The following is a 264,820-nucleotide window of genomic DNA, read 5'->3' on the forward strand; positions in this document are numbered from 1 at the left end:
TTTTTTTTACAGTATAGTACATCTTTTTAACTTTATGATTTACTATGAAATTACTGCATCAATGAACAATTTTTCCACTTTTATGTTAACAAGAGTATGAAAAATAGGGGAAAATATTTTTATTTATTTATATTTTATTCTACATTCAGAACCAATATAAAACATGCAATTAATTTGCGATTAAAAAATGTAATCGACGACAACCCTTGTAAAAATAAAATGTTTATTTTTTTTAAAAAAATGTCATAATCACTCCAAAACTATTTGTGCTAGCATAACGTGGCATGCGGCTGTATTAGCATATTAGCATGACATCAAATTCTAAAACTACTTGATACGTTTGACTTATTTTTAGCGTTTGAATGTCAAATAGGCAAAAATATAAAATAGGAATGTGCTAATTCAAATACTTCCATGTAATATCATGTTAAAATGGGGTGACAGATTTTCAAAATTAAACACTGGGACGCTATAAATACCAAAATGCGATGAATCCTTTTGGCCAACAGGGGGATTGGGTAATAGAATGGGGCCTATTCTACCTTGGTGGAGGTAATAAAGGCCAAAAAAGAACTTCAAACGAAATAAGCTCTTGTCATCAAAAACAGAAATGCGCTTTTTTTTTTTTTTTTAACGCATTGATCAGTCTCAAAGCTAATCACAAAGATCGCAACCCTCGTCATCTTCAATCCTGCGACAAAGTGTCTTAAAACTGCGCCTCGGGGACATCAATAACGATCGAATTTGGCTGCCGGAGATTGCGTTGATCAATACGGCGAGATTGCATCGGGCGCATTTTCTAGCGCAGGCCGACATGTAAACTCATTCCACGCGTTCGACGGGCCGCCGTTCGCAAGTCAACAAGGCCGATGTCACGCTCGAATTCAGATGAAACTTTCAGAATCCTCCGATGGAGGTCTCGCTAATGAGGCTCTCTTGGAAGTGATACAAACTGGAGATGATTATTGATGCGAGCAGAAGAGTCTGGCTCCTTTTGCAGCACAGTCTCGTGCCAGGTTGCGGTTCGTGAATTTGTATTTTTTTTTTCATGACATTCAAACATGCATTTTAATTTGCAGCATCTTCTCCTCTAGTGGGGGAAAAACGCCGGATGTCGGAAGAGGACGCCTCGTGTCACCGCAGGCCATTTTGAAATTTTTATCACTTCCCAGGCGACGGGTTAAAAAAAAAAAAAAAGTGAGAAGAGAAGGTGAGAAAGCAGTCAGTGAAATTGATGACATTTATAGAAAATTACAAGAAGGGAAAAGGGGGGAAGAAAAAAAAGAGGCGGGGTTAGCGTTGCCAGCCTGAGGCCAAACTAATAAAAGTACAATTGAATCACATCTTAAATAAATGGCGCAGCTGTAGTTTAATAACGCACCCCCTTCACTGACGGGATGATACATCTTAATAATACACATAACCAGTTCAAATGAAAGGACGCTTCTCAGGGACACATTAAGTATTGCATCCATTTCCTCAACTGGGGTATTTTCTTGGCAAATGTGGAGCTCCACCTGGCGGACATTACGAGTAATGCAACGTAAAGCTTTTAATCACGTGACGAGCAGGCCTCACACAAACACAAACACAATCTTTGGTTTTCAAGTGATTCGGTTTACTTTTGAGTTAAATGAGCAGTTGTTAACATTCATACAAAATGTAGAGTTGTGCAAACAAAGCGTCGATAAAGAATGCCTTCACATGCTCTCTGATGCTGGCATTTTTTTTTTTTGGTTGGAAAAATAGAACACTAAGAAATACTATGTACACATCCAAGAGCCGTTTACGTCGTCATACTCAGCGGTGGCCATGAGCAAGAAAGTTGCTTGCATAGTTGAGTGCATGCAGAAGCAAGTCATCATGCAACAATTTTCACATGGACCGTAATCTGTGTGCTAAAAAGCGGTGATGATGATGAGTCGAATCCAACGCGCTTTATGTACATGGACGCTAGAAGGCCATTTGATTAGGTACACCTGCGCAAATCAATGAGATCTGATGCAGAAACGCTCGGATGTATATTTGGCTCATTTCTTCGCTGCAAATCATGTCGAATGTTATTTAATAGATTAATGTATGTATTTGATCAATTTCCAAAACAATGAGAAACGTTTTCCAGTATGATACAGCGGGGGAAAATAAATAAAAATACTGTACTGAGTTGACGTTACAAATCAAAATGGCGGTCTTATGCTGCATTCGAGAAAAGTTTGAATTCGGAAACATCCCTCTCGTTTGAGTCAAATATAAATAGCGAAGATGGCTCATTCCGATAAATTATTTGTTGTTCTGGTGTCACGTGAACATGTCTTGTATTTACATTTCCTCGAACGCTTTTAGGTCGGAAGTGACCCAATCCGAGTATGATAAATCCCATTTCATACTTTCTTCGAATGCCCCTTTTTTTTTTCTTTTTTTTTTATCAGCGACGCTCTCCGCTCATTGAAAAGCATTGAATTTTGGATACATGGTTGTAATTTGATTTGTGAGGATTATTTTTTATTTCAAAATGTGATTAAAATGTTTGACTACTATAACAATACGTCTTGTTTGTATGCTAGTCACAGGCAAAATAAGCGTTGCATCGTTGACTTAGAAATGCCCGGATGTTCGGAATTTGTCCGTGCATTAAAATTAGACCTCATCAGATTGTACAAGTGGACCTAATGGTCGGCACCAGTGTTGTGTATGCGTGTATTTATATGGCCTTTGTACACCCTGTGTTCTTTTAAGAGGAATGTTCCGAGACAGTGTGGCAGTCAGAGAGCCCCGAGGCCACAAGTAGGCGCCACAAGTAAATGTTGGCATCAGCCCCGGCGCTAGGTGGGAGGTTGCCCAAGGGATTGACGTTTTACAGGTAAATAAACGCACATATTTAAGAACCGTGATCTTTACACGAATAAACCGACACATGCTTCTTTCCCTCGCACCGTCTCGTCACCTAAAAAAAACAAAACTCCTTGAAGGCTGTTGCACGATAACTACATCAAGTGTATGTAAACAGCGATTAAGGTTATATAGGTGTGTGTTACTTGAAACGACATATTCAGTGCTTCATAAATATTCAATTTTACTTATAAATTTACCAACACCTGCAGTTATACAATTTCGATTAAATACTATGATTATCTGAGGCACTGATGTTGACACTCGCCTCTCCGTCATGAGGGAGAGCTAAAGGTTTTCGGAAAAGAATTCAGAGTTTAGAAAAAAACAACGGACATAGTCGTCCATTTTCAACACTCCCAAATATCCTTTGCCTGCAATTTTTCCACTCTTGAGCCACGCTTCCACCGATTGTCAGCCAATCAATGGACAGTAAGCGAGACAAGCTCCGCCCTCCCGAAACGTGATGATGAAAAATGGGATGAGAGTTAATATTTTGGGATGGGCATATCAATGTTGTCATTATTCGGTTTAAGTCTCATCTTGTTTGCTCTCTAAAATAGGGCCTGATTGATCAATCGGCCGATATCGTTTTTAAAATTGGTTGATTTTTTTCTTTTTCTTTTTTTTACACATTGACAATTACAAAATAATGACATTCAAACATCACCCTTCCAAAAAAAAAAAAAAAAAGAAAAGAAAAAAAACGGCCAATCTTTTGCCGATTATTCTGTTTAAAAGTTACATTCTCAAGGTTCTGAGCGTAAATCTTTATTGTTCTAAGTGTTAAGGGACCAAAAAATAAGTTGTTTTTTCATTTGATATACTGTATTTTCTTTAATCAGCTGATTAATCTGTTATTGGAATTTTATTCTGCTAAATATCAGAAATGGCATTAAAAACAAAACAAAACAAAAAAAATGGTATGGTCGGGCCCTGTAGTCAAAACATCTAAAATAGGGTCTGGCAGATTAATCGGCCGATATTATCGTTTTTAAAATTGGCCAATTTTTTTCTTTTTTTTAAACTTTAACAATTACAAAATTACACAACAATAATGACATTCAAACATCACCCTTCAAAAAAAAAAAAAAAAAAAAATCGGCCGATTTTTTGCCGATTATTCTGTTTAAAAGTTAAATATTCAAGGTTCTGAGCGTAAATCTTTATTATAAGTGTTAAGGGAACAAAAAATAAGTTATTTTTTTTCATATGATATCCCATATTTTCTTTAATCAGCTGATTAATGTGTTATTGGAATTTTATTCTGCTAAATGGCATTTAAAAAAAAAAAAAAAAAAATCGGTCGGGCCCTATAGTCTCTAAGCATTAACCTCACCCGTTAATTAAAAGAAATGCTTAGATATATCCAATCTCTTTAAGAATTATAATTGATTGTTCATTTTTTCCATAGCAAATTTAGACCCTCCCCAAAAAAAATTTGACCAAATCGGAACTCTGCCGCTTGGGTGGAAACGAGGCTTAAAAGACTCTTCCCAGCTAAGCTACGGACACAACAAGGCAATCATTCCAATAAATGAGCAACCCATGCTTATGTACAGTACAGTATAGTATTTCCTGGAAATCATCACAACCATACAAAGTGCTTTGGTAAAACCCATTCCTAGATAAGTATAGAACAAAGTGGACGGGAAGTGTCCGGAATGGCAGCTGTAAACCAGGAACCACTGAAAGGCGAAATGTGTCAATTCAGTGTTTGGAGCTGCACTAGAAAGGAGAGCGAGATGATCATCGGGCCCTCGTGTGGATTTCATTTGGACCTCTGGCTTGATTGTGTGGAGTTGATGGGGATTTTCCTGGATGGCATGGTCTTTTTCACAGGTTCTTTCTTGGACGGTTCTTTCGCAGACGAAGCCTGGTTGGTGGTTTCTGAGAGTTTGGACCTAGCGGAGGGCAGCAGTGAATGTTTGGACGAGTCTTTGTCCTTAGCTGCGGCGGCTTCGGGAGTCGCGTTCTGGGGTTTCTTGCCGGTTTCTCTCGCCGCGTCTCCGCCGCCGTCTTCCAGAACCGCTTTGGGATCGGCGGCCGTCACTTTTCCGCCATCCGTTGACTTGCGGGTGTCTTTGGGCCTCAGGGCAGTTTTGAAGAAGGACAAAGCTTTGTCTTCAGTCTTACTGTTCCTTCGAGGGGTTTTTGAGGGCAGGGCGGCAGACGGCGGGACGACGCTGGAGGATCGCAGACTGGTCATGGAGGAGCTGCTGCTTGAGCTTCGGGCGACCGTCCTGTTCTCCAAGGCTCGACCGGGTCTGCCCTCAGCTCGACTGCCGGCGGATCTGGACGGGGGGACTCCGTTGGTAATCTTCTTTTCTGACACCGCGTTGGTCCGTGAAGAATCCCGGCTGGCGCTCCTATCGGCTCCTTTAGTCCTCCCCGAAGCCGAGCTCCTATCGCCGCCTCCTTTGGGAGCCGTCCTTCTCTGAGGGTGCGAACTTCCCGGTGAAGCGCTCCGCCTCTGTAGCGCAGAGTCAGGATGCAAGCCCTCCTGGGTTTGGGACGAGCCCCTTTTGGAAGGCGTCGCCGTTCTCGAGGATGCGGCTTTGCTGGCTCGGGGCGGTCCGTCCGTTTTGTCCTTCGGAGTCGATGCGGCACCCTTAGCCTGCGCTCGAGCCGGTGACTTAACGACAGCCGGGGACGCGGGAGACAAGGAGCTGGATGACGTCGAGGAGGCGGCGGGACGCTTCTTGGGACTCCTCTCGCTCTCAACTCCGGTTTTCGCTGAGGTCCTTTTGCCACCTGAACCGTCTGCCACCATATTTCTTTGTTTCTGCTCCTTTGCAGTCGCCCCGTGTCGAGGACTGATTTGTTCAGCGCCACTGACTAGATTGTTGTTATCCCCGGCCTGCGCGGAGTTCCTCGGCTCGGCCTGTGACGCAGCTTTGTGGTGCAGCTGTTCTATCAGCCTCTTAGTTCCGAGATTATGATCCAACGCCGCGATGGCGGACTTACCTCCGATCTTCGGCGAACCGTTGAAGCAGGACGTCGACAGATTGGTATCGACCACCTCCCCTATCATTTCCAGCGTCGGGGAAGAGGAGTGCGATTCCAGGGAGAAGCGTGAGGGGGAGTTAGAACGGAGTTGCAGTTTGGCCGAGTGGGACCAGGAAGGCTTCTGGCCGTTCTCGCTGAGAACGAGCGGACTGGCGATGGACGCTCTCGAGGAGAAGGTCTGCCTTTGCATGCCTCTCACCACGGGTCGGCTCGATAAACCTGCACGCCGGAAAAGTTCACTTAACTCATTCAAACCCAAAAACGTATAAATACGTTTTTTAATACTTTGTCCTTCACTCCCATAAACGGATTTATACGTTTTTATGTTTTTTATCCTAGAGCTTTGATGCAGCTTCTGACCTAAAGAGGGTGCTTAAGCGCAATACCAGTTATGGCAAAAAACGGCCAGCAGGTGGCAGCAGAGTATAAGAGATCAGCCAAGGGCCATGTTGCAACAACTTTTTGCCAGTGTTTTCAACAGGAATTTTGAATAACTATGAAACTTAGCTCTATTCTAATGCAAATTGCTGCAAAGCGGAAGCAGATAGAATTATACTTATTTTTCCTGATGAAAGAAGAGACTCTAATCATTATTTTGGTAGGTTCCATGTTTTTATATCAATAGAACAGAATATTCTGTGGGCCTTGCAAAATCAGTCAAAATCCAGTAAACGAAGGAGGTTGCTTCAGTGAAAATGGCTGCGAGTGAACGAGTTAAGAAGAAATAAATCACTCAATTCAGGTTTAGAGGAATTTGCTTACCGTCATCCTCGCTCCGCTCACCGGCGAACTCCGCCGACTCTGACAAGGAGGCCAGCGATGTTCGTCTCGAGGAACCGGATGAGGCTTGGCTCGGCGGACGGCTTCCCATCAGGCGGCTGATCCAGTGCTCGCACAGGGAGGAACTTGTAGACCCTAAAGACCACAAACAGTCGTTAAATTTGAGAATGTTTCACCTGATTTCAGAAATAACCCATGGAATTAAATGTGGGGTTCTTCAAGGTTCAATGTTAGGCCCAATACATTTTAATCTTTATATTTTAGTTAGCGGCTCTGATGGTCAAAGGGAGAAACTTTTTTAACCATCATTTTTGACTCTGAGCTTAGTTTTATTCATCATATCAAAAATGTAACTAAGATGAAAAGCTCTATATAAATAAAGTTTGATTTGATTAACTCATTTGCTCCCAATAATGTGGAAATACGTTTTGTTTTTTTAATGTTTTAAGTGTCCCGAAGACGTATTTATACGTTTTTTTTTAGTTTTTTTTTAGGCCAGAGCATACAGAAGGGTTTGATGCAGCCTCTCAACTGCAAAGAACGGTTGCAGAAATGGTAGTTATTACACAAACGGCCAGCAGGTGGCAGCAGAGTAAAGGAGATCAACCAGGGCCATCTAAAAAAAAACTAAATTACTTATTTTAAATAGATGTGTGAAAACTGATGAAACTTAGCTCTCTTCTAATGCTAATTGCTGCTAAACGAAAACAGATAGAAACATACTTTTTTTTTCCTGATGAAAGAAGAGACTTTAATCTTTCTTTTGGTAGGTTCCATGCTTTTATAGCAATTGAAAACAATATTCTGTGGGCCTTACAAAATCAGTCAAAATTCAGTAAAACAGCCGGGAGCGAACGGGATTGCTTCTGTGAAAATGGCTGGGAGTCAAAGAGTTAATGAACTAACTTACCACCCACAGAACTGTTGGCAGACCAAGACGGAATGGTGGCACGCCGTTGATAAAACAAAATGTAAGCCGTCTGCTTGCAGACGTCCTCTTCTGATATCGGATGAACGTCGCTATCATCAAAGCAATACCACTGCCCGTCAATGGAGTTCTTACACTGAGCTACGAGATTTAAAAAACAAAACAAAACAGCTCAATATCAGGAACTGATTTGGTGACTTTTTTGATGGCGAATGTCGCGGTGATACCTGTGTAATGTCCTCCCTGCATGGTCCCGTGATGGTTGCACACGGCGTACAGATCGTAAAGGTAATCCTCGGGATCCCGACCCAAGCCGTAAGGCCGTCTCCACGGCGACCAGTGCGAGGGGAGACTCCAGCTGCTCTGGCTCCTCTTCACCATGTGCGGCGCCATGTCCATGCCCGTCAGCGGGAACTTGACCATGTTCTGCATTTTCATGCGCCGATCGCCATCCTACAGGAAGGGAAAGTTTTTACTTCTGTGACGTATTTCTGAAAATCTGTCGCCGCTCATACCTGTCGAAAGCGTTTGAGGTGAAGAATGAGGATGTCGGGCAACGTCCACAAACTCAGCTTGATGCTGCCCTGCTGAAGCTGCTTGCAGTGTGGACATCGCCAGGCGTCATCAGGAGCAAGCTGGGGAACGGAAATTGACAAATATAAGAACAAATCAACATCGTTTTAAATGGGATCATTTGTCGACAAAATTGTTCTAAGTACACCTCTGCAAATGCACTAACTAGTAATGACAATGTCACTGCCACCTGCTGTAGCGGATGTGCAATTACATTTTACTTTAGTACAAAAAACGGTTCCCTTTTCTTCAAATGTGTTTACAAAATATTTGCTCTTTTTTTTTTATTATTATTAATTTATCACATTAAATTGATGATTGATTGATATATTATAAATAATAAAATACTAGTCCAATAAAAATTTCACATACACATTTAACTATTTTTTTCCTTCTATTAAATAATTAGTTAATTTAGGACAATTCCTGGTATGTTATCTTCAAATAAATAAACAAATTTACAATATAAATGTGTTTTATGATTATTTCACGAAAGTAACTTGTGTATTTTATGGTGTTTTTTAAATTATTGTGAATAATAATGTAAATTAAAAATAAACAATTTTACATACATATTTAACAATTCAATAATTGATTAATGAATTATAATAAATTACAAATAACTATTAAAATTTTAATGCAGAATTTTAGCAAAATTTTAGCATTAAAATTCACTATTCTTTTTTTATTTTTTTTATTTTTTTTATTTTTTTTTTTTTTTACATATTGTCACCTTCCCAAAATAATTCCCTGAGTCATATTTTGCCAATAAAAATAAATAAATAAATAAATAAATAAATACATAAATACATAAATAAATAAATACATAAATAAAATGTCTTCATGATGTTGGCCACCTCAGCTAAAATTTTCTACATCTTTAATTAAACAGCTCATTCAATTTTATGGCTGAAATTATTATTATTAAATATAATAATGTCAATAAAATAATCTAATAGTTTTTGTGTTTTGTTAAAAAAAAAAAACATGACTTCGGCCACTATTTTCGGAGGGTGACAATATTTTAAGTTACATATTTAAACTTTTTTTTTTTTTTTTTTTAATTAATAAACAAGTGGTACACTGGCTCCCTCTAGTGGTACCGGAAGTCCACCATTCAGTCCTATGGTACACCCATAGTCATAACACAGGAAGATTTATACGATTTTTACTTTTCTGTGTTTTGTTTTTAATCACTTCATGTACAGAACATTTTTAACTCTTAAGTACAATATTTATCATTTTTTTCTTTAAATAAATTTACAATGCATTTAAATATTTTTAAATGTGTTTAAAGTGCATGGGAAGGGAGAAGCAATTTTAAAAACGTTTTGTATCTGGTCTCTCTATACTGCAGACTTTGCAGGCGGGCAGGTCGGGACAACGTATCTTCCCGCAACGAAATGTCGAGACAGCGGCGCACGTATTGATTGCGTGTCAAATGTTTTGAGCCCCACCTGCTCCTCTTTGGTGTAGAGCTGAAAGCACTGAGCCAGTGAGCAGCTCTGAGGCTGGAGGTGCAACTCCTTCACATGTCGTACACTTTCCGCATCGGGGATGTATTCGTCCTCTGTTCTTTTAAACAGACTGCAAGTAAACACAAACAATCACGGAGGGCTTCAGCTTCCGAATGATCCCACCAGGACGGTTTCGCACTGCGGGTGAACTTTGACGCGCACTTCTTGCATGCTAATATTTGGAAATTCACTACAACCAATCAAATGTGTGCAGTATTATCCTGTGTGTCCTACTTACTAGTCTTTCGTCTCTTTGTCCCATTCCACAACAATTTTGACATGAGGCGGCCCCCCGGGACCGCAAGACTTGTACGCTCTGTTAGCAAAAAACACAAATGTAAATACAAACATAAAACAATTCAAATGAATAGAGTCCATAAAACAGCCTGTTTCACTTCTCAAGTGGTATTTTCAAATGAGCAGTGAACCTCAAGAGCCCAGATTGCGCCTTACGTAACCAAGAGAAGGAGCGGCGCTCCCCCTAGTGGCGGCAGACAGTCTTACCTCTCCACAGAAGGATGACAGAGTGGTTGCTCCTCCTGAGGCAGCAGATACGTGATCCCAACCACCCCCACCACACGTAACGTGAAAGGACCAACCTACAAGATTAAAAAATCAAAAAAAAACAGCACAACAATGGAATCATATTCAACATGCAGAATATGGAATTGTTTTGAAAGTACAGTACGTCGTACCTGCACTACGGCTCCAGGGCGCAAAAGATGACGCATCTTCTCCAGAATTTCCTTTTGGAGTACATCCCATGTGACTGTACGCTCCAGGTAGAGGATAAAAGGATTTCCAAACCTGTGGGAAAGTTTTTATCCATAATTGACAACACAGGTTGTTTTATTTGATTATTTTCTAGCCAGGCTGTCCATTTCATTTGATGAACAAATTGCGTTCACATTGTGTTCACAACGTGCTTGAAGTTTTTAGAAACATAAGTAATAACTCCATCAAGTCCCAAGTCATTTTGTTACTAGCAGATTTTGGTGTTTTTATTTATTTATTTATTTATAAACGTCATGAAATCGAAATCATTTGGGAATTTTCGCCCCCTTGTGGAGACATAAGGGGCTCTCAAGAATTTTGCTAATATCACTGGTCAAAGATAATTTGTAATGGTTTCTGGGTAATATGTGCTAAGTCCAAATTGACGTGCATTTTTTTTTAAATTGGCACTTGTTTTTTAGATATCAATATTTTTGACAATTAATTGATTGATAAAGTGCTTTGACGCCATCTGTCTTTGCATGTATTTACTGCTAATTTTTAACAATTTTTGTTGCCTAATTTTTAACAATTTTTGATTGATTTTCACATGAAACATTGTTTGCATGTAGGAGGCTCTCTGGGATAACGACTGTCATCTTTCATTACATTACATCAAAAATGAAATAATATTCTATAGACAGATACCATCCCATCAAATCTGTAGCATAACATTATAACTTGTGTTTTATTCTTGGCACGTTTTTTTTTAAACAAAAATATGGAATATCTGGAGAAACTGCAGTCAATTTGGAAAAGCCAAAGTCATTTTCACATTCAGCAACATCAGAATAGGGCGGCTAGATTATGAAGAAAATATTAATCACAATTATTTTGGTAATAATTGAAATCAAGATTAGGATAATCTTTTTTTTTTTTTTTTTTGGCTACAAAACAATACCATTTTTTAAACTTACTAAATATTAAGAGAAATAAATTTCTTTGAAACACTATTATTATGCAAGTTTCACAATTTCAAGAAATTATTTATTCATTTATTTTTATTCATTTTAAAATTAAAAAAGGTGAAAATGTATACATTTAAACATCTGAAAAAATTAGTTTGAATATTTTTTTTTTTTTTTTACAATTATGTTGATTTTGTAACTGTGGAGTGTAATAATTGAACCTGTAATTGTAATTTTGCTTAATTGCACAGCAAAATACATCAAAATACCCTCAAACGAAAGATTCTTGGCACAAAAATGTGTTGCGCAGTATCATCGACTCGAAGTCGAAGGAAATGAAATGGAGCGAGAGGTCGCCTCGCCGTCGACGTACCTGCGTCCTTGCTGACCAGCGCAGGCCCGATTGCACACCAGCAGCACCACCTTCTCGTCCTGTCCCGTGTTCTTATTGGGGCTGAGAGGCGGCGTTGCGGGCTCCTGGATTTGTGGGGATAACCGATTGTTGTCCGTGCTGTACTTCAAGTTGTTCTGGTTGAGATTGGCGTGTGGACTCCCTGGATTGTGGGAAATAAATAAACAAATACATCATTTGAAATTGATTGTTAAATTTCACTTTTCTAATTGTGGGAATGCTGAAGCATTCCCACATACGTTATTGTGATTTTTATTCTCCACATTTTGCAGCGTAACAACTCCCACATAATACTTCCAATTTACACTGTTCAAATTTCAACTTGCTTCAAAAATTGCCGCCTCCCGGCGTATATATTGTCTGATTCCACATTACTTGCAGTATTTGCACAATTTAACATTTAATATCAACTTTTCCCCATTTGTTTTCAATGGGATAGACATTGAGCTTTTTCTAAGTATCACTTTCCACACCCACTTCCATACGTATAACTTATCATCATTACCAGGTGACTGATACTGCTTGGTGGCACAGTTGGTAAAGCGCATTGTCCAGTAACCAGGAGATTATAATTTCATAATTTATCTAAAAATTTACTTCATAAGCAGTCCACATGCATTCAAATCTTAGCATTAATCTATTAGCATTCAGATTTCAGCATTCCCACACAATTTCTCCAAGAAATTGCACGTCTAGTTGTGGGAATGCTGAAGCATATGTTTCTTGAAAAATTCACGCCTCCCGGGGTATATATCGTCTGATTCCACATTACTTACAGTATCCGCACAACTTAACTTTAAATATTAACTTTTCCCCATTCATTTTAAATGGGATAGACATTGAACTATTTTTAAGTGTCACTTTCCACGCCCACTTCCATATATATATAACTTATTGTTACCAGGTGTTTGATGCTGCTCATTGGCACAGTTGGTAAAGTGCATTGTCCAGTAACCAAGAGGTCATCATTTCATAATTTATCTCAATGTACTTCATAAGCATTCTACATGCATTTCAATTTTTTTTCCATGCATTTAAATCTTAGCATTCAGCTTTCAGGATTCCCACGCAATTTCTCCAGAAATTGCACTTAGTCTAGTTAGTTAATGCTATTTTAACAGATTTTTTTTTTTTTATTCTAAGTGGTCCAGATACCAAGACTGATGCGATAACCGCCTTATTTCAAGCCACAATTGTTTTCAGCCCACCTCATTCGAATAAGAAAGTGTACCTAATGAAGTGCCTAGCGAGCGCTTAACCCAATTGGCCCTCCTACTTGCACCGGCTAACGAGCAGGTTTGCCGTACCGCCTCGCTTGGAGCGGATCTGGTCGGGCCTGAAGAGCTCGGGCGTCTCGAAGGCGAAGATGGAGTCGCTCTCCTGAATGATCTCCAGGTCGTCGTCGTCGTCGCAGAAGGAGCGGTGGAAGCCGTCGTAGTACATCTCGGTGAGGACGATCTGCGCGCGAGAGGTCGGTGAGCGCGTCAACCGTTAAGGTCCGCTTGAGATCGGGATTCCCGGAAGTACCTGTTGAGCAGGGATTTTGGTCTCCTGCGCCACGGCTTGCCTGAGCCTGGACACCGTGCCGGACAGAGGCACGGCCACCCCGACCCTCATACAGTGCGAGCATTTGCCCTGGTACACTACAGTCACGTACAAGGGCCTGCGTCACACAAACACAGACGGAGAATTAATATATACACAACAGTCGTACATAAAACAGATTTGGTCTTTTGAATGCCGACAAACTGACCGCGTGTGAGGTACGGGGATTGGCAGTGAGATGCAGAGAAAAGGATCAAAGGTGTTGCTCTGTTTCTGGCAGTGAGGACACGTCAGGGAGGATCTGCACAGAAACATGAACAGACTCAAAGAAGGAAGCAAATTGTGTCACTTTACTATCAGGAACACGGTTGCCATTTTTTGAAACAATTTAAGATGTGAGCAAAAAGCAAAACCAACAGTGTCCTATTATACTACTAATCTATATCCTGAAAATGTCTGAAAACATACAACTACACTCTCATTCGCTGACACACACGTCACTCACCAGGCCAGGCCCCGCCTTTTAAAGCCACAAGCAATCAAAGTCATAGATTCTAGTGTGGAACGTGAACATTTTTGTCATCGTAATGCTGTTTAAAAATGACATCTAACACTACAAACATTCAAAATTTTGAGTCACTTCAAAATTTTTTGAAAGCACTGGTTTAAAGAATATTTAGACTATATTTGTGATTAACTTTGTTACCTTCTATCTACCTAGATTTTGAAATTAGACGTCAAAGTAAAAGAGTGGCAAGCAAATATTTTTGTATACAGCTATTGTTCATAAAGAAAATAAATGTTTGTAAAGACAGCTAAAGTGAGCAAAAACAGCAATTGTGATTTGTCAAAATGAAAAGAACAAATTCATTTCGCAACAAACATGCGGTGTGTCCACTTTATTTGCTTTGGTGGGTTGAATCAGGTCCGCGGACCTTCAGGTTGACACCCGTATCATAAGGGATTTGAGTAAGAGTAATAGAGTAAGAGAGAATAATACAATAAAAATAAAAAGTATCCCCTTGTAGTCAATGCTCAATATTATGACACGCTCATATTTGCACACCAAAACATGAAGTGATGTTGGTCACATATTTGGTAAACAGAGAATACCGTACACATTTACCGAATAGGTCTCAGACGGTCCAGCACATATGGTCAGTGTTTGTGTGTCAACAAAAGTAAAGTGCGATACTGTGCATTTGTCAAATAGCAAGACAAACAGTGGCTGCGTGGATGCTTTACCTGTATTGTGCCTGGAAAAGCTCTTGCACGAAAGAGCCAGGCGGCGCCGGGAGTGGAGATCCTCCAGGGGCGTTTTCGTTCTCTACTGGAGGCTGGCAAGACAAAAAACAGGCACCAAATAAATAAACAAACAAACAAATAGAAAATGAACAGCAGTGCAAAGTAACAGTACATATAACCTACTTCTTTTTCAGGTTAAGCTTAAGTAAAGAATGTTGAGCACTTTTACCACCTCTGAAAATAAACACGTGACACAGCGCGGTCGCTCTTTACCGTCCTGGGGGGCCTGACGTCGGGATGGATGATGTTGTTGAGGTCTTCGTGAACTCGATCCAGCAGCCACAGCAGGAATTCCTGGGCGTCGTGTTGGGAGTTGCCCTTGAACTGAAGGGCGCTCTTTGACACCACGTTCTGAAATGGGGATACACACGTTTAATAGAATAGATAGATTAGATTCGATTTAATTCAAAAGATAGATAGATAGATAGATAGATAGATAGATAGATAGATAGATAGATAGATAGATAGATAGATAGATAGATAATTTGTAACCATAGCTAGCTAGCTAAATAGGTGGGTAGATAGCTATTTGCTAGCTAGCTATAGCTAGTTAGCTAGCTAGCTAAATAGGTGGTTTACGCTAGATAGATAGATAGATAGATAGATAGATAGATAGATAGATAATTTGTAACCCTAGCTAGCTAGCTAAATAGGTGGGTAGATAGCTATTTGCTAGCTAGCTATAGCTAGTTAGCTAGCTAGCTAAATAGGTGGTTAACGCTAGATAGATAGATAGATAGATAGATAGATAGCTAGATAGATAATTTGTAACCCAAGCTAGCTAGCTAAATAGGTGGGTAGATACACTAGATACAGAAATTCACAAAATGTAATTCGACTTTAAACCATTTAATAGTAAACAACATAAATATGCAACAAGAGTCACCATGTCAGAAGATGACAACGTCACAACTGGAGTGACAGTTAGCTGACACCAGCGTGTCCACTCAACAAAGTCACCTCTGCTCACTTGTGGTCATATGTCACGCATGCTATTTTCCCCATCAGTCCTTTTGAGTGTAAATAACACCAAAATGTTTCCATGGCACACTAATCAATATATCACGTTAACTAAGAGGTCTAAATTACTTGGCTAACAGATTTGTGGATTATCATGAGACATTGAATGAGCATATGCTATATTTCATAATAATAATAGTCTGTTTATGTTCTGCATCATCAAGATACAAGTATTTAAGGTCAACATGTTAGAGCACATCACTGCTGAATAATTATGCTCATTACTTTTTGATTATTTTTACTGGATTCTTTCTTCTTGCCACTAAATCTCATTCTGACAATGCTAAGTCATATCACACATTTTGAGGGCAGTCGCTCTAAGAAGAAAACATCAAAAAACCTGTCACAGTTCATATTCTGGCAGGCAACCAAGGTAAGGCGGAGGGGGGGAAAAAAGCCCAAAATAGGAGCGCTTTTAAGACGAAACTACAGAGTCCTCTCCGATTCCGTTCCTCTCTTCATGAGAACTGAAAAGATGAAAATAGATGAGCAGAAGATACAATGTTACAAATCTGCGAGGTGACAAGACGAAAAGGTCTGCTTGCCATGAAAGCTGATAAGTGGGAGGCAGGCGGCTCCGAAGAGTAATTAAGTTCATTCGAGCTTCAGCTCTCCTCCTAGAAGCTGTTCAGGAAGACCTTTTTTTTCCCGTATGGATGTTTTATTATTTGCCATTACATAAAACTAATGCCTGATTAATATTTTGTTGGTAAAATTTGAATTAAGCAGAAAAATGTTTAATCCATTGTGGGCGTGGCCATTTTTGGCATTATACCGCCCTCTGCTGGCGACTGAAAATCATAACACCGTGGGGCAATGTGATGTCATTTTCAGTCCCCAGCAGAGGGCGGTATAATGCCAAAATGGCCAACCACCAATTTCCTCTTTAACTCATTCTAACCCAAAAACTTAAACATACGTTTTAGTACTTTGTCATGCACTCCCAAAAACATTTTTTTATGTTTTTTTTATATATATGTTTTTTTATGCTAGAGCACACAGAAGACTTTGCTACAGCTTCTGACATGAAGAGGTGGCTTAAAGAAATGACCACCAGGTGACAGCAGAGTATAAGAGATCAGCCAGGGCCATGTTGCAACGAGCTCTTTTTGCCAGTGTTTTCACCAGGAATGCGAATATCAATGAAACTTAGCTATATTCTTATGCTAATGGCTGCAAAACGGAAACAGATACCAATATACTTTTTTTTTTCCTGATGAAAGAGTCTTTCTTTTTGGTAGGTCCCATGTTTTCATAGCAATAGTCAAAGTGCAAAATCAGTCAAAATGCAGTAAAATAGCCGGTAGCAAGTGAAGATGGCGGGGAGTGAATACAAAAATTATGAAATTATTCTTTGCAGGTGGATTAGTGTCACAACACAGAGCCTACCTTGAAATCTCTGCTGTGTTGGGGCGTGTACTCGAAAGTCCACAGAGCTCGAACCAGGCCGGACAGCTGCTCCGTCACCTCCCCGGAGTCCTCCTGCTTTTGCTGGCTGGACTTCTTCTGCACCAGAACCCCGTTGGACTTACTCGCCTTGGTATCAGCACCGCTGCCGGCCTCGGATCCTCCACCTCCGCCACCACTTTCGCCCCGGAACTGCTCCAGGGCCAGGTACTCTGCGAAGAGCTCGGTGTTGCTCAGGCACTGCAGGATGGCGTTCATGAAGCAGGTGTTGCCGTGGTTCTTGAGCCCGGCCACGCCTGGCACCTTGTCGCCGAAGGGGAACCCGCCGCAGTCGCTGTCGTCCGACTGGAGCGAGCCGCCGGTGGTGGTGGCGATCAACGAGGCGTCGTCCTTGTCGTCGCGGGCCTGCTCGTCCGTGCTGAAATGGGACAAAGTGGAGAGAGTCCGGAGGACTCTGTTCATGAAGCTGCCCACCGAGCGGACGGAGCTCCTCCGGAACAGCTTCTTGCTGAAGGATTTCTTCTCCTTGTTAGTGACCACTTTGGACATGGTGGCTGCTTTTTGGTGGCCTTTCGGCGGACGAGAGGTTAGCGCGCTTGCCTCACTGTTTTGTGGCTCCAGGTTTGAATCTGGGTTATGGACTTCCTGTGTGGAGTTTGCATGTTCTACTCGAGCTTGGGTCAGTTTTCTCCTGCTTTGTCCCACTTTCCAAAAACATGTTTGTATACGTCATTTAAGACTAGTTTTAAACAAAAAACAGGGGAAATGTATATTGTTTTGCCCAAAGTAAGCTAGGCTCCAGCTCACCTAGTGAGGACAATAGTAAATGGATGTTTGTGGAGAGACGAGGACAAAAACACTTTAAATCCTTTTAGAGCACTTAACTGCCACCCCCACGCGACATCACTCGGTCGTGTTGTCCACAGGGCCCGGGCATGTTCCACATTACAGGCCTGCTAGTTGGCAAAAATGGAGACAGACGGGCCCGGCTTGCGTAAACACAAACACCGTGTGGTGTTGTTGGAGAACCGCTCGGACCGGGAGGCGCCTCTCCAGCGTCTCCAGCAGCGGCTACGAGCACCCGACACGGCGGCCCGTGTCATGGAGGCGGATCGTCAGACATAAACATCAACGGCTCCCGAGTGGGGGGGTCCCTCATCTTTTATTCAACGACGCGCGGCTCCACCCGGTCCAAAAGGCATCCCGCAGCCTCACCTCCGAATCGAATCTTCGAATGGGGGGTCTATTTGTATTTTTTGTCCTAAATTCCCCAATGTTCCTCCGCGGTGCTCATATCGTCGATATCGCCGAAAAACCGCCGCTCCCACCCCTCTTCAGCATCTCCTCCACCCTCCCCGAAGATTTTGGAAGGGAGGGGGGGGAGGTCACTCGTGTTGGTATTCGGAGCCCCTTAATTCCCGGTCGGTACGAGGCTCGGTGGCAAGGCCGTGTAACGCGTCCATCCTCGTCTGGAGGCAGCGACACTGCAGGCAGGCGGGCGGGCGGGCAGGGCGGGGACGGATGACGTCGCAGCCCGACACTGGTCCATGTCGGAGGGGAGCAGGTGGATGCTGGATGATGATGATGCCGGATGAGATGATGCTCGCCATCAGTCTCCATGGTCAACGCGAGGACCAATCACAAGGTGCTGCCACATGATGTCAAATTTCCAGAAAAGTGGACATCATTTATCCTTCGATTTAACAATATAAACAAAAACATAATAATTTGGAGCAGTTCAGAATCAATAGTTGAAGGGCAAAATCATTTCAATAAATTATACTCAACAGAATATGTGCAGATCGCTACCGAATTTGCTCCGACCAATCAAAGGATGGGAAAATGGTGACATCATCGAGGGCTAGATCACCGGCCTTGTGAGGTCGAAAAAAATAAAAATAAATAGTAATAATAAATAAAATAAATAACGGATTATCTGAATAATTCTATGTAATATATTGGAATTTGGTTACATAATTGAGAATATATAAAAGACGTTATATTAACTAAAAACGTCCATTGTTGTGAAACTGCACTGTTTATATAAATGTACCTCAAGTTATTCAAAATACATCTCACCAAGACAATAGGCGTACTGTGTAAATGTTTTATATACACATTTACATTAAAATATGATGGAAATTTCCACTTGAATACTGCACAATAATTGATCAGAATATGAAGCTCAGTCACCATACAAGTTACACACAATTGTTCACCTTAAATAGAATTAGCAACACAAAGTTATACAAGTAACAAATGATCCAACAGATGTTAAATGCTTTTGCACATACCCTGATCTGGTAACATTGTAATGCAACTAATGAAAATAAAGCCGAGATGCACAAATGGGCTAAGAGTGAATCAATGATTAAGGAAAAAAAAAAAACACCTCGTCATTATTAATTTAATTTCATCATGACATTCATACTTCCAGTTAAGGGTGGGGTGGGGCCACTGCAGGGTCCTACATGAAGTGATTTGGGACCCGACAGAGACTGGCCATGTAAATTCATTTATAATACAATAAATTTAAATTATTATTTCATATTTTGCATCCTTAAACTATATATTGTTGATTCTTGGCTGCATATAATTGAACAGAATATTTAATATTATCTGTGATAAAAAGATTGATGATGATGATTAATCAAAGTGAATAAAACTCAAAATATTGAATATTTAAAAGGCAAAAATGTGCTGATTTCATCATATTTATTTATGAAATTTGTACTAGCACAGTCGTGTAGTGTCTGCGGGCCACCATTAATGTAAAAGTCTGCACTTGTATACTAATCACCACCTCAGTGTACACAGCGGCGTAAATTCAAATAAAAGAGAGGATCAAAAAGCCCAATGAAGTTTTTTTTTAGTGGTCAATAGAGCGGAGGGCGGCGATGGTGGCTACCAGTCGCCGTGGCAACTGTTTGCCGGTTTGTCTGTAGTCTTCTGGCTTGGCCCTCAACAGCGCGACGATCTGCTGGAGGGTGCGAGACGGCTGCAGGCCCAGAGCATCCATCACGTTGCTCAAGTAGTCTGAAGATGTACAGTCAAAATTTGTCATGATTATTTTTGTGTACAAATTGTAAAAAAAATATATATATATATATATAGTTTAAAAAAAAAAAAAAAAGTAAAAAAATAAATAAAAATAAAAAAAAGTACAATTACTATAAAAAATGTTTTAAGAGTTTAAAAAATGTAAAAAAAAAATAAAAAACAAAAAAAATAAAAAAAGTAAAAAATAAAATAAAATCCTAAAAATTACAATTATAATTTTTTTTTTTAAATTCTTAAATGTAAAAAAATAAAAACTATAAGTAAAAAAATGTAAAATTAAATAAATAAATAAAAATATAAAAAGTACAATTATCACTTAAAAAAAGTTTCTAAAAAGTTTTAAAAAATGCAAAAAAGGTAAAAAATAAATAAATAAATAAATCCATAAAATGTTTTTTAAATGTGAAAAAAATAAAAACTAAATGTAAAAAATGTAAAAAATAAAATAGAATAAAAATATAAAAAAGTACAATTATATATAAAAAAAATTCTAAAAAGTTTAAAAATGTAAGAAAAAAAAAAGTAAAAAATGTCAAAAAAATCCAAAAAAGTACAATTATAAACAAGTTTTTAAATAAGTTAAAAAAAAAAAAAAGTAAAAAAAAAAAAAAAAAAAAGTTTTAAAAACAAATGTTTAAAAAAAAAAAAAATCAATTAAATTGTACTAATTAAGTATCTATATCTGATGCCTCCTTGTTTACCGATATCCGTGGCCAGCTGCTTGGTGGAATGTGCGCTCAGATGAGGGATGAGCAGGATGGCGTCGCAGTACGTCTGCATGGTTGCCCGGGCGATGGAGCCCAGCCAGTAGTCGGCCGGGTTGTCCAACTCGGGAAGGTCATCGCCTGGGGAGGGGAACGTTTGGCAGCCGTCGAGGAAATAAGACACACTGGAAGTCTCGGGGGCAAAAATGTTTTGAAAAGTGTCGAAAATATCATGTTGAGACGAGTAACCTTGCTCTGGAGGAAAAGGTAACTTCCCAGCAAGTAAGGCCAACTCCAGCGCCGGATCCTCCTGTGTCACGAATGGCTCCAAGTGGAGCGGAAGAGACATCAGGTACTGACCTATCTGGAAGAGGATAAACGTGTGCAGTTTAAGCAACATAAGTGCAGCACATAAATTCATCTAGCACTGTAACTGAAAAAAAAAAGAAGAAACAACTAACATTTGTGATGTACTCTTGTGGTGACAGGCTGAACGTGGGCAGGTCCTCGGTGTAGCTCTCCCCTAAACCCGCTGATTCTTGACTCTGTGCATAAACGACAATTTCAATCAAGACATGTCTCAAATACTCACAAATTTGTAATCAGTGCGTCACCTCCATCTTGGCGACGGGGGCCAGCTGGTGCTTAATCTGTAAAAAGACCGAGTCAAAGGCCAGCTGATGGGCCTGCTGGTTGAGTCGGGTCAGCGCCGCTCTCGGCTCGGCGAGGAGATTGGAGTTGCCGGCGCCCTTCTCCTGCGACAAAAAGGCAAACGTGAATTAGTTTGGACCATTTTTGATATGTACAATAAATATAAACACCTTTAAGGAGTAGAGCACTTCCATGAGAGCGTTGTACTCGGCCATGCTGCCCCTCTGGAGATAGTTGTACTCCTGCCAGGGATTTTTGGTGGCGCCCTTCCTCTCGGCGGCGCTGGCCTCCTGGATGCCCGCCAGGCTGCGGGGGCTGTACGACTCCGACAGGTACTTGCCTGCCGTGCCCATGATCCTGCGGGAAGGAATGATTGACAAAAGAATACATATTATGCACAGTTTGATTTCACTACTTTTATTTACCACTAGAGGGAGCCTGTCTACCCCACTTTGAGAATCTGATTGATGTTGAGACAAGTTGACTCACTTGTTTGACAGCTGCTGCTCAAAGGCACCGCATTGTCTCAGTAACTCGCCACATGTGGCAATTATTCTACAAAAGACAACAGAACAATTGACGTGATGTCATTGGACCGCCAGAAGATTGTATCATTACACTATAAAAAAAGAAGAAAAAAAAACCCACTTCAATTGGGAACACACGATTGAATTAATTAGTCCAAAGTGAATATATTCAGTTTAAGTAATTAAGAATAGAAAGTCTAATGAACTCAGATTTAGTTAAACTTACAAAATATTGTATGTACAATATATATATATACACATACACATACATATACATATATATATCAAAACATGAAACCTATCAAAAGAAAGATTAAAGTCACTAACGCTCTAGCATTAAAAAAAAAAAAAAAAGACGAAAAAAAGGTATAAATACATATTTTCGTCTTTTGGACACTTAAAACATAAAAAAAAAACAACAACAAAAAACGTGTTTATACGTTTTTAGGAGCAAATGAGTTAAACTTCATGCATTCAGAAGAATTAAATTACGGTAGCCCAAAGTGCAGATTAGGCGATTTTTTCTATTTTGTACGTACCGGTACATTGTTTTTGTATATACTCCAAAGTATTAATTTTATGAACTCACAATTAGCTAAGCTTAATATATTCACTTTGGACTAACTTAATTCAATCGTGTGTTTTCAATTGAAGCAATTTTTTTTACAAGTTGTATGAGTTATTATAAGCAGTAAAATGTTAATATTTTGTCCAGAATGAATTTGATAATGTAATCATTTTTCTTGTACCTTTAAAAACAAATTTCCCACTTGCTGTCAAGTGAAGATGACATCACCTATTTTTCTGGGTTTAGTCAACAAACTGAGCCATGATTGGTCGTTACATACTTCCTCAGCACAGGTTATGTCATCTATTTGACAGCAAGTGTAAAAATTTGTATTTTAAGGTATTAACTAAATTTGTATTTTAAGGTATTAACTGTACATAAAAAATAATGAAGTTACCAAATTAATTCTGGACAAAATATTATGTAACGTTTTGCTGCTGAAAATGGCTCAATGAGTGAAGTATCACCTTAAGTTGGTTCAACAATTCTCTTTTTAGAGTGTTCTGCAGTTTTACGTACCTGACTGAGTTCTGGAACGCAGTCCAGTCCTCCTGGAAAACTGCAGAACTCTGCGCATCCTCCAGTTTGCACTTCTTCCTGATTGACTGCAGTGTAGTGGAGAAGTCGGACACGTACCTGGCGAAAAAAAAGAGAACGGCGTCAACGCTGGCTGCAGAATTTAAAAAGACAAAACATCCGCTAACAGTCAGCATTACACATGAACTTAGATTTACTTGGTGAAGAGAGCTTTAAGAGCCTTGAGGAGGCCGCACACGCCCAACCCGTCCGTCAGTTTCACGCAGCGGTCCACGGCGGCGCTCGCCAGGCCGAAAAGCTTCCCGACCGAGTGCTTCAGCTCCTCCACGCAATCGATGACCTCGCCGTGCTCCTAACGACGGACCACAGGATGACGAGTTACACACAATTAAAAAAATATAATATCATATTCATTAGGGGTGTGAATTGCCTAGTACCTGACGATTCGATTCGTATCACGATTCACAGGTCACGATTCGATTCGATTAATCCCGATACGAATTTATAAGTCGATTGTTGCGATTTTTTTTCATTCAAATTTAGAAAATACTAATCAGTAAGCTTGTAGAGTGTAAGATTTATATGAAAATGTATTATTTATCTGAAATTCCAGTCTTATAGAGGTTGTAATCTGTTTCATGTTTGAACAGCATTAAAATAAAATATTAAGGCTTAATGTTCCGTTCATATAACATTCTTCCATGCTCAAGGTGTGAATCCTAACCCGAAGTCAGACGTTTTGTTGAATATTTTTCCATTAACTCATTTGCTCCCAAAGACGTATTTATACGTTTTTTTTGGGGGGGGGGTTGTTGTTTTTTTATACTAGAGCACGGTTAGAGGCTTTGATGCAGCCTCTGACCTGAAGAGGTGGCTTAAAAGCAATGGTAGTTATTACAAAATTCGGCCATCAGGTGGCAGCAGAGTATAAGAGATCAACCAGGCCCGCGTTACAACAAGCAACTTGTGAATAATGATGAAACTTAGCTATATTCTAATGCTAATTGTTGCAAAACGGAAACAGATATAAATATACTTTGTTTTCCTGATGAAAGAAGAGACTCTAAACTTTCTTTTGGTAGGGTCCATGTTTTTACAGCAGTAGAACACAATATTCTGTGGCCCTTGCAAAAATCAGTCCAAATCCAGTAAAACAGGGAACAGGGTTGCTTCAGTGAAAAAGGCTGGGAGTGAATGAGTTAAAAATGGAAGTTTAAAAATCGATTCACACACACACACAAAAAAAAAAAAAAAAAAAAAAAAAAAAAAGGCAATGATGATAAGACGTTGAATCGGTAAGACTACCGAATGAACAATTCTGAGCTCTTTATATATATATATATAAAAAAAAAAAAAAAAAAAAAAAAAGGCAATGATGATAAGACGTTGAATCGGTAAGACTACCGAATGAACAATTCTGAGCTCTTTATATATAATAATAAAAAAAAAAAAAAAAAAAAAAAAAAAAAAGGCAATGATGATAAGACGTTGAATCGGTAAGACTACCGAATGAACAATTCTGAGCTCTTTAAAAAAAAAAAAAAAAAAAAAAAAAAATCGATTTTTTTTTTTATTGAATCGATTCGAGAATCGCGCGATGTAGTATTGCGATATATCGCCGAATCGATTTTTTTTTAACACCCCTAATATTCAATATGCTTTTCTCATATCTCACCAAAGGAACAGCACTGATCTGGATGAGAAGGTGATTTTCCTCCAACTCTCCATATTGCAACTGGTACGGCTTATAAGGGTCATAGAGCGCGCACACAAGCTCATTCACCTTCAGGAGGTTATTCTCGCCTAGCAACACAGCACAGGTTACAACTATTACAATTACAATTCACACACGTCATGTATTTTCCTCTCAGTGCAGACCGAGGTGAGGCATCATGGCGGCTTCCAAATTGTGGCCCAAGGTGAGCGTGGTGTGGTTGAGCTCCAACAGCGCGTCGAGGCGCTGCTCTTGTGCCGCCCGGTCCGTGGCCGTGCTCAGGCACACGGGGATGGACGGCACCATGGCCCCCAGAGTCTGGATCAGCAACACTGTCACCACCTCGTAAGGGTTCTTGAACACCTGGTGGTCGTTGAAGTCCATGTTAACGGCAATGCAATGACTCACGAGGTTCGCTGTCTTTTTTTTTTTACCTGGCTGCACCACTGGAGCTGAGCGTGCCACGTGGACAACAAGGTGTCGTAGAATTCCGACAGCTGCTGATTCAGGCTCAGCTCGCTCTGAGAGAGGTCCTGCCACATATTCACTATCTGGCCCTGCAGAAATTAGGTCACATCACGTCTGTTTTTACACACTGAAAACAAAACAAATTTTCACCGGCATATATTTAATCCTCTACAAAAAAAAATACCAGTTATATTATAATTTAGCTCTGGCTGTCTTCTGTGTCTCACCAAATCTTTATGTAATGTGGCGGTATGTATCATACTGCCCCTGGTGGCCAATGCGTGCATTAGCATGAACAGCACAACGCCCACTTAATTCAGTTTTCCCACATATGTTATTCGGCTTTCTATTCGCCACACTTTATTGCCGTGTAATGGTTTCCAGAAAATACTTCAGATTTACACCGTTCAAATTTCAACTTACTTAAAAAATTCACGCCATTTTGGGAATATATCGTATTTATAGTATTCACACAATTTAAAGTTAAATATCAACTTTTCCCCTTTTCATTTTCAATGGGACTGACATTGAACTTTTTCTAAATCCCACTTTCATACATATGACTTCTCATCATTACCAGCTCTGTGGTACTGCTCAGTGGCACACTTTGTAAAATGCATTGTCCAGTAACCAGGAGGTTGTAGGCTCAAATCCCACCTCTGACTATAAATTGCAAATGTATCCATGGCAATTATGCTAAGTGATTCCATGTATACCAATTATCTTTGTTCCACTTTTCATCTAAATGAATTCCGGGTACTACATGCCTAGGTGGCGCTATTGTGTGAATTTAATTTTATTTTATGCATTTTTTCATTTGATATCATTAGTTCCATTTTTCCATCTAAATGAATGGAGGGTACTTTCAGGTAAAGACGTTTACATATAAATAGGACACTAGCCATGATTTTCAACAAGCCAAGTTGGCTCACGTCAAATACTTCCCTTGCATTATGGAGACAATGCAAGTGCGTTGGTTCAAATATCGCTTGAGAAATATTTTATTAGCATTCAGCTTTCAGCATTCCCACGGAATTTCTGCAGAAATTTCACTTTGTCTTGTTATTTTAGAGAATTGTTGCTATTGGGACATTGCAAATTCCTATTAGAACTGTCGATTAAACAACTATGTGTCTTTGTTTGCTCACTTTATGACACTTGTAGTAGTACGCGAGGAGCTGCGGCATCCTGTCGATCTCCGAGAAGACTTTAACAAACAGTTTGGCTTGGTCTGCGTGGAAAAAAAATGAAGAAAGGCACTAATGTTAAGCATGAAAAGCACAAATGAACATGAACAAAGAGGTGGAAGTTTGAATGCAAAACTGTTAACGCACCTACAGACATTGAATTAAATGCCGCCACTATTTGAGGACTAGCGAGGGCCTCCAGTCTGTTTTTAAGAGCCTCCAGGTGGACGCACTTTTCTGAGTAGTCTGGCGTGTCCACCAGCATGGCCAGACTGTTCTGCATGCTGGTTAGTTTGGATGAGATGGCTGCGAGATCCTGAAGGACAGGAGGACAATGTTGGCAGCAGTCCATTAAAAAAACAGCAACAATACTATTGATTTATTATACCTGTGATTTGAAGGTCTCCTCTATGTCTACACTGAGCGTGCTCCACTTATCGGCCTCCTGTAGCGCCTCTGCTGCCAGCTGCATGCGACTTTTCACTTGGTCGATCTCCACCAAGACCTGAGAGTAACACGCACAAGATAATTCTAATTCCATTTGTTTAAAAGTAGATATTTTGTATTTAAGCACACCTGCATGGATTGCACTGTGTCCTGCTCAAACTTCTTGATGTCCTCTTTGACCAGAACCATCTGTTCCTTAAGGAAAGTAGCTTCCTGCTTCAATGCTTCCACATCTCGCAGCACTCTGGGCATGCTCTGCAGGGACTGGTTACTGGTCTCTACATAAAAGACAAGTACGTTAAGAGACATCCAGTAATGGTGTTTGTCTTCATGTCTGCTTTTACAATGGCACATGGTTGTTTTGTGTACAGTACATTTTGCTCAACTTGCTGATTTTTAACAAGGAGAAGAAAGAAAAATGTAATACTTACCCTCAATTGCATTGTTGACTTCCTGGATAAAAAGCTGCAGCTTCATTACCAGCGTCGCGGCGTGGGAATCCGCTTTTCCCGGTGCATCTTTCTGCACCACTTTAAAAGCGCCATTCACCCAGTCTTTCACGTCAAAGTCGTCGTCCAGGAACTTTGAAAAATCCATCTGCCGCCTCCGGATGATTCATTCAGTCGACGAAAAAATAGTTAAATGTCATCGAGCCATGGCTAACGCTGGTGAGCTAGTTTTTCCCGAACAACGGTTTCGACACGAATATAAAATAAATAGCCCAAGAGAATGAGATAATCATCACAACCAAGTATAGTTCCAACAAGGCAACGGCTTCCTCCAGAGTTAATTTGAAGCGTCAAATTTTTTTAGAGAAAGATTACTTGAGACATCGCTCATAGTGGCGCAAGAATCCGAAGTGAGCGATGACAGCAACTTCCGGTGTGTACTTGTGTTTACCTTCCCCAAGAAACAAGTGCTGGCATTTCACATACATACAAAAATATTAATACAATAAAATAATCTAATAATTATGGAACACAAATCTCCGTATGAACTTATATTCGTTTTATGAATTGTTTATGAAGTCACCTTTTATGGAACTGTTAGTGTTCAAATGAGGAAAATCGCCAAAGGGAATCGGCGCTTGCCAGTGCCACAAAGAAATATGTCCGTCCAGAAACCAAAATAACAGCCATTTTTTAAGCCTCTTTTATTTAAGTATAAATAAGAATTTTAATGTTTTTAACCAAGAATTGAAAAACAAATGTGTTTAATTTTGAGAATATTTCTTTTTGAATGAAGTATGGAACTGCATGGACAGATCTGCCCATTAGGCCTCGTCTGGTTCCTCAAACTCTGCAGTCTCCAGTAAACCTCGAAAACAAAAGTAGTGTGAGTTCAAGTATACGGGCGGCTTGTTGGGACATGAGCCCACCACTTCTGGTTTGAGTGACGCGAAGGGGTTGGCGCCACTTCCCTTCATGTCCATCTCCAACTCCAGCAGGATCTGCAGCGAGTAGGTCATCTCCGCCTCGCTGTGGATGAAGAGGCGAGAAGCGTTAGCGGCTGTCCCAAGTCATGAGTTATTTCAAACGCTCACCTCAGAGTAGTGAAAATAGAATAAATCTCATAATCCCTCAGAAGCAGAAGTGTTGGAAGCCAACCGTGCTCCAAATCCTGACTGGCGTCAAACCCTGAACAGAAAAATAAAAAGTTTATGTTAGTGACTACTAGAGATGGGTAGAAGCGTGCTACATTTACATCAGTAACTTTTTGAAAAAGCTTGAAAAAAACTCACCAGGATGAAATCCGACCACCAGATCTGGCTTGGCTGCTTCCTCTTTCTCAACCACTTCCTCCCAGAACTGATGGTAGAGGCCTTGGTAGGCACTGATGTAGACATTTTGCCTTGGTCCAAAGGCTCTGAGTGGAGGCCTCATGATGGGCCCGTTCACCAGCTCCGGTCCTACCATGACTATTTCTATCCCCTGATGTCCAGGGAACATCTTGTTGAGCTCGTCATAGTCCGTCAACTTTGCCCCGAGAGTCTCGCTCTGGCCGGCTCCCAGCAGGTGGATGGTGAGAGGCTTGGAATGAGGGTCCAGGCCGAACAGCCTCATCCCCCCATGCGATGGTGAGCGGCCTGGAGAAGAACTCGCTGCAGACCCTCCACAGGGACCGCTTCAAGTCTTCGTCTTCAGGTCGAGGCCTCCCTGCGTCGCTCCACAGGGCCGTCATGTTCGCGCCGGTCAAGATGGGATCGAGGCGAGCGGTGAGATCACCCTGCATGGCGAGCCAGTCGTCCCAGTTCTTAATCTCGGACTCGGGCTTTGAACATTTGTCAGTTGGGAAGGGAAGATCTCCTGGAATCCAGTAGAGAAAATACAGGGTGTCCCAAAAGTCACAGCACGCTTATTTTTACTTTTCTAAATGAAGTTCATTTAAGTCTACTTTTTTTTAGTGAAAGGAGTTGAATCAGTATTCTATTTTTAAACAAGGAGCTGTATTTCTACTCAAATATGAAGCGTGCATGAGTCATTTCACCACTTCTGAACGTATCAACCAAATTGAACTTGCTACTTCCAGTTGAAAACGCCTCGTACCTTTGAACACAAGCCATTCCACCACTCTATCAATGGCAGCTAGACGCAGCTGTGAGCAGAACTTCTTGTGTTTGGGCCAGTCGCCCTTTTGACACTCCTTGCAGCAATAATAAGCATTCAAACATCTGCAAAGAACCACAATTGTTAGAAAAATATTGGAAAAATATCTGTCTACATTAGGTTTTTTTTTTTTTTTTTTTCGTTTACCTGGAACAGCGCTTTAGGCTTTGAGGGTCTGACAGCTGTTTTGAGCTCTTCTCACATTGCGCGCACACTTTAAACGACTCCTCCATTTTCTCAAACATCTCCTTTTGGGAACGGAAAGACATGGATTTATCTGTCTGTGGGGGCACTCTGGAAAAGGACAAAACACAATCGTATCAACCCCACAAGGGGCTTCATCTGCCTAATGCATTAAGTGGAATCTGCCACCAGCTGTTTAGTGTCTATTCCACCAGCTAAACAAAATCCTGCAGTGCCTCACAATCATCTTAAGACCAGTCATTGATGGCTGTGTTATTTGGTTACCACTAGCATTAGCTATTTTTAGCATGGGACATTTGTTTTTAAGGAGGGTAGACATTCAACCACATGACATTCTTCTAAGTAGTGTCAACGCAAACCAGGCAAATTACTGGAAATTATGGATAGTAAAGAGCTAGTAACAACATTGATAAAAATAAATAAATAAATAAATAAATCAAGCAAACGTAGCCAGCTTGTTGCAACTGCGCTTGCGCAAAACTGAAGGAAGGGAGGAATCCAAATTAAATGGCTATTGACGAGAAACGTACCTCACACTTTCCGTCATTTTGGAGTTTTTTTAGTAAGGGTGGTCACGACTCACGAGGCTCTTCTTTCTTCCACTCTTTTGACGCCAAGTTGGGCTAGAGGAACGTGAAAACACCTGTTGTCATCCATCTAGTCTGAACGGTTGACGATCTGTACACATGCTACAAACAAACACACCACACAAGGAACTGAAATCTTATAATAAAATCGCCGTGACTTATTAATACCACGAATGCAGCAAGACTGGCGTGATTTATTGAAAAATTGTACTTGTGATTTTGTTTTTCATTGCCCTTTTTGTCTTTTATTTGAAATAGAAATGCTATGTGTTCTATTGTTTGTTTGATTTAAAAAAAAAAAAAAAAAAAGTCTACAAATTCCATCAAAACCAACCTTCAACAGCTTGCACTGGCAGGTATGGGTGATCGGCTATCCAGTCATAGGTCAGTAGTTGACGCTGACACCGCATGAAGAAGGGAAAGTAACCTGAAACGAAAGGAGAGTCCAAATTTTCAAAATAAAACAGCAAATGACATGCCAGTAAAAGCCCAGACGAGACAACCTCACTGCGGTGTGACATTAATAACATTGTGATAGAATACCTTCGTTTGCTTTGTCTTTGCACCCTCGATTCGCCAGGGAGCCTGAAAAACAATGCAGCTGTATGGAGAGATAGCTTTTATGTAGGTTGGTTTCAAAGGGGGTCCCTTTGATTCCATTAACGTTTATTTCTTTGTTGCCTCAGAAGTTGAGGCAAGATAGCATAATTGCCTACTGTTCTCTAGTTCTACCATTATTTCAATGTTCTGATAAGATTGGGGAAACAACTACAAGGGAACGCAAAGTTGATGTTTTTTTTCCTACCATGTCACCTTAGGGGCTCCGTATTCAACTGGTGTTTTAACGGTCCCACTATGAGACTCGTGAGACTTTAGCATTGCTAACGTGTGAACGAAAGAGTCATGCTGCTTTAATTTGGCGACCTCTTGTGGTCAACGGCTCCGTAATGACTCACACGGCTCCCCTCTCTACTCTCCTCTTGATTCCTCATTGCTTCGTTCATTCTCTTTCCGTCTAGCCGAGGCGTCGCCATTTGTTGTCCCGTCCACTTAAAAAAGAAAGAAAGTACGTCATGGTAGCAAACGCAGCTTGTTTGTACTCTTGCAACTGCGCACGCGCGAACCTGGACATTACAAGACGTTAAAACAAACACGTTAAATAGTTATTAAAGTCAAACGTACTATACAACAAAGTCCAAATGGTATCATTCATATATCATGTATGGTGTAATATTTTTGGGATAATATCGTTAATAATATTGTTTACAGAAGACTATGAAGTTCTGTACTTTACATCAGTTTCAATCGAAGACCGCGTACTTACCTGTTGTGACCAGTAGAGGGCAGTGTCATGTCGAGAATAATTACACCAGCCGGCCAATTATGAACACAAAGATACACCTGTTTGTTCGTTTTTGTGACATATTTCGATGTACAGTACGAAGTCAGAAAGGTAGACATTTAATTGAATTCAATTTCTTTAAATAAATTGTAGTTTGGCGTTTGGTAAAAGGATGTTTTAGAAAAAAAACACACACACACACATACCTATTTGTTAGCTTCTGTAACGTTATTTCGAGGGACGACGTCAAATAGGTAGACATTTCGTTTTGTTTTTTTTTAATATAATTTGTAGTTTGGCGGTTGGGAGAAGGCTGTTAAAAAAATAAAAGTTGTCTAGCAGAGGATGGTTTCGATCCATCGACCTCTGGGTTATGGGCCCAGCACGCTTCCGCTGCGCCACTCTGCTTGCTTTCAGAATGGTGCATTTTTTTGTATATATAAAATAAAAATTCAAGTGGAAGGAGCAACCAATATACATTACGTCATTTTAAGAACAAAATGTGCATAATTTTTGGGAAATATTTATTATCATACTTTTAATATAAAACTGTGAAGGAAAAAAGTACTCCATCCAATCCATCCTGTTTAAAAAAAAAAAAAAAAAATTCGCCAGATGCAGTAATAAGCAATCGTTTAGTTGGCCTCCTCAAAGTCTTCCCTTGGCATCAGTCCTTGGAAAGCGACGTAGTGAGAGTTACAGTACACGGCAGGTTTGTTGGGGCAGGCTTGCACCTGCTCTGGTTTCTGCGACGTGAACGGATTGGCCCCACTGTCCTTGATGTCCATCTCCAACTCCAGAAGGATCTGCAGCGAATACTTCAGCTCCATGTCGCTGTCGGAACCAACAGAACTAATGACGTCTCCATATTGTATACACGGTGCACTAATTGGAGATTTTCTCCATCAACAGCTGGTATCGATGCAAAAAGCAGGACATTGCACTGCCAGTGAATGCCACAAGAGGGCTGCAGTGTCATTGTGGAATGGTTTAAAAATACCTTTGACCTTTCTTCCTCATGTTGACGATAAATAACAACACCCAACTACGACAAACTATTATAATTTGTCATAACAACATGACTGACCTGTATACTGTGAAGTAAGAAGGGATGTTGTAGTCTCGGAGCAAGAGCAAGGTGGGGAGCCAACCCTCCACAAGACCCTGGTTGGCGTGGAAACCTGGCAAGGGGGTGACTAATTAGCTCATGAAGAAAAGGGTAAAAATAATGAGTGTCGAAGAGTTCACAGATGTGATGCTTGATTAGTGTGCAAGATATTTTTGTTAGGATTATCCTCCCTCACAAATTTGTTTTTTTTTCCCATTCGCTACCTGCACATACAGTGGGGATTTAGTAGACTTAATCCACCTCTTAATACCGCCATTATCACGTTGCCATATATAGAGCTCATTTTTGTTCCACATAGTAGGAATAACGTTATTCTTTGTTTGTGTCTGCATGACTGTATTATACTGCCCCCTGGTGGCCAAGACAGGCACATCAGAAGGAGCAGCACAATGAATTGGATTGTAGCATGAAATCCTGATACTCAACCTGTTAAATTCTTTAAAAAAAAGTTTTGTTATGAAACAATATTAGAATTTGGGTTGTAAATAATATAGATTAGGCAGAGCACTTTTTTTTTCCTCCAGCAGGTGCAAATCCACAGTGACCTCCCGACACTCACGTGTTGACAAGCGAGAGCCGAAATCCATCTTCGACCTGCCGGATAATCCGGCATCCTCACATTAGCCGCCAGTTGGCACTTCAGCCCTGACGCTGATTTATCCGTCCGAGCGTGGTCTGAATAGCTCGCCCCTTCAACCGGGCCTCCGAGCTCGGAGCCACCGTGGAGAAATCAAAGGCGTTAAATCCAACCCCTGCTTATCTGTCCCCGAGCCGGCTTCTACGGCCCCACCCAGATCGATCGGGTCTTAGGTTATTGGCGGATGTCGGCTGACAGCGGCGGGCCAAAACAAAAACGACGCGCGGCGAGGAAATATGAGCACAGCTCAGTTCGGCTTCATCCGTTTCGCCACGCCGCAGGTTAGCGCTTCTCATCAAGATAAAACATTAAACAAGGATTTAATGTTTGAACCCTCGGGGAAAGATGAAGCGCAAATCGCTGCAGTCTGGCTATTAATTGCAATAATCGTGTGGCACTAATGAGAATTTGGCCTTTATGCAGGATAAAGATTTTGATTAGCCCCAAGGAATATCTCTGCGAGATTCTCTGATACAATTAGGACTAATTAAAACAGGAGAGTCGAGTGCGGTTTTGTTTGTAAAGTGATGCAGCAACAAAACCACCAAGGAACTGGACAAGGTTTGAACTTTTCAGGGTCATATCTAATGCGTTTGTGCTTGAAGAGACTATTTAGTCGTTAGGATGACTCAGCATGTATAACAGAAGACACAAATTGATCATCACTGTCAGGCAGAAACCTCACATGACCAAATATGGTCAATGTAATATTTTCTCACAAATCAATACTATGATAAATCCACAATAATCTAAGATAAAACTACTCAAGACATAAACTGATGGGTTTTTTTCAATGAGAAAGTAGTTTCTTTTTGTACGGTCACTGAAACACAATATTCAAACTGGTGTCTTCTTCACAGTAAGCAGTTTAGTGCATTTTTTTTTAAAACAAATACAAATGTCTTAAATATGTTTTGAAATGTTAAAATTGAAGATATAATATACATTTTTCAAGGAAACGTGTGCAAAAGTGAGTCTTACACAAGTAAAAGTAAGCTGACGAGTCTTCTTCGCCCGAAGACTTTCGTTCATTTCCCCGCCACTCTTATGAGGCGCTCCCCCTAGTGGCTCGTCAAGTAATTGCTCAATAAGTAATTAACAATGGAAAAGTTATAGTGGCTGTATATTAACTAAAAATATCGCGAAACTTGTGTAGGCGTATCGATAATCTATCAGGAGACAAAGTATCACGATTTATCGCGATATCGATATATCGTCACACTCCTACGAGATAACATATCTAATAATTTTCAAAGGCACTTCAAATGTGTCGTGCAACATTATGTTGCTTCAAGATTGAAAGTCTGGATGTTTTTTTTTTTTTTTTTTTTTTTTTTAAATGATCATATTAAAATAATAAAATAAAATATAATAATAGTTAGGTTACTGTAATGCTTTTGTGCAGAATAAATTCATTTATTTCTGCCTATTAAAATGCTTAGTCATCCTTTTGTTAAATACATCAGAGGGCTCTACGACCTTTGAAAAAGACCATTGTTTACATTTGTAAAGGCCATATATTTCACATTTTATTTAATATTCTTTATAACCAATAATTACTAAAATATTTACAATAGCTTAGTGATGGCAAAGCACTTTAAAAATGAAGCTCCTCCCTTCCAACATAGTTCCTTTGCACCAAGATTTCGCAAGTTGGCGGCAAAGTTATATTTTATACTAGATATTGCTTTCACGATGTGATGAGTTTTTCAACAAATAACCAAGAATAGATTCTAAAAAAAAAAAACGTCGAACCGCAATTATGCAGGGATTTGATTGATTTACTTGAACATATAAAAATAATAGAAATATACATTTAGAATATAAAAGAAACACGAAGAAATGCCCCAACTAGCTTAATGCTAACACATAATGTAAAACTCAATAGATGTGCTAATGATTAGCTTCATTAGTTGCAGTGTTGTAAACTTTTAGGCTATATTCTTTGCAAATATATATATATATATATTATTGTATTTTTTTTTTCTTTCCCCATGATCTTTCCTTTGCCACTTTCGCCATAAATCTCCATCCGTCTTTCAATACGCATTCACCTTCCCTGATTATTTATCTACTTTGTCACCCGTCCCGGTGCTATCCAACCGTGTCATAACGTTGTCGTGGGCCAGCTGATACGCAACCAGCTTCTCTCGGGGGCAGTTTACTCGCCGCGTGACGGCTCGTTGTATATTTAGCACACGGTGATAAGTGAGCCGCTGCGGGTGGAGGTCACGGTTGCGGCCGGGGTCGGGCTTTAACTGCTGCTTGGTGGGTTGAAGGGTCGCACATCAGACTCGCGGTGCAAGATCATATAGGAGGCGTCAGCATATAGTGCCACTTTTATGAGCTGGCACTATGCGGGCGTCCATCGCGCTATATTTCCCGAATCGTAAACATTGTTTATCATTTATATGATTTAATACACTTACATGACACCATTTTAGACTCCTTCATGTACTTTTAAGGCGCAAGTGCCCCTGCGTGGATCAGAAAGTGGGGAACGAGTCTCCACCCTTTCAGAAGGTCAGCTAGCGGACGTTACGATGCCAGCCAGTAAAAGTGTATTCCCAGCTGCTCCCATTAATCACCAACAATCTCCAATAAAAGCCAGGGGCTAATGAACAGAGCCGTTCTAGCGAGTTAAATGCCTAATTTGCTGTGTTCTCTGAAAGATGGGAGGATAATTGGAAAGAAGATATTGTTTTTGACCTCTTCTATTTTTATCAAGGTGAAAATTTCATTTTTTATTGTTTTAAACGATGCACAGTAGGGATGTAACAATATCCAAATGTCACGATACGATAATTATCACGATATGAAGCTCACGATACGATAATTATCACGATATAGAGGGGAGGTTGGCGATATTTAAAAAAGGTCACAATATTGTAAAAAAAAAAAAAGAGCTCATACTTTAAAAAAAAAAGCACAAAATTGTGTTTTTGTACATAACAGCAATGTTATGTTATTATTATCATTATTATGTTATGTTGTTAATGCACGCACACTTTGAGTTGGTCCACATATTGACTTGCTTCACAGGCATCTTTACGTTCCCCTTCATCTGACAATTAGTATAGATTTTCAACATAGAAGGGCCAAAACATCCACAATGAAAATTAAATTGCACTAAAAAACTAGCCACCAGAAGGTGCTAGACTGCACAAATGGAAATCAACCTGACTTTTTTTAACAGATGTGTTGCATTTAAATGTCGTGAACATGACGACGACGATATTGTGAAGTTTTAAGATCACGCGTTTACATCCCTAATGTACGGTGGCACCTTGAGATACAAGTGTCCTGACTGTTAGATTTGAGCGCTGTATGTTGGCAGTGAACTCAAAGTATGCCAATCCCAGTTGAAAATTTACTGTCACATTGTCCATAAACCGCCGTTTATTTAAAACAGCCACATGGCTTAGCTTTGACGTCTGCTAGCTTAACTCATTTGCTCCCAATAACGTGTAAATACGTTTTTTAATGTTTTAAGTGTCCCTTATTTATACGTTTTTTTTTGTTTTTTGTTTTTTTTATGCTAGAGCATACAGAAGGCTTTGATGCAGCCTCTCAACTGCAAAGAACGATTGCAGCAATGGTAGTTATTACACAAACGGCCAGCAGGTGGCAGCAGAGCAAAGGAGATCAACCAGGGCCATCTAGAAAAAAAAAGCTAAATTACTTAGAATTTTAAATAGATTTGTGATAACTGATTAAACTTAGCTCTCTTCTAATGCTAATTGCTGCAAAACGGAAACAGATAGAAACATACTTTTTTTTTAATCTTTCTTTTGATAGGTTCCATGCTTTTATAGCAATAGAACACAATATTCTGTGGGCCTTGCAAAATCAGTCAAAATCCAGTAAAACAGCCGGGAGCGAACGGGATTGCTTCTGTGAAAATGGCTGGGAGTGAATGAGTTAATGCTAAAGCTAAATGGTAAATTTCTTTAACCATTTAAATACTTAAAAATATATTTTTAATTCTATTTTTAAGGCATCTTTTTTTATTTTATTTTAAAAGGAATTTTTGGGAATTTATTATTATTATTATTATTATTATTATTATGATGATGAACAAATCCCCCAAAAAAGGAAAAATTATAATTGATAAACATTCATTATACATTTTTCACATAAAACAGACAACTGAGGGGGAGGGTCCAAAAAAAAAAGACAAAATATTGGAACAAAAAATGAAGAAATAAAAATGCAAATGTGTGAATCCGCTGGTGATTGACTGTAGTTTTGGGTTGTAATATCACCAACCACCACTAGATGGCAGACATGGCTTAGTTGTGCTTACTGCAATGTGAGTAGGCCAAATAATATTTTGTAGATTTCTAATGATATGCAGGACCAATATAGCACCTGAATAATATTAAAATGATCCTATCTAGTTCAACGCTGCAAAGAGCAGCACAATGACGACTCAATTAATGCCATGTGGAAAAAACAACACAACAATTGGTGAGTTGACCTACCAGGGTGAAATCCGACCACCAGGTCTGGTTTGGCTGCTTCTTCCTTCTCGATCACGTCCTCCCAAAACTGATGGTAGAGGCCCTTATAGGCGCTGATGTAAACCCTATTCCTGGGCCCAAAGGCCGTGAGAGGGGGTCTCATGATGGGGCCCGCCACCACCTCCGGTCCCACCATGACCACCTCAATACCGCTGTGCCCCGGGAACATGTTATTGAGCTCGTCAAAGTCCGTCAGCCTGGCCCCCATGGTCTCATTGTGGGACGCCCCCGCTATGTGGATGGTAAGCGGTTTAGCGTGAGGGTCCAGCTGGTAGCGTCTCACGGCCGAGCCCACCGTGAGTACTCTGGAGAGGAACTCGCTCTGAACGCGCCACACGGACTGCCGCAGGTCGCCATCGTCCGGCCTGGGCCTGCCGGCGTTCCTCCACAGGGCCTCCATGTTGCCGCAGGTCAGGATGGCGTCCAGGCGTGATGTGAGGTGGTCTTCCTGCAGGGCAAGCCAGTCCTGCCAGGTTTTCACCTCAGCAGCTGGCTTGGACCACTTCTCGGAAGGAAGTGGAAGGTCACCTGTGGGCGGGGAGGATTTGAAATATGCATTTGATTTTTATGTGCTGCTCATGTGTGAATAAAATAAAATAATATGCATTGCATTCTATTGTATTCTCATTAATAATTTTCTATATCAAATTTATGAACTATAAATCCTTTTAAACTGTATTAAATTTTTGTGAAAAAGTGACAAATATTACTGCATGTTACTGAATCAAGTTGTGAAACTCTTCTTTGTGCGCGTCTCCATGTCAGTATTATACTGCCCCCGATGGGCAAATCTTGCACAGCACAAGCAGCAGCACAATGTCCATTGAGTTGAAGCAAAAAAAAAACCAAACAAAAAAAAACATTTAAAACTATTTAATTGTTTAAATTTTATTTAATGTCATTACTGTATCTTTTTAGATTGTACTTTATATTAGAATGTTATTTTTCTTGTTAAACAAAAACAACACATTCCAAGCATTTGTATTGATTCTTTTTTTGAGAGGGTGAGATGGAATAATTGAATTCCCATTCATTTCAATGGAGAAACATGATTTGAGATTGACGTTTTTCTTCAATAAAAAAAAAAAAAATACAAGTTGGCGGCCATTTTGCCATTTTGCATCTATTGAAAATGGTGTCACAGTTGCTCAGGTCTCAGGTAACAACCAATCACGGTTCAACTCGTGACCGTCACATGAACAAGCTCAGAAAACAGGCGAGCCATCATTGGTCGTTTCCTGAGCAACTGTGATGTCATTTTCATGGCAAAATGGCTGCACCCTGAGATGGATTAAATAAAAAAAAAAAAACAACAACAACAATTTTGCAAGTCTTTACATTGTCTACTGATATTTGGTTGATGTAGCTCAGCATTAAAATAATCTGCCTCATCAAAGTGCTTTTCTATGGATTGATTTCTTGACACAAACTCACCGGTGAACGTCAGCCACTCAACCAGCCTGTCGATGGCCACCAGACGCAACATCTTGCAGAACTTTTTGTGCTGAGGCCAGTTCTTTACCTGACAATCCTTGGAGCAGTAGTAAACGTTTAAACACCTGTCGCAAGTCCGATGGGGGCAGAGGAAGACAGAAGAACTCTTAGAAATAATAATAATAATAATAATTACATTCTATATAAATAATAAAAACAAAACATGAGAATAAATTATTAACGTGTTAATAAAATAATTTCACAAATTTTACATACAAATTTCATATTTGTTTTTTTAAAAACTTATGTATGGCAGTTTTCAAAATAAAACCTGTCCTTATGTGAATAAATGCCACCTCGGTTCGGAATTCTGCTAAAAAAAAATAAATGCAAAACAATACCCTGGAATCTGGTGGTCAACTCAGACCTGCCATAAAAACCCTTATGGATGCTTTGCATGACATACCCAATATACAGCACAGTATAATAAAACTAATAGCTGACCACAATTTTGTTTGTGGTAGGAAAACACCGTCCTTGACACAAAATGAAGACCGTGGTGATGTAATGTGTTGGTCTGACAGGGGGACTACATTATTTTTATGTCCTTGAAGGTTAACTATTAGCATAAAAAATCAATGAAAAAGAGGCTTATTAGTGTGACTCAAAAGAAGCTTGGGTTATACTTTTATAACTGCATAAATGTGAAGGGAATAAGAAATAAAATGGCAGGTTGAGAAGTCATGTTGTTGCAATGATGGACAAGGAAGTTTTATTGCATGTTGGTGAATCAGCATTAAACATCAGCTGCTACCAATTATTACAACGGAGAGAGGCAGAAGCAGCTGAGAATTTTCAGGGCGTGTACAGTGTATGTGTGTGCGTGAGTGGCACTTGTAGGGGTTTACGTGCTCGTCTAAAGACCAATACAGTTGGGAGAGCTTTTCTAATTAGCAACAGGAGTTGAATTACCGACTTGGAAAAGGCTTTTAAAACAAGAGCAAACGTGTGAATAATAGACCAAACGATAATACCATAACTGAATTTAAAACTAATCTTACATTAATCTTAAAATAGATGATTAGGGATTAATAGGTACTTGTGATCATACAGCAGCATTGAGCTACTTTGCGTGCAATAACGTTTGTATCAATAAACGAAAAGGTAACATTAGCATTGATGCTAACAACATGAAAGTGTTCTGGCTGAAACACCAATAATAAAAAGCCACTAAAAAGGTCATTAGGCATTAAGCTATTAGCTTCTTAGTGAGCAAAACATATTAATATAAGTACACACTAAAAAAAAAAGCAATGTTAGCATTGATGCTAACTATAGCGCAACATGAGAGGTGTTCTGGCTGGTCCACCAATATTACAGAACAATAGAGATTACTTGATATTTGCTTCTTAGTGTAACATTAAATTAGTATGAGTAATATACACATTTATGAAAAGCCACATTGTCATTGATGCTAAGGCTAACTCTACAATGAGAGTTGTCCTGGCTGGCTTGCGAACATTCCAATAGACTAAAATAGATAATGGATGATTATTAGGTACTTATTAGCTTCTTAATGTGAAATAAAACTTATATGAGTAGCACACACGACTCTGAAAAGTAGCAATAGCACTTATGCTAGGGCTAACACAACAATAGTGGTGGCCTGGCTGGTATATCGGTCATTATACTTGACTAAAGTAGATGATTAGGTTACTAGGTAAACATTATCATGCTATATTATTAGCTACTTAGAGTGTAATAAAGTTTGTATGAGGAGTACGCGCAACTCTGAAAAGTAACATTAGCGTTGATGCTAGGCCAAACGCAACACGAGAGGTGTCATTGCAACGCATGGCGTCCAAATTTATCATTTGATGCTGTCAGATTACCGCATTATCTTGCTTTAAATCGTCGTCATAAAAAGTAGGCTGCAAAGTATATTATGGGATGTTTTGACATTAGAGGCATCCGTAAGCGTGTTTTATGAGCTGCCAAGTTCCATGGAGATGATTCACAGTCAGAAGGTCTTAGTTATATTTACACCTGGACATCGGCCGGCCATGTTTTCTTCTTATGTTTTTGTACAATGCAGGGCGATTTTTCTTGGGGATTGGAGTGATGGCATTGTTTAATACTGGACTCACTTGACACAGCGCTTCAGCGTGTTTCCCTCGCCGACATGTTCTGGAAGTTTGTTGCAGCCGGTGCAGAATTTGAAGGTCTCCTCCATCTTCTGGAACATTTCCTTGTAGTTACGGAATGCAATTCCTTTGGTTTTGCCCTCCAAGGCAGCCCTAAGAAGTCAATGGAAATTGATTGAATCGAGGGGGAATAATATGTTGTTTACAAACAAAAAACGGGGTAATAAAGTCCTACCTGTATTGCCCGTAGTCATTCAAGTTGAGCTTATTTAGGATCACCTTGGAGAGACCCGGGACGTTGGCGTCCAGCGAGTAGAAGCCGGACTGGTCAGAGAAGACGCTGTCGTTGCCTGGTGTGATCTGGGACGCCATGATTGGAAACCTTTTTCAAAATAGAAAAGTGGACATCATTATAAATACATTACATAAAAAATCAAATTAATTCTCAATTTAAATATACATTTTTTTCTACAGCCACACAACCACTTCTAGCTGATATTTAAAAATGAAGTATTTCCTCCCAGATGAATGCACATTATCAGTTATGCTGAGTCACAAGAGGCACACTTTGCCCTTAGCATTTGAGCATAAAAACAGTCACGACTCATCTAATTAAGATGCGCCATATCAACAGACAAGCAGTCCTTGCACTATTTCACCCGAGCCTTATCGCATTTTCAGCTGTCCAGCCGGAGATGTGTCAAAGCAGTGGAGAAAAATTTTCTGTCATACCTCCCGGTTGCAGCCAATTTCTTCCGAAGGTCTTGCTTTCTCTTCTTTAGTTGAGGATTGCAATGACTGACAGCTCCTCATGCGGGGTGTCATCCTATCATGTAACCCTGGGGGGGGTCTAAAGTGGGAGTGCAGATGATGTGGGGAGGGAGAGGGTACGGAGCCTCTCTGGTGTCAGGATCTGAATTTTAATTTTTGCTAATCTGTTCCCACAGTTTAGTAAACTGTACCCACAGTTTAACAATCTGTACCAACAGTTTAGTCATCTGTACCCACACTTTAGTAATCTGTACCCACAGTTTAACAATCTGTACCCACAGTTTAGTAATCTGTACCCACAGTTTGGTAACCTGTACACACATTTTAGTAAACCGTACCCACGGTTTAGCACTTCTGTGGCGTTACGGAATACGCATGCGCACGCAAAGTTCGAGTGGTTGCTTGACAGCAGTATTAGCACACGATACACTTACGGTATTGATTCTCTCTGGAGCGACTGTGAACGTCTTCAGGGAGGAGTGGGTGATTGCTGCTAAAATCTCCAGTTTAAGATGAAAAGAAGCAGCCGTTCGCTGCTAATACTGCTGTCAAGCAACCACTCGAACATTGCGTGCGCATGCGTATTACATAATGCCAGAGAAGTGCTAAACCGTGGGTACGGTTTAGGTACAGATTAGTAAACTGTGGGTACGGTTTAATAAACTGTGTGTACAGATTACTAAACTGTGGGTACAGATTACTAAACTGTGGGTACAGATTGTTAAACTGTGGGTACAGATTACTAAACTGTGGGTACAGATTACTAAACTGTGGGTACAGATTACTAAACTGCGGGTACAGATTGTTAAACTGTGGGTGCAGATTACTAAACTGTGGGTGCAGATTACTAAACTGTGGGTACAGATGACTAAACTGTGGGTACAGATTGCTAATCTGTGGGTACAGATTGCTAATCTGTGGGTACAGATTGCTAATCTGTGGGTACAGATTACTAAACTGTGGGTACAGATTACTAATCTGTGGGTACAGATCAGCAAAAAAAAAAAAAAAAATTCAGACCCTGACACCAGAGGATAAAAGGGGTAAGTAAAAGGGGAAAGTGGGAGGTAACGTTTTTAAAAAGGATATGACAAAAATGTTCTTGTTGCCATTTTCTATTACCAACATGTTCTTTATTTTGTCCAGAGGAACTATGTTGAAGTGAGCCGAGGAGCTTCATGTAGTGCTTTGGCGCCTTATTAGTCAATTGTCATGGAACTTAATTGAAATGCATTATGTGGCGCTTTATTTCTTTCTATTTCTTTCTTGTTGCCAAGGAACTAAGTCGAAGTACGTCGAGGAGCTTCATGTAGTGCTTTGGCGCCATCTCAGTGCGTTGAGGAGCTACATGTGGTGCTTTTCCGCCCTCTTCTTACTGCGGAACTATGTCGAAGTGAGGTGACAAAAACAAAAACGCTTGTGCTTAATTTAAAAAAAGAACTTTTATTTGGTCCACTGGAACCTGAGATTGAAATATTAAAACATACATATTATACACATATTCACACCCCAACCCCCCCGAAAAGAATTGCTAAAGTATTATATCACATTTGTCAGCATTAGGCTCCTGTTTGTTGGTTTTACTACTTGTTTAAAAATTATTTAGTTTACTTTGTTTTTTAAAATACAACACAGTTTGTGTGTAAAACTTTTGCACCTGTACAATTTCAAAGGACGGGTTTTGTCTGTAGTTGTAGCCTCAACAACGTAGCAGCAGGGGGCGCCACTGAAACATGGATAAAGATGGGGGAGGACTGAGGGACACCAGCAAGAGCCCAAGTGACAATAAGACTGGGTTAAAAAAACAAAAAAACAAGTACAAAGTGACTCACTGTGGCCTCGCACCATCACATTCTTTCTCAGTGACAAATCATTCGACAAGCCTACAAATTGATCCAAATAAATTAAACTGCACAGCTGCTCAGTGCAAATATCTAACAGTGGTCATTGTACACTTGGATGTTTCTTTTGGAGGGTGGGGACATATTTACAGCTGCTTTACATCACAGAAACATTTACAAAGTGTTTTAAAAGATCAAACTACGCCTGGAAGAAAATGGCTAAAATGTAAAACCTAATCTGCGTGTGTCATTTGCATTCAAATGAGCCACAGTCAACCAATTCAGAGCTTTGTGGCTTTCAAGTAATAATAATAAAAAAAATAAACCCGTCCGAATGCTGTCATTTGACTGTAGAGAGTTCATCTCAATGGCAAGGTATCATGGTAAAAAAGATCGGTTCAAGTACTCAAGTACAAGTAAAAGCTCTGCTGGGACAATTTTACAGGATTGCAAGGGTTTCCGCACAATTTGTCATCGGGCTCTTGGGCCCCCCGATTCTCACGCTTTGGTAAACAAAGGCTGCAAAAGTAAACTTCATCGGCTCCCCTCTCGAGAGACTCTCCGACGTCGGCTGGCTGGCTGTCCAAACAGCTGCTCTGGGACTTTCTTCAAATACTCAAAAACTGTCAAAATGAGACTAATAAGACAAATATCGGGGTGACCTTCCGAGCGGAGGATGCGAAATTAATTCACTTGGTTCAGAGCGAGAGGGAGTTGGGAATTAAAATAACTGCGGAACAAGAAAGAGAATCCTGTCGCCTTTAGCATTTATACTGCACCAATATGGAGACGAGTGAATTCATTAAGGAATGGAGTGTGACAAAAGTATTAGGACAAACCTTTCATTAAATCAATCTAGAGTTTGGCTGGCGAAAAAACATCTAAAAACCTGCTTTTAGGCTTTTCCCCATTAGGTGTCCCAATACTTTAGCAAATATCTAATTGTACTCACAAAGAGTGAACAGTTCATTAATCGTTTCAAAATGGTTGTACGTTTCGGTGGAAGGAACCATTTTGTTTTTTGGAGGCTTCAATGCAGTCACGGTTGGTACAAACTTCTCCCCTTTTGTGATATTTTTCAGTTGCTGCAGCTCGGTAGAGATACTAAACAAAATGTGCTACTAGCGGAGATAATGTTTCCAGTATGACATCACTTTGACGTAAGCGCTACCCATAACTCTTTGACAAATTCAAGACGTTAATATATTATAAAAACACTGTCTTGAAATGACCGTTAGCAACCAGCTATGAGCGTTAGCGTGCCTACAATTGGTGAAAGTCGAGCTAGCTAGCTAACCAGCATGGCGAGCTAACCAGCATAGCTAACAGGTTGTTTCTGCAGGAGAAATAAATACTTTTACTGTTTTTCTGTTTTGATTTTTTTGGGGGGGGTGGGGTAACTTAATTTTCTTTCACTAATGCAGCTAAGGGAGCACATTCATTTCAAAACAATACATTGAACTGTAATTCCAATTCTGATATTTTTGCTTACAATTTTCACTGAATCTGAAATGTCCAGTTATCTCAAAAACTGCATCGCGGGAGGGAAACCCTGCTCTCGTGTATACATCAACATTTACAACAGTGTGAAAAAAAAAAAAAAGATTAATTTTGAAAGCATAAAAGCCATCATAGTGCTCCTGGCTGTGAAGTGATAGCAGTGTCAGCTATCTCTTACAGAAATTACCCACCTTTGATCATTCTGTTAAAAAAAAATATCTAATCGAGTGAGTGAACACCTGCAAATTAAAAATATGCTAAAAATGAACACCCAGCCCAAAATATTGCCTACAAATGCCACAAGATGCCAACAAAGCACTTTCTTCCTTTTAGACGAGACTTAAATGAAGCTCCTACCCTTATGTCAATGTACTTCCAAAAAAAATCCAAGAATAGGCAAATTTGCCAATAAGCGGGGGTTCGCTGTATTGGTGCAAGTGACACGTTTGGTCCTGAGTTAGAGACACTTTCCTAAGACCTTTTAAAATGCAACACAAACGTTTATGGATGAAACATGTAAGACCGTACCTGTATGGTCAAAATTAAAAAATAAAGTAAAAAAAAAAACAAAAAACAGAAGTAGTTTTGGCTCAATGGGTACCTTATTGTCGGTGGGGTGAGATACAGTAAATGTCCCCCAGCACTCCCCCCCTTTGTTGTTTTACCGAGTGGGCGGAAAATGGAGGGACGAAGTCTTGCGAATGGCTCAGTAGTTAACAGCACTGGGAATCCACATACAGCGCTTGTACCGCATTTTCGCACAGCTGAGCGAGTCCGCCCTCGTTCATCCTGAGGGGCCAGAAGAAAGCTTCAGTGTTGACGAATACATTCAGATGCGCCGTTACCCCACATCTTTGTCCGCGTTTCCAGCGCCGCACGTGCCGCTCGTCCAGCGCTCCAGTGGTGTGACCGTTTGTTTGGACGGTGGTCATAGCGGCCTGGGCCGGTGCAGGCCGTCGATGTCTGGGGTGAGCTGGGGGCTGTGGGCGGCTTTGGTGGGCGTCCAGTCGCCCAGGGAGGCCTGAGCGGCTTTGCGGTGAGCCAGACGGTGCGTGATGGAGAAGCCGGCGTTTCCTTCCAGCTGGGAGAGGACCACCAGAACTTGCCTGAAGGGGGAGACAGAGAGCCCACAACAGGAGGATGAAGATTGTCTTAGAATTCAGGAAATAGACATTTTTAAAGTACGAGTGAGTAAGAACATTGTAAAATAATACGGTGAGGTTGATAAAAGAAGAAGAAAAAAAAAACATGACACTTTACAGTTGCCTTTTATATGGGTCATAACTCTCGAAGCGAACATGTCATACAACATGCGTCGGTCCAAGTGAATCATTTGCAGGCGTACATGCAGCCTAAATTCTGGAAGATTAATGAGCTGTCAGAGCTCCACTGTGCTCATTTTTGTCTTAAAACATTTCTTCTTCAGCTAACAAAATAAAAAATAAAAATATTCATAATATAAAATAAAAATGCTTTTAAAAATGGAAAACTGAAACGAACTAATCTTACTGTAAAATAAATAAATAAATAAAAATAAATAAATAAATAAAAAATCTAAAACTAATACTAAAACTAATAATAATAAAAAAAAAACTGCTCTAAAACTAATGAAAATGAACTGAATTACAAAAATTTAAATGAAATAAAAACTCACTATAAACCAAAAAAACAAACAAATACCGGTGTAAAGGCGGTACGCTGTCGATGGTCTTGAGGCTGCCGCGAGTGGACACCACGTTGAAGCTGTCTGTGCAGTCGCAGGAGACGTGGAGGTAGTACTTGGGGTGACGGTTTTCCACCACCACGATGAGCCCCGCCCAGCCGTGCGTCAAATAGTAGCACGTCATGCCCTCGCGGCCCTGATATGACAAAAAAATAAAATTGTGCCAGTGTAAAGATTAGAATTTTCAAATATCTAAAATAACATATCTTTCACATATGTCAAATATTCAAAAGAAGAAGAAAAAAAGCTATCCTATAGGTTTCTCATGCGCTAACATCCATTATTACTGTCCCAGAAAATATTCGAATACAACCAATTACTGGCATGCATGTAGTGCCTGACACACTCCAGAGAGATCGGCCCACCTGCTGTGTCGAGAGCAGAATGATCTAACAAAAATATGATAGATTTTTTCTAAAGCGCTGTCATAAAAAAAAAGAAAAGACAGGAGCGTTCCTCTTGCTGCAAAACAGTAAGATGTACGCGCTTACGCAACGCAACATTTATGTAGACAGAGACAACCACCTCGTGTCTTTCGCCTTTGTTTTCCGTCAGGAGGATGATGGCGTCGGCCAGCGTGGTGGCGGCTGCCTCCACCTGCTCCACCATCACCTGTCTGGAGCTGTAGATGGCCAGGATGTAGCCAGGGAAGTCCTGACTGGGCCGCCGCTGGGATCCACTGGTTGGACTGGAGACTATAGGGGAGGGAGATGGACATCAGGAAGCTGTGATCAAAGTTTGATCGGCTAGCTAGCTTGCCGGCTATCGAGCCGTCGGCTAGCTAGCTTGCCGGCTATCTAGCCGCCGGCTAGCTAGCTTGCCGGGTAGCTAGCTTACTGGCTAGCTAGCTTGCCGGCTAGCTAGCTTACTGGATAGCTAGCTTGCTGGCTAGCTGCGGCTATCTAGCCGTCGGCTAGCTAGCTTGCCGGGTAGCTAGCGTACTGGCTAGCTAGCTTGCCGGCTAGCTAGCGTACTGGCTAGCTAGCTTGCCGGCTAGCTAGCGTACTGGCTAGCTAGCTTGCTGGCTAGCTAGCTTACTGGCTAGCTAACTTGCCGGCTAGCTAGCTTGCCGGCTAGCTAGCTTGCCGGCTAGCTAGCTTACCGGCTAGCTAGCTTACCGGCTAGCTAGCTTACTGGCTAGCTAGCTTACTGGCTATCCATCCATCCATCCTAAAAATGTCTCTGAAAAAAAAAAAAAAATGACAATGTGTACACAAAACACACATGCATACGTCCAAAATATTAGGTAACAGCATCTGCGCACTTACTGGGCGTGGGTGGCCCTCCCGACCCGCTAACGTTCATCTGCCAGTGGTTAAAAGCGCAGCACACCACGGCGTACTCCCCGGGCTCCAGCATCACATCGCATCCGACAAACTTCTTCACCGCTCGCTTGCTGTGCGCCAGCAGGCGGCCCAGCGTCAACTTGTTGCTGCTCCCGAAGGAGGCCCGGAACACCATGATGCACAAGTCCAGCAGGTGACTGTCGGCCGTGTCCGAGCGCCTGATGAAAGGAAGGAGGTCAAAGTAGATTTTGCATTATTATTTTTTTACCCACTTCCTGTGTCCATGTTTACCTGCTCCCTTCCTGGAAGAGAGCAAATTCCAGCGCCGTCCTCTCCAGCACAGTGAGCGCCATGACAGTCACCGGCCCGCTGGCCTTGCTGGGGAAGCATCCCTGAAGTCGCACCTCCTGCCAGTCCGAGTGGATCTTACAAATATCCACAGAGTCAAAGTACCTGCGGGGATGAGGAGACGTTCTTTAAAGTCCATATCGAGGCATCAAGAGTGATTGTGTTGTCTTTCATCACCCCCCCCCCCCCCCCCCTCCCTTTTGTTTCAGTCCAGGGAGGCACAGGCTGCTGGTTTCAGTGGAAAGCCGAGAGATTACGTGTCGGAGGGAAATCAGGCAAAAAGACAGATGGGGTCCTCTGGGCCAAACACATTTTTCAGGTGGAGTTGTTCAAAGAGGACAGCTGCCTTGGCCCTCCTGGACTTATTGCAACTCCTATTTTTCTAGACAGGAGGCACATGAATAACAGACCCAAACACACTTACACACATATATACACATACACCCTCAATATGACGCAGTGCAGTGCAAGGTACAACCGCAATATTACAGTTTCTTAAAGTATATCTGATCGTGACAATCTTTATCTCTTAATAAAGGGGAATGTACCTAATGAAGTGAACAGCCATCTTAACTCATTCACTGCCAGTCATTATAGAAAATGTTTACATTTCCAATACTCACGTGATATTACATTCAATAATTATATATAAACCGAATCTACCAAATAACAGAATACACTCCCTACTTTTTGTCCCGTCCCGTTCTTTTATAATTGACAGCAGAAAAATGTAGGTTTGCCAAAATACAGCCATTTCTCCCATGGACTCTGAAACTGTGTTTATTTCCTATAAAATGGGGCAATGATGTCATCTACCGGTGGTTGGGCATCTGTAAAGTTGTTTCCAAGTTTGATATTTACAGTGGAGCATGCTCAGATTCGCCCCCATTTAGCACCGCTCTAAAAAATACAATTGACAAGTATACTTGTCAAAGGCAGTGAATGTTAATGTGTAGAAAATGGATGGATGGATATTTTACATTGCTAATGAAACTGTTGTAAAATATTTAAAGTGCATGTAACTGTACGCTGAATCTACTAAAACAACAAAAACAATCTGCTCCCACACTTCTGGAATGAGGGCATTTTGTGCGTGTTAACACAACAACACTGTTGGTTCAGTTTGGTGCCAAAACCAGATGGTGAGTAAAACCCACAGAGGCATGAGATTACTAAACGCGCCGTCACATGACGCGTGTCCATCACGGTGGACTGGGATGACATTTGGACAGTCCCTTTTCGCGATTCTCGGCGAAACGAAAGCGTTGACATTTGAAACCTCATGTGTCGAGTACGTCTTTTCCTCAGATGAACCATGCCCAGCTGGAAATTCATGCATTTTGCATTTGCGAACAGCTGCACGTCTGGAATGAAGACAAAAGTGTGTGTTTGGCAGCCACCGCGGCTCACATTTGATAAGCGTCAAAATATGGTCGCGCTGCTGAGCGCGGTGATTGACTGTGGTGCAGAGTGCAAACACCACAGCGTGAGGCCATGATAACTCGAGTGCTGACAATATCCTGTTATGAGATGATGGTCCGTGAGCTGTAATGACTCCTGGGGGCCACTAGGGAGGGTAGAGTGGAGCCAAAAGTGATTGAAGCCTAGTTTGAAATAGAATGGAATTGCAGGTAAGTTTATAACCTCTTTTTGACTTTTAAAACTTATATTCCAAAAATGAAACTTCTACATGGGGGTTCTTAACCTTGTTGGAGGTACTGAACGCCACAAAGTTTTCTTAGAGCTGTTTTTTAAAGTTGGAACCCAGGGGCAGCAGATGCAATAAAAACATCAGAGGCACAAAGGAACCCTGTGGAACACCATATATTCCGTTATACATGTGAACACGTTGACCCCTTGAGGTTAGGCCTGTTCGATTATGAAGAAAATATTAATCATGATTAATTTGGTAATAATTGCAATCACGATTAGGACAATCATTTGTTTTTTGGTACAAAAGGAAAATGTTTAAACGCAAAAAATACATACAATAAGACAAATAATTTTTTTTTTAAATACTATAATTATGCAAGTTCCTTTTGGACCAAACAAGATTGATTAAATTAGTCATTTTAAAATAAAAAAGGTGCAAATATATAAATTGAAACACCTCAAAATTAGAATTAATAATCTTATATTTTTTGTTTACTATTATGCAGAATTTATTATTGTGGAGCGTAAAAATTTAAATTGTAATTGACTTTTGATTAATAGCACAGCTCTACCTGGGGTTCAATCAAACCCACATTAAAATGGACTTTTGACGTCTATAGTTGTCAATGGCACTGAATGAGTTAAGAATCACTATGCTAATGCTATCTTAGCATTGCTAGCACTGCTATTTTGTTGACACTCAGGATATGCAGTCTTTTTGACCATTTATCATGACAATGCGCTTTCATAATAGCATGCTGTCATGAATGATCATGTTTGAGATTCACGTTTGTGCATGTTAGTGAGGGGCGTGGCTTTTGGACTCGATGGGACAGGGATTAGGATAAGTGAGGCTACATTCAAATCTTGCTAGCAGTTTTACACTGAAACTACTGTACCGCAAAAAAACTGATTCAACTTCTGGAAACGCAAGTAAAAATTTGATAGATCAAAAGAAAAGTCAAATAAAGAACAAATTCCTTAAAAATCAACTTTCATTCAGGAATTAATGATTTGCATTTGATTACATCCCACCACTGGCTCTTCCTTACTTGATGAAATCGGTGTACTCCATCCAGAAGACGCCCTCGCTGCTCCCATGCGCCATTAGCTCGTGACGCAGGTGCTGAGGCCAGTCCGTCCACTCGTCCGACCAGCTGCCATTCCATGAGAATCGACCCCACGGGTTGCGGAGGCGCAACAACCTGGAAGCGGGAATTGCAGAGTGATGAGGAGGGGGACGAGGAGAAGATTTGAAGAAATGACAGCTTCAGAAAAAGTTCCTCTCTGAATCAGATGTGGCAAATCCAGCTCCAGAAAGTAATAACCCTGCCACAGTTTGGCTTTAGCCCCAGGAGCTTGCCAGCAAGCTCACTAGGTAGCTTGGTAGCCAGAACGTGCTCATTAGCTAGCTCCCTAGAGGTACCCAAGCTAGCTAACCAAGCTAGGGAGGTAGCTAGCCAGCACAAGGGGCTAAAGCTGTGCTGGTTAGCTAGCTCACTAGCAGGGAACCAAGCTAGCTAACCAAGCTAGGGAGGTAGCTAGCCAGCACAACGGGCTAAAGCTGTGCTGGCTAGCTAGCTCCCTAGCAGGTATCCAAGCTAGCTAACTAAGCTAGGGAGGTAGCTAGCCAGCACAACGGGCTAAAGCTGTGCTGGCTAGCTAGCTCCCTAGCAGGTAACCAAGGTAGCTAGGACGCTTGCTAGCTAGCACTGGGGGTTACATACTTCAAATGACTGCTGTGTGTTTTTAATAATCTTGTCCAATTGATGTAAATTTATATTGTATGCTGATTCTAAACTGTTTATTTTTTTAACATTTAGGTACAAAATGTATTCACCTTATGTGCAATATAGTTTAATTGAATTTCTATTTTTAACTTTCTGATATTTAAGTACAGTATCAACACACCTCTGTTAGCTCACACTGTATCTACCCATTTCCACTTTTACTAGTGCCAAATAAAAAGCTGAAAACATAAAGAAAACCCACACTGTCTGGCTCCCACTCTCCCGGAAACCCGCAGGTGAGCCGCCGCTCCACAATCCGCTTTTCATGTCCTCTGGCTTTGCGCAGAAAGGGGCTCGGTGCCATTTTGGATCAAGCGCTGCCACTCCACTTGCTTTATGGCAGGAAATTAAAGTGCGGCTCTTGAGAAAATAACATCTGAGACTTTTTTTTTTAAGCTACTCTCGATTTACTCTCACAGGTTGAAGAAGCCGGCATTGTGTTATCACCCGATCAAAAGGACCACACTGCAGTAAAAGGTGCACCTGCTCTCTATTTGTAACCGGCCCCTCCCTCCTTCCCCTCTATGCTTGAAGAGTATACACATGAAGAGCGCATTCACAAAAATCTGTTTGATCCATTTTAAAACAAGACAAAAATATTGTTGATATTATGATAAATAATTCACATCTGAATGTAGGCCAAGACAAGATTAGAGACTTTTAATGTTAAAAATGACTTAAAGATTTGTACAACACTTAAGTGAGCAAAACCTACTGTATGATTCATTGTTTTTTTTTCAACTTTGCACATTAATTAGGGAGAGACTTTAAAAATGCATTTTACACGTGGAGAGGCACTTCAACTTGAGGGAAGTTTTGTTCATGGAATGACAAGAAAGTACACAAAACTCACCTGCCATTTAAATTCACTGCCTTTGACAAGTATACTTGTCAATTGTATTTTTTAGAGCGGTGCTAAATGGGGGCGAATCTGAGCATGCTCCACTGTAAATATCAAACTTGGAAACAACTTTACTGATGCCCAACCACCGGTAGATGACATCATTGCCCCATTTTATAGGAAATAAACACAGTTTCAGAGTCCATGGGAGAAATGGCTGTATTTTGGCAAACCTACATTTTTCTGCTGTCAATTATAAAAGAACGGGACGGGACAAAAAGTAGGGAGTCTATTCTGTTATTTGGTAGATTCGGTTTATATATAATTATTGAATGTAATATCACGTGAGTATTGGAAATGTAAAAATTTTCTATAATGACTGGCAGTGAATGAGTTAAAAAGGCCAAGTGAGAGTATGTTAACGGCCTTCCATCTGATATGATAAACAGTGAGGTGGGCAGTAGCATCACTTTCAAGAGTACCTGTATCCTTGGACATCTCGGACATCCAAGATGGAGTAGGCGTGACGAGGCCGCAGTCCCAGAGACTCGTAGACGGCGTCGTCCACTTTCATGTTGCCTCCTCCGCACGAGGCGCCCATCAGAAACCTACGCAAAGGCACCTGTCAGATTTCACTACGTCTTACTTACACACACACACACAAAAAGTAAGCGTGGGCCGATGAATCAGCTAGCAAAAACCCTCCTCCACTTTGTTGATGAACCCAACGCGTTTGGCCAACAGCGTGCGCTCTCATGACAGGGCCGGCTGGTCGGCTTTGATTTATTAAAACATACTGCAGCTTGTCTGACAGATGGGCGCCGGGCTGGCTGCAGATGACTGAGCCACTTTGGGGCTCCACTAGTTTGTCTGGTGTTTGCTTTGAAGGCGCACGTATCAAAGTGGTACAGGAAGGCTTCCATTACTGACGTACCTCTTCAAGTGACTTTACCGTATGATACTGTACAGTAAGTATGCTGATTTCCATGCAAAAGCTGAATTTATTTCAACTTATAGTCATACTCCCCCACTCTTGACTCTTTTATACAAATAATTCTCAATTCGAGGTCAAATATTAATATTATTATTGTGTCAAAATTAATGTATTCATTTTGAGTTAATTTAAAGTTCTTTTAACGTCATTTTTTTTTTAACGCACAATTAATGACCACCCTTGGAAAGCCTGTACTGGGGGAATTTAGCAGTAATAAATTGAATAATAATGCATATATTTGTGGGGATTGGGGTGAAGTTGCACTTTAGAATTTTAAAAATGTGCAGAATTTTACTTCATGTTAAAGATTAGATAGCTCTCAATATGAAAAGACAAATGCACTGAGCTGCCACCAATGTCTCACAAATGCAATTATGCTATCTAGTGGCAGAAAAATGACCTCAACACAAATTAATATGGCACTTTTTTTTTATAGTACCATCTTTTTAATTTTAACTCAAATTTATGAATTATTATGAAATTACTGTATCAAGGACTAAAAGATGCAGCCATATTTTAAGCGCGATTAATCGTGAGTTAACTATTGAAGTCATGCGATTAATTACGATTAAAAATTGTAATCGGCCAACACCCCTAATTATTATATATTGATATTCATCAAAATGCCAAATATTGGATAATCAGTCTATCCCTAATGTGGACCTCTGCTTTTATGCACAAAGATGATTATATCTTTATTGACATAAGTCCCCCCCCCAAAAAAAACAAACAAAATTAATAAATAAATAAAAGAAAACAAATAGCTCCACCCAAATTAATGAATACATTAATAAATAAACAAAGCCCAATAACAAAAAAACACATAAAAAATTTAAATCTAATTACTTTAATAATTAATTAAAAATAATGAATTGTTCAATAAATTAATAAATAAAGCCCAATGATGATTATTAAAAAAACAACAAAAAAACAAAAAAACAAAAAACAAAAACAAACTAATTTACCCTGCTTCCTTGGAGCTGAGCATCTTGGCCCAGATCAGATCGGTATCGATGGGCTCCTCCCGCGGGTTGGTGGAGCTGACCTGCAGCATGAGAGAATCGCACGGCGCCCCGGTCAGCGTGGCCAAGCCTTCGATGGCGCGCCCCGCCTGCAAGGCAAAGTAGGAGCCGTGGAGTTTGGCCAGGGCCTTCTCGATGAGCGCCACCCACAGCTGCTTCCTCTGGGCCTGCGACGAACCAAAAATAAAGTCCGCATTTCCCGGCGTGGCGGGTCGGGTTCCGAATGCGCGGCCTTCACCTGGGAGAAGAGGAGGAATCCGTAGTCGTCGCAGGGCAGCATGTCGTCCACCAACACCGTCGTCCACGTCCCGTCTTTGCATAAGCGGACTTGGTAGGCTCCCTCTGTGCAAATAGTTCTGGTGATCATCACCCTCTCCACCAGCTCGGGACGCTCGGCCAACACAGCTAGAGCACTGAGAAACCTGGAGAAAGAGACAGCAGCAAATGGATGGAAGGATCGTATTATATGGATTGAATCTAAATTATTAAATCACGTTTAACTGTCCCAATTAGGGATTGGTATCTCGGTTTTGTTGTGTAGCATAGCCAGAAGCAGCTGAATTTATTCCAGGTTCCAACTTGTTTGTGGTCTACACGGGTGAAGGTCTTCAATTTAGACAAATTATAGCATATCACTTATAAATTGATATCAGTCAACATGAAACTGATGTACTGACTTTTTTTTTTGCTGCACAAAGATACTGTCACACTTTTCCAGTGCCTGGCCCCTCCCCCTAACACACCAACAAGGCCAGTAAAGTGGACACTTCTCCACCTTCTATTTTGTTTCCCACACGCGTTTAGCAACAATTAGTACAAGACGATTAAACAGTATTTAATTTTCGATTCAGTCAAGAATTTTGCTCAGTACAGATGGGTGGATGATATATTTATATTTTAAATTTTTTTTATATATTTAATTTGTATTTTATAAAATAATTCTAAATCTAAATTAAAATGATTCTGAATACTATTTTGTAGGGATGTAACGATAAGGGAAATATCGTGATATCGTGATATTAAAACTGCCACGATATCGTCGTCGTCATCATGTTCACAATATTTCAAAGGAACACATCTGTAAAAAAAAAAAAAAAGTCAGGTTGATTTCCATTTGTGCAGTTCTAGCACCCTCTTGAGGCTAGTTTATTAGTGTAATTTAATTTTCAATAGGGATGTTTTGGCCTTCTATGTTTAAAATCTATGCTAATTGTCAGATGAAGGGGAACCTAATTTGCTTGTGAAGCGATAAATGTGTGCTTGCAATAGCAAGTAAGTGCCTCAATATTGTTATTAGAGATTGTAGGTGGTTTATATGCATTGCTGTTATGTACAAAAGCACAATATTGTGCTTTTTTTTTTTTAGTAGGAGCTCTTATTTACAATATTGCGATCTTTTTTAAATATCGCCAACGCCCCCACAATATCGTGATAATTATGGTATCGTGACATTCATATCGTGATATCGTATCTGATGTTTGGATATCGTTATATCCCTAGTATTTTGCATTAAAGTGCAGATATTTCATAAATGTAAAAAAAAAATAATAATAATTTTAAATTCCAGTGAACAGTAAATTTCAAGAAAACTGCAAGATACAAAAATAATAATTTAATAAAATTCAATTAAAGTATTGATTTATGGTTTTATCAAAAAATATCAGGCTTTTTTTTTTTTTTTAATCCAGCCCTAATAGATATCAAAACAGAGAATTAAAAAAGTGGCATTTGGTTTTGACCACTCACTATAAAATTGTAAACTGGCTGTGAACATTTCAATTCAAAAGATGTTGCGCTTAATCACTATGCTGCTTTCTCATGAAAAGTGGACTTGAATCGGAAGCAGTTTAGCTTTTCACATATAATTGTAGGATATGATGGAAAATTATTTGTCAACAGAATAATGCATAAATATACAAATTGGAAAAAAAAATATTGCCCATCCCTTGTGACTATGCTGTCAGCTTATGGAGCGGTTGGCACATCTCTACTCTATTTCTATTGGTTGGCTGGCGGGTGCTCAGTTGTTTGTTGGTTTAATAGGACAACTGTGTGTGTGTATATGAGAGCGAACAAGAATTTGGGTTACATCCTGTTGAGAGTGAGAGGATTTGGCTCCAGGGAGGGTTATTTTTGATAAGCCGTGTGCGCTGCTGATGAAACTTGCATCGGGACAACTTTGTGAGGGGCTTGACTTTTTGTTATGTGTGTGTATGTGTGGGTACGCACACATGTACAAACCCCAAAGGATGCCAAACAAGGACAGAAAGATAAAGCACATGTCCAGACTTTCGTGAATTATCTTCCTGTCAGGTACATTTGTACATCTTTACACTCTGATCTCTCTTTGAATTTTGTTCTTTCTGACAGCGTATTTTCTTTGTTATTATTTTACCGCCTCGTCGCCACCGTCCCCCCCTGCTCTATCTTCAAGGCTGAATTCAGCGTGTGTGAAATGTTCTGCAAAGAAATACAAGACAATCGACTCGAGTCTCTTTGTCTTTTACACTTCATTGAACAGAGCAGAATGTATTACCTTTCTCCGGAATGATGCTGAAAGATTTTATTCGCCTGCAGCTGTGCTAACTTGTACTTTTACATAAATAAGGGAAATAAAAGCCTAATTATTATTTTATTTGATCACATTAAAAGATGCTGCATTAGACTTTACAAATTAAGTTTCTTTTTATGTGAGGAAGCGTCCCTTAGTTGAACTTGAAAGTGGACGGAATTGCAGTTCCTTGCAGAAACGGGTCGTTAGCGCGCAGATTTTTATGCACAGTGAACACAGCAATCACGGCCTCCCCTCTACAAGTGAAATTACGAAGCCCGAGGAGCATCCTGCTTCCTTGTGATGCGTTCTGACAGCTCACCAGCAGTTTCCCAGCAGCCCTTGGAGGATGTCAGAAGGTCGCGGCGTGCGGAAAACGGACCACTTGACGCCTCGGTCTTTGAAGTTGCTGCATTTGATCTCGTGGGGGCGGAGCCACTTTTTGATTCGCTGCTGGACGCTGTCACCCTCGGGGAAGCCGACCGATCGAGGTCCCGGGGGGAAACTGTCGTCCACGAAGTTCACCGTGTTCTAATTGAGGGCGAGGAAGGACGTGGGAGAGGATGGAGAGTCAAAAGGAGACAAGCGGGACAATCAGACAACTAGATTTTTGAGCTACAAAGATTTTTCCCTTAAAACCTCCGGAGGATGTAATATTTCCCACCGTGTTGTTACAGGGCTTTTCCACCTTAGACAACGAGGCACACTAAAGCAGCAATACCAGCTCGAAGCCCAATACGCTGTTGTTATGCCGGGCTGAAAAAAAAAAAATATTTTTTGCAATCTGCCTTCTTTCCATGAAATGCATGCATACATGGCCTACAACGAGGCACGCTTAAGTGGCCACGCCAGCCCCAAGCGTCGGTTGACACGCTGGATTTACAAAAATATACATATAAATATAATAAATCGCTCGCAATCTGCGTTCTCCCCATGACATGCATGCACTCATGGCCTACAACGAGACACTAAGTGGCCAAACCAAACCCAAGCCTCGGTCAACATGCTGGGTGTCACGCTGGACTTACAAAAAATAAATAAATACAAATTTTTTGCTCACAATCTACCTTCTCCCTGTGACATGCATGCACTCATGGCCTACAACGAGGCACTCTAAGTGGCCACACCAAACCCAAGCCTCAGTCGACATGCTGGCTGTCACGCTGGACTTACAAAACAAAAAACAAACAAAAATGTTCACAATCTGCCTTCTCCCAATGACCTGCTTGCACTCATGGCCTACAACGAGGCGCTCTAATTAGTCACACCAAAACCAAGCCTCGGTCGACATGCTGGCTGTCATGCCAGACTTTTTTTTGTTTGCAGTTTATTCTTAATTACAAAATTTTTGCTCGCAATCTGCCTTTTCCCCGTGACATGCATGGCCTACAACGAGGCTCTTTATGTTGCCGAAGCAGACATAATCTCTGGTCCATTCAATGGCTTTTTAAAACATGTTTTTTTTTACCACCTCCTTTTATAAAAATAAATAATAATGCTATATCGCTGTAATCGAGTACTACATTGTTCAGACTTTGCACAGGCATTTACAAACAAATCTCTAAATTTGTTTTATGGGGACTTCAAACAAAAGGAGGTTAGAGTGACATCATTACACAGCAGGAGACCAATGTGAAACCTTGTACTACCCGGGGGGGCAGGACCAAAAAGCCAATACAAGCACACTTTTTGACGCGTTCACCACAGAGAAACACGTTTAAAAAAAAACATGCCACAAATTAAAAGGTATCTCAAACAAAGCTCCATCTTTACTGCTCACAGCTTCACTACACAGATAAACAAACAACATGATATCCAACCCAACACACTATCTGCTCATCTAAAGCCCTTTTGTAGCAACATGCGCCACTCCAGTTTCCTATTTGTGGTGTTAGAAGTGAGGCCGGCCAACCGTGTTGCGAGCCAGGCGGGGGATGTAATGCGGGTGCCCTGCTGGTAGCTCCCGGTGAAGCAAATTGATTGCTCGCCAGCTCCGGCTCATAATTCAATTCAGTTGCCTTGATGCCGCATTAGTGACCAGACAAGAGTCACCGCCTCGCCAATGCCGCCATCATCCAAGGTCGCGATGTCGCACGCAGAGTGCGTAGTTCACCGGTTTATGCACAACCCCTTGAACTAGCATTGACGTTTTATGGACGAAAGGTGCCAATGTGGATTTACTATCACAGCCTGAGAAAAAAAAATAAAAAATCATCCCTTGACTTGTAGACAAGGAACAAAAGGCCTCTGACTGCACTGGTACAAAAACACAATTTGAACCTGATCCAAATAAATCTGCGGCCTGTGTTCTTCACACAAAAGACCTTGGACGGATGACTATAATTCCAATAGACAATCACCTTGATCTTTTAAGCGTACTCCATCCTTGCGTTGAGTTCAAATCTGAATTGTTTTGCTAATAGGGTTTCATTTCCCAGTGATTCAGAGTCTTAGGTGTTGTGATGTTTACAGAGTGCGATTCCCTGTTTCCACAACAGTGGAGACGTGCCAGCAAGCAAACCGTAGACTGCTCCCGCCCTGACAGCTCCCAGCAGACGCAAAACTGGCAGCAATACAAGACTGCTTTTTAGATGGCGGTAGGCTTGCAGCCAAATATCATAGGTGGCATAGACAACCTGTTTATCTCTGCAAACATGGAAACAAGAATGCATAGAGGCAGATTTCACGGTATCACACTTATTTAATGTAAAACAGAAAGCAGCACCGGCGGAATGCAGTGCCATGGTGAGACAACAGCTGAAAACTGAGAGTAGTCACAACAAACTATGCTTGTAGATAGTCAAAGTTTGGCCACAAATTTGGGTCATCAATGTTGTAGGCCGACAGTGATATAGAAGGACGAAAGAAACTGATTCTTGTGTTATTTCCATGGCGACTCTGGGTCACCTATCTTTGCAGTTGAAAATAGCAGTGGGCCTTCCTGGAAGAGTGTGTCTATCATGACAGCTAATGATTCTTTCCAGGGTTGGCTGCAGTGCTTGTCTAAGAAAAAATGTCATTTGTTACAGATTCAAATGAATAGAAACTCATAAAACATGAGTTGTGTTTGGGTTGCACACATATTAAATGCATTAATTTGGCTTCTTTGCCTCTAAAATAATATTATATTTAACGACTGTGGCGTTAACAAATTAGAGCACGAGTGTCAAATTCAAGGCCAACCGAATCATGTAATGTGAATCACTAAAGCAAATAAAGTGTTTCCACTTCATGTTTGAGTAAATTTATTTTTGCAAAAAATCTGTCCCAAAATGGTAATTTATTTGATTTATATCAGTTAGAACTTTTTTTTTTTTTTTTACATTTGTGATTTCAAACAAAGAATTACACTACATACTAGTCTCCAATTGCTTAATGTCACCATACAATGCAAAACACATGGGCTACAAATTACCATCTATGTGGTGGTGTTGATACCCTTTAAACCACTAATGGTGTCAAAATATAGGTGGCCCGTCAGGGGGTCCAATCTGGCCCGTGAAGACAGAACACAAACAGCAGCTTTCAGGAAAATTATTGTTGTTAGTTTGTTACTAATTTTATCCACGGGAGGATGCACTGACAACCAGTATTTGATATGAAAATTTTGCATGAATATTTGTTCAGAAATTTCAAATAACACTGCAATAAGATAATAAATGAGAAATTTTAATTTTAAAATTTCACATTATTCATATTATTGTTCAACTGCCCATGTGCCTTGTATTACTTTCACTATATGTTTTGGAGCATGCCAAGTGATGATGTCTTGAGGGGAAAAGACAAACTCTCAGACGTCAAAAAGGGAACAGGTCCAGATGATGCTGTTACTGATTACGTTCACCATAGGGAAGCGGATCATTTCTGCCCAGCACTCAAGCTCTGTGGCTAAAAATAGGCCAGCCCAGTGTTTGCCTTTTCATGTTCACACATGCAGTCAACCGCGAAAATAATGTGACATCGGGACAGGTTGAGCATGAGGATTGATGCGAAAGGGGTTTTGGGTTGAAGGATCACTTTAATGTCAGTCTAGAATTGGGAAAATATGTGGAAAAAAAGAAGGTATGAGTGCTCTCAGACAGCTTCGCCAACCAGGACTGAAGCAATGAATAATGATTCATCACATGCTTTTGTGGTGTTAGGAAGTGAGAATCCAACCAATTCCTAAAAAAAAAAAAGATTACGTGCATTGAAATGACCTGAAGGTGTCCTGGCTTGTTATAAGTAAGTCTTAAAATATTATTTGGTAAGTGAGAACATGTAGCAAAAACATCCTTCATGAAAATCAAAGGACATTCTGCTGCTTGTGGGTTTTTGGTGAAAATGGTTAATAAGTCCATTAATCGTCCAAAAGATACAAGCCAAATTAGTTAAATTCAAAAATTGAACAATGATGAGGTCCCCAAGTAATAAAACAGTAAATGGTATGAAACATTTTGCCTACTAATGGTGCGATATGTCATCCATAATGAGCGTGTTGACAGATTTTCTTACCTCTCTGCAGAAGCTGACAATGTTCTCCCACAGCTCCTTGGCTTCACCCTCATCATTACGCCGACGGGCCTCGACATGCATGCTCTCTCTCCTTTTCAGAGGCTTTATCACCTTGCGAAGGGTGAGGTACTGCTGGGGTGTGTGGCATGCCGCACAGTTCTTGGCCTTAACGTCATTGAGCAGCGTACATGCTGGGCAACTCCACTGGCCAGGCCTCTCCTGAAGGCTAGACAAGCTGGGCGAGGAAGAGGTGGAACTAGAAGAAGCGATAGCTGAAGATGAGGAGGGATAAAGTTTGCCCTGTTTCCGTGTTTTGTGACCCGAGGAGGACGAAGATGTACAGGAGCATGCTGCGCCAGGCCCAGATGGGACCTGGCCACAGTGCGTGCAGCAGCGAAGGAGGGCCGCCTGCTGCTCCTGAAAGCCGTGCAGCTTGGACGACCCACAGGCAGAGCACTTTGGAGCACCTGTGGGGTTGCGCAGTGTGCACTTGGAGCAGGCCCAAGTGCTGAAGTCCGGACTAGAAGGGCTGGCCGGGGTGAAGCGCACCGTCTCACAACCCAAATCGATTAGGTCGGCACCAGCCCGCGACGATCGGCAGGCTTCACATTTCGACGAGCCGCTTGTGGTAGCTATAGAGCAGCCTGGGCACTTCCAGGTGGGGGCTCCTGAGGAAGGGTGGTGATTTTTTTGGGGGTCTTCTTCTTCTAAGATGCTGAGGCGCTTACTGGGGTATGAGGGCTCCTGGGGTTGGGCGTGCTTGGGTTTGGCAGGTCGTTGGGGGCCAGGTTGGGGGAGGGCGTTCGCACTTGGAGGAGAGGTGGGACTTGGGGTGTTTGTGCCTTGGTTTGGCGGTCGCCCTGTTGGAGGCACCTCTCTCCTACTTCGTGGCACAGGGTTGTTCTGGAGGGATGAAAAAGCACTAAATGTAGAAGACGGCACGTGGGGAGGTTCTTGGGGTTCACAGGGAGGAGGTGGAGGTGAATCATCAGTTAGGTCTATGACTATAGGGCAAGCCCCTGCTGAGGTTACAGGAAACCCCAGTACAGGAGTGCGAACCTCTGGTACTACCAATGCCTCAGGAGGGATTTTGGGTAACGACAGTTTCCTGGGTCCACCACAGGCTGAGCATGACAATGCAACGGGCGTATTGTGAAGGGTGCAGCGAGGGCAAGCCCAGCCTGACTGCTGCTGCTCCATGCCACCCACTTCCCCATTGCTCTCCGACCGTCTCAACATATCCTCCTTAACTGGAACCTGTCCTTGGGGTTCTGAAAGCACGGCGGGCGTGACGGTAGGCGTTGGGGGTTCTGTCGTAGGAGCAGGGGGGAGACCGTTGGAGGTGGCAGCTATGGTTGTGATGGCAGGCGCTGGGGTGGTGGAGGATGATCCGAAGCCGCAGACGGAACAGGCTCTCGATCCCTGAGGGTTGTTGAGGGTACAGCGAGGGCAGGCCCAGCGGTGCTCCTCGCTACTGCTCAGGCGAAGGATCTGATTAAGGTCAGGTTTCTGGCGAGGCGCCTCACAGATCGAACAGCGAGGTGCGCCGCCGACATTTAAGAAGGTGCAGCGTCCACATGACCACTCGCTGCCTCGAACTGCAGCTGCCATGGAGCCAGGAGAGTGAGAGTGGCTGCAAAAGAGGGGGGAAAAAAACAAACAGTTAAGATCAAAGTAAATTGAAAGAATTCTGTTGGCAGTTTGCAACTGCCTTAAAAGTACTTTGATAGTAGGTCAGATTTGAACCACTTGGGTAGTCTTGTCACTACCGTACTCTTGTTACGCGACTTGGGAAAAGACATGTACCTTTTAGGATATTCAAAACATACAACTATTAGGACTCTCATAATGATTTCATGTAGAATTCTACAAAGGGACAGAAACAGACTCCCAGGGTTTCCCCCAGTTCTTTATAGGCCACCGAAGCTTTGTTCCCAGTCCGTCCCTGACCACCAATCTAAGCAAGCTTTTTGGGAAAAACCCTTCCTGGACTCCTGTCCCCTTTTCCCCCAACTGCATATTGAGCAATAATGAAGACAGGTCTCTGGAACAAGTACGAGGAAATGAAAGCTTGAGATGGAGGGGACATGAGTGAATAATAAACTATCAAGTGAGGGAACACTTGTTTCCAGTGAGATAATAATGATTATCTAAAGGAAGAGTAGTGGGGCAAAAAAACATTTGAGACCACATGAGGATGGGACCCAGACAAAATGAGAAAGGAAAAATGGAGTGTGAGAGGGAAAGATTGCCTCGCTCAGGGGAGCAAAAATTAAATCTCTTTCCAGAGGGCACTGAGGGCAGTAAATCCATACACAATGTCTGTATGATTAGAGCCAAGAAATGCAGCAGAGAGAGCAAGAGATGGAGGAGAGGAGGCTGCAATTGCCTCACAATAATAGAGAGTAAAATTCTGGCTGCTTCTCCACAGACACTGCAAATTAGACAAAGGCAGACAACTCTCCATCAGATTATTCTAATACCTCGCTCCCATTGACCTTTGTATGCAGGCTTCGGAAGAGCAATGGTTGTGTACTTGGTGGCTTTGTATTAACCAACACTGAAAAGTCACCGTCACTCAAGTTGCTCATGTGTGAACGACAACAGAGACACGGCATTGTGGGTATGATGGGGTAGCGAAGGTGAAGTGCAAAGAGCGAGAGCAATCTTCTGTTCTTCACTTTGGTCCCGAGGGTAAAGGTGTTGTCCGCAGTATGACAACAGGATGTCATCACATTCTGGGCTTTATTTATTTTTGGGTGTACACTGTACAGGCAGTTTTATTAAATGGTATTCTTGGTAAGTATGGAGTTATACATGGTGGTAGTTTTGTAGATGGTTGATGCATATTGAAAAGGAATCACGCAACATCTTCAGGTCCAGAGTTGGCAGTTCAATTCAAAATGAAGAGACATTCCTTCGAGGACAACAAATTCTGGACAGGGAGGATCTCTGGTTTGAAAAAAATGTTCAATAAAACAGCTTTGTAAAACTGTGAAAGGCCCTTTCTAAACCAAGGATGTCCAAATCCAGACTTTGAGGGCCACTACCTTGCATGCTTTAGATGTTCCTAACTTCGTCCCCTCCAAAACACCTTATTCAAAGGATCAGCTCATCAGCAAGCTCTGCGGAAGTCTGACAATTATTCTGATAATTTGAATTAGGTATGTTGGAGGAGAAAAACATCTAAACACGCAGAATCGTGGCCCTTGAAGGCCGGATTTGGACACCCGTGCTCTCAACAGAGGGATAGGCTTAAGCTATCACTTATGGTACGCTTGTGGCGATTGTCTCATTCCACGGGGAAAATAGCCATTTTGAAAACGGTCATATACCAGCCACACCTGGCAACAACAACCCTCATGTGATCACCCCCAGTGGGCAAACCCACCAGAGACATACAGCAAATAGGAGGGCATCATACCTATGACTTAGAACTGAAGAAACCTTTTGGATATATGGTAAAAGATCATAAACAACTGAAAAGAGTCCTCGATGGCACTCTTGCAGATTTATTGAAGTGACTAGGCTCTAAGGTAGCTAATTATCAGAGGGACAAACACAGACTACTGTCTGTGGGTCAATGACTGAACACAAGCATGCTTCTGAATCTATTTGTAGATAAAGCATAGTCACATGCTTTGCTTTTGTGCTGAGGTTGGTCTGCACCCTCAGCCTTTGGCCCTCGGACAATGAAAGTTACGGAAGAAGAAGTTCCAGTACATTATGTCAGAATCCATTAGCAGAGTATTTATTCTCCTGGGCTAACGTCAGCACTCCAACCTAAAGCATCTCCCTGGAGAGAGGAGGAAATTATCGGCCTTTCAGCAATCATGATAAAACAAGCAAAAAAAAAAAGAAATACTTGGCAGTTTGCGTTGCTTTAAGTTTCATTCAACAACTATTCCAGAAGATTACGAAAATTGTGTGTTTATGTGCTTAGTAGTTAGGTTATAAGGGAAAATCAATTATGGGGCAATACTGCTGTAATGCTTCTGTTAAAAAGCAACACAAGAAGCTTACAGCAAAATGTTTCCCTCTTCATACTTTAGTTGGCCACGGGTAGAATTGATGACACGCCAAACTATCCAAATGCACTTCCTCCTGCCTGTCTGTCTGTCTACAAGGACCCACAACAGCCATGACAACAACGAGCGTCAGTGCCTCATGTTTCATGACAGCTCCTTCCCTTTGGCCATTTCCATAACTGTCAGTCTGTTTCATCTGCAGTGAGAGAGCAAAGTCATAGTGTCAGCCACATGGCAACTTTGTCAAATCAATTGATTTGCTTGGAATTGGAGCTAAGGGATGGCGAATTTATCATCTGTCTGTCTGTCCATCCGCAGTAGGCATCAGAGCTCAGAGGACTTTCACAATGAGCTGATCATTCTCTTGAGGATTTTTCAAACATCTCACTTAATTGCATCATTATTTTCTGCTCTAAGTGTGCGCCGATAAGGGACGCCTAACTTAATAAAATGTCACAATCCTGGCCTTCCATTAAAAGAAATGCACAAGTCTGTCCTGTGGTCCCAGGACAGTAATTAAAAAAAAAAAAAATAGTCTCTGCATTCAGTGCTCCACTCACTCATAAGTGTGTGCGCCAACACAGAGACCCATGCTCGCACCTTTTCTCCTTGGCCCTGTTCAGTCAAGCTGCTCTAAAAGTGCCCACTTCAGCTCCTCAGTTGCCTGGTGTCGCAGACCTGGGCAGACAGCCAACAGCTTACAGTGGAGCGAAAGCGTGAGAGACGCACAACTCCACCTTTGAAATAATGATCTTTTTTTGCAATGAGATTTTCAGTACAAAGTACCGAGTGTGAATAAATCATCAGGGCATCGATGACCCTTGCATAGACGTTCGCTGGCTATAGGGCGATCATGTATCCTCAGTCGACTGTTCCAAAAAAGCGAAAGCTGCAAAGTTGAAAACGTGTTAACAGTTCACAGCTCTGTCCAGACTACAAATAGAAGGAAGACAATGGCGGGTGCATGATGGGTAAATGAGGCCGGGCGCTGAGGCTCCTGATTGTGTGTATGCCAGTGTACTGCTGGCTGCTTGGATTCACTCTGCATACTGAACTCCACTGCGAGATCAAGTGAACCGAGTCTCGCCAGCTTCTCCCCGCCTCACCGCGAGACATTTGGCCTTTGTGCGACAGTCATTAGCACTGCCTTTCCAAGCTTGGCCCTGGGCCCGGAGGCCTGGGGGAAGTGCCTGGCCTGCTCCTTGAAGAAGCTTTTTACTTTATTAATCTAACACAAAAATCAGGCACCATCTTGAAAATTGATGACTTGATGTTTGAACATATTAACGCCAGCACAGTCGCACTTAAGTGTTGAATGAATTTCTGGAGGACATGATATTAATAGTAATATTTGAAGGTTTTCATCAAGACATTATAATGACTAATTCATTTGAATGCTCTAAAATCTTTATTGAACTGACATTCTGAGAATCAGACTTCAGTTTGAACTAGTATGTAGCTTGAGTCAGCACTTTTGGGACATTACACAACTGACAGCCTGCCATTAGGTGACTCACAATGACAGTCCATCTTGTGACCAGTTGAAAGTCTCTGACTTTAATCCTTTTCTGCAAAACAACACATTTGTCTTGCTCAATCAGTAAAGCCTGGCATTAATTGGTTAACGGAATCAATTCAACACACGATCAGACAGTTGAAGCAATTTATCATGTTGAACAACATCAATCGATTCCAATTCATTAGCAGCGTGTTCAACATTAACAGTTGTATGCTATTCAATGCCGTTTCAATTCTAGTACAATCTTTAAATGCTTAACAATTACACTGGGCTAGCCGCTAGAGGTATCAGCAATACATTACATTAGATTAATTTGACAATACTTGATAGGCAGGTTTGCAATAGCAGCTGAGGATTACTGCCAGGCGATGTGAGGTCCATAACTCTTGCTGCACTGACATTATAGCAGGTTTCCACATATAACATTTTACAAGAATGCAAGGTAGTGGTGAGATAAAGCCTTGCCAGCAGTTTCTTTTGAATGCCAGGACAGAATTTAACTGAAAATAATTCAGGTTGTGAAACATTTGATTATTAGACGAAGGGGAAGGAGCCAGCAGGAAAGATTTGAAGCAGCCTAAATTTGATAAAACGTCTACAAAGGCAGGAAACCTGTCGTTTTCTTCATGGCTCTGCCCTTGTTTTCAGGGCAGACATGTCTAATTTCGCAAAATCAATACAAAGAACATAGCTTGGCAACTAAAAGGATTCTTGTTGGCACACATGATTTTAGGCCAACCACAATCAAATCAGTCAGAAACTTGGCAAGATGGACTTGAGCTATTATGCAACTCCCTCTGACATACAAGTTTAAAGAAAGTTTATTGCTTTAAAGTCACCTCCACATTGCAAGCAAAGGATCTTGTCGACAGCATCTGTTGGTGAGTCAAGGTCATCGATTAGGAAAATTAACTGGAAGAGTTTCTTCGACTAGCTAGGTCTGATAGCATGAGTAATAGCACTTATTAGTCAACTCTGGCAGGGTTCACAAATTATAACAGAAAATACAATGCTGAGCCATGAGTGCTGCTTGTGGGATGCGAGGTTCTACATGCACGTCAGTTTCGTAATATGACACACTGTGACATGCTGACATGGTGGGAGAAAAACAAAACTGGAAACATTCTGTTGCGATTGAGAGAGAAACTTCAGGAACAAGACTACAGAACAGATTTTAAAAGAAATATTCATTTGCTATATGAAAGAAGAGTATTGTGCTATGCAAAACAAGAACATTATTGTTGAAATTAAAACATACCCAAAGGCTTTAAATGACAGAATTTTCAAAACAGTGAAGCTTCTGTTGTTGCTAATTTATGCTAGCTTGACACAAATGATCTCACATACTGTATGACCAACACGTCATAACACACTTAACTATTAACAGGATTTTATCTAACTAGCTCCCAAGCTAAAGACTGTGATAAAGGGCAAAAGAAGAAGTATGGATGCTCCTGACCTCTCGCACTGCCCTCAGTGAATATTTCATGACCCGCGCTCATTTTTGCCAAGTGAATATGTCAGCGGAGGAGACAGCTTGGGATATTTGAATATTTACAGAGAGGAAACTGTCCGACTTGGTTTTAGTGCACTGTGGCAAAAAGCTAGCGCAAGCAGGAAGCTGACAAGACACTCCAGAATGAGAGGAAGAAGTGGCGATACAGCAGAAGAACAGTGTCGTGGGTGTAGAAGAGGCAGCCCATCACTCCAGGACACCTTTAGAGACAAAAAGTGACCAACGCAAGTACTGTACCAAAGGGTTGGCCCTCTCAGCAGGAGCCATGCTGACACAGCAAAATGGGAAGTTCTCAGAAAGGAAACAGTGAGCGGAAGTGGTGTGTTGTAACAATTTGAACCTAAAAGATGTTTAACATTACAGACGTCGCTAACAACTGAAATAATCCCCGAATCCCATCATTCCATTGTACGGAGTGAGAGAATCAGCAATAATCCAGTCTTGCAAACAAAGCTACACCATCAAGACATAAACAGCATGCCAAATATGTTCTGGTGCTTTACGAGTTGACCCCACCTTTTATCAGCCAGCTTCCAACAAATGAGGGGACACTGAAATAATTCAGACGTAGGCACTGCTTGCAGCCATGCTGCTCCAGTCCAGTGTTGGACAGTTTTAATCCAATTAACAGTGATAGGAAAGCCCATGGAGTAGTGGGGCGATAAATGCAATCATCCATCATGCTGAATGAGAATTGTCACTGGGATTGACTGTCTGAAGAGAAGAGTGACTTTTGTTGCTCAGGGTTCCTGAAGCTATTAGCAATAACAAATGCCTAAAATGATGCTACTCCATAAATATATGGTAAGAAAAGTAAGTAAAAGTAAGAAAGAGAAATGTATATGGGGAAAGTGGAGTCATTGGCTTTCAGTCTCAAACTGTTAGGCTGGAATGAATTCTTGTTTCCAGACAGAAACTAAATGCAGAAATGGTTGATACACTGAAGATGTTATATATTTGCCTGCAAGTGTTCCTGTGTGAACCGATGTGCGGCACACCATCATTCCACACAAACGGTTCTCAAAAGTCAATGGACCGCTGAATGGGAAAAAAACCCCAAAAAACAGCAAACTTATCAAGGTCGAAACTATCAGCGCCTTCTCGAAAGACAAATAAGGCTGAGAACATTGTAGTCGGAAAATATGCTCAAGAATAAAACGCACAAGACGGGCTTACTCAAAGGCGGTGTTGTTTCTATATTTCATGCTCTGTCACAGTTCAACAAAGCTTGCCTAACAATATTGGGTGGACAAAGCAGTGTGTCATCACTGTGTGTTAGAAAGAGAAGTTGTAGCAAGAGGATAAGCCTAAGAAAAAATTGCACAATCCTTTTTATGTCTACAATGACTGAATGTTGTATGATAAAATTATTTTTTTTTTGCATAAATGTGTGCTGGCTCTGAATTGTTGACAAGGGTGAAAAAAAAAAAAAAAAAAAAAGTGTTAAAAGTAAACAATGAGGCCAGTGCAGCATTCATCGTTAAATGTAGAGGAACTTGGCGGCGAGCAGCAGGTATTAAGAATGATGAAAGCCCGACCCGGCGACTGACGCTGAATAAATAATGTCGTCCATTGTGGGGAAATGTGATCGGGTTCTCTGAATATCAATAACTAACAAAGGGCCCGTGATGCTCTGAGTGACTCGGCAACAACTCCAATGCGTTACAGGCGGTCAATATCTGCTTCATGTTCTCGCTCTACTTGACATGACCCAAAAAAAAAAACCTTGAGAAAAATTGGAAATACTCCAACATATTCCTGAGAGGGTGGTTTAGAAATTCATCATGAGATTAAAAGCCAGTCAAAAAGTGCTTAACCAAAAGATCTTACACACGACTGACCGCCAATTTCCCTACGGTGACATATTTTTAAAGCTGTGCAAGTTAACAGGTCCCGATGGATCAACGCCTTTTAAATGAAACTTTCTCTTCTTTTGAATGCTTTCCTCTCCTTCAGGTACAACGAACGGTTCAAGGCGTCGACACTAATAAGCTTTTCCGACATTGCGATATAACCCTCTACCGTTTATATCATTTTGATGTGTCGCATCTGAGACGGTACTACGGTAGCATAGCAGAGTTAGAGAGATTAGAGTTTAACGTGGTTAATTTAGAAGCGTTTTCACATAACTGACAGTTTCAGTTAAATTTCCATTTCTGAAAGGAAAAACTGCTTTGAAATCCAAACTCGACCAGCATCCTCAAACTGACTGTGAAGGGTTGACTCTAAACTGTTTCCGTGGGTGGCTTACGCCTGAAAGTGTTGCCCGGTTCTTCAAGAATGCTTACTCGCCATGGAATTTTTCATTAACTCCCCAAATGAGTGAAGAAAATGAGGCAGAGGTAGGTAGGCTCTTCATAAAAAGCTCATATTCTAATCGACCGCCCTCGGGCTTGTTTTCACAGGGTTCAAAACAGTCAGATCAATCACCTCTCAGGGAGAGACCATCGACAGTGCCAAAAGAGTCCATAATGTGCAGCTGTGCTTGCGGGGGCCAAGGGGTGGGATTTTGGTTTACAAATCCAGCTCAGCCAGATTTTGAGTCCAAGAGAGAGAAACATGAAAATACAGCCTCAGATTTGATAAGGTATTATGAGTTGATCCATGGCTGTCACTAAATTCTCTGTGATTTCGACCAAAGAACTGTTAAAACTGTTTCAGAGACACCATATTGTGTGAAATTCTTTAGTATACCAACATTTTTTTTGGACAATTCTATTCTAAATTTCCATTTGTATACAAGTCAAATGCGGTTTTCAACCAGAACATTGTGAAAGAGGCTTTTGCCCAACTGTTCTTTGAAGATCAGTTTTGTAAACCAATGTAATGACTAATAGATTCCTTTAGATGGCTGCGTTGCATCACTTTGGATTTGTGATCAGCACATTTTTGAGTTGATGATAAACTTTAGGGGGTTGAGTCTCGGTTTGTCACGTTGAATTTGAGGGAAATGCCAACACCTTGGAAGTCACACTTGAACAGAGTAACATTAAGTTACATGTATGATATCACCAGACCATGTGTCATGGTGTTACAATCAGAAAAAAATAGGGACAGGTTAATTATCTGCCGGGCCGATTATTAGCACCGATATTCAGCATTAATAATCAGCCGTTTTCTACACTTTTGGATAAGAAACTTTTTTTTTTTTTTTGTGGTGAAACAGCTGATTACTAAAGAATAGAAAATGCTGAAAAAAATGTGGTTACGGAAAGTATACTAGATTGGGCCTTGCTGATTCTATATATTTGTCCATCTAGGACTGCTGAGTATCACTGATAATTGACATTTTGCTGCATAAACAAATAACAGTAAGAGACTATATCCCCCAGTCATGCTGATGATGCATTCCCAAATGTTATTGTGATTTTTATTCTCCACACTTTTTTGCCGCGTAATAACTCCCACATTATACTTCCAATTTACATTGTTCAAATTTCAACTGGCTTCGGAAAGTCACACCTCCCGGGGTATATATTCGTCTGATTCCTCTTTACTTACAGTATTTGCACAGTTTAACATTTAATATCAACTTTTCCCCATTCATTTTCAATGGGACATACATTGAACTTTTTCTAAGTACCAGTTTCTACGCCCACTTCCATACATATAACTTATCATCATTTCCAGGTGCCTGATACTGCTCGGTGGCACAGTTGGTAAAGTGCATTCTCCAGTAACCAGGAGGTTATAATTTATTTCTCAATTTACTTCATAAGCATTCCCCATGCATTCAAATCTTAGCACTCAGCTTATTAGCATTCAGCTTTCAGCACTCCCACGCAATTTCTCCAGAAATTGCACTTAGTCTAGTTTCTTCTGTAACCTCCTCATGCCTCGTGGACTGAGTACCCCTGACCGGCTAACGCTCCACTTCCCGGCTTCTTTGACCTTGCCGCTCCTTACCTGCGCTCTCGGTGAGGCCGTGGAGGCGCTTGCTGCTGCTGCTGGCGCGCGATGAAGGTGGTGCCCCAAACTGGGCTGCTGTGACTAGTCCTGAGCCAGCCCACCGGGGGTGACGAAGGGTAGGGGTTGCTGCGGAAACCATGGTCCGACTCGGTCTCTGCGGTGAGGGACGAGGCCGAGCTCCCCATCACCGCGGCGATCACAAGGATCGGTTGGAGAAGAAGGGAAGGGAAGCACCTTATTTTTTTGCAGTCGAGAAGTTAACGGTATCAGAAGCAAGGATTAATTAATTGTCTTTTTTGTTGATTTCAGGCTTCCCTCCACAGTGCCACTCTTAATTCCTTCCGCATACCTTCGGACATGCCTCGCCAGTCTGTGCAGGCTCATGCTTGGTCCTTCTTTGAAAGAAACATGACACTTTCACTGTCAATGCCTCTTGGAACTATCGCCGGGTTCATCGAGGCCGTCAACGTTTGCTTCATGGTCCACGCAGACAGTTGCAAACAATCAATAGCGGCATGGATCTTGAGTTACATCCAGTAAGAGAAAATCAATGTGCTGCATTTCCTGGGGAGGGTGTTGGCAAAACTACAAGCATGCTATTTTTTTTATCTTATTTTATTTATTTATTTATTTTTTTATAAAATCTCATCTTTCAGACATGCGGTCTGGCTAACAGCTGGACTCAAGCACAACCACCTCACTGCCCACAGCTGCATATCATCTGTGGGGCTTAATCCTAATGGGAAATGTTTTCCCACGCTAAAAGGTATTTCGGACCTCCACCCTGATTACATAAAAACTCTTGCAAGACATAAAACTGTTCAAACTATTTGAGTTTCAGGCTGGGATGACCCGTTGATCAACTTGAGATAAGAAATCCGACAGGACTGCTTGTTATCATTTGCAAAGTGCATTTAAAAACACACGCGTGATGTGTGTAAAATAGGATAAAAACAAAACAAAAAGAGCAGTAAAACAAGTGTCACAAATCGAATGCAGATGCTGTCATCATCCGTACAGTTCAGCCAACATCACATCAGCTGAGCAGTTCACCGCCGGGTGTTATATGAGCATTGATCATAAGTGTAAACACACGCAAGCACTTTTCAGATTTAACCAATTAAATAAATTTAATTTTGTAAAAAGGCATGCTTGTGTCCGCTTCCCTCAGTTAGTAGAGGCCGGGAAGCGTGTCGACTGCATCCTGAAGAAAACGTGAATAACGCACCAACCGGCTCGTCTAATCTTAAAACATCCCCCACTGCATCTCTTTAGCGAGCCGATCCTTTCCCAGGAGAATCATTTACTGGCCGTATATGCAAGCTTTAATGTCTTTTACAAGCAGACACGCTCGCCGTTTTCTCCTTGAATGCAGCAGGACCGCTTCTCTTTCTCCGCGGCGCGTCTTGTCCCACGCGTGCTATCAAATGTCTCCATTTGGGTGGGACCCGTCAAAACACTTGTGTCGTCCGCTTGTACACATCGCAGCACATGATTTAAATTCCCACCTCGCCGACGGCGCGAGGGCGCAGTGAACGCGGATGCGATCGCCCCCAAAACACAGGATTACTGGAGAGTCAGCAGCGCGCATGCGCACTCGCTCCACCGGCAGAGAGAGAAACTGGTAGGCAGGCAGGAGATTTAAATAAATCTCAACAGGGTCCGAGCTGTGCGCTTTGAGTCATTATTAAGAATATGCAGAGGTGGGAAAAGTATTCACCTTATGTTCTTAAGTAGAAGTGTTAACAAATATATATGAAATAAAAAGTACAGACTCTGCAGCTAGCTTACTGGCTCAGTCTTTTATGCAATGAAAACAATATGTTCTAACAAATGGGAAATTAGGGAAGGACTGATACCACTTTTTTCAAGTACTTGATTTAATTTGAGTACTTGGCGATACCAACTACAGATAATTAAAAATCGATTTACATTAGGAATGGACGAGCAAGTACCGGTGCCAGGTATAGATAACTCCGAGCTTACGTCACAAGTCAAAATGGCGGTCTTACTCGGTGAAAGGACGCTCTCCACTCATTGAAAAGCATAAAACTTTGGTTGGCGTTAATTTGATTTGTGAGGATTATTTTCATTTCAAATAATCATTGAAAGTCACCGGCAGAAGCAATTCAATACGCATTTCCATTGTATTACATTGCGGAAATATCAGAAGTACCCGGATGTTCAGAATTGTCCATCGATACTTGGCATCGGTCACTCCTCAAGTGTTGAGTAATGATATCGGTCTGCTAAAAAAAAAAAGTGGTACTCAACATCCCAAATAATTATAGTTATAAACATAAGATAGTGTCACTTCTTTTTTAAAAGCATTTTTAGTTTATTTCATTAAAGCGACAGTGTGTAGAATTTATTGCCATCTAGTGGTGAACTAATAGAATGCAATGACCTAAGTTCAAATTGCGTGCTTCACTACGGTGCCTCAGAGAGACCACATTTTGCAAGCCTACCACCAATTTTTACGTTTGCTAAGCTCTTCTGCTTCAGGTATCTGTAGCAGAAAGATGGCGGCAAAACATTTCCGCCTCCTGTAAGATGCGGCACAACCTATGTAGAGTAATATAATTACTGAATACTCAACCTACAATTATATTTAAAAAAAATGTACGTTGATGTGAAAGAACAGATTTTTTTTTGCATATTATTAAAATTAATAGTTTTTCAAAAAGGATGAACATTAAAAAAATGCTACACACTGTCCCTTCAATTAATGTTTTTATTTTCTCTTTCTTTCTTTCTTTTTTTTTTTTTTTTTTAATAATTTCAGCCAGCAGGTGGCAACAGAGTATAAGAGATCAGCCAGGGCCATGTTGCAATAAGCTCTTTTTGTCAGTGTTTTCACCATAAATGTGAATATAGATGAAACATAGCTCTACTCTAATGCTAATTGTGGAAAAAATGAAACAAATACATACTTTTTTTTTTCCTTGTTGAAAGAAGAGACTCATCTTTCTTTTGATAGGTTCCATGTTTTTATAGCAAAGAACGCAACATTCTGTGGGCCTTGCAAAATCAGGTCAAAATCCAGGCTGGGACTGAATGGGTTAAACCTGACGTCACAATAGAAGTGTCTATAGCTAACGCCACTCCAAGAAACTGTTTTCAAAGCACAGGCCCACAATGCACCATAAAAGAGAACGCCCAGTTGGTTCAGCTGGTGTTTGAGAGTCGTAACGCAAAGATGCACAAAGGATTGGAAGGAAAACATGGCTTTAGGCACGTACTGCCAACAACTCTTCGGAAGTTACCTCATAATGCCCACCGCAACATTCTTGCAATTGCCTTCCATCAAATCAACTGCCAATCCACTGAAACTACGGCAGAGAAGAAGCACACGCAACCACGACTGTTTATTTGACGACTACCAAAGGGTTAACAAGAAGATGGTGGTGACCACACTGCTCATCACCGCGCAGCTGTCCCTTCACATTACTGAGATAAGCCTTCAAACTTTCCCTCTCGCCTCTCTCTTCCACTTCATATCACTTTGTTGACCTCATTCCTAATCTCCGGTTCCTTCGCTGAATTCATTGTTCACCCGGAAGAAACCACATTAAAAAAACACACACAAACAACACAGAGACTGTAAATCCAGAACGTTGACACGACTCACATATTTGCCGATGCATCCCCATTGCTCGGCCTGCAGCGTGTTAAAAATTAGTCTTTTAGTCACAGACGCACTCACTTGACTGGAACTCTGCTCAGTTTCGCTGAGAAAAAAAAAAAAAGGGCGTGTTGGTCACAGTCTGTTATGAGCATGACTAGTTCTGTCATTACGGTAAATGAGTTGTTCAAACTCAAGCTGGTTTATCTGGTAAATCCGCTCCCATGGCTTTATAAAAGAATGCAAATGCTCATATTGCTTGGCTTGTTGTTTTAAATCCAAAACTATGAAAGAGTATTCGGGCCACGCAATAAAGTTGCCATTTTGACAATATGAGGAATGTAATAGTAGTGAAATGAAAACTGTTGACCGTTTAGCAGATGAGACAGAAGAAACCTGATGACTGCTTTCTAAGAAGTGTCTGCCTATTTCTCCTTAGGTGAGGTCATGTGTACACATGAACAGGCAGTTATCATCTCCTTCTTGAAACTGCCTCCCACCCATAACATACATCTTGCTTTGTCTCACAGTAAAATCATCATGCTTGTACAATATCAATGAAGAAGGTCGACTCTTATCCTCACGCTAAAACACAATATTAGTACGTTATAATTCACACAGAATACAGATTCTAAGTGCAAATACATTTTTAGAACATAATGAATATTGGCTGGAGAAAAAAAGTTTTATGAGACAATAAAAAAATAAAAAAAAGTCCTAATTTTACAAAAATAGTGGTCTAGATCAAAATATACTGTAATTTTACAATAATGTTCTAATGTTAGCTGATAAAAAATGTCACATTCTGAGAAATCATTGTCTTGAAGTGCGTTTCCATCCATATATTTGTAATTTCAAAATCTGAATGGAAACATTAGAAATTTTGAAAAAAAAAAAAAGGACTAAAATTTGCAAAAGTTTTTATGTTTAGATGGTGTAGATTTTTCAGTGTTTCGAATTAGTATTAGGTCACATAATAAAGTTGCCATTTTGACAATCAATGGTAAATACTATTTTAAATCCTATTTTCAAGAATAAACCAAAATGGTAAATTATGAAAAAAATGCCTAAAATTCTATAGATCTTTACGCTTGTACGAAGTGGATTTTTCAGCGTATAGATAAAACAAAAATGCACATTTTGGCTATGGAAACAGATTTTGCAAATAAACAATGACAGGACTCGATATGACAGCACACTTACATATTGTAGTAGGGCTGCTCGATTATGGAAAAAATAATAATCACGATTATTTTGGCAATAATTGAAGTCACGATTCTTCAAACTATTATTTATTTTTTGGTTAAAAAAACAACAACAACAACAAGGAAATGTATAAGCATTTAAAAATCTTAAGAACAATTAAAAAAATTAAACACATATAATTATATAAGTTCTTTTTGGTCCAAACAGAACTTAGAATAATATGTATATTTATAATAATATATATTTATTTTTTTATGTTGGCAAAACTTGAAGTTGGAGTGCAGCTTGTGCACCGTGCAGTAGGAGTGTGCTCAAAAAATCGATATGGCAATATATCGTTGCGTATTCGTGTAATATTCAAAAAATTAAAAAAAATAAAAAAATAAAAAAAATAACGGGCATAATTCGCATGTTCGTTTTGCGCATTTTCACTAAATTTGCTGAAAAATTTCAAACCATTTGGATGGAAACACCATTTATTTCATCACGACTTTGTAAAATATTACTAAAATTCCCGGGAAATCACAATTAAAGGTAAATTAGTATCAAAGGAAGGCCATAATTTTATGATAATAGAATCATAATCCTACAAGCTAAATTATGCTAACTACTCATCCACTTCTACGCTGCTTGTACCAACTTTTCATCTTATTATTAAAACTGAACTTGTTTCTCTAATACGGTACTCCAATAGCAGTGCATGAGGTACTGTATATTCGGTAGAACAACTTTTCCCCTTACCCATATCCAATATTTAAAAAAAAGAAAATATCCAAAACAGGCAAGGGCAAGTTTACACAGTCACCTTTCCGCATCAAGCGTGCTTAATTCAGACAGGCCTAACTCAGCCATGTCGCTAAGGCAATAAAAACTCTTAACTGTAACTCTTTGTCCATGCTGCACCTGTCCGAGGGCCACCTGTCCCTCTGGATAAAGCAGCTGTGCAACGTTCACAGGCCGAGACAGAGAGGTTGCATTTCATTTGTATTCCCCTGGGATGGAGAGGAAATGAAGGATGGAGGCTAATTTCACACCACATTGTAGGCTGTTACTTGTAAAAGGAGGCCCAAAAAAAAAAAAAAAAAAAAACACCTGCTGAAGAACTTCTTTCTGGCTCAGATGCACCATGGACCCAGTGGAAAACTCTGAACCGTCGGGGTAGCTCAGAATATATTTGGTGCTACAAGACTAGACCAACCAAATTCAAATGTGACAAAGCAGACCACACCATGGGGCACCACTGCATCTGCCCTCAAATACCAAATGTAGATGTATTTGTAAAGCCCCTTGCCTCCATTTTTAATTGTTCTGATTGAAACACTTTAAGGCATGAGATCCACTTGAAACGTTGTTGTGAACTTGTGACCGTATTAAGATAAAAGGTATATTTGAACTTAAGCTACATTAATTAATCGACCGATCTAGCTCATCTGCACGTGTTGCGTTCACTGTCACCTACAAACATAATCGCCGTATGTTTGCGCACGTGGGTAATTAAATACATCTTGGATGGCACCACACGTCCAATTATGCCTCAGGATGCTCTGTATACATATTGAGATGTGGGGAATTTCAAGTTTGCTGGAAAAAAAAAATGGTCTCGACAAAAAATATCACCAATGATCATTATGGCAAAGGCTTCTTAAATATTTACATTGTTTTTGTCATTTGCCTACTTCAATTAGTGTATTAAACTTACTAAACACTTTGACTCTCAGTCTATTTAATGTTCATTATAACAGCTTTGCAAAATTTTGATTAGTGTGGTGTAAACAAAAAAAAACAGTAAATCATAATAAATCAGATTACAACAATCCTGTGAAATTTTTTTTTTGACCAAAGACTTTTCTTTTGGTTGCAGTTGATGATTCAACAGTTCAACTGCATCAGTATAGCGCCAACTACTGGCGAGGAGGACTTACTCAACCTCAGATTTTGTTTTGTCTTAAGTGGCTAGTATCAGCAGTCTCTAAGAGGACCCAATACCGTATCATGAAGCTGACTGAGACCAAAATAAAACATTTTTTTCTCTTCAAATTGCAGCATTTTCGATTTAACTGGAGCAACTTGAATTGTTTTTTTTCACCTATACCTTTTGTTGAGGTGAACATTAAAGTTTTGTCAGTAAAGTAGATGCATGTGGAGGGCCCCATGACTTGGTTTGAATAAGATCCCCCAAATAACCAAATGACACTCCACCAAAAGCAGTAATACAATATAATTACATGACTGTGCAGTATTCCATTCAAATAAACGAGCTGTTTCTGGCCTCAGGTAAGCTGTAGACAGGTAGACCTTTCCCCTGTCATAAAATCAGCTAACGAGTCACAAAGGTCATGCTTGTAACTCATTTTAAACACAACCTTCTTTGAAATTGCGTGATTTAAAATGCATTTGACACCAGCGTCACATAATCGCTCTATTAGTGGATAAAGTGGTAACCCAGGAATCGCGCCACAGTGACACCAACATTAGCTTGACAGCGTAGCCAGCTGACTAGGGGGACATTGTAAACAAAGACGGCACATTTCGAGAGAACCTGTAAACGAGGTCGGAATTCAAGTTAATCAGAACAAGTCCATTCAAACGTCAGCGATTCTCACCTCAAGTCGAACCGAAGGGCAGATGAGTCCCTCGTCTTTGTAGTCGCGGCGCTAACTTTTCACATCCATCGAAAGGTTAAGTTGTTCCCGCGTCACGTCGCGGCCAAAAGGAACTTTCCCAGCGTGGGCTGTGCGTTCTCTGACCGCCGAACACGTCCCAGACATTTGTGACAAACGTGGAAGGTGATATTTACAGCCCGACAGGTACCAAAGGGGGGCTGCTGCTGAGACGGTTTACCTTCAACAGCCTCAGAAGGTAGCGGAATCACTACGGAGTAAATTCAAGACGAGTGTACGTTAAATGCGTAGCATAAAGCATATGCCGCTCGCGATGCTCAAGAAAACGCGCGTAAATCCGTATCAAGAATCCGAGGAAAGAAAACTACATTTCCCGACTTCATCACAAACGTTCGCAACAAGAATATCCGGGTACGATGTACAATTTCGTCTTTTCAAAAGTATAGATTTAAAAAATAAATAAATATATACGTTTTTGTTTTTATTATAAAAAAATAGATATTTTATTTTTTTAATCTGACTCTAAGTCACATAAATACAAATGCTTTTATTTTGTTTCTACACGTCAACTAATGGCCTTCTACTGCCATCTGGAGACTAAAAGTAAGAACCGTCAATCTGTTGATACTCAGCAGTGGTTCTCAAAACTTCTTTTTTTGTTACACCTGGTAGCATCTAAAAAATAGTTAGCTCTCCAAAATTCATCGTCTTCATCAACATTAGAATACAGCAGTTCAGTAGACATAACCGTTCATTAAAAACAAGACATACAAAAAAAGACACACAAAAGTATATTTATTGAAAGCCAGTTTGAACAACACTGCTTAAACATGGGGTAAAATGTACTTGAGTAAAGTTTCAATTAAAACGTATTCCACATAAAGTCAAATAAAAAAAAAATCAATTTGAAAAAACAGAGCTCAACTGTTAGCCAATTAAAAAAAATACACAACAATGATCAAATATCGTGAATGGGAATATGTTAACAAGTTGTTTTAGGGTTATGCTTATATACTTTGTAACACTAAATGGTTATTAGGTTTATTACGTTTGTCCATATTTGTTGTATTGGAGCCATATTACAATTTCTTTGTTTTTCCTTCTCTGCGTGTGATTCCTATGTTCGACCGCAAGGTGGCGCATGTTTCCCAGGAAGTAATTACAGTAAATGAAGCTCAAGGTAATGACTGCCAAGTGTGAACTGTGAACCGTGAACCTTGACTGTATTAAAATTATTATTATTATTATTATTATTATTATTATTATTATTATTATTATTATTATTATTATTATTATTATTATTATTTGTAACCACACGACCGGACATTTTTGTGTTTTGTTTTGATGCAACAACACGGTCCGAAGAGTTCTGACCGGTTCACCCCTCAACAAATGTAGCGTCTTACTGGAAAGACTCTATATAGTATGTTGTAAATCTTTGGCAACAATGGAATAATTTATAAACCAATAAAAGAAAAAGAAAAAGGGAGTGAGGATTTAAGTTTCACCTCTTCCTGCTCCTTTTCAAATACTGCGATATTTCGACTCCCCCCAGTTTTATCTAATATTGCATTTCGTTTTTGAAATACACTACAGCAAACATTAATTTAAATGTTTGAAAACAACATCAACTGAACTTCAAATGAATATAAAATTAGCGATTCTTTCATGTATCACTAGAGGGTGCCCTCATAGTGGTACACAGACCCCACGTTGAGAATCCTTGCTGTACACAAAACTAGAGTAGGCTACTAGTTATTTCATTAACTTGAGATGTATAATTAAATTCAACACAAAAGCAAAATGTATAAAATAACTTTTTATTTGATATTATGACATGCAACAAAGCTGCTTGATTTTTCAGTCTAGCCCAAAGTGGTGAAATTTATATGTAATTAGGATAAAGAGTAATTTAACATGTGAAACATTCTGTAAATGTGGATTATCTCTTAATACTGGTGTTACCCGTGTTGTTTGAACTAGGCGAGTTCAAAGGATTAGGACTAGCCAGTAAATTCCATAATGATCCCTTGGAGGACCTTAAACGTCTCATTTGGATAATTGTCCATTGCGGGATCACTCATCATAATTGACTCGGATTGTTGTTTTTTTTATCCTTCTTGGTTAAAAAACAAGAAATATCTCCAGTTCAGGGGGTTTCTGAGTTTTTTATTTGTATTTTTTTTTTTAAACCCCTGGTAGAATAGAGTGGCCATCAATCAGCAGACACAAACCATGCACCGCTGGGGTTGGCGTGATTTACTTCAGAGGACCGAGTGAGGCGGGCGGGGCAAAGCATCCTCCCTTTAGAAACCAACATAAATCTGGGCGGGGAAACTTCGCTGGACGACCCCACATGTCGCGCAGTTTTACGGCTCTCGGCGTCTATCCACGCCGGGGGGAGAAATCTTCCTGAAATCTTTGTGGAAGTGTGCATCTCGTGAAAACTGAACGGAATATTATTTTAACGCCGCTTCAGGAGTGAATGAAAACCTCCCCCCCCGTGGAAAAAGGTACGAAAGTGAATGCACCTTCTCCGGGTCAACACTTGTTGCAGCACTTGTTTGATTTGCTTGTACCAAAACGTTCCGTCGATACTTTTGACATCATTGCTCCGGCGTGACGTTAAAAGTAACCAACTAATCTCAACTTTGTTAACTTTTGTGTGGTTGCGTACACACTGTTGTCATGACAATGCTAAGGGAAACCGAGTGCACGGCACGTTGGGGTACACAAAAGACGCCAACTTGAGTGTTTAAACATCACTCTTTCACCTCCCCAACGAAGGACATACAAATTCCCAAAGTAGCACAAAAAGTAATTTTGCTTCGCTTGAACTTATGGATGCAGCGACACTGATTGGGTCACCTTTTTTCCTGGCAAAACGGAAAGAGGAGTGCAGGGAGGGACTGCAGTCCAAAAGGGGGGAAGAGGGGTCAGTGTAAGGGATATGTGCAATGTGTTGGCCTAAGGTGTGTCCTGTGTTTATATGAGACACTTTGTGACCCAAGCAATAGCCAGGAAAGGGATGCTTTCAGTCGGCACTTTGCTGTTTTATAGCAGGCACACATGTGGAAATGACATGGCTTCCACAATGTCCACTTATGGGAAGTAACAGAGTAGGCTACATTTTTACAAAATTAATGTGGATTTTTAAGGTATCTGTACTTTTTATCTGTTTATGTTTGAAAACGTATAGTCGCACTTAATTCTCTTTTTTTTTCAACATCCTTGAATGATAATGTAATAAATAGGGGTGTTAAAAAAAAACAAAAAAAAAACGATGCGGCAATATATCGCGATACTACAGCACGCAATTCTCGAATCGATTCAATAGGCAGCCGAATCGATTTTTTTTAACATCCATTTTTGATGGAAATGTATTCAACAAAACATCTAACTTTCACACTTTACGCATGGAAGAATGTTATATTAATGGAACATTAAGCCTGAATATTTTATTTCAATTCCTGTTTGTTACATACAGTGGCTCACAGTTATAAAACTGAAGTTTCAGATCAGTAAATAATATAATTTCATACAAATCTTACAGGGTACATGTACAAGTTTACTGAAAGGTATTTTCTAAATTGAGTAAAAAAAAAAAAAAAATCGCAACAATCGACTTGTAATTTCGTATCGGGATTAATCGGTATTGAATCGAATTGTGACCTATGAATCGTGATGCGGATCGAATCGTCAGGTACAAGGCAATTCACACCCCTGGTAATAATTTTTTTTTTAAAGGCATAAACAGAGAAACAAAGTCGACCACCCTTGAGATTCGGGGCTGGACTGCCCAAATGACATACAGGGCAGATTCCCGGTGGGCCGATGTGATGCTATTTAATTGCTGGTTTCCTCTATTTTACCCCAAGAGATCGGCCCATTAATCGATTTACAATATAGACAACAAACTGGGGGTTGAGTGAGCAGTTTAACACCATTGCAAATCATGAGGATCACTTCCTGTTTCGACAAGTTTAAGCTTTGTTTTTTTGCTTCAGTTTTGCACCCTTGAATAAAACTCAGAGAGAGTAACGGTTGAACTTTTTTAGTTTGGACTTGAATTTATTTCAAACAAATACTAAAGCTCAGAAAGACTTGACGGTTTTTGTTTTTGCACTTTTATTTATTACAAGTGAATCCTAAACTAAAAGAGCACATTGAAGAGTGACTGTGCTGTTTTTTCATCAAAATTAAAGGAAAATGTTTTGTTTAAAAATATCTTTTGGTGATTCTTTTTTTTTTTTTAAATCAAAATGTACTACTGGTATCGGCACTTGGTATCGGTATCTGTGAGTACTGATGGTTTGAGTATCGGCATCGGTCTGAAAAAAAAGTGGTATTGAACATCCCTAATTGTTTTAATAGTTGAATTGCCCGTTGGTTGTTTCGTCAGTTACTCGATGAATCAGATTTAAAAAAAAAAAAAAAAAAAAAAGTTGAATTTTCATCCCTTTATTAAAAAACAGGACTTTTTTTTTTTTTTAATTGCCATTTCAGAAAATGCACTGCACTAATATGATAACAAAAAATAAATAAATAAATAAATAAATAAATAAATAAATAAATAAAAGATTCAGTTACTGGTTTAGTCCGTAACATGTCAGACAATAGGCACAATATTTGATCATTGTTTTCCATTAAGGTTTGTAAATGTCTCATTTTGAATTAAATCAAGTCAACTTTATTTATATGGTGCTTTCAAACGGCATTAATTTTATAAATGATCAACATCACAGTGACCAATCACGGCTCACCTGTTTTTTTTCCCAAAACTGAGCCGTGATTGGTCATTTGTGTGATGTCATTTTCACTCGACAGCAGGTGACGAAAATGGCCGCCCCTTGAGATGGATAAAAACATTTGGATTTTGCTGCTTAACTCATATAATTCCATAAACATAATATTAATCAGAATGCCATGTTTATGCTAGTGGGGTTGCATAGAATATAATAGAACAGTCTGTCCTGTTTTACTTAACATTTGCATGCTGTCGTTGGGAATTTTGGGTTAGGGCCAGTTGTCATGACCCATAAGGGATATTCACTGCTTTTGTTTATGTCACGACTACCAATGTTGCTGCACACGATCGAGCAGAAAGCACATCAGTCAGCCGCTGACAGGCATGTGATTCATCAAAAGTGGGATGACTCATTGTTATTTACACTTGTTTGTACTCTTGTGCAAGGGGAAGTTTTCACAAGTACGCATGCTTGAAGATGACAGCTTTCGTGGAGCGCTGCCACGCTTTTCATTCGAATCACATCATCAGCATCCTCTCCGGCTGCCAATAAAAACTTGCTCTCTAAAACATGCTGAACATTATGTTCACTCATCACTTTTTTTTTTGAAAACTATTACTACTTTCCTTTCATTAGTTTTTAACTATAACATTTCCGTTTGGACACATCAACAAAATCAAGATATTGTACTTGGTTGAATCCCATTAGGTGTACCTAATATTGTGATCTTTGCATGTACATTATGCGTCATGCATTCCATCATTTCATGACATTATTTGTGTCGCGTCGTATGTCGGGGCATGCAGCCGCCTGGTTTGTTGCCGTAGGGCCTTTGGAGCCCATTGACACAAATGCGTAAACACATGCACGCACTCAAGCCCAAGAGGCTTCAGCAACAGGCCGACATCAAAGTTACATCTGTTTCGGATGCATGTTTGATGGCGCAGGCAGGCAGCGGCTTCCCACAGCGACATGTTAACAGTACATGGATTGAGTGCTAGTTAGCTACAACAGTTGTTCAACCATCGTCGTCATGACTGGGGGGGGAAATGAGGAGCTAGTTTGCAAAAGCACAGTGTTGCTAACGTAGCAATTTGGTTGCTATATTTAGCGGCTTATCTGACCGCTCTGTTGACTTTATTATTATTTTTTTAAGACAAGAAAGGAGCCTGGTAGGAGGCGTTACAGATGTCCAGTTTCACTTAAATGGTCAGAAAATTTTATATTTATCACAGATGATGTATTTTCATCTGCCGACAAAATATAGTGGAAGCCTTCCATTAGATTTCCGAATTTGCAGCTAACCTGTGGATTCAACAGTTGACATTCATAAAACAGAATAATAGTTTGTTTTCAATTAAATAGGCAGAGATTTGGCATTATGTTTTTCTTTTTCGTCTTGGAAATCAGTGTCAAGTTTGGGTTCATGACCGTGAGGTCAAGTGTCTGTTTTGAACTGATGTAACCATCATCCGGTTTCAACTGGTTTTATGCTACGTGATGTCATGAGCTTTGTGATGTCAATCTTTAATCCTTTACTTAGCCACAGCCAATCAGATCGATTCACTGTATGTAGTAGCAGTCTGAGAATTGTGTGTTTGCCAGATTATTGCCTTCTGTCCGTCTGTGCAACTCTCTTTGTTTCTCGTCTAGTTAAGTTTGTTCCATGCCTCTTGTTGTGAATAAATGATTGAAAATCTTATTGGTGTCTGCGCTTTGGGATCCAACCTTCAGCACATGACAATCGGGGCGCTTCTTTTGGCGTCCCGTCAGGCTTCCTATTCCGTCTCCCTCTGTTGGTCATTGTTTTTTTTTTTTTACGTCTCTTGGGTAGTTCAATGAATTTCATTGCTCTGTACCTGTCAATGACAAATTTAGTTACATTTCTAGTCCAGAGGTTTTACCCTAAGTAAATTTGTAAATAAATTGAGACCAGATCATTATTTTATTATATGGTACATCATTTTTGTTAATTTTCTTGTTTGTTTATGATGTACTGTTTATGTACATTTGTTGTGATTTTTGTGGCTCAGTGGACAATAAAAAAAAAATCAAATCCATCTGAGTTCCCACCATGTCAGTTGTAGATTTAAAACGTGATTTTATTTAGTACAGTTAACTAACACAAGTGCAGATAGTGAGTTCAAAATGTAATGTGCAAAATTGCAAATAGATGTTGTTGCTTGAAATTTAGAGGGGACTCAAATGATTTGCTGGATTTTTGCTACAGTAACTTGAGATATACTTGAAAGTTGAAGGTTAAGACTTGACACTTCATTACGACTTGCACATATGCGACTTTATTCCCACAACTTGTCACATACAAGAAGGGTGACGAACGTGTCCCAAAATGAACTAAAGTTCACCTTCCGAAAATCGTTCGACACTTCTGGATGAAGGGAACATCCTGCAACCTGACATGGCGTTTCCTCTCTCGCCAGATGTTCGGACTAATTAACATGCGGCTTCGGAGCGAGAGAGGTGCCGCCACCCGTCCGCGGCGTGTTCGAGTGCCACACTGCTGCATAATTAGCCCGCGTTATAATGAATAATGTTAATTTGGTTCACGGTAAAGCATCCCTCCGGGGTGAAAGAGGTCAGCGTGATGGGTGTTCTGGACGGTTTGCCTGGGAGAAATTCTACACTGTAAAAAATGGGATTAAAAAAATGAGAACAAGTTGATGGAATGAGGACTGTATTACTTAACTCATTCACTCCCAGCCATTTTCACTGAAGCAAACCCCTTTGCTCCCAGCTGTTATACTGTATTAACTGTAAAACATGGAACCTACAAAAAGAAACATTCGTCTTTTCTTTCATCAGGAAAAAAATATATTTGTGTCTGTTTCCGTTTTATAGCAATTAGCATTAGAATGAGCAGATTTCAGGTTTCATTGATATTCACATTCCAGGTGAAAACACTTATCAAAAAGAGCTTGTTGCAACATAGCCCTGGCTGATCCCACTCTGCCGCCACCATGCTGGCCATTTTTTGTAGTAACTACCATTGTTTTAAGCCACCTCTTCATGTCAGAAGCTGCACCAAAAGCCTTCTGTATGCTCTTGCATTAAAAAAAAAAAACATTAACTCTTTACAACCCGCAGACGGGAAGTTTCGTCACGTGACACCCGGAAGTTGTCACCCGCAGACGAGAAGACTCGTCAACTATTTTTTTTTTATTTTTTTTTTATTATTATGAAGGACTGGATGAGACTCTGGGGCAACTTACCCTCTGAGTACTGAGGCCGTGAAGCACTGTAATGATGAACTGTGCCCTCTTGATGTCAGTGATGGTCTCTTTACATGAGAAGGATATGATTTCCTAGCAAAGAAGAAAAGCGGAGTGTTGTGGAGTGGTGGGGGCCGGTGGGTGGGGTAGAAAAGACGAGTGCTAACGGCTAACCGGAGGTTGCTAAAGGCCTTGAAAATGGGTGAAAATGTGCGAAATCTGGTGGGATTCTGGGGTTATCTTGTCAGAAAATGTGTGGGATTTAAAGAGTTAAAAAACGTATAAATACGTTTTTGGGAGTGAATAAGTTAATTATCCATCCATCCATCCATCCATTTTCTTGACCGCTTATTCCTTACAAGGGTCGCGGGGGGTGATGGAGCCTATCTCAGCTGGCTCTGGGCAGTAGGCAGGGGACACCCTGGACTAGTATGAGTTAATTAATTGAAGCAAAATAGAACAGGAAAATTCTCACTGAGAGCGTTGCTAGTGATAGTTCTTTCAAAATGCTAATTTCTCCTTTGTTCTTTACTTAGGTGACGGTCCCAAATTCTCAGAAAAAAAGTGAACAAGTAGCATCCCAAACCTGGGGAGCCACTTCAGCCCCGAGTTGCTGGAATGGAGCAACTCATCGAGTAAGTGACATCATGTCTTTATTTGCGCACAAGTGATTTTTCTACAGTCTGTAACCATTTCGCGCTTCCTGACTCTATTCCGGGGCTTCCTGGAACTGTTGTTGCCCATTCTTTAACTCAGACATGGCACCGGGACAGGCGAATCATTTTATTGAAATAGAGCGGTTCAGTGGCAGGCTGCGTTGCCCCAGCCTGTTCACTTTGTCTCACGGCTACTCTGAGTTATGGCTTTGAGGAGCAGCAGGTGTATTCAAGTGTGGGGTATATCATCAAGGCAACGCCATCAGGAATGAATGGACTTGGATTTAACGGTGTTGGCTCAGCCGGTTTGTTGCAGTGTTGTAAGGATGAGCTAAGGCTGAGGCCACTGAGACTGAAGTCTGGAATATAAACTACCTGAACTGTAAATACAAGCACAGCGGTGCCTTGAGACATAAGACACCATTATGTAAGTCCACAGTTGCATTGCATTCAATAAATAATAGTGATTTGTTGAGAACTACACAATCGAATGTTATAAGCACCTTTCAATAGCTGATTTTTCTTTGTACTTGTGAATTCTAGGCCAAAAATCTATTTATTGGGGTCAAGTGTCTCTTTTGAACTGATGTAACCATCATCTGGTTTCAACTGGAAAAACACTATGTGATATCAGGAGCTATGTGATGTCAAGAATCTTTAATCCCTTTACTCGGTCAACAGCCAATCAGATAATTCCATGTCAGTCCCGTTACCCACATGTCTAGCCACAGCCAATCCGATCAATTCACTGTCTATTTAAGCCAAACCGAGAAATGTGTGTGTTTGTCGGATTATTACCTCGGTTCCTTTGTGCATCTCCACAGCCCAAGGCCGTCTCGTGATTCTCGATGCCTTCTCATTGTTTCTCGTCTAGTCAAGCTTGTACTACGCCTCTCGATGTTACGTGAATAAAGAGTTAAATCTTATTTGTGTCTGCGCTTTTGGGATCCATTTACAACTTTGGGTACTTTGCTTCACATATACATGAGATACTGTATCCTCTTCCTTATACGAGTCAGTGTACTGTATGATCTCCTTCCTGCTCCGTCCCGAACACATTTGTGCAGAAACAGCACTACCATTGTTAGATGTGGCGTGTTTACATCCTCTGTAAGTGTTGGATTTCTCTGTGTGCAGTCAAGTACGTCGCTGGGAATGGCACTCTTCGTCCACTTCATGTTGAAGAATGCCAAACTGTCTGACAAGACCTGCATGCCCTTGCCATGTTATATTAACTCATTAGCTCCCAAAAACGTATAAATACGTCATATTTTAAATGTTTTAAGTGTCCCAAAGACGTATTTATGCGTTTTATTTTTTATTTTATTTTTTATGCCAGAGCATAGAGAAGGCTTTTATGCAGTCTCTCTACTGCAGAAAATGGTTGAGTGGCAGCAGAGTATAAGAGATCAACCAGGCCATGTTAAAACTCCCACAGTTTTCCCACAGTTCTAAGCAGAATTGTGAAAAACGATGAAACTTAGCCATTTTCTTTTGCTAATTGCTGCACAGTGGAAACGGATAGGAATATACTTTTTTTTTCCCTGATAATAGAAGAGACTCTAATCTCTCTTTTGGTATGTTCCATATTTTTATAGCTATAGAACATAATATTTCACGGGCCTTGAAAAATCAATCAAAATCCAGGAAAACACTTAGGTGAAAATGGTTGGGAGTGAATGAGTTAATGATTATTCACTCTGGTGTGGTACTGCTTGAGGGGGGGAAAAAAAAAAAATCTTCCCTGTCAGTGCTCCCAGGACCCAAAAAGTTGTAGAAGTCCAAACTGTGAATGACGCCTCCGTCCTCACTCCTCAAGCACTTCCTCCACTTCAACCCATTCATTTAATGTATTTGCGATCCATCCGCCCCCCCCAATAATTATATCTCATACTGACTTGACACATCTTCTCATTATGTCAGCACTCCCCGAGACTCGCTTTCCCTCAACGGTGACGTCACGCCTCCAACCTGTGGCCGCATTGGGCCAAACAATCAAGTGACAGCAAGGTTCTTGACTTGCGCAATCTCTGATTCATCGGTGAGTCATCACAATAGGAGAAAGGAAGGGTGGGGGGGTGGCTGGCTATAAATGCCCCCTCGTGTGTGTGCATTCACATACACGCAGGCTTATACACGCAGGGAAGGAGCGTACTTACCTTCCACTGTATTGAGAGATTTTATTTTAAGGTATGAGTCACTGTGTGTGGTGCATTCTCACTTTATCTAGATAGTTTTAATGAGGAAACGCAATTTGAATAATAATTAATAGTGATGGTTTCCAATCCTAACGATTATTTGATCATTCAAATTGTCTGTTAAAGGGGCAGCAACAAGAAAAATTGACTTTTTGGAGCTTTTAGCCATGTTAAAATGCTAATTCTTCACCAAACACATGATCAATGAGAAATTCTTCTGCTCTCCAAGCACTAGCCCCTCCCAACTTGAGAAAATGAGCGGATGCTCACTTTATGATGTCATAAGGTGCGGACCCACCCCCGCACCGACTCTCTGCGGACTAAACGCACGTCCGCTTTCTCTGAGACCTCCAAGCATTTATCTGACCAAATGAATTAAAAGCAATCAATTATCCTTCATATTTGCAATGACAATTGGCTGTCTTTAAAATTCCACGGTCCTGGCTGATACTTGTGTAAACTACAAGTAAAACGTTTGCCCTGTTGAACCTAACTGAACGAATAGCATGGTGATTATTGTGCTCGCTCTGTAAGCAGCAAGTCCCCGGTTCAAAACCAACCCAGGTTTATTTTTATATTTTTCCTCTTCTTTCCTCTCTTCTTCTCTCTCCTTCCCTCCCCTTCCATGATTCCTTGCGGCAAGGAGCCGTTTTGTTCCAAATGTTTATTGAAGAATTTGGCTTGTGTCAAGTTGCATGGTTGTACTCACTACTTAGAGGAATGCTCAATGGCAGATCTCCAACAGTAGACTGCGGCTCGCGGGGGGCACGGCAATCACACGGGGAGAGGCGGGGTTTTACTGAACCGGGCGTTTAACTTCCGCGTTACACAAATAACCAGCAAAACATCTAGTATTTCATTAAAAAAAATGACATCGCCATGGTGTCAAACGTAAGATTTCATCATTATATGCCTATGGTTAACTTTTGGAAGGGCTTAAAATACCGTGATGTAATAATCCCTTTAATTGGAAGAGGTAATTCACATACTCAAAGTTGCTGTGTGGAGTTTGAGCTAATTTGGCAGCAAAAGTCCACTAGAGGGAGACACAGCCATTCATTTCAAACCTTTAGTGAAAGATTGAGTTTGTGGAGGAGAATGAGTTTTGCAAATAATACAATTTAACAACAGTCAGACTGTGTTGTGTCAAATCACACTTTTGTGTTTATCATAACCTGAAAACATATATTCATTGTCCAAGGCTGTCCTCACAATAACAACTAGATTCATACTTAAAGGCCTCATGTTCTATTTGTGTTCAACAATAGCAGAGTAACTTAAATACTGATCTGTTTAGATTGTAGACTTGTATCCTATTACTCGCTGTTGTCTGTGTTTTCCTCACAAAACCACCGTAACGCTAATTGTACCTCCCCCGCTCCACTGACGTCCTCTCCCTCCCACGCACTCAATTGATGGAAGCCCACCACTGCTTCTGTTTTTGCAAATGTCCAATGTCCAGCTGACCGCCGTCTATTGCCCATTATGTGGCTGATTGCTTCAACGACAACGTTGACGTTTTGTTCCTTCCCAATTAGGCCTCATTGCCGGGCAGATTGTTTTTGGTCAGAAGGTTGGACTGAAAACTACAGTATGGGGCCCCAGATGTGGCATCATGCATCCAAAATTTTGATTTGCGTCCCCAAATAGTCACTTAAAATGCTCTCTCATGAATGTTTTTTGTTGTTGTTGTTGTTGTTGTACAACTGAAACTCTAACACATGCTACTGATTTTTTTTTTCCCCTCTTACATATATATGTTACTCTGATGCTTTTAGGTAGAATATATATGTTGAGTTTAGCCATTACAGCATTAATGGTTTAATATGTCAGGTTCAAAAGACTGCCTAGATTAAAGTTTTATTGAAAAAATGCATTTATGTTAAGTAGAGGTATCAAAATAAAGCTATTTAATCGATTATTAAATTAATCTACAATATTTTTATAATCGAGTAATGGTTTAAAGTCATTGTTTAACTTAAAATTGTCCAAAATCTCTCATTTCACTCTCTCAATAGAAATTACTCTCTGATTTATCATTCGTGAAAGACAGATTATCTTTTGTGTTTCATCAAAAGAAGACATTTGCAAACATCTGCTTTTATTTTTGGAAAACGATGACCAAACCAGTAGCGGAATCAGTTTCAGAAAGGTTTGGAGAGTACGTCAATCTCTCTTGCGTAATATTGCTTAGTTGTGTTTTTGTTTTTTGTTTTTTTGAATCACTAAAAAAATACTAAATGAACAACAATCGTTGGTTAATAAACATCAGTTAGGGGAAAATGTTATTTTTTTTCTTAATGAAGAAAAAAAACTCGGATTGTTTGATTATTCAATTCATCAATAGAATAATTGATCCTAAAAATATTAAATAGTGTTCAGTGAAATCGAGACTCTTTAAATATTCTTTTAATAAAAAAGTCAGAGAAATCCAGAAAAGACTACGTAATTTTTAAAAATTAAGTAATTAAGTCAAATAGGCTGCCTTTACATAAAAAACACAAAAAACACATTTCCATAAAACTGTTAAAAATGCATTTTCAATTATAAATGGCAAAACCATGGTGTGTGACTAACTATTAACTATAACTTGTAATCTTAGTTATCGTATTTTCCGCACTATAAGGCGCACCCCATTATAAGGCGCACCTTCAATGAATGACATATTTTAAAACTTGTTTTCATATATAAGGCGCTACAGTAGAGGCTGGGGTTACGTATGCATCCATTAGATGGTGCTGCGCTAAAGGGAATGTCAACAAAACAGTCAGATAGGTCAGTCAAACTTTATTAATAGATTCCAAACCAGCTTTATGACAACTCCATTCACTCCCAAAATGAATAAACAGCTGTTTTATTATTTTCTCTGAGGTAAAGTATTAGTATTAGCTAGCGATCCAAGATGGCGGGATGTTCTGCGCATGCGCGTCATCGATCGTGCAGGGTCACCGATAGCGTCTTGACAGCGAGACATGTTGTGGCTCAATATTGATCCATATATAAGGCACACTGGATTATAAGGCGCATGGTCAGCTTTTGAAAAAATTGAAGGCTTTTAGGTGCGCCTTATAGTTGTGAAATACGGTAATTTTAAAAATCAAGTAATCAGAAAACTAGATGACCTTTTTCAAGGTAACTGTGGCAACACTGAGTATACTGAAATACTATCATGATATAAATGTGTTCACACATCGTACAAACATGATCTCCTGTGATTTACCAAAATATGCTTGAGAGGATCTCACGCATGTGCCTGCGAGAGTTTCAGTTGTACGTGTGAGAGGTAATCTCTGACATCCCCTCATATCAATTAGCGTCGCCCTCAACCGTTCGTCCGTTTGGTCGCACTCGCCTGACCCCTTCCACTAAATCGCACGCAGCAGCCTCGCGCTCGGCGAGAATGAATTGCGATGCGCACAACATAAACATGCGTCTCGAGGGCTGAGCTGCGATACAAATCAAACAAATGCGAGGGGGGGGGGGGGGAGGAAGCCCGCTTGTCTGCCGTCAGCGCCAATAAAGCAAACAAATACCGAACCTGCATCCCGACAAGTGCGCTTCACTCCCAGACTGCTGCTCCATTATGAATGAGCTTGTGTTTGCAGTTTGATCACAATCTGCCCGGGGCAGGAATGGAAGCAGCCGTTGGCTAAACGCAGCCGGCGCGTTGTTATTACCTCCCATAAGCGGCGACAACAACAAAATCTGTCAATGTGACATGAGCGCTGCTCGGCACGCCTAGATTTCCCAAATGGTTCGGTATTGACGTCGGTCATGGTTTTCCCTCCAATGCATCGCGTGGAGGGAGCGGCCGAGCGTTCTGCGGCGTCAGCAGGCAGACGGGCGTTCGGAAGCCTCGCTGGTACGTCGCTACGAAGTACTTGTAGGACAAACAGAGTTGTAACCAAAGGATCTGCTTATTTTTATTTATTTTTTTAAATGTTTAACTCATTCACTCCCAGCCATTTTCACAGAAATGATCCCGTTCGCTCCCGGCTGTTTTACTGGATTTTGACTGATTTTGAAAGGCCCACAGAATATTGTGTTCTATTGCTATAAAAATACCGAAACTATCAAAAGAAAGATTAAAGTCTCTTCTTTTATCAGGAAAAAAAAAGTACGTTTCTATCTGTTTCCGTTTTGCAGAAATTAGCATTAAAGAGAGCTAAGTTTCATCAGTTTTCACAAATCTATTTAAATTTGTAAGTAATTGAGCTTTTTTCCAACATGTCCCTGGTTGATCTCCTTTGCTCTGCTGCCACCTGCTTGCCGTTTGTGTAATAACTACCATTTCTGCAACCGTTCTTTGCAGTTGAGAGGCTGCATCAAAGCCTCCTGTATGCTCTAGCATAAAAACAAAAAAAACACGTATAAATACGTCTTTGGGACACTTAGAACATTAAAAAAACGTATTTATACGTTATTGGGAGCAAATGAGTTAAACATTTCCTATTTACTTGTTTTATGTCTATAAAAGGCCTAGTTCTTTCAAATATTAACACTCATATCTCATTTCACGCTCATCTCATTTAGATTATCTCTCTCATTTCTTATCTAGCTCTCATATCTCCTCTAACTCAGATTTCTCATCTATCCCTATCTATCTCCGTCTCATCTTTCTCATCTCATACTGTATCTCTCTCACCTATTTCTAACTTCTATCTCATTTTATCTATCTCATATCTCATATATCATTCGTATTAGCTATCTCATATCTCGTCTATCTATCTTATATATCTCTGTTTCACGTTTTATGATATTTCATGTCTCATCTTTCTCTCGTTATCGTCATGTCTTCTCTATCATCTCATCTCGTACTGTATTGCTCTCATCTATTTCCCCTAACTTCTCATATCTAATGGGTATCTATCTCGTATCTCATTTATCTTTCATATTATATGTCTCATATCTCATCTATTTTTTTGTCTTCTCTTATAGCTCATCTATCTTTTCTTATCTATTTCATATCTCATCTATCCCTCATCTTATCTCTCATATCTCATCTATCTTATATCTCTCTGTTTCACCTTTTCTCATATCTATCTCATGTCTCATCTATCTCCCTTAACTTCTCATATCGTATATATCTAAAATCTCATCTAGCTTTCCTCTTATCTATCTCATCTCTGTCATCTATTTTTCATCTTATCTCATTTATCTCCTATCATCTATCTTGCATCTTATCTATCTCATATCTCTTGTCTATTCCATATCATCTGTTTTTCATCTTATCTCATTTATCTCATATATCATCTATCTTTCATCTGATCTATCTCATATCTCATCTATCCTTCATCTTATCTATTGCATATCTCAACCATCTTTCAGCATATCTACCTCATATCCATCCATCCATCCATTTTCTTGACCGCTTATTCCTCATAAGGGTCGCGGGGGGTGCTGGCGCCTATCACAGCTGGCTCTGGGTAGTAGGCAGGGGACACCCTTCCACTGGTTGCCAGCCAATCGCAGGGCAAGTTACCTCATATCTCTCTTATCTATTCCATATTTAACTCATTCACTGCCATTGACGGAAAAATACGTCAAATGATACATTTTTTTGCTGGGCTGGCAGTGAATGTGTTAATTTATCTTTCATCTTATCTCATATCATCTATCGTTCTTATCTAACTCATATCTCATCTCCTATTTATCTCACATCTCACCTACATTATCGCTCTCGCTATAGCTAAACGAGACTTCCCTGGCCTTAGTCTTTTCTGGTGATTCATGTACAGGTAAATGTAGCTATATAATCAATGTAAATCTGCATTGACGTCCTTCAGCATTCTGAGGGTTTGGTTAGAATGACATTGTGTAAGTGTATCTTATAATGTAAATGGTCGTATCGAAGAAGTCTCACCAGGGAGAGCTGGTGCACATTGTCGCAGTAATTACAGGAGGAGGCTTTTTTTTTTTTTTTTTTTTCTTAAACTGACTTTCTCCTCGGGTGGCCTTGTTTGTCTCCGAAATAAGGCGTTTAGTGGAATGGTGTCGGGAGACGGATTGGCAGGATTTATTGTACGGTTTGTGCAGTTGTATTGTTGTGCGGTAAATAAATGCTGGTCATTATTTGTATTCACCCAAATTGATATTGCCGTCACATTGTTGCATGTTTATCTAAGTGCCGCATATGAGCCACACATTTAGCAGTTGCGCACAAATTGTGTTCATCTAAATATGGGCGAGCTCTGCTGACATTAATCAAGTCAAATCACTCCTACTGTCAATCTCGTATTTAATGTTTTTATTTGTTTTCATGATGTCGTCTCCAGCCAAGTATTGGGCTTCCAACATGATGTAGATGATGCCAAAGTGCATTTGTCTTTTCATCCTGCATGAAAATAGTACTAGAAATATAGCAGTGCATGATTAATTCATCAGCCCAAACCATTTTAGAGCCAAATGCAGTCGAGACAAAAAAAAAAAAAGAGGAACAATTGTGAATGGTTGCAATGGCTCAGAGGACGTTGCTACTATATTATTCTGTCTGTCCTTCATGCTTTTTCCTAACGGTGATAAATATCTCAGTTTCTCAAGCCATTACAGAGCAGCAATCTCATTCATTAAAATAGCTAGCTAGCTAGCTAGCTTTAATAGATGCCCTTCATCAAATACTGTTATGCACTTAAATGCTTCTCCCCAAAACAAACAAAGGCCTCGTCTGCAATTGCCACCTGTAGATGACCACTTTTGGTGCAGTTGAGCCCTTTGTTTTCTTTTTGATTTTGTATTTATTCAGCACTGGAACTAGGGATGCACGATAATCGGCAATTATCGACCAATTTGACGTCAAACAGATAAACCATATAATAAAGAAATTTGCCAAAAATGATCGGCAATTATCGACCAATTTGATTTCATACAGATAAACCAGATAATAAACTAATTCACCCAAAATTATTAACCAATTTGACATTGTACAGATAAACCAGATAATAAAGAAATTTGCCAAAAATGATCGGCAATTATCGATCAATTTGATTTCATACAGATAAACCAGATAATAAATTAATTCACCAAAAATTATCAACCAATTTGACGTCATACAGATAAACCAGATAATAAATAAATCCGCTGAAAATTATCGGCAATTATCGACCAATTTGAAATTGACAATTTTACACAGTGTTTCAATGTATTTGTACACGTTTGACTTATCGTATATTTGTATACTTAAGTATATTTGTATTCAAGTTCAATTTGCAAACGATTATCGGCTTACTTTATCGGTTATCGACATCGGTACGTCTAAATTATTGCTTTATCGGTATCGGTTGAAAATAGCATTATCGTGCATCCCTAACTAGGGATGTAACGATATCCAAACATCACGATACGATATTATCACGATGCGAAGGTCACGATACGATAATTATCACGATATTGTGGGGCCGTTGGCGATATTTAAAAAAGATCACAATATTGTAAAAAAGAGAGCTAATGCAAGCACACATTGATCGCTTTACAAGCAAATTAGGTTCCCCTTCATCTGACAATTAGCATAGATTTTAAACATAGGAGGCCAAAACATCCCTAATGAGAATTAAATTGCACTAATAAACTAGCCACTAGAGGGTGCTACAACTGCACAAATGGAAATCAACCTGACTTTTTTAACAGATGTGTTCCATTTAAATATTGTGAACATGACGACGACGATATTGTGGCAGTTTTAATATTGCGATATCACGATATTGCCCTTATCGTGACATCCCTATCCCTAACTGTAACATTATGTCCAGTTTAAACATTACATTCAGTGATTTTCTTTCGAATCACTGCAGCACAATAATCGGACTTAATCTTCCTCTTAATAATCTCGTTTTGAAGTCCCTCCCGCCCGTCTTTTTCTTCACGCCCCTTCCGCCAGGGAGATGCACTGGGAATATTGCTCCGCGTGGCGCGCGCTATAATCAGGCTGCAGTACCTGTGAGATGGATGGCCAGCTGGGGGTGGGCTGGAGCAAATCATGTCAAGAGAAGCAGGTAATAAATGTGCACAGGGAGAAGATGATCGATAAGATGAACTTCTGCAGAAACCTTCAATAGGGCTTGTTGTTGTTGTTTTTTTCCCACCCTCCCCCTGTGGGACGACACCTCAGTTTAATAACGTGGACTTGCAAAGAAAAGCATCTGGATCGGGGTGGGCAACCGTTTTTGCTCAAGGGCATTTTTACAATGTCATTCATTGTTGACGTTAAATTATCACCCCACCTAAAAAAAAAAAGGACGATGAAGCGAAGCTAATTACTTCTTTAGAAAGATGCGCGATGCTTACTTACATTTGACACTTTCCTTGTACTTTATTTGGATTGAAGCGTGTTAGATTAGATCATTTGGAAGCTGCCCTGCTGCTGTAGGAAAGAAAATTGGAGAGGGAGCGCGACAAGGTGAGTCGAGGTGAGGGGAAAAATGAGGCACAACAATAGCAGGGATGGAATAATAACATTGTGAAGGACAACAATGAGACTTGTCTCCGACAGAAAGTGAAGCAGGGACACCAATTAGCTGGTCATTAGGAGCCAAACCTCACCACTGCTCCCTTCTCGAACATATTATATAGCATATGATTGGTGACATAGCCTGCACATACCGATTGCAATAGACACACATGTAGACAAACCATATTTACATCTTTTTAGATGCTTTTCCAAAGGTCTTAGATCAGGGGTGTCCAAACTTTTTCATTTGAGGGCCACATACAGAAAATCAGAAGCACGCAACGGCCACATCGTGTTATGAAGAGAAATTGTCTTTTGTCCTGAAAATTGTACAAATAATTTATTTGTGCTTTTGCATATTTAGAAAAATGCGACAGTATATAAACCAATTTATTTGTAATATGGCAGTAGGGTTATTATAGTTTTGGAATTTTTCATTTTAGTTAGTTTTTATTAGTTTTCAGGGTGGTTCTGTTAGTTTTTGTATTATTTTAGTTCTTTAATAAATGCTTAGTTTTAGTTTAGTTAGTTTCAGTATTAGTTTTAGTTTTTTTTTTTTAATGTGTATTACTTGTGCGCAATATTTAAAAAACACCATGGGCGTGACCTCATTATTCCGGTTGATATCAAAATAAATCTACTAAAAATCACATTTAGGCTCATGCATTAAAATAATTACCAAAGACTAAAACGAAGGACGTTTTTGCCATAATTATAGTTAAGTTTTATTTTAGCTAGTTTTATAAACATAAAATGTAGTTTCAATTAGTTTTCTTTTTTTAAAAAGCATCTTTTTTATTTTATTTCGTTAACGAAATTGTTTTTTGAATTTTAGTTTTTTCGTTCCTTTTAGTTAACTAAAATAACCTTTAATAGCACCTTTGTTTTTCGACACCTTCCCTTCTTACTTTAACCATCTCCAAACATTTTTGTTTTGTTTATTTTATTTGAACTGAGTCAAATGCCATTTTTAGCATATGTCGCGGGCCACTAAAAAATGGATGGCGGGCCGCAAATGGCTCCCGAGCCGTAGTTTGTACACCGCTGTCTTAGAGCCATGAATGATCTCATAAAATAAAAAAAAATAAAAAATGCATTCAAGGTTAACTAATTCACTCCCAGCCATTTTCAGTGAAGCAACAACTCTTCGCTTGCTGTTTTACTGGATTTTTGACTGATTTAGCAAGGCCCACAGAATATTGTGTTCCATTGCTATAAAAACATGGAACCTACCAAAAGAGAGATTAGTCTTTCATCAGGAAAAAAAAAGAAGTATATTTCTATCTGTTTCCGTTTTGTAGCAATCACCATTAGAATGTAGCTAAGGTTCATAATTATACACAAATCTGTTTAAAACTATGGGAAAATCAGCTCGTTTTAACATGGCCCTGGTTGATCTCTTATACTCTGCTGCCACCTGCTGGCCATTTTGTTCTCTGCAGTAGAGACGCTGCATCAAAACCTTCTTTATTCTCTAGGATAAAAACAAAAACATAAAAACCTATAAATATTTGGGACATGTAGACCATTTAAAATAGAACACATTTATACGTTTTTGGGAGCAAATGCGTGAACAACTTCCTTTTGCACTTAAAATGCATTACAGCCATCTAATTTCAACACAACAGGCCTACTCAAATATCTCTAACTAGGGGTGTTAAAAAAAATCGATTCGGCAATATATCGCGATACTACATCGCGCAATTCTTGAATCGATTCAATAGGCGGCTGAATCGATTTTTTTTTTTTTTTTAAAGAGCTCAGAATTGTTCATTCGGTAGTCTTACCGATTCAACGTCAAAGCCTTAATATTTTATTTTAATGCTGTTCAAACATGAAACAGATTACAACCTCTATAAGACTGAAATTTCAGATAAATAAATAATACATTTTCATATAAATCTTACACTCTACAAGCTTACTGATTAGTATTTTCTAAATTTGAATGAAAAAAAATCGCAACAATCGACTTATAAATTCGTATCGGGATTAATCGGTATCGAATCGAATCGTGATACGAATCGAATCGTCAGGTTCTAGGCAATTCACACCCCTATCTCTAACCTATTTTCACTTCGGATGTTGAATCTTGAGGCGACATAATGCTGCACTGTGCCCGCAGTGTGAAGGAGGCGGAGCTATTTTCAACACTTTAAATTGGTAATATTGAGTAAAAAAAACTGCTTATGCACCTCTGCTTATAACTGCATCAAACGTGCACCCAAATGACTTCACCAAATTCTTGCGTTCTTTATTTGAAGTGTTTTCCAGGCCTTTACTGCAGTCTCTTTCAGTTCTTGTTTTTGGAGGTTATCGTCCGTATACAACAAAAACGAAGGAATTGACTTTGCTGTTCTAATACTTTTGGAGGGGACTGTATTTTCTTCGGCTATTTTTAAATTATTATATTAACCTCAATAAAACAGGTCACGACTTTGCTAGGTTATGAAAATGACGCGACAACAGTTGCAGTCCACTTCTTTGAACAGATGTGTTTTTTTTTGGGAAGCGCCGCGGTCACGCGTTTGGTTGCTCGTGAAGAGGAACAAGCAAGACTGCACAACGGGTCGGGAGGTTGGGTTTTTGCGGGGGAGCGTTACCGAGGAGCAGGTTCACCTCAGGCGTTGTGCAAAAAATCTCTGCGCACGGAGCGTCGCGCGAGACGGCGCTAAGGCGCCGCCGATTGGTCGAGGCTGCGCGCGTGCTCGTCAAGAGTGCGGTGTGAAAGAATCTGGGCATGAGAGACAAGAAAAAAAACAAGGGGGGGAGAAGAGGGCGGGGAGGGTGAGATGGGGCTTGCGTACAAGCATCACAGCAGCTCTGCCTTATTCCGCCACACAAGAGGACCACTGCTGATCCATCACCTCCCTCCTGTCTTCCTCCGTCTGGATTCTTCTCCTCCTCAGGGGGGCACTACTCCTGCCATGTCGATCGGTAGACACTTACAAACGTTACTATTTTTAGAGACTGGCTGTGTGCGCAGTGGCGAATGAGAGAGAGGGAGAGGCAAAGCGGAGGTTTGGTCTTTTTTTTTTTTTTTTCGTGTTTCTATACATTGAGTGTTTTTCATAAGAGGTCGATGGCGCAAGGGGGAGACTCAAACTCGCCGAGCCGTGCCACAGCATCCGGGTCCGAGTGAGTCCAGACAGCCGGTCCACAGGTTGGTGAAGGAAGCTTTGCGGAACGGGACCAGAAAGCTACCCCAACATTGGGCGAGAGGAAGCCGCGGAAAGGAAAGCATGGCCACTTTCGGGAAACTCACAGAATACTTTAATCGGCGCAAGTCTCGGGAGGAGCTGCGGGTCGGCAGGAGCTCGCGGCGCAGTGGCAGCTACTGCTGTACGGTGGCAGAGGCCAGGTAACCTGTCAAATGTCAACCTGCATGCGTTTAATACTCCATCCATTTTTTTATAGTGCTTCTCAGCTTAATGGTGAGCTTGTGGCCAGTTTTTGGGGAAAGAGGCGGGGTCAACCTTGGACTGGTCGCCAGTTAGTCTTCGGAGAACCTAGCATGCATGTATGAATGTGAGTCGAACCCTGAACCTCAGAACTGTGAGTAGGGGTGTGCTCAAAAAATCGATACGGCAATATATCGTTGCGGGCCTCATCACAATACACGTATCAATACGCAGGCGTCAGAATCGATATTGCTCGTTAACTTTAAATCGGCAGCTCACGTTTGCCTTTGCGGCTTGCATTGTACCTAAAAAATCAAAACCAGCAGCGTCTTTGAAGTTAATTGCCTTCAATTAATGCAAAAATAGCTCACCGGTGATTGGACACTGTGTCTTGCTAAGAAAAATTAAAGCAGAGGAAGAATGTCAACATGTATTTATTGATAAACTTAACTCTTTAAATCCCACACATTTTCTGACAAGATAACCCCAGAATCCCACCAGGTTTCGCACATTTTCACCCATTTTCAAGGCCTTTAGCGACCTCCGGTTAGCCGTTAGCACTCGTCTTTTCTACCCCACCCACCGGCCCCCACCAGTCCACAACACTCCGCTTTTCTCCTTTGCTAGGAAATCATATCCTTCTCATGTAAAGAGACCATCACTGACATCAAGAGGGCACAGTTCGTCATTACAGTGCTTCACGGCCTCACTACTCAGTGGGGTAGGTTGCCCCAGAGTCTCATCCAGTCCTTAATAATAATAAAAAAAAAAAAAAATAGTTGACGTGTCTTCTCGTCTGCGGGTGACAACTTCCGGGTGTCACGTGACGAAACTTCCCGTCTGCGGGTTGTAAAGAGTTAACATGGCACGTGTCTCAGTATTCCTATTTTCCTATATTTTGTTATAAAAAACGATAAAATGTGTCTTATTTGGGATACATATGTATCGCGATACGTATCGTATCGTGGCCCCTGTATCGTGATACGTATCGTATCGTGAGGTTGGCGGCAATACCCAGTCCTAACTGTGAGGCATGCTAACTGCTAGTCCTACCATGCTGTCTCATGATTTCTATTTACTTCAGCCTCTATTGGAATATTGAAGGGAAAAAAACAAATACGCAATACGATTCTATGACGATACATTTTAAAGTGAAATGTTTCGGTTTGATTTGTGCACTGATCTTTTAAATCAAAGCAATATTTTTCCATTCAAACTGTTGTTATTCCTGGAAATGGCACATTTACAGTACATGTAAAATGTCAAGGGTGAGAAGTTCGGTCATCCGGGAGGGATGAGTGTTGAGAGGAGCCAGCCGAGGTGGCTCGGGCATCTGGTTCGGATGCCTCCTGGACGCCTCCCTGGAGAGGTGTTCCGGGCATGTCCCACCGGCGGGAGGCCCCGGGGACGACCCAGGACACGCTGGAGAGACTGTCTCTCGGCCGGCCTGGGAACGCCTTGGGATCCCGCCGGAGGAGCTGGTTGAAGTGGCTGGGGGAGAGTGAGGTCTGGGTTTCCCTCCTAAAGCTGCTTCCCTCGCGACCCGACCTCGGATAAGCGGAATAAGATGGATGGATGGATGGTAAAATGTCAAACAAAACTCTAATTGAATCGTTTTTCACCAGAAATATCGAAAACCGTATCGAATCGTCTCAAATCGAGATACACTACTCCTTGTTAAGACATTTTATTGTATTTTTATTTTTTTTTTTAACCTTTTATGGTATACAAGTAGTATCGCAAAACCACCATCGATTGCGGTTTTTGGGTCTACAATTCGATTCAGAATTGATTTTCGATTCAAAATTATTTGATTGACAAATAATTTCTGCTTCAATTTACACGTATGCAAAAAATTGTCATGATCTACTCCAGTCTGCTTTGCAAGACAAAATGACAAATAGAGACATTGAAGTGTCGTCTTTTTTTTTTTTTTTTTAAACATGTATTAATTTTGTATTGGAAGTGCCTTTTTTCCACAAAAACAGCATGTGGGCTACAACTGCCTTTCCCCCCTCTTCTTCATTTTTAATTTAAATAAAATCGATTTTTGGATATTAAATATCGATTCTGAATCTTAATAAATGAGAATCTCGATTCTTTTATTAATCGATATTTTGGCACACCCCTACTTTACAATATCTTTTACGGTACCGAACCGATTTATCATATATATCATTAATATTTCAGTATCAATACACAGTGTAATTTATATATATAAAAAAAGACTGTTGCTCTGTATCATATTGTGATTTTTTGTTGTCAACATGACGTGTATTTGTTTTGCTTCATGTGTTTTCCCCTGTGAAACAAAAGAAACATAAAAGGACTTCATTTTCCGATCACATTTTGAAGAAAGTGGTCAATTATATTTTTAAATGATGTTACAACCCTGTTTCAATTCTTCATTTCCTCAGTTGTATTTGATGTATTGTTTTCTTCCTAAATTCAGAGGGTGTAGCACCAAAAAATTGACTTATGGTCATAAAATGTGCCCAAGACTGTTTTCTTTTGTGCCAATAAATTATTCATGCTCTACAATTACCATAAATGTTATTTTCTATCATTTAAATCGTGCATATATGCAGATAAAAACATACAGTAAATCAAAAACGAAAGATGAGTAATGGCCAGTCAAAGGGTGAGTAAATTATTTTGGGACACCTTGTATTAGTTATTGCATAATTCCCGTGTCATGCTATTTAGGTGGCAAGATACAGCAATGATAATATTGCAAGTCACTCTGCCACAAGGTTCTTCCAATGTATTGATTATCACGATTCTGTCATTAATTTGATCATATTCCATGACTAGTAGTGGGTTTGTCAGGTATCCAGCTGTTCTTACACATGTGTGTTCATGCATGAGAGCAAGCTTTGTGTTACGTAAGTGTGGAGGTGCACTGGATGCGTGTTGTCATCCATGCTGCTGGCTGACGGCTACTATGGATTCTTCCCACTGATGCTCAGGGGAAGGATGGATGTGTTTTTTTTAATATATTTCGATAAAAATAGAGGAGCCTTTCGGAGCACAAGACATACTGTCACACATCTTGTGGTCCCACGCGCTGACTGTATCTTCTCCTCAGCGTCGGGTTCAGCATCGGAATTTGCCGTAACTTTGGAATGCCGTCACGACTTCTTCTTGCTTCCGGTGAAATTAGTGGCAACAGGACGTTAAACGGACGATACAGTTGTTTTAAGAAAACATACCAAATGTGAACTTCTAAGTAACAACAATGGACAAGCACCGTTTTCTCTTTCTTGATTTTTAATATCCATTTTGCAGGTCAGATCTGCACAATGGTCAGAAAGAGTTTTGATATTTTATTTGGTCCAGGCTCTGTAGGAGCAAGCAGTCCCAAACCATGATGCCCCTTCATCCATACCTCGCATTTAGGCTGAGCGTAGCGTTGTATGCAACATTGGTTTCCTTTGTCTACACTAGGTGTGTCAAACGTATTTTAATTCAGGGCCCATTTTCACCCAAATTTGATCTCAAGTGGGCTGGACCAGTAAGTCAGTGGCCTAATAATCTGTACTCAACAAAAATATTGTCATGACTAGGGTCATGCAATGGTTATGTTTACTGTCATGACTAGGGTCATGCAAGGGTTACGTTTACTATCATGACTAGGGTCATGCAAGGGTTACGTTTACTGTCATGACTGGGTCATGCAAGGGTTACGTTTACAGTCATGACTAGGGTTGTGCATGGGTTACGTTTACTGTCATGACTAGGGTCATGCAAGGGTTACGTTTACTGTCATGACTAGGGTCATGCAAGGGTTACGTTTACTGTCATGACTAGGGTCATGCAAGGGTTACGTTTACTGTCATGACTGGGTCATGCAAGGGTTACGTTTACAGTCATGACTAGGGTTGTGCATGGGTTACGTTTACTGTCATGACTAGGGTCATGCAAGGGTTACGTTTACTGTCATGACTAGGGTCATGCAAGGGTTACGTTTACTGTCATGACTAGGGTCATGCAAGGGTTACGTTTACTGTCATGACTAGGGTCATGCAAGGGTTACGTTTACTGTCATGACGGGTCATGCAAGGGTTACGTTTACTGTCATGACTAGGGTCATGCAAGGGTTACGTTTACTGTCATGACTAGGGTCATGCAAGGGTTATATGTGCTTTTGCATATTTAGAAAAATGCTACAGTATATAAACCAATTTATTTGTAATATGGCAGTCGGGTTATTATAGTTTTGGAATTTTTCCATTTGAGTTTTATTTAGTTTTTTAAATTTAGTTAGTTTTAATTAGTTTTCAGGGTGGTTCTGTTAGTTTTTTTGATTAGTTTTCGTTCTTTAATAAATGCTTTGTTTCAGTTTAGTTAGTTTCAGTATTAGTTTTAGTGTTTTTTTTTTAATGTGTAATACTTGTGCGCAATATTTTTTTATTTTTGTTTTTATTTTAGTTAGTTTTGTAAACATAAAATGTAGTTTCAGTTAGTTTTCTTTTTTTAAAAAGCATCTTTGTTTTTATTTTATTTTGTTAACGAAATTGTTTTTGAATTGGAGTTTTTTCGTTAGTTTTAGTTAACTAATAAACTTTAATAGCACCTGTGTTTTTCGACACCCTCCCTTCTTACTTTGACCATCTCCAAATATTTTTGTTTTTATCTTATTTGAACGGAGTCAAATGGCATTTTTAGCATATGTCGCGGGCCACTAAAAAAATGGACGGCTGGCCGCAAATGGCCCCCCGAGCCGTAGTTTGGACACCCCTGATTTAAGTGGTCGACTTGTCGGTTATTCTAATGAAAAACCGCAGTTTGTTTTCAGTCCTCGCGGGCCACAACGGACCCCCTGATGGGTCAGTTCTGGCCCACGAGCCGTAGGTTTGACACACCTGGTCTACACAATACATTCAGGTGCTTTTTTTGAATTATTTTCTTTGCTGCTAAATCTTATGAGAAAGTTAAGAGCCTCCTATGAACAGATGCAGATTTTCCAAATATTGAATTGTCAAGTTTTCACGTGGGCGGACATCATAACAAACGCTGCATCCCTCTCATGTGTGTACTCTCTTTTGTGTCTGTCCGTCTGTCTCTCCCACTCACTGTCTCGCTCTCACACATCCCTCCGCCTCTCTCTCTTAGCCCGGCCCTCCGACGTTCGCTCCTCTTGAACTTTTATTATTCTCTTTCTGTCACCACGTCTCCGGTTCAAGGTTGTGCCGTTTTGACAGGCGTCACTGAGCAGCCGTTCGCAATCGAGGGTAGCCGGCCTCCTTGCTAATTCTGTTTGAAGTGGCGTTCTGTTGCTAATGAGAAGGCTTTTATTAGAACACCTTCAGGGTTTTAATCTGTTGAATCTTATCAACATAGTTTGATGAACAAACAAAAGAGGCGGACGGTCTCATTTCCAGCAATACGTGTGGCCTCAGCACGAATAAAAGCACTAAGTGCGCCCTGTCTGGAACACAGCCATAATAAACGGGGACAAGTTGTTCGGCGCATAATGAATCATAAGCGATGTTTAATCAAAAGGGCCGAGCGCGCACGTTCGCTCCTGCCCGTCTGCCCAAAGCAGCTTTTTAATTCTCAATTTGGAATCTGTCAAACAGGAAATGATCCATTTTGTGAAGTGCACATGACGACATGATGCTTATTTAGTAGTGATAGGCCGATATGGTTTTTTTCAAGGCCGATACCGATACCGATTATTAGTAGTCAAGGAGGCCGATAACCGATACTTCAAGCCGATATTCATTTGCAGTAAAATAAAAACAAAAACAAAACGTTTTCTTTGAAACTATATTGACAAATTTGTTTAAAAAAAATATAACAAAAAAATTGCAGAGCTTCCAGGGTCATTAGCATGTGTTAAGATAAATTTAAAAAAATAAAATAATAATAATAAAAATTAAAAAGCAAGTAAATAGATCCCTAAAGATTTCTACTGTAAATAAAGTTTTCTAAAATTTTTACATAATTTCTTGATTGATTTATTTTTTTTTTACATAAAAAGTGGAGGGAGTTCCTAATTTTTATAAAGTGGTAATTTAAATAGAGCCATAAATGAAAAGTTCCCTGAGTGACAAATGCCAGTGAATGTAGCTCATATGGGGTTTTTGTTAGGGTTCGTAAAAGGTTTCAAAAGATTTTTGCAGTGAAAATTTGTTCCAAATGACAAATAAAAACTCTTACAATTCCAGATGAAAACCTCAAATTCGCTACATTCGCAAGTATTCACTGCTCGGTGAGATAACAGCTTTATCGGCCTTCAGATTCAAAAATGCCCGATGCCGATATTTGTCAAAATACCAAATATCGGCACCGATAATCGGCCCTGCCGATAATCGGTCTATCCCTATTATTTAGTCGAGGGAGCGATTAGTCGGATAAGTCTCGCGTTTCGTGCGTCACTTACTCATGTGTTCTCACGAATATTTGGTGGACAAAAAACGGCGGTTATTACATTTTGAAGCGCGTCTATTTTTAGAGTAGCATCAATGTCAGCCTACCAGCCAACCTTGAGCTGCTCACTCCATGAAAAGGGCAAGTTTTGCCATAACACACTGCGCAAACAGAGTAACACGCTGTGTCATTTCCAGCCCGGAGTAAATAAAAATCCACTCACTTTGGCCGTGGTATGATTATTTCGGGGCTTAACTGTCTGCTTTATTCAGCACCATGGACAGTTATCGCTCCAGCTCGAGGACGTCATTGAGCCGGATTGTTCAACACGCCTCGGCACTCCAACCGAATGCCGATGATACACTCCGATACAATAGATTTGTCTGTTGAATGACTGGTTCAAAGCTTGAAAGGGAGGATTTTTTACCGGGCCGTAATTGGGCCAGTTAGATTCCGTTTCCAGGTCTTAAACTTCAACCTCTTCATGCGGAAATGTGAGCGAAAGCGCATCGGAGCTGGCGGTGAGAAAGGCGATTGAAGCAAAAGTCTTTTAAAGCCTCTTCACTGTCAGCCAAGTGCCAAGCGAGATAGAGAGAAGAAAAAACACACAAAAAAAGAAGGGCTAGAGGGCGAATGTTCAAAAGCTGATCGCTCCCTGGCATCTCCAATAGACACATCATCCTCTTCCTCCGTGCCTTTTATCACACAATGGCCTCAGTATTGCAACTGCAAAAACAGGCTTTATAAAGCAAAAGGAGGGGGGAAAAAAACGCAATGAAATAAGGAATATTCAGTGCTGCCTTGAGCTAAGAGTGCTCCGACTTTTGTTTTTCTTGATACGAGCCCTCGGTTAGGCTGTTTAGCTTTGCAACAAATTGCGATACGGGCACTGTATGAGCGAATTTAAGTGTATGAGTGAATTCAATTCAGCTGACAACCAACATTTTGGCAGCGAGTTAGCAATTCTTCAAATTAGAGCCTTAACGCTCTGTTGAGAATTGAAATATGTAATTTAGGAGCGGGCTGCAGTCACAGTGGGTCTCTGGGATGTCATTCCTCCCTGTGGTGGTTGGCCATCATCAACTCTTGGGTGCCTTTCCTCACAGGGTTATTCTGTGCCCCGCCATGTTGTAGTTTGCGTGTGTGGGTACGATCATGGGGATATGAGGGGAGGGTTGGCTTTTTCTTTTTATTGTATTATGGATGTTTTAATTGTTCAGCATTTTGAGTTGCATTTGAATGTATGAAAGGTGCTATATAAATAAAGTTTGATTGATTCATTAAAAGAAAACAACAACAATTTTGCCTTCTGCTAGCTCAATGCTAACACAATGCAAAAACCGTAGACAGGTGACAGTTTTCTGCAGTTTATTGAGTCACTTACAGTAGTTGTGAAAGTCTTCTTCGGTTTTGTGAGTGACTTGGTGTAAAATTATTTACATTCTGTTATTACTGTAGATATGTTCCTAAATTGTGTCACATGCTATTTTCATCCATCCATTGTCTTGACCGCTTATTCCTCACGAGGGTCGAGGGGGGTGCGGGAGCCTATCTCAGCTGGCTTTGGGCAGTAGGCGGAATACACCCTGAACTGGTTTCCGGCCAATCACAGGGCACACAGAGACGAACAACTATCCACACTGACAAGCACACCTAGGGACAATTCAGAGCGCCCAATTAACCTGCCATGCATGTCTTTGGAATGTGGGAGGAGCCCGGAGTACCCGGAGAAGACCCACGCGGGCACGGGGAGAACACCCAGGAAGGCCGGAGCCTGGACCCGAACCCGAGTCCTCAGTACTGGGAGACGGACGTGCTAATTTTGGGGACGATGGAATGGATTGATGGCATTTCCATTCACTTCAATGAGGAACGACGATTTGACATCACAGAATAAGTTAAACTAGTTTCTATAGGCACCACTGTATTACTTCATTGAAGCTAAACGATCTGCCAAAAAAAATGACAAATTTGACTTACTGACTGAATTCCTTAAAATGTAGTTAACTTAAAATAAGCCCACCAAATGTTCTAAAACTATTTATGCTAGTTGCACCTACAGAGGTCTGCTATTTCTTAGTTTGAGCTAAACCTCCTAGCTGGGGATGGGCAAGTACCGGTACCAGGTATCGGTAACGGGATGCCCGGCTTTATTTCAAGGTATCTTGTGGCATGTTTATAATCAGGAACTACAAATCAGATATCAGAAAAATAGAGAATTGCCAAAGTTGAAGGAAAATGCTATTGTATAAAATGTACTAGTAATACTTGGTATTAGTGACTACTTGTACTGGTATCGAACATCCCTAATTTGAACGTAAAATAAGTTAAACTTTGTCTACTGCCAACTTAAGAACTTTCCTTTACCCGCTTATCTTCCTCACCCCACGGTTTCCTCTCCTTTTCCCTTGTTTTGTCGCTTAGCAACAGCTTTGTTGCATGAGCGAGAATCTAAATTGTGTGCGGCCGGGGCCATCATGATGTGCCGTTCGGGGTGTTTACAACCGCGCGGCTGTATGGTGTGTGCGTGTGTGTCTGCTGTTCACCTGTTGGCGCCCGTGTTGGTTCATCCTCCGCTTGCTGTGAGGAATGTGTGCGTATGCCTGCAGGCAAATGCTGTCTTGCATTTAATTTGCTAAGGCAGCGCTTCTCAAAATGGGGTCCTGGACTGACGAGCTGTACGGCTTGGAGTTGCACAAAATCATTTGCTCTAAATTGCCGCATCATCTAGCGCGATAATGGAAAAATAATAATAATCCCGATTATTTTGGAACTAATTGAAATCACGATTATGCAAATGATTTGTTTTTTTGTGTGTAAAAAAAAAAAAAACAAGGAAATTTTTAAGCATTTAAAAATATTAAGACCATTTAAAAAAAACGAGAATTATAAAAGTTGTTTTTGGGCCAAACAAAATTTATAATAATTTATATTTAGAATAATGTATATTTATAATAATAATAATAATAATAATAATAATAATAATGGGGTATTTACGTTGGCAAAAACTTGAATTTGGAGAGTAGCTTGTGCACTGTGCAGTAGGACGGTCATTTATTTATTGGTACAAAACAAAACAATGTTTACACATTTAAAAATATTAAAATTAAAAAATAGAAACACTATAATTATGTACGTTCCTTTTGGACCAAACAAAATGTATAATAATATATATTTGTAATAATATATATTCATAATATTTATTTATTTATGGTACAAAACACAAAAAAATTTAAAATGTAAAAAAAAAATATATATATATTAAGACAAATAAAAAAATTCTTGAATCACTATAATTATGCAAGTTCTTTTTAGATGAAACAAACAAAATTTAAAAAAGGTGAAAATGTATAAATTTAAACAACTCAAAAATGAGTTTTAATATTTAATAATTTTTTTTTTTTAACAATTATGCTGATTTTGTCATTTTGGAGTGTAATAACTGAAATTGTAATTGAATTTCGATTAATTGCACAGCTCTAGTATCCTACAATAAAAATGAGTACCAACCAATTACTTCTCCCTACCTTAGATTTAGCAGTTTTTGTTACACTTTCTCCTTCAATGCACATTTTACTGCTCATTCTGGCCACTTGGGGCAGTATAAAAACAAAGATGTACATCCGTTCCGCCTATCATCTCAGTACGGCAGTAATCTTAGTCATTCCTTGCAGAAGATAAAGAATATATGCCTTGTCTGTCTACATATGCTGCTGTTTGTATTCAGAGATCCACATTGATGCTAACTGTTAGCCTGTCTGCATCCTAGTACTCATCTTCCTATGTGGAACAAGGCAACAAATACATCATCATTTTCCCTCTCAGTGTCCATTTATGGATGCTCTCATCATGTCCCAGTCCAAATATTCAACACCCACCTGTTCTATCGGAGCGCAGTTTGACTTGCTGACAGTAGCCGCACGTCAGTACTTAACCACAGATGTGCTGACGTCAATTTAGCAGCTAGCCCCCGAGGTGACGAACGCAAAACGCAATCCTGAGCAAAGCGTCCAAGTGAATTACAAGACAACTGAAACATTCCCATTCATTAGCCCGGCAGGGTGTCCGAGACTTCACCCACTACTCATTAATGCCGCCGATTAATTGTTGTCGAGTATCCTCTCAAGGCACAATCAAGCATTTAATTCTTTAATTCACTTAATTCTCTGTTCTTGCTGTTCAAATGTTGTGTAATTAACTGGTGTTATGTCAGATAACATTGGTATCCTTTGTGAAATATGCTTGTTTGTGTGTGGGATTAGGTTGTAAGCAGGAATGGCCATACAGTCATTTCCCACTTTTTTGCAATTCACCTAATTGTGTAGGGTTAGGATTTGAACTATAAACAGTTGTTGGGGAAATGTAGTTGATTATTTAGTTGCTATTATAATTACTGTTAACTCATTCACTCCCAGCCATTTTCACAGAAGCAGTCCCGTTCGCTCCCGGCTGTTTTACTGGATTTTGACTGATTTTGCAAGGCCCACACAATATTGTGTTGTATTGCTATAAAAGCATGCAACCTATCAAAAGAAAGATTAAAGTCTTTTTTTTTTAAATTTTTATTTATTTATTTATTTTTAATTTTTTTTATATAAAATTAAAAAAAAAAAAAAAAAAAAAAAGAAAGATTAAAGTCTCTTCTTTCATCGGGAAAAAAAAAGTATGTTTCTATCTGTTTCCGTTTTGCAGCAATTAGCATTAGACGAGAGCTAAGTTTAATCAGTTTTCACAAATCTATTCAAAATAGTTTTTTCTACATGGCCCTGGTTGATCTCCTTTGCTGTGCTGCCACCTGCTGGCCGTTTGTGTAATAGCTACCATTTCTGCAACCGTTCTTTGCAGTTGAGGGGCTGCATCAAAGCCTTCTGTATGCTCTAGCATAAAAAACAACAACAACAAAAACGTATAAATACGTCTTTGGGACACTTAAAACATAAAAAAAACGTATTTACACGTTATTGGGAGCAAATGAGTTAAGTACCGTTTTTTTTTGCTTTTCAGGACAGGGATGATGTCAGTTAAGGAAAACTGAGCTACATTCATGCTAGCTAGTTCTTTGGTCAATCTAATCTAATCTTTAGGCATTTTTTTGTCGTCCTGCTAACTAATCAATCAGCAAACAATGGTCAAAACATCACTTCCTGCTTTTCATGCTTGGCAGAGGTAATAAAAACCCCACGGCAAGTACATGCAATCTCACAAACAGAAAGCGACAAATCCTTACCGTTCCTGGACGACCACAGCTCGCGTGTAATTGGCCCATTCTCAGTCAAAGTTGTCGCCGCAACGCTGTGCAGTTAAGCTGTCTGAGTCTGCCATTGGACATGCTGACCACGTTTCATTGAATTTGATCACATCACGCTGGAGCCCCGAGGAGGAGGCGGCGGATTGGGTGCAGTGACTCAGGGTTGTCGCCATTCATTTCAGGTCGTACTGCAGCCATACCTTTTTATTGATGGTATAATAATACAGGTAAAGTTATAAATATGTAGTATTGATTTTTTTCTTTTTTATTATTGCTGTTGGGCTGCTAGGTTATGCAGTATGCTGGATTTGGATGCTTTTTTTTTTTTTTTTTTTTTTTTTTTTAACACCAGAAAAGCTCTCGTATTGTGATGGCTATTTATTGGAAATGCAGTCAGACAGAACGAGGTTTAAGAGGGGACAGACCAAGAGAGCAGACCAAAAAACAATCTCAGAAGAGAACACATGCAATTGATGCCACCTAAAAATATATACAATTACCTATAGTAAGAGTTTACATTAAAATTCACAAACTATGAACGCAAAACACGTTCATGTAGTTTTTAAATTAATCTTAAAACTTTGCTTATTAATTAACATTCACTCCCAGCCATTTTCACAGAAGCAGTCCCGTTCGCTCCCGGCTGTTTTACTGGATTTTGACTGATTTTGCAAGGCCCACAGAATATTGTGTTCTATTCCTATAAAAGTCTCTTCTTTAATCAGGAAAAAAAAGTATGTTTCTATCTGTTTCAGTTTTGCAGCAATTAGCACTAGAAGAGAGCTAAGTTTCATCAGTTTTCACAAATCGTAACGAAAGTAATTGAGCTTTTTTTTCCAACATGGCCCTGGTTGATCTCCTTTGCTCTGCTGCCACCTGCTGGCCGTTTGTGTAATAACTACCATTTCTGCAACCGTTCTTTGCAGTTGAGAGGCTGCAACAAAGCCTTCTGTATGCTCTACTCTAGCATAAAAACCCCCCCGTATAAATACGTCTTTGGGACACTTAGAACATGGGGAAAAAACGTATTTATACGTTATTGGGAGTAAATGAGTTAAGTGTTATTTGAGACTGTAGGTTGTTTGTATGCATTGCTGTTTTGTACAAAAGCACAATATTGTGTTTTTTTCTTTATCCTTTTTTAATATCGCGTTACTTATTGTATCGTGACCTTCATATCGTGATGATTGGCTATTGTTACTTCCCTAATTGGTATCGGTGGCTACTCAAGAGTCGGTTTGAGTCGAATTCTATCTGTATTACGTGGACGAGGAAGACGGCGCTACACCCTGCGGGGACGGGACACAACAAGTAGTAAATGCGACAGGACGTCGCTCGTATTGCATTCCTAAAAGCAGCAATGAGCGATTTCACACGCTTGCCGCGTGCCGCCAATCATATCGAGATTATTCGACTGCGTGAAAAGCACTTCGCGGGGCTGCGCTCGTGCCTATTGATTGGCTTCCCACTGGGGGAGTTTGTGGCATCAACCACTATAAAAGAAAACCAATTTCTGCCGCTTGTTTTCCTAAATGGCCTCCGACTTGATTATGCTGAGGTGGAAGTAATTTCACGATTGATCTGTACAACTGCTCTCTTGTCGCTCCTTAACAGTAAACGGGCTTTGTGGGTGTGTGGGCGTGTTTGCGAGCATGTGTGCAACTGCTTGGAAATGATTCCGTTGGATCGACAACCAGACGTGAATGGACATTAATTCCATACATTCTTCCAGGATTATCATTTAGAACGTACAACGCAACCTGATTTTGCTCTTTTTCCCAAACAGGTCGCTGGAAAGGAAGTTGCAGAGACCCATCCTGGCCAAGTCCCGCACCCTTCCCAGCATTCCCCAGTCCCCGCGGGTGTCCAGAGTCCATCACTCGGATCTCATTGGAGGAAGTCCACCTCGCAGGAAGAACCCACCCGCTGCCAGCAGCCCGAAAGCCTGCACGCTGCCACCTGCAGGTGAACACGATACGTTCAATCAATTTTATTTATTTATTTATTTTTTTGTCACCACCAGATAGCACCAAAGCACTTAAAACAGAGGATCATAAAACACCAACACCATATACACAATAATGGACCCATGTGACACAAACAACTGGATTCAGAAGTTCAGTTATTCAATACTTTCACATCAAAAGCATTAGCTAGCATACGAGCCTAAATTACAAAAAGTGACATGACATCACACGTAAGCAAATAAAAATGCGCACTAGTGCGTTACTCAAACATTTTATTTATTGAATTCACTGTTTGGCATTTTGTACAGGCAGATTTTAACAACATAACATCAAGAGTCCATTAGATGGCGCCAAAGTCACAGGTTAGCTAACGCACCAAGCTAACTACTAGCTAACAGTAAGCCAAAAGAAAAATTCAATTTTCTATAATGTACATTTTTTGCTTGCATTATTTTTTTGTGTTCAAATACACTGTGTTTAAAAATGTGTTTTAATGTTTCAAGTGTATGGGAGGTGTAAAATAAAAATGGTTCGCAGTACAGTTTTCCCTCGTTTATCGCGAGTGTTGCATTGCAAAAACTACCCGTGATAATGGAAATCTGCTTTAATTTTTTTTTTTAATTCTTTTTATGTTTTCATTTTTCGTGTTTGCATTTATTATGTTTTTTTTTGTTTGTTTTGTATGATTTTTACTTTATTTTAGGTTTACTTTATTATTACTTTTTTGGGGGGCATTTTAATGCTTTTTTTCATTCATCATATGGTCTTTTTTTCATTTATTCATTTTTTTTCCATTAAAAGTATGGTTGTTTTTTTTGTGTTTTTTTTCATTTACTTACTACAACACAGTGTATATATATTTTTTCATTTATTATATATATTGTTTTAGTTTTGGTATGATTTTTAGTTTATTATGAACGCCTTTTCATTCATCATTTGTTTTTTTGTTTTTTTTCATTTACAGGCATTTTTTCCCCAATAAAAGTGTTGTTTTTTTGTTTTTTGTTTTTTTTGTATTTACTTGTTATACTTGTTTCTCTCTACGGAATGCGATGTCTTAGAACAACGGGACAGACACTGTTGGAAAGGTCCGCAGATGCCCGTATGTCCCCGGTTAGACGTACGGTTCGACGGGAAAAAAATAATACTGTTAAAAAAAAAAAAATCCGCAAAACGGTGAGGCCGCAAAAGACGAACCCGTGATAAATGAGGGAACACTGTATATTTGAATGTGAAGCAGATGGCCTTTTGACTCATTGACTGCCATTGACGGAAAAAGACGTCAAATAATGCATTTTTGCTGGGCTGGCAGTGAATGTGTTAAGGCTTCCACAGCCTTTGCTTAGTGAAGAACTTGCTCTCATATGTGTTTATTTGTTCTCAACAATGACAACGCCTGCTGTAATCCTCCCTAAATCTCTCAAACACACAATTTTTCTTGCTCAAAACACACATCACTGTTCTTTGAAGACACAAATATCAACACAAGCCTTCTTGAATTGAAAACTCCTCAATCATACGTTTGTGTCTGCTTTCGAAAACGGCGTTGACGTGGATGTGGAAATTTGCAGATCGTCCCCCCCCAACACCAGTCGCGTCTAGTTTGTCACAACCGATTGATGGGGTTTGATCCGGGCTCCTCCTGATGAATTGGAATTAGCGCATTACCGCAGTTGGGACACAGGAAATAGCTGCCACGTCCTTTCTTATTTGGGATGTTTCGTGAAAGAGAGGCCTGCCTTTGTGAAGCAACACTTTGTTATTCATTTAGCTTTTAGAAGAGTAAAAAGAAGAAGTAGAAATAAATTGGCACAATGGCGGCAAGCCAAGCGGTAAGAGTCCCTAAAACACAAAGAATATACAAAGTTTGGGGTCAAGATAATATTCAGTGTGTATCATAACACGTAAAATTGCAAATAACACAGACTGGCTAACAGCTTAGCCAATCAATAGCTAATAGGGATGTAACGATATCCAAACATCACGATACGATATTATCACGATATGAAGCTCATGATACGATAAGTATCACGATATTGTGGGGAGTTTGGCGAAATTTAAAAAAAGGTCAAAATATTGTAAAAAATTTTTGCTCATCCTAAAAAAAGCACAATATTATGCTTTTTTTTTTTTTTTGCAGAACAACGATGCATATAAACCACCTACAATCTCTAATAACACCTATTGAGACGCTTACCTGTTCATGCCCGCACACATTGATCGCTTCACAAGCAAATTAGGTTCCCCTTCATCTGACAATTAGAGTGGATTTTTAAACATAGAAGGGCCAAAACATCCCTAATGAAAATTGCACTAAAAAAACTAGCCACAAGAGGGTGCTAGAACTGCACAAATGGAAATCAACCTGAATTTTTTAACATAATTTTTAAGTATTGTGAACGTGACGACGACAATGTTGTGGCAGTTTTGATATCACGATATCACGATATTGCACGTATCGCTACATCCCGAATAGCTAACCCAGTCAACTCTACACTCTGATTCGATGGTGCCCACATCACTCACCAGCCTCGCCCTGTCTTTTAACTCATTTGCTCCCAATAACATGTAAATGGTTTTTTTTATGTTTTAAGTGTCCCAAAGACGTATTTATGTTTTTTTGTTGTTGTTTTTTTTAATGCTAGAGCATACAGAAGGCTTTGATGCAGCCTCTCAACTGCAAACAGTTGCAGAAATGGTAGTTATTACACAAACGGCCAGCAGGTGGCAGCAGCGCAAAGGAGATCAACCAGGGCCAGCGAGAAAAAAAGCTCAATTACTTTGAATTTTAAATAGATTTGTGAAAACTGATGAAACTTAGCTCTCTTCTAATGCTAATTGCTGCAAAACGGAAACAGATAGAAACATACTTTTTTTTTCCTGATGAAAGAAGAGACTTTAATCTTTCTTTTGATAGGTTCCATGCTTTTATAGCAATAGAACACAATATTCTGTGGGCCTTGCAAAATCAGTCAAAATCCAGTAAAACAGCCGGGAGCGAACGGGACTGCTTCTGTGAAAATGGTTGGGAGTGAATGAGTTGAAGCCTTATGAAAATGGTCACATTAACCAAAAGTACTCGTAATTTGATTTTCACTTATCAAAAGCATTCAATTTATATAAAAATGTTATCCTTTAATAAACTGTAATGCTAATCTAGTTAATTGTAAATACTTTTTACAATGTTTTTTTGTCTTGCATAGATTCCATAGAGTCCTTAATTTAAAAAAAACATGACAGAGAAAAAAAAAACAATTAGGCCAAATCTATTTTATAAATATAGAAAAAGAGCGAGTGTTATCACATCAACTCCATTTTGCCCGGTTTCAGATGATCAAACTTCACATCTCTGCGTGTTCTTATTTTGCTCAAGTGCTTGTATTTTATGGTCCAGACCCCATCAGTGTTTGTCCACCCCCTGCCCCGCTGCTCCTGCTGCTGTTGCTCCGTTGCAAATATCAAAATCGAGAGACTTAACGTGGCCCCTTGTTGCCTAGCAACCGCTGTCATTGACCATAATGCTGCCGCACTTCTGTCTACCCCTCTTGCTCATTATCTTTCTGTTAGTGCTCAAAAGTTTTATTTATTTTATTTTTGTGTGTGTGCGAGTCAGTGACAACACTGGCAGGCACCTTGTCAAGCCAACCTATGGGGACATGATGAGTACAATGCAAAAATAGTAAAAACACAAATTTTGCGTCAGTTTCATATGGATTACATTCACATAACAGTCGCTGCCATTCTTCTTCTTTTACTTTTTTTTTCTTTTTAAACTAAAGTTAGTGTATCTTTGTTCATCTATCTATGCTAGCGAGTAGCGACATATGTTGACAAGCTAACCTGTTGGTATTCATACAACACAATAAAAGCTTAATATGTGAGACTAAATAATCAATTTTCAACCTCTTCAAGTCTGTTTGTAGAGCGTGTGATGTGTGTGCGCTGTCGCTGACGCCACACCGCCAGGATTTGCGGCAAGCATCAGATAGCGAGCGATGGAAGTCGCGCGCGATTAGCACATTGTGACAGCGAGCGAGTGTGAAAGCTTGGCGCCGGAAGACAAAGCCGCCGCAAATGTGTTACTTCCTGCCTCTCCCAATTACTTCGAGAGCAGTTTTCATTTAGTGTGTTGACTCAACCGGCCTGCAATTGACAGATTTTCCTTTGTGGTTGTTAGCGACCAAGACGCAAATAATAGCCACCTGGCCACTTAAATTTACACACCAAAACATATAAGAATGACAACACAAGGATGAGAAAACAAAACTTTTTTTACTCGCAGCGAGGAGAGCAGAGTTGCCAGGTACAAGCTGTCAAAGATGCTCTACACAATTCTCTTGCTTCCTCTCTTTTTATTTGGGATTGTTCACTATCCGATTACAAAAATAGCGTTGCACTGCTAAGGGGTGGGGAAAGCGCAATAGTGCTGCATTATCTTAGAATAACATATCTGTCTGCTTGGATGTAAGTGTGTTAACTTGCAAGTAAGCATGTGATTATCCATTAGCAATGAAATTCTCGTTTGTGCTTTTGCCCCAGATGGTGTGACTCATTTTTAAACACAGCCACATTGTCTGGTACATTTCACCTGAAGAAATGGGTGCAAAGTAGTTCACTTAAAGTTCATATGAGTGTAAAGCATTTTAGCAAATATATAATAACTTAGATACACTTTAAACGTAACAATTATAACACTGATGCTATTCGTTAGCCCAGCTACACTGTTTCTAAATATGTATTAGCATTAAGCTAGCAGGCTTTAAGGCAAAATTATGTTGGTTTTGTTAGGGTTTAACAAAATTTAAAAATCTATCGAATTGATTTTCCTTTTTGAGCGTGATATCGATTCATAAAATCATGAATTGATTATTTTAACATCTTTTTTCCCCATAAAAAAATCATAATAGAATTTTAAATGCTGAATATTCATTTTTTTTTTTTATCTTAGTATTTTCTTGAAATTTACTGTTCACATGAATATCAATATAATTTCTCATATTTATGAAAGACCTGACTTATTCAGATTTTTAAAAATGTATATTTGCAAGTATTGAATTATGAAAATATTTTCATTTCACCCTTGCTGATGTCAATGTTTGTGTAACACTTGAGTGACAAAAAAATAATTTGGAATATGATGTTTGTGGAGATTTTATCATACTTGGTATTTAAGAAAAATTGATGTTCCATAATTGATCAATATCAGAACGAACTGAAGCAAATCAAATCAGGGAAAATCGAAATCGAATCGAACTGAGGACATTAGAATCGATACCCAGCTCTAGTTGTTTTAAATACATGTGCCTTTCTATTTGGTGCGTTGACAAACATGCAAGTTGGGTTGTTTGTATAGATTTATATATTTCTAAAAATGGTATTTTATTTTTTTGGTCAACTGTTTTTTCCACGATATGCTCGGTCCCTCCGCAGCACATTTTTAATCTTTCATGACACGATATTTTCTGGAGAGGTGCAGCGTGAGCCAGAAAAGAGCCCCTTGAATTTTGTTGCACATCCAGTTAAATGTGGCAACGTTGCCAGAGAGGCCATTTCTCAAAGTGAATTATGCATGACTTTCCTTTTTTTTTAAATTTTTTTTTTATTCCTTTTCCCAGGCGAACTGTGGCGCTTGGAGGATGACATGGAGGCTGAAGACGAGCCAGAGCGAGGCGAAGCCAGACCTCGCTCCCAGTCGCCCTTTTCTCACTTCCGGGCGCGCGCCGCGTACCTCCGTAAAAGCATCTCCGCCGACAACCACCTGGACATGAACTGCGACTACAGCTCGGGGACTGCGGTGGAGGACAAGCCGGCACGCAGCAGTAAGGCCAAGCTGAAACGCAAATTTGTGAGTTTGGCCCTTCCTATTCATATTTCAGCAGATTTAACAGCTCAGTTAAGTGTTTTAAATCCATTTTCAGTTGATAAATACTAGGGGTGTTTAAAAAAAAAAAAAAAAAAAAAAAATCGATTCGGCGATATATCGCGATACTACATCGCGCGATTCTCGAATCGATTCAATAATCGGCAGAATCGATTTTTTATTTTTTTTTATTTTTTTTTTTTAGGATTCACACCTTGAGCATGGAAGAATGTTATATGAACGGAACATTAAGCCTTAATATTTTATTTTAATGCTGTTCAAACATGAAACAGATTACAACCTCTATAAGACTGAAATTTCAGATAAATAAATAATACATTTTCATATAAATCTTACACTCTACAAGCTTACTGATTAGTATTTTCTAAATTTGAATGAAAAAAAATCGCAACAATCGACTTATACATTCGTATCGGGATTAATCGGTATCGAATCGAATCGTGACCTGTGAATCGTGATACGAATCGAATCGTCAGGTACTAGGTAATTCACACCCCTAATAAATACCATATTTTTTGGATTTTAAGTCACTTTTTTTCATCGTTTGGCTCATCCTGCGACGTGTATATTTGTGGGAATGCTGAAGCATTCCCACATATGTTATTGTGATTTTTATTCTCCACACTTTTTTGCTGCGTAAATAATTCCAAATTACACTGTTCAAATTTCAACTAGCTTAAAAAAATCACGCCTCCCGGGGTATATACAGTATCATCTGATTCCACATTACTTACAGTATTTGCACAATTTAACATTTAATATCAACTTTCCCCCATTCATTTTCAATGGGACAGACATTTAACTTTTTCAAAGTATCACTTTCCACGACCACTTCCTTACATATAACTTATCACCATTACCTGCTCGGTGGCACAGTTGGTAAAGTAACCATAGATTGTCCAGTAACCAGGAGGTTACAATTTCATAATTTATCTCTCAATTTACTTTATAATGCATGCCACATGCATTCAAATCTTAGCATTCAGCTTTCAGCATTCCCACGCAATTTCTCCAGAAATTGCACTTAGTCCAGTTTATAATTAGAGTTCGGACTCTCATCTAAAATTTTCTAATTGTGTTGATGGCAGAATCCTGGTCAGTTACGGTGCCTTTTGGCAGATGCTGAATGCTAAAACTAGCGAGCTAGCTGAAGAGGCAGTCGCTTCATTTGTTGCTATGAAAGGCGAGGGCAAACTAATGACATATGTTACACCAGTTGTTTTGACTTCTTCATCTTCATAATCATCTTTTTGTTGTTTTCTTTTTCTTCTTGCTCTTGTTTGTTCTTTGGTCAATGCTTTTGGTGCATTATCGCCACCTTCTGAAATGAAGTGTGCACGACAATATTAAAGTTCTGATACGGTTCTCTTTTTATTTTTTTTTTATTTTTTTTACAGCTAATTCTTATCTTTATTCAAGTCATCACCGAGTCAAAGTTAAAGTAAAACTACCTTTTGGTAGTTTGGGTCAAGTTGTGTTTTACAATTGTGCAGAATTTCACAAGTTACTTCATGTTAAAGATTAGTTGGCATTTAATATGAAAAGAAAAATGCACTGAGTTGCCAGCGTCTTACAAATGCAAGTATGCCATCTAGTGGCAGAATATGACCTCAACACAAATCAATATCACACTATTTTTTATTTTATTTTTACAGTACGTGTTTAATTTTAACTCAATTTTAGCGATTATGAAATTACTGTATCAATGACTATAAGATGCAGCTATATTTCTTAGTTTAACATTTTTTCCACTTTTATGTTAACAAGAAAACGTGGAAAAATATTTAAATGTACATTTTATTGTACCTTTAGAACAGATATAAAATTTGTGATTAATTGTGAGTTAAATATTAGTGATAGACCGATATGGTTTTTTTCAAGGCCGATACCGATACAGATTATTTGTAGTCAAGTTGGCCGATAACCGATATTTCAAGCCGATATTCATTTGCAGTAAAATGGGGAGGGGGGGGAATTCTTTCAAACTATATATAATTTCTCACTGAGTAACAAATTCATGTGAATGTAGCTCATTTGGGGTTTTTGTTAGGGTTCGTAAAAACGTTTCAAAAAGATTTTTGCGGTGAAAAATTGTGTGAATATGTTCCAAATGTGTTTACGACAAATAAAAACTGACTGCGAACATCTTACAAATCCTGATGAAAACCCCAAATTCGCTACGTTCGCAAGTATCCCCTGCTCAGTGAGCTTTATCGGCCTTCAGATTCAAAACATGGCCGATGCCGATATTTGTCAAAATGCCAAATATCGGCGCCGATAATCGGCCGGGGCCGATTATCGGTCTATCCCTATTAAATATTGAAGTCATGCAATTATTTTTATTCTTATTTTTTTAATCACCTGACATCCCTAGTAAAAACATTTAAAATACAAACGTCGACCATAAAATAATTCTTTGGGAAAGGTGGTGACCTTTCCAGCCCCTTGTAATGCCATCCTGATGTAAAACACCTTTTCACACAGGCCAACATCTTTGAAACCACCACAGACAATGTCATTAACCCAACGCAACACCTGCTGTTACGTCACATTCGTCACTCTTCGTCATCCGGTCGGCTGACAGTTCCGCAGAGAAAAGCGCCGAGGACGCGCGCCGCCTGAAATGGAATCATTAAGCGGGTCGTCAGCGTCATTAAAGCTTTTTTTTTATTAGGCAGATTGTCGTCCGCTGAAGCAACTCGGATATTGTTGACATGGAGAACGCCTTTGTTCCTTCAATGACCTCATTGTCTGTTTTTCACAACTGCAAATGATTTGTCTGGCTCAACTTTTTTTTTTTTTTTTATGACTTGACTGCGTTTGGGCTGCTTTGGTCCTCATGATTTGAACAAGGGCAACAGACTTGAAGCCCATTAAAGATTGAAGACGTTTTATTGTGTGTCGGTGAGCGGATCAGGTAACCCAAGACCCCATTAGCAGCCCGATCATTGTAATTGCTTCTCCGGTGTCACAGGTGCAACCGGACCCGAGCATGGCTCAACGATGCTCAGGTGGGCCGACTAAGTCGTACGCGCGGCGTGTTTATAGACCCAAAAATATTTCCTCTCGGAATTGATGACCACCGCGGGCAAAACAATCTCCGCATGCAAGTTGCTGAAAAGATTACGAATACAGAATTCATATTGTAGATGAATACTTGGCTTCACATTGCTGGTAGGGGAGTACAATTTAAAGACGGACTCCACAGCAGGAAAGGAATTGAAGGAGCTCATCAGCAGACAGGATTTTATTAGTTCGGTGCCATGGCGGCTGTTGTGGATCTTACGAGCTGCGGTTGTTTTGGGGTGAGACTCGCACACTTTGTATTACATTTCTTATTCCGTATGGTTTTTTTCAAATGTTAATGTTTTGGTATACCGTAAAATAACAACCCACAAATCACCCTTAAAAAGCTTCTTTTTTTTTTCTCTCCACTTTGTGCTTGTGTATAATATGGTTCCTGGATTTGCTAGTGTCCTTTGATATCAGAGGAAATAATAAATGAATAAACATTCAAAATATACCAAAAGTGTAAATCCAGGTTGAAAACTATGATTGTTTCCCATGCTTAGGATTGAGATCTTTCAAAGTATTTTTAAAATTATGTTTTCGAAAATGTTGTTCTTACATTTTACGCTCTTTAAGCAATTTTAATAAGCTGTTTATTTTTTTTTTAATCTTTTTTTTTTTTTAAATTATAGTATGTGAGGCTTATTGAGTTACGTTGTGTGTAAAATACACTATAAATCAGTAAATCGGTGATCCTATTTTTTTATTTTTTATTTTTTTAAAACAACCTGCCAGGACTGGTAAACCTCTAACAATGTAATATGTATATATATATATATATATATATATATATATATATATATATATATATATGTATATGTATATATATATATATATATATGTATATATATATGTGTATATGTATGACAATTAGCATAGCATAGATTTTAAACAGGGCGGCACGGTAGTCGAGTGGTTAGCACGTCCGCTTCCCAGTTCTGAGGTCTCCGGTTCGAGTCCAGGCTCGGACCTTCCTGGGTGGAGTTTGCATGTTCTCCCCGTGCCCGCGTGGGTCTTCTCCGGGTACTCCGGTCTCCTCCCACATTCCAAAGACATGCATGGCAGGTTAATTGGGCGCTCTGAATTGTCCCTAGGTGTGCGTGTGAGTGTGGATGGTTGTTCGTCTCTGTGTGCCCTGCGATTGGTTGGCAGCCAGTACAGGGTGTCCCCTGCCTGCTGCCCAGAGCCGGCTGAGATGGGCGCCAGCAGCCCCCGCGACCCTTGTGAGGAATAAGCGGTCAAGAAAATGGATGGATGGATGGATAGATTTTAAACATAGAAGGCTAAAACATCCCTAATAAAAATAAAAAATTAAATTGCACTAATAAACTAGCCACTAGAGGGTGCTAGAACTGCACAAATGGAAATCAACCTGACTTTTTTTTTTTTTTTAACAAATGTGTTCCTTTTAAATATTGTGAACATGACGACGGCGATATTGTGGCAGTTTTTTTCCTTTTTTTTTTTTTTTTTTTTTTTTAAAGAGCTCAGAATTGTTCATTCGGTAGTCTTACCGATTCAACGTCTTATCATCATTGCTCTTTTTTTTTTTTGTGTGTGTGTGTGTGTATGTGTGCGTGCGTTTGCGTTTGTGTGTTTGCGTGCGTGCGTGTGCGTGCAAATACGTATAAATTTATACTCATTAATTCACCTAAAACCTTGTAAATATCCCATTACCCTTCACCACTTCAGAATCTTGCCAGAGTCGTGAGGTTCAAATGGTCAGGAGACCAGAGAAAAGAAAGATAAATCAAAGTGAAATCCAGCACCGACCAAACACTTCCTGCCTTCCCCATGATTACAAAATCAAAGTCTTACGCCAACCCCGGAAGCCTCTAAATTCCAACAAATTAGCGAGATCTCAAGAGACCAGAGGAAAAACTAAAGAGAGGAAGGAGGGAAGGATCGATAAGGCAGAGTGAGATCCATAGAAGCCAGTACATCCAATCCATCAAAGTGAAATCCAGCACCAACCAAACCCCTCCTGCGTGGTTACAAAACCAGAGTCTTATGCCAACCCCAGAAACCTCAAAATTCCAATAAATTGAGATCTCAAGTGACCAGAGGAAATACTAAAGAGAGGAAGGAGGGAAGGATAGATAAAGCAAAGTGAGATCCACAGACACCAGCACCCACTGATTCAAGGGGCTGTGGGAGGGAGAGGCAAATTCTGTTTGAGTTTCAGTAGATGCTGGTGCGATGGATCTGGCATGCATAAGGACCACCACCAAAGAAAGAAGCCGTCAACCGCGGTCCAGCAAAGCGAGCAACGCCCCCCCCCCCCATGAGTCACATGAGTCTGTTCCTCCCCCTTATAATGCAGCTCCATTTATTTGAATTGGTCTCTTCCTCTTTTTGTTCCATGGTCTGATTTATGCAATAATTCATTCACGGAGACGATCTCGTCTCCATCGTTCATCGCTTTCCCTTTTTTTTTTTTTTTGTTATATATTCAATTTGTTATTACTACAAGGGGAATAGTTTAGAGAGCAGCTCGTGGCCGTCCATCACTTTTACACCTTTTGGCACTTTCCCTCCTTGAAGATGGAAGCGACCAAAATAACCGCAGCCGAGAACAGCTGGCAGCCATAAGCGGTGCTAATGCTGCAGTGTGCTGAAACGCAGACACAGCGAATCAACAATGAGGACTAATGCAGTGGCACATAATTAAGTAGAAACATAGAATTGTGTACTGGTGTGCAGTTAATTGGAAAATGGAGGGGACGAGAGTCGGTTAATTACCCATCCATTTTTCTCCCCGAGTGCTGAGGCGATAGATTGTGTTAAAAGTGAAAGTAAACACCATGCATATTTCATCATTTTTATTTATTTTCTAATAGTCACGAGAGGGTGACTCTCCCGCTCACAAAAAACAACACCATTTTGTCTGCAATTTTTTGTTGTTGAATGCTATAACTGTCGGAAAGGAAGGGAAAAAGATGATATGATGACAAACATTCCAAGTCCAATATTAATCATTCATTTTTCAAAGCCAACATCTATAGTGGTTCTCAAACTTTTTACACCAATTACCACCTAAAAGTGTCGTGTGCATCAATTAAATAATAATAAAAAATAGATAAATTAATAATTCAGTTAAAAAAAAGAAAAATGTCATGCAAATATGTTCACCATAATAAAATAAATACAACTCGGGAATCACTTGGTAATCTCACCCCCCAATTCCAACCCATAATGCTGGCAAATAGTCCCATTTTTATATGACTTGGCCGGGGACTGAACCCACGAGCTCCCAGTCTCAGGGCGGACCACTAGGCCAGAGATTTGTTATTATTATTATTGTTATTATTATTATTATTATTATTATTATTATTATTATTCAGTTGTTCTTTGCATACCACTAGAGGGAGCCCGCGTACCACTTGTGTTCACATCAAACAGTTCTAAATATATTTTATGAAAGTTTACTGAACTAACACTAAGAAATGTATTGTACTGGACTTTAAAAAAAACAAAAAAAAGCCCCTTTATCAGTCATATAGTGGAAGTGGGAATTTTCATTATAGTTAGCCTTTATTTTGTTTTGACACTATTTTATTTATTTATTTATTTATTTAAGTTAGTGAATATTAAATTGAATAAATTTTGTAAATTTTGTTTTGCTTTTCTTTTTTTCCCAAAAATGCTTTGTTTTAGTTTTAGCTTTACTGTAGTTTTATTATTTATGTTTTGCATTCTGTGAATTTCTTGTGTGCAAACTTAAAAAAAAAAAAAAACAACAACAAAAAAAAAAACACCACATTATACTATGGTTAAAAACTCAAAATTATTATTTAAAAAAACCCCACCAAAAAAACACATCTTAAAAACAACCATCCACAAGTCAAATAAAGGTACTATATAATATATTACCAGAAGTTTCCACGTTTTAAATGAGCATTTTCAATTTTATTTTGTTAGCGAAAATATTATATAAAAAAAAAGTTATTATTATTATTATTATTATTATTATTATTATTTTGCTCTCTTGTTGGTTTTCATGAACTAAACCAACCTAAGCTCCTATTATTTATTTATTTATTTATTTATTTGAATAATAATAATAATAATACCTTCCTTCAGAAACAATAGGGCCTCACAGCGATACCATTGCCGACGCTGCTCGGGCCCTAAAAAAAGTCTGGCATCCTGAACTTCTAAGCCTAATAATAGATATTGATAGATATATTTTTTCAGTTTGCCAATTTCTTGTGTCCTTTCAAGGTAAAAAAAAAAAAAAAAAAAAAAAAAGCAACAATAAATGTAAAAATTCATTTTTGGAATCAACTTTTGACCCCCAGCCCATTCCAATACAGACAGCAGGAATTTTCACTTCTGAGTCATTGTTTTGCAGCCATCCAAAATAACACTAAACATGAATTAATACCATCACAACCGTGAATTTCAATAATCTTCCAGCATTGTTTACACTGAGTCACACACCGATTGCCGCTTTTCGTACCTTTAACTGGCAAATTAAACATCTGGTCCTCCGCCCTCCCCGTGCACACTTAACAGAGATCATTGTAACGTTCCCGCCATGAAAAATGAGCGCCAATATGTCTTTGTTTGCCTCTGACGCAGCGTGAGCACACTTGCGAGCGCAACCCGCGAGCTTGGAACGCACACAGCGTATCATCGCTGTTGATTGAATGGGTGTAAACATATAAAGCTTTAGTCACGCTTGTTTGCAGCACTTCGCTGTTTGCGCACTCTGACGCCGCTTTTGCAGATGACTCATGCAGTTTCTTTATACAACAGGACCGAGGGAGGCAATTTTTACAAGTTGGGTCATAAATACGAGGCAAAGCAAATCATTTTATTTTTTGCAAGATGGAAGTGGGGTGGGGGGGGGGGTAATCCCCACTGTAGACGCCAACAGGATGTGTTTTTAACTAGATGATATACATATATCCCCACGCGCTCGATGCCCGATTGTCCCGGTGACGTCAATGATCCTAAGCAGGGATGTAACGATATCCAAACATCACGATATGATATTATCACGATGCGATAATTATCACAATATTGTGTGTGTGTGTGTGTGTGTGTGTGTGTGTGTGTGTGGGGGGGGGGGGGGGGGGTTGGCGATATTAAAAAAAGATCACAATATTGTAAAAAAAAATAAAAAATAAAAAAATAGCACAATATTGTGCTTTTGTACATAACATCAATGCATATAAGCCACCTACAATCTCTAATAACAATATTGAGGCACTTACTTGCTAATGCAAGCACACATTGATCACTTCACAAGCAAATTAGGTTCCACTTCATCTGACAATTAGCATACATTTTAAACATAGAAGGCCAAAACATCCCTAATGAAAATTAACACATTCATTGCCAGACCAGAAAAAAAAATGCATCATTTGACGTCTTTTTCCGTCAATGGCAGTGAATGAGTTACACATGGTAAAAATCAATGAAGCAATTATAAATTGTTGATATAATGTACAGCAGGGGTGTCCAAACTTTTTCCTCTGAGGGCCACATACAGAAAAATAGAAAGCTGCAAGGGCCACTTTGATTATTATTTTTTTAGTTATTTATTAGCACATTCATTGCCAGACCAGAAAAAAAATGCATCATTTGACGTCTTTTTCCGTCAATGGCAGTGAATGAGTTAAATTGCAGTAATAAACTAGCCACTAGAGGGTGCTAGAACTGCACAAATGGAAATCAACCTAACTTTTTTTAACAAATGTGTTCCTTTTAACTATTGTGAACATGACGACAACGACGATATTGTGGCAGTTTTAATATCACGATATTGCCCTTATTGTTACATCCCTAATCCTAAGCACGTCGTGGGCTGTCTGAGTGGTTCTCGGGGTATTTCATTGTTCCGCCTGGTTGAGAGCCCATTTTGATTTAGATTCATTAACTCTGTCAAGGGAAACAGACTGGGTGTGATCTTTAATGGAAAATGTCAGTCTAGTTCAAGTGCACTCCTGAACCGGGCAGATGCGGAGCGGCAGGCACAACGTCAGCTATTCCATCAAGTCGCCAAATTTCCAGCGGCCTCAATGGAAACAGGATCCGGGAGTTGCGGCCTGCAGGCCTTTGCAGCATTAGCGTCGCGATTACTTGGGTGATTAGCCCGACGATACGGTGGAAGGACCCGGCGGCCGACGTGGAACTCCTCCAGGCTGTTTTCTTTCATTTCTTGCCTCTTTACCTTTTTGCGGTCTCGCCGTCCCCGTTGCCTCGCAGTCATTACAGCGCCGTCGTCTTTCCTCGCGGGGGTAATGGGAAGCAGGACCACAAACGACGGCTGCAAGATTCCTGCGGCTACTTGGCCCGAGACTCCCAATTAAATTTGATGAGCTCAAGTTACTTCTACGGCGCGGGTGCGCGCCAAAGTGCTTAAGAAAACTTTCAGCGCTGATTTAGTTCACAAATCCCGACTCAGCTGGCCAAGATCAACACAGCAGCGCTGGTGTACTGTGGATTTTCAAATTTGCATTTAGCTTATCCTTATCCACTACGAGGAAAAGTTACGCAAGGCAATAATACGCTTGAAATCCGAGGTTGCTAATCCCAAAAAAAAGTGCAATTTTGCCATGATGTTAATTCTATTTATTTATTTTTTAATTTTTTAAAATATTTGTAAATTTATTTTTAATGAATTAATATTAATAATAAAATTAACAAATTAAGCCCAAATCATATAAAATTATATCAATATTCTTTTTTAATGTAGCACATATACAAACAAAATGGCATACATTTCATACTTCTATGTTGTAAATGAAGCTTTCCTTATAGTTTAGTTTAGTTTAGTTTATTCATTTTTTTCCTTTCGGACACATTACAGCTTACATCGATCACATCACATCATTTGATATAAATATACTACTTAGTAATTTACCTGCTTATATTTTTATTTTTATTATTATTTTTATTTTATTTTATTGACTTATTTATTTTATTTTTTATTTTTATTATTATTATTTCTTTTAATGACGTTCTAATTTGCTTCTTCAACATTTTTGTTCAGCTATCTGTACTTGCAAGCTGTGTTCATTCCATTAGCGGCCACACTGTGGCAGCATAGCGCCATCAAAAAGAAGACGAGAGGCCGGCTGTGCTCATCTGTGTGTGAACCGTCACCTGGATGGCAGTGAAGGTCTCTCTGGTGACTCATTCATCCTGAGGTGACTAACAGCGAGACAAGCCCCCCTAAGTGCCATCGGAGCCAAAGTTTGGCTGCGGACGGCCGACTGACATTCATTATCTGCCTGACTTTTTTTTTTTTTTACCGGAATGCGCAGCAGCGGACAAAAACACGGGAGCTCGCGAGGGAGAGAAGCCAGACCGTTGGCCACTTTGTGAGGCTTAGAAAAAAAAAAAAAAAAAAAATGTAGTGGTGTATTTTATTTTTCTGCGCGCAGCATTTCTTCCCTGCTGAGCCTGGGTTTGAGAGTCGGGGTTGTGAACTGGTGGCTCAGCAGGATGAGACCTCCATTGCGGCCAAATAGCTTTGACTATTACACTTAGAAGCTTCTGTTTTTGTGAAGGGCTGGACAAAAATATTACTAATGAAACTATTTTGAGCCATATTGTAATCACAATTAACTGGATTTTCACTGCTTTTGCAAGGCCCACAGAGTATTCTATTGCTATAAAACATGGAATCTACCAAAAGAAAAATTTGCATCTCTTCTTTCAATAGGAAAAAAAAGTATATCTATTTACGTTTTTCAGCAATTAGCATTAGAATATAGCTAAGTTTGATCCTCTTTGATACTCTTCTGCCACCTGCTGGCCGTTTTTTGTAATAACTACCATTGCTTCAAGCGTTTTCTTCAGTTCCGAGGCTGCATCAAAGCCTTCTGTATGCTCTAGCATAAAAAAAACCAAAACAAAAACAAACATAAAAAACGTATAAATACGTCTTTGGGAGCAAATGAGTTAATCAACAGGATTATTCATTGATTTTAAAGTGTTCTATTTATTCAACGACCAAAACTATACTTAAAATATGGCATGAAGGAACAAACAGAAAATTAATTAGTATCGCAGTAAAATAGTAACATATCAAAATAATGTCAATTAAAAAAAAAATACTGGCTCTTCCTGCTGTGCCCGCCTTGGCCTCTTAGGGGCAATGTGGTGCCCTATATACATTAAAAGAGAGTAGAAGAAGAAAGTCAATACTTGAACATTATTATTGTAATGCAGTTTTTACAAATTCTGAGGAATAAATTTTATGTTTCTTTGAATATTGCATTGTGTATTGTATCTGTATGCGTTAGGGGTGTTAAAAAAAATTGATGTGGCAATGTATTGCGATGTTTAAACACCAATTTTTGATGGGAATATTCAACAAAACGTCTTACTTAGCCTTCTGGTTCATATTTTTTATTAATTTATTAATGCAATACTAAGCCTTTTTTTTTTTTTTTTTTTTTTTTTTCAATGCTGTTCCAACATGAAAAATATTGCAACTTGTTTGATAAATACAGCAGCTCACAGTTTTAAGCCTAAAGTTCAATTTCATACAAATCTTACAGTGTAAAAAAAAAACAAACAAAAAAAACGCAATAATTGACTTATAGATTCGTATTAGGATTAATCGGTATCAAATCAAATTGTGACCTTTGAATCATGATACAGAGCAAATCGCCATGTACTGGGCAATTCTCACCCCTAGTATGAGTTAATATTATTTGAGGAAATATCACTCCCATAACGCCATGCTAATTTTCAGTTAGCCTGTCAATGCGATTTTACATTGACAGTTAGCATTAGCACTGCCGATGTTTCCAAAATGAAAATAAAAAGATGTGTTGCTAAATATACAATATGTGTAATTGTTTTTGTAGTGTTTTAATTATTATTATTTTTAAGAATTATATTTTTTGGACCAATTAAGTAAAAGTAGATACATGTGCAATTGATTCCATTCTGTTTTAGACTTTTGTTTGTATCATAGGTTACTGCCATCTATGGGACTGGAGTGGAACTGTGTCAACCTCACGAAAAAAAAAAACATTTGTGATCAACTAAATGACCTCATCAAATACGGATGAACTACTATTGTAGTGAATTTTAATTGGGAATGTTTTCTCTTGCCGCTTTGGTTGTCTTCTTGTTCCGGCTCTCTGTCATCGTCCAGTTTTCTGCCTCCGCTTGCAAACGTTGCTTTGACTGACATGGGAGTTCTTGCAAAGGATTACAGAGTCAAAAGTTCACTAATGACGATCTTGAATAAATCCAGCCTCTCGGCCTTTTCATTAAATAATCGTCGCTTAAGCACGGGTGACCGTAGGAATTAAATCCATAAAATAATGTTGTCAGTCAAGAAATGACATTTTGGGGCTACTCCGGGTTTTATTTCACCCACTTGTCAAAAAACGGAGCGTCCCGCAAAGAGCGAAATGTGCGCTGCAGCACGCTTTGCGGAACATGCGGCCTCTCAGCAGCTGTTGGCGGCTTTTGATGAAGGGGGCTCTCGGCAAGCCCTTTTCCAAACAGAGGCGGCCGACACACGGGCTACGCGAGGGCATTTCGCATGCCTGCGAGCTCGCTGACTTAGACCCCGCGGAGCCACTTGAGCACACTCTGTCCCGTTTTAGAGGCCCCGTCTGTCGGCCCCTGCGTCACCACAAGATACCTGTTTGAACTTCAACACCCACTTCTGGATGACGTATGGCTGCGGATCATCTCCGCTATGTGTAGTGGCTTAGAGGAGTTGTCGAGCTTTTTGGGAACAGGGACTCTCTCGTGAGAAATGCTTTACATAAGTCAGTCTAGCATAATGCTAGCAAATAATGCAAAATGCCTTAGATAAGTCAAGTCATCTTTATTTATATAGTGCTTTCAAACAGCCGAAGCTGTCACAAAGTACTTTTACAGAGTTACTACTTACTTACTAGTAATACTACTACTGCTTCTACCATTACTACTACTATTACTAGTAATTAATAGTTAATTACTTCAAAATTTTCACATGATTTATCTGTCTATTTCTTTCATTAGCATTCTGCTATTAGCATTCCGCTTTCAGCATTCCCACGCAATTTCTGGAGCAATTGCACTTAGTTTAGTCATGTTTATTTATATAGCGCTTTCAAACAGCCTTAGCTGTCACAAAGCACTTTACAGAGTTACTACTTAATAATTACTAGTAATACCATTACTGTTTTTACTATTACTACTACTACTATTACTACTACCATTACTACTACTGCTACTATTATTACGAGTAAATAGTAATTACTTTGTAATTTTTCACATAATTTCTTTCTATTTCCTTCATTAGCATTCAGCTTTCAGCATTCCCACGCAATTTCTGCAGGAATTGCACTTAGTCTAGTTATTATAGCATTTTATTCTTCTCACTTTTTGGCATCAAACAACTCCCACATAATACACCCGACTTACACCGTTCAGTTTGATATTCATGTTCGTCAGAAAGAAAGAGAGGTATTTGTTCACAATGATCTAGAGGTGCAAAGATTAATAGTCAACTTGGCACCTTTCAAATGAATTGATCATAATTATTTTTGATAATTTGATCATTATTTTTTTTAAATTAAAATTGCCCAATTACTTGGAGTTTCAGCTCCTCAGCAGTAAATATTTCTGTAGTCCTCCATGAAAGGGCACTGATTATCTTTGTTTTGAACTAAAACAAAATAATCGCCTTTACAACTTTTTGCCGTTTTTTTTTTTCTCCCCTCTCCCCACATTATAGACCAAACCATTAATTGAATCAGAATTCATTTGAATTTGTACACAGTCAATTTGAAATAATGTCCTGTTTTTGAAAAAAAGGAAAGAAATTTAAAAACCCGTATAAAACATTTTTGAAGGAAAAAAAAATCCAGAAAGAAGAAAAAAAAAAAAAAACGTGAATGAGAATTTGTGGGTGCATAATACATTTAAATCAACTATTAACAAGATAAGCAAAATTTAAAAAAAATTGAATTTAAAAATAAAATTTTATTCTTGTAAATAATTCTCTAAATTATCTTTAGTCTTCAATAAAATGACTTTATTCACATATTTTCCATTTTATATATTTAAAAAATTCTATTCATGCATGAATATCCGATTTTTGTGATTATATCATATCACAACTATTGGTCCAAAGCTAAGATGTGTGTTCACGAAAAAAAAAAAAAAAAAAAAAGATCTTCCATTTTGATTTGATAAGTGTTTGATTGCAATCACTGCCCTGCTCGCCTCCCTCCTCACATCCTCCCCCCTCTCGTTTATTTTCTTTAGCGCCCGGCGTGTTTTTCCGAGTAAGCCAGTACAAAACAAACACTATTGATTTCTCCTCCGAATTCTTCCTTTTCTATCTCTATCTCTACCCGCCCTCAATCAGCGCGCCGCGGTCGAGCTTCAGGATCCAGCCGGTCGTCAAGCAGACCCCTGCCTGTTGGGGTTAGCCTTAAGTGGGCCCGAGCCGGGCTTTGGAGCGGTCTAAGGGTCCTCGGGCACAATAGGAGGGCCAAAAGCGTTTCTCCCTTTTCCCGGGCCTCCCGTCCTCCGTCCCGGCCCACCTCCAGACTCTCTGTCTGCGCTGACACTGCCTTTAATAGGGGGGGGGGCTGTTTATTTGTGTGGTGCGAGGTTAAAAACTTCCCCCTTAATTGACATTCCGGTAACACTTTCCAATAATGGGGCGAGCAATTTCCTTGAAACGCATGTGTGTCCACCACAAGTAAAAACAGCACTTGTAGCTTTCACTCACCCATGGATGACCTGCACTTGTGCTGCCTTTCTCGGGCACGTCCGCCTGTGTGTGTGTGTGTGCGTGTCAGCGTGAGAAATGGTGTGACTGGCGCTCCACTGGCGCGTCGAGCGTTTTTAGCGTTTGGGATGACGGATAGCGCGGGTCCAACGCACAATGCGACTCACTGTGTTTGTTTTGTGACCAAAACTTGCTTAAATCGTGGAATTCATTATTATGAATTGTAATGGCATTCATTACACTTTTTTTTTTTTGTTTTTGTTTCCCCATCTTTCACAGCAGTTTTGAGGTGCTGGTAATTCACAGAACATTTGTAGCCAAAAGAGAAGCAGTGTGCCATAACCCATTTTTAACTCATTTGCTCCCAATAACGTGTAAATACGTTTTTTTTAAATGTTCTAAGTGTCCCAAAGACGTATTTATACGTTTTTTGTTTTTGTAATGCTAGAGCATACAGAAGGCTTTGATGCAGCCTCTCAACTGCAAAGAATGGTCGAAGAAATGGTAGTTATTACACAAACGGCCAGCAGGTGGCAGCAGAGCAAAGGAGATCAACCAGGGCCATCTAGAAAAAAAAGCTAAATTACTTACAATTTTGAATAGATTTGTGAAAACTGATGAAACTTAGCTCTCTTTTTTAAATAAAAAAAATCTATGTGTGAGTAACTGTGACATAGTGTTAGTGTGAGTGTGTGAGTACAGTAAAAGTACACATACTGCTTTTGCACATGCGTGCACCTTGACAATTATTTTGTTTTCAAATATGTTGTCATGTTTTTCTGTAAGTGGACCTTTTATGCATGCACAAAAGTCAGCAAGTAAATAAATCACAAATATTTTGACTTTGATTCATCCTGCGCGCTATTGAGTGACAGCGACACCACATTGAAAAGCTTAAAAAAAAAAAAAAATCCAATCCCCAAGTTATGTTTTGATATGATTTGATAGAGAATTTTTCAACTGGCTTCTGAAAAAGTGCAATTTTGAAATTCCAAATGTGCGGCAGCCCCGCGAACGTGCGCGCGTAAGCACCGCTGTGTGTGTGGCTGCCGGCAGACGCTGGCTGCTTCCCGGCCTCGTCATTCCGTCTCCCACGCGCCCTCTGATGTGGTTCGCAGGCTGCGGCTTTCGCTTTGGAGCGCGGCGGCCACCGCGCGCACTCGCGCTGTTCTCGCATGTCTGTGTAAACACGGTATGCGCCGGCATTCTCAGAAACGACGGCCGGCCGTGCACACAGCAGCGCGCGGCGGAGGCGTGCCAAAGCGTCTGAATGGACGCCGAAGACTTCATACGTACGCGAGACGCCGTCCGTGCCGTTGGTGGGCTCCCACAATAAGCGGTTAGGTTAACTGATATCAAAGACAGATGTTGGCGCCAGGCCCGTCCTACCGTGTGTGTGTGCGTTTGCGACTGTGTGTGAGAGATTCACTGTGTGTGCGTGCACGAGGGTAAGTGTAAGAATGAAAGAGTGAATGTGAGTGTTTTTGAGTGATAATTTAAGAGCTGTCTCCCTGTGAGATTGAAAGAGAGAGAGAGTTCGCGTGCGTCTGAGTGTGTGAGAGCGAAGAAAGGAAGAGTGAGATTTTTTAATGGGAGAGAATGTGTCTGTAAATGTGAGAGAGGCCCTGTGCCTGTTAGTGTGAGAGGGTGTGTGGTGTGAGAGAGGTGATGCATGTAGGATTATGAGAGAGAGGGAGGTGAATGAGAGAGAAAGAGAGTTTGAGTGTGAGAGGGTGAATGAGAGATAGAAATGTGTGAGAGGGTTAATGAGAGAGCGTTTGAGTGTGAGCGTGAATGAGAGAGAGAGAGAGCTAAAGAGAGAGAGAGTTGTGTGAGAGAGTAAGAGATTGAGAGTGTGAGTGAGAGATTGAGAGGGGGTGAATGAGAGAGTGTGAAGTTGAGTGTGAGGGGGTGAATGAGAGTGTGTGTCATAAGAGTGAGGGAGAAAGAGGTGGTGTGCAAGATCTATGCATATCAGAATGTGTGTGAGTGTTTTTTAACGTGAGAGTGAGTGACTGAGAGTGCTATTTATTGTGAGAGTTATTTATTTTAGATTGTGTACGTATTATTGGTGAGACAAAAAACATTTGAGTTTGAGAATGAGATTTTTTGTGAGAGAGCTTCAATATGAGTGATTTAATGTCAGTGTATGAGCTATTGTGTGAGAGACATATTTAATGTGAGTTTGTGAGACATTTTTATGTGAGTGTGAGTTTGAGAGCGATTTATTATGAGAGCTGTGAGAGAGATTTAATATTAGAGTTAGTGAGAGACTTATTGTGAGAGTAAGAGATTTATGTGAGAGCATGTGGTAGAGATTTAATGTGTGATTGTGATTGCTTATAAAAAAAACAAACCAATCAGCATGTACCAGTTTGAAATGAAATCCACACTGGAATCTCACTGCCCCTGCTGCTCTCATGTAAATTGCACATTTGTCACTCTGATTCTTGCGTTTGCATTAATCTAATAAAAATCTCCTCTAATGAGACGCCAGCATTGAAATATGGCACGTGTCAAAATGTGAGTTTAGCCAGGTGCCGAAAGATGAGGATGAATGAGTTTACCATCATATCTGCTTTCATTTCAAATATTAAAGCCTCGGCCGTCATTAGCCGACGTCCGACCGAATTTCATCGCACATCCGTCACTACTTCTTTTCATTTTGGTTAAAATTTCTGCATTTAATGACAAAATCCAATTGAATTATGCGAATGCTGGTGCCAAACTCTGCGTTGATTCCCGCTCTTGTTCGTCCAAGCATCCGTCAGCGAACAATAGCCGCTGGCACGCCGAAAGCCGTCGGCCCCGCCTCCTCCCCCCCGTTCCTCGTTTTTCAGGCAGGCCTGTCTCTTTAAGGTGCTGTTTGTTGAGTTCAGCGAGACCTGTGCAGGCTCAGTGCGAGGCTCCTTTCATAGGGGCTCCATTTTGTTCTTAATAAAATGGCACTCAGTGGCCGGGGGACTGGCAGGCACCCAGCGAGCTCCCTGGGAAACCAAAGAATGCCTGCCTTCATGTAGCAACAAACAGCCAGCGGCCTGAAGAGGCGGGTAGCGCGCCGCTCGGCAACTCGCCGCTGCTCAAGTCGGCCATAAAATGCGAAGTGATGACGATAAAAATGCAATTCATCGTGTTGCGACATTGACTTAAGATGAGTAAAGTTCACGTAAACAGACTCCGCTAATGTCCGCTAACTCAGGGATGTAACATTTTGTTGAAGATGGCGCTAAGCTGCGTGGTATGACTAGCGGCGATCGGGCTAGCGCTAGCTAGGCTAACTGCTATGCTCATTCACAACCGTCTTATTTTCTTGCTCTTGGAACAGCACAAATGTATGAGGGCTCGTGCTGTAATTATTTTAATAATAGATTAATCTGCCAATTATTTTGTTGATTGTGTAAATAAATTCCCCCCCAAAAAAACAGGACTTTTTAATTTTAGTTTTTTAGCATTCGGTTCCTGATTTGGTCCATAACAAGTCAGAGGAAAGAAAACAAATAGAAGATTATTTACTGACAAGATGCTGATATTTTGAGAATTTGGACAATTTTAGGGTTCATGTAAAAAACTATTTAATTTAATAATAATAATAATAATAATAATAATAATAATAATAATAATAATAATTAATCCATCATATCCCGCTTACCCGGGAATAATAATAAAGATACTACTACTACTACTAATAATAATAGTAGCAATAATAATAATAATCCATCCATCCAACATCTACCACTTACCCAGGAATAATAGTAAAGATAATAATAATAATAATAATCCATTATCAACTGCTTACCCGGGAATAATGATAATAATAATAATAATAATAATAATGATAAAAAATAATAATAGTAATCCATCCATCATCTCCCGCTTACCCAGGAATAATAATAAAGATGATAATAATAATAATAATAATAATAATAATAATAATAATAAATTTAATAAATGTAATTTAATTAATGTTTTTATTTTAAATTAAACATATTTAAAATCTATTTTAATTTAATTTAATTCTGTTTTTTAATCGTTCACAATAAATAAATAATGATCTGATATTCAATTAGTTGTCAATTAATTGTTGGTTGCGAAATGTAGTCCGTTGGTAATGGCAGCAAACGGGCGAGCTGAAATTCCGATTGCCGATTTCAAACTTTAATTGTAGATACAACATAGGAGTGTCATATAATCCATTCGACCTTTACATTGTAACAAAAAACAAAACAATATCAGACTACATGTTGTTTATTTTTTTACTTTGTGGTAATCTGCTTCTTCTTTGACAATCGCACCATGTTTTTGTGGTTCAAAAAAAACAAATAGCGTCAAATGGATCCTTTAAATCAGACTTAAGTCATGTGACTCGAATCCCACTCTGTTCAAGCAAGCTCTCTTTAAACGATGATAAATGTTTATGCTGCACAGTCACCGTTTTCCCTCCCACTGCTGCCGCCGTGACGCTCAGCCGATATTTTGATTTACTTTTCCTGATGCAAACACGCAAGTCGTCACCATATTGGGACATCGTCACCTCAAACAAACACACCCCCGTAAGGCTGCCCTGTTCCTTGGTGGTGCCACGGGCGACGTACTCCAGCCGTGACCTCATCACATTGGAGATTGATGGAGATTTCCTCCAAGCGTGACAAGCAGTGATGTATAGGTGGGCAGGTGCAAGCTCGGCACACAGACAGGATGCTTGTAAACTCATTGTATAGACTTGTTTGTTCTTTTCTGGTTCAGCTGTTCGACTCTTTCATGGAACAGCAATTCAAAACAAACGCATACTCGCCAGCACAGTTGTCTGCTGCAAATTTTGTTGTTGTTGTTGTTGTTGTTGTTATTACATAGTGAATGTCTTCAAAAAAAGGGCAAGTGCTTGCATATTTTTTTTATCCTCTGTGAGAAACAATTACAAATTCCTCCCCAATATTCAGCCGACTGACAATCTGCCAATATTAGCTCTTTTTAATCTTTTTAGAATTTTTTTTAGATTTTTTTTTTTTTTTTTTTTTTATATATATATATATATATATATATATATTTTTTAAACACATCACAACATAAAGCCAAGATAATGTCATTCAAACATTCCACCCACTTAAAAATGTTAATCATCAAAAATTGGCAGATTAAAAAAAATATATATTTAGATTTTTTTCCCCTGACTTTATTTTTTTTTCCAAGTTTTTTTTGCTTTTTTAAATTTTTTTTTAATTTTTTTTTATACGTTTAAAAAAAATAATAATAATAAAAAATATATATATATATATATATATATATATATATATATATATATATGTATATTTTTTTCCTGATTTACTTCATTTATTATTTTTTTTGCTTTTCTTTTTTAAAAATTTTTTTCAACAAATTACAACATAAGACCAAGAAAATAGCATTCAAAAATTTCGCCCACTTAAAAATTATTAAATTAGATAAAAAAAAAATACATACATATATTTTTTCTGATTTACTTTATTTTTAGATTTTTTTTCAAGTTTTTTTTTGTTTTTTTTTTTACACACATTACAACACAAGACCATAATAATAGCATTCAATCTTTCCACCCACTTAAAAATGCTAATGGGCAAAAAATTGGCAGATTAAAAAAAAAAAAAAAAGTATATTTTTCCTGATTTACTTCATTTATTTTTAGATTTTTTTTAAAACAAATTACAACATAAGATCAAGATAACATTCCAACCTCTTAAAAATGCTAATCATCAAAAAATTGGCAGATTTAAAAAAAGAAGAAGTTTTTTTTAGTTTATTTTTTTAATTTATTTTTTTATGCTGATTTACTAACTTTCCCCCCCATATAACTACTGTATATGACTGTTATACTGCCCCCTGGTGGCTTAGGTGCACACATTTAAATTACGGTTACGTGCATTTAACTGTAATTGTTTTTATAAATTACATGCTATTTTTCTTATTAAAAACATTATGGACAATTCATTTACCAATATCAGCACACAGTGGTCGTTTGGTGTCCCGTCATGCAGATTTCCGCCATCAGACGGACGGACTGATTGACAACTCGGAACAGACGCGCGCATTGTTTAGCATCGCTGTTGCCCCCATGTCGCCGTGGCGACTGACCGCGGGGACGTCAAGCAATCAGCCGGGAGATTTCCCAGCAGATTGCTGTGGCTTGCGTCTGCGGCCTGCGCCGTCGGTTTGATCCCGTGAAATTAGGCTGAAACAATTGGGCAGTGCCCGGCGGCGTGCACGCTAGCTGCCGTTTTCTTTTTCGTCTGCCGTCCTTGAGTTGAAGCCGCTTGTTTGCCTTTCGACATCCTTTTACGCCGCTTATCTCGGCCCCTTCCTGATCTTTTTGGGAGACAACCGTGTTTAGTCGTCGGGGGTCACGCAGCAGCTTAAATAGAAAACAGCGGCGCAATCTGCTTGTGAATGTCCACCGTTACGGCGTCTGGACACAAAGGGTGGGCAGACTACGGTTTGCGGGCCAAATACGGGCCAGGTCCGTTCTCGAGTCCGGCCCATCATGTAATATTTTGTTTTTCCTAAAAAATGTTTTACTTTCCTGTAAAACTAAAATCTCTTGACAACAGCCAATTGCTCTTCGATCAATATTGCGATATTTAACATGGACCTAAAGAAATGACGTTTTTATTACCTAATGAAAGAATTACATTTTTTTTAATGCAGCAAAATATTCAAACTCAATGTATTCTTAATTGTAATTACCTCTCGATAATTTTCAACTATTAGATGGCAGTGCACATTTCCGTTAAGTACACTGTGTTCCAACTATGTTTTGCGTTTGCATGTGTCATTCTGACTAGTCAAATTCAGATAAAAGCATAAAATTCCATATCAAACTTATTGCATGTCTTTGCAATATGCATATTGCATAGGCCAATATCGCGATATCGATATTTTTTCGATATATTGTGCACCTTACTATTTTGTATTTCTTGTCTTGTATTAAAACATTTATTATTATTATTATTATTTTTTAAATCTGATTAAATTGTTGGTTCATAAAATATAAATAATGTAATTAATGCACGACATTGTTTTATTTGTTGCATTAACGTAGCCATTATACTACTGCAGCTTACCGTGTTTCTCAGTAGTAGTGCAACTCTTCTTTATTTGCATTTTTATTAGTGTATTATGCTGCCCCCGGTGGCCAAGACACACACCAAACGGAACATAAGGGTTGTTACGATAAGCGCAATATCGTGATATTAATAAAACTGCCACAATATCGTCGTCGTCATGTTCACGATATTTAAATGCAACACGTCTATTAAAAAAAAAGTCGGGTTGATTTCCATTTGTGCAGTTCTAGCACCCTCTCGTGGCTAGTTTTTTAGTGCCGTTTAATTTTCATTGGGGATGTTTTGGCCCTTCTATGTTTAAAATATACCCTAATTGTCAGATGAAGGGGAACGTAAATATGCCTGTGAAGCAAGTCAATATGTGAAGGAACTCGATGTGTGCGTGCAATAACGACATAACATAATAATAATAATAACATAATAATAATAATAAAACATAATTAATACATACAAAAGAACAATATTGTGCTTTTAGTATGAGCTCATTTTTTTCCATTTTGCAATATTGTGACCTTTTTTAAATATCGCCAACCTCCCCACAAAATTGTGATAATTATCATATTGTGACATTTAGATATCGTTACATCCCTAAGGGCTGGGCTTATGATACTGCAATTGCCTATAAATGCCACAAGATGGCGCCGAAGTAATGCCAAACCATGATGATGTAATTTTCCTCAATCCCATAAATGCTAATTTTCAAGCATTTTTGTGAAACGTTCTCATGGAAAACAACATAAATATCCCTAAAAAGAAGGAAATCAAATGCATCTTTCTGTATTAGAAGTCGGCCAGTGCGTGTTTTGCCCCAAACAAGCTTTTTTTTTTTTTTTTTTTTCTCGCCGGCGTGCTGAAAAGCTCTCGAGCGGGCGTCTCGATGACGGATTGGCTGCCAAACTGTTTTTTTTCCCCCCTTGACGACTTTGTGAGTTGTCGAATAGCTCTGCTTTATTGCACATTTTCAGCGGGGATGCCATGCCTTCAAAGCGCCACTAATGACCCGACAAACACACATGTACACATTCTGGACACTCGCTTGGCCACACACACCTGTCATTACTTAGCGCGAGCGCCGTACGCCATCTCGCGTTGCTGAACACACACCCACACGCGCCCTCATTATATTCCCTTTCAAAACCGCCGCGCGAGCTAGCAAAATCAAACGCACTTCTTCATCAAAGGAGTCGCTGCGATAAACACACTCTCACTCCCTTTCACCCTTATCTTTTTTTTTTTTTTTTTTTTTGCCCTGCTCGGGGCATTTGTAGAGGATCAGACTAGCAGCAGATACCTGCATCCATTCGAGGTTTGGCAGTCACTCAACGGCGGCATTGTGAGGCAGGCAAGGGGACACGCTTGTCGCTCAGTGGCGGCCTAAGGGGAGCGCGGCTTGCATCTTGACAGATACGTCTTGGTAATGTTCCCCCAGAGAGGCCGACCTGCTCTCTCGTGACTGATGCACACCACAAGAGACATGAGAAATGTCCGCAAACGCTCTGGAGTGGGTTATATATACATTTGACCTTGTAAGGGAATACATGACTTGCAGGTTGTTGTTTTTTTTTTTATGCTCGATTCAAATTTGGCTTTTGAGGATCATACGTGGTGATTAACTCATTCACTCCCAGCCATTTTCACAGAAGCAATCCCGTTGGCTCCCGGCTGTTTTACTGGATTTTGACTGATTTTGCAAGGCCCACAGAATATTGTGTTCAATTGCTACCAAAAGAAAGATTAAAGTCTCTTCTTTCATCAGGAAAAAAAAAAGTATGTTTCTATCTGTTTCCGTTTTGCAGCAATTAGCATTCGAAGAGAGCTAAGTTTCATCAGTTTTCACAAAATCTATTTAAAATTGTAAGTAATTTGGCTTTTTTCCGACATGGCCCTGGTTGATCTCCTTTGCGCTGCTGCCACCTGCTGGCCGTTTGTGTAATAACTACCATTTCTGCAACCGTTCTTTGCAGTTGAGAGGCTGCATCAAAGCTCTAGCATCAAAAAAACAACAACAAAAAAACTTATAAATACGTAATTGGGACACTTGAAACATAAAAAAAAACGTTTTTACACGTTATTGGGAGCAAATGAGTTAAAAAGGTTTGAAAAAGTTAACTGAGGTCATTGCAATTTTGAAAACAGAACAGAAGGCATGAGAGTGATTCAGACGAGACATTTCAATGGGGAACGACGACTTGAGATAAAGGTACTTCCGTTATTTGCATTCCCCCCCCCCCCGATTAGGGCCCTATTCTCCTTCCCGGGATTGAAAAGGAAACAAGCGAGCGTTAGGAGAGACATGAATTCGTGCAATGTGTGTGCGCGCGCGCTGTGCGGTGGAACGAGGCGAGCAAGTTATTAGTTGGCAGGGATAATTGGGCTCTATGTAGGTGGCATGACCTTGCTGCCTGCAACAGGAAGGCCCAGAGCTGAGCGCGACCTCCACCGCTGACCTTACAAATGCAATAAGTGACCTTTCACCCGGCCCACATTAAAGAGAGACAGTGTTGTCATTCTGCAGCCACTCGGCCAATTAGGCGATGGGGCCCAAAGAATCTTCCCCTATTCTGCTTGCTCGCTCATTGCTGCGGCCTTCCCGTTTGTATCTCATTAAAATGTGCTTTTGACTCGGAAAGGAGGGAGGCGCGCGTTTAAAATTCCGATTCTCTCACTCTTGCTCTGGCCTTCTCGTGTGGAACTTATTTGAATCTAAATAGTTCTTAGGTGTGAATGTGAGTTTCAATTTTGATTTGATACAAGAAGTTATATAAATACAATAAGCCAATGAAATGAAAACTATAACATGACTTCGTTTTTGGTCCCATACTTACAAGAATAAAGATGGGAATTACAGGAAGAACATTTGACTCATATAGTATTTGTTTAACTTTATTTAAAAAAAATTAAAAAAAAAATCTGTGAAAATTGACCGATTTTTCAGGAGGGGTGGGGGGGGCGAATGAGTTAAGTTCAAAGTCCGTCTTATCAGCAAAAGATTTTTTGCTGGGTTTAATCCAGGAGCAGATGCTTGGTGCTATCTCACGCTGAAAATGAAGGCGTAACGGTCATCGCTGACTATCTTGTATCCGTGCCGTGCATTTTTTTGACCCACCAACTTTATCGGCTCCCATCAAAGCCTAATCGGACCTGCGCCAAAGCCACGTGCAAGAATCAAAGAGAGGAGTGCAGAGCGAGAGAGAGAGGAGATATTTTAAGGTGTCTCTCGCCCTGCCTAATGCCCTCTTCACTAAGGTGGAATGGCACATAAGCTCCCATTAATACAGGAATGAGTTGAATTTAGCTCCGTCTGCCGCAACCCCCCCCGGGCCGACCCGCCCCTCCGGCTTTCCATGAAGTGCGCGCGCGACACTTACTGCTCCGCGCTCCGGCATGCCACACCCTCCCGACACCCCCCTGCGCTCTCCTTTGTTCTCTAACTATAGCCGCGGCCATGCCGGGGCCCGGCGACTTGAATATTCCGCTATAAAACGAGTGATAATGAACATGAAAAGCGCCGCACGCTGGTAGTTGACCGAGCAGCTAAGCGCCTCCAGCCGTGTGCATGCAAACGCACGCGATCGCTGTTGTGTGCAGAGGTGGCAAAAGTACTCGCACGCTCTACTTAACTCATTCACTGCCATTGACGGAAAAAGACGTCAAATATTTGCTGGGCTGGCAGTGAATGTGTTAAAAACAGATACTTGTGGAAAGAAAAAAACGTCAAAATTTGACACACTAAAGAGAAGAGTGCCAAATTTGAATGGTGAAATAAATGGCCGTGTACATAAAATGCGGCTTCTAAATGGTGAAAAATCAAGCTGCTCTCAGCAGGTTGCTGCGGTGTGGCTTTTCCATGTGGTGACAACGAGGCACTCTACCACGGTCACACAAATGCTATCAAGTTAGACTTTAAAAAAAAAAGAACTAGGAAAAATCTAAATCTATTCACAGAAGCAATCCCCTTCGCTCCTGGCTGTTTTCCTGGATTTTGACTGATTTTGCAAGGCCCACAGAATATTGTGTTTTATTTCTATAAAAACATGGAACCTACCAAAAGAAAGATTAGTCTCTTCTTTCATCAGGAAAAAAAAAAAGTTTCTATCCGTTTCCGTTTTGCAGCAATTAGCATTAGAATAGAGCGCGATTGGGCAACCAGTTCAGGGTGTACCCCGCCTACTGCCCGAAGCCAGCTGGGATAGGCTCCAGCACCCCCGTGACCCTTGTGAGAAATAAACGGTCAAGAAAATGGATGGATAGAGCTAAAATGGGCTTTTTTCTTCAACATGGCCCTGTTTGATCTATTTTGCTCTGCTGCCACCTGCTGGACGTTTGTGTAATAACTACCATTTCTGCAACCGTTCTTTGCAGTTTAGAGGCTGCATCAAAGCCTTCTGTATGCTCTAGCATTAAACAAAAAAACAAAAAAAAAACACACAAAAAACGTATAAATACGTCTTTGGGACACTTAAAATATTTAAAATAGAACGTATTTATACGTTTTTGGGAGCAAATGAGTTTAAAAAAAAAAGAATAAATAAACCTTACTTTCTCTTACATCTGTCTGTGTGATCTGTGTGCACTTGCTGCTTGACAACAAGGCACTCTAAAGCGACCATGCCTTCCTGAAGCCCTGGTCAACACACTGGCTTGTCATGTCAGATGATTTTTTTTTTTTCCCCTTGCTCCTCCGCCTTCTCTCCATGACTGGTTGTCAAGTCGGATCTTTAAAAAAAATATCTAAATAAATAAAAGTACCCCTGCCTTTGTGTTCCGGCTTTCTGTGCCTGACGTGCACTCGCGGCTAGCAACGAGGCGCTCTAAAGTGACCACGTCATCAGATTATCCGAAGCATAACTAGTTCTAAGAACACATCGCGATTGCATCAAAAAATCCTGTATGAATAAGGCGCTCAAATTCTTATGTAGTCGTTGAGTAGTGACTTCAAATTATCGTGCAGCAGCCCGTTTTAGCCACACCCCAAAAATCAGGAAAAGGTTTAACATGAGTCCTACATAATTCTGTTTTTTCACGTTTTTTAGCAAATTTCAGAATTCAAAAAAGAAATGAGTAGAAATGACAGTAATCTGTTTTCAAGTGTGAGGATTCAAAGTCAAGGTCAAAGTCAAGCAACTTAAGTACAGTGAGAAAGTATTTGTACTTCATTACTTCCCTCCTCTGCTTATGTGTGTGTAAAAGGCACATTAAAGGCATATGTGCACTTTCTTCAACACAGGTGCACACATGCATGCAGCCATACCCCCCCCCCCCCACCGCCACTGCCGCCGCCCCCCCTCCGTGCATCGCACACTTTGACTGCAGGTTCAAAAGGGAACGATGAGAGGTGTGGAGACCTCGGAATGGAAAATGATTGATCCGGTTTAAGTGGCCTATAAATCCGCCAGCTGATGGGGGTATAAATTGGGGGCGCGCACGTCTTTCCTACCTGGCAACCCGTCTCCCCCGTCACTGCGGCGATATTTATAATGTCCAACCTGCCAGGAGACCTTGACAGACCCTTTCACATGATTGGCAGTTTTTCAGCAGGGGTTTCTTTGTGCTTTGTTGGCTGAGGCGCTCGTTTCAAATTGAGGATGCTGATTCATGAATGTTGCTGTTGTTTGCGAGGGTGAACCCTCGGCTATTTGGAGTTCATCATTTACGTATTCACGGTTCAGTAAAAATAGAATACTGTACAGTATATTGGATGTGGAACCACAAAACCTGATACAGGGTCATAGTTTTTACTTTTGTAGAGCACCAGCGGATGTGCAGTGAAGAATTAGCTAATCTTTTTCGCATTTGTCCGCATCGCTTGGTGTACAGTGGACGACTCACTGAATCATGACTTGACGGTCTGTTAGACCCCTCGAGATTATAGAACAGAGGTCCTCAACCACCGGTACCAGTCTGAGGGCCATTTGGTACAGGGTCCTACGATTGGGACAAGTCTTGCTATTGGTTTCATCATTACAACTGCCACCCCCCACCCTTTCTGGGTCAACTGTGACTGAGTGAGGACCGTATGAACCAACCAACCGCTTGTCTGACTCTGTAGCGTTCTGCTTGTTCCTTGACAATCTCACCATGTTTTTATGGTTCAGCAAAAATAGAATACTAAACAGTATCTTGCATGCCACATTTGGCCGCGTCGCTTTGTGTGGAATTTTATCTACTACTGGTCCATGGCCCGGAACCGCATGTTGGGGACCACTGTTATTCGGTTATGTTGATGTGGTTTCACCGGAATAACCGGCCCCTCTGCCTTTTGTGGTTGAACTGTGACTGAGTGGGAAGCGTCTGAACCGATGGAGGTTCCATGCAAAGGTAGTCTGTCTCTGGAGCTCCCTGAGGGTGCTGCAGGCAGCCAAGTCTCTTTGACCATGGCAAGTCACCCCTCTGGCCATCAGGCACTGAGATGTGCGCCCTCTCCTGCCCTCCCCTCACCAGCAGTCATCAAGCTTCACCTCTCTTATAACAGCTTCCTACAATGAAGTGGCCAAAAGCCAGCAGACGCCACTGACAGAATCCGAGTGGTCACGCACGTGCCTGAAAATGTGCATGCGCAGAACGGACAAGGGTGGTAGGGTTGGGGGTGTCTTTCCCCAGACACAAGTTGCTCAGTTTTTTGGAAAGTCTCTGGCCCACCCAAGAGGAAAGAGTCTGAGGAGGTGGTGCTGGTGGTGGAGGTGGGGGGGCGAGCCGAGGGAGCCGAGGCCTTGGGGAACAAAGCCTTATTTCAAACTTGCCGAAAACAGGGGTCTTTATGCCGCGATGCTGGGGCCCCCTCCTATGTAGGGAGATGTTATCGCAAAGATGCAATATCCACCTCAGCACAGGGCCGGGGGGGCCGGGGGGGGGGGGGGGGGGGCGGCGGCAGCATAGGCCTCCAGTGTTACGCTAAGTACCCCGGGGCACTGACCTCACTAATGAAGTCTCCCTTGGCTTCTGTGGCCTACTACTGTACCCTCCTTTGTCTCTAACACGGGGGTCTTGCACTGTTTTTGTCTGCCCAATCAGTCCATGAGATCTACATGTGTTACTCTTGCTCGTATTTTCTTCTTTTCGTCATATTTTAGTTCTTGCATCACTCATGTTCAGTTTGAATATCAGTCGGGGGGTTCTGTCAGTCCTCCATTGCCGGCTTTGAAGTCTCTCGCTGATTTACTGTCCGGCTGCCTCGTACAGTCCTTTCTGACTTTGAAGCTTTGCGTTATCTAACCGTGGAAGCCTCCTCTTTCAAGCTTCACTCTGACTTTTATATGTGGCCTTGAGATGCGTTTAGTGCTCCTCAGGGAAACCGCAAGTGAGTAAGGGGAAATTTGATTTTGCAGGATGGGGATCGGGGTGGGGAAGCGGAAATAAAGTGGATGACCCGCATTCCTGTATCGAGCCCGTTGGCCTGCAGAGAGGATTTGCCTCATTTGGAAACCCCGTTGCATGTCAGCTCCTACATTTTGCATCTTCTCTTGCCAACTGGACTTAAAGCTAGGCACACCTCCTCTCTATGTACTTTATTGGGATCCAATGCGGAACTATATCAAATGCAAAGACTTTACGGGTTTTGAGAAGTGATGTAACAATTTGTTTAAAACAGAAACTGCAGTTTGCAACAGTGCAGAACTTAAATAATGGTGAAATACAGAACAATAAAATGTCCCACTAGATGGCAGAAGGTACAATTAACCCGTGTATCCCCCTTTTGTCCTCCATGCAATGAAAAACCAAATCACTGTTTTCAACTAAACAGGCCCTGATTTCATCCATCCATCCATCCATTTTCTTGACCGCTTATTCCTCACAAGGGTCGCGGAGGGTGCTGGCGCCTATCTCAGCTGGCTCTGGGCAGTAGGCGGGGGACACCCTGGACTGGTTGCCAGCCAATCGCAGGGCACACAGAGACAAACAACCATCCACACTCACAAGCACACCTAGGGACAATTCGGAGCGCACAATCAACCTGCCATGCATGTCTTTGGAATGTGGGAGGAGACCGGAGTACCCGGAGAAGACCCACGCAGGCACGGGGAGAACATGCAAACTCCACCCAGGAAGGCTGGAGCCTGGACTCGAACCGGAGTCCTCAGAACTGGGAGGCGGACATGCTAACCACTCGACCACCGTGCGCCCTGATTTCACACTAAGTCAATTTACAAGTTGAGATGAGGTCATTATCCAATATTGTTCCATCTGCATGCTGTATAAAGGTGAAATGCTGATGCACCATGTTTGCTTTGAACGCTGGGCTCCACTAACTGATCCAAGTCTGCTGATCTCAGAACCCTTCTGGGTTTGTATTCCATGACAATTTCTTCAATGTAATCAGGACCTAAGACATTCAGTGATTTATAGATCAGTAGCATAATTTTAAAATCTATTCTGCAGTTGACTGGGAGCCAGTTTAAAGTCTTTAGTCTTTCAGTAAGGGTCGGGGAACACTACTGGCCTATCATCAAGTGACCGTTTTTGTTTGTTTGAAGAGATGTTCTTACAATGCATTCGAGCAATATTTGGAATAAACGTTTGCATTGCGGATCACTTGATGCCCACCCTTGTGTTTTGCCGCTAAACCGTCAGTGGTTTCAGCCATCAGCGAAGGAGTGTGGCACCCATTCTTTGCGGCACCAGGCAAAAGGAGCGAGTCATCTCCCTATCCACAATGCCCTGCCCCTAGAGAGCCAAAGTGGAAAGTTTGTTTTTGCACACATCGGGCTAGAAGATGAAAGGGCTATTTGGATGACATGGGTCTGTGAGGTGGGCTGCGGGGTAGGGGTAAGGGGGGCAGGGGGAGACACAGAGTATTGGGTGGGTGGGACGTTGGGGGGGCTTATATCTCTTTATCCCGTCTGGCGTGCTGTGGCTGGGCTTGACCCACATCAGCTGTTCACTTTTCCCCGGCTGCCAGTCGCCGTGCGGTCCAAAGATGGGCTGTCTGCTCAAGGATTACCTGGGCCAATGCCCTTTCATTCCCCTTTGCTCTGAATATCCAACCGCCTAAAAGCCCTCACCTGAGCACGGTGGGGTGCAGTTATAAAAAGATGAAAAGTTGTGGGCGGGCTGGTGCTTGAACTTGGCCGTTGGCAGTGGTTGGAAGGGGGCTGCTGGAGGGTGTTTATGGAGGTGAGCTAGGATTAGTCGGCGGCTAGTGGTTATTGATTCAATTTGGGATGCTTTTTTATCTGCGAGCCGCCCAAGGCCAGTGGACATGCTAGGTTCCTGCGACGGGGCCCAATCCCTGCTGCTTATGAAAGAAATATGCCTTTGGTGGTGGAGGAGATGCTCCGAATGCCTGCACCGCAGCAGCGGAGGCATCTGTCATGCCTGTGGAGGCTGGAGCCGGCACCGGGATCAGTGGGGCTCTGCATGTTGGCTGCAGGTTTTAGCCAGTGCTGAGAGCTCGAGTAGGGAATGAGTCGGCATGCTTTTGGTATGCAAGTACAATTTGCGCTGTTGGTGGCTCGCCATGGGTGCATGTACAGGGTTCCTCTTGCTATTGCACGGTTCATCGTGAGTTTTTTGTACTGTCAGTCATTTGGAATTTAGGGTTGATGAAGAATTTAGGGCTGTAAGAAGATTCGGTTTGAACTGGAAAATCGTTTTTTGATTTAAGAGATGCGAGTACATCAACCCGAACCAAATCTAATCATTCCACTGTGAAATACATAGGGATACTTAACGAATAGTCTTTTATCAAAGAGAGATATTTTTGAAGGAAATAACACTTTTATAGTACTGACAAGTTCATTCAAATGTACGTAAAATGAGAACAAAAAAAATAATTGCATCATACATTCTCAAATTGAGCCAAACCATATCAAATTGACTCATAATCCCACTGAGTGGAACCGAATTGAGTCATTCCACTTTCATATCGAACTGTCCTTGATTCGTTTGGCAATCCACGACGTATCGAAAACCATATCAGATTGTCTTTGGTGGAGAGGTATATTATATATATATTTTGTTACATGGTCTCTCTTTATTGCAGATTTTCACCTATTGCAGGTGGGTCCGTAACATATCTCGCACGATAAATGGGAGATCTCTGCTTTGTATTAAAAACTCAATGACAAAAAAATGCTTTAATCTCATCGTGGAAATTTGAGTGGAAAGATGAGACAAGCAGCAAAAGAAAGCAAGTTGCTCAGATCATAGGTTAATAAGAGTGATGATAGATGATGATTTAGAGTGATTCAGTTCTTTTACCTCCCCACCCCTCCCCTCCCCTCACCGGTGTTTATTCTGAGATTGTCATTGGTGGGAAGGCCTTTCGCCGTCTCTCGCGACGGCCAAGTCGAAATCATGCGCAGACAGATGGAGGGGCCAGCCACACAAATAGAGATGGGTCGTGGGGGGGAGGTGGAGGCCAGCGTCCCACGTTTGATGTCCGTCCCCGGGGTCCCATGCACACTGTCACCCTCCGAGATCGTGCTGACAGATGGAACATCAAGACACAGACCCAGTGGGGACCATGACACAGAAATATGAAACAGAAGGAGGCATGAGTGAGGAAGACGGATGGGTTGATGTACGAATCAATGTGGGAGGCGGTTGATTATCACCATTTCATCCTTTTTTTGTGCATCACGCACAACTCTGCTTGTCTTTGCCGTCAGACGGTACTTGGAATGCAAAGGTTTTATTTCAATGAATTGAACCACAGCTGCATCCCTCTTATAGTACAGTAGGTTCTGTCGTTCATGATACTACCAGACATGAAATAAGCCTGATCATTTTGCAGGTGACCACTAGAGGCTGACAAACTGCCGTGAACAGTGACAGCCAGTCACAGCAGTAACACTGCTTGTCATTCCTTCCAGATCAAAAACCCTTTCAACTATGATGTATTTTTCGTTTGGTTCTCAGTAGATATTGCAAAGGGAAGTCTATTCAGTATGTACATGTCAGAAATGAAAGATTCCCTATTGAAATTTTCAGGATGTCTCATTTGGGATTTTGGGTCTTAATTCCTTTAGATACTGCACGGTTTGCATTGCAGCAAATGTTAGGCAATGTTGACCTAGATCGGATCTTTCCGTAAGAGTGTGCCCATCTGACTTTTGGCTAACAGTTTTCATAAGCCACTTAGTACAAATGCCAAAGGTTTGGTTGAAGAATGCAATCTGCTAGACTGTGGCAGTTTCACCTTGGATCAGTGTTACCCAAACACTGTAGTTTCGGTTTGTTCCTTCTTGTCTTGTGGAATTCTAAGAACTTATGAAGAGTTGACAGTCTCTGTCCCAGAGTGTTGTTTTGTGTTTATGTGAGAGGCACACATGGAAATGGCTATAAAAAGGACTAATATTGTCCCGCTCGCCCTCCCTCCACCCCCCCTAATGACCTCCAGTAGCTGCACAATGCCAGACGTGATCAGCGTCTCCTTCTTTAAGCCATTTGGCTCTGCCCTGCTCTTTCTGTCTGCTTTGCAACTGCACCAGACCTGTCGTAACCGGGACCTCCTCGCCATACTCAATTAGACCCTTGTCTAGCCCATAAACATTCCCTATTTTGGAATTTATGAACCAGACACGAGCAACTGACAGCGCTCGCATCCTATGTAATGGGGGGGGAGTCCCCTGCAATTTTGCAGTTTCTTCACTTGTTCCAAACACCAACATAGCAACCTGAATCATGTATTTCCGTACCATACAAAAATACTACAAGGCAGCCCGAATAAAATCTTGGTCGGAAAGGTTTCTGGTGATATTCTGAACGATGATCTTTTCCAAAATTCATTAACCATGTGATCGCCAGAGAGATTGCAAGCTTCATATCCACAAGGAGCAAACAGTTTTGCAGATGTCTTGCGAATACACCCTTTGTGTTTTTTTTTTTGTTTTTGCAAGAAGCTAACAAAAGGATTCACTACAAATCAAGAACCACGCCTTTAATTCCACATAAGGTCAACCTTCCCCTATCCTCCACTTCCTCCATCTCCTCAAGTGATGATGCAAGAGCGCATTGCAGGCCCCCCCCCTCTCCCTCCCACCCTTTCCTGACTTCAGTCTTTCCTTTCTCACCCCCCCTTCCAAACCCCCACCCACTCTCAACCGACATGGCACCCATCAGGCAGGAGACCAGGCTCGGGATTCTGAGGTGGCGCCCAGACTGGGATTATTTACAAGAGCTGTAGTGCTGCAGAGACTGTGGTATTTCTTCTTCCAAATGCCTTGGAAGGGAAGGCATGTGATGGGGAACACAGAATCTCCAAGGCCCGTCACTCTCTTTCCCTCCAACAGTGCCTTGTTCTTTCTTTCTTTGCTCTCACTCAATATGCTTCCTCTCTATTTGGCTCGCGAGCGTGAAGATTTATCGCACTCGCACGACTACTGCTTTGAGTCATTTATGATCTTAGTACGCCAAGGAATTAAAAAAAAAAAAAAAAAAAAAGCGTATGTCTCGCATTAAAACTTTGTTTCAAGAAGAATAGTGATGATCTAACCTCAATGTTGCACCTTCGCCATTAATTCGGACGACATGCGTTGACTTTTCAACATTTCCACTCTAATGGCCCCCTGTTATCACTTCCCTAACCTTTGACGAAGCCAAATCTTTTACAGACGCTGTTACCGTACTTTGTAAGACATTTGAGCCTGCCACGAGGTGCCAAGAGCGGGGCAAATTGCACGAATGAGATCCGGCATTGATGCCGTGTTCCACATACCCAGAATAGCCAGCAGTTCACGGATATCTCAGTACACACAAACACTGTAAATCAGAGGCCTGGAGGTGGTAAAAGGGGTCATGAAGGGAATGGGGTGGAGGGGCCGGGTGAGCCGTTGGGTCTGAGCTTTTTGAGTTTGTTTTCTGAGGAGTGTGAGGCATTGTGATGTCAGCGGGGGTCGTTTGCTATCTTGGGTGTCAGCATCCGGATACCAAGGACAGGATGGTCCAACCTGGAGAAAAGACCGTTAGGGGGAAAGGATCAGTGATGGCAAGATTCCCAGATTGGGTCATGCTGTTTCCTGGCTACAGTACCACGCTCGTATCTCAAGGCACTGCCGTACTTTCGTCGACTTATTTCTTTGAACAGCAAAAACAGAACTGGTGAGCTCTTGTAAATCCACATGTGGAAAATTCTTGGAATTTTGCTACCCGACTGACTGGAGCCAAGATGGAACTGACAAAAGACGCTAGTAAATACTTCTACAAATACACTCTACCTGTATATGAATACAGTGGAACCTCTACTTACGAACGTCTCTTCATACGAAATTTTCGAGTCACGAAACGCCTCAACGGGAAAATATTGCCTCTTGTTACGAAAGAAATTTCTAGATACGAAAGGTAAAAATACATTACTGAACGCAGCATACTTTCGGCTATGGCTATTTCCTACCATAGGTACCTATGAGCGTAAATACTAGATCGGTGTTTGTGCATCGTTCTGGCATCCCATTGGCTAAGAGGAACCTCTACCATAGGTATCAATGAGCCTAGATACTAGATCGGTGTCTATAAAGCGTCCTCATCATTCATCCCGCGGCCCATGAGGTGTTCCGATAGTTTTTCGTAAATGTATGAACTAACGGCCAACGAATTTGTGCAAAAATTCAAACAATTGGTGATTGATGAAGGCACAGTAAGTTTTTAATTGCGACGAGACGGGCCTTTTTTTTTTTTTTTTTTTTTTGAAAAAGATGCCTCCGCCATACCGGAAGGTTCCATGAAGTTTCAGAATTTGTTTAAAAGAATCGCCCAGAAAAAGTGTTCACCAGTCGGGCGTTTGCTCACTAAGATGATGTTTGCCTTGGACATTTCCAAAGGATTTAAAAAAAAAAAAAAAAAAAAAAAAAAAAAACATCCATGGATCAGTTCTTTACAAAACACCAGGCATTTAAAAAAAAAAAAAAAAACTGCTGAGAGAGGAGAACATGAACCAAAGAGGGCAAAAAACAATGAGGACAACAGTTAAAAAGGTAAATGAGCATCATTTTTATTCTTTACTCTATTCTTTGTTTTTTACATTATGCAAAACTCTCATTTATTGTGCAATAATCTAATTGTAACATGTATTTGTTACATGTTTTGATGCATTTTTATGCTAATATAAAACATTTATGTCTGAATTTTGGGAGGCTTGGAACGGATTAGGGCGTTTACATGGAAAATGCGTCTGTACTTACAAAATTTTCTAATTAAGAACTTTCTTCCAGAACCAATTAATTTCGTAGTACAGTACAGTGGTACTAGTCCTTGGGCACAATGCTTAACCATACCCAGAGGTTGGGATAGGCTTTGGATCTTAACACTTTTTGGTGAAAATCCGTTTCTGTTCCACAAAGGAAGGTTTGTAAAGGTTCGCTCTCTTGTCCAACATCAGTGACCGTTAGGCTCACCAATGCCCCCCAAATGAAGACCACTCGCCTGCGACTTTTGTCCATATAGTTTAAAGTAGATGATGCTGCTGTCTCCGTGCCCTGTCTCCCTTCCATCCAATTTCTTTCCTCTTATGTCAGCGAAAAACGCACTTGAATGTGTAGAGCATACGCACGCTTTCGTGGCGAGCCAACATGTGAATCTTTGTTCTCCGTGCCTGAAGTCAAACACAAAAACAATATTTAATAGCTCATTACTCTAAGCATCGTTAAGTCAAATCCTTGGCTGCCTTTCCTGGAAAGAAAAATAAATAAATAAAATTAGGTCATGGATCTTAAAACCCCAACGGCTGCTGTTGTAATATCTTGCCCAATATTTGCTGCTGCGGATAAATATAGATTGCCGTGCTCCTTTTTTCGGCGTGTTTGAGTTAGAGTGTTCCATTTAGTTTACTGTTTTAATAATAAGCCACTCTCCCAGACGAGGTAATATTGCGGGTGGCCATGGCAACCACAGCCAGCGCGCGTGAGAGACGGGAGAACACGGGCCATCGACAGCCAAGCGAGGCAGAGGCGGACAATTTTAACCTTGACATTTTTGGAGAGATACTGTTACGATTTAGTCCAAGAGTTCCCATCACTTACCCAGCCGTGAAACCCAATTTAGATTTTCATTCCAGTTTTGGAGTCGTGTCTAGTGCACAAACCCCCCCAACCCCACCCTCGGCCCTCCGTTTTCAATACGGGCTACAAATAAGCAGACGTACTTAAAACCCGGCGCTGCTTTCTGTCTCGTAGCAGATGACGAAGCAACGGCTCATTGCAAAGCCTTCTTGGAGAGACCCTCGAACTGAGGGGAATAGCGCTGGCCCCCGAGACGCCTCCGAGCTGTCGGGATACACATTGGACGAGCCGCAAAAATGAGACCCTGGCCAGCGCTGGCTGCCCCTCTGGCTTTACACAAATATACTCCCTCCGACACACGCACACACCAGTGGAAAAGTGTGACTGGAGACGTTTAACTCATTCACTGCCAATGACGACTATAGACGTCAAAAATCCAAGCAAACAGCCAGTGCAAATTTTGACAAGAAATTTGAATTTAAGTTTTAGTTATTCATTGTTTTCATTTATAGTTATGAATCATTGTTGTTATGAATAACAACGATGACAACAATTTCATTGCTAAGTGCTACCATTGTGCGTAGAACGGATTCCTGTTACCCTACAACACGGGCGTTGATGTTCTTGTGATCGGTCTTGGTCTTACTGAGACCACATACTGGGTCTCGGCCTCCAAAAGCCGATTTTAGTCGACTAAAATTGCTCTTTATTTTTGTTGACTAAAGTTGGACTAAAACTAAAATACAATCAGGTGACTGAGTTATGACTAAGGCTTTAATTAAATTTAGTCACAAGACTATAACTAAAACTAAATTATTTTTTTTTAATTAAAATTTTAATTTTAATTTTTTTTTTTTTTTTTTTAAATTAAAACTGGCTGTTTGCTTGGATTTTGACGTCTATAGTTGTCATTGGCAGTGAATGAGTTAAGGAACATGTAGAGAGGAAGAACGATGATGGGAGAAATGCGGGAATCAACGGTTAGAAAGCGGTTTGTAAATTCATTCATATCCCCCCCCCCCCCCCCCCCCCCTCCCCCCTCCGTCCCCGTCTACGGCCAAGCCAAACCACAGTGGGTGAATCAGTTATCCTTGTAAACAGGCCACAGGCACACAATGGCGCCTCCAAGTTTTAGAGCTTCAGAACCGAGAGTGACAGATTGAAAACAAATTTTAAAGACGACTCGTAGATTAAGCGATTAAAATCAAGGATGATGCTCACTGAAGCGTCATTTATTGTCATATTATCGTTGGTATTATAATAAAAAGATGTTTCCAAATGAGACTTATCTAACATTTTTTTAGCACTTCAAATGCTTCCACGATTGCTCATCACGAGATGACGTCCTTATTATTATTAGTTTACGACCGTTTTGTGGCGGACGCAGCGCTGATGTGGAATATTTTTCTTCTTCAAATGAGTGTGTCATAGTGGGAAGAAGAGACAACAAGAAGAACTGCAGGAGATGTATAAAAGAGCGTTAGCCCACCCCAAATCGTGCTAATCCAGATACGTCATGTTATAAATAACAATTACACTGCGGCTTGTTGTCTGTAGATGAACATTATATGCTTAATCAAGTGACGGTTTGGCACGCTTTCCCTTACATGAAGACTGTCTGTGCATCAGACATCAAAACGTTTTTTGTTTTTTTTTGCGATTAGTAATGGCTTACAAGAAATGTCAGCTCTTGACATGTTAACAAACAGCACACCAACTTTTTTTGCGGCACATTCCTGCGGCGGCGCTCGCTTTGGCGCGGCTCCGTCGGGCCCCGCGTGATCAAGCGCAACCGTTGGTTTTTCCCTCAGTGTTCCCGCTTCTGCTAGCAATTATAGCGCTTCGAACGTGCTTTGTAGTCCGAAGTGGGGTTAGGGGAGGTTAATAGTGGAGGTTTTTAAATTGCCATCGCCGTGTTTATACGTGTAGTCATAACATCTTATGATATGGATACGGGACATCTTTACACCAGTCAGCCTCCTAATGAGTCAATATCAAAGATATCTGGCGGCGGGACAAATCGTGTATACTCGGCATATGCAGTGGAAACTTGGGCACTGGTTTGCCTCAAATCTGTTCACGTTTGAAAAGAATTCCTCATGAAATGACGTTAAATCTTTACTTACCATGCAGGCAACGTTTTGGGAAAAAACATTTTAACTTTCTTCTATCGTTAAAATGCTTTCATTTTGACAGCCCTGAACATTCTGTGATTCTAAAAATACTTTCTGAGATCATTTTATCATAATGTGCTTGTTGAAAATAGTTTTTCATCTCAGTCATCTGGGTCGTGGTAATCCACAAAGATGGAATTGAGACTCTTTGTTTTTTGAATTTGTTGTTCTTCTGGTTTTCTCGGCGAAAAAAAAAAAGTCCAACAATTATGCTATTAGGTAAGATGAATTCTTGCGGTATTTGTGAGTTCACAAATTCCGGAGAATGCCATCTTGTGCCGCTCCCGCAGACAACCGCCGTTCAAGTGGTTCGGACCAATCACCGAGCGACGTTGTGTTTGGGGGCGGTATATGCAGCTGTGACGAAACCAGGAAGTCGACGCAGGGGCTAACAAAAAAAACCCAACATGGACGAATGGACACTACAATTAATTCTGTTCTCGCAGAATTACTCACCGTTTCCTTGTTGAACGTTGAACAGCGAGAGGCGCTTGGTGCATTTCTAGCTGGTAAGATGTTCGTGCTTTTTCCCCCTTCGACAAGAACGAAGACGAAATTTCACCCGTGGCCGTGATTGGTTAAAAGAAACATCCAATCAGCTCGAATTATTGTATCGCATATCCCGCCTTTTCCTGACAAAATTACTGTGGAGATATTTGCCAGATTAGCTATTAGGCCAACAGTGTCCACAATTTTGAAAATAGCTGTTTTTCCACCATCAAGCCCAGGAACTTTGAGTTCTGGGTAAACGGAGTTCTTGGTTGTTAAAGTTCAGCAGGGAATTTAGAATTGTGTTTCCACAGCTTCACAGCAGTCTTAGAGTTCTCGGTCATTAATTTGAAATGATGCAAAGCTGACACATGCACGACTTTTGGCCACGATCTTGTCAAGTCGTGGCAAGTCGTGCCATTTTGGGGTACAACTGTTCACGCATAGTTCACAACGAGTTCACCCGGTCGTGAAATTTTGTGGTGAACATTTTTTTGAACATTTCAAAATTTTTGCCCCGACATGGCACGCAGTCACGACGGGTTTTCGCACACTTCACGCCACTTTACGACTACTTCGCGCACTGGCACCCTCTAGTGGCTAGTTTATTAGTGCCACAAAATCGTGCAAGTGTCAGCCTTGCATGAGTTTGATTGAGTCCAAGCCGATGTAAAAACAACGCCCCCAAATTTGACCAATCAATTAACCTGCTATGCATGTCTTTGGACTGTGAAAGGAGACCGGAGAAGACCCACGCGGGCACGGGGAGAACATGCAAATTCCACCTAGGGAGGCCGAAGCCCGGACTCGAACCTGAGTCCTCAGTACTGGGAGGTGGATGTGCTAACCAGTCATTCACCATGCCGCCCGGGAATTTAATTACCCTGGTAATTGTTGCTGGTGGAAAAACGCGAGAACTGAATATTACCAAGGTAAACTGAAAAGTTCCCCAAAAGTTTCAGCGGTGGAAAAACGCCTTTAGATGACCCATCATCATGAATACATTAAGGGCCGTGTCAAAATGAGTTTGACTCTCTTATTTCAACATACTTCCTTGACACGATAACTACTTTCCTATTCAACAGGAATTGTGCCTGAAAACCCAGAAAGAAAAGAACATTACTAGGTGAATTTGGTTCATGTATTGTTGACTTATTACTAGGGATGTCACGATAAATGCAATATCGTGATATCGCGATATTAAAACTGCTGCAATATCGTCGTCGTCATGTTCACAATATTTAAAAGGAACACATTTGTTAAAAAAGTGATTTCCATTTGTGCACTTCTAGCACCCTCTAGTGGCTAGTTTATTAGTGCACTTTAATTTTCATTAGGGATGTTTTGGCCTTCTATGTTTAAAATCTATGCTAATTGTCAGATGAAGTGGAACCTAATTTGCTTGTGAAGCGATCAATGTGTGCTTGCATTCCCAGGTAAGTGCCTCAATATTGTTATTGTTATTAGTGATTGTAGGTGGTGTATATGCATTGCTGTTATGGACCAAAGCACAAGATTGTGCTTTTTTTTTTATATGAGATTTATTTATTTTTTTACAATATTGTGATCTTTTTTTAAATATTGCCAACACCCCCACAATATCATGATAATTATCGTATTGTGACCTTCATATCGTGATAATATTGTATCGTGATGATTGGATATCATTACATCCCTACTTATTACCGTCATTATTATTTTTTTCCCTAAAGCAAAATCACATTCGAAGCATCAATCATCCTATCCTGCTTTTATTCGCGCTTCTAATAACACTATTAGCGGACGGGCCAGCCAGTTGAAATTCCCCCTTACGCTAATTCCACTTATCCCGTTTGAGCAAATTGCTAATTGACGGCGCTCACGGAGACGGTCGGTCACTTCCAGGGCCGCCGTTTTTTGCCACGGCCAAAAGGCCTAGCATGAAAGGGTCGCTGTGTCGCGGCCGGCGCGCCCGATGCCGTGTGATGGCGGTATATTTAGGTGTCTGGTTTGGGACAGGAAGAGGGGCAAGCGCTGAGGTTATTTGATTGCTTCATTACGGTCATATATACGGTCATATATTTATGTATACTTTGTTATGTGTGTCATTACATGTACACTAGTGAGTGTTTGTTTGTTTGCGTGTGAGAGGGGGTGCGCGTGTGCGTGTGTGTGTTCTATGTATGTATGCGTGTGTGTGAGCGAGTAAAGAGGGCTCAGTGTTTGGACCACCCTGCGAGCTCGGCTGAGTGACAGCAAGGGCCTCAATACGCACACACATCGAGGACTCACACATTTTCAAGCTCATTTTTCAACATGTCTTTTACTCTATTAACGTCTCATGACCAAATCATATCGCGCTCCAAAGGAAACACGCCGGATTAAAATTGAATAAATCACGTTGGGATCGGGAGAGAACGCCGTACGGTGCCACCCAGCGCGTATCTGCAACTTTTTTTTTTTTGGAGCGCGACCTTGCCGCACACCTGATTTGAAGCCAGAGCATCGTTCCGAGGTGCTTTGAGAGACAATATTTTCTCCCTCCGCCATGAAATAAGCGCGGCGATGACATTGAGCCAAATTAATCGGTGCGCGTTTCGAACCGGTCGTGGCTGGGGTCTCCCCCCAAGAGTTCGCAGTTAATTTCTTGAAATGACGACCTGGTGCGTGTAAATGAATAAATAGCGTGCGTGCGTCCAGCTGATGTAATTTGCATTGAAATCTGTTTTTTTAACTCTTTGACTGCCAAACGTTATCCAAAAAACCCCAACGGTGCCAGCTGATTCTGAGCATTTTCACTCATCTTTCAAAGCAAACAGAATATTGAGCGGTATGACGACATAAATATGGTGGCTACCAGATGAAAGATTGGATTCCATTCTTTCATGAGAAAAAAAAAGTATGTTTCTACCTTATTCCGTTCTTTAGTAATCACCATTTGAAATTAGGTCATTTGAGTGACATAAGAGAAAAACAAGCTTTTTGTGAAAATAATTTTTTTTTTGCACAACAGTGACTTTGACACTAATATTTTTTGTTTAGTGACAAGGTAGCGCTGCCTGTTCAGAGAGGAAAAAAAAAAGAAGAAGTAATAAACGTAAATTAACGTTTTTGGCGGCATTCATTAGGATTTTAGAATACGTCATGAAACGTTTTTGGCGGTCAAAGAGTTAAACTTCTCCCCCTCTCCTCACATTTCTCATTAGTCGTCGGCGTCACTGTGAAGCCAGTGTATCATGTAGGTCACACTTACACACACTTGTTGACTTTTCTATACCCATGAGGACATTGTATAGACTGCTATTTATTTTGTGGAAGCCTACACAAATATTTCAACCGTGCCACATTTTATTGGAGGGGGAAAAAAAAAGAAAACTTGACCTTTTTTTTTTTTTTTTTTTGATTATGTTTGTTTTGTTTAGTGTGTCTGAGCGAGAGCGTTCCTCACGGTTTTTTTTTCCTACTTATCTAAACGTATAGAACGGCCACACAAGCACTTTTTGTCCGCCCGTGCCAAGTCGAGTGGCGGATTGTAATGGAAGCTAATGAAACCTCAAAGTTGCAGCATAACATATTAGTCAGCGGCAGATGTTTGCACGGCTGCCATGCTTGTTTGGTACCTATGTTCTTTTATTTGGGGAATTTTCTCAAAATAAATAATGAATGTATAAGCTGTGTAGTGCTGTAATTAAGTAGTAAAATGAGGCACTGGGCACCTGCTTGCAATGAGTTGTGACAGGCAGCATGTGTTCTCGGAGAATGAATTGGTTTGTGCCTTTAAGGGGTGTGGCCTAGTGAGTGACAGATTTTCTTTCATAAAGCTTCTCAAAATGGTCAGAGTCAGGGAGTGAATAACTTCTCGTCAGGCAATTTTGTTGTCTTTAATAGGAGGGATGTAACGATAAAGGCAATATCGTGATATCGCGACATTAAAACTGCCACAATATATCGTCGTCATGTCACAATATTAACTCATTCACTGCCATTGACGGAAAAAGACGTCAAAAGATGCATTTTTTTTGCTAGTCTGGCAATGAATGTGTTAAAAGCAGCGCATCTGTTAGTCGGGTTAAATTCCATTTGTGCAGTTCTAGCACCCTCTGGTGGCTAGTTTTGTAGTGCAGTTTAATTTTCATGAGACATGTTTTGGCCCTTCTATGTTTAAAATCCGCGCTAATGTTCAGTTGAAGTGTAACATAATATGCTTGTGAATCTAGTCAATATGTGGAGGAACTCAATGTGAGCTAGCATTAGCATGTACATGCCTCAATATTAAGTATATTATTATCATTATTAATATTATTATTATTATTATTATTATTTTAGTATGAGCTCTTTTTTTTTTTTTCTTTTTACAATATTACGACCTTTTTTGGTATCACCAACCTCTCAACAATATCGTGACAGTTATTGTATCGTGACCATTAGGGATGTCCCGATCACATTTTTTTTTTTGCACCCGAGTCAGAGTCTGAGTCACCTGATTTTGAGGATCTGCCGAGTACCGATTCGATTCCTCGGCAAAGTATTGAGGGGGGAAAAGTGCCTCCAAATGTATTTATTTATTTATTTATTTATTTAGTTAGTGGACAAAATAATGAATAAAAATCAATAAAATGTTTTGTTTGGCAATATGTTTACCGCTGGATGATTTTGTTGCTTTGTAGCCACTAAAATAATAATAATAATAATAATAAAAACAAAGTTTCCAAAAATGAAAACCCCGATCATTTTCTCCCGATTCCGATCAGCTGAAAATGACGTGATCGGGACTCGGTTTCCGATCACGTGATCGGGATCGGGATATCCCTGACCATCATATCATGATAATATCGTATCGTATCAAGATGTTTGGATATCGTTACATCCCTACTATAGGTCGATTATCGGGCCCGGCCGATATTTAGCATTTTGAAAAATATCGTCCTTTTTAAAAAACAAACAAAAAAAAAAAATGACGGCCAATAATAAATGAATTTAAAACTTTAACTTCAGGGATTTATTCACTTACATTTTCACTTTAACTTTATTCTGTTTTCGTTTGAAGTTAAAACAAAGGTAAGTAAAAATTTAATGACTCACTAATCTTCCATTTGTGAAAGTAAAGTCAAGTTTTTATGGCAAGTATCAGCGTTTGCCACATAAAGACAGCAATTTTGACCTATGGATGTCGCAATTGGAGGATATTTTTAACTGAAACTTGTCAGCCAATCAGAGAATTGGTTTTAAGATGGCACGAACAGATTGAGGAGAATGTTGAGAAGTAGTAGCTATACTGGTTTACTGTAATTTGATTTATTATTATTTTTACTAGTTTTAAAATAAAACATTCCTGAAAAAGACCATCCAATTTCTTTTGGTCTCCATCGTTCAATTATCAAAATTCTGTAGCCTTTCCAATCTTACTCAGCATTTTGTCACGTTGCTACTTGGTATCAAAATCTTCTCTCGAAAGCGTAACCTCCTGGATTACAAAATGGAAATTCCCGGGAGAAATGATCGTTGTTTGACCTAAAGATCCTCCCTTCTATGTTGCTCAGGGTTTCACTTGAAATATGGAATAACACAAGAACTGGGATCTTTGAATGGAACTCGTACAGCGTGAAATGATATGCCAGTTGGATGGGTCCGTCTGGTTCAGATAAGTCATAAAGCATTCGAGAGTGTTGAAAAAAGCAGCCGGGCCAGACGAAACCGTCATTATTATCATTATCGTCATTATCATCATTACCAGTGCCGGTGCCGTTTTTTCACAACGGGCCAACTGCTGTTGCCGCTGACAGCTTTCTCGACGAGCTCCGCGCTTCTTTTTGGTCCCGAACGTGACGCGGAGGCCAAGTGTGACGCCGAATGGAAGAATGCCTGTTGAAAGCAAGAAAAAGATATGGACATAAAACACAAGCGTACATGCAGACCAATCCGCATTCTTTCCTTTCATCACTTGAGCCCGTCTTGTAAAACTTATGTCAGGAAGTCGTGTTTCAGTCGTCTTATCGTCGTTATAGTCGTCCAGCGTTTAGTCAATAAGTATCTGGGCTTAACTAGTGTGACCTCAAATTTCTTCAACTCTGTCAGAAATGTACAAAATGCTATGAAATCATCATACATCAATATTTTTTTCAGATTTTTATGTCATGTAGCACTTCAGATTTGCTCAAAATTACTAAACTTTAAATGACCTTTAGGACTTTAATGATTTAAATGCCAGTTTTATTATTTGAACAAGACTAAGTGCAATTTCTGGAGAAATTGTGTGGGAATGCTGAAAGCTGAATGCTAAGATTTGAATGCATGTGGAATGCTTATGAAGTAAATTGAGAGATAAATTATGAAATTATAACCTCCTGGTTACTGGATAATACGCTTTACCATCTGTGCCACCAACTAGTATCAGACACCTGGTAATGAAGATTAAGTTATATGTATGGAAGTGGGTGTGGGAAAGTGATACTTAGAAAAAGTTCACTGTCTGTCCCATTGAAAATGAATGGGGGAAAAAAGTTGATGTTAAATGTTAATTTGTGCAAATACTGTAATTGATGTGGAACCAGACGATATATATACCCCGGGAGGGGTGAATTTTCGAAGCAAGTTGAAATTTGAGCGGTGTAAATCGGAAGTATTATGTGGGAGTTGTTTCTTTGCAAAGAATGGGGGAAAAGTTGATATTTAACGTTAAATTGTGCGAGTACTGTAAGTAATGTGGAATCAGGCGATAAATACCCCGGAAGGCGTGAATTTTTTAAGTATGTTGAAATTTGAGCGGTGTAAATCGGAAGTATTATGTGGGAGTTGTTACGTGGCAAAAAGTGTGGAAAATAAAAATCACAATGTGTGGGAATGCTTCAGCATTACCACAATGAATAAAGTGTGACTCAAGTTTATAAGTTGGTGTATAACAAAAAACATTTGAATTGGAAATCGTTTCCACTTTGAAATATATCGAGATACGTATCGAACCGTCTTTTATTGGAGAGATAGATATATCTTTGAAGAAAATGTCCCATTTACAGTACTGACGTGTAAAACGACAACAAAAACGGAATTGCGTCATACAATCTAAAACAAAAATGCAATAAATGTACTTTCTTTCAAAATCTCAATAAAAAACCCCCACAAAGTCACGTTTTAAGCGCCTTATCTACATCGTCGCCGCCCCATGTTTACGATTGAAGTATCGCTACATATGCACTGGGCTTAAGAGAGTTTGCAGAGGCAGCAAGGGGATCAGCACTGAGCTGATCTCCGCTGATTAAAAGCAGGGGCCACGCTAATGTTTGGATGGGCCATTTAATACTAATGAGGGAAAATAAATAGCGCCGTGGCCGTCGGCATGCCGAGATCGCCGTTTCTTCGCGCACATCAGAGCAAAAACACTGATTAAGAAGAGTGATGTCACCACGCAGCGAGCCTGTAACTGCAACCACATGAGCCGTCTTACTATGTTCTTTGCTAATAATAATAATATCGGTCAATTTTCTAATTACTATAATTTGACCTCTTACCCATTCATTAACTAAGGAAGAAATGTCTGGCATGGTGTGATTTTTATTTTTTTTTTTTTTTGAGTGACTTTCTAGGATACTTATACTCCCATGTAAGATTTTTTATTTTTTTTGTCTAGATTGGTCTCTTCTTTCATCAGGAAAAAAAAAGTATATTTCTATCTGTTTCCGTTGTGCAGCAATTAGCATTAGAATATAGCTAAGTTTATCACTATTCACAAATCTGTTTAAAACAGTTGGGGAAAACAGCCTTTTGCAACATGGCGCTGGTTGATCTCTTATACTCTGCTGCCAACTGCTGGTCATTTTTGTAATAACTGCCATTGCTTCAAGCATTCTCTTCAGTTCAGAGGCTGTATCAAAGCCTTCTGTATGCTCTAGCATAAAAAACATTTTAAAAAAACCCATTTAAATACGACTTTGGAAGCATGGTAATATTTAAAATAGAACGTATTTATACGTTTTTTGGGAGCAAATGAGTTAATGGCCGCCCCTTACTTGGAAATTCTGTACTGGGAGAATTGCAGTAGCAACGCAGCAGAAACATCCATGTCAAAATTTAGCAGTAATAACTGTAATCATAATGCATATATTTGTGGAGACTGTAGTCAAGTTGTATTTCACAATTTTATGTCATGTAAAAATTAGATAGCTCTTAATTAGAAATGAAAAATGCACTGAGCTGTCAACATCTTACAAATGCAATTATGCCATCTAGTGGCAGAAAAATGACCAACACAAAGCAATATCACACTCGTTTTTTACAGTACAGTGCATCCTTTTAATTTTAACTCTATTTATGAGTTATGAAATTACTGTCTGTAGAATCATTATTTTATTAGAACAGATCAAATTTGCGATTAATCGTGATCTAACTATTGAAGTCACGCGATTCATTACGATTAAAAATTTTAATCGCCTGACACCCCTAGTTTAGAAGATATAATGTGTGATTAATTTTATTAAGTTAGTTTTTAGTTGCATTAAAAATCATTACATCAAATTTGATGATACTTGCAGAAACCACTTGTGGTATACTGAAGTAATCAGTAACTCTCTAAATTGGCAGCGTTCCTCTGTGAATTTGGGTGCATGATATGGATCACAACTGTTTTTTTTTTTTTTTCCACCTCCACAGCAGCAAACTGCCACTTTAGGCAGAGGCGGCGATTTGAGCGCGCCATCATTTCCTTTGTTGCGAATCCAAGCACTTGGCTGTGGATGATAGCGGGCACCGCCAGCCCTTCTTGCCGGATCCCAGCCCCGCGCACCCCCCTACTCCCCCTTTTTCCTTTCACAATGTGAGTTATCTCTCAACCCGTCGCTCTTCCCAAGATCTAATGGGCAATTATCAGCCGAGGAGAAGTTAATAGGTGTCCCCTTTCACAAAGTCCCCCGTTATTTATGTCAACAACTGTCATTGTGTGGAAACGTGGCAGACTCGCGCTTGTTTAAATTTTCTTCGGCGGAATCGCGCGCCCATTGTAAGCCGGGCGCGTATAAATCTCTCTTCGTTTTTCATACGTCCGGCGTGAATAGACCAGTGTAAGCGTGTTCATAAATGCGGCGCTGAAAGCATATAGCGACGGACAAATAACGCACGCGCGACGCGGTCGCCCCGGCGCGCACAAACCCACATAAACAGACGTCCCCGCCTCCCACACGCCACACGCGCGCTCGCCACAGACACTTACACAAGCAGAGCACGAAGGCTTGCCACCGCATACAGACACAAGCACATACATAGCATATGCAGCCCCCCCCCCACCACCACCAACATCAACAGCCACAGACTCAGACTCGGTGACATCATGGCTTGGATGACAGCACGTCTTCCAGACCCATTAGTGTGATTGTAGGAGGCTCCGCCGTGGTGATTTATGGCTGAATATCCATCGCTCGCTGCGCTGTTGATTTATGGGATACGTTTCGGTCCCTTTGGGTCGCCTCCAACCGCACCACATGACAGAAAGAGAGGTGGACCAACCTGTCAGTCCGTCTTCATCATCTGTAGCTTTTGTGTCGATAGGTCAGCCCGTCGTTGTTTGCTAACCTTTATTGATCCAAAGCGCATATTTTTATGAATCAGTATATCGCAATACAACCAGGGTTATTTTAGTTAACGAAAACTAATGAAAAAAAGTAAAATTCCAAAAAAAAATTCTCCGCAACAGTGACGTTGACACTAATATATTTTGTTTAGTGACGCTCTGTGAATTAGGTTTGATCATCCTTGAAAACGTTCAATTTCATCAGATTTCATCAAATCCCCTCATGTTTCATTTTAATTCCTTACAATGCTGCCATCTGCTGGCCGTAGTTGGTGGATATTTTTGTTTTCACAACCCATTGACTAGGCAGCGCTGCACTTGGATCAGGGGTGTCAAACTCAGGTTAGCTCAGGGGCCGCATGGGGTGGGCCGCATCGGTAAAATAACGGTATATAACGTAAAAACGATTGCCGTCAATTATACACAGATTTTCGGTAGTTGTATGCCAGCCCTAAATTACGGAGCTCAAATGTAATCATATTATTCCAAAAAATAATACAAATGCAAATGGAACGCGGCAACACTGCACGTGTTATATCTACTTGTTTTGCATATATTTTTCCCAGAATGCATTGCGTGGTGCAGTTAATAACATTATAAGGACGCTAATCCTTGTCATATCTATTTGTGTTAGCTGTAATTGAATTAGTGTCGTATTTAACGTTTGTCGGTCTATGATTTATAAATAATAAAATAATAATAATCAAACAAACCAGAACTTTAAGTTGTGTGTAAAATAATGACATCCAGGATGATTCCCCCGTACAATTTCCATTGCTCATCTGAGAATTGCTTGTGAAGTTACAAATTTTATATATTTTGATTGTGGCCGACTGATTAATTAGTCGACATTACAATTTTATTTTATTTTATTTTTTTAACTTTAGAAAATCATCTCGCGGGCCGGATTAAACCCCTTTGCGGGCCAGATCCGGCCCGCGGTCCTTATGTTTGACACCCCTGACTCAGACGTTGCACTGTCCATTGATTTAAAAAAAAAAAAAAAAAAAGTTGACGTCATTTAACGTTTTTGGCGGCATACGTTGTGATTTTACTCATCGTTATTAAACGTTTTTGGCAGTGAATTAGTTAGAAAACTAAAACGAACCGAAACTATCACGAAAATTGCCTGTTTTAGTCTTTTGTAATTAATTTAATGCATGCACCTTTAGGGATTCTTTTAAATGTGTTTTTCATTATATTCATTCAACCGGAATGAGGATGTTTGAAAGTGCGTCACACAGAAGTGACATCATCTCGCAAGCAGCCAATAGAAAAGCACCTTCAGAGGAGCGACAATTTTTTACGTGCTTAACTTTTGGCTGGGTAAAATCCTTGCCCACTTTTGTTATTTAACAAGCGTATTAATAACTTAAAGAAAAAAAAATCAACATTTAGAACAGATGTAAGATGTGCGATTCATTTTTGATTAACACTGAGTTAACTATGGAAGTCATGCAATTAATTCTGATTTAAAAAAAAAAAATCGTTAACAATTAACATTTAAAAACCGTGTCACATTCGTCACTGCTGTTTTAGATTTGAACACAGTGGCTTAAAAAAAAATAAAATAAAATAAAAAAAACACCTGTAGGGGGAGCCATGTCGAAAAACACCCCAAAAATATTCTTTGATGACGCTTGAACGTGTTGACTTACCGCAGCTGCTTGTCTGCCATCTTTGTCACCGCTTGTCTTGCGCCTGTCATTTCACGCATCACAAGTCTCCCGACATTTTTAAAAGAGTCGCTTATTAATGTTAATGACCGCGGTGAAAAATGAATGAAGTGAAATCGAAAGAAAGACTTCACTGTCGCTTGTCCTCGCGTTTGTTTGAGTTTACGTTTACGCATACTACGCTTTGCATTCCATAAAACATAAATTATTTGACCTCTCTGGCTTATGAAACCGCTTGTATAAACTCTAAAACACCTTGTTGTTATTTTTGGACTATTTTAGCTCAGCAGTGACTATTTTTCAGACACTTTATTCATCCCTAAGGAGACATTAGGGCTGAGTATAACCTAACTGTTGGGAGTGAACACATACACGCGCGCACGCCCAATACAGCAGTGGATGCCCGCAGAGCAATTGGGGGTGAGGTGCCTGGCTCAAGGGCACTCAAGGGATGGCACAGCGCTGTTGTTGTTTTTTTTTTGCCACCCTCCTTCATTTCGCATAATGTGAGCAAAATTTAACCTCGGGCGCACACGCTCGCAATCTATTTGTGTCCTTTTATAACGCTTTTCTCAGTCATGTGACACGAGTTTATTTCCATTTAAATTGTCTCTTTAACTCTGGTCTGTTTTCACCCTCCGGCCCTTGTGGGTGTGTATATATATCTTCTTTCCAAACCACGTCATACTGAGAGTCCCCCCCCACCGCCCAATAACATAACAATTATATTATTCGGCTTTTTATTCTCCGCACTTTTTTGACGTGTCATAACTCCCACATAATATTTCCGATTTACACCGTTCAAATTTCAACTTGCTTCAAAAATTCACGCCATCTTGGGAATATATCGTCTGATTTCACAGTACTTAGAGTATTCGCACAATTTAATGTTAAATATCAACAATTCCCCATTCATTTTCAATGGGACTGACATTGAACTTTTTGTCATCAGCCCCAAGCTTTAGCCAACCAAACATCCTTTTTTTTTTTCCAACAACAAAAACAAACTTTTTGCACAAAAATGTTCTCCCCAATCTAGCCAGACAAATTTACAGTATTAATATAGCAATATACATATATAGATATGTCAGTGGTGGTTCAGGGGTTCTGCAGAGGTCAAAGACACAGCCGACTCATTTGATTCATTGGTGATTGGGAATTTGGTGTGGTCAGTAGTTGACTTGTGACTGTTGTGATGGTACATCGTGCGAATATTATTATTTTTTTATTGTAATCCCTTCATACAAACTGTTGAGCAAAAAAAAAATAAAAAGGAGAAAGTAAATATGTGCAATAGGATTTCACATGTATAACGGAACAAATGGTATTCCACAGGGTTCAATTCTAGGGCCTCTGCTGTTTTCATTGTATCTGCTTCCCCTGGGTTCCATTTTAACTCTTTGACTGCCAAAAACGTTTAATGACGTATGCTAAAATCCTAATGAATGCCGCCATAAACGTTAATTGATGTTTACTAAGATTTTTTCTTAGGTTTGTTTTGTTTTTTATCAATGGGCAGTTCAATGTCTTGTGCAGCACTGCCTGCTCAATGGGTTGTGGAATCAAAAACACCCACTATGGCCAGCAGATGGCAGCATTGTATCTCTTTTCAATGGGCTCACGGTATATGAAATTACAATGAAACACGACTGATATGATGAAATTGAACGATTTCAAGGATGACGTGAATTACGTGTCACGTTAAATCTAATTCACAGAGCGTCAAATAAACAAAAAAAAGTGCAAAAAATTTATCTTTTCAATGTCACTCATATTGCCTATTTTCAAATGGTGATTACTAAAGAACAGAATAAGGTAGAAATATACTTTTTTTTTTTTTTTATGTTTATGTAGTTGTAGCGCACAATATTTTGTTTTCCTTCAAAGATGAGTGAAAATGCTTGGAATCGGCTGACACGGTTGGGTTTGTTGTTTGGATAATATTTGGCAGTCAAAGAGTTAAATAAAAAAAAAAACAGCAATGGTTGTTTTAAAGTTTAAATATCCTTCTCAATGTTGTACATAATTGCATCACACATTTTTCTAACACGCAACCTGCTCCATACCTGCTTGTGCCGTCTTCCCTCGTTACTGTTGATAAAAGTCAAGTTTGCATCAAGAAATGTAGGCGCAAAAAAAAAAAAAGAGAACGCGTCTCCTGCGTCCTTTTTCACAGCAGTGACAGCGTGTTTGACATTTCCGCCAGCTATGACTAATGATCCCCCAGCGCTCACTCAACGGACAATAAGGTGGCTCAGTTTTTTTTTTTCTTTTTCTTTTTCTTTTTCTGTCCATGCATGCCCGCCACCAGACTCTGTGATTCATCAGGTACCACGCCAGGCCTGCGCACGCCGACTGTCACTCAGACTGTACATATATAGAAACGTACACAAGCAAACCAAAAGGTTACCAGACATGAAGCACAATGTACATTTGATTCCTAATTGATTTATATTGACGCTTGACAGGGCTAAAAGCCTGAGCAAGGCGGGCTTTTCGACCTGGCATCCGTCAACCGTTTGAGTCCATGTTTTGGTGCTTGGGTGAAGTTGTTTTGCGTCAGCTTGAGAGGATATAACTCTTGAGTAGGGATAGACTGATTATATTTGGCATTTTGACAAATGTCGGCATCAGCCATTTTTATTTTTATTTTTAATCTGAAGGCCGATAATGCTGGTATCTGACTGAGCGGTGAATAATTGGAACGTAGCAAATTTGGGGTTTTCGTCAGGGATTGTAAGATGTTCACACTCAATTTGTATTTGTCGTAAACACATTTGGAACATATTCAGACTTTTTTTTTTTTTTTACTGCGAAGATTAGCTACATTTGCATGTATTTGTCACTCAGTGGGATGCAGGGAACTTTTCGTCCATGGATCTATTTAAATTTCCACTTTATCAAAAAGAGGAACTCCCTTCACTTTTTATTAAAAAAAAAATATAAAAATATAAATAGAAGAAGAAATTATGTTGAAATTTTCTAAAACTTTATTTACAGTAGAAATCTTTAATTAATTAATTTATTTATTTATTTATTTTTTAAAGCCTAACACATGCTAATGACCCTGGAAGCGCCCTACAATTTTTGTTAGAATTTTTTAAAACAAATCTGTCAATAAAGTTTAGAATTATATATATATATATATATATATATATATATATATATATATACATATATATATATACATATATATATATATATATATACATATATATATATACATATATATATATATATATATATATATATATATATACATATATATATATATACATATATATATATATATATATATATATATATATATATACATATATATACATATATATATATATATATATATATATACATATATATATATACATATATATATATATATATATATATATACATTTTTTTTTCTATTTCACTGCGTATTAATTACGATTAAAACGTAATCGCCTGCCACCCGTAACAAAAACAGAACTATCCGATTGTATTTTTACTAACTTCACTGTCATCAAGCTAAAAAAGCGCCTTGGAAGGCCGTCTGCAGTCAGCACGACTGAACGATTGCGAGGGACCACAACTGCTAATTAGCTAATTGTTTGTTTACTGCTGACCGAGCGTAAATTGCCGTTCATTAACCATGACGCTGTCAAAATTTTTGCTTCTGTTTAACACATTCATTGCCACCAGCAAAAAAAAAATGCATCATTTGACGTCTTTTTCCGTCAATGGCAGTGAATGAGTTAATGAGGCGCAGGTTTGATCAAGGATCCTATTAGTCGAATGTAAATTGTTGCGCAACGCATACGTTGTTGAGCGTTATCGTGGTGAATCCTGCAAGTGGTTTTGCTGCTGCAGATTTCATAAGCAGGTTAAAAATAAGCGCACACAAGCTAGTTAAAGGCTCCCCACCGCATGTGCATCCTCAAATCTTCACAACTTCTGCATCCCCCCCACCCCCCACCCACTCACCTCCATCATTTTCCTCCGGCTACTGTGTCTATAATGAGCATGTCCTCCAACCCGCCTTCCCTCAGCACCACCTATTCTCTCAACGCCCCCCCCCCCACCCCCACTCCTCTCACTCATGTCCTCCCCCCCCCCCCTGTTTTCACTGTGTGCAGAATTGGTAGAAGCTTATCGCCTAGCAACCACAATTAAAGTACAACAAGTCCGCGGCGGTCGCAGCCGCCATCGGAGGCGAGCTTTTTTTTTTTTTGCGAAACGAGCTCCGAAGGAAACGCGAGCGGTCGGCTCGGGCTGAAGTTGAGCAGGTGAACGGCAATTAGAGGCGGCGTGGCGGAACGGCATCGGGAGAGGGGGTGGGGGGCACTTTGGGGGGGGATTCAAGCAGGGAGAGTTGGACTCAACAGGTATGTATGCACACGTCAATTAATGACAGAGTGAAGGTATTCCCGAAATGGGTTGCGGGTGAGTGCTGAAGGATTTTGTGTTTGGCGCTTAGGCGGAATTGTGCATAAGCAGCTAATACTTTGGATGCATTTGGCAGGAATGCAGCATGCTTGTTGTCACTCGAATTTCAGCACTTGATGGTACCTGATGGTCAAGTTTGAGATGCGCTTCATGTCATGTTCAATTAGAGCTCACGAATGTCTTATAATTGATGATTGTGTCAAGAACAGGCAGATGCATTCTGACAATCTTTTGCTGTTATTTAAAGATTCGGTTAAGTCAATTAGCCTTACTTTTATTGTTAGTGCTGTCAAAGTTAAAGCATGAGCTCATTGAATAATCGCAAAGAAAAATGTCATATTAACACAGATTAATCACACTATTATTTTTTGCCGCGGATGATCCTGCGGCGCTGTAGCTCCCTGTTGATCTCTAAAAAAAAATAAATAAATAATAAAATTCATTAGTAGAAATTAGCATTTCTTTTAAAGTATTTATTTTTATTTTTAGATAAAATAATTTTCAAATGAATTAAGGTTTCCAAATTTTTAAGTTGCCAGAAAAAGATGAAAAAGTTTTTTTTTTTATTTTTTTTTTTATTTGCTAAAAATATTTTTTTTAAATTAGCATAAAATTTCCACACAGGAAGAGCAAAAAATTTGCAAATAAATTGTCCATGGAATTGCCAAAAATGTGAGAGAATTTAATCAAAAAAAGTCAGAAGAGAAAATGTTCAAAAAGTAAACTAAGATGTCCAAAAACAAAAGGCAGAAAATTACTATAAAATATTTTTAGAATTGCCAGATAAACAGATAAGCGAGGTAATAAAGAAATCCAGCAATAATTATCAGCAATTATCAACCAATTTGACATCAAACGGATAATAAAGAAATCCGCCGAAAATGATCGGCAATTATCCACCAATTTGACATCATACAGATAAACCAGATAAAGAAATCTGCCGATAATAATCGACATGCCACTTTGGTCAATCGGTTGGGGTTGTGGCTCATATCCATAAAATTCAGCTTCATGGTGTTTTACACATTTTGATGTATTTGGACTATGACTTTGTGTTCAAGTTAATTTTGCAAATAATTATCGGCTTACTTATCGGTTATCAACATTGACACTTTCTAAATTATTGGTTGAAAATAACATTATCGTGCATCTCTCTTGGATCAAACATCCCCAATTTTTGATTAATATTATATTAATATATATTAAAAGATTAATATAAATATATTAATCTTTTTAGAGGATTTGTTACCATTCGAGGTCATTTACTCAATCATGCTTTCAGTAGTTGCACTTCATTAGCCTGCGAAATAATCTTCAATTTAAAATATGCCACCAAACACTGCCAATATAATGCTGCCAAGAGTTAGTTATTATTATTATTATTTTGGACATGTCATTTTTCACCATTGCATAGATAGTGGCGAGGTCAAAAGCAAATAACGGTACCCTTGCCGTTATGTCGTCCCGTACCAGCACGTGCCATGTATATAAATCACCATGTTATGATTTAACTCATTCACTGCCAGTCATTATAGAAAATTTTTACATTTCCAATACTCACGTGATATTCCATTCAATAATTATATATAAACCGAATCTACCAAATAACAGAATAGACTCCCTACTTTTTGTCCCGTCCCGTTCTTTTATAATTGACAGCAGAAAAATGTAGGTTTGCCAAAATACAGCCATTTCTCCCATGGACTCTGAAACTGTGTTTATTTCCTATAAAACGGGGCAATGATGTCATCTACCGGTGGTTGGGCATCAGTAAAGTTGTTTCCAAGTTTGATATTTACAGTGGAGCATGCTCAGATTCGCCCCCATTTAGCACCGCTCTAAAAAATACAATTGACAAGTATACTTGTCAAAGGCAGTGAATGAAGTAGTGGCCTAAATCGTATTGATTTTTTTACAGTGCGCTCAGCACTCTGCATATTTTCTTCTAATGAGATGAGGGGGGGCAAAAAAAAAAAAAAAGTCCATTATTGAAAATAATCCTCCTGTTTTTCAAATGAAGGACAAGCACCTGCCCTCATCCCTTCTGGATGAGTGGCACCGTATGTGGGCACAGTCGGGGAGCAGCGAGGTGGAAGGTCACTCGCTCCGTATGACATATCCTGCCCCCCGTCGGGGAGCTGACAGCCATACGCGGACGTATGCTTTATACACACACGCTTCCAAGTCACATGCAAAATATCACAAGCATCAGGGGGCGGTCGGTCTAAATGCTATTGCGCTAATCTCACGGAAGCATAGAACACAACATTGATTGTTGTTTTCATCGCATGATCCAAACAGTAACTACGGCCAAAGAAGACGATTCACTTCACATTTTATTCATACTCATTACTGAGTGTAGACTTGATCATAAAGTACCGTATTTTCCTCATTATAAGGCACACCTTCAATGAATGACATATTTTAAAACTATTTTCATATATAAGGCACTACAGTAGAGGCTGGGGTTACGTTATGCATCCATTAGATGGTGCTGCGCTAAAGGGAATGTCAACAAAACAGTCAGATAGGTCAGTCAAACTTTATTAATAGATTACAAACCAGCTTTCTGACAACTCCATTCACTCCCAAAATGAATAAACAGCTGTTTTATTATTTTCTCTGAGGTAAAGTATTAGTATTAGCTAGCGATCCAAGATGGCCGGGATCTTCTGCCGATCGTGCAGGGTCACCGATAACGTATTGACAGCGAGACCTGTTGTGGCTCAATGTTGATCCACATATAAGGCGCATGGTCAGTTTTTGAAAAAATTGAAGGCTTTTAGGTGCGCCTTATAGTCGTGAAAATACGGTACTAAATTGACTTTCAAGTAGAAATAAGAAAAATCTTTCTTTCACAGCACGTCAAGTCACACGCTCAAAGTCACAGATAGGGCCCGACCGATATGCACTTTTTGATCCCGATTTTTGGCAGAAAAAAATACCGATTACCAATTAATCTGCCGATTATGTATTTAAAATACATATAATATAAATACTGACAGCTCGGGCTGTTTGGAAGTGCTATATAAATCAAGATAACTTGACTGTTGCTGTGCGTTTTGACCTCTTGGGGGCAGTGTGGTGCCATGCATCCATGGCGTACACACTTGAAGTGAGTACAGAAGAAGGTTGCGATTGAATTCTATTAAAATAACTCGTTTTTCACACATTGGGAAGAATTTGTGCCTTTGCATAGTGTTATCATCTGTGAGTATGTGTTCCCACAAGATTTGTGTGTGGATATTTGTTATTTGAAGAAAAAACACTCCCAAAGTCAACGCTAACTTCCCGTCTTCCTGTTAGCATTTGCTAATTTGCTGTTCGTGCTAGGCTAGCAATGTTTTAGAAACGAAGCATGTTTTGTATTTAAATATACAGTGGATGTAAGTTTTGCCGTTGTGTGGTTAGTTTTGCATTTAATTTCAACTGAGGTGTCATTAAATGGCTTAAATGGACAACAGAATAACCAGAATAACATACGCTACACACTTGCTAGTTGCTAACGCTACAAAAGCAAAATGGTGCAATCAGGGCACTTTCACAACGTCGGAAACCTCCGTTTTCTTGGATGACTTTATCAGTAGTCATGAATGTCGTGTTGCTGAGTGGCCATTTTGGCTCGGCTCCATCACTCAGCCATGTGACTTGTCATGGATCACGGCACCGTGGCGTGATAAAAATCCCAAGCAGCGAAGGTATTTTTTGCTCCAAAAGGCCGGTTACGTGCGTGCGTATGTATGCGCACGCTTCACTCTTGTCTGCCTCAGCGTGTGTCCCATCTGAGACCTATAAACCTCCAGAAGATGGTGACAGCAGGAGGAAAGTATGCGTTTATCCGCACCTTCTTTTTTGTATGGAGGTCGTATGTTCGTGTTCGCAAGCCGTCGTTATTGAAGGAATGCACTCAAACATCCCATTGAGCAAAGTTGCCATGTTGTACCTATTGATTTTTTTTTTTTTTTCACCCGGCCTTTTGCATCCATGTTTTTGTAGCTCGCTCATCTCTGCCTCTCGTGAAATGTCAGTTTTGTTTTTAACATCTTCAACACAAAAGATGCTTGAGAAAATGTCAAATTTGTCATCGGAGACAGCTTCATTAAGCACGTAATTGGTTCGTACATTTTAGCACCATAAAATAAAAGTCCAGAACAGGAGATGTCATGAAATTTCATTGGCTGATTAGAAAATTCAGTAATGCTCGGAAATTCATGCTGTTGCGTATGATTAAAAAATTACTTAACTTTTCAACTGCGTTTGTATTATGTGTAGCACAAATTCAGCATTTTAGTTTTAATGTTTTTGTTTTTGCTCTTATTTACAGAGTTTGGGCTCGGTCGATCGCAAGGAGAATCAACACAAGAAGTGAGTCCGATTTATTTGTTTTGAGTATTTTTAGGAGTGAATGTACATTACTGAACCCAGGGGCAACAGGTGCAATGAAAACAGCAGAGGCCCCGCAACGGAACCCTGTGGAACACCATACATTCCGTCATAGATGTGAAATCATATTGCACATATTCAACTATGATATAGTTAGTATGAAGGGATTACAATGATAAATAAACAACACGATGTCGACTACTGAGCATAGCAAATTCCCTGCAGCATAGTTAGCGCATCAGTCAGGGGTGTCCAAACTTTTTGATTTGAGGGCCACATACAGAACATCAGAAGGACGCAAGGGCCACATAATGTTATGAAGAGAAATTGTGTTTAGTCCTAAAAATTGTACAAATAATTTATTTGTGCTTTTGCATATCTCAAAAAATGCTACAGTATATAAACCAATTTATTTGTAATATGGCAGTAGGGTTATTATAGTTTTGGTATTTTTCATTTTAGTTAGTTTTTATTAGTTTTCAGTGTGGTTCTGTTCGTTTTTATTAGTTGTAGTTGTTTAATAAATGTTTAGTATTATTTTAGTTAGTTTCAGTATTATTTTTTTTCAAACGAATATTACTTGTGCACAATATTTAAAAAACACCATGGGAGCGACATCATCTGAAGGTGCTTTCCGATTGGCTGCTGCTAGATGACGTCACTTCTGTGTGACATACTTTCAAACGTCATTATTCCGGTTTCTATCAAAATAAATCGAATTAAAATTACATTTAAAATCATCCCCAAAGGCTCATGCATTAAATTAATTATTCAAGACTAAAATTGTATAACATGTTTGCTATAATTAGTTAGTTTTGTGAACATAAAGTGTAGTTTCAGTTAGTTTTCGTTTTTTTTATTTCGGTAACAATATTGTTTTTTTGTTTTAGTTTTTTCATTAGTTTGAGTTAACAAAAAATAACCTTTAATGGCAACTGTTTTTCGATACCCTCCCTTCTAACTTTGATCATCTCCAAACAATTTTGTTTTGTTTATTTTATTTGAACTGAGTCAAATGCCATTTTTAGCATATGTCGTGGGCCGCTGAAAAATGGACGGCGGGCCGCAAACGGCCCCCGGGCCGTAGTTGGGACACCACTGGCATAAGCAAAAGCAATCAAGTCATAATACTGGAATCAATTAAAATCAAGGCAGTAGAAGTAATTGTTCCGACACGCGTATGGATGAGCCGCCATATTGGTGTACGTAGTTCCCCAGTGGGCCAATCCAAGGCAAGTTCAAATGGAAAGATTTGTTTTTTTCCAGTATACGCATTGAGAATTAATGACATTGGTGGTTATGTTGGTATAAAACGACGCTAGCTCAGCGGGCCTGCTGTTGGCCGACTGAGGATGATATTATTAGACCCATAATCCATATATTTGTACTTACACTCATGAACCAGACTGCAAGAGTGTCTAGCCGTAGTTTTTCAATACAAAGAGTACAGAAAGATAAATGACGGGCAACATTTTCCACATTTGTTTGAGCACAAGAACAGATGAGTACAGCGAACAAGCGATTATCATGCGGAATACATTTTACACCAATCACAATTGGTGAAACACATGTCGACGAATCGGAACCAGGCTTTAAAGCAACACTAAGGAACTTTCAGTTTACGTTGATTATGGCGGTGCCATATGGACAAAAGTGGTAGGAAGACCACATTTCCCATGAAGACAAGCGCATTGTGTTGTTGTTGTTGTTGTTGTTGTTTTTTTTTGTTTTGTTTTTTAGCTCACGACAGCGAGTGAAAGCCCGGTCAATGTTGATCCTTGACTTTTTTGTTTCCTCAGACAAAACGTTTCAGTTGTTTTGCAGCTTCTGCCGGGAAAGTAGTAATTGTGAGTCGACATTGAAATTGACTTCTGTCTTTGTCACGAATGGGGAAATGGGGGAAGTGACGTATGCCATAAAGCAGTCAGCGCATTTGTAGTTTTTTTGTGTGGCAGTGTTCCTCCTCAAAGTTGCTTCGTGACAGTAAAAACGACCTCTCCCAGGCCATGGCAAAGGTACCATTCAACTAGTTTGAAGTCCATGTTTCATCAGAAGAGTTATAAAACTATTTTATTAAGGTTGAAAAGTTCCTTAGTGCTACTTTAAATGGACATAAATCTTAACTCATTTGCTCCCAATGACGTGTAAATATGTTTTTTGTTTTTTTTTAAATGTTTTAAGTGCCCCAAAGACGTATTTATATGGACATAAATCTTAAGGGGTCATGATTGTAGTTCTGCCAAGTCTAAAGACAACCAGTCAGCATCAATCAAGACTTTTTTTTTTTTTTGTATTACATCTTTTCCGACCTTCCCTTCCTAAACAAGCTCAAGTTCTGATAAGCTGCATCATTGCTTCCGCCATTGGTTTGGTCCAACCATTTTATCAGATTGGAGCGTGTTAAAAAAAAACAACACAATTATTTACTTCTGACAAATCCGACTCCCTCACAAAGTTCCGATTCTGCAGCCTTGTCCTTCACCTTCATAAATCTTCCAGACGAAGGTTATCAGGAGCCATGTTTTTCTTCTTCCCTCTGAAGTTCCAAGTATTGGAGCCCTCTTTCTCGTCACGCTCCGTGAAATGAGCAGGATGATGTAATCTCCTCCTGCTATTAGCGTTAGTAGTGACGCGCAGAGACATTCCCTCTTCGGTACGTAAGCTCCAAAATGTTTATAGTAACACACCGGACGGTACGTCACGCTTTTCAACTTGGAAAAAGCCGAGCGATGTTGTGCCCGTTTTTGTAGCAGGAAGAACAAGTTTCTGTCTTTCCCCGGCTGAAAACGAGGCCGGTTCTGCCAAAAACCCAAGCTTCGACTGCGAGTTAGCTGTTTAAATTGTAACCGGATTCCCCAACTGTTCTGTCGTTAAGCGAGCCCTCTGGACCTCACATGAAATGCAAAACACGTACGCTGGTCCCCGCAGTCTGCTGGCTCCACTCTGATTGGAATCTTGACGCCGTCCTCAATTGTGGCTGGACCGGGCCAGCGCGGGGGTGCCCCGGCCTCTTTTCGCTTTCTGGTTTTCTCAAGGCCGCAATCATAATACCAGAGGAGGGTCCGCCTCCGTCGGGCCAAGAAAGCTGGAGAGACGACGGGCGTCAAAATCCACGAGGAGACCCGCTTTAAACTATGCAGACGTTAAATTACAGCATATTGGTTGCAAATTGCCACCAGATTAAACTCGGCATCTCACCAGCCTGCCAGAGGTCCGTAAACACTCGGCAAGAAATGCTTGGACCACAACACCAAGAGTTAAAGTCAAGGCTCCAAGAGGTTTTATCAGCTTTTCTTGGTCAGAGAAGAGGCCAGCTGGAGATTTTTGTGGCGATGCAGTTGGGTGTTGCTTCAATGTGCTGGCTTCTTGGAAATATTACGAGTTTATCTTGGATAATAAGCGCTCATTGTATCATGCCTCTGCGCCGGTATTACGTTATAGACTTCTGCGGTGAGTTCCGCAGGGGGTTCTCACCGCTGTGATAACGATTATATGACTCCCAACCATTTTCCTCCAAATTACATCCAGGTTATTATCTCAACCCAGCTAACCATAGCAGAGTGGAACGATAAGTTTTTTTTGCCCTCGCGCTCAGATTCTCCAAGCTACCGTTTCTGCTAATTCACTTCCACGTGTTTGTCAGCTTACTTCGAGATGAATTTGCGTGCGGATCCGTCACGTGTGTGATATCGCGGTGTTGAGTCAGCCGCATGCTGCGCTTGAAAGACAGCGTGGGACTCAAAGGGAACGCCGTCAAAAATCCAACCACTACGTTGAACCCCACCAAAGACAGGGTGGAAAAAAGGCGTTGAATTTTTTCCTCATTTTTGACTCCCTGAAAAATTCCGTTTGTGCCGACTCTGTGGAAAAATAATACGGGGAACAAAGTATCGAAGGTTTAAAATAGGGACAGACTATATCATGAATGTGTCTGTGTTGTGTGCTGAAGCGATTGAGGCAACATTGAGTACACACAGAGGCACCATTGATTAAAATGAAATAAAAAAAAAATAATTAAAAAAAATGTTGGGTCAAATGAATAACCCACAAAGCAATCCCAAAAATTGGGTTGCTTTGTGGTATATTAATTTCATTTGACCCAATATTTTGGGCTACTTAAAAGGGTCCGTTTATTTTTTACCCAATTCATTTAGGTTATTCAATTGACCCGACAAAGTTGGGTCAAATGAATAACCCGCAAATCAATGCAAAGCATTTGGAGAAACATTTCATTTAAAACAATTATAAAATAAATTTGACCCAACATTTCAGTTATAAATTGTAATAGCTGGATTAGTTCATTTTCTTATGCAATTAAATTGGGTTATTAAATTAACCCAAAAAGTTGGGTCAAATGAAGAACCCATAAATCAACACATTTGGAAAAACAGCTAATTAAAAACAATTATTGATTCAATTTGACCCAAGATTGTAAAAGTTGTCAGTTAATATTTGACCCAATTTAATTGAGTTATTTATTCATTTAACTCCAAAAGTTGCTCCAAATAAATAACACACAAATTAACCCAAAACAATTGGGTCGGCTTGCTTTGTGGGTTATTAATTTAATTTGACTCAAAGTTTTGTGTTTTAAAAACTCAAAAAGTTGGGTCAGTTATTATGATTTTTTTTTTTAACCCAATTTTTTTATTTATTTTTTTGCTTGCTTTATTAAACCAAAGTTTTTAACCCAATTCCCTTGGTTATTGTAAAGTCGACTAGCCCAAACCAGACGGTCAAACCAGCAAAAAACTCCCCTCCTTTTGGGAACTTTTTGTTGCCTCGCCTTATTATTTCAAACACAGATTAACATTGATGAAACGTAAAGTAACGTACACTTCACCCTCATCAGGGTGCTCAAGATGTTCACCGTGTTAGCCTCGAAACATATCAGCGTGTTTTAATGGTGAGAATTCAATCCAAGGAAGGGGGGGGTGAGAAACATTTAGCTTTGGATGGGTATGGCATGTGGAAAACAAGGCTTTCTTTGAGCAGTTTTAATTAGCAATGTTCATAGCCTGGCTGCTGTCTTTTATGATTGGACCACTGAAAGGCTTTTTGTTGGCCTAATGAAACGTATTGAGGGTTATGCTCCTGAATTGAACTTTGTTTTTCTAAGTGTGCGAGCGAGTGCACGTATGAGCATTTGGTCGCATTTGCAGTTTCTACTGATGGGCGCCTCCATTCTTTTTTGGCGTATTGCAGTCGTATTGGCAATAAAGCGTTGTTTTCCCTCCTTTCCAAACTTGTTGTTTTAGGTCGGCAGCCATTGCCCATAATTGCTGAAACGAGGTCAGGTATTTGTCTGCCTTTATAATTTATGATGGTGTCCCTTAATAATATGAAATAAGATCAGTGGTTAGGAGAAATCTCGACCTCAGACAGATCACGTAGTGCAGATAAGTTAAATATGTAGCATCCTGGTGCTTTCACTTGAATTACTTTCTAAACAGTAAAACCTTTATATAATCTCAGAAGGTATGGAGACTTTTCTTGCGTTTCAATAAATAAGAAAGTTTAAAAATATACAGCGAACGTTCATGCAGATTTTGGAAGAGTTCGTGTGAATTCATCATATATTCAGGATGAAGGTAAAACAGAATAAACTCAACATTAGTCACGACACCGTTCTCGTTGGTGCTCTGATTTTCTCGAATGCCACACATTCTCAAGCAAACCGGGTTAGCGAGGCTAAAGCTTGGTCAAAGTGCACCGTTGATGCCTTTGTGTGCTGTGAGAGGGAGCTTGGTGAATGCATTCGCCCTGATTTAATTGCTGCCTTTGCTCAAAAACAGACGGGGAAAGTGATGGCGAGCACGCCAAAGGTGTTTCGAAGGGAAGCTGCCAGTGTTTGATGGAAAAAAAAAAAAAGAAAAAAAAAGCATTTTCACACAACGTGGATACATCCCAAATAACTACAAAGGGACTTCGTAAATCACAAACGGAAAAATTCAAAACGGTTCCAGGTGATACGATTCCTCTCCAACCCTGGAAGTGGCAGTATTAAAATTGCTACCAATCAATTCAATCATATTAACTCATTTACTCCCAATAACGTATAATACGTTTTTTTTTTTATGTTCTAAGTGTCCCAAAGACGTATTTATACTTTTTTATTTTTTTTATTTTTATTTTTTATGCTAGAGCATACAGAAGGCTTTGATGCAGCCTCTCAATTGCAAAGAACGGTTGCAGAAATGGTAGTTATTACACAAACGGCCAGCAGGTGGCAGCAGAGCAAAGGAGATCAACCAGGGCCATGTAGGGAAAAAAAGCTCAATTACTTACAATTTTAAATAGATTTGTGAAAACTGACGAAACTTAGCTCTTTTCTAATGCTAATTGCTGCAAAACGGAAACAGATAGAAACATACTTTTTTTTTTTTCCTGATGAAAGAACTTTAATCTTTCTATTGGTAGGTTCCATGCTTTTATAGCAATAGAACACAATATTCTGTGGGCCTTGCAAAATCAGTCAAAATCCAGTAAAACAGCCGGGAGCGAACGGGATTGCTTCTGTGAAAATGGCTGGGAGTGAATGAGTTAACTAACTTTTGTTTGTCACCTTATGGATTGGTAAAGTTCTTCGCAAACGGTAGTATTGCTTGTCCTCTCAATTGCTAACCTTGCTCTCGCTAGATGAATTCTCGCGGTATTTGTGTCTTCACAAACTCCGGAGAAGACCACCTTGTTCCGCTCCCGCAGATAACCGTCGTTCCCGAACCACTGGTGGTTCGGACCAATCACAGAGCGACATCATGTTTGGGGGCGGGATATGCAACTGTGACGAAACCAGGAAGCCAGCGCCGTTTCCTTGTTGAATGTTGAACAGCGAGAGGCGCTTCGTGCATTTCTAGCTTGTAAGATGTTTGTGTTTTTCCCCTTATTCGACAAGAACCATGAACGGACACAAACATTTTCATCCGTGGCCGTGATTGGGTAAAACAAACGTGTAGAACGTCGCATCGTCCAATCAGCTCGAAGTATTGTACAGAATGTCCCGCCTTTTCCCAACAAAATTACTGGCTATTTCCAGTCAATTATAGCACAAAAGTGGCAATACATTCAAGACTTTTTGAAGGAAAACCAAATGGATTGTCAGTATCCTAATGTTAGCACAGCATCAGGAACTTGTAACCGCACCACGCTTAAATTTCAATTAATTGTCCAGTCCGAATTGGAATGTCTGCTGTGCATAGTTCGATCGCGCCTACCTGAGGGAAGGAGCTGGAAGAGATGTTGAACAGGATGTGGAGGGTCTGAGAGTCATCATCAGGTTGCAACAGAGAGACTGGAACAGAAACAGAATGCATATGAGTGGATGTCCTTGGAAATGTAAAGTTTTCAAACATCCGCTGGGAATTTTGCTCTTTAGCTCCTACTGACAGCATTCAAATGTTTCGAGAAGGTCAAAACCTTGACGTGAAAAGATTTTAATACATTTTAGGATCTTCCTGAATCAGATAGTACCTCTGATGGAAGGTTTTTGCAGTTTTGTAACCATGACATTGTAAAAACCATGTTAAACCGGTAAATCGGCTACCTTATCCTATGTAACCATCAGTTTATGTTCGGAGTACTGGACTGGTGCATCCTCCTCCTCCAAGACTATTGCATCATCACGCTCCCCTCGCTGCCAGGACGTTGACCCAGGACAGCTGCTTGGTCCAGTGCCAGGTTTGAGGCTCTCAGGCAGCCAGTTGCCGGCAGATCCCCCCCCACCCTCCTCCGCTACGACCCACCTGCTTCACATGTCCCGTTTTCCCCTAAAGCCCTCAAAGGGATTCCCCTGCACCCTCATTTATGTCCGCTGCCACCCTGCGCGTTTGAAGCGGTGATCCTATATATTCTGGTGCCATTGAAGTCATCATCCGATTGTCATGTGTTTGATCCGAATGTTTGTTTGAAGTATTACCAGCGCTCTTAATGCAACAGTTGGTCCCGGGCCAAACATCGAGCCGACCGTAAAGCCAAGACGTGTATTAATGATAACCATCGACGAGACGAACTAATCGCTCTTCTTTATAATTTGTGTTTTTTTAAACCACTGTTGATGTCAAGGGGCATTAGCGTGGATGACAGTCGGTGGCATGCGCAGCCCCGTGGTACTAATTGAATTAAAAAAGCCCTTGAAGGAGGAGTCCAGACTTAATACCGCCAATTAGGGGTTCTTTTGCCATCTGATGAAAATCCCACACCTCATTTATGTGAGTCATACTGGAAAATATGCCTCTTTGTCTTTGAGGTCGACCAAGTCTTTGGAGATGTTGGCACAGGGTCAGTCGGAGAGGCTGTGGGAGTGGGAAAGAAAGCAGTGAGTTTTTTTTGGGGTGGGGGGGAGCAGAGGGTTGTTCAAACAGATAAGCCGTCCTACGAGGTCATTTCAATGAGAAAGCTGCCCCTTGCAACTTCTTCAGACGGAAACAGGTGCTAGTGTGTGTTTGAAACATACTCTCAGAAGGATTTGGAGGAAAAAAAAAAAGCACATAAAGCAATACTTTGGCAGATAGTAAGCAATTCTCAAAACAGTAGCCTCAGGCTCTTTTATGCCACTTGAGAATTACACGTCGTGTATTTTAACTTTTTGACCGCCAAAAACGTTTAATAACGTTTAGTAAAATCACGATGTATGCCGCCATAAACCTTAAGTGACGTCAACTTTTTTTTTTTTTTGTGAATATATCATTGGTCAGTGCAACATCCAAGTGCAGCACAGCCGGGTCAATGAGTTGTGAAATCAAAAACACCCACTAACTATGGCCAGCAGATGGCAGCGGTAGCTGCTCGGGCCCTAACTAGAGCTGCGAATTACAATGAAACATGACGCAATCTGATGAAATAGAACGTTTTCAAGGCTGACGTGAATGATCAAAGCCTTTGTAACATTAAACCTAATTTGACGAAGCATCACTAAACAAAAAATATTAGTATCAAAGTCACTGTTGTGGAGGAAATGTATATTTTCAATTTTCGCTCAATGTCACTCAAATGACCTATTTTCAAATGATGATTACTAAAGAACGGAATAAGGTAGAAACATACTTTTTTTCTAATGAAAGAATGGAATGCAATCTTTCATGTGGTACCCATGTTGGTTTATGTAGCAAAAAAAACCCCCCCACAATATTCTGTTTGCTTTGAAAAATTAGTTAAAATGCTCGAAATCCACTGGCATTGGGGGTTGTTTTTAAATAACGTGTGGCAGTAAAAGAGTTAAACAACCTCACAACTTTGCCTTCAACTAGCTTAATGCTAGCACAAAATGTAAAACACCATAAACAATAAACAAGCTAACCAATAGCATCAGTAGCCGTACAATTATAACCCTTTAAATTTAGCAACGGATATTTGAACACAACACATGTAGACAGACAAAAAAAACAACTAATTACAGCAGTTTATTTATTTACAGTAGTTGTGAAACTCTTCTTCATTCTAAGTGACTGTGTTGTACTGCCCCGGGTGGCCAAGTCATGCACACTAAAAGGTGCATAATGAATTTCTTAATTATTATTTTTTTTTAAAGTAAAATATTCTAGACTGTCATTTTCCGTACTAAAAAATTGACAAAAATGACAAAAATTGTTGACGTTTTAGGGGGAGGCCACAATATTTCAATTTTCAATTAACTCATTTGCTCCCAAAAACGTATACATACGTTCTATTTTAAATGTTTTAAGTGTCCCAAAGACACATTTATACGTTTTTTGTTTTGTTTTTTTACTTATTTTTATTTATTTTTTTTATGCTAGAGCATACAGAAGGCTTTGATGCAGCTTCTCTACTGGAGAGAACGGTTGAAGCAATTGTAGTTATTACAAAAACGGCCAGCAGGTGGCAGCAGAGTATAACAGATTAACCAAGGCCATATTAAAACAAGCTGATTTCCCCACAGTTCTAAGCAGATTTGTAAATAATGATGGAACTGAGCTATATTCTAATGCTAATTGCTGAAAAATGATTATTATAATTTTTTTATGATGAAAGAAGAGACTCTAATCTGTTTTTTGGTCGGTTCCATGGTTTTATAGCAATAGAACACAATATTCTGTGGGCCTTGCAAAATCAGTCAAAATCCAGGAAACCAGTCCGGGAGCGAAGGGGGTTGCTTCATTGAAAATGGCTGGAAGTGAATGAGTTAATTTCAAGATGATTTGAGATAAAAATGTTTTTAGTTACGAGAATGGTCGCAGAACAAATTAAATGGATATTCTAAGACACCACTGTCGGTCCAGTCAGCCTCTTGGGTTATTTATTTATTTTCGTCAGGGGAATATGCTGAATCTAATGGTTTCAAGTTTGGAAAAGTGCTATAACTTTCAAGAAATAGCTTGAATAGCCATCTGACTTAATACTTGGTGGTTAGATGGGGAAACACAACATTAGCGTGCACACCGAATAAAACGTTTGTTTACTTTTAATTTTTTTTTACCCATCTTATTTTCTACTCAAAGTCAAACTGGAACATTGGCAACCGAGTCAAGTAGATTAACATGTATTTGTGATTTTTTTTTTTCTTTTTTCCTGTAAAAATGATTTGGAAAATACGAGCCACAGTCTACAACTCACCCTGCAACCTCGTGTGTCCTCTGGGAACTTTGGCTTTGTTGCAGTGTTTAGTAACTTCATCGGAAATATATTTCAAAAAGACATGCGCGTCCGACAATAATATTTCACATTGATTGAATAATTTGCCGTTAAAACGTGTTTTAGTACTTTACATGAATCTGCGGTGCCGACTTGTCTTGGTGACATTTTTGCCATCAATAATGTCCAATTTTTATTGCTTTTAAGGCTGTCTGCTTTCTTGTTTGCAATTATTTTTTACTGAGAAGGAAAAAAAACGAAGCATTTTAGTTGTTCTTGAACGCCTCAGCAGTAAATCAAACTGTTCGTAGTGTTTAATAACACAAAATGGCTCAATAAAGATGCACTTTAAGTTGGTGCTCGAGCAAATGTAACAGGAGTCAGTTGTTAGCATAAAATTAGGAAGTATATTATATGCAACCACTGTGGTATTTATGCTAATAGCATGTTGATATTAAGCACCTTATATTGATCCAGTAAAGAGACAAAAAGGCTATTTAGATAGTAATTCCTTTGCTTTAACATCCCACAGAATTCTTGTTAACTCATACAAACCCAAAGACGTGTAAATACGTTTTTAAGACTTTGACCTTTATTCCCATTAAATGTTTTGTTGTGTTTTGTTTTTAAATGCAAAAGCATACAGAAGGCTGTGATGCAGCTTCTGACATGAAGAGGTGGTTTACAGCAATGGTAGTTAACGGCCAGCAGGTAGCAGCAGAGTATAAGAGAGCAGCCAGGGCTATATTGCAACAAGCTCTTTTTGACAGTGATTTCACCAGGAATGTAAATTTCGATGAAATTTTGCTATATTCCAATGCTAATTGCTGCAAAGCAGAAACATACAAATATGCTTTTCTCATCTTTCTTTTGGTAGGTTCCATGTTTTAATAGCAATAGAACACAATATTCTGCGAGCCTTGCAAAATGAGTCAAAGTCCAGTAAAACAGCTGGTAGGGGGGCTTTCTTTAGTGGAAATGTCTGGGAATGATTGAGTTAAAACTGTTGTTCTGTTGCGAGACAGAGAACTCAACAGTTCATTTGATTTTCTCTGACTTAGTTTCCCATCTTTTGCCAGGTCGGAATCTGGAATCTCCAAGTTTACCCATCGTCTCTCTCTGAAAGAACGGCCAGCCAAAGCCGAGAAAACCGCGTCGGAGCGAGCGCATTCCTACAGGCGACGCTCTCTTAGTGTGGATTGGTAAGTGCAAAGACCTTATTTATCATCCCGATTTATTCCGCGTTCTGGGGCAGGGTCTGTGCGGCGGGTTTACAGGGTCTCGTTCTGTGTTTGGTTGGAGAGCGCCCAGCGTCTCCAGTGGCGCCGGCCCCATCTCGCTGCGCTCCGGTCGACAGGCAGCCGCTAAAAGGAAGTTTGAAAGCGTTCCACGGCGAGGCCGCTTTCACATCCCCGCCGTCAATCCTTCTTAGTCTTCCCCTCTTGTTGCCTAGCCCCCGCTCGTTTATTGGCCCATTCATGCTGCCATACGCTCGTCTGGCATCCTCTCTGAATTTCCTGTTGTGTGTTCTTGGCTCCGGCTTTAGACTTCTCTTCCCATTGGGGAAAACAACTTTTTCTTGTCTGGCCGAGCTAAGTGACTTCCAGGTTCTCATCACCATGGCACAGGTGGAAAAATTATTCACACTCTGTACTTCAGTATTGTAGATGCTTGTATATAAAGGTAAAAGTAGAAGAAGTACAAAACCTAGCAAAAAGTATGGAATCACCAGTCTTGGACGTTTTTTATTCTGTAGAGCAAACACACAATGTTTTTTCTTCATTTCTTTTAGTGTTTCTGAAGGCCAAGATGTTGCACTTTGGAATTACCTTACGACTGTTTCATTCTTTTATCGGAGTTTGATCTACAGAATAAAGCGTCTGAGTGAGTGCTCGTCCAAGACTGGTGATTTGGTAAAAAAATGACATTCAAGACACGTGACGCCATGAGGATGTGTCTCAGTTGAGCAATTAAGGTGATACCCTGGATGATTTATTGTTTCTGTGAAAATCCGTCTTTCCCGAACATTCGTTACTTTTCAACTTTGGATCAAAACCAAATTTAGGAATAATGAATATACATTTTGTTTGTTTTTAAAAAGTTTTTTTTCTTTTTTGTAATAAAGCTACTGTACCTTTTGCTCGGGGTAGTAGAAAAATTCAAGTAAAAATACATAGTCTTGATGGTCACAGAAAGGGCTTAAGCAACAAAATAGCAGCACTACCAATGCTAAGCTAGCATTAACAAGCTGAAATTAGCCACAGCTACAACATTGGCAGCCTCACTTACTATAACACTCAGTTTTTTTTTTTTTTTTGAATGTGCAACCAATTAAATGAAAAAAAAAAAAAGAGTTGATAAATGCACCTTTCAGGCAGAACTTGCCTACACTCTGAAAACAATTGAGTCAAAATTAACCCAAGCTGGGTCATAAATAGGCTGACCCAACCCAAAATATTGGGTTTCTTTGTGGGTTATTCATTTAATTTGACCCAACATTTTGAGTTCAATAAAAGTTGGGTTGGTTAATTTTTGGCCCGATTCAATTGGGTTATTCAATTAGCCCAAAAAGTTGGATTAAATGAATACCCCACAAAGCAACGCCCAAATTTGGATTGTGTTGTGTGTTAATTTAATTTGACCCAACATTTTTAGTTCAGTAAAAGTTGGGTTGGTTCGTTTTTTGGCCCAATTCAGTTGGGTTATTCACTTAACCCAAAATTGGGTCAAATGAATAGTCCACAATACAACACATAAGAATTGGGTTGTTTTGTGGGTTATTAACTCTTTTACTGCCACACATTATTAAAAAAAAACAACAACCCCGAATGCCAGTGGATTTCGAGCATTTTAACTCGTATTTCAAAGCAAACAGAATATTGTGTTCTTTTGCTACATCAACAACATGGCTACCACATGAAAGATCGCATTCCATTCTTTCATTAGAAAAAAAAAGTATGTTTCTACCTTATTCCGTTCTTTAGTAATCACTATTTGAAAATAGGTCATTTGAGTGACATTGAGCGAAAATTGAAAAGAAACGATACATTTTCTCCACAACAGTGACTTTGATACTAATATTTTTTTGTTTAGTGACGCTCCGTCAAATTAGGTTTAATGTGGTGGTTGCGTCTTGGCCGCTCCCTGGGCCCCCTGTGGGGTGCGGTGTTGGGGTGCTTCCCCTGGTGCCCGGGGCGGTGCCGTCCCGGCGCGGTCCGCTGCTCCGTGCCCGGCGGCGCGGTTCGGGGTGGGTGGGCCTCCGGTGTGCCCCGTGGTTCCCTCTCCCTTCCCCCTTCCTCCCCCCCGTCGCCTCTCCCTCCTCGCCTCCTCCCGCCCATCCTCCTCTGCCTCCCGGTCCCTTTTCCCTTGTCACCCTCCCTCCTCCTCTCCCCCCCCGCCTCCTGCCCTGCAGCCGCCCTTTCGCCTTCTTGTCGTCTTCTCCCCGCTTCCCCCGCCCCCCCCCCCCCTTCCCTGTCTGCCCTGCGGCCCCTCCCCCTCCCTCTCCCTGGGCCTGGGGCTCCCTCCCCGGCCCGGGCGTCGGGCTCCGGGGGCCGGGCGAGGGTTTGGGGCCTGCCCCACTCCGGTATAACTCCTGGCGCCCCGGGCGGGCTCCGGTGGCCGGTGGGCTGTCCGGTAGCCCTGCTGCGCTGGCTGTCCGCCCATTGTGGTGCCGGGTGGATGAGGTGGGGGGCGGCAGGGGGTGGGGGTGCTGGGGGGCGGGCGTGTCACCTACACCCGCCGGGTTGGGTGAGGCCCCGCTGGTCGCTCCTCTTACTCACTTCACTAGCTTGCACTATACACTTTGTAAATATACACATAGGGCACACAACACATTTCTTGGTGGGGTGGGGAAGGGTGGAAACACCGTCTTCACCCTTCAACTCCCCTCCAATTTTAATGCACCTCACGTCCAAGGGGAGGGGTGAGTTGGGGCGGGGAGCCATCAGAGGGGATGGACTGCAGTGCCTGGCAGCGCTGTGGTCCCCCCCATTTGGGTCCCTGCCCCACCACTTTGTCCCTCCATTCCCTTTTTTAATGCACCACACATATACATATTCATTTTTTGGGGGGGGATACGGGTGTGTCGGAGTAGGGGAAATTTTTTCCCTCTGCTCCGACTCACCTGCTCCCAATTTTAATGCACCACACGCACACACTTGTATATACACTGGGTGGGGCCACATTCACGGTGTAAGGGTAGAGCTCGCCAGTCGGCGAGCTGGCGGACTCAGTAACAGGGTTAGGTGTCACTAGTACTCTGGCGTGACGACCGGGGCCTCTCCCCACCGGGCTCGGTGTTCTGGTGTTCCGCCTTCTCCCCTGGTGCTTCCTCCTCTGCTTCCCCCCTCCCGCCGCTGTGCAAATCTCGCGCGGCTGGAGGTGGGGTGGGCACATCTTCCCTCTCTGCGCTGCTGCCCGGTGCCGGTTTCCGGGGGGGGGGGTGGGGGGTTCTCGCGGGGGGCCGGGTTCGCGGGGGGGGGGGTGGCGGCCGTCGGGGGGGGGCGGCTTGTTTGGGGGGGGGGTGGAGGTATGGGTGGGTGGGGGGTTGGGTGCTGGGGGTCGGGGTGTGTTCGGGGGTCTGGGGGTCGGGGGTGGTGGGGCCTGGGTCGTGGTGGATGGCGGGTTTGGGTGGGGTGCGGGGGGGTCGTGGGGGGATGGGGGCTGGGGACCGGTGGGGCGCTGTGGGGGCCCGCTGGGCCTCGTTCTGCGGCCTTGGGCTCGGGGGTGTGGGCCGGGGCTGGGGCGGGGGTGTTCCGGGTGTCTGGGTCGGCTCGCCGACCGGTGTCCGCTCGGGTGGCTTGGGGGTGGCCTTGGTGCTGCCGCGGCCTGGGGATTCCGGGGGGGGGGGGGGGGTGCTCGCTTTGCTGGACCGCGGTTGACGGCTTCTTTCTTTGGTGGTGGTCCTTATGCATGCCAGATCCGTCGCACCAGCATCTACTGAAACTCAACAGAAGTACCCTCTCCCTCCCACAGCCCCTTGAATCAGTTGGTGCTGGTGTCTGTGGTTCTCACTTTGCTTTATCTATCCTTCCCTCCTTCCTCTCTTTAGTTTTTCCTCTGGTCACTTGAGATCTTAATTTATTAGAAGTATGAGGTTTCTGGGGTTGGCATAAGACTCCGGTTTTGTAACCACGCAGGAGGGGTCTTGTTGGTGCTGGACTTCACTTTGATGGATTGGATGTACTGGCTTCTATTGATCTCACTCTGCCTTATCGATCCTTCCCTCCTTCCTCTCTTTAGTTTTTCCTCTGGGCTCTTGAGATCTCGCTAAATTTGCTGGAATTTAGAGGCTTCCGGGGTTGGCGTAAGACTTTGATTTTGTAATCATGGGGAAGGCAGGAAGTGTTTGGTCGGTGCTGGATGTCACTTTGATTTACCTTTCTTTTCTCTTTATTTCTTTTTTTTTCTGACCTTTTCTCTGGTCTCCTGACCATTTAAATCTCACGACTCTGGCAAGATTCTGAAGTACCTGGTTAAGGCGAAGGGTAATGGGATATTTATAAGGTTTTAGGTGAATGAATGAGTATAAATTTATACGTATTTGCACGCACGCAAACGCACACGCACGCAAACGCACGCAAACGCACACACGCAAACGCACGCACGCACGCAAACGCACGCACGCACGCAAACGCACGCAAACGCACGCACACATACACACACAAAAAAAAAAAAAAGAGCAATGATGACAAGACGTTGAATCGGTAAGACTACCGAATGAACAATTCTGAGCTCTTCAAAAAAAAAAAAAAAAAAAAAAAAAAAAAAAATTAGGTTTAATGTTACAACAGCTTTGATCATTCACGTCAGCCTTGAAAACGTTCTATTTCATCAGATTGCGTCATGTTTCATTGTAATTCGCAGCTCTAGTTAGGGCCCGAGCAGCTACCGCTGCCATCTACTGGCCATAGTGGGTGTTTTTGATTTCACAACTCATTGAGCGCTGTACTTGGACGTTGCACTGACCACTTATATATTTAAAAAAAAAAAGAAAAAAAAAAAAAGTAGTTGACTTCACTTAACGTTCATGGCGGCATACATTGTGATTTTATTAGTTATTAAACGTTTTTGGCGGTCAAAGAGTTAATTTCATTTCATCCAACTTTCTAGGTTAAATAACTCAACTGTATATAAGAGTGTAGTTGTTGGCAAAAAGATAGATGGGATTTATGTTTTTATTTTTTTCGAAAGGTACATGTTATGCAATAGATTCAGCACAGCTCCTGAAGCCCAAGGTAACAATGGATTCCTTATCAAATCAACATTGAGGTCGACGATGGAACTAAAGAAAGCTGATTTATTTATTTTATTTTATATATATGTATATATTTATTTATTTATTTATTTCACGTGTTTGTACTCGGTTACTTCCCACCAGCGCACCATGGGGACTAGCATTACTGTTAGTAGCCTTAGGTTGTGGCTTGTGGAAAAAAAAAAAAAAAAACGTCCATGTGCTGGATTCTCCCCGAGGTCATGTAAGGACCCACTGTCGGGTTGTACGAGGCCTTTTGTCGACCTTACGGCAGACTCTCTGTGTGGTCTTGGGGTCCGTGATGGGGAATCTATGTGTGGTCCATCAGCGGGATGGCGACGTTGCGTGTACGGGCGTTGTCGCTGTAGTGTACGTGCGGTGTGAGGTCCTTGACTCTTTAACAGCTCCATGTATTTTTTATTTTTTTGGTGCCATATCGCCGGCAAGGGGAACCTGGCCTTTAAAAATGAACGCACTGACTGATGTGGTCTGCATCTAATGAAACGCAGTGGGTAGATTGGACATGCTCATTTACGAGCGGGGCGGCGGGGGGGCTTGTGTATATATAGCTGGATTCCGACTTTCTCCGGGGTGAGCCACCGTTACGAGAGTGTGACCGCTCTTTTTGTGGCATCATAAACAGGGGTCGTGAGTCACACCATTGGGAGGTCACGCTAAGTGAGGCCAGCTACTGACGAGACGAGCGACGCTTCCTTGGAATGCAAAGTCATCAGCGCGGAATCTATTGAAAACCTCCATGAATCATTGGAATTGTTTGGCTTTTATTTGATTTCCTGCAGCTTGTACTTTATCACTTTACTCATTATTGAAAAATGTCATACGGGAAATGTAATGTTTTCTTCAGTAATATCCTATCTCAGTTGTTTTGTTGTTTTTTTATTTTGATTTTGCTTGATTTATTTCAGACTTCTCCAAAAACCCAGTGAGTGATCATGTCCGTCTCCTGACACTATGACGGCGACTGAAATGATTATGATGTCATATATACCGTCATATATACTGTAATTTCTGGACACCCAATACATTTTTTTTTTTTCTCAGAGAGAGCTCAGAATTGTTCATTCGGCAGTCTTACCGAATCAACATCTTACTCTTTTTTTTTTATTTTTATTATTATTATTATTATTATTTTTCATTTTTTTTTTTTTACTTTTTTTTTTTTTTTTTGCGTTTGTGTGCGTGCGCGCGTATACGTGTAAATTGATACTCATTAATTCACCTTAAACCGAATAAAAATCCCATTACCCTTCACCTTAACCGGATACTTCAGAGTCTCGCCAGAGTCGTGAAGTTCAGAAGATCAGGAGACCAGAGGAAAGGTCAAAGAAAAGAAAAAGATAAATCAAAGTGAAATCCAGCACCAACTAAACACCTCCTGCCATCCACATGGTTACAAAACCAGTCTTAAGCCAACCCCAGAAACCTCTAAATTCCAACAAATGAAGGAGATCTCAAGAGACCAGAGGAAAAACTAAAGAGAGGAAGGAGGGAAGGAAGCCGCACCTGACTATAAGCCACATGTGCCCACATTGAAACATGAAATATTTACAAAGAAAGACGGTACACAGAAAGAGTTTTCAAAGGTTTAATAATATACCTTAGCTTTTCTTTCCAAACAGTGCCTGTGACGCGGCAGTAACACAGCAGAAATACGGTAGTAACACAGCACTAACGGGGCTGGTTAAAAAAAACATACCGGTAAAAGTCACTTAGACTGAGATTTCTTGGATTTTCCATGATGAGGGTCTGTTCTTTCTAATTTCATTCATCCACAAAGCATACTACTTCAGCACCACAGACAGTACCAGCTATTTATTGATACATGACTGGACAGAAATAAGAAAAAAAACAAAAAAAACATAGTGCCAACAGCCAATTGGCTACCATTAGAAAGCATATCCATTGTTGTCATTTTCAGTAAAATTTGGCCTCTCTCAATTCTTCCTACATAAATATACAAGTGTAACAAACCATGTACTGCAACGAACATGACCATATTGTACTGTAAAAAAAAAAAAAAAAAAAAAAAAAAAAAAAAAATGTAGGAGTGAGTCCTATACAAAAAAAGTGTTCATTTTGCCTCCTGGTTAGTAGGGGGCGCGTTGCACGTGATTCAAGTTTATGTTGCATTTACAACTTTTAAATCCAACATTTGAGGTCATTTTGGATTCCCATGTACAGTGTTTCTATCTGTGTCCATTTTGCAGCAATTAGAATTAGAATACAGCTACGTTTAATCGTTTTTCACAAATCTATTTAGAATTGTGAGTAATTGAGCTGTTTTTTCAACATGGCCTTGGTTGATCTCCTTTGCTCTGCTGCCACCTGCTGTCCGTTTGTGTAATAAACCCATTTTTTCAACAGTTCTTTGCAGTTGAGAGGCTGCATCAAAGCCTTCTGTATGCTCTAGCATAAAAAAAAACAAAAAAAACGTATAAATACGTCTTTGGGACACTAAAACATATAAAATAAAACGTATTTATACGTTTTTGGGAGCAAATTAGTTAATGACAACCCTATGTATTTTTACTTCTTGCTTAATTGACATTAAAACATTTAAATCATTATCACAACCTCAAGAATTGAGATCAAATTGAATAGTCTACTCTAACCTACTGAGACGGAACATTTTACAATTGACACTTTGTAAATGAATTGCAAATTGACTCCACACAAATTTGAATGAATCTGCATCAAAGTCGGACTATTTCGCGTGCCTGTTTGCCCCGTCCGCGTTTACAAAGGTTTTATCATAGTCGGCAGAATAGGCCTCACCTCCGAGGCCCCCGACCCTTCGCCGCTCTCCCAGATAAACAGCCGTGGGACTTTAAACATGGCGCCCGTCCGGCGTGTGACTGAGAGGAATGGGCCAACTGGTGGCTTGAGCCGGTGGCCAGGGGTCACCTCCCGCCCCTCCGTCGTCCGCGGCTGGGTGGGTGGCATATGGCGGCCCGGGGCGGGGACCCCTTTGGAGTGCTACAGAGAGACACACAAGGCCTGGAGCCACCCAGGCTGGGCCCTCAATCGCCCGTGGGAGACATGGTGTCACCGAGCCTCCGACAGAGGAGGGGTCGTGTCGGCGTGTACGCGCGAGTGCGCGAGATGACCCCCCCCCTTTCCTGAGAACATCAGCCAGCCACCGCCGCATCCCCGTGGCGACTCCGCTGTCTCTGCTCATCAAAATTAAGAGATTTACCTCCACATGCGCACACGCACCAACATCGAGCCGACAGGTGGCAAGCCTTGCTCCGCACAGCAGGCCCACCTCAAAGGTTAAACATACAACGGCGCCGCCCACTCCTCTGCTACTCTCCCTGGGGAGAGGCCAGAAAATGAGCGAGGACAAGATAGGAAAAAAAGGTGAAGAGATAAAACATCTTTCACAGTTTGTTCCAGCTCTCCAATTATGCGCACGGCTCACACTTCAAAGCGAGTCATGTATGAGTTAATACCTGCCAGGTTGTGTTACCCTTTTAATAACCGTGACCGGCAGCAGATGACTGACCGGCCATCGCCGGCACTCTTTTAGCGTTTTGAGAGAAAGCGCGGGAAAAGTTTGCCGTGCTAATGGGATGAGGGCGGTGATGAGAGGTCACTCAGTGAATAGACTAGCAAGGAGAAATGTGCAAGATGAGCGAAAAAATGTAAAAAAAACAAAAAAAAAAACCTGCTAAATATCTTCAAAAGTATTGAAACAGGGAAGGCAAAAGAAACGAATACACGTGGCCATGTCAATCATCTGACTTAAATCCTATAGAGCAGTGGTGTCCAACCTAGGGATGTAACGATATCCAAATATCACGATACGATATTATCACGATATTGTGGGGGGGTTGGCGATATTTAAAAAAGATCACAATATTGTAAAAAAAAAAAAGCACAATATTGTGCTTTTGTGCATAACAGCAATGCATATAAATTGCCTACAATTTCTATTAACAATATTGAGTCACTTACTTGCAAGCACACTTTGATCGCTTCACAAGCAAATTAGGTTCCCCTTTATCTGACAATTAGCATAGATTTTAAACATAGAAGGCCAAAACATCCCTAATGAAAATTAAATTGCACTAATAAACTAGCCACTAGAGGGTGCTAGAACTGCAGCGTTGCACTTAGACGTCGCACTGAGAAAATAAATAAAAAAAAAAACTTAGTTGACGTCATTTAAAGTTTATGGCGGCATACGTCGTGATTTTACTGATCGTTATTAAACGTTCTTGGCGGTCAAAGAGTTAAAGTCACTGTTCTGCTTACTTTTTGTTCTTCTTTCACAACGGCTCATTTTCACGGCTTTTTGGTCAGAAACCGCTCACTCCTTTTCTAGTAAGTCCTGGGACCAACACAACAGAATTTATTGCATTTCCAGGCAGTGGGTTGCCTGAAACAGCGCCCCCTAGCCAACCCTGGCTATAAAAGCTGTATGTAAATGAAACTTGCCCTGCCTACTCATTTTTGTATCATCATTGCACATTGAAAAGAATGACTTTAATAGATTTGGCTTATATTGTCACAGAACGTAAACAATAAAGGGGAACTTTGGTTTGAAAACTGCAGTGAATGAGTTAATTCACACAAATTCTTATCATTCCCATGGAAATTTGACAACCCTTTGCAACCTTTACACGCACACGGGAATGTTTTAATGAGGCTGCTTATCGGCGATTTGTTTTGAAATGCTCGTAATAGAGCTGCTGGTCAGGTACACGACTTCCAGGTTAACCTTCTGAATGCACATGTGCTGAAGTCGTCCGGACGTAAAGACACCTCTGGGGGGGGGGGGGTGAAGTGAAACGCAACTCTGTAACTCGAACACACACCTGATACATCACGCCATAAAACGGCGTCCGTATAAATGCGAGAGATTGGCGTCGATCTGATTGTCTTGGCCGGCCGGCGCATTAAGCGAAACTTCACATGCTGGTGGGCGGTGGGAGGGACCGCACACACGCCTGCGTTTTAATATCCAGAAAAAAAAAAAAGGGGGACGCGTTTGTTGTGTCGCCATGCCGACGAACCGGGCGAGACGCCGTAGGTCGCCGCGTTGGCACGGCCTCACGTCGCTTATAAGCTGATAAGAGCCAAACAGAGCGGACGGCTAAATGAATCTAGTAATAAAGCCCTCCATCCCGCCATGCTCTCTCCCTCCTCTGTGTGTGTGTGTGTGTGTTTGTGTGTGTGTGTGCGCTCTGTGTCCAGAAGCCTGCCTGCTTCCAGCCTGTCTGGTGCCAAGACTCGGATTTCAGAATTTCCTTCTACAAGCCACATTTAGAGCGGCCAGCGTACTCTCAGCATGCGTGCGCGCGCGTGCGTATTTTGCAACGTTGTCCTCTCACTGTCTGTTTCAGTCGACTCTTCCAGGGCAACACGTCGCCTTTCGGGCCCTCTTAAAACACGAGGCTCAGACGTCTCGAGTAATCTTGATTGGTAATCTTTCCATTCTTCACTCCGGATGAAAATAAGTTCTATGGGCCGTCTTTGCTGGTGGAAAGTCGATGCCACGGATAATTTTAGCAAACACCGTCATGTAATTCAATCAGAAAAATGAGGAATAACCCATTACTAATGTATATAGAAACATTTAACCAACATTTAAGCTACCCCCGAGGCCTTTGCCAAGCACTTGGGAAAAACATAAACATTTTTAATAGCATTTAGAAAAGTATAGATTAAAAATTCCACCATGTCAAACCATGATTGATGGAAAAAGTATGAATCAGGGGTGTCCAAACTTTTTCCTCTAAGGGCCACATAACAGAAAAATAGAAAGCTGCAAGGGGCACTTTGATTTTTATTATTTTTTTTTTAGTTATTTATTAACACATTCATTGCCAGACCAGCCAAAAATGCATCATTTGACGTCTTTTTCCGTCAATGGCAGTGAATGAGTTAAACATGGTAAAAATCAATGAAGCATTTATAAATTGTTGATATAATGTACAGTTACTTATTGAAAACTGCTAACAGTCACAAGGCAAATAGTGACCCCTGTGTGCCACTATAATAGATACGCCTCTCCACTGAGCAGCAGCTGATCCCAACTTGACATTCTGAACCACAAGAACAATCGGTTGTCAACTGCCACACTTAACCATTCATGTGATGTTTTCACATTTATTTTTTCATTAATAATTAACCATTAATTAATGTGATGTTTTCACAAATTGGACGTTGACACTAAGAAACAAGTGGTGATGAAACTATTTTTATTTCTGGAACTGAATTATTAGCTGCAAATTTGTGTCTTTGCATAGCTAAAAATGTTGAATCCACCCTCTTTTTTTTTTTTTTTTTTTTAAACAGTATTGAAAAATTATTTGTAGTATTTGCCGCGGGCCGCCAAAAGATGTACGGCGGGCCGCAAATGGCCCCCGGGCCGTAGTTTGGACCCCCCTGCTATAGACCCTTCCAGTGTGACGTCACATTTAAGTGCGCCCCTTGCGGTGGAGGGCAGGGCGTCAATTTGTTTGTTAGCAGCTAGCAAGCTATGATAGCTTGAAAACTTCGATATGAAGCAAGACAAGTACTGTATATCCGGACACAAACGATTTAACGAATGACAATTCACACTATGAAAGTAGTGATTGACGTACTGTTTCAAGCAAAAACAACATACCTTAAACTTCCGCTTCCACTTTGCCTTCCAACAAACTCCTTTTTTGTAGCTAGCGGCTCCAAACGGCTGGTTTCAGTCGCAGTAATGTAGTGTCCTAATCGGGACGTTTTTTGTGACACTTGACATATTTCCCACCTTTTAACGAAAACGCTCGCCGAAAATCAAGCTCTCGCAGCGGAAGCTAAGCAGTGACGTCGGCTGGAAGGGTCTATAGGAGGCGGTAATGTGCATGACTCGAAGACGCCGTTTTAGCGGTTGACACAGTTTGTTTTGAGTGTTTGGATAGATGTTTTTTTGTAGTAAAAAAAAAAAAAAAAAAAGGTAAATTACGGTTCTTTGGGGAGGTGGTTGGGTGGGGGTCAAAGTGTCCATGTCACTGTTCACCAGCACCAATTTTGAATCTGGGCAAGAGGTACATAATATCTCCGTTTTCAGTGTTTACATTTTAGCTCAGCACAGCACTAAAACACCTATTTACAAAATATATCGTGTATCTTCCATTGAAATTGGTCGATTGTTACCATGCCGTTATTTTAAGAGTACGTACACATCAGGAACGTAAGATTCTTGCTAACCAACTCCCACCATGCTAACAGCCATCTAGCCTTGAGGTCAATGCTGTTTAAGCTAACAAAAAAACAACAACAAGCTGGCTATTCCAGGTCGTTTACTTGTAGTTTGTCGCCTTGTTAGCTCTCATTTTAGCACATCTAAGGATATTGGATCATTTATAACAGCATTTATGAACTGAGTAGGGTTATACAGGAAAAAAAAAACATGATTTACTCTACTAGTCTTTCTTGGCCTCCAACAGATACCGATCACGTGATTGAACACGAAATCACACACCAATGTTGTAAACGTTACCTCCTTGGTGAAGGTAACGATGCATGTCAGCACTAATCTGTCTTACAATAGAAAGTTGATTGACATAAACGCCAGTGCCTGCTGAGAGGTTGAAATGTCAACACTGACAGCCAAGTTTGAAATGAAACGCATTAGTTCTGTCATTTTGATCCAAAATGTTTTTTTTTCTTCTCATATATGAAACCAAGTTGTCCTTTTTACGTTTTATTTTGCTTTTTTATTTCTCAACTGAGCAAAATGTCTTGCCGACAGCCAATTTGAATAATATTGATTTTTCTGGCGCTCATCAATGTGCCCTATGAATTTCGCAATGGAACTGTGCAATCATCATATTGGGCAGAATTTTCCACTCAGCTGCCCGCGTTGACATGTTTTTGAGATAGCCCCTCTTATGAGCTGTTAAGTACATACTTGTGGCTCCCTTTAAATGTACTCCAACAACTCTGCAATCCTTTAAGCAGTTGGAGCATTTTATACACAAGATTTTCACATCAACACTGTCGGGGTTGAAGAACGTGCAAATACATAATAGAGCTCAACTTTTTTGTCTTCATGGTCTGTTGCTTATTTGTGAGTTGTGATCATTGTGTGATGTCAGAGTTGATGAGTTTTTGGTTGCAAATGTCCTGGAATGATGGCTTCCCATCTGAACTTTACACCACCTCTGGTAAACTAATCAGAGGCGGGTTTGGCTATGTTGAACACAAAAATCGTAATACGAAATCTTTTGTTGATCCAAAGCATACCACATATTTGGGTTAGTCGCATCTCAAGGCACCACTGTATTCCGGGTTGCTTTTGTAACAACAAATAGGCGGACTTATTGTTGTGAAACGGCAATCTGATGTAGGCTGGAGCATCTCTTTGAAAGTACAACCTCACACACACGCACACTCCCTGATGTCGTCAGAGAGTGATGGGGCACCGTCCTGCCGACAGAAAAAAAAAAAAAAAAAAAAAAAAAAAAAAAAAAAAAAAAAAAGTCATCTGTTCCATCTCAGGCAAATAACAATAAGCCCGGGGCCGGATTCCGATGGGCTTTCTCTTTGAAATGGGATACCGGCACACGCATTACAAATATATCTCGTTTTATCTTCCGGGCCAGGCCCATGGAAAAATTATTCCAAATACCTGCCACGCTTTATCTGGAACACTGGAATAGGTTAGGCCCGGCCGGGAACACGAGGATGTCTAAAATAAGGTGTCTATTACGGGAGGGAGTGGAGATGGATGGGACGGAGCGGGAAGGGACAGGGATCGAGGGGTATTTTAGGTGTATCGGCCCCGTGAAAAAGGGCCTGTTGCAAGGGCTCGGGGCCGCTCAAACGGACACAATGTGGGCCGCTGTCAGCTGTCGTACGGTCCGCATGTGCAGCGGGGAGGGTTTGTGTGTGCAGGCATGCTCGTGTGGAGTCACACGTCCATAGCGGAGCGGGAATATAAATAACATTTTTCCTACAGATGTTCTCGACTTGACAAATTTGCTCATGTTCTGTTGGGTACTCTTTGACATATGGCACGATGGCCCATCCTGACTCGACTCCTTTATTTACCTTCTTCCGCTGCCCAACGCTGGCAGACTTCTCACATCGGCTTGTTGGTTTTGCAATTCGTCTAATGATCTTGTCCAAAGTGATTGATGATAAGCGGGTTCCTGGGTATCCAATGCATTTTCATGTCCTAAAAAAAAAAAAAAAAATTCCAGTTCCTAACAAGTCCTAAAGTCAGCGACTCCACCAACTCAGCTATAGTGATCAGTTCCAAGATCAGGACAATATACAGTAAAGCATTCAGATGTCTTTCTATAAACACAAAGAACAATTACCCTTGTTCAACTTGCCAAGAAAACTAATCTAAGATTAAAGACTTTCTTCTTTATGCAGCTTTCGTCTTGAGATTCAAGACTTCTGTTTCTCTGTTTTTTTTTGTTTTTGTTTTGGTCTGTTCTGTGCATTGTCCTGAGATTCAGGTCTTATATATTCCTCCTTTGTGTTCTGAAGGTCTTTCTTGAGAGTTGGTCTGTCCTGGGATCTTGTCTTAAGATTCAAGACTTAAGCCTCTCTGCTTATGTCCTGAAGTTCTTCCTAGAGACTTGGTCTGTCCTGGACATTGTCCTAAGATTCAGGACTTAAGATTCGCTGCTTTGTGTCCTGAATCTCTTTCTGGAGATTTGGTCTGACCTGAACATTGCCTTGAAATTCAAGACTTATGTTTTTCTGCTTTATGTCTTGAAGCTCTGCATAGAAATTCGGTCTGTTCTGGGCATTGTTTTGAGATTCAAGTCTTGTGTTTTTCTCCTTCGTGTTCTAAACCTCTTTCTGGAGGTTTGGTCTGTCCTTGGACTTGTCAGATTTTGTGTTTTTCTCCTTTCTGTCCTGAAACTGTTCTTGGTGATTTGGTCTTTCCCAGACATTGTCTTAAGATTCAATACTTGCTGATTCATGTCCTGAAGCTATTCTTAGGGATTTGGTCTGTCCTGGACATTGTCCTAAGATTCAGGACTTATGATTCTTTGCTTTTTGTCCTGAAGTGCGTTCTGGCAACTTAGTCTGTCCTGGACATTGTCTTGATATGCAGGAATTGTGTCTCCCATGGGAATGTGTCTGTTGTGTCCTGAACCGCCTCTTTCCAAAGCCTCAGATGGAACTAGTTCCTGCCAATGAGCTCGCAGCTCCGTTCTGTTTGACATCGCCTTGACAGAGTGTTTAAAAGATGTGTGACACAAAGTACATGTCATTTACAGACACTATTACAATCACTGTAACAGATTAATTGAAGGCCGATGAAGATGTGAAACACGAGACAGTTGGTCAGGGGAGGAGGGGGCGCCGGGAGATGAATGAGACCCGGCAAGGAACAGAAGGAGAGAAAGCTGTTGAAAGTTACCACTTGAGGGCTTCATTTATCTCCCCGCCTCCCGTTTGGTGCGTGGGACCTATCGCATAGTCTGTCACTGTCGCCTGTAGGCCCCTGCTGACATTTCCTTCAGCAGCTGAGTGTGTGCCGACACCACTGAGCAGACGGCCGTCAACGGCGTTCCCATGGCGGACCGGAGACGGAGCATAGACTCCATACCAGCCGTGCCGAGACACAAGAGGCAGAAAAGATGCTTATCTGTTTGAAACGCATGAGACGTGACGCCGAAGAGCGACACAGCAGACATGACGACACTTTCCGATGGAGTAGGACTAGAGTGTGTCCAAAACTTTGCCTGATGGTGTCAATGTTTCTTCTTTAAAATAAAACATACACGCTTTGTTTTGGCTCTTTTGGCATGATTTCAACAACAGAAGTTACCAGGATCCTTTTAGGATAGTACAGTCTGTAAGGTCTGGAACATGAATAATTTTTTAAATGAAACTGTTTTTCATTGATCCCTACATAGTCTTTGCCACTTTTTTGTGTCATCTCCAACCGAAACCCTTGAAAGACGCTGTATAAATCCAAGTTATTAAATGCATTCAAATGAATCACTTTAACTGAAAAATTGGCCAGGTATGAATCATTTTGGGTTTAACTACACATGTTGTATCAATTCTTGGTTTTAAAAAGGCTTAAACAACTGGCATTTAAAGCTGATATTTACTGCAATGTGAGTCATCCCCGTCTCTGTGTGGTAGTGGGTAGACAATTAAGATGTAATGTTGTGCTTTAGTGCAGCTCATAGCCATCAAACATCAACCATGTCGTGTTTTGCCTCCTTTGTTCTTGCAGGGCTGATTCAAGCAAGATGACGCAGCCCATGCGGGGGGACCAGGCCCACCAGCCGACCCCGGCCCGCAAGTCAGCCAGCTTGTCCTCGCCAAGCGCGGCTCGCCGCCTCTACCGCAACTTGTCTGGAAAGTTCCGTGTGAGCACCAATCCCGCCGCCTTGGAGGACAGCGTGGTGTCGGGACGAGGGGGAGACAAGGAGAGGCTGCGCAAAACCACCATAGTAAGTCCGAGGCGACGTCGGAATAAAATAATAATCACGGGAACGTTGTTGTCTAAAAATAGACTTGGTAGAAAGTATTAACATCACATGCTCCCGACCAGCTCCTTTCTTTTGTGGCCAAACAAGTTTAAACACTGTGGGTGTGTGAATTCACCGCTACGACTCAGCAGTATTCCTCTTGAACGCCCCACAAACTGTCTTTGTGTCACAGTTCCAGAGCAATGAAGCGCTGTTTGAGGCAGTGGAGCACCAAGAGTTGGACTTGGTGCAGCTGCTGCTGTCCCAGTACAGCTTAGAGGAGTTGGACCTCAACACCCCGAACAGCGAAGGCCTCCTGCCCCTCGACATCGCCATCATGACCAACAACGTGCCCATGGCCAAGCTGTTGCTCCACGCCGGTGCCAAAGAAAGCCCCCACTGTGAGTGCGCCTCTCATACTGTAAGCTGGAGAGTTCATTTCAGCTCCCCGTAATAACAAAATGGAGCTCAAATATAGCAAAAGGAAACAACAAAGTGCTATGAATAAACATCTTTACGGTGTCCGTCTGGACCAGGCGTTTTGCTTTTTCTTTTTCTTTTTTTTCTTTTTTTTTTTTTCTTTTTTTTTTGGCAAGCCAAAATCTGAGTTACGAGTTCCAGATAGGACAAGAAAAAAAAAAATCTACTTCATATTGACATCCATAGAAGTGAGACCTTGATTTGTTAGTGTCACTATAGCAACCACGCTCTCAGTCAAAACGGAGGCATTAATGCAGCCTATGCATTCAGCACAGTTTTGTCACGACACAGCAGAAAGCAGCCACTGATTTGTTTTCGCTTCAGTTGCGGCAAAGCGACATGGGTCGCCATGGACGCGCAGTGCCGCTTCTCCGATGTCACCAAAGTAGCTCGCAGAGTTGCTCCCAAGCAATGAGTCACCTTCTCAAACTGACACCGTATCCTACCTTGCGTGTTGTGTGCGTTTACGAGCGTGTGCCATGTCAGCAAAGACAACAGATTAAAAGCGATGGCGTGGCGATAATGACACTGCAGTGTTTGTTTAGTCATCTGCATAATCTGCTGCTCCATTCTTCTGTTAATGATTACAACGCGGCTCGTATGAAGAAGCCACACACACTACACACACTTCCGTAGATCTGATCTTGACACTTGACTGGAATGCGATGTTTACTGAAAATTTAAATCTTACTACATTTGTTGGATTTGTCATGAAGATAATAGATGAGAGAATTTGAGTTATGAGTTGAATTTGAGTTGCCAGTTGAATTTGTTTCGTGAGCATGCTTGCTAATTGTTAGCATGTCAATGGCATTTCCTGTTGTATGTTAGCATTAAGAGGAATAAGTGGTTCAGGAGAATGGATGGATGGATATTAGCATTAAGCAGTTTCAAATACACACATTTTTCTGTTTGAATGGATTGCGATGTTTACTCAAAATTTAAATCTTACAACATTTCGATGGAGGGGTCATGAAAATATGAGAATTTGAATTTGAGTAACGAGTTGAATTTGTTCGGTGAACATGCTAATTGCTAATTATTAGCACTTTACTGTTGTAGGTTAGCATTTAGAGGAATAAGCGGTTCAGAAAAATGGATGGATGGATGTTAGCATTAAGCTAGCAGCTAGAGCCTTTCTTTCGGCAGTTTTAAATACACACTTTTTGTGTTTGACTGGAATGCGATGTTTACTTAAAATTTAAATCATACTACATTTCGAAAGATTAGTCATGAAAACATGAGAATTTGAAATTGAGTTACGAGTTGAATTTGAGTAGCGTGAACATGCTTGCTAATTATTAGCATGTCAATAGCATTTCCTGTTGTATGTTAGCATTAAGAGGAATAAGTGGTTCAGGAAAATGGATGGATGGATGTTAGCATTAAGCTAGCAGCTAGAGCCTCTGGTTAGGCAGTTTTAAATACACACTTTTTGTTTGATATGTAAACTTCAAATAAGAGAGGCATTAAATAGCTCGTGAAGTGACTTTCAAAGCAAAAAATCAGCCCAATGATGACTCGTATCTCGAAAAAGCTGGACATACAAGTCTTTTGAAACTTTTTTTTTTGCACCCTCAGCAGCTATTTCCAGCAATCCAAAAGTCCGTTTCCAAATTAGGATTCGGGAGCCTGCCCCTTAAATCCTAGTTTGAACCCCGACCTTAAACCTCAACCCCAGCTGTTGCATTACCGAGTAAGAGTCGAAGCGTGCGCGCCGGGGGCCAATCAAAGCTTACGGCCGACCCCGACCGGCGGAGACGCTCGCATTAGAGGAGAAGCCCGCAGCCAGTGAGGAGACACTAAAGGGGCCACGCAATCAAACAGCCAGATGGACATTTTGACACAGAGCTTTAAACTTACTGTCAACAGTGGAATCTAACGCTCAACAGTGGAATCCACTGTGAACAAACGCAGGCCACACAGACTAAACACAGACTCACACCAGTCCTAAACACTTGGTGAGTGAGGGGCCGCCAAAAGAAGTACAATATGCTATTGTCTTCACTCAGACTGTAATTCGGCATTACCTGCTAGTGTAGTCTTTTGATTACAAAAAAAAAAAATCTACCAAGCATTTGTACTTCCCACCATTGATTAGGTGTCACATCTCCTTTACTGCTGTTTTGTTTTGGTTCATTTTGGGTGAAATAAATGATTGTGATTTTCCACATTGTTTTAGTCAAGCTGTAGCCCCTTTGAGACGAAACATTCCTCCCGCGGAGGCGCTTTGGCGCTGCGGTTCGTGATTTAAATAGATCAAAATGTTCCACCACTTTTGCAGGGGGGGAAAAAAAAAAAAAAAAAACTTAAAGCGGCGATTTAAACGTATGCTCCCACCATTTTGTTTTCCCCAAGAAGAGCAATTGTCTCGCCCGTCGCTCTCACTTTCACACAGTCTCCTTCTGGATGTTGTCATCCCTCCGCAAGGAAAGCTCGGTTAAAATGTTTATTGGGACAACAAAAAGCGGCCTGCAAAATGACTTGTCAGGATTTCCCACAGTGGTGTTGCATTGTTTCATTCATTGCTTCGTGTTTCGAGTTGTCTGTTGGTTAACCATGTTTATTGTTTTTGTCCAAGTCAGCTTTATGAAAGACAATTGTTTCAAAACAGAAGAAGTGAGATTTATGCTCGATTTCTTTGAAGAAAATTAAACCGGGCTGCTTGTCTTTTATTAAATGGCTAAATGAACTGTTTGTACAGTTCTTTGTACTTTTGGCATATACAGTACACAGGATTGTGATGTGGATAATACTGCAGTACACGAGTTGCCTGGTTTGCTTTTAACTAGTTTGTCTAAAGACAAAGACATGATGTTAGCTTTCTGTGTGCCCTGCGATTGGCTGGCAACCAGTTCAGGGTGTACCCCGCCTACTGCCCGAAGACGGCTGGGATAGGCTCCATCACCCCTGCGACCCTAGTGAGGAAAATGGACAGAAGATAATCAGTTTTTTTTCATGAAGGACTACAGAAATCAGTCAACAATTAACTGTTGATATGCTGAAATCAGAGAATTTGAACAATTTTAAATAAAAAAAAAATGGCTCCAAACAATTACTCGAGTATTAAAATAGTTTACTTTGATAATCGATTACTTGTCGATGAACTCTTTGAGACTCCCAGCCATTTTCACAGAAGCAATTCCGTTCGCTCCCGGCTGTTTTACTGGATTTTGACTGATTTTGCAAGGCCCAGAGAATATTGTGTTCTATTGCTATAAAATCATGGAACCTATCAAAATAAAGATTAAAGTCTCTTCTTTCATCAGGAAAAAAAAAGTATGTTTCTATCTGTTTCGGTTTTGCAGCAATTAGCATTAGAAGAGAGCTAAGTTTCATCAGTTTTCACAAATCTATTTAAAATTGTAAGTAATTTAGCTTTTTTCTACGTGGCTCTGGTTGATCTCCTTTGCTCTGCTGCCACCTGCTGGCCGTTTGTGTAATAACTTCCATTTCTGCAACCATTCTTTGTAGTTGAGAGGCTGCATCAAAGCCTTCTGTATGCTCTAGCATAAAAAAAACAAACAAAAAAACGTATAAATACGTCTTTGGGACACGTAAAACATTTAAAAACAAACATATTTACACATTATTGGGAGCGTTTGTGTAATAACTTCCATTTCTGCAACCATTCTTTGTAGTTGAGAGGCTGCATCAAAGCCTTCTGTATGCTCTAGCATAAAAAAACAAAAAAACGTATAAATACGTCTTTGGGACACGTAAAACATTTAAAAACAAACATATTTACACATTATTGGGAGCAAATGAGTTAAGAGCCAATCATTTTCAATCGCCATGTCACACTGTCGCCTGTTTGTGTTTCTCAAGTCGTGAGCTCGGAGGGCCGAGCGGTCCACCTGGCCACCTTGGTGCAGGAGGCCGAGCAGCGGGTGTCGGAGCTTCAGACCCAAGTGGACAGCGTGGGCCCCGGAGAGCGGGAGGGCTCAGAGCGGCAGCTCAAGGCCTGGGAATGGCGGCTGCGGCTCTTCAGACGCATGCAGATGGGCTTCGAGCACGCAAGTAAGGTTCCAGCCAGACTTTGATGGCGCTACAAAGGATTTGGGGAAACCTCCGAGGGAGGCTCGCAGCAGCCCGCTTCGCCAGTCGTTTTTCTTTTTTTTTTTCTCGACTCCTTTTCTCGTCTGCGCCAACTTAATGACTTCCACACTAGGATCTTGAGTGTGTGCGCATATGCGTGTGTTAATTTTTATAGGCACTTCATGACACATTTAGTGGCTGGGGAGACAGCCACCCCGCAAAAACAAACACTCACACGCACACACGCCCCTAAAGCCAAACCAATCTGCACTTTGATGTGAGACTGATTTTTTTTTTTTCCACCCGCTCATTTGATTTGATTTAATATCTTTGTACGTCCTATCTTGTTCATAATTATCCCCCCCCCCCCCAATCTGTGCATGCTGAGCAGCCCGTCGTTGCGATCGCGACAGCAAATTGCTGCAATTTCACACGAGAGCGAGCAAATGATGTCATGAAAGCGATCCGCCGCAATATCTCGCTCGTCCGTCTGGCTCACTTCGGTTTTTTTTTGTCTTTTTTTTTTTGTTTTTATCACTTAGACCCTCCAGAGACTCCTAGCGCGGCGCGCTTGTCCGTCAGCAGCAGCACCAGCCTAACGGTGGATTTCCAGGAACCCCAATGCGTCAGCTCGGCTGTGGTTACCAAATACAAAGGTCAGGCGCTGTGCCGGATCAAGCCGACGTCACATTTGACTGAGAAGATGCCAAATGTTTGGCGAATGCCTTTCTCACCCCCCGACCACTAAATACAGTAGTATTAGCCACCCCCCGTAATTTGTGATTGTGGATGTGTTTGTGTATTTGCAGTGAGCTGGAGCGCCACGCCTTCCTTCAGCGCCGTGCTGGGAGAGGCGGTGGTGGAGGACGCCACTGTGCTGCAGTACAACATCACTGGACTCAACTCTGTAAGTTAAGATTGGAATTGTGCAAGGACAAACGCTCAATTCGTAATTAAAAATGTCGGACCAATCAGCCGGCCTCAAACAAAACGAAATTCGTGATTTCACAAGCAACCCTCAGATGAGCAATGCAGTTTGCATATGGAATTGTCCTGGATGTCATTATTATGTACATAACCTAAAGTTTGTTTAAAAAAATAAATAAATCAAATCAAATAAAATCATAGACCAATTGTGTCCAAACTACGGCCCGGGGCCGATTTGCGGCCCGCCATCCATTTTCCAGTGGTTCACGACATATGCTAAAAATGGGCATTTGACTCAGTTCAAATAAAATAAACAAAACAAAAATGTTTGGATATGGTCAAAGTAAGAAGGGAAGGTATAGAAAACAAGGTCATGCAAGGGTTGTGCTTACTGTGACTTGGGTCATGTAAGGGTTATGATTACTGTCATGACTAGGGTCATGCAAGGGTTATGTTTGGGTCATGACCGTGAGGTCAAGTGTCTTTTTTTGAACTGATGTAATCGGCATCTAGTTTCAACTGGCAATACGCTATGTGATGTCAGGAGTCTTTAATCTCTTTATCTAGTCAACAGCCAATCACATAATTCCATGTCAGTCCTGTTATCAACATGTCGAGCCACAACCAATCAGATCGATTCACTGTTTATATAAGCTGTCTGAGAAGTGTGTGTTTTTTGTCGGATTATTACCTCTGTTCCTCTGTGCAGCTCTCGTTGTTTCTCATCTAGTCAAGTTTGTTCCACGCCTCTCAGTGTGAATAAATAGTTAAAATCTTATTTGTGTCTGCGCTTTTGGGATCCAACCTCAGCACATAACAGGTGCATATTTTAGCAACATTTTGATCTTTTATTTTAGCTGACCTTGAAAGTGACCTTGTAGATCAAATAGTGTATGAAGGTCCCAAGGTATGAATGCAATCTGCATTGGTATGTGGCACAAAAAAAAAACAGCAAGATCCCACTCCCCCGGGCTGCCTCTGCCAAAGCTGAAAATTTAGTGGCTATTATCCTACATTATTTACACACAAACAACATCTCCGAGGTCCTTTATTACACGCATCAAACGGCCCACTGAAGCCGCCACCGGTTCAACCGAAGACTTATGACCTGGCACAAAAACAACACGCAGGCACACACACACACACAATTGGGGAAAACCCAGTTTGTTAGCGTTCCAAATGGCTTCTGACCATTGAGAAGCAGCAGTTGCCAAACTGCCACCGAGAGCAGCTTGGTAGCCTGCCACCTGATTTATGTCCGGCCCATGCGGACTAATGGACAGTCCCGCCCGTTTGTTTGTGGGAGAGAGCGCCGCGCTTCTTTCTCCTCCCGAGAACCCCGCTGCCAGCCCCGAAGCTCACTCCCGTCACATGACAGGGGTCAAGGCGAGGTCGGGAAGCGTTGGCGGCTCGGTGATTGATCTGGCTGAGAAAGGAAAGGACAGAGGCCTGCTGTCGGCACACTGGGCACAGATACAGGCACAGCGGCTCCTTGATAGTGGATTTGCCCTCCGCACATCCATCCATAATAAATGAGACTATTTTATGTTAACCTGAATAGAATTTTGTACAAAAAAAAAAAAAAGACGACATACTTTTGGTTACTTTTTCAAGAACACAGGAGGTTGTTTACATTTACAATCAACATCTTTGCTAAAACTCTAAATTCTCTTTGTGCCTTGACTGACTGTTGGCCTGTCTTTTCAGGGGACCCCCTATTACGTACAAGTGTCAGCCTACAACATGAAGGGTTGGGGGCCAGCACTGGCTTCGACCCCTGCCTGTGCCAGTCCTTCCAGTAAGTCTGGGTACTGTACTTACATAGATTGTTTAGGTATCTGTACTTTATTTGTGCATTTATTTTTTATTCAACTTTTTACTTTTAGTTTCTACAATTTAAAACATACATTATTTTTATTTTCTACTGCACACTTTGTCAAAAAAGACTTTTTTTTTTTTTCCTTTTTCTTTTGGAGAAACAATCTGATTTTTTAGCCATATTGAAGAGAATTGTTTTATGTTACGCCTATAAGAATGATTTGTGGCAAAATTGTCCTGTGCCAGCCTAAAAGCGAGCATTCTGTGCTGTTACAAAATGGGTTTTTTTCCAGTTACCATTCATTATTTTAACATTTTTTCAGTTCACAACATGAGCAAAGCTAAGAGAACATGTAGCTAGCATGTTTTTGTAAAGGGGATATAAAGGGATACTTTACTTATTTAACCATTTTTGGCAGTCAAACATTAATATTTGGCCTATAATAAATTTGATATAGTCATTATTTTTCATGTACAATTAGAACCTTTAAAAACACATTTTGCACCTTGCTGTCGACTGAAAATGACATCACAAGGGCTCAGGTAACCAATCACAGCTCAGCTTGTGAATGTCACATGACCAAACCTCAAATAGTTGAGCTGTGATTGGTTACCTGAGCCCCTGTGATGTAATTTTCAGTCGACAGCAAGTTGCAAAATGTGTTTTTAAAGGTTCTAATTGTACGTGAAAAATAATGAAAGTATCACATTAATTATAGACAAAATATTAACTTTTTATTGCTATAATGGGCTAAATAAGTGAAGTTTCCCTTTCAGGGCTGGCTAGCTAGCTAGCTATAGGTATCTCTTAAACTTATTATTAACAAGTTTAAAGTTAGTATGTTTAAGACGTAGCTAGCTAGCTCTTAAACAACATCATGAGCTAGCGAGCATGTTATTGTTTCAAGAGCTAGCTAGGCAGCTTTTAAACTTTAGTTAGCTATCATGTTATTTTTTTTAAGAGCTAGTTAGCTCGTAAACTTGCTTAAGTGCTAGCTAGCTAGCTCGTTAAGAAGTTTAAAGTGAACAAGTGGAAGAGATGCCTATAGCTCTTAAACAACAACATGCAGCCATGTAATTAAATTAAAAGAGGTTATTATATAGTGTATGATAAAAAAAATAATATAATGTACAGTGTATAATTTAAAAAAAGCTTTTGTAGAATCTTTTACTTGAATATAGTATTATGAATTGCTACTTCTATTTTTGTTATTAACTATCGTATCTCTACTTCTACTTAAGTACATAATGTTAAGTAGTTTTGTCACCTCTGATGTGTACACGCATCACGGCTTTCCCACACGTTAAGCCGGCTGAGTCACTGTTCTCATTGGGCGATTCAAGCGTCATGCCTACGTACGTTTTGACATCATCGGCCGGGCCGACAGCTGGCCTTTCGGCGGGCCCGGCGGTGGGACACCCGCTGCTGACGTCAGAGAGTGTAACCGTAGCCCCGGGGCCCGATGTTTGGCGCCGGCCGACAAAAGAAGCTGGCCGGGTTCAGTCGAGCAGGTAACGGTGAAGTCATGCAACAACAGCTGAGGTGTTGAGGGCAGCGCAGCGTTGGCCCTCTTTTTCCCCGATCTGCAATTCATGCGCATTGGCACCCTCGTGGCACATCTGGAGGACACATGAACGCGTTTGTCCTCACTAGCCGTGTTTGTGTCTTCTTTTCGAGACTGGGCTTTCCCTCTCTCCTTTATTTTTCTCAACTGTCCACCTTCCTCCCGCTCTCCGAGCTAATTTCGATGTCGCGTGTTTGTGTTTTCCATTTGGGCCTACCACTGGAAATATTTGCATGTCTGTGCTGTAGCGCGCGGCGCGGCCCCAACAGTGGGGGCCTTATACCGGGCCGTGGACGCCCATTAAAGGGCCCGCTTGTCCTGTCTGGACAGGCACCTTTCCGGGAATAGAGCTCACCGTGTTTCGGACCCGCTCGCCCTCCGGGGGGCTCCAGGAGTGGGAGTTGGGGTGAGGGTGGTGCGTGATGGTACGAGAAAGGGGCGCGGGGGAGGTGGGTTTATCGCTGACACATCCTTCAGGGAGCAAGCGAGGGATGCAAAGCGTGCAGTCGTGCTGAAGGATCACTTTCTGTGTGTGGGGGCGTTTGGGGGTAGAAAGCGCGTGTCTGTGTGATTTCTCATGCAGGCCGAGATAGTGAATAGATTTTCAGTATTCTTTTAATGGAACGTACAGACTTTTCATTGAGGCATTCGTAAATGTCCTTTTACTACTTGTTTTTATTGCTTTGGGAGGCAAAGTGTGCTGTGTTATGTTCCAGCCATGGCGCTTGTGTGTGTGTGTGTCCGCATGTGTGCGCCGACTGTTCTCTGTGCGCACGGCTCTCCAAGTACTCTTAATATACGACTGTATCTGTTTGAGAAGCAGCTAATATAGAGGCCTAAATGTTTGAGGGTCCGAGGCAGCTTAAGCACCCAAAACTAGTAGAAGTGAAGCTCATTCGCTACAGTTTGTTTTTTCAACTCCAAAATGTTCAACCCAATCATATAATTTAAGAATGATGCTAACTTTATGCTAATTCATACAACAGTCAATCCCAAATAAGTACTTTTATTGGCCTCACAGGTGTTCTATACTATTAATTTGGTTAAATTGCATAATGTGTCAGCGGTTAGCTAACATTAATGTGTGTTGATAAAAATTTAGAGCCACGCAGATGGACATATTTCCCAAAGTATAAATGAGTAGAAGACATGTCACCGCACTGCAAACCTCCAGGTGTGTTTATGCGCTAAAATGCTAACGTGGCTAAGAAGCGTACAGTCTTTTTTTCGGACTACTTTTCGTAACTTTTGCTCATCATGGACTGGGCACTAAATGACTTAGTATTCATCCAAGAGTAGAAGAAAACGCCGACACTTTGGCCAGTCAGCATGTCATGCTAACGGCTAACGCTGGTGTACAAACAAATGATGATAATTTCTTGCCCCGTATAACTGTCAAATAAAAAAATGGCACTTGTAGACTTTTGAAGAAGCCTCGTGTTTATGACCAAAGATCACTTCCACTCTTACGCCAAACATGGATGAACGCAAATTAGCTTATTACGCTAATCATAAACAAACAGCCACTACTGTAACACACCAAGCAACATGCTTTTTGAGGAAGATGAAATTTCCCATGTATTATTTCAAGTGAAATCTCTTGACTCAAATCCAAGTAGAAAACCTGATATTGAGTGTATTCTTTCCACCGCCTTGTTTCGTCCGGCCCCGTCACAATCTCTCTGAGCATATTGAAGACAGTACATGCGAAGTTGTGTTTGTGACCCTCGCCACGCACAATGCAACACGCTCTATCCAGCCTGTTCTACATTGTGGCAAAGCAGTGTAATGTTAGCATTTGGAACAAAAAAATGGCCATCTGTCATGTTGGCAGGTTTGTCCTTAAGGCAGTGGGAAGTTTTGTGGAAATACAAAGACTGAATGTAACACCCGATAGGCCTTAATAACTCATGTGCCAGTTCAAAGAGTTTGCGCTGTGTACTACATGTCCTCTTTAGACCTGTGTAAGTAATGCTTGAAAGCGTATACAGACTGATGTTAAAATCATGTATTGTGAAAAGTAGAGGACGGTTTGCGATAACATGACACGCCTAATGTATCGTTTCACTGATCCATCTGGGAAAGGGGGGGGGGGGGGGGGACAAACTGCTTGAAAAAGAGTGTTCTGCAAGGTGATGTCTTTCACAGCCATTCAGATGAATCAAATCTGGTTAAGTAACACTTGAGTCCAGAACAGCCTAAATAATAGCAAATGTACGATTAACTTTTGGATGAAGAAAATTGAGTTGAAAGAAAAAAATCGGAAAATTTGAAAACAATGGCTCGCAATACCCAATTAAATGTTGAATACGTTTTTAAAAATAGTATCGTCACCCACAAAATTTCCGAATGATGATTTTCTTGTCCCTCTCTTCCGTCTGCAGGTTGGAGGGACGTCGACGGCCGCGCGCCCCGTCAAAGAGGCCAGAAGGAGGTTCTAGACCAGCTGCTGGCCCAAATAAAAGATGCCCATCAGAGCTGCGTCTGCCACGGTATAATAAACCCTTTAGATTGATTTATTGGCTGCTAAAAGACTCAGCAGTCACCCGATCCCCGCCATGATTTACTTGCTTGAAACCGCAGCCCTTTAAACCAATCAACTATGGATGAGCGTGTGATTTTTAATCCGCCTCAAGGTTTTATGATGGCATTAGATTTAACAAGGGGGAGTAGCAACTTTAAAACACGAGCGCTGCAAATATACTTGACCCGCGACGTGAAGGCGACTCCTTAGCGCTGACGTAGTGGCGTGAGCGCCGCTCGCCGCTCGTGACGTTAGCCCGCGACGCGTTTTGAGCAAACACATGGGGATTTTTTTTCGAGGCGCCATGGTAGCTCATGTTACAGAAAACATTCTGTGTAAACAAACGTGAGCGATGGACATCTGTATTTGTTTTGTTATTGTCATAAATCATTCTCGTAGCCAACATTAAAAAAAAAACAAAAAAAACAATTAAATGAAGCCATGTTAAGTTTATGAAGAAGCAAATTTGATTACTAATTCAATTACTTTTTGTGAATGTAATAAGTTACTATAACTAACTACATTTTTTCAAAGTAAAAAGTCACCAAGACAAATACAGTAAATGCTGAGTAACATACAAATGCCTGAAAAATGTAGCTCAAATGAAAGATTATTTTCTAAATACATTATGTTTGAAGATAATTGGTGAAATCGCATACAAGGACTGAAAAGTACTCATTTGTGGCAATAGCGTTAAACTGTTTTTTACCATTTCGGTTCTCCAGATTGTTTTTAAGAGGTGGGGGCCTGGCTAAAAGTTCGCTCAGTGACTTGAGCCCCGGGATGTGTCGACTCTATATAAGAACTTGACCACCTTTATTCGCATTAGCGCCGGCACAATTGTAATACACGGATAGCTAGCTAACTATGCTAACTCTTCCCTTTTGGATAGTGTGCTGGCATGACCACTTTAGAATGTCTCATTGAGTCGAACTTCATTTGTATAGCGCTTTTCAGACATCAAAATGCAACTAAAACTTCCCCACCAGCATGCACAATTCATTGGTTAAGGGGACATGGAGGGGCACAGAGAAACCATGTGAGGAAAAACACCCAAGGCGATCTCATCCACATTGAGAGGGATGACAGCTGATGATGACAGGAAGGAAAAGAGAACGAGGAGGGAACGGCGGGGGTTTCACACTGGTGTTGTCGTTTTAGAGTGCCTCGTTGTCACAGACATGAATACTAAACAAAGTAGCCCCCTATTTTTCTTGCGGTTACTCTTTTTACACTCCTCTCTATGTCAGATTTTTTCACTTCCCACCATTCCTTGATAGTACGTCAGGGGGCTGCGCACCCTGAAAGGCTGCCTCCGAAATAATACCCCCGCGTCTTTCCATGACTCAGCTTCCCCTCCCCGCTCACTGAATACCTCTCCCTTGGTGACAAAGTGCAGATGGGCTTCTCGCGCACTCAAACTGTTTATATCGCCAAACACTGGCGGCCGTAAGCTGCTCCCATAAGTGTCAAAAGCTGTCTACACTGACGCTTTTACATGACGGCCGACCGCATTCACCATTGACGGGCTCGTCCGGCGCTTTCTCTCCTAAACACTCTCGCCCACTTACGATTGTCCAGTGTGGATCGCTGGCGTATGAATGGAGGGACACTCGGTATAATAGTCAGTATTGAGCGCGCTAGCCGTTCTTCAGCCGACGGCTGATTGAGCTTGAAAGTTCAGCCACGGTAGCCAAGGTGCCGTGTCCTCGGGTCATGTTTGTTATTCCTGTTAGAGACGAGTTGTAGGCTGCAGTCGGGAGAGGGCATAAATTACGCTGACTTGCAGCAGTCTCGCGCACACACACAGAGCGCACGCCGCCACGGCAACACTCATTCCTGTCTACAGTAGTAGTCCATACATATGCACACTAGGTCTGGAACGGTTTTTGAAAACCGTTAAAACCGATCGGTTTAATGGTTTCGGTTTGGTCCTGTTTTGTCGCCCCAATGTGGCGCTCACTTCAACTCCACATAATGCAGACAAGTGCACAATCACAGTGTCACAGCAAACCTAAAAGGACCACATAACTAAATAATTAACACAGAACATGCACTTTAAACACTATTTCAAATCCTCAGTGCCGCAAAGCATGCTGGGAGTGCCTGCAGACTCCCAGCGACGCTACACCAATATGGCGTCCATGGTTACAGCGTGCCTCATACAGCGTCATATCCTTCTAGCGACAGCCAATCGTATTGCAGAAGGGCGGGTACAGCCTCGGAGGCTCCTCGGTTTCATGACGATGCTAGTGGGCTACTGGCGTTAGCTTCCTAAGGCATCGCTACAGAGTCTCCATTCATGCAAAGCAAGTTTTCTGGTACATAAAACGGACCTCGGAATTACACGTTCCTGGAAATCGCTAAGCTCATCATGACTGTGGTGTTTTGTTTCAAACGGGATCTTAGTTTAACCGGAGGATATTGAATGCTAGCATATAGCAAGCAGCTAGCTTAGTAGTAGTCCTCGATGCGCACACATCGTGTAGAGAGAGTAATAGTACATGAGATAACCATTCATCTATCCATATTCGATATGAATTGTGAGACATCTTTGTCTTATGTCCATCAAATACGACTTATTTAGTAATTTCATTTTATGATAGCATAATTGTAATTTGATCAGGAGCCAGTGTTTTCCAACCTGTGAAGCAAAGCACTTATTTTGATTAAGAAAAACCTCACGGTTAATCAGTAAACAAAAATAAAAAGTTTGCATACCGAAATACTGTAATTAACTTAATTTAGTCACAAATGTACTTTGTGTGAATTCTGGTCTTGTACAGTTCAACACAAAGCTGATATATTTGCTGGTAACCAGTAGGTTTTACCTTTTGCCATCCAATTGAGCAGTTATTTGTTATGCCTGCTACTATATTCCACTAGCATAAATAGAATAATAAAAACAATTTACTCATTTAAACCCCAAAAAACGTATAAAAAAACGTATAAATACGTTTTTGAGTACTTTGTCCTGCACTCCCAAAAACGTGTATTTTTTTTTTTTAAATGCTAGAGCATACACATCTTTGCTACAGCTTCTGACATGAATGCTTAAGGTAATGGTAGTTATGACAAAAAATGGCCAGCATGTGGCAGCAGAGTATAAGAGATCAGCCAGGGCCATGTTGCAACACTTTTTGCCAAGTTTTCAACAAGTTTGTGAATAATGATGAAACTTAGCTATATTTTAATGCTAATTGCTGCAAAACGGAAACAGTTGTTTTGGTTTTTTTCCTGATGAAAGAAGAGACTCTCATCTTTCTTTTGGTAGGTTCCATGTTTTTATAGCAATAGAACAGAATATTCTGTGGACCTTCCAAAATCAAGTAAAACAGCCGGGAGCGCATAGGGTTGCGTCAGTGAAAATGGAGTTAATAATATTAGTAATTAGCTGTGAATAATATACACCTTCACTTTTAACTCCAAGACATCCTTGATTTTTCTAAAACAGCAAACCAAACCGAAACCGAAAACCGTGAGCACAAAACCGAGCCGAACCGCCCCTAATACACGCGTACATAAAGATAGACGTAGATACACATTTTTGTGAACAGACATAAATATTGAAGCGCATGGCCGCCTCCCCAAAGCCCACGCCGCCCTCACCCCCTTGTCCAAACACAATTAATTAAACTGTGAAAGAGGCCTTGACTAACACTGGCACCCCAGCAGTCAGCCATACTTGTCTGTCTTACTCAGTGTCAAGCGCACACTGGAGAAAATCGGGTAAGGGTGGGGGGGTGTTTTTACTCCGCCTGGTCGTGTCCACCTGAAGGGAAAATTAGTTCTCTCGACTCCTGAATGAGGGGATTTATTGACTCTAAGTGGTCTGGGGGGGCGAAGGTATGATCACCTGGGAGGGGAGGGAATCGGCGCGGGGTGTCTAATGAGTCGGGAGGTGCGTTATCTCACCGACAGGCGCCCACGCAAACGCGGCGCGCACGCACACACAAACACCTCCCTCTCTCGCCTCCAACCCTCCCCGAAGGCCCACTAAAAATAAACACGTCCCCGCAGACTTAACTGACCTCCCTGTCAGTGAGTGGCGAAGGGTTAAGACGCACACAGACGCGCGCGCACACATGACTACGGCTCCTTGGCTCCACTCGCGTGGCCGTCGCTCAAGACGCGCCGCGCTCCACCGGCTAAAGTATGCGCAGGTAAACACGCAGGCACGCACGCAGTTAGTGTCCCTCTGGGACGTGCGAGCTTGTGGTTCCCTCAAGGCCCATAGTCTGCCGCTGGCTGTCAAATGGTGCCGCGCCGCTGGAGCGCACGAAATGTCAGAAAACATTCCACTTTGAGCGTGTTGTTGAACGTGTCAGGTTTGTTGTCAATTAGGTAACAGCCTGTCACCGGAGGAGATGTGTCGGGACAAGAGGTATTCATTGGTGGCAGCCAGTCAGAGTAATGGGCACAATTTGTCACAGCGAGCTGTTAAAAAAAAAAAACACACACACACATGCATACACATGCATACACAATGTCATTTATTCATTATTCTTGTCCTCACAGAACAGTGCAAAGCTCCCGCGCATGGCAGAAAACATTCCGTGTCCAAAAGTCTGCGTCATCTCTTTCAACCAAACAGCAAGTTTGTCAAAAGCTTGAAAAGGTAAATAAGGTTTGCGTGTTGAAATGTACACAATTGTTGTGGTGAAAATAAATCAATCAATAAGTAAATACAATTATTTGTTTTTATTCTAAACGTTTTTAACCTCAGGACCACATGAAACTAGACTAAGTGCAATTTCTGGAGAAATTGCGTGGGAATGCTGAACGCTAAGATTTGAATGCATGTGGAATGCTTATGAAGTAAATTGAGAGATAAATTTTGAAATTCTAACCTCCTGGTTACTGGACAATGCCAACTGTGCCACCAAGCAGTATCAGACACCTGGTAATGATAAGTTATATGTAATGGAAGTCGGTGTGGAAAGTGATACGAGTTCAATGTCTGTCCCATTGAAAATGAATGGGGAAAAGTTGATATTAAAATAAATGTATAATAAATGCATACAATTATTTGTTTTTATTCTAAACTTTTTTTTTCGCCTCAGGACCACATGAAACTAGACTAAGTGCAATTTCTGGAGAAATTGCGTGGGAATGCTGAAAGCTGAACGATAAGATTTGAATGCATGTGGAATGCTTATGAAGTAAATTGAGAGCTAAATTATGAAATTCTATTATGTAGGAATTGTTACGCGGCAAAGAAGCGTGGAGAATAAAAATCACAATAACATATCTGGGAATGCTTCAGTATTCCCACAATTATATTGTACACTATATCCTCTGTAGTCTCATCTGTAACAACTCTGTTTCCTTTCCAGAGGACTTTATCTGACGTCCATCTTCTACAGAGATGACAACATCTTGGTGACTCCCGAGGACCAGATTCCCATCGTGGAGGTTGAGGATTCCTACCCCAGCTCCCTCATGCAGGAGTTCCTTTGGTTTACAAAGGTACACACACTGTAGGCTTAAAATTTATATCACGTTATAGAGTTAATACCGTCACAAGAAAGAAAGAAAGAACTTCTCTTGGCAGCTTAATCCATTTGTATGCAGCATAACAGCTAAATGAAGCTTCACCATGTTGACTTTGAACTCAGGGTTCCAATAATTGACCCAAGTCTGTAGATCTCAGAGCCCTGCTGTGTTTGTATTCAATCAGCATTTCTTAAATATATACATTGCAATTTTAACATAACATTTCACATTTTCTGTTAGGTTGGCAATTAGCAAAACACCCCTGGCTGTACATTTGAGGCATGTGTAAAGGCCGAAGACGTACAAGAGTCTTAGTCAGTCCGAAACCTAAGAGAAAGTCCGCCATTTTGATTTTATGTTGAATTTGTCGCCATTTTTTTGGCCATTACTCAGACTCCTCCTAGAAAACGTATCCGATCGTCTGCAAACTTTGGGTGTTCCATCTAAAGATGTTTAAGACGAACAATTATGGAAAGCTTTTTATTTTGTGGCACGCTGTTGCCGTGGCAATTCGCCGTTTGCAAAGAGAACTGATTTTTTGTGTTTTGTTTTTTTGAAGCTTGCGGAAATCTAGGAGAATATATGAGATTTCACACGCACAAGGCCTGGAAAAATCTCATCCTATGCGCCTTTACACCAACGGCCACTTTTTAAAATGCTCACAGCTCTAGTTATTATTTATTTATCCCGGGGGGTGCTGGAGCCTATCTCAGCTGGCTTTGGGCAGTAGGCAGGGTATATCCTGAATTGTTTGCCAGGCAATCGCAGGGCACACAGAGACGAAGACCCACGCAGGCACGGGGAGAACATGCAAACAGCTCTCGTTATTATTTATTTATTTTCAAGAAATTACTCTTTCTACCAGTCCATGCTCAACAGAGGATATTTTACCAATTTTATAGGTATCCTACTTGTGGGAGGAGATTCCCTGGTTGCAGCAATGTCTGAATCCCACACAGTCATCTTGCTCGTGCACCCTGCAGACACGCCTCAAGATGCTCCAAGCCGTCTCTCATCTCCAGGTGGTGCTCCGAAATCTTTTCAATTCCGCCCGTCGCGGTGCATTCCTGACTGACGCGTTTCCGTCTCGCAGGGCATGCTGGGAACGCAGGACCTGGGTCAAGTGTATTTCGAGCCAATCAAGGACAAGCACGGCAACGCCCTGCTGGTGCTCCTGAAGGACATGAACGCTTCTCCCAACCTGGACGGCGTGCGCTGGATGCCGCTTTGCAAACTGCAGCTCCAACGCAAGTCCATCTCCTCCCCCGAGGAGCCCACCGCTCTGGACACGCTGCTCATCACGCTGCACGTACGTCGGCCGGACGCTGACGGGATTACGGCTCCGTTTTGGAAAAGTGGCTCTCTGTGTTTTTTTGTTTTGGATACGGGCTCGCTTCCATGACGTGTAGGAATGGCCAGGAGTGCTTGTGGTTTATATGAGGCTCATTCTCAGCGTCAACAAAACGGTTAGGAAAAGCCTTGCAGAATGGAATTCGATATGAGTTTTGGGAAGTTGCGCTAAACGCTGCAAGGACTCTCGATTGACTTTCGATTGAAATGAAAAACAATCACAAGTTTCTGTTTCCAGCTTACATTGAGAGAATGTTCGCTACAATAATAATAATCACCATCTCACCCGCTTCTTCTTCAAAGCTGCTCACTCAGGCACGTTCAAATTACAATTGGATGTGTTTATGATGGGCTCTCGCGTGTTTCTGGAACGACAAAATCTTCGGCCTGGAAGCAATTGTGCAGTTTTGTTTTGTTTGTAGAACTTATTAAAGTGGATGCCAGTGTTGCAAATACTGTACTGTCTCCAGCATAAGTAGATTTGGCCTTGTGGTTCCCAAACAATGGCAGACAATTCCCTTTTGGAGAAACCGCAGTTGACTGAAATACTTGCTTTGTGCTCCATTACCGCCAAACTGCATCGTGAAATACAGCAAAATACATTCGCGGCGGCCATTTTTGAAATGCGTCAAAGCCACTGGCAGGAAAACGGATGACAACAATAAGAACACCTCAAAGGATTATGATGAAACCCTCTTTATTTTCTTTTTCTATCCTACAGGAGAAGCTTGCTTATCACCGGCGGAGCAGGAAGCTTTTGTCTCCTGGCTTGTACCTGGGATATTTGAAGCTGTGCACCTCCGTGGAGCAGATCAGAGCGCTGGTGCCTCAGAAGCTCCCCAACGTCCTCTGCCACACCAAGATACGAGACAACAATAACGTCTCCAGGTTGGGATCCTTCTGTCAGTGATTTTTAAACCAGGAGTCAGGGAAGCCGCAGCTTAGAGAGCTGCGAAAATAATTTGGAGTAAATCGTGTCATTTGTTTCAAAATAGGGGCTGGCGTGCCAAAACAAAAACAAAAAAAATGCCACTGTAGCATAAATGCAGTCTGAACAATAACACTAGTACCTGATAATGATTCAGTAAAATGTATTGCACCTGAAAGTGAAATTTAAACCAAAAAAAGTACCTAAAAAGTGCATAAAAGCAAACAAATGTGTTGAAAAGTTACGTAAATGCAACTGAACTCTACTTGATGGAAAAGTACCAATAACGGGTATCGCTCCGATACCCGGCCTTATTTCAAGGTATCACAACGGCAGTCGCTTTATGATCAGGAATTAGAAATTACAATAACATTCGAAAATTGCCATTAATTTCATGCAGTTTTACTGAAAATGCTAAAACTGCTGGGTAAAAAATGACCCAATTTGGGTAAAAAACGGGACCGACCTGGTAACTAGCGTCAATTTGACCTAAGCTTCTGGCTTGTTTTGTACAAAACTATCCTTTTTTTTTTGTACAAAACAACCCAAAAATACATGAAAAGGGGACCGACCCACTACTTGGGTCATTGGTGGTCTCTGGGATAGCATTCCTCCCTGTGGTGTTGGCCGTCATTCCTCTCAGTGTGGGTGCCTTTCCTCACGGGGTTATTCTGTGCCCCGCTATGTTGTGGTTTGCGTGTGTGTCTGTGCGTACGATCATGGGGATATGGATGGGAGGGATGGCTTTTTCTTTTTATTGTATGATGGATGTTTACATTTTCCAGCACTTTGAGATGCATTTGAATGTATGAAAGGTGCTATATAAATACAGTTTGATTTTATTTGATTTTCACCAACTTTCTGGGTCATTTTGTACTAAGCAACCCAACTTGTTTTGTGTTGTTTTGTACTAAGCAACTCAATTTTTTGTCCAAAACAACCCAAAAAATTGCTGTCATGGATGACAACCCAACCTTGGGTTGATTTGTTGAAACACAACAACCCAAAGCTGGGTTTTTGTTTCAAGACAACCTCGTTTTTTTGTGTTATTTTGTACAAAAAATCAGGTTGCTTAGTACAAAACAACAGAAAAAAAATGTCAAACTGACCCAAGTAGCGGCTCAATCCAATCTTTGACCCTAAACCACCCAAACTGGGTTGTCTTGAAATAAAAACACAAAAACTCAACTTTGGTTTATTTTGTTTCAAGACAACACCATTTTTGGGGTTGTTTTATGCAAAAATAATTGGGTTGCTTAGTGCAAAACAACCCAAAACGTAGTCACGGGTCGGTCCAATTTTTGACCAAAATTTGGTTATTTTTGACCCAGCAGTTTTAAGGGTGTACGAAACAAACCAGAGGTCCCTTGACACAAGTCTCTCCGCAACATTTCATTTTTTAAGTTTTGCATGCGTTTCTTCAGAGATGAGTGGCATTGGCTGCAGGCCCTCAGCTCCCTGGAAGAGCCGACGGAGACGGAGGCCAGCTCGCAGGGATCGCCGCCGCCCCTCCTGCACGACCTGCGTAGCGCCATCAAGGATCTGATCGCCCACATCAACGTCCCCGGCAACCAGGTCAGAGCGAGGCCTGCGCTGTGTGGGCCTTCATGACAATACACATTAGCGTTCATTGTCTGGGAAACATTCGAACCCGCAAAGCTTCATTCCGATGGGGTTCTGGTCACTTCTGGTTAGACCGCCAACTCCCATGGGTTGTGGAATGGAACTGCAATTTCCCGTAAATTGCTTTGTTTTATTTATTTATTTATTTTTTATGTTTTTTTTTTTTTTATCCATCCATTTTCTTAACCGCTTACTCCTCACAAGGGTCGCAGTTTTTATTTTTATTTAATATTTATTTATTTATTTATTTTTGCATTTTCTCAACACAGTCAACACCAAGGTTATTATAAATTTTGAATTTTTCATTTAGTTTTGAATTTTGTTTTTTAAATTTAGTTAGTTTTAATTGGTTTTCAGGGTGGTTCTGTTAGTTTTTATTAGTTTTATTTATTTAATAAATTCTTCGTTTTAGTTTAGTTTTGGTTAGTTTTATTTTTTATTTATTTTTTTTCATTTTTTTTAAATGTATATTACTTGTGCGCAATATTTAAAAAAACACACACCATAAGCTGAAGGTGCTTTTCTATTGGCTGCTGCTAGATGACGTCATTTCTGTGTGACACACTTTCAGACGTCCTTTTTTCCGGTTAATATCAAAATAAATCTACTTTAAATCACATTTAAAATCCTCCCCAAAGGCTCATGCATTAAATTAATTACCAAAGACTAAAACGAAGGACATTCTTGCTGTAATTATAGTTAGTTTTAGTTAGTTTTGTAAACATAAAATGTTTCAGTTAGTTTTCGTTTTTATTTTATTTCGTTCACGAAATTTTTTAATTTTAGTTTTAGTTTTTTCGTTAGTTTTAGTAACTAAAATAACCTTGGTCTACACAAGATAAGCAACCTGACTAAATAAATGTAATTAATAATATAATAAATTAATTTCCCCCCCAAAAAATTCTAATTTATACTCCGGAGCAACTTGTAGTCGAAAAATCTGGTGTATATATAAACAGGTTTTCTGTTTGTCTCCAGGCGCAGGACTTCCGGATTTACACCCAGGAAGTGTTGGAGTTTGGAGACAAGGTTTCCTTCCTTCTCCTCCTGCCTCCTTGCGACGAAGTGTGCACAGCTCCCGGTCAGAATAATCCGTACTCGCCCCGCTCCGGCTTCCTGACGCTGCCGCTGCAGATTTTTGAACTGGGTGAGCGAGCGATATTTTGAAAAGTGGCTTGATTCGCTGCGACGAACTCCGTTAATTGACCTTCTCCGCTTCTTCCCCCACCAGTCCACTTTAACGCCTATTGCCCCGGTTTCATCGGCCAGTACTGCCGGGTGTCCGCCTTGCTGGAGCTGGAGTCGCTCATGTCCCAGCAGGCCCTGAGGGAGGCTTTCTCTGAAGACGAGCTCGCCGCCGCCAAGAAGAAGCACCAGCAGCTTCAAGAGCACGTTCAGGTACAGAACTCAACCAGAAATCCGGTAACATGACTTGAGTCACCAATGTTAGGACTTGCTTGAAATTCAAAGTGAAGATTTGTGCGGCTTAATCCCACGTCCGCTTCATTACGCCAGCAAATGGAGGAGGTGTGGCGTGACGCCAGGTGGATCATGGAGGCCTTGCAGTACGCTCGCTACAAACAGCCGACTGGCGGCATCTCCATCAGCGGCTTGATCGACTTCTCCAAGGAAGTGATGCCTGACAAGCCGACCTCCACCTCCTCCCAGCCCGACTTCGTGCCGTCCCCCTTGCCTTCGCCGGAACCTTGCCGCAAGCACTCAGGTCTGACTGTGAGAACAGTTGGGTCAAAAATAACCCAATATGGGTCAAAAAGGGACTGACACAATTTTCTGGGTTATTCAGTTTCCCGAGAAATTAGGTTGCTTAAATTAATTTTATTTAATTTCACCACCTTTTTGCTAAAATAACTCAAAAGGTTTGGGTAAAAAAAAATAACCCAAATTGGGTAAAAGAAAAAAAAAAAAAAAAGGGGGACTGACCCAAATTTTTGGGTTATTCAATTTACCCAAAAATTAGGTTGCTGAAATTAATTTTATTTTATTTAACTAACAAAACAAACAAAACAAATTGGGTTCAAAAAAAAAAAAAAAAAAGACTGACCCAACGTTTGGGGTTCAATTTATCCAAAAATTAGGTTGCTTAAATTATTTTTTATTTAATTTAACCAACTTTTTACTAAAATAACTCAATGTTTGGGTAAAAAAAAATAACCCAAATTGGGTAAAAGAAAAAAAAAAAAAAAGGGGGACTGACCCAAATTTTTGGGTTATTCAATTTACCCAAAAATTAGGTTGCTGAAATTAATGTTATTTTATTTAACTAACTTTTTGCTAAAATAACTCAAAAAGTTTGGGTAAAAAAAAAAAAAAAAACCAAATTGGGTAAAAAAAATAAATAAATAAAAATAGGGACTGACCCAAAGTTTTGGGTTATTCAATTTACCCAAAAATTAGGTTGCTTAAATTAATTTTATTTAATATGATCCAACTTTTTGCTAAAATAACTCAAAAAGTGGAGTCAAATCATTTTTGAGCCAGTTCAAATGGGTTATTCTATTCAGTTAACTCAAAAAAAAAAAAAAATGGTGAAAAATGCGTGAAATAACTTTTTTTGTTATTTAACTTTTTGGGTTCAATAACTCAATCAGTCAGTTTTTTTTTGTTTTTTTTTAACCCAAACGTTTTGAGTCCAATCCGATTCCTTCTCGATTCTCACTGGTTGAGTGAATGAAACAATTGTTTACTAGGAATCAAATTACGGAAACTGGCTGTATTTTTGATTCCCATCCCTGAACATAACATTTTTAAAAAGTAAAGATCTGAAAAATATTAATCACAATTATTTTGGTAATAATTGATATCACGATTAGGATGATCTTTTTTTTTTTTTTTTTTTTTTTTTTAGTACAAAAGAATAAAATGTTTAAAGGTAAAAAATATTCAGTCAAAGGAGTAAAACATTAAGACAAATAAAATTATTTGAAACAGTATAATTATGCAGATTTCTTTTGGATGAAACAAAATTTAATAGTTATTTTTAAATTTAAAAAAAGGGGCACATGTATAAGTTTAAACAACTCAGTATTAATATATATATATATATATTTTTTTACGAGTATGCTGATTTTGTAATTGTGGAGTGTAAGTATTGAAATTGTAATTGAATTACCATTAATTGCACAGCCCGAGAGCTGAGTATTTTCTGGATGCACTGTACATTTGAGTTTGAAACATGTTTTAAAAATGTTTCCTGTTCAGACTTCGCAGGCCTGTCGGACGAGGAGGGCTCCTCCGAGGTCTTCCTCACCACCGACAGCGACTACGACTCCAGTCGGGCCCAGAGCCCCCGCGAGCTGGACCTGCTGCCCCCGTCCCCGCTCTCCACCTCCGCGCCCCTGGAGCCCCGCGGCTTCCTCCGCAGCGACGGCAGCGGCTCGGGCGTCGCGCTCGGCCGAAGCGGACAAGGGGGCGGAAGCGGAGCCCTGAGGGACTCCACGCCCGACGTCCTGCAGGCGTCGGAGCAGCAGCGAGGCCGCGAACTCGGCAGGTGCGGCGGCGGCGGCGTCTGCCGCGGGGGCGAGCGGCGGCGGGGCCCGCCCGAGCTTTTTGACAGCGACTTCATCCTGCCGAGCCGGCAGATTGAGCTGTTGCACATCACGGAGAAGCGGCAGGCCTTCTGCGTGCGCACCAGCAGCCTGGAGTTCCCCTCGGCCGCGTCCGCCAACCAGCAGTCGAACCCGCAGCGCGCGTCGTCGCCGGCCGCCTCGCCGCGGCGACGTTGGCACAGGCCGTCGTCGGTGGACCGCTGCTGTTCGGCGGAACGCGGCCCGCAGCAGCGCCCGCCCGCGCGGACGCTATCGGAGGACAGCGGCACCCAGCAGCTCTCGTCCCCGCGGCCGGCAGCCCACAGGAAAAGCTCCCACGCCACGCTTAGAGTTTACCCGCAATACCGCACGGGCCTCCCCAAGGAGACCAGTGTCAAGGTATGTGGAAAATTTATGGTTAACATTTTTTATCGTAATTAATCGTGTGACTTTAACAGCTAACTCATAATTAATCACAAAAACTGTACAATCAATTTTTTTTTTATTTTTTTTTTTACAAGTTTTCATGCTTTTGTTAACATAAAAATGAAAAAAAAAAATCGAAATATGGCTGCATCTTTTAGTCATTGATAGAGTAATTTCATAATTCATAAAATTGAGTTAAAATTAAAAAGATGTACAGTAAAAAACGAGTGTGTTGGTCATTTTTCTGCGACTAGATGGCAGAATTGCATTTGTAAGACGGTGACAGCTCAGTTAATTTTTCTTTACATATTAAGAACGATCTAATCTTTGACATGAAGTAACTTTCTGCACATTTTTAAAATTGTAAAATACAGCTTGAACCCAATCTCCACAAATTATGCATGCAGCCGTTTTACTGGATTTTGTCTGATTTTGCAAGACCCACAGAATATTGTGTTCTTTTTGCTATAAATAATAGAACCTACCAAACGAAAGTTTAAAGTATATTTGCATCTGTTTCCGTTTTGCAGCAATTAGCATTCGAATATAGCTAAGTTTCATCATTATTCACAAATATGTTGAGCATTGTGGGGAAACATCTCGTTTTCAACATGGCCCTGGTTGATCTCTTATACTCTGTTGCCACCTGCTGGCCGTTTTTGTAGTTACTACCATTTTTTTCACCCATTTGCTGCAGTTGAGAGGCTGCATCAAAGTCTTCTGTATTAGCATTTAAAAAAAAAAAAAAAAAAACATATAAATACGTCTTCGGGACACTTAAAACGTATTTGCAAATGAGTTCAATTTATAACTGCCAAATTTTTGACATGGGCGTGTCATTAATCGCACGTTCACTAAAGCAACCCCGTTCCCTGTTTTACTGGATTTGGACTGATTTTGCAAGGCCCACAGAATATTGTGTTCTGCTGCTATAAAAACATGGAATCTACCAAAAGAAAGTTTAGTCTCTTCTTTCATCAGGATAAAAAAAAAGTAAAAGCATATTTGCATCTGTTTCCATTTTACAATTTTCACCATTATTCACAATGTGTCGAAAACATTGATGAAAAGAGCTTGTTGCAACGTGGGCCTGGTTGATCTTTTATACTCTGCTGCCACCTGATGGTCAAATTTTGTAATAAGTACCATTGCTTTAAGTGACCTCTTCAGGTCAGAGGCTGCATCAAAGCCTCAAAACCTAAGCATAAGGAGAAGGGAAAAAAAACACACACAAAAACGTATAAATACGTCTTTGGGAGCAAATGAGTTAAATTAACGCAAAATGAATGCACTCATTTTGACACCACCAATTTCCCGAAAATTGAAATGACGTCCTTCTGTCTTGCTCCTAGCTTTGCGTGACTCCATGCACGTCAGCGGGCGAGATGGTCCAACTGGTGGTGCAAGAGATGAACCTGGTGTCCCGGCGAATGTTCGGCGGCGGCGGCGATCCGGATGAGGACGCGTTTTACGGGCCCGAACAGCTGAAGCACTTTGGCCTGGTGCTTGTGGTGGACGAGCGGGAAAAGTGGCTGCGGGACGACTTCTGCCCCCTGGAGCTGCAAAACCCCTGGCTGAGGGGTAAGTTGTGCGTGCGCATTAAGGCCTACTCGCCCCTCGCTCTCAAACACGGACGAGCCACCACGGTGTGACGCTTTCAAAGACTGCGTTATTTTCAAATGATTTTTCTTCTGAGAAACGAAACAAACTCTTCGAAAACGATGCAGACTTCCGTGGAAGACTGTCTTGTAGCCTTGCGTCCACATCAAGTGTAAAGTCGACACACTGTAGCTCCAACGTCGGATCTTGTAAATAAAAAAAAAAAAAAAAAAAAATGAGCTCAAACCAGCAAATTTGCAGATTCAAAACAACAAGCAATACTTTTTGTTTTTTGACGAGCATCTTCCAAAAGTTGTGCTTCTTTAGAAATCGTGTCATGCCGTGCTAAAAAAAGTTGACCAGTTCAGTGTTTTGCTGTTTTGATATTACCCACAGTGCACCAGGAAGCGGTGCTCATCCTTCCCCACCAAAGGACTTGAAAGGTGCTTTTCTTTTCAGAGGGGTGACAATAAGTTTAAAAAAAAAAAAACTTTCTGGGACAAACCACAAAGAAGCTCCTGACATTCTCCACATTCCGTTCAAACTGTTTACAACTCTCACTGGGATTGCAATTTTTCGGGACAAAAAAAAAAGAAGGCTTTTTTCCATGCTCGGTGAAATAATTGTAGCAAGGGGAGGTGGTTGCCATGACAACCTCCGTCGCTCACTTGAAAGTGTTTACAAAGTTTACTAAAAGAACAAAACGTGTGCTTTTGTGCTTCTACTGTATGTTGGGAAAAAAATGGTTTCAAATTGTGTATTCGGTTTTAACGTTGGCTGTTGTGTTAGCGCTTAGCTTCTTTTGTTGTTTTTTTTTTGTATGAGGGCCAATTGCAAAAACAAAAAAAAAAGAAAAGAAAAAGGACGACTATGTAAATAGAGAGTAGAGCAGATGTTGAATGTATCGTATGTAAAAGAAAGCAGAGGAGCGTCGAAACGTGTTTGCTAGCCTCGTGTTTACAAGCTGTCGGTGGACTCATGAAGGAGACGTCACGTCACTTTTTTGCTAAAATCTATTTTTATTCAACAATAAATGAATATGACAGAAGGAAAACTACGCATTCTCTTGTGGCTTTCTTCCGGAAACACATTTCGTGTCGCGCCACCTTTTTGTCTCAAGAACACTTTTTGGCAAGCTGCAGCCTTTACAAATGTGCGATGGATCGCTTTTTCTCCGGGCCGTATTGTCTTGATTTCCTCCAAGAAGCTCCGTGTGAGGAGCGGAACGCTTCCGCTTCGTTTGCAATCATGAACTCAGTTCACTCAAATCGAGTTGACTAATGGAATCGTTACTAATTTGTAGATTAAGTCATTCATTTTCTGAAATTAATCCAAATGCTAGTCAAGTGTTTGGCGACAGGTGCACTGGCGACCAATCAATTGTTTGGCTATGTCTGGTCTGACATTGACTGGCGACCATTCATTTCTGACCAATATTAGAGCTGTTAATTACACTTTTTTAATCAGATTAATCACATCTCAAAATTTTGATTAATCGCGATTAATCGCTTAATTAAAAAGGCTTTTTTTAATCAACATTTTTTGCTCGCCAAATTTAAAATACACTTCTTATGTGTTAATTTCTTCGACATTTAATGTTAAGAGGACGTCTCATCCTCCTCTTTTTCTCATCAGTTAATTACTTGCATAATTTAAAGTGGGAAAAAAATGACCCCAATAGTTTGACATGAGCGAATATTCTGAATGTCACACGCAAACATTTATTCAATGCTTCACTTCACTAAATGATTAGTTTCAGTTTTATAGTTTTGTTTTGTTTGTTTTTTTCCCATATGTATATATGGCTATACAGTCTTACTTATATTATATAGATATTGCACTCTATATATTACAAGTGACCAGTTTTGGGTGCATCCCACCTCTCACCCAAAATCATCCAAGATGACGAGAGAGTTTTCAAACATTCCAACAGGACCGTCGCGCTACGCGGGCGCACGTCGAGTGTTGCGCGTTGACGTGGATCGCAGACCGGAGCCTCGAGTTGGCCAGCTTGCTTTCAGCAGGCTCATATCACACAGCGCCCGCCTTGCTAGCGCCGCATGTTTTCTCAGCTCCTGAGCAAATAAAATGTCGCATGCTTCGCTGTCAACACATCCGACAGACGCTAACGTGCGCGAGCGCGCATAACGACATGTAAATGCATGCGTGTATGATGTAAACGATTGACATATTTGTCCTGCATCAATGCAGACATACTGAGGCAGCTTATGTCACACACGCACGCACGCAGTCGTCCTCCTCGACACTGCCCCTTTAAGAGCAACCCTTTGCTGTTTATTGACAGTAACTTAAGAATTGTACAGGAATTCTGGCACCTCCTAATTTTAAACCTTCTGACTCCCGAAGGACCCGAGCTAAATATAAACCGCCTGGCATATCTGAGCAGCTATAAAGCAAACCTTCCAAAAAAAAAAAAAAAAAAAGTCTTGAATAGTGTCATTCATGCAAGTGAAGGGAAGCACGCGCAGCTCAATGACTCATCACAATACAGGCACGAGGAGAACTCACACCACTTGAGTTCTAGGACAGGAAAATAAATACATGTGACCTTTGACATCACAGACAAAGTATTTATTTAGTTTTTGAGAATGATGCTCAAGTTTGCACAAAGGTATCACTCTATGTAACAATATTTATTTTCATGACGGTCAAAATATTAGAAACATTTTTCAGTGTGGTGCTTCAAATTTATTTTTGGCCCATTTTTATATATCCACAAAAGCCCTATTTTTCAACTCATGTGTGCTTACTTTGTCTTAGTCTCATCACTTGTGAGTTATTTTTAGAACAGACTTGTGGGCTACTCATGTTGTCCTTTGGGCTAAATAGTACCTGCTGGCATCATGTTTTTGTTTTGTTTTGTTTTGTTTTTTGGAGGTGCACATTACTCAAAACGGCATCCATGTTTGCACAGTGCGGAACTGCTCACCCCTCCCCTTTCTGGATGGGGCAACAAAAGTTAACTCATTCACTCCCAGCCGTTTTCAGTGAAGCAACCCCTTTGGTCCCGGCTGTTTTATTGAAATTTGACTGATTTTGCAAGGCCTACAGAATATTGTGTTCGATTGCTATAAAAACATGGAACTTATCAAAAGAAAGATTAGCATATCTTCTTTCATCAGGAAAAAATATATTTGTAAGTGTTTCCATTTTGCAGCAATTAACATTAGAATACAGTTAAGTTTCATCAATATTTATTCACATTCACAAAAAGAGCTTATTGCAACATGATCCTGGCTGATCTCTTATACTCTGCTGCCACCTGCTGGTCGTTTTTTTGGTAGTAACTACCAATGCTTTAAGCCACCCCTTCATATCAGAAGCTGCATCAAAGCTTTCTTTATGCCCTTGCATAAAGAAATAGTGCTGTCAAAGTTAAAGCGTTAACTAATTAATTAATCACAAAAGAATTATCGCATTAATCATGTATTAACGCAGATTAATCGCACTATTAATTTTGACTGCAAATGATCCTTTAGCTTTACAGCGGATGGCTACGTTAAAGGTAGCACAGGTTGTGTATGAACAATAAACATAACATGCATTTAATAAATGTTTGCATGTGACATTCAGAATATTTGTTCATGTCAAATTATATGGATCATTTTTTCCACTTTAAATTATGCAAGTAATGTAACTGATTAGAAAAAGAGGATGATGAGACGTCCTCTTAATATTAAATGCCGAAAAAATTAACACATAAAGAGATGCATTTTAAATTTGATGGGCAAAAAATGTTGATAAAAAAGCCTTTTTAAATAAGCGATTAATCGCGATTAATCAAAATTTTAAGATGTGATTAATCTGATTAAAAAATGTAATCGTTTGACAGCTCTAATAAAAAAAACAACAAAACAAATAAATCCGTTTTTGGGAATGAATGACAAAGTATTAAAAAACGTATTTACACGTTTTGGGGTTTGAATGAGTTAATTGGATGTCTAATCTTGCTTGCACCTGAGGTGGCCGGATTGTCTCGGCAAAGTAGAAGTGCTCCCTCGCGCTGATTTTTGACACATTTTGTCTTCCTCGACAATCCCACCATGTTTTTTTTGCGCATTGCTGAAATCGACATACAGCATTCCTGCGCAGTCGGCTCACCTGTTTTGGCAACCCCCGAACGTTGGTCCACGCTGCCTCTACCGCCGTCTGATCCCAGCCTGGCACTTACTGGCAGATTTGCGAGGCATATTTGTACGTGAGTGATGGCGTGCGTGCAGTGGGTGGGAAAAGTGAAGGCTGCCACTGCGGCATCACTCATTTCTCTGCCCTCCCTCGCACCCTCCCCAGGGCCCATAAACCTTTAAAGCACCTATAAAACACTTGGCGAGGCCTTTTTGAAGTTTTTATGAAGATCTGGCTTCATTGTTCCCAAGAGATGAGCCCCGCTCCGCTGGCGCCTCCGAGCTTTCTGGAAGTGCCAGTGAATTCAGGAGGGGGGGGGAGGTTGGTCGGCTTGGGTGCGGGTCCCAGTGGTGGGGGGGGGGGCACGGTGGAGCCTGTTTTTATGTCCCACTGTGCGCATGTGTGTGTGTGCCAGGCGAGCAGATGAGCCGCAGATGCGACGTCAACAACGGTGACAACTTCATTTTCTCCACCCCCGTATTTTATTTTTTTTTCTCCTTCTAAGTCGCCTTTAATGAAACGGACGCAGGTTGTAAGGAAAGCACATGTGCGGGCGCGCATGTGTTGCGCCATGTGGGTCGTCTGCGTATGCCTTTTGTGCGCGTTCGCAGACGACGGGGGCCAGCAGGTTGCGTGGTTTGTTGTTTGAAGTGGGGCTCTGTTGTTCTCATACGGCGAAATGAATGGAGCCGGACCCCCCCCACCCCCCCCTCCATCTGTCTGATCCAGCGGCACCGGCCCCTCCCTCCCAAATCCCGGCTCCGACAACCCGACGCACCGGCCCCCTCAAAGGAACAGTTGGCAAACGGGACGGACCATTAAACGGGGCCACGGCGAGGCGTGTGCGCGTCGACGTGTGTGTGTGTGTAGATGTGGGCGGACTTGACTTTGACTGTGCTCGTCAGCATCCTCAATGTCACAAAGGTGTGCAAAGTCAGTGAGTCGAGAGTTCGAAGGTCAGAATCGGGACAATGCTCGACATTCTCGGTTGAGGTTTGCTGTTGGTATCCGAGATTTTCCTTGAAAACACTTATTAGAAGTGCCTCTATTTATGAAATTAATTGGTTCTGGAAGAAAGTTCTTAAGTAGAAAAGTTTGTAAGTAGAGACGCATTTTCCATGTAAATGCCCTAATCCGTTCCAAGCCTCCCAAAATTAAGACGTAAATGTTTTATAAAGCATAAAAATGTATCAAAACATGTAACAAATACATGTCACAACTAGACTAAGTGCAATTTCTGGAGAAATTGCGTGGGAATGCTGAAAGCACATTGAGAGATAAATTATCTCGGTTCAGGTTTGCTGTTAGTATCCAAGATTTTCGTTGAAAACACTTATTGGAAGTTTATTCCATTTATTTAAGATATTGGGGGGTTAAAAAATTGCATTATTGTTCATATTTAAGGTCAATTTTATGTGTACAGTGGTACCTCTACTTGTGAAATTAATTGGTTCTGGAAGAAAGTTCTTAACTAGAAAAGTTTGTAAGCAGAGACACATTTTCCATGTAAATGCCCTAATCCGTTCCAAGCCTCCCAAAATTAAGACGTAAATGTTTTATAAAGCATAAAAATGCATCAAAACATGTAACAAATACATGTCACAACTAGACTAAGTGCAATTTCTGGAGAAATTGCGTGGGAATGCTGAAAGCTGAATGCTAGTAGCTGAATCCTAAGATCTGAATGCATGTGGAAAACTTACGAAGCCAATTGAGAGATAAATTATGAAATGATTTTACTTTACCAACTGTGCCACCAAGCAGTATCAGACACCTGGTAATGATGTTGTTATATGTATGGAAGTGGGCGTGGAAAGTGATACTTGAAAAAGTTCAATGTCTGTCTCATTGAAAATGAATGGGGAAAAGTTGATATTAAATGTTAAAATTGTGCAAATACTGTAAGTCATGTGGAATGAGACGATTTGAATTTTTGAAGCCAGTTGAAATTTGAACAATGTAATTGGAAGTATTATGTGGGAGTTGTTAGGCGGCAAAAAAAGTGTGGAGAATAAAAATCACAATCAATGCTTCAGCATTCCCACATTTAGATTATTGCACAATAAATTATTTCGTAACAAGAGGCAATATTTTCCTGTTGAGGAGTTTCGTAATTTGAAAAATTCTTATGAAGGGACGTTCGTAAGTAGAGCTACCACTGTTTTGTTTTTGTTTTTTTTGTTTTTTTTGTTTGTTTTTTTTGTAACTATTTGCAGGCCTCCTCAAATTGTTTTTTCTTGTTGAAAAAAAAAATTAAATGCTGTTAATTTGGGCTGATAATTTTTTTAAAATAATCTAATTGCATTTTTCCTCAATATTATTATTCATTTATTTTATTAATTAATTTAATTAAATTTATTCATTTAATATTTTAATAGTTTAAGAGTTTTTTGTCAAGGTCCTCTTCCCATGTTTTTTTTTTTTTTTAATAAACACAAGCAACTCAATAATATACAATAAACCATATCAGATTTATCAGGCTTACATTTTTTGGTCTTATAGGTTCTATTTATTGTTTTAACGTACTAGAATAAAGTGTAATTGCACATTCACTCCAGTAGGTGGCAGTGGAGCTCTCATTTTTAGAGACTATACAAGAGTATTAGCTCCTCTACAGAGGCGTATTTTCAACAATTTTATAGGAAAATGATGCTATTCATAGTCATGGCGGAGAATTTAGGGTGAGGGTATCATATGAATTATTTTCCTCTTTCTGGAGGGGTGCAACAAAAAATTCTTGCGAAGTTTTGGCTTTTAAAAAATAAAGGTAAATGTTACACTTTATGTATCGATTTCAATTACAATTGTTAACTGAGCAAACACAACATTTATGTCAAATTCTGCCAAAACAAGTCAATAAATCAGACTACAACAATATTGCAAAAATTTACGACGCAAAAGTCAGAAGTCAACAGCAAGTATTTGTTATAAGATATCATGAAACCTTGTCGGTCCAGCGTGTCGTGAACCGAAGACCCCCGCCGTGTAACCTGACCCGGTTTGTGTTTCAAGTCGCTGCGTAAATAATGTCACGTGACCCTCATTTCTTTCGTGGCGTTTTGTGTTTGGGAAGTTTCCTGTTGTCTCCTCATTCCCGATTTCTCGACCAATTGACAGACAGCAAAGTGGGCGGATGTTTTTTGTTTAGTTTTTTAAATCATGTATTTGATCAGGATTTGATCATGATAACACAGAAGAAGACATTTTGACGTATCAATATTGTGTGGCGGCCATTTTTTTCCATCACTACCTTATCCCTGTTTGGCATGAAGTTGACAAGATCGATGTTAGGACGAGGACTGGAACGAGTTTGGATGATTTGCAGATGTGACGACTGACACGCATCGATATTCGGCGCTTTGTGCAAAAGATGATGTCATGTGTTCTGAAAACATGTACGGCGGGGGGGGGGTTGTTGCGTCGGGGGTGGGATTCCTTCGGTCCTTTCAAGTTTGGACCACGGCGGGATGGTCGGTAGCGGCGCGAGAGGCTCAACGCCTTCATCCGCCGCCGCCGCCCCGTGTCACCCCCCCCACCCCCCACCCCGGCGAGCAGTCGCATTAGGCACGCTCCGGCCGCGCCATCAAAGGCCTGGCTCGCTCTCTCGACACAGTCGAATGTAGGAGCCCGCGGCCGGCCCGACACTAGTTAAACAAGCATGTTCGCACCCGGCCCCAAATAAACGCGTGCCTAAAAATAACAACGCCGTACAAACACTTGCTGGCTGTGTTATTGTTTTGAAAATATGATTGCGGTGACGGATGGGGAGGGGAGGAGAAAGGGGACTCTGGCAAAAAAGGGGGGGGGGGGGGGGGCGAGTGGCAGGGCCCCCGCCATTGTCCCCGACCAGTGTGAGGCTGTGTCCATAGCTATAGAAACTGGGGCCACACTGGGAAGGCATGCTTTCATCTCCGCCGCAGGCAATAAGGGGTCAAATAAATCCCCCTGGATGCAGTAAGGGGGCGGTTGGTGGGGGGGGGGCTTACGCACACACGCACAGGGAGCATGTGTACCTGATAGATGGATTGATCTAGAGCAGCCATTTTCAAATTCCAAGGACCCTTAAACTAGACTCACCCTTCAAATGACTGTTAGGGGTGTAAAAAAAAAATAATAATAATAAAAAATAATAATAAAAAAAAAAAAAAACGTAAAAAAGTACAACATTGTCAAGGTGATAATATGTCGACAACGGTAATCCAGGTCAAACTGATATGGATATCAATTTTGAGTAACAAAATATATAATGAATAAATTAACTTTTTGGTTTTTTGTCCCTTCACGCTAACAGCAATAAAGTTACAAATTACAGGCAGAATATTTGACTGTTTATTTTGTCTACATCTGAGAGAAAAATCTGCAAATATTATTTGTCATATAATTGTATTTTTAGATTTATTATTTATATTAATTAATATTTGAACATCATCTTTGTCTTATGTGCTGTATGTTAAAGTTGAAGTCAACCTTAAACATTTCTTGACAATAATATGTTATATGTGACCTCACTAGTCTAAACATGACATTCGGATTAATATTACATTTGTGGAATATGAGTTATGAATCCAGCCATTTTTATCACATCTCAGCGGTCGGCCATTTTGCCACGTGCTGTCGACTGAAGATGACATCACAGTTGCTCGTGGCAACATGGCCGCCTTCTGAAATTGATTACAAAAACAAAACTGCTGTATTCAGATATTTTGCTGCTTAACTCATATTACACTAACACAATATTAATCATTTCATATTTAGACTAATGGGGTTGCATAGCACATATTATTGTCAAAAGTTAATTTTTGGGTTGACTTCCCTTTTAATGTTAAAAGAAATGTTCTGAAAGGTCAACGAAGTTTTTATTGGAAGAGGCTAAACTTCCAAGTGTAGCGAAGTAACATGACGACTATTAACTCATTCACTCCCAGCCATTTTCACAGAAATGATCCCGTTCGCTCCCGGCTGTTTTACTGGATTTTGACTGATTTTGCAAGGCCCACAGAATATTGTGTTCTATTGCTATAAAATCATGGAACCTATCAAAAGAAAGATTAAAGTCTCTTCTTTCATCGGGAAAAAAAAAAAGTATGTTTCTATCTGTTTCCGTTTTGCAGCAATTAGCACTAGAAGAGCACAAAGTTTCATCAGTTTTCACAAATCTATTTAAAATTGTAAGTAATTGAGCTTTTTTCTCTACATGGTTGATCTCCTTTGCTCTGCTGCCACCTGCTGGCCGTTTGTGTAATAACTACCATTTCTGCAACCGTTCTTTGCAGTTGAGAGGCTGCATCAAAGCCTTCTGTATGCTCTAGCATAAAAAAATAAAAAATTTAAAAAAAATTAAAAAAAAACGTATAAATACGTCTTTGGGACACTTAGAGTATTAAAAAAAACTTATTTTTACATTATTGGGAGTAAATGAGTTAATAATTAATCATCTCCGGGACGGCCATTTTGTCACTTGCTGTCGATTGAAAATGACATCATCACAGTTACTCCGAAATCAGGTATAGACCAATCACGTTTGCAAAACAAAACAAAAAAAACAGCTGAGCTGTGATTGCTCATAACCTGAGCAACTGTGATGTCATTTTGAGTCTACAGCAAGTGGCAAAATGGCCACCCCGATTTTGGTTGTAAATCAAATCAAATTTCCATGGTTTTGCAAACTGCCTTTTGTTTACTGCTCGACCCGAATATGATTTTCAAGCGTCTTCCTACGGGGACCCCATGACGTGACTGTGGAAACAAATCGACAAACACACACACACTTTTGCCAGCACAGCATCGAGATTTATCCGTCGGATGGCCTGGTAAACAGGACAGGTAAACAGCATCTGGAGCCAGCAGGATCACTCATTTCAACACACGCATACTGTAGACGCACACAGCGTTTTTTATGTTATGATCTCCTCGCTAAGTAAAAGCTCAGAGCGTTGAAAAGGACGCATTTTAACGTCACGTACGGTCGTAAACAGCAGATGCACGCACGTTTTTCATCTGGAGAGGGGCCAGCCGTGCCATTAGAACGGACGTATGGGAGAAGCGGCGCAGGGGAAGGGGAGAAGGAATGAAGACGGGAGGCGAGGAGAGAGAGAGAGAGAGAGAGAGAGGGAGAAGGTCGGCGGCACCGCCGCATGCCACAGACAGACTGACGATACTTGTACTGGGCTCCACACCAGGAACCTGGCTGTAATTACACCACACGCACACACACTGTTACCAGACAGATTGAGGTTCTTCAAGTGTGTCTTTATGTCTTTCAATATCAACACGCTTTTGCACTGCTCACCGTCAGTAACATCCTCTTTATCCCGGACGCCGACGGAAGTGTTTGGAAGAAAGTCGGCGTGAGAATAACAGGCAACAAGAGCCAGATAAATATAATAATAATGTAATGAGAATGGAGGTGTAATATTTTGAGTCAAGATTGAGTTTAGAGACTGCTCCATTTTTATTAATTAAATTATTATTATTATTATTATTATTATTTCTTTTTCATTAGAATTATTTCTGGACGGTTCAGGTTAAAGCTAATATTTGTTTATTTAGGTCGATTAAAGCTATTTTTGAAGAAAAAAAAACCTGATTAAAATGGGATTTCAAAAAGCTGTCTAAAAATTCTATTAAAAAATAATAATATAAATTATTTGAAAAAAAAAAAAAAAGCCAAGGCCAAAATTTTGTATTATGCTTTGTGATTAAAAATTAAAAAGTATATTAGATATACAATCTGAATGACAAAGCCTTTTTTTTTTTTTTTTTTTTTTTTAATTATAATTATTTCTGGACGGTTCAGGTTAAAGCTAATATTTGTTTATTTAGGTCGATTAAAGCTATTTTTGAAGAAAAAAAAATCTGATTAAGATGGGATTTCAAAAAGCTGTCTAAAAATTCTATTAAAAAATAATAATATAAATTATTTGAAAAAAAAAAAAAAAAGGGCAAGGCCAAAATTTTGTATTATGCTTTGTGATTAAAAATTAAAAAGTATATTAGATATACAATCTGAATGACAAAGCCTTTTTTTTATTTTTTTTATTTTTTAATTATAATTATTTCTGGACGGTTCAGGTTAAAGCTAATATTTGTTTATTTAGGTCGATTAAAGCTATTTTTGAAGAAAAAAAAATCTGATTAAAATGGGATTTCAAAAAGCTGTCTAAAAATTCTATTAAAAAATAATCATATAAATTATTTGAGAAAAAAAAAAAAAGAAGCCAAGGCCAAAATTTTGTATTATGCTTTGTGATTAAAAATTAAAAAGTATATTAGATCTACAATCTGAATGACAAAGCCTATTTTTAAAAAATAAATAAATTATTTTTTAATTATAATTATTTCTGGACGGTTCAGGTTAAAGCTAATATTTTTTATTTAGGCCAATTAAGGCTATTTTTGAAGAAAACAGAAATCTAACTTTTATTAAAATGGGATTTCAAAAAGGTCTCTAAAAATTCTATTAAAAAATAATAATAATATAATTGAGTTAAAAAAAAAACAAGGCTAAAATTTTCTTAGAACCATAAAATTATATTCAAATTGTATTGTGCTTTGTGAATACAAATTATGTATATTAGATCTACAATCTGAATGTTATTTTTTTCATTATAATTATTTTTTCCAGACTAAGGCTGTTTTTGAAGGGGAAAAAAAAACTAACTTTTATTAAAATGGGATTTCAAAGGTCTCTAAAAATTCTGTTTAAATAATAATAATAATAAAAATAATAATAATAATTTTACCAATAATAATAATAATAATAATAATAATAATATAATTTAGTTTAAAAACAGATAAGTCCAAAATTTTCTTAGAACCAGAAAATTATATTCAAGTTGTATTATGGTTTTTGAATAAAAAGTAATAGGTTTATTTAAACTACACTCTGAATTACAAAGCCATTTTTTTTAGTTAAAATAAATGTATATGAATTTCTATTTTGCAATTTAAAAAAAAGTTGAAATCTCTACCACAACAAAGACATTGTTGAAATCTTATGAGAATAAAGTTGTACCTTTCCAAGATAAGTTTCATAATTGTTATATATATTTTAGATATAAATCTGTTATATTTTCAATTAAGGGAATTTGAAAAATGCATATAATATACATATATTAGCATGCATTTTAGTCAGGAAAAGATGTTTTCTCCTAAAAAAAAAAAAAAAAAAAAAATAGATTACAAAAATGTATCAAGCATATCAAATGGGCAAAAGTTAAGGCAGTAATTGATATTAGCCACCGTTTTATCTTCATTACATCCTAAATCAATGGACTCAAAAACCTCAAGAGACCAAAAAAAAATTCAATTCCTTCAATCAAAGCAAACAAAGTTCAGACTTACAGTACACAAAGACTACTATAGTGGCTCAACATAAATATTGCAAACTCATGGAAATACGTTGCAAAGTTTATGAGAATATAATGTTCATTTCACATGTGCATACATCAGTGTTGTGTTGACGTGTTTTTGCAGCCAGAAAGTGGCGGAAAAATCAGAAAAGCACATTTAAGGGAAGGCAAAATAAACTATGAGTGAGGTTTGTGCTTAAAGTAAATATAGAAAAACCTTGGCAAAGGTTAAGGAATGATTGCGGTTTTGATTAATAAAAAAGGCAAATATTTCATTGCAGGTCTGTGGCCCAGATAGAACACGCGCGCGTGAACGTCTGACCGCCCATCGCCACGTCGCCCTCCTTCAGACCTTTTTGTCCTTTCTTGATGCTCTGCAATAACAACAAACTTGGATTGATGTTAATAGTTGGTCATTAGCATGAATGCTATTTAAATGACAAGAGAATTAGTTGACTCATTTTGTCCCAAAAGGGTTAAATGTGCTTCAGGTGGACGGATTAACTTTTATAATTGGCACTTTAACGCAAAAACTGACTGAAACGCTCTGGTTTGTTAGATGGAATGTTAGGTGCTAAGCTAACTTGCTACAAGCTGTGGCTAGCGAGCTAGCACGGCTAAACACTGTCCTTTCATGGGCTCTAAGGCAACAAATAAACTTCACTTCTGACAAGTATTATCACTAAAGTACTTTATTTCAAAAACTGACAAATAAAAACCCTGATTTGTCAGGTGGCTAGATTTATAAATCGATAGAGAAATATCAGAGAATGCCAGGTGCTAATCTAATTTACTACAAGCTCTAGCTAGCTAGCTAGCTAGCATGGCTAAACATTGTCCTTTCATGGTGCACAGCCGCTGTTCTACGTCACTAATCATCATTTCCATGGCAACAAATAAGATACACTTCTGACAAGTATCATCGCTAAAAGTCGATGAGAAGTAACAGGACCCGAAAAGGGACGCTAATCGCTAAGATAGTATGAAATGAGTAGCAAAACAACAGCAGTTTTAAAAAAAAATCATTTCTGCTTTTCTAAAGATGTATTTAAATACTTGTTTATAATTTCTAAATTTCAGTTTCTTTTATGCTATATGCTAGCGTTAGCGCAGAGATTCATTTTATACCATGCTAGCCAGTTAGTCGCTTAACCATAAAATGGTCCAGGTAGTTCCTTTTGTTTGTACAGTTTCATAATTCGTGTTAAAACCGTCAAATGAATTGCACACAAAATAATCTGAAGCTACATCATTGTATGAACTTTTCAAGATTGATGGTATCGATGAACAGAGCTAACGGTCCGGCGCTGTGTCAATAGTCATATTCATAGCATGCCTCGCACAAACGTGGATTTCCCAATTTTCTTTTGTGAATGGACGCGCTTGTTCTCCGAGCTCTCGACTGGCCAAATCCAAGGTTAAATAAGGTCAACAAGGTTATTGGCACAAACCACAATTGTGATTCTGTTTGCCTTCTAGACTTGACACCAGCGCAGATCTCTGGTATCAATAGCTCCTTGTTGATCGGCTTCTCTCGCTCTCGCTCTCAGTCCCTTTCTGTGTCTCTCTTTCTGTCCGGGACTTGTGAAAGTTATTGGAGTGTGAATGCGTTTAACAGCCTCTGTCTGCTGCCCTGTGGATGCAGAATGCCGACCGGTGTCTGCCTCCTGCCTCATAGGTCTCTTTTGTGTCCCGCTCCACTTCAGCGACTGGCAGGGGATTGACGGGGGTTAAATGTGATCAATTGGTGGGAATTTCTGGATAAATCAAGAATGGCGTGAGCGCTCACCGGTTTGGAGAACCGCTGCTTTCGGTTATCGCCGATGTGCAGTCAGCTAATCAGATCTTCTCATTGAGTATGACAGGTGGGTGGAACGGGTGTTTCCCGTTCCCACTGAGTTCCCATTAAAAGAAAAGACGTATTAATCCTTCATTGAGACATAAGCAGCTTGAGGTCTGAGGGAGGCTTTATTTTTTTTTCACATTTCCAGAGTTCTGACTTAACCGCACTTTAGTGCCCTTAAGTCTGTCCAACTTCTCATGACTTCATTACTCCTCTTCAGCGTTGAAAAGCGAACCTCGTCCCACATCTTTCTTCCCGCTCGGCCGGGGAGAGAAAAGCAGACGCTGGTGTTTGCTCATGGCTCCGGGGGCTTGCGGCTCCCGATTAGCAAACCAGCATGAGTCAACATCTGCTACATCCCTCCGACAAACTATCTATCGGCGCACACTCGGCCTGTTGTCAGACCGCCGTCCCGTTCCCAAGCGTCCGGGCACCCCCTGGGCGGCGGTGCGCGCTCACATGTCAGCGAGGCATTTGCCAAAGACTTCTCAGTTCTCCTGGCACCGCGGCAAGCCAGCGCCGTCTCATCCTCGTGCGTGTTTTGCTAGCAGACAGACAATAGTCGGAGAAGTGTTGCCATACCTCAGATATCCGATGTCAAACATAAGGCCCGCGGGCCGGATCAGGCCCGCAAAGGGGTTTAATCCGGCCCGCGAGATGATTTTGTAAAGTTTAAAAATAAAAATAAAAAATTGTACTGTCGGACTAATTAATCAAATATATGAAATTTGCAATTTCACAAGCAATCCTCGGATGAGCAATGCAACTTGTATGGGGGAATCGTCCTTGATGTCATTATTTTACACACAACTTAAAGTTACGGTTTGTTTCATTATTATTATTATTATTATTATTATTATTATTATTATTATTGTATTTAGTATTTTTTTAATCATAGACCGACAAATGTGTTAAATATGACACAAATTCAATTGCTGGTAACACAAATAGATGACAAAGATTAGCGTCCTTATAATTTCATGAACTGCGCCACGCAATGCATTCTGGGAACAATATATATGCAAAATGCAATTTAACACGTCCAGAACTCAGTGTTGCCGCTTACCATTTGCATTTGTATTATTTTTTTTAAACAATAGATTACAGTTGAGCTCCGTAATTTATGGCCGGCCCACAAATAGCGAAAATCTGCGTATAATTGACGGCAATCGTTTTTAAGTTATATACCGTTATTTTACCGATGCGGCCCACTTGGTAATATATTTTCCTCCATGTGGCCCCTGAGCAAAAATGAGTTTGACACCCCTGCTTTAGATAGAAATCTGTATTGTGAGTCTTTTTCAGAGGACTTTTTACGTGTGCTGTGATTCATATTGGGGTTTTGCCCCCGTAACGTAGCATTCGACACTGTCGTATCTATAACGTTGGCTGCATGTGTCTTTACAAGGCCTGGTCGTGAGTGACCTGCACTAAAAGCAGGTGGGTCAAAAAGAACCCAAATTGGGTCCAAAATGGACCAACTCAACTTTTTGGGTTATTCAATTAACCCAAAAACGTTGGGTCAAATAAATGACCCGCAAAACAACTCAAAAATTGGGTTGCTTTTTAGTTGTTTTACCCAAAATGTTGGGTTGGGTCCTTTTTGACCCAGTTCAATTGGGTTTTTCAATTTACCCAACAATTTGCGTCAAATGAATAACCCACCAAACAACCCAACGTATTTGACTGCTTTGTGGGTTATTATTTCATTTGACCCAACATTTTTGGATTAAATAACTCAACAAATTGGGTCAGTTCTTTTTTGACCAAATTCAATTGGGTTATTCAATTTGCCCTAAAAGTTGGCGAAAATTAATAACCCACCAAACAATCCAACATATTTGGTTGCTTGGTGGGTTATTTAATTTCACCCAACATTTTGGATTAAAAACTGGGTCAAATCATTTGTGACAATATTCAATTGGGTTATTCAATTAACTCAAAAAGTTGGGTCCAATGAATAACTCATAAAACAAACAACCCAATCCATTGGATTGCTTTGTGGGTTATTATTTAATTTGACCCAACATTTTTTTTGATTAAATAACTCAAAAAATTAGGTCGGTTCATTTTTGACCAAATTCAATTGGCTTATTCAATTTGCCCAAAAAGTTGACCAAAATGCGTTATCCACCAAACAACCCAACATATTTGGTTGCTTGGTGGGTTATTTTATTTGACCCAACATTTTGGATAAAATAACTAAAAAAAAAAATTGGGTCAGTTCATTTTTGACAATATTCAATTGGGTTATTCAGTTAACTCAAAGTTGGGTGAAATGAATAACTCATAAAACAAACAACCCAATTCATTGGGTTGCTTTGTGGGTTATTTAATTTGACCTAACGATTTGGATTAAATAGCTCAAAAAGTCGGGTCGGTTCATGTTTGACCAAATTCAATTGGATTATTCAATTTGCCCAAAAAGTTGGCTAAAATGCATAACCCACCAAATAACCCAACGTATTTGGGTGCTTGGTGGGTTATTATTTAATTTGACCCAACGATTTGGATGAAATAACTAAAAAAAAGAAAAAATTGGTCCGTTAATTTTTGACCAAATTCAATTACCATAACTCAAAAAGTTGGGTCAAATTAACCCACAAAATAAGCAAACCAATGCATTGTTGTTGTTTTTTTGTGGGTTATTTAACTTGACCCAACAATTTGGATTAAATAACAAAAAAATGGGTCAGTTCATTTTTGACCAAATTCAATTGGGTTATTCAATTAACCCCAAAAAATGGGTCGAAACCAAAACATGACCTGTATTGTGGATTGTTAATCTGTTGAATAACTAAAAAAAGAAGAGAATTTTTTTATTTATTTTTTTACCCAATTTGGGCTATTTTTTGACCCAATTGTTTTTATAGTGTAGAAGTCCTCTGTCAATTGGCTAACTGGAAGAATGGGTCAGTTCATTTTTGACAATATTCAATTGGGTTATTCAGTTAACTCAAAGTTGGGTGAAATGAATAACTCATAAAACAAACAACCCAATTCATTGGGTTGCTTGGTGGGTTATTTTATTTGACCCAACATTTTGGATAAAATAACAAAAAAAATGGGTCAGTTCATTTTTGACCAAATTCAATTGGGTTATTCAATTAACCCCAAAAAATGGGTCGAAACCAAAACATAACCTGTATTGTGGATTGTTAATCTGTTGAATAACTAAAAAAAGAAGAGAATTTTTATTTTATTTTTTACCCAATTTGGGCTATTTTTTGACCCAATTGTTTTTATAGTGTAGAAGTCCTCTGTCAATTGGCTAACTGGAAGACAAGATGGCCCCCGCTGCAACTTTGCGACCTGCGGCGCTCATTTGGCAGCGCGGCATGCAGGACAACGTGTTTAATGTGGTTCAGCGGGCCGCCAGCTTTAAACAGAACCACCTCGAGCCGCGCGCCGCCGCCGCCGCCGCCGCAGACTACTCGCAAAAGACGCCGTCGCCGACTTTCCTTCGCTTTTGTTTTTGTTAGGCAGTGCCAGTCTGCGAAGTGTCTTGGCTCCAGACTCAACAGAACACACATGCTGCGGCCCGGGGCGGGCAAAGGGAACATCTGTTGTGGTCAGCGGCCGTGTGGCGAGCGCTTTCGTTTGGACGCGACGGCTTGCGGCGGCACAATGGCTTAGCGGTCGCACGGAATGCCGGCACTCTGCGGTCGGGGTTTACCTAGCTTGCCCTCGTCATTCACCAGGCTACAATTTAATTAGCTGTAAAAGGCACTTATTGCATTGTCTTGACGGGGCAGTGGAATTTACAGCAACTTTTTCCTTCTTCATTCCAGTGTTAGCTTTTGAGTGATGGTGCCGTCAAAAGACGCCTTTCATGTTTAGCTTTTGGGTCTGGAAAAAGATGCGGACATGTTCCCTTGGAGCACAATACTTGGCTCGAAATGGTACATTAGCGTAGATAATATACTCTGAAGGGCAGAAATTCACTCTTAGAAGTCAATTTGTGTTCCTTAAAGTACAATCTACAACCAGCAGTCAGCAACCTTTACTGTCAAAAGAGCCATTTTAGGCCAAATTAATAACAACAACAAAAATTGTGTGGAGCCGCAAAATCATTGAACATTGTGACAAACGAAACGGTGTGTTAGTGTTAACCAAATATATGCAGCCTCCAATACTTTAAGATTCTATCTTTCATTTTCTATTTTGGATTTATTTATTTATTATATTTTTCAACTTTTTTGCCTTTGTCAAATTTCTGACATTTTTGGCAATTTTACATACGATAATTTTCTGCTTTTTTTTGGACATTTTAGGACTGTTTTTTGCCATTTTTTTCTGCCTTTTTTGTAATCAATTTTCAGACATTTTTGGCAGTTTTGTGGACATTTTACGCTAATTTATGGAATTTATTCTTTTATTTAAATTTGTCCAAGCATTTTATAGTTACTTTTTGAACGTTTTCTTTTTTGACTTCATTGTTTGTTTGTTTTTTTACGATTTTTCCGACCTTTGGGGCAAATTTCAAAAATAATTTTCTGCCTTTCTTCATTGTTTTTAAAACCTTTTATGGTTATTTTTTTCAACGTTTTCTTTTTTTTAAAACATAAACATTTTGACCTGTTTGGCAATTTTCTGTTCATTTTATGTTAATTTAGGACATTCCTTCTTTGATTTAAATATGTCCAAACATTTTATAGTTTTTTTTTTGTGTTTTTTTTTTGTTTTTTTCATTTCTGACTTTTTTTTTCTTCTTTTTTTTAATGATTTTTCTGACTTTTTGGACAATTCCAAAGTCATTTTATGGTAATTTTCTCCCTTTCTTTGTTTTTGGACATTTTAGGGTTATTTTTTTAACATATTCCTTTCTGCCTTTTTTAAAATACACTTTCTGACCTTTTTGGAAATTTCGTGTACATTTTATGGTAATTTTCTGCTTTTCCTCTTTCTTTTTGGACATTTTTGTTTTGTTTTGTTTTGTTTTTTTGTTTTTTTTACATTTTCATCTCTCTTTTTCTGACAACTTACAAATGTGGACTTTTTTTTTTAAGTAGCCTATTCATTTTTTATCTAAAATATTGAAATAAATATGCAAAAAAAAAAAAATTGTACTTTCCAGCAAAAAACTCAAATATCAAGGGTCCAAAGACAAAGCCAACTGTCAGAAAAAGCACAACTTAAAATATTTAGTTTAACTGCCTAATTTATGATTGTATAGATTTAAGTTTGTTGCCATGACAACCGCTTCATCTGAAGTTGTAGTCTCAAGATGTTTGGGCACCGGCTTCGTCTTTCCTTTTCTCCCCCCCCCCCCCCTTTTTTTTTTTTTTTTGCTTTCTTTTTCTCCCGTCTTGCCCGCTCTTCCCCTTTTGGCTGTTGTGCCACTGCCGAGACGGCAACAGTGACTCTATTGTGAACGATGGGAATTGGGCAGCGGGCCAATGATGTCATCCTGCCATAGGGAAGACCAGCGGGAACGCCCTCCCGGCGTTTCGGAATGCACTATTTTTTCCTGTTGTTTTCCGGAAGGCGGTGATCAGTTTAATTCCACCCTCATCACTTCCCTGCTCCAGGGCGAGGGGGGTGACGAGGTAGGGGGGGGGGGCATAATGAGTAAAAGGATTGGGGGGGCGGGGGCAACGTCTTTGCTCCTTAAAAGCAGGATGCGACCATTGAACGAAAGTGGCATGGTTCGTTTTTTTGGTGTGTTTTTTTTTTTTTTTTTTTTTGTTTAATTTTCATTTTGTGAGATGTGAGTAATGGAATGTCGTGAGGTCACACCGGCTCGTAGTCGCCGGGTATCATTACAGAAGAATAGCGGCAATTCATCAAGCAAAAGGGGCGACTGGCTCACAAAACACGAATACTCATTCACAGTACAACCCCTTCGGCCAAAAGGAGATAATTGCGCATATACCTTAGAAATTAACAGAAACAATATGAGGTCATTTGACCTTGAACTGCTAATTCATTTTGGAGAGCGTCGAAGCACATCTTTTATTGGTCTATAGACAATTCTTGTCATTTTTCAGCAAAATTTTGTGTGACACAAAATTATCGTCGTTAACAGTTTATCAGTGCGGGCTAATGTTAGCTTTTTAGCATCTACGTTAGGCAGACTCCGAAACAGCTGTGTAAACTAATGGTCCCCAAAAAAAAATATCGTATCAGTCCTCCGTTTTTGCTTTTGTTTGTTCCAATGTTGTCATCAAAAATATTGCTTAACATGAAAACGGTCTATGGCGCAAAAAAAAAAAAAAAAAAGGTGTAATTGCACTCCAAAACTGCAGGGGAGCCGATGAGCAAGATAAACAAGCAATGCTACCTGATTGTGTCGTTCAAATGACTTGCATATCGTCGGCGCCGAGCGGAAATGACGTATGTCCAAATATTTTTTCACTTACTGATACAATTCATCTTTGTTCACATTTTCAGTTCTTTTTCCACGTTATCAACCAATTGAAAATGTTGAAAATAGTTTTAACACGTGCAAGATTGAAAATGTATTTTTTATTTTATTTTATTTTTTACACAATAGAATGAAAAAAGGTAAGATACTTTGAGTAGCTATGTTTTGTTCAAAATGTAAGGTCAATTTTCGTGGAGATTAATATATGAATAATCTTTGTTTTTAATGCACCAATCATGGCACTAAGACTTTTTAAAAAGAGTTTGAGAAAATTATCTTAACACATTCGTTTTCTTTTGTAAGGTATTCAAGCATTTTTCGTGCAGACCTTGATAGACAATTTTCAGTACCATTTTAATCATTGAATTGGGATTTTCTGACGATTAATCAAGTGTTACCGTCTGAGGGCGACTGTTTCTGCTCAAATGTTGACTTTTTCTTGACATTTTTGCTTGGTTAACTCATTCACTCCCAAAGACGTATTTACACGTTTTTAAGTTGTTGTTTTTTTTTCATTAATGAAACAGATGAAGCACACTTTTTTTTTTTTTTTTTAATAACTACCATCGCTTTAAGCTTCCACTTCAGGTCAGAAACTGCATCAAAGCCTTCATACAAAAACTCTAGCAAGCAAAAACCTAAAAAACGTATAAATAAGTCTTTGGGAGTGAATGAGTTAATAGTCTTTATTGTGAACTGGCGCATTCGTTCATTTCGTGTACGTCAAATGAATTTATCATCTTTTCCACTCTAAAAGCGACTAGTAAAAATGTGGTCGTAGTAGTAGTAGGAGGACGAGGAGGAGGAGGAATCGGGCTGATGATTGTTGTTTTTAATTCGCCGATCTCGCATGTGATTGATTGTGCGTGAAATCCAAAGTAAAAATAAAAAAACGACAAGGCGAACGCGCGCGCGCCAACGAGCCGTCTAAGACGCGATTACTGGGAAGCGCAACTCGCCGTTTTCTCCATCACGACGGCATGGAAACTAAACAAACGATGCCACGCTTTTGGAGACGATTGCATCAGGCTGGCGGAGGTCTTTCAACGAGTTGGACACGCGTTTTAATCGCCTGCTTGTCATCGTAAAACTGGAAAAAAAAAAAAAAAGACTTTGATGGTGTTTACTGGCTATTTTGCAAAAAAATAAATAACTTAGCGATCATTTTTTTAGGGGGAGAGAAAAATGTAGAAGGGGCTTCAAAAGTAGCGTTAACGGGAGACAGATTTTTGACACGCTTCCCGAGCCATCTGCTTCGGGTTAAACGCTCCGAGACGAAAATGGGGGAGAGAGAAAAGAAGTGGAGAACATGCAGAGGGCAATGGGGAGAATCGGGAGAATGCGATATTGACAGGCACTGGTGGAAAGATATTTGGTTGTGCTCGGAGTCTTTTTTTTTTTTTTTTTTTTTTTTTAATGTTTGGAATTGTTGTGGTACACAGAAAAAGATGAAGAATTCCACCATGGCTGCAATACAAAAATAAAGACAAACTGCTTGTTTGTTTGTTTTTCTCTGCATGCAGAGCCAAACTGCTCTGAATCAGTGGCAGGGCAGCTTGTTCATGTTGAAAAAAAACCCTAGGTATCGGTACGGTATCGGCCGATACTGCAAAATTGGGTATTGGAATCAGTAGCGGAAGCCAAAAAAAAAAAAAAAAACAATGCATCGGAAGAACTCTAATCAGTACTTGGTATCGGTATCAGTGACTACTCAAGAGTTGAGTACTCATATTGGTATCGGTCTAAAAAGATGTGGTATCGAACATTCATAAATATAAGCATGATTAAACACGTTGTAAGATACTTGAAAAAAAATCTGTTTTTTAGTAATTTTTTGGGAGTTTTTTTGAAGTATTTCTTTTAATTGTATGTTTTATTGAATTTTATTGTCTGTTTTTCTGAGTATTTTTTTTCCTTTTTTTCCCCATTTATTCAAAATAATTTTCTCTTCTTTCTGAATGTTTCTTTTCCCCTTTTTTTCTCCTGAGAAATCTTTTTTTGTGTTTATCTGTAATTTTCCCCTATTTTTCTGAATGTATTTCTGTTCATATATATATATTTTTTTTTTGAATAGTTTTTCTGATTTTCCTCTTGTTTTCTAATTATTTTTTTTTGTTTTTGCTGTTTTTCTATTTTATTTTATTTTTTTGCTGTTTTTCTGAGGAAAAAAATAGCTTGTTTTTGTGAATTTATAGCAACAAAATTCCTCAAATGTTTGATTGTGCAGCACATGAGTAATTAGGAGACTAACTATAACTTTCAACTTAGAATTTCTTATCTTCGAATCTGATGATTTTTTTTTTTGTAATTATTATGACGATGAAATGTTTGCAACTCCTTCTCCAAGCTGTCAGTCTCCCTCCCCACCCGCCTGTGCCATTCTACCAATCCCCAGTGGGCATAGCCAGCCAGTCTGGCCAGGCCTGCCCCTTGCTGTGCCCCCGTGCTGGATAAGCCCCTGCCTGGACCTTGGGTAGAGCCCTTTGTATGGAGCCGTAGGGGTGTTAGTGTGTGTTTGTGTACGTTATGTGTGTATAGCATTCACAGCCAAAGGGGAGAAGGGGGTCCTATCTGTGCCTAAGGGCTGCCCCCCTCCACCCCCCACCCCCTCCCCTCCAACGCACCCTCACCATGCGCCCTATTGAGACCTAAGGGAGCGTGAACAATCACTGCAAAACCAAAGAGCTAAGTCCTCTTGTTCTACAAGCCCAATTTTCGGGCGAACCCAACCCGCCCCCTTGGACCGGCGGCCCGGCCCCGCTCGTCAGAGGTTGCCGGGCTTCGTTAAAGCGAGCCGGGCTCCTTTTATGGTCTTATTTAATTAGCCATTCCACAGTAAACTGCCATTCGGCACCAACGCGACCCCCCCCGATCCTCCGCCTCCTTCGTCACCCGAGTCTCCGCAATCCGTCTATCATCGGCTTCCATTTCCCATTGGCTAGCAAAAACATTTCAATTGAAAAAGTGGCTTATTATTTATGGCATTTCTTGGGTTACACGAGCGGGAAGTTTGCCGCCGCAATGTTTGTGCGGCATTTCCCAAATTTGGTGAAATAGCTGACCCAATGCTGGGTCCAAAAGGGGTGGAGCTAATGCTGGGTTACTTATACCCAGCGTCTTGGGTTGAGGGTTTGAACCACTGGGTTTTGATCCAACCAAAAAAAGCTTAAAAACTAGGATTAGTGATGAGTTAATGGGTTCCGGGTTATTAATGTACACACGTAAAACTGCTGGGTCAAAAGTTGGACTGACCCGCTAACTTGGGTCAATTTGAAAAACCCGGTTTTGTACAAAACAACCCAAAGTTGGGTCAAATTGAACCAAGTTGGTGAGTCAGTCCGATTTTTGACCCAAATTGGGTTTTTGACCCAATAGTTGTAGTGTAGCTGTGGATGAAAATAGTAACAATTTATCTTCCAACATTTTGAAAGAAGAAGAAAGCTTGCCACCACACTCTAAAACCACTTGGGTGAGGAAAAAAAAAAAAAAAAAAAAAAGGCTTTGCTTTATGCGCAAAACAACCTTAAAATTGTGTCTAATTGACCTGTTAGCAGGTCGGTCTATTTTTGCATTTATTTTTTTTAAACCCAAATTGGATTGTTTTGAGAAAATTGGGTCAAGTTGGGTCAAATGTACCCAATACTATGTGCTGAGGTTGGATCCCAAAAACACGGAGACAAATAAGACCTTAACTATTTATTCACATCGAGATGCGTGGAACAAACGAGACTGGACGAGAAACAACGAGAGGTGCACAGAGGAACAGAGGTAATAATCCGACAAAAACACACAATTCTCAGACAGGCTTATGTAGACAACGAATCGATCTGATTGGCTGTGGCTAGACATGTGGGTAACAGGACTGACATGGTATTATCAAATTTGGCTGTTGACCAGATAAAGAGATTTAAGATTCCTGACATCACATAGCTCCTGACATCACATAGGCGTCTTACCAGTTGAAACGAGATGCTGGTTACATCAGTTCAAAACAGACACTTGACCTCACGGTCATGACCCAAACATAACCCTTGCATGGCCCAAGCATAACCCTTACATGACCCTAGTCATGACACCCAAGTTAGCGAGTCAGTCCAATGTTCAACCCAAATTGGGTTGTTTTTGACCCAGTAGTTTTAAGAGTGTAGCTGTGGATAAGAATAGTACCAATTTAACTACCAACATTTTGTCATAAGAAGAAAGATTGTCGCCACTCTATAAAACCACTAAAAAATAAAAAATAATTTTTTTTTAAAAATGGGTCAAACGATTCACTGCTTAGGTCAATTTGACCCATTTTTGGGGGTATGTTTTGTGCAAAACAACACTAAAAGTTGGGTCAAATGGACCTAAGTTGGTCGGTCTATTTTTTTTTTTTTTTAATCCAAATTGGTTTGTTTTGAGAAAATTGGGTTCCATCCATCCATTCTCTTAACCGCTTGCTGCTCACAATGGCCGCGAGGGGTGCTGGATCCTATCCGAGTTGGCTTTGGGCAGTAGGCGGGGCACACCCTGAACTGGTTTCCGGCCAATCGCAGGAAAATTGGGTTGTTTGGACAAAACAACCCAGAATGTTGGGTCAAATTCACCTAAGTTAGCGAGTCGGCTCAATTTTTGGCCCATATTGGGTTGTTTTTGACCCAGCAGTTTTAAGAGTGTAGTTTTCCCACAATTTGAAATTTGAATTGCAGGCGAACAGATTTAACGGTCAATAAAAAAAAAAAAAAAATGCCAAGATCTTCAACATGAGTTTTCACAACCAAAAATGTAATTTACGTGTCGAGTAAGATCCAGCCAGCCGGTCCTGAGCTACTCCAATACACTTAGATAAGTAACTACATGTATATTTTTCATATGTAGTATATTACTTAAAAAAAAAAAAAAAAAAAAAAAAAAAAAAAAGCGAAGCGTGGAGAATCTCTGTCACCAAGTGTTCATTATCAACAGCCACCTAGCCTTTTTTCATGAACAAACTTCATGTAAACTCAACTAAATAATTACTCAAAGCAAATTCAGTTCTCTGCTCTGTTTTGATCTGATCCTGAAATTGAGTCATTTTTCTATAAAATTGTTTTCATTGGCGATCGAAAATGAAAAGAACCACTGACACATGGACCTCCTCTGCTCACTGTGAGTTTTGCAGAGGAAGGGGGGCGTGCCGCTATAGCCCCCTTAGGGGTGGGCTCGCTTGCTCCGCGGACATCCTTACGGCCCGCGGAGGGAAGACAATGGACGCCGACCGTCCTACAGTAACCGGCTCAGCCCGACTGTCCCCGCTGCCCACTGAGCCGTCTTTCCTGGCATCCTAATCATAGACCACATGACCACCAAGACGCATGCAGAGACAGCTAAGCAGGAATTTCCTCTGTACAACCTGACATATGTGGGGACTTATTACACTACAATATGAATTAATTGTGGGAATGCTGAAGCATGTGATTTTTATTTTCCACACTTTTTTGCCGCCTAACAACTCCCACATTATACTTCCAATTGACATTGTTCAAATTTCAACTCGCTTCAAAAATTCATCAATCGTCTGATTCCACGTTACTTACACTTTGCATAATTTAACCTTAAATATAAACTTTTCCCCATTCATTTTAAATGGGACAGTTATTGAACTTTTTTTAAGTATTACTTTTCACGCCCACTTCCATATATATAATTTATCATCATTACCAGGTGTCTGATACTGCTCGGTGGCACAGTTGATAAAGCGCATTTTCCAGTAACCAGGAGGTTATAATTTCATAATTTATCTCTCAATTGGCTTCATGAGCATTCCACATGCATTCAGCTACTAGCATTCAGCTTTCAGCATTCCCACGCAATTTCTCCAGAAATCGCACTTTGTCTAGTTGTAACGTGTATTTGTTACATGTTTTGATGCATTTTTATGCTTTATAAAACATTTATGTCTTCATTTTGGGAGGCTTGGAACGGATTAGGGCATTTACATGGAAAATGTGTCTCTGCTTACAAACTTTTCTAGTTAAGAACTTTCTTCCAGAACCAATTAATTTCACAAGTAGAGGTACCACTGTACACATAAAATTGACCTTAAATATGAACAATAATGCAATTTTTTTAACCCCCCAATATCTTAAATAAATGGAATAAATTTCCAATAAGTGTTTTCAACGAAAATCTTGGATACTAACAAACCTGAACCGAGATAATTTATCTCTCAATGTGCTTTCAGCATTCCCACGCAATTTCTCCAGAAATTGCACTTTTGTCTAGTTGTAACATGTATTTGTTACATGTTTTGATGCATTTTTATGCTTTATAAAACATTTATGTCTTCATTTTGGGAGGCTTGGAACGGATTAGGGCATTTACATGGAAAATGTGTCTCGGCTTACAAACTTTTCTAGTTAAGAACTTTCTTCCAGAACCAATTAATTTCATAAGTAGAGGTACCACTGTACACATAAAATTGACCTTAAATATGAACAATACTGCAATTTTTTTAACCCCCCAATATCTTAAATGAATAGAATAAACTTCCAATAATTGTTTTCAATAAAATTTTTTGGATGCCAACAGCAAACCTGAACCGAGATAATTTATTTCTCAATGTGCTTTCAGCATTCCCACGCAATTTCTCCAGAAATTGCACTTAGTCTAGTCGGAAAACCTTTTTTTTTTTTATTTCTTTTTTTTTTAATAGTGTCATTGAATTGAGTTGCAGCCACTCAAGAGCACTCCCATCCAGAGCAGCAGCCACATTCAGACTCTGCTGGATGAACGCCCTCTAGTGGCCAACCCAAAAGAGAGTCACTAATTGAGAAAAAAAAAAAAAAAAGGGGAGGGGGAATAAGACCATAAAAAAAGTAATATAGCTCCGAAACGTTTTGTTTGTATTCCGGGCCTGTTGAGATATATGCACCAGCATGGCCCATAATGAGCGCTTTGCATGGGAAAAGTTCCGTTCAGTTATCCCTGGCCATTTATAGCCTTAATTACGCGCCTATTTTGTGACCCCTGAGTTCAACGGGGCCAATTCCTGTGTAGACCCAAATCCTGATGAACAAAGGTGGAATGTGATGCCCCCCCCCCCCTCCCCTCACTACACTCCTCTCC

The 264,820-nt window shown here is 40.5% G+C and overlaps 6 protein-coding genes and 1 non-coding gene across 12 annotated transcripts; 1 reads left to right on the plus strand and 6 right to left on the minus strand.

Moving 5' to 3' along the window:
- Positions 1 to 1,400: 1,400 nt before the first annotated feature.
- LOC144005169 (ubiquitin carboxyl-terminal hydrolase 31-like) lies at positions 1,401 to 18,541 on the minus strand. The gene is made up of 16 exons (XM_077503160.1): positions 17,050 to 18,541; positions 14,854 to 14,991; positions 14,581 to 14,672; positions 13,544 to 13,636; positions 13,318 to 13,453; positions 13,098 to 13,248; positions 11,752 to 11,932; positions 10,392 to 10,503; positions 10,201 to 10,295; positions 9,935 to 10,012; positions 9,637 to 9,766; positions 8,122 to 8,241; positions 7,834 to 8,059; positions 7,589 to 7,747; positions 6,661 to 6,813; positions 1,401 to 6,117 (listed from the first exon to the last, which is right to left on the minus strand). The coding sequence occupies exons 1-16, from the start codon at positions 17,614 to 17,616 to the stop codon at positions 4,661 to 4,663; spliced, it is 3,888 nt and encodes a 1,295-aa protein (XP_077359286.1). The 5' UTR covers positions 17,617 to 18,541; the 3' UTR covers positions 1,401 to 4,660.
- A 619-nt stretch (positions 18,542 to 19,160) lies between these two features.
- On the minus strand, positions 19,161 to 27,831 carry cog7 (component of oligomeric golgi complex 7). Its single transcript, XM_077503507.1, has 17 exons — positions 27,362 to 27,831; positions 27,060 to 27,208; positions 26,872 to 26,988; positions 26,631 to 26,799; positions 26,445 to 26,527; positions 25,263 to 25,385; positions 24,993 to 25,191; positions 24,790 to 24,917; positions 23,312 to 23,466; positions 23,097 to 23,213; positions 21,972 to 22,037; positions 21,653 to 21,839; positions 21,446 to 21,586; positions 21,293 to 21,376; positions 21,081 to 21,195; positions 20,829 to 20,972; positions 19,161 to 20,103 (listed from the first exon to the last, which is right to left on the minus strand). The coding sequence occupies exons 1-17, from the start codon at positions 27,525 to 27,527 to the stop codon at positions 19,937 to 19,939; spliced, it is 2,310 nt and encodes a 769-aa protein (XP_077359633.1). The 5' UTR covers positions 27,528 to 27,831; the 3' UTR covers positions 19,161 to 19,936.
- A 235-nt stretch (positions 27,832 to 28,066) lies between these two features.
- On the minus strand, positions 28,067 to 31,623 carry LOC144004935 (putative protein MSS51 homolog, mitochondrial). Its single transcript, XM_077502655.1, is given in 9 exon segments — positions 28,067 to 28,408; positions 28,474 to 28,567; positions 28,672 to 28,996; positions 28,998 to 29,236; positions 29,477 to 29,601; positions 29,684 to 29,830; positions 30,271 to 30,363; positions 30,662 to 30,754; positions 30,871 to 31,623. Coding segments are annotated over 7 exon segments (1,152 nt in total). The 5' UTR covers positions 30,288 to 30,363; positions 30,662 to 30,754; positions 30,871 to 31,623; the 3' UTR covers positions 28,067 to 28,203.
- Positions 31,624 to 32,005: 382 nt separating this feature from the next.
- trnam-cau (transfer RNA methionine (anticodon CAU)) lies at positions 32,006 to 32,077 on the minus strand. Its single transcript has one exon. It is a non-coding gene; the product is annotated as a tRNA-Met (tRNA).
- Positions 32,078 to 32,264: 187 nt separating this feature from the next.
- LOC144005117 (putative protein MSS51 homolog, mitochondrial) lies at positions 32,265 to 42,359 on the minus strand. Of its 2 annotated transcripts, XM_077503056.1 has the most exons (7): positions 42,269 to 42,359; positions 41,772 to 41,918; positions 41,540 to 41,689; positions 39,393 to 39,517; positions 37,920 to 38,486; positions 32,757 to 32,850; positions 32,265 to 32,503 (listed from the first exon to the last, which is right to left on the minus strand). In XM_077503056.1, the coding sequence occupies exons 2-7, from the start codon at positions 41,906 to 41,908 to the stop codon at positions 32,305 to 32,307; spliced, it is 1,272 nt and encodes a 423-aa protein (XP_077359182.1). In that variant the 5' UTR covers positions 41,909 to 41,918; positions 42,269 to 42,359; the 3' UTR covers positions 32,265 to 32,304. The 2 variants fall into 2 exon arrangements, with proteins under 2 accessions (XP_077359182.1, XP_077359181.1); XM_077503055.1 differs by having other exon boundaries at positions 41,772 to 42,334.
- A 1,371-nt stretch (positions 42,360 to 43,730) lies between these two features.
- Positions 43,731 to 81,012, minus strand: capn15 (calpain 15). Of its 3 annotated transcripts, none has more exons than XM_077502490.1 (12): positions 80,757 to 81,012; positions 62,351 to 63,983; positions 58,179 to 58,387; positions 55,544 to 55,727; positions 55,249 to 55,472; positions 53,772 to 53,897; positions 51,711 to 51,863; positions 48,949 to 49,110; positions 48,640 to 48,875; positions 47,897 to 48,066; positions 47,329 to 47,507; positions 43,731 to 46,754 (listed from the first exon to the last, which is right to left on the minus strand). In XM_077502490.1, the coding sequence occupies exons 2-12, from the start codon at positions 63,959 to 63,961 to the stop codon at positions 46,577 to 46,579; spliced, it is 3,432 nt and encodes a 1,143-aa protein (XP_077358616.1). In that variant the 5' UTR covers positions 63,962 to 63,983; positions 80,757 to 81,012; the 3' UTR covers positions 43,731 to 46,576. The 3 variants fall into 3 exon arrangements, with proteins under 3 accessions (XP_077358616.1, XP_077358617.1, XP_077358615.1); XM_077502491.1 differs by lacking the exon at positions 80,757 to 81,012 and adding an exon at positions 76,954 to 77,039; XM_077502489.1 differs by lacking the exon at positions 80,757 to 81,012 and adding an exon at positions 73,320 to 74,921.
- A 2,119-nt stretch (positions 81,013 to 83,131) lies between these two features.
- Positions 83,132 to 238,081, plus strand: ankfn1b (ankyrin repeat and fibronectin type III domain containing 1b). 3 transcript variants are annotated; one of them, XM_077503509.1, is made up of 24 exons: positions 83,132 to 83,287; positions 89,289 to 89,387; positions 116,857 to 117,035; positions 122,653 to 122,882; positions 182,348 to 182,388; positions 194,073 to 194,195; positions 210,468 to 210,687; positions 210,899 to 211,106; positions 215,014 to 215,205; positions 215,766 to 215,879; positions 216,033 to 216,130; positions 217,858 to 217,948; positions 221,918 to 222,025; positions 226,576 to 226,675; positions 227,394 to 227,526; positions 228,456 to 228,575; positions 228,647 to 228,862; positions 229,625 to 229,791; positions 231,256 to 231,406; positions 232,433 to 232,601; positions 232,686 to 232,852; positions 232,970 to 233,177; positions 234,674 to 235,398; positions 236,778 to 238,081. In XM_077503509.1, the coding sequence occupies exons 2-24, from the start codon at positions 89,371 to 89,373 to the stop codon at positions 237,075 to 237,077; spliced, it is 4,077 nt and encodes a 1,358-aa protein (XP_077359635.1). In that variant the 5' UTR covers positions 83,132 to 83,287; positions 89,289 to 89,370; the 3' UTR covers positions 237,078 to 238,081. The 3 variants fall into 3 exon arrangements, with proteins under 3 accessions (XP_077359635.1, XP_077359636.1, XP_077359634.1); XM_077503510.1 differs by lacking the exon at positions 89,289 to 89,387; XM_077503508.1 differs by lacking the exons at positions 83,132 to 83,287; positions 89,289 to 89,387 and adding an exon at positions 102,862 to 103,407.
- The last annotated feature ends 26,739 nt before the right edge of the window (positions 238,082 to 264,820 follow it).

The sequence above is a fragment of the Festucalex cinctus genome, chromosome 17 (genome assembly GCF_051991245.1).
Source record: "Festucalex cinctus isolate MCC-2025b chromosome 17, RoL_Fcin_1.0, whole genome shotgun sequence".
In the NCBI taxonomy this organism is placed as follows: Eukaryota; Metazoa; Chordata; class Actinopteri; order Syngnathiformes; family Syngnathidae; genus Festucalex; species Festucalex cinctus.

Coding starts and splice junctions, on each gene's coding strand:
- cog7 (XM_077503507.1), bottom strand. CDS start 27,527: ATGGATTTTTCAAAGTTCCTGGACGACGACTTTGACGTGAAAGACTGG. Junction 21,587..21,652: donor AAGTGCTCTACTCCTTAAAG/GTGTTTATATTT, acceptor TTTTTGTCGCAG/GAGAAGGGCGCCGGCAACTC. Junction 21,377..21,445: donor CCCCCGTCGCCAAGATGGAG/GTGACGCACTGA, acceptor GTTTATGCACAG/AGTCAAGAATCAGCGGGTTT.
- LOC144005117 (XM_077503056.1), bottom strand. CDS start 41,908: ATGGCGTCCCAGATCACACCAGGCAACGACAGCGTCTTCTCTGACCAG. Junction 32,851..37,919: donor GGTGGTCGGATTTCACCCTG/GTAGGTCAACTC, acceptor CCCCCTTGCCAG/GTTTCCACGCCAACCAGGGT. Junction 32,504..32,756: donor TCTTACTTCACAGTATACAG/GTCAGTCATGTT, acceptor TGGTTCCGACAG/CGACATGGAGCTGAAGTATT.
- LOC144005169 (XM_077503160.1), bottom strand. CDS start 17,616: ATGTCCAAAGTGGTCACTAACAAGGAGAAGAAATCCTTCAGCAAGAAG. Junction 10,504..11,751: donor GCTGGTCAGCAAGGACGCAG/GTACGTCGACGG, acceptor ACTTTCCCACAG/GTTTGGAAATCCTTTTATCC. Junction 6,118..6,660: donor TGAGCGGAGCGAGGATGACG/GTAAGCAAATTC, acceptor TCCGGCGTGCAG/GTTTATCGAGCCGACCCGTG.
- capn15 (XM_077502489.1), bottom strand. CDS start 73,507: ATGGGGAGCTCGGCCTCGTCCCTCACCGCAGAGACCGAGTCGGACCAT. Junction 58,388..62,350: donor TTGTCAGCTTCTGCAGAGAG/GTAAGAAAATCT, acceptor GCCCTCAATTAG/AACACGGTGAACTTCGTGGA. Junction 48,876..48,948: donor CTCTTCCAGGAAGGGAGCAG/GTAAACATGGAC, acceptor TCCTTTCATCAG/GCGCTCGGACACGGCCGACA.
- ankfn1b (XM_077503508.1), top strand. CDS start 103,289: ATGGCCACTTTCGGGAAACTCACAGAATACTTTAATCGGCGCAAGTCT. Junction 228,576..228,646: donor AAGCCGTCTCTCATCTCCAG/GTGGTGCTCCGA, acceptor TCCGTCTCGCAG/GGCATGCTGGGAACGCAGGA. Junction 228,863..229,624: donor CGCTGCTCATCACGCTGCAC/GTACGTCGGCCG, acceptor TCTATCCTACAG/GAGAAGCTTGCTTATCACCG.